Source organism: Astatotilapia calliptera, chromosome 6 (genome assembly GCF_964374335.1).
Source record: "Astatotilapia calliptera chromosome 6, fAstCal68.1, whole genome shotgun sequence".
Classification (NCBI taxonomy): Eukaryota; Metazoa; Chordata; class Actinopteri; order Cichliformes; family Cichlidae; genus Astatotilapia; species Astatotilapia calliptera.
In genome coordinates this window covers 9,164,077-9,378,659 of record NC_137427.1, presented here as the reverse complement: position 1 = coordinate 9,378,659, position 214,583 = coordinate 9,164,077, and the positions used below count along the sequence as shown (strand labels likewise).

The following is a 214,583-nucleotide window of genomic DNA, read 5'->3' as shown; positions in this document are numbered from 1 at the left end:
ACTGTAATGAAAAGAAATATGTTTCTATCTGCAGTGCTATGTTTAGCAGCATGGCTTTGATTTCTCACCTCCCCGACCTTCATCACGTATTTAAGGAATGCAAGACCCATAGCACAGGAGAGGCAGCGTATCAATGGCAAGGCGCATGAAAAAGAAGGTGTGTTGCAAAGCGGCTTTGCTGACATGGCGCTGTAGACTGGTTAACACACTGTAAAAAATGTCCAACTAGATATAGTAAGTTTTCAGCTGAGCCATCACCTAAACTCCATGGATTACATCTCATCCAACTATACTCACTTGCAAACTTTCCCATGTTAGAATTTAGCATCCATTGCTATCCATGTTTTGCTTTATACTTTGTGGAGGATGGAGGACATTAAAAGAAAAATATTGCACCTTAAATGATTAAAACTAAGGACTTTAATGCTGAGTCAGGATTATGTTCTGTTCCAGCAGGAGGAGAAACGGGGTGTGAAAAATTACACACCAGGGTGTGAATAGTACACACCTTGTTTCAGTAGTTTGTAGAAACAGCTTGACCAGCATTACTTGAATGCTTTATGACTTGTAGCCACTCTTCTTTACAGCGTTGTCAGAGGTCTGAGCCTCTGAACAGTCACCCTGACCCTGACTCTTTTTCAGAATTCTGTTGCATTGTATTTGCTGATGTGCTTGGTATGATTGTCCTGTTTCATGACCCAATTCCAGCTCTACTTTAGCTGTTGGACAGACAGTTTAACATTTGACTCTTTGGCGTACACACAAATGCAGGGTAATCAGGTCCTGTGCCTGCTAAGCAAACCCAAATCATCACCTCTCTACTACCGTGTGTTGGTATGGGGTTGTGCTAATACGCCTTCACTAAATGCAATGTGGTGCATTACAGCCAAACATCTCCACTTTGGTCGTTTGTCCAAGAAAATTGTTCCAGAAGTCTTTTGGTTTGTTCAGTTGAAGCTTTGCAAAATAAACAAATAAGGGTTCAATTTGTCATAGATGCCTTCTCCAGTTTAGCAATATTTTTGTTAAATGGAAAAAAATTTTGTTATATTTTAAAACCTGCTATGGATAAAATTACTTTTTTAATTATGTCCTGATGTGCAAAACCCTTTAACTGAGCCTTGAATTTCCCTTAGTCACTGATCAGATGTATATTTGCCACATAAGTGTTAGAAAAGTGAAACCTTATGTCAATAATAAAAATTTTATATGTTAGGAGTATATTAAATACCTTAAATTTTAGTTTTAGCTCTGGACTATAGATACAACAATATATGTATCACCTGGTTTCAGGTCCCTTAACACAATATCAAGAGAAGAAAACCCAAGAAGCAACAGCAAAATATTACAAACTATCTTTATTCTACATTTTTATGTAATTTACTTCAATGTACAGTCTAAAGGATAATTTGTGGAAACACACAAAACACTGAAGAACATAAATTGATATGCATAAAAACAAAAGTTTACTAAAGGTTAGAAAATGAACAGTGGAGTTCTTGCACCTGTTAAATACAGATGCATTCTGGGCATCAGAACACAAGATAAAAATCTTCTAAAGCACTGTAACCTATTCACCAGTCTTTAGTTAGTTCCAAGTCGTAGTGACAGGTTTATGAGATATTGTATAAAAATGAACAAAAAATGTTATATTTTTTAAAGAAAATCATATGAAAAGGAAATGGCGAGGTCTATTTACAGTTCTGTAAACAGAGACCATTGGAAAACACTAGCTTAGAAAAGTAAAAATCCCATGATGCTGATGACAAGTAACAAATTATGATACTTAACATGCTAGTCACATTTCCCTTCATTTTAAGATTTTTTTTTCTTTTTTTTCTCAGGCTTACAGTTTGTTTTTTCTCTCTATCCTCTCTGTGTAAACTACACCGACAGCAGCCTCACATAGAAGTCAAACTGATGCTACCATAACGGCCACAGCGGAGCGGATACTGTTGTTATTTTCACATGAAATGATGCAAAGACAGTCACCTCTTCCACGCTGGCAATGCAGCTGCATCATGTAGCATATCCAGTTATTCTATGTTCAAGAAACAAACATCAGAACATAAAATATAAATATTTCACTTGTAAAAAACAAACAAACAAAAAAACAAAGGCTAAACAGCTGTAATATGTTCATATATGTTCAACATGGTTTTATCCAACGCATTAAGCACATTCACCACTACTCACTCCACATCAAGCCAAACCAAAAATCATTCCAAAAACTAAACGGCATGTTCCTTCCCTTTTTGTGGCCTAAATCAAAAGGCCGATCCAACACACTGAAGACAGAAGAGGTCGAGACTTACTTTAAAAAGGTGAGGCAGCTTAACGTTGCTTTTAGTGGATGGTAGGAAAAGGGGGAGAAAAAAGTTGCTGTTTGAAAAAAATAATATGAGGCAGCACTCTACCTTGTGTATGAACACTGATGCCACTGACATCTGCATTAAAGATCCTGAAAACTTTTCCATCACCTTTTATTGATGATCAGCAGAGTCCAGTATGAACAAAATCTGAACAGTTTTAATAATTTAATGGAAGATTTTTTTCTTTCAAAATTCTTTTTAAAAACGAGAAATTGAACTAGCAGGGACGTCATTAACTTTTTAAACCAATCAGTATAGACTGACATGCATTCCAGTGGCAGTTGGCGGGTAGTTTGGTCATTAGGTAAGTTTGCGTGTGCATTTTAAATGAATCTGATTGGTGCCATTGGAGAGGGGCTCAAACTTCAAGCAGAAGTGTCACGTTTTGTTTCCATTGTCACATTTTCCTTTTATCATAACCCCTACTAAACCACCTCAACCAAAGTTTTCAAAATTAAATAAAATAAAACTTTTGATATTGATTCAAAAATTGTTTTTCCATTTAGGATTTAAAAAAACAAAACAAAACACCTAAGCAGAAAAGTCCACATAACACAAGTTGTTTCAATTATTTAAGCTATGAAGTCTATAACAAGCTTCATAGCAATCACACAGTGACTGCATAAATGCAACCTGTCTCCAAACATTTGTGGTCCAATGTGGACTGAAGGTATTCAAATAACTAGAGTCAACATGTTGCAATCAATCTGAGCGCATCTCTTTCCAAGACGCGACTCAGCTGGTTACCAGCTGGTTGTATTCTGGTTAAATTCCCATAAAACAGGCAAGGTTGCAGAGCGCTTATGTCATTTTGCAGTTCAATCGCTATCCAGCAGCAACTATGCCACCATTTGTGGAAGAATTTCTCAATTTCTATGAGGCTCTGACTGGACTCTGAATGCAAGTAGTTAATATGAATTTCTGCGTATGTAAACAGAAAACAAATTTGCAACAGATTTGTGATTTTGCAAATTCATCACCATAACGTCAAAGACAGACTGACCCCATTTTGCTGTTGCAAACTGATAACATGTTGACTCATTTTGCTATTTTATCGCCATCTTAACACAAAACACACTTTGAAGAGGGCAACTGACTGTGACTGGTCGCAGACATAATTTCCATAATTGAAGAAATCATTTCAAAGGCAACAATTTGGAAGTTAATTGCACACGGTCACAATCATTTTGGTCGTGCCACATCATATTATGCAGTTTTTCCTAGTCCGACTGTAGCGTAATAGAAGTCGTATAAGACGAAGTGTGTAAGGTGTTTTAGAATAAGTTTTCAGGAGCTTTAAGTTTAACAAGCTTGTATTTTGTTGCAACGATCAGAGCAAATGCAAAATCAAGCATTTAATGTTGGAGCACTTCACTCATTTCTGACATGTGAACACGATCTACAACACATAGTAGTGTTAAGAAGCCCGCTAGCAAAATACTGTAAACACAGTTCATATTTCATCCTATGAATGGCATGATAATACTGGACCTGTGGATAAAAATCAGCTAAAACTCATTAGACCTTTTCAATTAAGTTTTTTGTCGAAAACACTACTTTCATTACATGCCGAATCCACTTTCATGCTCTTTCCTTTTTTTTACACACTTCGCAAAATAACAAACTTGAAGACCTTGTACTGTACACCCCCCTTACCAAAAAAGAAAAAAAGAAAAATCTGATAAATGAAAAACTTACGTTATACTTCCAAAACAATCAAGCTGACAAATACTGCATAACAGCCCGCTCATGGTGTTGAACGATTAGCTCATCTCATTTACCTTACAGGTATTTATAGAAACAGTACTGTGTTTCGGGGTAGTCATAGAGACTAAGGATAAAATATAGATACTCTGTCCTCTTTGTTGCTTGGTAACAAAGCATCAATTCAATAGCCTCACTTGTGTACGCCTAACCAAACTCCAAACAAGTCAAAGAAGATATTCATCTGGGTATCAAGTGGTGCGAGCTTGTGCTTCAGTTTTGTCCAACATCTTCTTTGCTTACCGTCACTCAGGATGCTAAAGTCTGAATGAGTCTACCGTGACAGAAACACACACAGAAATACTCTTACATACAAGTTACAGCTCTATAAGGACAAGCAAATAAAACAAAATGGATAAAAAAAAAAATTGAATGTTGTTCCCATGTTGCATATAAAAATGTTTAATGTCTGCACTGATTTTTCGGCACTTACGCCGTGACTGCAATGTGCATATTCTGTCAGTTTGTGTTACACTTCAAACTACAGTAGAAAGTCCAAACCTGGTGGATTAAACCGTAAACATGACCAAAACTAAGTGATCCACCAGCAGGACTTAAAACTCAGCGTATAAAAAGATAAAGAAACGTGGTGTGTGATGTCTGTTTGAGTGTGTGTGCTCTGTCTGTCTGCTGGGAGAATTATACAGAAATCAAATGAATTTACAAATCAAGAAGTTTGTGTTTGTTTTCTTTTTTAACTAAGCTCATACAGGTTTTGTTTAGAGGACCGAGCATGCAGTCTTCTGACAGTCATATGATCTCTCTTGCTACTGGTCCTTTACACTTATCCTCAGAAATTTGAAGAATGTGTACGTGTGTGAGCGTGTGTGAGCACACATATGCACACTGGAGATGTTTTCCCCTCTCTGCCTCGCTTTGAAAGCAATCACTACTTGACTCTACTAGGAAAGATAAGAAGGCAGGAACGGGAACATGGCTCCCCTCTAAAGGTCCTATTATATTACTCTTCTTCTTCTTCCTCCTCCTCATCATCATCCTCATCGTGACAGTGAGTGATCTCCTGGGGAGTCTGAGGGAACAGGTTGGGTGGCTTGATCTCGCTGAATGAGCGGGTCAGCTGGTTGCGCTTGCACTCTAGCTCTTTGCAGTCGCTGCAGTGGGTGCGGTTGCGGGTAGCCAGCGGGGACTCTGTGTCGATGTCCACGTGGGTGTGTTCAACTGTTGACTCATGGGGCATCTGGAAGAGGAGAAATAATTTTTTACACAACAAGAACACAGTTAACCTTTGAAATGTTTTACGAACAATGACAGATCAGAACAGACAATATTTTAGTATGTGCATCAGTGAAGTGTGGCAATGTGTCTGCATCTTAAGGGTGCGTGGTTTCATTCAATTCCCCCACTTTACATTCAGATACTCACTAATATGTGTGACGCTCTGAAGAGGTAGCTGAAGGGGTAATACAGCAGGTTAATAAAGGAGGCTGCATACAGGTCGGCATAACGCATCACTTGTGAGGCAAAGAGAGTCTGTCTGGAGCCACTGCGGAACAGGCTACCCATCATGCCATAGCACATGTCCATGTCATGTGTCACTTTCTATAAAACAAGAAGAAAAAGAGAAACTGGTAAGCCTTCAAAATCACGTCAAAAAAAGAGGGACACTGATTCATTAACCCTGGAAAGTACGGTTAATAAATTATTTGGGATGTCGTATTTGTTCAGTGAAACAGCTGAATCTGCATCTTTTTCCGATAGCCTATGAGAGACAAACACCGACTGAAAGGGCTCTTTGATGAGGCGGTTTAATGATTAGTCTCTATGAAACAAACAGCACTAAAACCACATAAGCAGCACATCTGTTGTCATAGCAGCAGAGGTCATTAAGGGTGTACCTTGATTCTCCTCTGGATAGTGCTGATATCTGGCCTTTCATTACTGCTGCTATCCAGATGCCTGAGAAGGAAGCAGGAGAAAAACGATGAGGACTGGGTGGGGGTGTGGATACTGATATCAGCCTCCTGAAAGATGATGAGTCAAAGAGGTGGCGTAACAGAGAATTGCGCCAGGCTATAAATAACGTCAGTGAACCTGCTTATCAGGTGCACACTTTGACACTTTAGACTTTACCCTATTGGCCCTGTGGGTTTCTGTTAAATATGCAGTATCCACACATGTATGCAAACAGACACTGTTACAGCCGAGAGCAAAGAGCAGCAGAATAGGAACCTGGGGGGGGGTAAAGGTCACAGTTCTTACTTGTAGAGTTCTGCCAAGAAAACATCCAGGCCCTGGAGTTCCTCGAATAATGCTGGAAAACAGAGGGAGAGCGTGAATCTCTCTCTCTTCAGCACATTTGAGTGCATGTACAGTTGCTGTACAAATATTTGAAGTTTTGAGAATGTATCCTTTGAGAGTGAGATCATTTACAGGTTTTTGTTTTGCACTTATAGATGTAGTTTTTGCACAACATTTTACATTTCAGATTGCTATTAAAGATCAAGTCCTTTCTGAGACTGAGAAAACAAGCAGTCAAACTAGCCCTCCCACATGTCTGCACACTATGTGTTATTATGAGTCAAGTTCTTTCTAGACTCACAGCTCTTGTCGGTCCACACGTGAAGCTCCTGGGCCAGCTCAGGTATAACCAGGAATGTTCTCCAGCCTTGACGTTTCTTGGATTTGAGGATATCTCCAAAAATATGGTCCCCGATGTATACTATGTCCTTTCCCTTGGCCCCCAGCAAGTCACACACAATGTCTGAAGAGCCTGAATGACAGTAGCGTGTTACCAACTATGTATGCATTCTTAAGGTCCACGAATGACAGATGAATAAAGCCTAGCTCAAAGAATGAATGATGAAACAAATAAAGCCTTACCTCCAGAGTAGACTATCCCATGTTGCAGTGGTCCTGTGTAGGTTCCTATCTTTAGACGTCCTGTTGTCTGAAATGAAGAAAATAAATAAGTCACTAAAAAGTGGGTCTGAATAACCTAAGTGAAGTGAGTGACTGTTTTTGAATCATTCTGCAATTGCTCCATCTTCCTGAGAACAATCATTTAATTACTTATGCACTGATGGCATATTTTTAGGGCCTTTACCTCTGCGTTTTTCTGGCATAAATTCATGCTTAAATTTACATAATGTTATGCGTTTTAAATCATTGTGATCATTGCCTTCCCATTAATATATATGTACCAAAATAATTGACATACAGATTTTGTCTAATTCGACCCTAGAATGGATCCCAGGTTGAACCAGTGACTAAATCAAAAATGCAAACTACGCTCGAACGACTATCTAACAAAAAATTCACTCATGCACTCTACACTGTTTTCAGTAAGCTGGCCCTCAGTTTGAAACAACTGGTGTGTTTTTGGAAAACAAAACGAAGAAATCCTGAACAGCCCTGACTGAACAGCAAATAAGGGACAGATTGTAAGCCACAACATAACACATGCCAGCTAGGGTTCACTTATAATGTCTTCTCTGGCCAGAACTCTCTCTTCTGATTTTGCTTACTGTGTCCACTTGTCTGAGCACTGTACCCTCTGCGAAGAACAGCGGTTTCCTGGCATCCACCAGGATCAGATCAAAGTAGGACTGCCAGGGCCGGTGCGGGGTGCCAGGCTGGGGTGGATGGAAACACACAAACATGAGTACAAAGATAAAACCATGATGTACATTTATATTTGACAATAATAAAAAAAAAATCGTCACCAAATAGAAATAGAAAAAATATGTTTTACCTTTGGGCCATGAGGGAAGTCGAACAAATAGGTCATGATTTTCTGTAACACAACACAACGTCTCTAAGTCTGATGCGACACATACTTTGTTCATAAGCTAATACACGTGTTACCGACAAACTGGTAGAAAACTAATAAAAGGATCTCGGCATTAACTTACTGGCATCTAAGTCTTTCACTGTTATTGCATTACTGTTTTCCCTAATCAGTAAGTTTCCACCATAACTACACACACACACACACTTACATCAGTGTATTTGTAGTCACTGTTGGTTGCCAAGAAAACCTTGGATACTTCATTCATTCGGCTGAGAAGAAGAGGCAGCTTTCCCTGGTGGGAACAGAGAAGAAGAAAAGAAAGAGAAAGAATGAAGCTCTAAGCATCTTTACAAACCAGCCTCTTCACAGACTACAAGAGTGTGAGACACTGTGTGTGTTTTCTCTGCAGCAGTGCACTCACAGTGAATACAAACTACTTACATCTTTCACCACATACTTCTCCAAGTTCTCCACAGTCTTCTCCTTCAGCGTACCCTGCAATGTGAGACAAAGGGGTTAGCAAAATCATCAATAACTATAGATATCAGTGAATAATGCTGGATTTCCAAAAACGCTGATAAAAATTCTTAAAATGACAAGTAAACCTAACTCCTTTGTTTAAAATTGCATTAACATTGGTATAATCTTTCTATCCATTATCATTATGCAATAATGCAACATTTCAAAAGTTTAATCATTAGCTTTAAGACATCACTGAAACGTGCTTACACATCTTGAACTCACTCCCTTTTCAGCGGATGCTCAGGGTGATGTTCAATTTTAGCACACGAAATTAAAACAGCTTTCTAGTGTCAAACTCTAAAGAAAAGATCACTATACACAATAAAGATCAGACATTCTAGTGAAGTAACATTTTAAAGTACAGCTGTATGTTTAATAGCAGTTTGGAAGCAGTAATTGGTGACGACTGCTGCAGAACCTTTGGGACCTTGTGTTGTTTAGTTGTGGCATAATCAGTGGTAGTGTTTCAAGAGTATCTCTAATTCTTCTGTAAACAACTTGTCTTTTTGCAAAGGTTTAAAAATTGGTTTACAGTCTAGGACAAATATGCATGGTTTAACTGCAGTTTATTTTGGAAACAGGTATAAGTACTTTTTAACTGAATATAAGAAGACATAGTTGACAGAATTTTAACTGTGAATTTGTGTTAGTATGTTAGTGCAGACTGAAACATATGTGTACAGAAAATATATGCCTGCATATGAACGATATGATGAATGGCATTATTATTAAGACAGTCTCAAAATTTCCTGTATATGTCGTCTTCACAAATACATATCAGATAAAAACTGGGAGACATTATCCTGATGTTCTTAAGTAAATATTACAAACTTAACTGGATTCTGTCAAGAGACTCGATTCAGACATCGTATGAGGAAAATTTTACTTGGCTTGTTGGTGGCTGCCTTCTGTTATCACATTATGTTATATTTGGCCAGAATAAATAAGGAAGGTAAGACTTCCACCAAGACAGAGGAAGGGGTATCACAGAGATGTCAAAAGTATGAGAGGTTGTGATGATATAACATGCCAGTATGTTTATTTCAATTCAATTATTCTTTGCAAATAATAACTTGTCCTCAAGATATAATTTATGCACTCTATTTCATCACATGATCTAGTTTTAGTTCCAACAAATCAGATTAAATCTTAGTGGTTGCATGTGTTTTACCTTGAAATGGACCCAGTCAACAGCATCCCGGACATCCTGGAACATGCTTTTAAAGGACATGAAGAGGTCGCCATCTTTGAAGCCAGTTTCACAGCTGGGGGAGGGGAGCAAAGACACACACGTACACAGCCGTCGGACAGGCCATAGTTTTATAGAAGGTTTTCAAAAACATGACATTTGTTTTTTGTTTGCTTTTAAATGGGATAGCCTTCCCTTGTTGGAGGGGTCCCCAGCCAAACAGGAAAACATTCTCCCCCTAAAAGACCAACAACCAGGTTTCAGAGGACAAAGGACATGCAACCATTCCAGATTACATTCTCAAAAAAAAATTACAGGCCATTAAATCTCCTTACTTTAACAGTCAGAGGATTATCTTGTTGTTATATCAGGATTTCATTCTCTGCAAATAGTTAGTAATTGTTTTTATTCCTATCTGAATTTGATAAGAATCCATACTTTTTCACAATTGGTAGAACAGATTAATAGATATAGTAATTGTAATCGAAACGAAGGGTTATTTGACTGAACTCCCATTGGATTAACAATAGAATTAGACGAGATTAGCAGCTGAGACACCTGAACCCTCCCATGCGTTAGGGCTTGCTCTTGACCCTTTGTGGCTTGCAACTGTCATGGTCTCATCATGCGGCGCCCAGAAACTTGTTGCAGGCCAGATAAAGCAGAGAAAGGTTTTCTTACCTGTCATATCTATCACAGTTGGTGAAGAAATCCACAAGGCAAGCAAAAAGGTAGGTCTCTGTGAAGGAAACAGGAAGATTGGAAGATAATGTCAAGAACCTCAGTGAAATTATTTGCCGCCCCAGCCTTCCAGATTTAGATTCTGTTGTACACATTCATCCCATTCTTCTGTATGGGAAAGTTCTTCCCACCACCACCACCGCAATACGCCAATTTTTATCATCGGACTTAAACACTGGTCTTATTGTTAAGCCCACCAGAGACTTGACTTTATTTAGCAGCTAAGGAAATAGAGAGGCAGTCTGTAAGGTATGATCCATTTTATATAGCTTCACACTAAGCCGCCAGAATCACCAGCAAGGCCAGAAGCATCATCCATGACCAATCCTCCCTTAACATGACCTTTTCCATTCTTTTCCCATTGGGCAAAACCATTACTAGCTGAACATATTTAGGGATAATACTTAACTCCAAGCTATTAGGCTCTTGAAGATGCATTGAAGCTCTTATTAATTCACTTTACCTACATCAGCTTGTGCTCATATAATCGAAATGCATTGGGCAGTAAAATGTGTATGTATGTATCATGCATTTGCAATATTAACTGTACTACTTGCACTATGGAGTGTTCCCTTCTGCAATCTGGACTATATCCTGTTGCACTAAAAATCACTTTAAAGGTAGATACACTGAGCTACTATGGGCTGATCTGTTATATGCACTTGTATTTTGTATCACGTTGTGCGGTGCTGTGTGTTGTGGAATGTGTCTTGTTTTATATGTGAGCACACCATAACAATTCCTATCAGTTGTTTTGTTGAAATGGCTACAATAAGCTTGAACTTGAACCCACCTGGCAGATTGAAGAGGGTGTTGAGGATATAGAAACGCTCTGTATCATCTCTCTGGATAAACTTGTTGGGGTACCGTTCACGGATCTCTGGGCTGGAAAAAGCAAAAAAGCACAAAAGGGAATAAAATATTTTATCAAATGTTTATATTTATGATGCTTGCTTGTATGCAGAGATCTGTGCATTTTGAGGGGGAATGTTGAAAATACCTACCCTCGCAGGAAGTTGAATCCATGGACACAGACCAGGATATTACCGTAAGCATCAACCTTCAACAAGTTTCCATACATGGTATCAAACACAAGGCCTCTGAAAAAAGGAGCAGAGGGATGCATGATTTTGCAATGCACGAGTAAAACAGCCTTTCTAACTTTCTAACAATCTTGGCACTTAAACTCCTGTCACTTGTTATCTTTTACTACAAAATAAATACAGTGACACTGAACTTTGCACAGGTGATGGGGTTTTTCATACTATTACTTGGCTAAGATAGATATCTCAGCTAAAAGGTTATCTGGACTACAAAGTTTAGAGATTAGGCAACAGAAACAGCAGTTGGTCAATAATCTGATGGCCACGATCAGCCTCATGATGTCTGTGCAGAGAGATGGGATTGGTCTCACCTGGTGGGAAATGACGGGTCATAGACGAAGCTCAGGAGCTCCTGAGGATAACCGATGGACACTAGCCGTTCCACTGTCAGCTCAAAGCCTAATGATTCATATTCAGGTGACTTATACACTACAAAGGAAACACATGCACATTAGTTTAGTAAATAATGCCAGCTGCCCATAAAAGTGTCCTGTAGACACTTTAAAAACTGTGAAATGTTACATGAAAGTACTTAATATTTTATAAATACATACATATAGAATCAAACAAATGATTGGTTATCAATATAACAGATTTTAAATCAGATGTTTAAAAACCTTTTCCCCTGTTTATTTGAATTTGTATTTATTAACTTTTGTAGGATAACTACTTTAATATTGACAGTGATGCTGTACTGAAATGGTATAGATCTGAAAACCTGACTCAAAATTATACAAACAATGTTGTATTTAAAAACCCCAGAAGCATAGCCTGTGGGGTGATTCGATGGCAAACAATGGTTAATGAGGTAATATGCATTTTGTTGCACTTACTCAAGTTACACAACAAATAAGTTTGAGTTTTCAAAGGCCACCTTATCCATTTGAGATCATCTTGTCTGTATTTTGTCAACAACATGTTTTCACTCTACTGGAACATCCCCTCACACCCAATGCCCTTCTCAGTCCTGGCTACCAACACAGACCAGGATGTTCTGCATGTAAATCCACAAAGAAAGAGGATCGGGCGGGCAAATGAAAAATCACTTGATGTTAAGCAGTGGCTTTAATGAGCCCAACTGACGAGCCCCTAACCCGTCACTGCCAGTGGTAGATATTTACCCCAGGCTAAACGAAAAGCGAGACAGGAGTGGGCTCTGGAAATTAAAAGGCTAAAAAAAGACTGGCAGAGGATTAAAATGCTTTCTGACAGGGGGAAAGAATATGTCAGATGTTATAAATATAAAACAGAGAATGCACTGGTGTTAATGCTTGCTTTCTATACCCCCAGTGGGGTGGTGGAAGGCCCCTCAAGGGTTTGAAATATTGGCTGATGATACTTAGAGAAGAGTTAGTTGGAGAGAACAGCACTGTAGGTCAAGCAGGAAAACATCTGTGTCCTACTCTGGAAAACGTGTGTGCATACACAAGTCCTGGGTTATACAGAGAGGTGATAAGTACACAGAGAAGTACAGGAAAAGCCTGGGTTCAGTAAAGCTCTGTTCTTTTGTTGACACCTTTACTCTGTAAGCATGAATTCAATCCAATTTCATTTAAACAGCGCCAAATCACAACAATAGTCGCCTCAAGGCGCTTTATATTGTAAAGTAAAGACCCTACAATAATGCAAAGAAAACAAAGAAAACCCCAACAATCATATGATGTAACTGCATGAGGCAGTTTCTGCATTTTAATCACGTAACCTCTTGTAGTTCACCCCCTGCTGTGTTCTCCCAGTAAACAGGGTTTGGGCCCTCTGCCCAGAGCAGCAGCAGCATACACCAATATAACTGCATTCCCCCCTCCTCTTTGCTTACTTGTAATATTCCTCATGAGTTGCTACAAAGAAGCCTATTTTAAAACCTGTTTCCCCTATGTCACCCTCTTCACTTGAGGTCACTGGGAGTCTCTCTTTACATGTTGTCTTTTGGAAATTAGTACATCCCACACATAAAATAGAACAAATCAAATCTCATTACGAGTTTGTCAGGCTGGAAAACTGAATCAGGAAAATGGTTTGATATATAATAATTATTCTAGACAATTTTAAAACCTATGGGACAGCTAAAACTCCCTACTACACAAAGTTAATATTAGGTCAAAAGCTACTAAAGTTCCCCCAGTAATTGGCTTAAAATGTCATTTTGTCCATAATGTTACTGTTTAATGAAAGTGCACCAGCCAGAGTTAAGTTTGGAATGAACTATGGTTAGGTATTTTATGTTAAAAGCCCTTTACATCAAATCTTCGAACTGTGAACTGTTGATAGACTATCGTAGAACTGTATTTCATGAAAGCCACACCCAAGACTACATAATGCAACATAAAGCTGCATGTTTTAGTAAATGAGACAGCTGAGATGCTCATGTTTACTGCATTTTTTGTAAACAGGAAGTTGGGTTATTGTTGTTTGCTGTGTCCTTGACTCTCTCCCCCTGTGGTGGGAACTTCAGAGATCTGTTTCCCTTTTTATCCCCAATGGGACTGATGCCAGATAATTATACTCCCACTGCTGAGCAGCAACGTATGTCTCCAGAGTTTATAGGCCAGGCCACCACAGGCCTAGATGTAACGTAGACCTCTTGCATACAAGATAAACAACCAGCAGAAAGCCCTTCTGCTGATAGACCCTTATCTCCAAATCAGATATAGTGTGTCGTACAAGGAGACTCTATCTGACCCATTTCACACAGCAATAATTTAACTTGTGTCTTAATATTTGCACAGAATAAAGTGGAAATGTAGGCCTCTGTGACAAATTTGCAACACTATGAAGCATATTGTGGGAAAAATTAGAAAGCTTAAACATTGCCTCAGGGGCACACATTCCAGCCAAAAGTCTGTGAGAAAACTAGGACAAACCTGCTTGTATCTCTCACTGCAATCTGGGCCTAAAACTGTGTTTGAGCAACTTTCTGCAGGGTGTTACGTGTTCCCTTTAGGAGCAGAAGAACAGATGACGCAATGTTGTCTCAACATTGCTAATTCAGTTTACAAAGTCTTACGAAATGTATGATAGTTGCAATTTGTTTGCACTAAAGCTTTAGAATAGAACAAACTTTTCACCTCTTCTTATCCTCGTGTTGAGCAAAATGGCACAAAATGTCTCATTCTGGAAGTCACTGTACGTCATTACACTGATGCATGACGACAATGCATTATGAAATTGTCTATAACAATCTAAAATACTTATGCTGATATTAAAAACAAGCCCTGAAATCACATTTTCTTTGACCGTCTTTATTCCAAGAGCTATAGACAGTCATATGAACACAAATACTTTAATTTTTGGTTAATTAGTTCGTTTACATTGCATTTCTTTTATAGTCTGTGCTCTTCTCAAACGTTTGAAAGGGATAACAGGAGCACAGCTAGTAACAGGCGATGGTGAGGTCTCCAAGAACCAATCGTAATTTCTCAATATCTGAATTAAAATGGAATTCCCCTGTTGCTGGCATAGTGAAATTTGATTACACAGCAAGCTTTATGAATGGATTAGATTGTTGCTTCTTTCTTGAATACATTTAAATGTATCAAAAATGCTTTGACATCTGAAACCAAGGTCACAAGAACTTTAAAGGCACCTTAATAGTTTTTTCCTTCGCATTCCTAGCAATATTTCCTTTCCAAACTTTACCTTTTTTATTCGATACATAAGATGTGATTTTTCTGAGCTTTTTAAGGTATTTTAGTATGTCACTGTAAACACAAGGATTAATCCAGAAAAACAGAGAGAATTATCTTCATGAATCAGGACATGGAGTGCATTTCCTGCTTCAATCACAATCGCATACCAAAGTAAAGAAAAAGTTAACTTATTAAAACGTTTTATAATATGACCGTTATCTTCAGCTTAAATTCACTATGCAGAACTGCAATATATGCTGAATACACACAATAGTAGTCTTTGCACAGTGTGATATATGCCAAACTGATTACAGTTGACAGGGACTGTGTTTAAAATTCACCCAAAGCCTCACACAATCTCCGAAGATAAGGAAAATCATTACATTAGGTTTTGCATACGTTCAATTAACTTAAGGGTTTTCCCCAAAACCCACTATTTTTTCAAAATGCTTAATGACTGCGAAAAGAATTACTGAAAAACTGCTCTTGGTTTCTCTGAGTTTTAGACTTTCTTTCTCTGTTTGGAAACACTCGACACACCATAGACATGCCACAATGAAGGCTGTGAACTCAATAAAAAACACAACTCTTTAATCATGTTGACAACTGCTCCAATCCACTCCCAATATGTTACACTCAGCCACCGCGCTTGTTATGCAAAGAGTACATATTTGAGAACTGCTAGCTTAAAATAGCAAAATATCTTCAAATCTTACAGATTCTTGCCAACTTATCTACAAGCTGAGACAGGAGCCCCTCATCTCTGTAGGAGCAGCACTGTAGGCAACATCTTCACATCATCAGAAGTGGACAGTGGAGATTGAAATAGCAACTGATGTTTAGTTTTGTCATACTTTCTAAACTATAATCTGTGTTTTCATTTGTTCATGTGTACCAAAATTTCCTGACAGATATTATTGAGTTTTTACATAGTGATTTAAAAAAATAAATTATGTTTCTGCTTTAAATCTCTATTTTTATAATCCCAATCTTTCTTCCTTACCTTTTTCCATAAACATTGCACGCAAAAAGCAAGTAATATTTGAAATGTACATATTTCAGGCGTGCTGCACATCTGAACCGCCTTCTATCACATAGCGTTGCATGTGATTAAGCAACAGTCAATCTGAGGAAGCAGTTCTGTGATCAAAATGTGAACACTCTCCAAAGATACACGATAGCCACCCTTCAAGCAAACATTAACACTTGGTTATGAGCTCCCATAAAGAGAGTCATGTCAACAGCTGAGCATCTGTAAAATCTCTTATACCCCGAATGGTGATAGGGGTCCAGAGTCAAAGAAGAACTACAAGTGACTCTTGTTCTCAGGGGAGCCGTCACTGCTGAACTCAACAAACAAACGTGACCTGTTTTTCAAAGTCAGGGAAGATTTATTTTTAGATGTGTAGAGACCGAAAACTGGAGCTGAGTCACAGAACAAAGTGGCATGAAAAATCAGGATATTTTTAGCCAGGTTGCTAGCCACTAGGAAAAAGAACATACACAATTAAGTCTGTGTTACAGAGAGCTACTGCTGGCTTAACATTTCGTTATCCTAGTGTTATGGCATACTCAGTGTATCACTATCATTGACCTAAATAATACTTTATGAACAACAAGCTGTGGTTCAGGGGCAATGGTAGGGTACCCAAATATAGAGCTGAAAAGACAGGGATACTATAGACTTCAACATCTACACCAAACATGAGGTCACAGCACATTTAACAGCTAGGGAGTTTTTTTCAGCTTCTAAAGGCACATAAATAAATGCGCTCTCAAAATCTAAATTTAACGTGACAACCACAAAGTTGGTTTCCCTTTCAGTCAATGCCACTCCAAGACACTTTTATAGATTCATTACATAACGTTTATCAAGATAGGAATGGTCATTTTGACAAGACTGTATTGTTGATGACAGCACAGACGAGCCATGTAAACTGAGAATGTGCTATACAACACTCCAGCCAACTTGGCCTGCATACCAAAACCCTAAAAAGTGCTGATTAATTAGATCAATAAATTGATCGATTGTTTATTAAATCTAAAACACTTTTGGACCGTATATAATAAACGTCTCTTAAAAACTGGCAAATTTAGAAGTAAAAAGAAGTAAAAATGAAAAAAGATCAAAATCATAAAGATAATTATAATCTGACTGTGACTTTGTCATTGGGTCTTTTCTTTTCAGCTGTTATGTTGTAGAGTTAATGGTATTCTTGGGATCATTGTCCTCTTGCATGACCCAGTTTCGGCCATGCTTTAGCTGTCTAACAGATAGCATCATCTTTGACTCAGGTATACAGAGTAGTTCATGGTCAGCTCAGTGACTGCATGGTAACCAGGTCCTACAGTTGCAAAAAACAAACAAACAAAACCCCCCAAATTATCACCTCTTCACTACTGTTCTTGACAGTTGGTATAAAGTGTTTGTGCTGATATGCTGTACTTGGTATTCAAACTGTGCATTATAGTCAAAGAGCTCCACTTTGGTGTCATCTGTTCAAATGTCATTGTTCTAGAAGTCTTGTGTTGATTTTCTGTTTGTTTGGGTTTTTGGGTTGTTTTTTTTTTTAATTTGGTTTTAAAATTTTCTTTCCATTGTCAGAACTTGGGGTAAATTTGTGGGGTCCTCTCCTGGGAAAACTGTGGCATTGTGATAACACATGTCAATTGTTCAATCCAGAAAACTGCCAAAACGTCTGCTTTTACAGAGGTGGTCCCACTTGCTGATGATCAATTAATCAACTGTATCCGATTAGCACCTGGACGCTATTTACAGTCTTAAGTCCAGGAACCATTTAGGGTATAATTTGTTATAATAGGACTTCATAGTACTGTGAAATCTCTTTTTCAAATGATAAATAGGCATTTTTTTCCCTCCAATCACTCACTTCATTAGTTAACTGATTATCCAAACTCTGATCTGATTATGACTGATTGTAATTGATTGTGTGACTGTGTATTTAGCTTACCTGCTAAAGTGTAATCCATATCAAAGCCAAAGCACTTAATCTTCTCCATTGCCAAGCTTCTGTTGACAAAGATTCTGGGGGGAAAAGGTTTTTGTAAATTTTATGTAATCATCCGCAACAAATTATGACTCATAGCAGTTGCCCCAAGTGAGAAAAAGAAGAATGTTATCCCATATATACATATCCAACAACTATCATTTTTTCTTCCAAGTACAACTTTTAAATTTTATCAAAAGGTACATCTATAGATTTACATTTTATCAAGTCAGGTAATTTAGACTCAGTGCATTTCACTGTGCATGCATAGACTGAGGTGTTAAAATAACTGTGAAAATCAAATCTAGAAAAATACATAAAGCAAATGTAAAAAACACAAAAATAAGAGTGTAACTCTTAAAAAATAAGAGTGTAACTCTTATTTTTGCATTCTTTTGTACAGTTATGATTACAAACCTCAGTGTCACCTCTATGAGCTTGCAGTTTGAGTTTGTTTGCCAAAAAATACCAAATAAACAATGATATAGGTGATTTATAGATTTGACTGATAGCTATAGCCCTATTCTTTCAGATTTTCTGTACAGTCTCATTACTTCAAATTATTCTATCCACATAAATCATAAAATGAAAATATGATAAGTTCTAACATGGACAAATCTTGTTTACTGTTGGGTGTCCTTGAGTGTCTAATCTAAAGGTCAGAAAAAAAAGATGAAGTTACTACCACTACTACTACTACTCCAAATTTGGCAATTACCACACAGTGTAAAAGAATAAATTCTGTTATTGTGTTAGGTACAGAGCCTTAAGAAGCCAAAAGGCAGCTTATGACAAGTACTTAAGAAGAGCTTACCAAGTCATTTCAGCCTTATTAAACACCAATATATAACACATAATTAACTACATTTTAGGTGCTGTAATGAAAATGAGAACTAAATATCCATTTCAGATCACTTCATCTTTGTATGTACTGGAAATACCATGCGAGGATGATGGTTCTTTGATACTTTCATTATTACAAGTTGTTTGTTTCTCTAGAGCGTATTTTATGAGATCTACTTGCTGGCGTGTTCCTTAACGATAATAGTAAATTAATACACATAATTAGTTCTGATAATATCTTAAAATACTTTAATATAAAGTGGCCACGATGAAAACCAGCGCTTCGTAGACACAGAAAATACAGCCACACACTGTCTGCGTAACTCTGACTGCTAGCACAGACCTACATAACTTATCTTCTACAGCTGTGACATAGTTGAAATTCTATACAAGTCAATATTTAATCATACAAGAACCGAAATATGTATCAGACCAACAGAAAAATCAAGAATGACACTAAATTAAAAACAAGGGTGAACTGATACACAAGTCTAAAACTGCAAGGCATCTAATCTTCTCATTTTTCTGTGACAATGGTCTATTTATCTTCACCAACGTCTAAATCAGTTGTGAAATACCTGGCAGCGGCTCCATAGTGAACAAGTTCCCATTTAGAGCAAAGTCCACGACACGACTGGCAATGCATTCTGTGTGAAATTAAACCTCGGTTTGACTCTCCGGTGGTCTGACACTGCTCCAGCAACGCAGGGCAACAGTGGACCCACAAACAAAGCCCCCCTCCCTCTCTCTCTTTGCTGTCTTGCCATTCAGAAATTTTCTGACTTGTTGCAAAAATGATTGTGGCCATTCTGCGTCATTCTCTGTTGTTGTGTGCTGTCAGTCAGGGTTGTTGTGAACCATGATGTTTGTGGGCCCTCAAAGACATCTAGAACAATCACAAGTCGGGTAGAATCAAGCACGCCAGTGCCACAAGCTACAGCTGCTTCCCATTACTCACATCTGGTTGAATATACACATTTGTCGTTGGCCTACAACTACTGGTTATTTTTTAAATTCATTTTTGTGGCCGTGAAAACTGCCAGTTGTGATTTTCAACAGAAAATTACCTCTTCAAATATCCTTAGACTTCTTTATTCAAATAAAAATTTAATTAAATATGTTTATGCTGTAACTGTTAACAAAGTTAATAGTACTTTTTACTTTCTTTCTTTTTTTAATGTAAATCCTTTCTTACAAATAAATAAATTTTGTAGATGAAATTAAGCGCTACTGAATCTCAAACTGATCACCTGTAAAAAAAACCAAAAAAAACCCCCCTGATTTGCAAATTCAGGTTAACGACCTTTTAAACTTGAAAAACGTGTACTCAAATATCAAAATGCTATATCAAATTTGATCATCTATATTTATTTTATATATTTAGTTGCTTATAAAAAATGAGCCTATTATGGCCTTATTTTGACATTTAACATTTAACACTGGCTCATCAAAATAGGATGTGCTCCTCATCAGCCAAAACAAATACAGTCAACATTTCGCAGGGATGAACAAAGGATTTAATGTTTAAATCTTTTCTATTTCTGTTTTGCTGGTGCCATTATGATGTAACCTCTTGCCAGATGCCTGTGGGAGGGGTAGTAAAGAACGGCCATAAATGATAAAGCGTGCCCCTCCTAAGATCAATTACTGTAGTCAGCCTTGACTTTGGCCCTGCTGACATCAGTATTGCTTCAAATAGCACCTACAAGTGAATCCCTTAATAACTTTTACTCCATCTGAGCGCAGCTGAAGAACAATCAGCCAGATTTTTTCCACTGCGCTTTAATCTCATGCAGACAGTGACTCGAACGTTTATCTGCACTGGGCAGAGCCATCAGCCCCCTGCAATGTGATATACACAGAGTGCACTGTTTCGGCTGAGCTCTTACTTTTTTTGGAAAGGCCTTTGTGAGTCTGTAAGATAAACAAAAGGTCACGCTTAAATCAGTAATGATTTCACTGACCAAGAACTTCTGTCACATTGTTTCAAAGAGCACCTTTGAACTTTCACTTAGCACTGCATGTGTAACCCTTTGCTGGTTCATGAACTGGTTGATTTATTCCCCAGCAGCACATGCAGAACAAACAAATGAGTGATGGTTTCATAAACCTTGTGAGCACTGCATATTATATAATAGCATGGAAGAAAAGCAGTACCCATTGTAAACATGCCTTAGAGTTAAACATTGAAAAGAAACACTCATTTTATTGCTCTGACAGGGAATAAACCCCTGATTATGTCAGTATAACTGAACGGACTTTACTACAAGCAGGTAAAGGAACAAGGATGTTTATAAGTGAAAAGATATATTAATGGTCAATAAAGCTACTTACTATAAAGTCAAAGCCATAAAATCCCTGCAAAACCAACTACATGTTTATTATGCTGAGGATATCTGGATCTCGAGTCGTCCATTTAGCCCGTGGGTCTTGTCATTCTGCTGATGTTTCATGAGTGAAAAATTTTGCATAACAGCTACAAAGACCACACCCCAGTCACAATCAATTCTATGAAACATCTAAGGCAGCACAGCCTGCTTCACAGTCGAAGTGACAAAGAGACATAGCCTAGTACATGCTGAGCACCAATGGCAGACTACAAGTAAAATAAGACGGGAATTAAACTGGAAAACACAGCACGCTAACAGGATAATCACAGATATAATCACAGATTAGTCAGTCACTCTGTTATAATGACAATAAGTGATACACAATGTAAAATCTAAGAAACGCACTTTAGTATATTTTTAAAATGTATGACATGCTTTGCCATGGTGAAATAAATAGTAACAAGCTACTGTCATAAACTGTTGGGGAATCCAAAGACCACCCAACACAACTCAACTGGTTAAGTCATGATTTGAGTTATCGTTGTTATAGTTACTTAAAATAACTATATGTTACTGTTGGTGTAAAAAATAAATTAGTCAATCAATCAATTCTTAACGGAAATACAAAAAACCCCAAATACATTAAAAAAAAAACCTTAAAGAAACAATGTTTCTTACTAAAGAGAAAAACATCATTACAAAATAAAGACACAGAGGCAATACCTTTAGTTTTAGTTTCAAATTCCTAAACACATTAAGTATGAGGCAGCAGTGTGAACTGAGTCTGGCACATGTACATAGCTGTGAGTCAAATCCTGTATTGTAATAACTGATCTGAACTTTATAAATTTGTCCTTTAAAAGCAGACCTACATTATAATAACCAAAGACTAGAACTAACACTGAAACTGAGAAAAATAAAACAAAACTAAACTAAACATTTCCAAGCAATAAAAGCTAAGCTGAAACAAACAAACACACTCGTGAAACAAAGGAAATTTAACTCAATTTCTTTGACTACTCGCTGATGACAAATTGGAAATAAAAAGGAAACAAAAAACACAAATATAAGCTGTCCGAAATTAATAATGGTAGTTTCTTTAGTGTCCTGATGTCTGTATCACAGAGCGGCCCTGGATTCCTTTGTGGTTCTGTATATAACTATGCAATTCATTCTGTAAACGCCTCTGTGGTGGGTGGCCATACAATCCATCATTTTAACAAACAGAAACTGCATATTATTAGTTTTCATATTACAGAATGGACGTCCACAATATTTTATTATTACCTGCAGATTTAACCTCTGAATGAAAGCTGAATTATGAGCACTATTAATCCTTATATTACAAGCAGTATATTCTTTATGTTGCGCTGACAGCCCCAAATTACAAATGCTCAAATCTTCCTGAAAACTATCATTCATTTACTTTCATTTCTATTCATAATTCAAAATCATCAGTCCAGGAGTTTTATTTGTTTTTTCCACAGTAGTCTCTGTCTGGCTGCTTAATCTATGCTGTGAAATGTCAGTGTGTCCCTTGTGGATGTTTCATACCTGTGGTAGGGCTCCCTCCTGTACTTCTTCATTGTAAGGCCGTCCATGTTGGCGGGCAAGTCTGCATAGTTCTGCAGTCTGTCACTCCATGAAGTGGTCATCTTTCTAACTGTTCAGTCTCTAGAGACAAGAAGAAAGAGACACAGAAGGCCTAAATGCAAGTTGCTGAATATCCGTGTTGATCAGACAACAAAAGAGGGAAAAACCCCCATTAGAAGCAGCAAAGTCTGTGGTGAATAGAAATATAATTCAATCACACTTTGTCCTTTAGACTTTAGAAATGGGATTATGTGGATGAGCTAATCAAGTTCCAACCTGTAGAAATTGAGTGGTTTAAAACTTGGAAGGAGCCAAACCAATATCCTGATAGTTTGGTTATCATCGCCTAATTATGGTGTTTCCTGTGTAATTATCAAACTAGGATTAGATTACACAGTGGAGGGTGAGGACCTACTGTATGTAAAAGTTCAAGCCAGATTAAAATGAGAGATAAAACAAAGACATGTGATACAGTTTAACATGGGGATCATGGTAGTCAGAATATGAATGGGTCCTTATTTGGTTATAACATCAGATTGCAAGCAAAAAAGCTGAGACCTAAAAAAAGAGACATATGGGAAGTCTTGTGGATTTATGCTCCAGTGGAATGCAAGCCTAGTTTCTGGTTTTGTCTTTTAGCTTAAAAGGCCAGTGTTGTGTGTTTTTTTCCTCTTATGCTGACATGCTGTCATTCCTGTACTGTTGCTGGAGAGGCTGCAGGAAGGAAGGGTAGAGATCAGCTTTCTTCTTCTTAGTGCCAGCACAAAAGCAAATGAGAATCACATGCTGAGGCAAAGAACTGTCAACAGGGCCACAGACATAAAAAACAAACAAAAACCACTGCAATCAGTGTGCAGCTTCACAGAACACAAAACAAAAGCTTCAGCTGATTTCATCTGAAACCTTATTTTAACTGTTCGTATTTAAAAACAAGTATGGACACAACTGGTAGACAAATCACTTTTTTGTTATTTTACAGCTTGTTTGCTTTCTTAGCTCTATCTTAATTGCCCATGTTGTGAAATGGGTCCTATGGGGTCAGAAGGAAGCTCTGGCTTGCAAAAATCCACAGCTAAGCATTACGAAAACCTGGTCAACTCAACAGTACTGCAGACAGCAGCTGAAAAGCAAACATAACTTAGAGCAGGCTTTGTTTCCTATGCTCAGTCTTGGAGAGAGAGCGTGGATCAACGAGTACTGCAACTGTACAGCGGGTGAAGCTAACTGTCACTTGTTTTTGGCGAAGAAATCACGCCAGCTCTTTCTTTAACTCCGCAGTCAGAGAAAACAACGGTGAATACTCACAGATTATCTGAACCTAATGTAAAAGTATCTCGACAAGCTAGAACATCTCGTTCGCGGGGTTACCGAACAACATCCCGTTATTTACCACCGGACTACGGGGCTAGCTAACACTCCGCTCAAACCGCCTCCGTCCAGCTCTTCTTTATCTGACATTGATGCGAAGGGCAGCCAGAGGTGGTCCAGGCACAGCTAACGCGTTAGCTGGCTTTGACACAAAAACACGAAGACTTGAAACTGTGGGAGCAGATTTCACTTTGTTCAGCTGCGGTTGGCGTTACTGTACTCACCTCTGAGTTCCTGAATAAAACAAATGCGCCGTCGGTTACTCTGAGCATGCGCCTTGAGCTGCGTGCAAGTCGCAGGAAAAAGTGTATATTCTGACAGAAAGCTGTGGGCGAAGCGGTGACGAGTACTCTGCAAAGCCAGGTATATAATAGCTGTCCGTGCCCTGCCTGCTCCCTGCTGTCTCGCTCTCTGCTGCCAGCTGCTGTTATGAGACATTCAGAGGGCGGTGTTAAGTTCTGTCTATCACAGAGGGGCGGGACCATCAAGCGCCGTGGCACAAACACGTGACCCCACTTGAATTAGGCTTCACTTTATAACAAATTAATTAATTAATTTAGAAAAAAAATAATATAACATAACGATTCAATAATAATAATAATAATAATAATAATAATAATAATAATAATAATAATAATAATAATAATAATAATATTTGATTTTAGCAATATGCTAAGCAAGTCTAATATGCATATGCAACTTCTATACTGGGTGTGTCAAACAGGTGAAAATTGCATAAAAAAGAGGTAATAAGTACCTTTATTGCAACCCCTAACCTTGAAAATGTATTGGTTGTAACCTCGGTGATGTTAAAGTCCTGATTTCCATCAGCTCATTGGCATTCATTCTAGGATTAGAGTTGATTTTTGTTTCTGAAACATGCTAAATAGGCAAATTTTCAGAAACTATAAGATGTGTGTGTAGGTTCTCAATCATTCAGGTCGTGGTACTCACTCTCTTTCCAAGCTCTTTTGAAACTATAAGATGTTAACCTTTCCTAAATGTTGATTTTACAAATTTTCTGGCCTTTTGGAGGTGTCGTTTTGTTTTTGACACACAGGAAAATTCATATTCCATTGGATAGTTACAATAACCAGGGACTGAACTGTTAGGGCCTCCAGGGCCAGGCAACGGGGGCTGAAGCCACAAGCTGGTGTACTACTAGTGCTGGTCCCAAGCTGATATAAATGGGGAAGGTTGTGTCAGGAAGGGCGTTGGGTCCAAAATCTTTACCTAACAAAATATGTGGATCATCAAGACTGAGAGCGGAAGAATGCTTGTTCAAAGGCAGTGAGGGAGAAGCCAGGAGTGTGGAGGTGAGAGTAGGGACTTTTTTTAGACTGTAGAGATTACTGGTAATAGCTAATAAGACCACAGAGAAGCCTAATATATGTGATGATGAGTGTTGGTAGATGATCTGCTGTAGTGTCTCATAAAGGGAACAGCCAAAATAAGAAAAATATCTAGGACCTCTGCCTAGAGGCCCTACATTAGGTGATGTTTTCTTCATAGGGGTATTGTGAGTTCTTCGTCATCTGGCCCCTCAGCAAGGACCAATTTACCTGAGACCCCACACAGGCAAATACCCTGACAACATAACTTACTAGGGCACACAAATCCTTCCATCATGATAAGATGGCGATATAGTGGAAAGACCCAGCTTAGGTGATTCATGCACATGACTAACATGTGTCCTAAGCATGTACTAAGTGAGGTGTTCCAGGCATGTCCTAACAGAAGGGTGTTCCCAGGTAAACCCAGGATATGCTGGTGAGAATATATTTGTCAGGTAGGTTGAGAACACCTTTGTGTCCCTCAGATGAGCTGTATGTGGTGGTGGTGGCCATGCAGAAGGAGGTCTGGGCTTCTCTGCTTAAACTACTGTCTTGTCAATCTAGGCATGGTTAAGCAGCAGAAAATGGATGGGGATGGATGGAAAAACAGGGGTCTAAAATGAAGGATGTTAACACAGTTCAAACCCTGTCCCTAACCCTAGATGACACTCAAGTGACCTGATGAGTGTTAAGAGGTTAAAAGTAGTAAAACAGAATACAGAAAGTAAATTCAATCTGAAAGTCACTTGTTTTAGGAACAACACAAGCACTAATTACATCTTGTTTGGGATATGACAGTTTTGCACAGTCATAACAGATATAATTTTTTTTCATTTGTGATATCTCGTATTAAAATTATGATTGGTAATGACTAAAATGTAGATATGTGAAATCACAAATGGATATCACAAATGCAGCTATGGGTATCTGAAATGTCACTGTTCAGAGTTCACTGTTCTGCCTGTAGACTCACCCTATAGCATAATAAAGATTAGAAGTAGGCTAATCATTTGCTCCCAGTACAATCAGATTATTAAATGGTCACGCAGGAAACTTTTCATGGTTTTGATCATCTTTCCATTATTTTGATGCATATTTTTAATGTATGCATTTTATATTTCTTTTCCATCCCGTCTTATGTTTTGTTTGTTGACTTGTTCTTGGATATTTATCCATCTAACTGTCATACTGCAGTCAGATTTGCCAATCTTTTTCCTCTTGGAATGTCACTGCAGAAGTACCTGCAATACATATATACTCTTGCTATTAAATGTCATAATAATTTAATGTGGTGTCCTAAGTGAGCAAATCCAGGATGTTTTGATTTAGAGTCCATGGCTATAATTAGTAAAGTTAAATGCCTGCAGTGTAATGCTCTGTGTAATGTTCAAAACTAAGATACCATCAACAGTGAGCCAGTGTCCCTTCCCAGTTAACTGGACCTTTACTGTGAACAGTTTCTAATAATATTAAAAAAGAGAAGCTGTCTAATCTGTTAAGCCTTAATTACTGCTCACAACAATATGTGTTTATATGTATTATCAAAGTTACAGCTATGCATTATCTCAGACCTTAGCAATAACTTTGCTAATACATATAAACACATAAATGGTGGAAAGTCCCAGGTATCTCACTAGGGCTTAAATACTTGGGACTCTCCACCATTTGGTCTTAGAACTGAAGAAGCTTCTTGGATTTGAGGTGAAACATCTTCAAGAAACATAAAGAAGTCCAGTCGCTTTTCTTTCCAAATACCTTAGATTAATAGATCAGAGAAGTGCATATAAATATATATATTTCTAAAGCTCAAAATGGAGACATGTCCCTACCTAAATAGTAGTTTCCTCCCACTGTTGAGTCCCCACACATGAGCACATCGCTAATATTGATATCCCGAAACCTAATCCTTGCATGACTACCCCCATCTCTCTTCATGCTTCTTTGTACCAACTATATGAAATTAGTACTTGCTCAATAGCCAGTTGGAGTACCATTAATCTAGTGAGATTTATTCTCAATCTGATGAGGATTACTTGCTCTTCCCTTGTTCTAAATGTAAATTTCTACTTTTTATTTCACTGTTCTTTCTTGCCATTACCCCATACTGTGCAACTTAAGACTAAGGACAGATGCATTACTAGACACACCTTAAAGTCAAGTCATTCAACTAAAAACACTAAACAAAAGAATTCTTAATAGCAAACTGGAATTCAAACAACAAAACCTTAGGTCCATGATAAGAGTATAATACCAAAATGAACACATTTAACTAGGCCCTATTTATAAATCATTCTTATAATGATCTTGCTCTGCCACAAATCACGATAATAACACCACTGTGAATGTGCCGCACTAAAATTTTTAAACACACTAGAATAAAAACACTGTGGCAGTTAATACGGTTCGGTAGTCCAGTTTGCTTGCAATGTAACGCTATTTGACAGCAGAGGGCAGCAAAGGCCTGTCAGTCGGATCCTGTTTGACCAGGCTTTATATATACACACTTTACCAAACAGAACAAATAACAATCAACCAGTCCGAGTAACCCTAGATATTATTTAAAACAGTTTTCTTGGAAATCTAACTCTAATTATATTTCGTGCAGCCTGCTACATTTTATGCATAACATATTTATTTTCAAATACAAATTTCTCATTGTGTTATACGCATGTTTAACACAAGAAAAACGCAGGGCTCGCTCTTGATCTGCGTTAAAATAATGGGTCATATTATTTAAATAGATGCTATTTGGAAACTGCAAGCAGATGTGTTGTATGACGTCAGTACTGTGGTTTGGGGAAGAGTGTTTTACGGATGTTACCTGGCTGCACTGCAAGTAAGTAAGTTTGCAAGTAAACTGCACCGTCATCGTCATTCTGCGTTAATTAAAAACAGCATAGAATTTGTAGACTGGAGCGGATTAGATGAAATTCCGTTTTCAGAGATTTTTCTCAGCAACAAAAACGCTGAAGATGGGCTGCAGGAAACTGTTGCAAAAGGATGTCTTATACGGAACATTTGTTACATGTTGTTAGCTGTTTGTTTTAAATAAGCAACAAGCGATCAGACGCGGATACATCACCACTGCGCCAAAAAGGACAGTTCCATTTGCTGAAAGAAAAAAAAAAATAGAGTCAACCGTGCACATCTGGAGTGATGTCATATTTAGAATATACCTATCAACGAAAAATCTAGTTTACAGGAGTGATTTCTGTTCATTCGCATATGCACAGTGGACTGCCTGACGCATCTGGAACAAACTAAGTCCGGATGTTACCGTTGGGCATTAATTAGTGATTGGGTCGACACCCCTATATAAAGGAGACGCGCCCACTGCTCTGCTCTGTCTCCACACAAGCGAAGATGAGCTACGGATCTGAAGTCTTTTCCTCCTCCTCCTACCGGAGGATTTTCGGGGATTCTCCCCGTTATGCATCCTCTCCATCGCGCACGGTGATGAACGTGGCCTCTCGCGGAGGGTACCGGTCCTCCTCCCTATCCCGAAGCAACGTTTCGTCCCTGGGCTCTTTCAGCAGAAAGTCTGGCCGCTCCTTCTCTCCTATGCCAGTGGAGTCCTTCGACCTGACACAGAGTAGCGTCCTCAACAATGAGTTTAAAATCATCCGCACTAATGAAAAGGAACAAATGCAAGGTCTTAATGACCGCTTTGCAATGTTCATCGAGAAAGTGCGCAACTTGGAGCAGCACAACAAAGTGCTGGAAACAGAGTTGACTGCTCTGCGACAGCGTCATACCGAGCCGTCCAGGCTGGCAGAGCTCTATCAGCAAGAGATCCGCGAACTGCGCTCCCAGCTCGACGAACTGAACGGGGAGAAGTCCCAGCTGATGATCGAGAGGGATAATATTGAGGACGACCTGCAGAAGCTCAGGGGGAAATATGAAGAGGAGTTCCGCGCCCGAGAGGAGGCGGAGGCCACCCTCAAGGCTTTCAAAAAAGATGTGGATGATGCTACCATGGTGCGCCTGGACTTAGAGAAGAAAGTGGAATCCCTCCTGGACGAGATCAACTTCCTCAGGAAGGTGCATGAGGAGGAGGTGGCCGAACTGACGGATATGATCCAGGCTGCACAGGTGTCTGTTGAAATGGAGGTGTCCAAGCCGGATCTCACCTCCGCCCTCAAAGAGATTCGCAGCCAGTACGAGTCCATGGCTTCAAAGAACCTGCAGTCCGCCGAGGAGTGGTACAAGAGCAAGTTTGCAGATCTTTCCGAGCAGGCTAACCGTAGTAACGAGGCCATCCGCGCCGGCAGGGAGGAAGTGAACGAGTTCAGGAGGCAGCTGCAGTCCAAGACTATCGAGATCGAGAGTCTGAGAGGAACCAACGAATCTCTGGAAAAGCAGCTTCGGGAGATGGAGGACAGACACAATATGGAGATTGGAAACTATCAGGTAATTCTGTTTTACTTTTTTTTTTTACGCTTATCATCGGGTTTCTCCTGCAATGATATTCGGCTGTTAAATAGCAGTCTCGTAAAAGTTTCATTTAAATTGATAGTCTACTATGTGTGTAGTGTTTAGTGACAATACCGCAAGAATAAGATCGGGACAACCGTTTTTTGCCGGGCTCTGTCCGTGGTGCTGAAACTAGTTCCTTCGGGATAGCGCGCTCAGCTGCATCTGACAACGCCCACTGTCAATGCTCTAAGAAAAAAAACAACAAAACAAACGACTTTAAAACAAGAAAACGCTCGATCCAGAGCTTCTTACTAAAAATAAAATATTTACTATTTATTAATACATTTCTCAAATTCTAGCCTACACCATGCCCATTTTAATAATGGGATTGACAGAGGTCTTTGTCTGTCTGCTGCAAGACATGTAGTCACACACATTGTCTTCACCTTTTAAAATATGTAATTCTGGCCTATTTTCATTTTTAATTTTCTGCTCAGGAAAGCATGGCAGAGCTGGAGAATGAGCTGAGGACCACAAAGAGTGAGATGGCTCGTCACTTGAGGGAGTATCAGGATCTGCTTAATGTCAAGATGGCACTGGACATAGAAATTGCAGCATACAGGTATGTTTCTTGACACCTCACCACTTGCCTCTCTCATTATATAATGTCTTCCTCTAACACCTTTTTATGACCATTTCTGCAGGAAACTACTGGAGGGAGAGGAGACCCGCATCGGGACAGGCATCACCTATCCCAGTCCCTCCATAAGTGCTGGACCTGGGCAGGGCTACAGCTACCAGACCCGCATTTACACAAGCTCTGGCAAGAGCTCCAAGAAGGAGGGAAAGGATGACGAGCAGCTGGAGAGCAAATCCGGTGGGAAGATGTCCCAGCGTGAAGTTTATGAGGAGACAGTAGTTACCACCAAGAAGATGGAGAAGCAGCAAGACGACATTCCCACCAATCAGAAAAACTAAGAGCCTACTGTAAGCCTGGTGTTGACCCCTAAATCTTCCCTTTGCCTTGCAAACCCATACCTCTTCATCCCCCATCCCAAAAGCATAGTAAGATTGTCTTTCATATCTGAGCTAGTGTGTGTTGGATGTAATTAGAGTGCAGGATCTACAGGTTTGTTTTATGTTGGTGTCCTTGTCCCCTTTGACCCCCACAGGTGTTCCCCCCATCAAGGGAAATCCATTATACCGCTATTATAACCGACACATCATGCAAAAGTCCAGTACATCTGTTCTCTCTTGTTCTCTCTTGTTCTCAGCTTCAAACAATATCAAGCACTTAGGTAGCATCTCTTACAGGAGTATGGTCTTTCACAGTACATTATTCTACTGGTCTTTCTCACTAATCAATATGTACGGACACACAGTAGATAATAACAACTCCGGTTGTGCATTTCTTCCACAAACTGTGAATTATTCTCAACACATTCCACACTATGCCAAAAAGATCTAAAACACATCAGCTGGTATGGGTCTCTACCCACAATAGGAATATAATGATTTCTCTTTAGTAAGTAAGCACACGGTCTACATAAGAAACCAGCTAACAATAATAACAATAATTAATAAGATGAACAATATTAAATGATAATGTCTTACTGAGCCAACATTTTGAGCCTTTTTAGTGCAAAGAATATCCTCCTTAAATCAAATGTTTGCACAGACAGTTCTCTTTTCATTGCAAGGGATTTGAGCACAACCCAAACGGCTGAAGGAGTCGAGCACCGACCCTTTTCGAATTCCTGGAAAAGTTTCACTAACAACAATATATTAATGTAGCTCTTTGAGTAAGATCAAGACTTAGGACAAAGACAAAAATATATTATTCAGGCATAATGTGCATGGTGTACGAAGATGTCATGCTTGCATGGAATTCATCAGCAAATTACTCATTCAACACATTTTTGTTGTATGAAGTTAAAACTGCCGACTATGTCGCGCATCATCATGCACAACACCTTTTAATGACTGCATTAGACATGTGTTTGTTAGGCCTTTAGGTTAGATTTGAGACTTTAGAGAATGGAGCAAACATAATAAAAGAGTCTTTTATAAAGTCAGTTGAAGACTGAATTATAAATTATGCTGTAGCACAAATGCACGAGTTTCACAATGATCCAGCGATTGAGGTGTGATAAATTTTACACATCAGCTGCATAACAACATTTCCCATGAAGCACAACCCAAGAATTAATACCATATCAGTCACCCTGAAGAAAACAGTGTTGACAAAACTCTAATGATTTAGTTGAAGCGTGCCATGCCATGATGTGTTTAGAACGTCTCAACTTTTTTTTTTTTTTTTTAACTGTGGCCATGACTGGATAAAATGTCTGTTGTAGTGTGACCTCACCACTAGAAATCCTTCAGTAGCTTAAGAGACTTGCAGCTTGTTTTCTCTGCTCGTGCACTGCCAACTCTAACACAGCTATCTTTATTCTCTTGCTGCTGGTCATGGTGAATAATGCCCTGACAAACTGCACTAACACTAAGAATGGTAACAAAACCTACTGATAGTACTGTACTAAGTGTGTTTGTGTCTCTACACAGTGGCCTATCATAACTGGAATTATGTGTTGAGTGAGAACAGCAAGTCTGCAAGCCGGGCATTTTGATTTTTTTTTCGTAGAATAATGAATTGTACGAATTATAGCGTCAAACAGAAGAAGTTATAAACACACTGAATGAGTTGCTAGTGGTTGCAAATGTCAAGCCTTTATCCTTACACTGTAAACCAAAAGAGCTTTCATGGATGTCTAAAGAAAAATATTGCGTTCGCAGCACTGCCAAACTTTTCTAAATGCACATGCTCTGGAAAATGATGATCAGTATATCACCAATTCAAAACCAACAATCAATATTTAGCCATACTGTAAAAGAAATACTGTAGGATGTAAAATGCCTTAAAACACCAGCAGCTTTTGACCATGTGTTTGATGCATACGACTCTGTTCAGTGGGGTGTTTAACCGTTATATTCTCTTTCGTAGTGTTTATCATAGCTGCAGTGACAACAAAAGCATATGGATTGAATGTAGTTGACATGCTTTACTCTTTACTATTATTATTATTGTATTGCTGTATGACACCATATCAATAAAACCTTGAAATAATTTTGGCTGCATGTGATTTCATTATGTCTCTTTAAAATGACGGGGAATGGTTTCCTACTGGAAGGTATGCAAAAGTTGAACGCAAAATATTTCTACTCACATAGTTGTCATTATTCATCTATGCACACATCATTCGTGTCTGTTTATGCACCCTATTGATGAACTGGATATTTCCTAATCTATGATCAATAACAAGCTCTTAAACACAGTCCTGATGGAAAGTCAGATTTTTTTTTCTGCGTAGCATTTTTAGTGGGAAAAAATGTTATAATTATGTCCAAGTTACACTTAAAATGTAGGCATTTAATACAAAATATATCAACAAATAATTTAATAACTAACAAATAAGGCATTGCACAGGTCAAGACAAAGGAAATCAGAGGAAAAAACAAAACAACAAGTGACTGACAGATGAAAATCAGTTTTGAGGGTCAGTATTGTTTTATAAATATTTCTCTAGGGGAAAAAAAGACTGGCTGGCTGGAAAGCAATGTCACCTTGAAGCTTTTAAGAGGCCCAGGACCAGGAAGCTGTGCATCACAGAGATATGATGGATTACCTAAGGCTGTACTGTGCATTGACCCTTGAACCCCCAATCCCTGCCCCACACACTCACACAAACAGAGACCCAGACCCTTTGACCTTGGAGTCTTTGGACCTCACGCATTGTCCTTAATTAGCCCATCTTGCCTTTTGCGCACTGATTGTGCGGGACAGCTTCAGCACCGCGTGTGCATGCATGATGCACATTGCAGTTCTTCAAAGATTTATACCTCTGCAATGCTGCTGAATGGAAGTCCTGAGGTGAAATACTGTAAAAGCCCTGTTACAAAACAGCCCTCCCTCTGATTGCTTCAAACTTCAGGAGTGCTTCAACTTTCTATTTTGAGATGCACCTTAGCCACCCTGTCCCCACTTCATAACCGCCACAAAAAAGAAAAAGAAAAAACCATAAGAGCTTTACGAGGCTATAAAAGAATGTGAAATATTGTACTACCTTCTATTGTGTAAAGGATTCTTGTGGAAACTGCGTCCGATCTGGGATTAATTTGAAATTTACTGCTGAATGCTATGAGAGCAGGTTGAGCCTGCACTCCCACTGCAATCTATAAGCATTGCAGTTGGCTGATTTCTCAAGTGTGTCATTTTTTAATGATTGAACACATGCTTATATTACCATACCTGCAGTGCTGTTTAAACTTTGTTTTACTGATTGTAATAAAATACAACAAACTGAGCCAAAATACACAGAAAAACACAGTTCCTCCAGTGATTCCTTACATTTTATTATGGCATCACTGGTACACCAGTAATAGAGTTAAACTGTGAAAAGTTTAGGCACAGAAAGATTACATTCTCATCCATCATGCAGTACAATCAGGGAAGCATCTGATTGTGTCCAAATTCTTTATTTGTTTTAAAATACACAATACATTGTTGCCATTGTTTATTAAAACATTATCACTTACATAACTCATGTGGTGAAGAACGTTGCTGTGAGCAAGGTAAAAAGTTTGATTCCCAGCTGCTCCGTATGATGCTAATGCCTGTAAGATGGTGCTGTTGAGTTTTTGTCTGAATGAATGAATGAGACTGTAAAACACTTATTAAATATAATGCTATGAAATGCAGACCATTTACCTTGAATAAACCCTTTCTCTGTGTTGAAAAATGTCTCTAGATGTCTCATACATCCTTTTACACACATCTACTCATCATTCAACCCTCTAATATAAAGTCATTTTAGGCTCTCCCTCTGAATTTTTTAATTTGAGAAGTATTACTAGATCCCTCACTGACTGTGGCAACTCTTCTTATTCATGCCTTCATCTTTGCAATCTTGAAGAATAAAAGGGCCCGTGCTGAGGGAGAGGCATGTTTTATGTACTGTCTGGTGATTGCAGGGGTGTGGTGTGGGGTGGAAATGAGAATCAGGCTGTGCAGCAAGCGAGCTTTGCCCATAAATTTCACCAGTTTGTCAGCTTCTCTGGATCAAAGCCATTCCTCTTCACTGGGCTGTGGTGTCAGCTCTGCAGGCATATTAAAGTCTGTATGCGTGTGACCTTTCACACAGAAATAGACATCCAGAAAACCAAAAATGACCAGCATTTCATTGACCTATTTATTTACAGTTTCTAAATACATCTGCTACAATGTGTACAGACAGAACTGTTTGTTTTATGGTTTAGTGTCGCAGGTAACGCAGTAACATCATCTGTTCTTGTGAGGTGAACACAAAAAGAAGACTCAGCGGCAAACTCACAATCTCCGTCTTTTCTCAGTCATTGCATTGGTTATCGTTCAATAAAAATGGTGGATATGCACATACATCCCAGTTATTGTACCAGTAAACAAAGTGTTAATCTGAGTTAGTGCTGCTGTTGCCTTGGAATTTGTTGCTAGTGTCTTGCTGTGCTCCTGCAGCCTTAGGGAGTGACCGCTCTCAGAGAGACAGGATTCCTCTCGTCTAGACAGAATAGAGGCAAAGAGCATACAGATGAAAAACAAATAAAAAAAAAAATGTGAATAAGACAAAGAAAATCAACAAATTCTTGAGCATAATTTTACCACATTTAGGATAATGGATCCTTGAGGTAGGTACCAATTGAGTGATCCTAAACTGTCTGTCAGCAACAATTAATTCATTAATTAGCAATTAATTAAACAACTTAATGTTCAGTGGAGAGATATATTTCAATTTTGCGTGAAATGTAACAATTTTCCAGTCTGGCACAAAGTGCTGAATCATTCTGTGGTGCTCCCTGTTAACCAAGCCATGACTGTGTGTTCTCTCTCTCTTCGTCTGTGCTAATAATAGCAGAGACAGAGCCAACAGAGCCAGACAGCCAGACAGACAGGGTGAAGGAAAATGTTTTTCCCTGAACAAAGAGGAACGTCGAAGCTTTTTTTGACCTCACTTTCAGCTTCTGTGAGGATGGATGAGTGGTACTGGGACTGTTCAACATGAGACATATAATTACATTAAGTGCAAAGTCTGTTTCAGTAATCAGAAAATGGTAATCAGTAATCAAAAAACCTAAAATATATATCAATCAATGTTTATATTTTACACCTACCTGTGACAGAGTCTACATTCTGGCTAAATTACTAACTTCTTCTTGTATATAGACTGGACAGTTGTTCACCTTTTGAAGAAACCGATGATAGTGGATATAAGTAAGCCTATCCCTGCTGCTGTAGGGTGAGAGGTGGGGTATATGCTGGACAGGTTGCCAGTCTTACACAGGGTGGATAAGGATATATTGATATATGATATATTTTAAGATTTGCATCCTTTATCTTCAAGAGTACTAGTGCTTGTTTGCTGAATATATTCCAAGGACACGCCCCTTTGAACACCACTCTACCTTTGTCTGGCTCATTTTTAAATTATATACGATGTACTGAATAATTGCTGGTGTCTATATCTGACAGTAAAGGTATTTATACATTAAATACAACTCTATGAAAGCCTAATAAATCAAGCAATTACAACATCTCTTTTTATATAATGTATGTATATACATAAAAGAAAGATGCAAAACCAAGACCAAATAAGATCGATTACATTTTCATAGCGGCTTTTCAAAATTCAAACCTTCCTACCTTTTTTTTGTTTTTGTTTTTTAGAAAGATGTTGTCTATCAAACAGCCAAAAATAACACACAATAAAAAGCAGTACACCGCGAGACTCTCCTTTCTACCCTTTCATGTGAAATCTCTTTCTCTTTTCTTCAGGTGTGATTCATCACTTCCTTCAGTGATTAAAAGGATATAAGGAGAAAAAAAAGGTTTCACAGATAAGACAGGAAAACTTGAGATGAAATGGTAAAATTTGTCTATCTTTAGCTTTCAGGTGGCTGGATCAAAAGGCGGTGGAGGAGCAGGAAGGTACTTGGAGAAGCTGATGTGTGCATCATAAGTAGCTGAACTGAAGCTCTGCAGACTGCTACCGATGCTGCACTGGATGCACCTCAGGCACAAAATGTCACTGTGGAGATACATCTAGTAAATAAATAAATAAGAAATGTGTATGCCCTTCAGAAATTTGAAACCACTTAGGAATATTTTTGAAAATCCTGAGATTTTGTTTACTGCTTTCTTACGACAATTACGATGATGATCCTCTGGTTTCTATTAATATCAAATCAATATGTTCATAAAATTGTTGCCAATTTCAGAAATAATACTTCTCCTGGCAGCACCATTTTAGGGCTGCTTTACTGCATTTCCTGCATAATCATCACACAAAGGACCAATTCTAAGTACAAAGCAATTAATTATCTGCATTCTTTGGCCTTGTATAACACAGAAGAGTATATTTGCAACATTTTTAGACAAATGCACATCTCTGAAGAGTGTGCACAATGTTCCAGTGTCCTAAAATGTTCCCTCAGCTATTTATGAGGTAAGAGCTATGTGCTGCCGCCATCTAATCCATAATAGAGCAGCTGCGCCCTTACAGGGGCTTCATTCAATATCTATCCTACAGTGTATGACACAGCATTTAGAGAAAAAGAAAGGCAGAGAAATGCAACAAAGATGAAGTAAACCTGATGTTAAGAAGACCATCCTCGAGCCATAAGATCAGTCAGAGAAGTGAGGGTGTCAAATGGAATAGTTAATCATAAGAAGCTCAAAGCACGAGTGAGGACGATGCCTCTGATCAGTTTCAGATGAATCGTTTTTAGTGACTGTTGCTGAGAATTCCCTTTCTTACTTATCCGGGAGCTTTAAAGATATACTCAGATGGTCTGATTGGTTTAAAGTTTTCATAAAAGATGAAATTTTCTCAGAAATGTATTCTAGTTTTTTTTCCTCTTTCTTGTTTCTCAGCCATAGTGATGAAATATTAAAATGACATCATCAAAGTCGGGATATTGAATGCCTTCTTTAAATCTGGTTCAAAAAAAGAAAGGAAACAAAAAGAAAAGGCAAAGAAAACCATGAACATATTTCCAGAGGTAATATTAAAAGATGCACTTATTAAATCAGGTAGTTTAATAATAGCCTTTGCTTTGCATAATTGGGTCTCATCAGAGAGCATTGATTTCCTTTGCAGCTGAACAGGTGTGGAAATAGGGTCAGAAAGAGCAAATTTCTATCATTAATCTTCAGGCTCTCTATCCAGAGGACTTAAAAAAACAGGACTGACTATATTATGGTCACCATTAATAACAGAACATCAGGAATATCTTAATAAAATGTCACTATTACTGTATCTCTGTGTAGAAGTTACATATTATAAAGGCAAATCACATTAGAGATACATATCTTGGATGCATCTGAGATCATTTCCTCATTCATGCTCCCTTGAAAGTGAGTTTTATGCAAAGGATTACATGGTCAACTTATTGGTAAAATACAATTGGCAGCATAGAAGGTTTGAGTTGCTGTACAGTGCTTATGGAAACCAGAGGGATACGCAGAGAAACACTACTAGTAGTTATTTTTTAAACCAGCTTTTTGTTTTCCTAATATATAACTTGACTCAAAATTCAAATAAAAAATACTGAATAGTTCAGTTATTTCTTTCACAGCTCCCTCTAAAGTCTTGATATGTGGGAAAGGATTACTGTGTAACCTTGGGAAGCTCTCATAAGATTGATTTGTTTGTATTTTAATCTTTTCATTGCAGCTTTCTTACAGATCTGGTCAAATAGACATTTCTTACTTATTAAAACTGAAGCTGTAACTGTGGCTTTGACTTGTTTAATGAGGGTTTTGCATCTTAAACTCCCGTGATACAGCAGCTCTACTTAAAGAGTAAACATCATAAGGTGGTTTTTCTCTTTACCACACGATAGAACAGCTTTGAGGTTGTCTTCTTGTCCGGTATCACACTAAGAAGGACATTACTGTATGAGATATACATGAATCCTTACAGTGTCTCCGCAGTTTTGTAGGGATGTGCAACGGAGGAGGTAAACACATAAAAGGGACACAAAGGGACACTCTCCTCCCCCCACGAAACGCTGTGGAGCCTGAAGGCTGGCAGAGTAAAGATTACCTTTCTCCAGAGGCCAAATTATTGACAAATCTCCCATGCTCCACAGAGTACAGGCCTTTGCAGTCTTCAAACATGCAGGCACACACTGGGGAGCTTTGAGGTGGAGGCTGGGGGCTGGCTGAAAGATGCAGGTCTCGTCCCTAATCCTCTCAGTTCTCTGTTTCTACCATTCATCTATTAGGTGCAGGAATAATAGTGACATGTGCCCTTAATGAGAGGTGAGGGTAAGATATTAGATTACCAGCTGATGCAAGCCGACCTTCCCCTAGCAATGACTGACTGAAACACTTATATGTAGGCACACGAGTGTCCTCTACCATGCTCGTTTGCTAAAAAGCAGTAACACCTAATAGAGAATCCCTACACCAGACTGGAATCTGAAATTACTCTAGCTTATTTCTCTCTTGCAGTTCATCAAAATGCAAGGCACATCACTGCTGTTTAAAGCATGAAGGTCAGTCATGACTGAAAATGTCCCCCTGACAAAGTAAAATGCTTTAGGACAAGCAGAGAAAAATGATATGCACACATGATACAAACAGATTTTTTTCAAATATTTTCTGATGAGTTTGTCAGATCAAAATTGGTGTTGGCAGATTTTTTTTGTAACCATAAAACATAAAACTTGCTGGTGTGTTTTTTTAATCAGTAAACATTTTCAGTGGAGAAGAGCTACAAGATAACCCTACCAAAACAAAGTGATTATACCGTATTGTTTAATTTTGAGAAATAGGCTTATTTGCTTTCTTGCTTTGGGTTACATGAGAAGACAGCACTTTCATGTTTGTACTCTAAATATGAAGCCAGCAGGTTTACTTACAGTAGCTTAGCTTAGCATAAAGACTGGAAACAGTGACTCCATCCACTCCAGCTTTTATGTCGAACACTGCAACGAACTTCTTCACCTCTTCATCTACTTTGTTTTCAGTTTTTGCATTTTCATTGGTTCTTTTTTAAAGCATATATATATATTGAATCCTGAGGTGTAAATCTCATTAGCAGTTTAGTCTGATATTCCATTCTCCTGTAGCTGAGTTCAGTAGTAAACAACATAATTTTTCTGTTTCTTCAAGCGTTAAAGGGAAGCACGGTCGGCTCTTACAGAGCTGTCGCTGTATAGCTTGAGAGGAAATTTGCATATTTGCAAATTTGTTCAGCTTTCGCCTTTAATGCCGCTAGGTCCCTTTTAAATCTCTGTAGAGCAAACAGTGTTGTGAATGGAGTGGAAAAAACAAAAGACTTTCTCTGCACAATGATAAGAGGACTCTCAGAGTCAGATTTCTGTTTCAGTTTGACACAAAAAGACATTTCCTGTAAATATGTTGTTAGTTTTCTTCTCATCTTAACATTTAGGGGGGCTTGCCATGACATGCTTACCAAGTTTTTAATGTTACATACTGTCAGCCCTCACCCAGGTTACTCTTTGCATGTGATGTGTGGTTAGTTGGCATCATCACCTTAGTCTCCTAAGCCCATTTGAGCAGCAAAAGCTATTTCAACCTTGAAGGCTGCAAAGATGGATTTATGGACTGCTGCCGAGGCTTTCACTCTAACCTGCTAGCCACTGGTGAGTGCAGGGTGATTACAAGACATAATTCAAAATCTCATCATTACGAAGGCAGCAAAGAATGGCTTCACGGTGTTATGATTTTATAACATTGTCATTCCACGTAGATGAAATGGCTAGCTTAAGTTAGCGGAGCGGTTGCTCTCTTAATAAAAACAGAGACAGTTAGTGGAAGACAATGGCTGTTTTCATTAATCAAATGTCGTCATTAATCAAAGACATTGCCTTACTGATAGCGGTGGAGTGAGAGAAACCTCTGGACAGATGTTTTGTTGGATCATTGAGTCAATTAATGTTGGCACTGCTGCACAGACGGTGTGACAGATGTGAAAAATACTACATGGCTGCACCAGAAATGAAGGGTCTTTCTATAGTGGGCATGTGTATAGAAAAACATTTTATTTATGACATGTTAGTTACTTTATTTTTGATGAAAGGTTTGACTATCTATGAACCATGAGCATCTTTATCTGCAGCCAGGCTGTGAAGGCAAAGCCTAATAGAAACCTGGAAATATACATATGAATCATGTTAAAAAATAAACTTTAAACTGTGTTTGGATTTAGATGGCATAAACACTCAGGTACAACTGATCAAAATAAGAGCATCGTATGTATGTTTGCATCTTTCTTCCTGTCTTCCTGTCTTTGTCTGTCTGCCTCATATTCTCACTGCCGTGTTGCAGGTTGCAGCTCCATAGATTTCAAATTCACAATGCACTGAACGCCAATACTTCAGCGCTCTTGGCTCCACCCTTACTGCTGCTCTTCATCAGCCTCACAAATACATGCAATCCCAAGGTACCCTGCCTCTAGGCCCACAATCTGTGTGCATGGGTTTCTATGTGTGTGTGTGTAGTTGGTGTGTGTGTACTCCTCCCTCCTCCCCCAATCCCACATCTCCCAAAGTGCTGACTGAAGCCATTCCCCACCTGCTGGCAGTCTGCCCAGACCCTGATATACTGTGTCACTGTACACATATAAACAACTATTGATCGGATAGAAAACAGCCAAAGTATTCCATTATCTTGGCATGGCCATATTTAAAGATGTCAGCTCATGCTCAGCCTGAGGGACTTGAGATGCAGGACTCATTCAGGCAATGCTTCTGACCGGTAATCTGTTCAAATATTTACCGGCCACAATTAAGTGGACACAAAAACATCCGGCTAAGTAGTGTGTAGGCATTCCTAGAAGTGTCTTTGTGTTGTATATGTGGTTGTGCTGGAGTGTGCGTGTGTGTGTACAAAGGCAGCTGACCTATAGTAATCAATGGCCCCATAATTAGTGAGACAATCGATGGAGCAGCATGAGCTATTAATTAAAAAGCAGTTTAGAGGCTTGTGTGGTCTCATTGTGTGTAGACTGAGAGAAAATACACACACAGACCACTTTATTAGGAACATGCTGGAATCCAATACAGCAGTTCTACTGTAAATTCTATTTCTGGAAAGAATCTACAGTTTATTGCTTTACTTATTGGTTTGCATGTTTATTTTTGTGTGTAATGGCCTTTTTTAATGTTCCTAAAATAGAGAGCATATAAAGGGTGCTACACTGAGGCACATGTGTGTCCACTGGAGGTGGCCTAATACCCTACCACATGACCTATGCACCTTTGCATAAATGTTACTACACGTCCTGGCAGCACAGATAGGTCTGTTTAGTTGTTAACACGCCATGCAAACAGTTTTAATTAGCACAGGAAGGAAAGCTCTGTGAAACAAAATGAAAAGTTATTGTAACTATATCGGGGTTGTTATTTGGCCAGTGCAAATATATGTTGTTTTTCTCTGTTTTAAAACTGGCTCATTCAGTTTTGGCCTTATCTTCATCCTGTATTTGAATAAAAGAAACTGTTCAAGATTTTTTTAGTCCAACATGAACAGGTCAGAGCTCGATGATCAAAGCAGAGCAATGTCATAATGCTTCTGCAGCCAGTACTGCTGCACCTGATGTGCTAAGGCTCCGGTGCCAAAGGATACCTTGTGTGTAAAGAAGAGACACACGTACAGAATCTGACAAAATGGCATCATTTTACGCTCGGGGATAAGACGCATTGGCCCAATAAAACACCAGAACCTCAAGCTAAAGGTTCTTAGCTATATTTTAAGGGGGGCAGAGAGGTCTGCAAGGTTAAGCTGTTTTGTGCCAGAATGTTACATGAACTGTACCTTCACATGCTGTGTGAGATAATAACCTAATTGACTCTCCAATTGGTTCTCAGCGAGCCTGTCTTTTTTCATCAAGCAGCATAATTACAGGCTGTCTGGGTGTGAAAACGCCCTGTTATTGGCAAAGAAATGTCATGTTAATTCCACTGAATAATTTGCTTCCTTAATCTGAATCCTGTCATAAATGGAAACTGAGTAGATTCCGATTCCACTGGAGATAAGCAGCTTTATGCAAATGTCTTTTAGCAATAAAAAGACATCTAATCGACTTTTTTTTTTTACGCAGCAGTTTAGTATTTTAAAAAAATGGCTGTAACTTCAGGTGTGAGAATTTGACCCAGCCTGTGCATGAAATCTGGCTATTACTGTCTTTTCATGTAAATTTTACAGCGTGGGCTTCGGCAACACCGCGTCTGTCGATTGTTTTGTTTTGCACAGGTTGGCCAGTCCCCAAGGACATTCCCATCATCCTGTCCACCCTCCCCTCCTGGTGACATCGCATAGTGGTAACAAAAGAAAACCAGGTCCTCCCCCATTTGCTCTTTTGTGTCTCAGACACACATACAGACACACCTCAAGGTGAATAAAGGCTTTTCTTGACCATGCCATTTTTCTATATATTTATATGTTCTTAAGTTAGAGAGAAAATGAGTGCAACAGCTTGACTGTACAGCAACCTCAGTCCTCTTGTGCCAAGAAAAAAAAAAACAGCTGAATGAAAATCAATGTATACTTTCAAATGGCAAATTAACTGATAAAGTACAATAACAAGGTCCTCCAGAACACTTGGGCTTACAGAGCAGGTTGAGATTTAGTTCACGTCTTATTGACAGATCTTAGGACTTTACTAAAGCTCGCTATCCATATGTGAGGGGATCTTTATCAGCTGCTCTATTGTCCTTAATGTCCTAGGAGAAAATTCCCAGCCAATGTGGCTCATACCAGGTGTTATGGAGCATACTCTACCTCTCACAAATATGAAACTATAGAAAGGCAACCACTGCTACTGTATCACATCTTATTTGGTTATCCACATTAGCATCAATGCGCATACCCTCTCACAAAAAATCAACTGCTACTTTACCTTTAGTTTAAAACAGAAGACAGTCACCTTGCACTTTCAAAAGCACATTACATGAGTAAATTATAAAATTATGCAAGCTATTTGTCTTTAAAATGTATGTTGCTGTTTAGCAAATGCAATTATTGATTTGGTATTTTTCTCAAAAGGTGCTCTAAGTACCAAGACTGTGACCTTTAGCAAATTAGAAGTCATGCCTTTATCTTACCCTGTCATTCATGGTGTCAGTGTGTGTGTGTGTGTGTGTGTGTGTGTGTGTGTGTGTGTGTGTGTGTGTGTGTGTGTGTGTGTGTGTGTGTGTGTGTGATAGTCTATATATGTAGTCACTGGACCACAAAGAGGGATAGTTTTGTAGGGAGAGGCAATGTCTGTGTTGCTGAACAAAGGACTTTTCATTCTGTGAGAATACCATGTGAGTCAGCAGCATAAATCAGTTAATTAGAATAACAATCATGTGGAATATTTTATGATATATAGAAATACAGCTTAGAATGTATAAAACAACTTGAATCATCAACTGTTTTAATAGAACCGATTTCTTTGCCTCACTGTGTTGTGCTGGTTAATTAGAACCTGTGCTATTTATAGTGATGGAGAAACTGTAATGTACCCAGCACCGTGTTGTGAGGTGCCTGGAGCAGGGGGTTGTTTAAGCACCTAGTTAGACCTCTTCTGACAGAAAATGTGTGGGAGGGAACAAGGAGAAACAGGAAGGAGAGAGAGGGTGAGCTGTGAAGAAAGAAAAAAATGTTAAAATATGAAATCAACATGTTATTTGGTAAAATATCGACAGTAATTACTGCATTTTCCACACATTTTTATCTTTTTTATCTAGCAAAGCATTATAATCTCTGCTTAAGCCTTGTATTGAACAGCATCCTCCTGTGGAACTAATGGCAAGTGTTTCAAGCGTTTTCTTCAATAATTTATACAATATAATAAATATGTCATCAAGTTAGGTTTGCTGTTAGCAAAATTTAGGTCACTTCTATTGTTTTGCTAGTGATAGTTAGCTAACTTCTTGGCTAATGGAAACTGAACGCTCAGTTAAGAACAAAACCAATGCAAAGATATCAGATTTTGCAGAAAATAACTGCCTCAATGCCACCGCATTAAAAAAAAGTTGGACTGACTTTGGGCTTGCTAGTATAAAATATAACAAATTTTTAATAGTTATCTAGTTTAACAATAGGACTACAAGCATTTTGGAAAATCACTGGTGTGTGTGCTTCATATCCAGTGAATGTCCAAACTTTCCTGTTACAAGAATATTGTGGATGACAACTTTATATACAAAACACAGAAAGAATTTTTATCCAGTTAAACAAAAATCAGGTTGTTTAACTGTTTAGCTGAAATCTCAGCCACTAGATGACAATGTGATAATTACTAACATGCTAGGATGGTGAGAACGATAATGATGACAGTGATTAGTAGACACAGTGGGGCTGCAAAATTAAGTGAATTTTAATGTCAGCCACAATTTTGGCTTCCCACACCCAAATGAACATGATTAATCACAACTATGATTAAAAAATACTAAAACAAGCAAAAAGACTATATCATGATTCAAGGACATGCACCTTGTTTGTTTGAAAAGATGTTTTAGTTAACAGGAAAACAGCACAATATAAAGGTGATTAAATTTTGTGTAAAGTTTTGCTACATTGTTTTATTTAAAGATTTGTTAATTTTCTTCTACATGCATTGAATTTAGGGGAATTTTATTTCACTGTGTGGATTTGTGCATTAACAGGAATGTTGCACAACATTGCATTTTGTGCAAAACATTTTTTCACTAAAACTCAATGAATATTCATGAAAAAAACAGGGATCTCAACACTGATCAAAGTCATTATGACACTGATTTTGGCCATAATTGTATCATGTGGTATTAGAAGCCCAAGGATAAACATGCTCTCTTTCCAATGACTGGAAAATAAAACTAAATCATAATTTACAGAGCAAAGTCAGTTTGTTTTACTTCCAAATAAAATCACTTCTAAATAGTCTGGAAAAGAATTTGTTAAGACCTGAAAACTTCATTAGACTTCCTGTTTCCATCTGACTTTCTTTATAAAATCTTGCTTTGTCAGATTTCAGCTGTGACTGGCTGCAGTTGCATCTGACATACAGTGGCAGGTCATATACAAAATGTTGGAAAGCTTTTCTAAAACTTTTAACTTTACATTCAGCACGTCATTAATAAGTGAAACTATCTTAAAAGTATAGTTGAGCATTTTTGGGAAATATATTTATTCACTTTTACCGCATGTTTTTTTTAATGTTAAACATCAAGATACTGCTAAATTAACCCTGTTATTGGGATTTATCTACACAAAAACCAGAAACAACACTACAAGACAATAAAGCATATATCCAAAACGCCAGCTAAGCTGTAAGACCAGCAAAGCTGATGTCTGCGTGCAGAATCCAGCTCTCCAGTTAGGTCAGTACTGAATAATGCAGACTCCCCACATTTCCGTTCCCCGAAATGGAGATCTCTAGTGCCACAATCACACCCATTATTCCGCTTGGATAGGCAAAAGGTCCACGGTGCATTCACGCACGCACACACAAACTTTCCTGACACAGGCCAAATAAATTAAGGGCCTCTGCCAGACAAGGAATGACAGGCTAGTAGGTGCTTTGAAGGCATTACTCTGACAAAAAGATGGATTTCAGGGCAATTGTTAGCTACCTAACGTGGTGCATGTGTAGCAATCTCAAAGCTTGTTGCACACTGGGTGCAAAACAATGTTTATCCAGTCTTCACAAATGGAGGCTTAAGTGTTTCTGAGGGATTAGTTATTGCGACAAATAACTATATTCAGTTAGCACTTATCAGCCTTTTATTATGGCCATCAAACACTGCAGCTTTTTATGTTTTGTATCATATCTGTGTAATTAAACCAGATAGAAATGAAGTTCTTATCTGTTGCCAATAGCTACTAGAAGACTTCATACCTACTGTATCAAGCCTGCTTCAGTTTCATTTTATACTTCAAATGTTTCACACCTTATTCTGCACCTGCCTCTCACCTGTATATGTCACTTTTCACATTCACATTCACGATCATGTAATGTTTTTCCCTCGACCTTCTCTCAGCCGTACAGACTCTCATTTTACCATCTTTCCTGCGTTGTTACCGCTCCCCAAGTGCTGCCCCGCCCCACTCGGTTCCCGACCCTCTCCCCATCCCACACACCATGCTTCTACCTCCACCCTCCTTTTCTCTGCTTTCTCCTTTCATCCCTCCCTTACTCTCTCTTTCGCTCTCTCTCTCTCTTTCCCTTTCCATCTCTTCGGGTATTTTCCACCTCTTCTGAGAGTCACACCTCATGAATTATTTACTCGTGCATGTCAGTGGGGGATTTAAATCCGTTTCTTGACCGTTTATTGCTCAAAGACAGGAAGGCAGTGTTTTGTCAGCGGAAGAAAACTAATGGTTCTTTTAATAAAGGTGATCATTAGATGTCCTTTCAGTCACACTCTCTCTCTCTCCCCAGCTGACAGCAGAATACTCGTCAAAAAATTAAGGAAGGATTAACAGTGAAAACAGCAGGAGCACAAAGTGTTAGCCGTAAGGACACTCAAGGTGAAACAACAGTGATCAAGCCAAAATTACATCATCATTTGGATAATTTATGCATAAACAGTAATGTTCATGTAGTTGGATTCATTTAACTAAATCTCAAGAAACAGATATCCTCCACACACATCCACTGAAATAAAACATTAACATGAACATGCACATACACATACACACTTCCCTGCAAAGTGAATGCTTTTTTAATGATGACCTTTGCCATAAATCTTTTTTTTTGGAATAAATTAATATAAATCAAATGTGACAGAAACTTTCATCTGCTAACACCATCACTGAACCTGCAAACCTGCAGATTTTTTTTCGAATTTGCTGGTGACACCAATTGTAATTATCACATCAAACACCCCCCCAACACCCTCCCCAGTTTTATTGGGTTATATAAACATAAAGCACATCTTCTGTTTCTGTGCAGTAACCATGCAAACACACTCCAACACCCTTTTAATTTAACTCACTGATGCATGTCAGTCGTATCAGCACTCCGCTTATTAGTGCCATAGAAATGTAAGGGTTTATAGCAAGTAGAGAAAACCAGAGCAGTCGAAATAATGATGAAATACAGCATAGATATTGCTAAATGCTACAACTGACTAGATTTTATGGTAAGATTTTTAATTCAAATAGTATATCGTGGCACTAAAGCAGTGCGAATATCAGACTTTAAAGAGCACATGAAACAGTCGCTTTTTCTTTGAGGGTCTGTGTTCGCTCCAGAAAACCTGTCCCTGTTGGGGGAAGCCACACCCTGCTGCCTCGTGACAGAGAAACTGGGGATGGTGGAACAGTCCTCCAGCATACACACCAGCACAGCACACACACACTCTGGCGAGAGAGAGAAAGTGAGAGAGAGAGAACTGAGCAAAGTCATCACTGAGGTGTGAAGAGAGGATGAGACTGAACACGCGTCTCTTTTCACCTCACTCACCCATTTCATTATGACTGCAAAGAGCTCTAGAGCAGCTTCACATAAGATGAAGAAAAGACCACTTAATCAAACGAATGGCTTGAAAAGTGGGTTTTTTACTCGAATGTGGTCATTTAAGTCATTAAAATAAAATTTTAAAAAGGGAAAAGTGGACAAGAAAACAAGTGGCTTCCTATCCCCAGCTGCATTTGCTAGCCTGGCAGCACCGGGGAACTGAGGTTCATGTGGATCAGGGTGGGGCACATAAAGATCATGCTGTGAAACACTGACACGTGGAAAATAATGGAAACACAAGAAGCTTCTTTGTTTAAACTGTTTCAGATATCCTCACCAGGGTGATTTTTATGAGGTAAAAACTAGAACTAGATGTGAAAAAGCGTTAGTTGATATTTTGCACTTAAAAATTTATACTAAACTGACAACTTATGGGACATTTTTGACAACTGGTAGGCTTTGGTACGCTTATTTACTGAGACAGGGATAGTATTGCTGTGTTGTACGATAGTAGTGTTCTGAATTTCTTAAATATTACAATCTGACAAATAACGCCATTATTAAAACAACAGAAAATAAAAATAACACTGAAACTTATAAAAAATAAACTGGAAATGAGCATGAAAACATTTTTAATGAGTAAACACAGACTGATAAACACTACTAAACCTTTTTTACTCATATTATGTTTCGCTAAATAACACAAGAGGTAGACAAAGGCAATATAAATGCATTTATTTTGCAGTAAAACTGTTGTCATAGTGAAGAAAAATTCTGTTATGCTTCATTGTGTGAGCATAAAAGTAATGTTAGGTGATATATTGTACCTATTTCAGAGACAGTTTACCATAATAGCCACTTTTAGACGAATAAACCTCAAGTAATCGTATCGGTGTCGACATCTGTAAAGAATCATGAAGCATCAAAACAGCTAGAGGAGATTTCTCTCGTTATTACTTTTTACACATCCTAATTTGATTTTCATTCAGATCACATTAATCCTAGTAGAACTATTATTCTGTCATTTCAAAAAACAAACAAACAAAAAAGGAAAAAAGCACAACCACAAACTGTAGGGATTCAATACAAGTACAAAAGCAGATGCCGCTGTTTCCTTTATAGACACGCAGGCACTGGAAATTAAGCCATATGGCTGCGCATGAGTAATCAGGCGCTTTGTAACTTGCTATATGAAGGAGTCACTTACAGATCAAAAACCTTCAGTCTGACGTGTTTTAAAGTGAAAATGAAAACAAAAATATGTCAGCCTACAAAGTAATGTTGTTATCTTTACACCACAGAAAGGAATGGATTTTCTCTCTAATTAGCAGCTTTACAATGGCCCTGTGCTGATGACCACACCCTGAGCTGCTGGTGTTCACATGTATGTCTCCCACTTTCACCAGCCAACCCCACCCCCATCTCTCCTCCACAAGGAGCAACATAGCCGCAGTGTTATACAACGCTTCTTGTGCCGTGAACCCCTCTTTTGTCCCAGTCTTTAAAATCGACTGTAGCCTGCGTGCTGAACCTGCTGCTGAGTTATCAAAGTCTTAATGTCGAGAATGCATTACACAGGTTTATAAGGTGGAGATCAGTTACAACCAGAGCTATACTCAATAATAGACTGCAAGTACATGTTTGTGTTCATTTTTTGTTAGAACTCAGTATTATTGTATTTACAGTACATGTATTATACTTGACGGTGGAGTCAAATAAAAAAACAAACAAATCCAGATTTTTGCACTATTTCCAGCAGAGACACAATGAAACAAGATCAAGTTCTAATTTTTTACTGACAGGCTCCTTGAAATAAAAACAAATTAACTGCCTCAAAAGATGCACAGTCAGCTGTACATGAATGCATTGACAGACTGTTCGCTCAAGCAAGGTGTGCTGTCTTGTTCGGACAAAAATTCGGACTCAGCAGAATGCAAAGAAAACACCACTCATACTCATACACAGTTACTGTCCTTCTTGTGTTTCCTCAGTGATACAAGCTGTCACTTATTATGAAAATGCTACTTATACCTCATCTTACTGTGTCACACATTTTCTGAAGACTCATATTGTATGTCAATAAAAGAGGCAGATGGATCATAAGATAATGTAAAGGTGCAGAAGATTGATGTATCAACAAACATCTATATTAATAACAGTGTAACTGAGGAGATGACGTAGAAATTTGCAAAGTAATTTTCACTTTGTTTTCATTCACCAATGTTTTATAGATTAAAAAGAATACCAGATTGTATTCATAGCAGCAACACATTGTCCAAGGAGGTGGCTGGGACGCTGGCCAGCTGTTGTGTGGGAACAAAGTGCCACCAACTGGTAAAAAATGATATAAATTGGATTGTATAATTATTATAATTATTATTATTAAGATAGATACGTCTTTGGCAAAACAAAGTACTGATTATTTTGTCACTCTATACACATAACAATTCTCTGGTGAAACCTATGCACTTGTGAATGCAGTCTTTATGCTGGGGTACAATTAGATATTTATACTTATATTTATATTATTATAACATTATAGCATCAAGTTATGAAGTGGGCGTTGCCACAGCAGGTAATTCCATATGTTTGATTCGGCAGACTTTTGACATCAGCTGCCCTTCCAAACGCAAACCTCAAATCAGTTTTTCATCTCGAGCTGAAATCGAACCGGCGACCTTCCGCTCCCTAATGCGTAAACCGCTACACTACACTCACTTGAAGGGCGGGACTTCTGTAACACCACGCTCACTGGTAAGAACCAATCATATGTCTTGGTCTTGTACGGTTAGTGTTTTCCGTTGATTTACGTCGCACATGCGCAATTCATTCTGAAAATGGCGGCCGTACAAGGTGGTATGAGCGACGCTGACATAGAAACGGACATTAAAACAGAACCATCAACCGATGGCTTTGGAAATAACAATGCTAACGATGGTAGAGTGCTCTCTGCGTCTCCCGGCTCCGGCTCTTCGACTGGAAGCAACAAACAAACAGCCGCGGTTACCCCGGAGGACCAGCAGACATTGCTGGCAGTCCTGCAATTCCTCAAAAAGAACAAACTCATCGAGTCCGTCGAGATTTTGCGTCGTGAGGCGGGATTACCGGAAAATTCACTGGACCCGAAGGCAACTGAATCGGCCGGGGCAGGATCGGGAGGTGCTGCCGGTATTGTGGACTTAGAAGGCGGGGATGTGAGCTCTCTTCTCAGCCGAGTTACCGGATCATCCTCCGCCGGAGCCCAGGCGCCAACGAAAGGTACAGTACAGTTAGCTGCCGCTTTTATGTATGAAACACTTAACAAACATCTCCTGATCAACCACGAGTCTGACACAACAGCCTAATGTAGTGGTATCAGTTAGGGATAATGCTCAGAGCGCTAAGAGTTAAGCGCTTCTTTACTACAGGGTGTGTTAACTTCGAGTACTAACATATTCGAAGTTTATATAGCTTTAAGTTTTACGGCAGGGTTACTTCGTGTTCATTCAGTGAAGCGATTGCAGTGATAATGTGTTTTTAATGTGATGATACCAGTAATAATATGCCGTGTATGATGTGAAAGTCTAATTGCAAATAGAAAGTGAAACAGCTAAATATATTGTTATTAACTGATCATACCCTTTAAAATTTAAAAAAAAAAAAAAAGGAGGCAAACTTGAGTTTATATGCGGTGGAAAGAAACCCAGGGTCAGATACAAACTCTGCAGTTTTTTTTAAAGAAAAAGAAGGTTTAGCTTTACCAAGCATCAAAGTGTATCAATCAGACTTTTGATATATTGGTGATGGGAGGGATACACTGCAAAATCGAAAAGTTTGGAAACGGAATTTTTATGGTGGTTCGCATCAAACTCGAGATTTATACCTGGCATGCATGATAGAAAGTTCAAGCACTGGGCAAATAAAGGCATCGCAGCAATATGCACAATGTTTAAGGGGGAAAAATATGTTGGGTTTTGAAAGACTGAAGGAAAAATTAGAATTAGGTGAAGATGAACAATTTTGATACCTAAGATAAGTAAGGTATTATTGTGAGGAGGAGGATAAAACTGATCAAATAAAATGAGATTATTGAGGTATTTCAGAAGAAAACGCAGAGAAATCTCTGCTTTGTACAGAGATTTAAGGTCATGCAGAAAGACGTCCTTTCTGTATATTAAAGACAAATAGGATAAAAGAAAAGAAGGAACAAATTTAAGAAGGAACTTTAATTTTTAAAACACAGTGCATGGCCACTAACTCCAGGATACAGAGAGAATTTAACATGATCTGTTTTGTTGTTGTTTTCTTAAGCTTCAAAAACTTGGAGGAATGCTGCATGCTGGAGACTGTGTGGACAAATTGATGTAGAATTGTGCACATGTATTTTGGTCGTGCCAAAAAATAAAGGGGTTGTGGAATAAAATGTGCAAAGCTTTAGGATATGGAATGCAAAAATCATGCAAGACATTCTATTTGGGCGACTAGTCAGATGACACAGGACAAAAGGAGGATGGATATTTTTAAATGTTTTTAATATTATCAGTCAGTTAAAAAGCAATCACCAGTATAAAGTGGGATCATTGACCTCGGAGCATTGGTGGTGCATTGTTGGTAAAAAATAAGTCTTAAAAAAGGCAAAGTTGTATTTACTTTGTAGTTACATTGACAGTTTAGGTAATCTTAAAAAGGATTTTTCCCACGTGGATACAACCAACACACTACTAATACAACCCATCTCATTGGGACTTTTTCATCAGCAGTTGCAGAGGACCAGCCAGATGTCCGTGTGGTACTGTCAGCTTACAGCCAGCAGGGAGATCCAACTCTTTATGAGGTCTACTACAGTGACCTCAAAAAGTTCATAGAAACAGTATTGGACTGTCACAGAGCTGAACTGTCCCAGGTCTTCTACCCACTTTTTGTCCACATGTATCTGGAGCTGGTGTACAACAACCATGAAAGTGAGGCTAAGGCCTTCTTTGAAAAGTGAGTCTAATTGTACATTATTCCAAATATCAACCACACTCCATTTTCCGTGTACCTTAATAACTTTATTTCTTTATGTTCACCTCCCTCTCAGGTTCAGTGGGGACCAGGAGTGCTACTATGAAGAGGACTTGCGTGTTTTATCTGGCTTGACAAAGAAGGAGCACATGAGAGGCAACGAGACTTTGTTGGACTTCCGCACCAGCAAGTTTGTCCTGCGTATCTCCCGCGACTCCTATCAGTTGCTGAAGAGACACTTGCAGGAGCGTCAGAACAACCAGATCTGGAATATTATCCAAGAGCACCTCTACATTGATATCTTTGATGGCATGCCACGCAGCAAGAGCCAGATAGATGCAATGTCTGGCAGCTTGGCAGGAGAGGCCAAGCGTGAAGCCAATAAAACTAAGGTTGGATTTTTACGCCACACATTTGGACGTTTGACAACTTGAATTTTGAACCCATGACCCTATACTGAGGGCATCCAGTAGCTTTTTAAAATTAAGATAGCCTCACATGTATCTGCCACCAGTTTGAGCAATTACTTCTGTCTTCTTTTCATGTTTCTTTACACTTATATACCAAAACCTTTGAAATGACATGTCCTTGTTCCTTTGTCACTCACCATGTGAAGGTTTACTATGGATTGCTGAAGGAACCAGAAATTGAGCTGCCCCTTGATGATGAGGATGAGGAGGCAGAGAATGAGGAGGGTAAACCCAAGAAGAAGAAGCCAAAAAAGGACAGCATGGGCTCCAAGAGCAAAAAGCAGGATCCAAATGCTCCTTCACAGAATAGGTAGGGATTGTTTACACAGTACTGTGCTGTGTGTTTGTTGCACACTACTGTAGAGGCTAATCTAATCTTCTTGGTCAGATATATTTTGAATGTCAAAGTCATGCTTTTTGAATCAACACAGAAAGAGGTCTGATAAAATGTGTCTTATTTAGGATACCCCTGCCAGAACTCAAAGACTCAGACAAGCTGGACAAGATCATGTACATGAAGGAGGCCACGAAAAGGATTCGTCTAGGATCAGATAACCTCCCCTCTGTCTGCTTCTACACTTTTCTCAATGCATACCAGGTAAAGCTTTATGATGCATTTAATTTGTTTGCCAGAGGAGCAGCAGTTCTCCAAAATGATGGTTAGTCAATACCTATTTTTTTGGCCATAGTTTCAGTTGACTTATGTTTTCCTATAGAGGGGACAAATAAAAATGGGGAAAAAATAATTTTATCCCACACCTGGAGACTTGTTCATGAGTGATGAATTTAAAAAACAAAAAAACCTCATTATGTTTCCGGTGTAGGGAAATATGTAGGATTGCGTTCTGATTGTGGGTGTTTGGATATGATATCGGTCGTAGTTTCAGAATTGTCATACCTCTAATGATTGTGCATTGAAGCAGTGAAAACTATGACATAAATTAATTGTATTTATTTTCTTAAGGGTCTGACTGCAGTGGACTTCACTGATGACTCCAGCCTGATCGCAGGAGGCTTTGCTGACTCCACAGTACGAGTGTGGAGTGTCACACCGAAAAAGCTCCGCAAAGTCAAGTCTGCAGCAGGTACACTATTTTATACTGACAACATCTTTACTTTTCTAAAACATTGCCCTTGAATTTTTTCCTATTTTCTTTCAAGACTTGAACTTGATTGACAAAGAGTCAGACGATGTGCTGGAAAGGATCATGGATGAGAAGACGGCCAGCGAATCAAAGATAATGTATGGACACAGTGGACCAGTGTATGGCATCAGCTTCAGCCCGGACAGGTAGAGCCACTCGTCCACCTGACGATAATGGAGATTACATGTTTTTTGTTAAATCCTTTAAAAATTACACTATTTATTAGGGGTGCAACGACACACAAAATTCACGGTTCGGTTCGATACTTTGGTGTCACGGTTCGATATTTTTTCGATACAAAAAAAATGTTCATGCCTTTTTAATTTGTCATTTATTAAATTTTCACGGCACATTCCGCACCACATCTCTGTGCGTTCATCATTTGTTTGAAGCCAGCTCACCTCCTGCAACTAGTTTTTCGAGAATACGTGCTTCTTTTGTGGTTCGGACTCCTGACATTTCTTTGGAGGTGGAGGAACATCACAGTAATTGCTTAAAGGAGCTTCTTTGACATCTTTAAGAGTTCTAAACAAATGTCTGTCCTCCTGAAAATCTTATGTACGCAAACACGCGTTGCAACTTCTTATCTTGTGCGCGTTTTTTATTTTGACAGCGAATGGGCACCTGCGGACCACTTATGTGCAGCCCTGGTTATATAGCTCGTCATATTGCAGCCACAGAAATTATTTTGTCCATGAAACCATAAAGCTGCACTTTCTTTTTGCCTTATAGTCTGATTTGTCATAACTTTTCCGTTTTGTGGTAAGCTTTTCTTTGGCTGTCACTTCTTCACCCTGACCTGTCTTATTTGGCTCAGCAGAACTGAAATATATATCCTGCTGCTTTTACACACGCACTCACATAACGCTCAGCGATTCTCTGCGCGATCAACCTCTCACATGTTTAAGCTGCGGGAGATTTCACTTGTCATGTTTGCATAGTAAGCTAACGATTAATAAGACGATGTCAGAGGAATTGGTGCGCAAATTATCATCACTCACCAATCAGTGCTGTCGCTCTCTATACACAGTTCGCGCGATTGCAAAGTGAAAGCAAAAAACAAGCGCAAATTCAAACGCGATTTCAATATGTCACATATTGACAGTGGCTCACCGATGCCAATGACATAATTACCCAGCTACATTTCTGAAAGAATGCAAAAGCATTGACATATATTTTTCCTTCCTACGATAGCCCGACGGGCAGGGCAGAGATAGATTTTGGTAGCCCGACTGGAAAAATCGCTAGCCCCAGGATGTCGGGCTAGCGATTTTGCGAGCCCTGTATCTGATTGAGGAATCACTCATCTTTGGAAAAGAGAGTTTATTACAGAGAAATGGCTCTTTCCAAAATAAAAGCTATACTATCCGCTTCTTCTGGGCTATATTCTCAGCAGCATATTAAACATATCAGGTCCCCATAAGGAGGATCATGTGCTAACAGCTATCTAAATGACTCGGCTAAAGTTAGTAGCATGCGTGCTTGTTGTTTTTGTCTGCTTCCACTTGTCTTTGCACTAGGATGATGTCGGCGTAAATGTGCAGTCATATTCGTTGTGTTCCCACTAGTGCTGTCAGTGTTAATCTCGTTGAAATGACGTTAACGCCACAACACGGCAAATCTCCGTTAACGAGCTACCGCCGATCGCCCCGTGCATGGGGCTGGACGGCCAGCACGTTAACGAGCTAACTGCGCTAACACACTAGCTCCCACCCATGTAATTGAGCATTGCGTGGCACATCCAACATACTGTTTTACTTTAGTCCATGACGCGCTTACCTTCAGGGTCATACGTCACATGAAAACCAAAATAGTTCCAAACGCCAGATCTGAATGAGGGTGGAGGAGGTTAAATTTGCCATGTTGCAAGGAGAGCTTAGCTTTCGTCTCGCTAGCTTGCCCTGCGCTCAGTGAATCTGCGTTCGACTACTCCGCCTAGGCTGCACTGTCGAGCGCAGATCCACTGAGCGCTCAACACAGACAGCATCGTCAGAAGGAAAGTTGATCAAATAAATTAAAAATGTTGTATTGTTCGATACATATGCGTACTGAACCGAAAGCACTGTATCGAACGGTTCAATATCGATACGAATATCGTTGCACCCCTACTATTTATTTATTTATACAACAGATCAAGCTGTATATGTCATGAAAATGTTTCTCTCTTTTCAGAAACTACTTGTTGTCCAGTTCAGAAGATGGTACAGTAAGGTTATGGAGTCTCCTAACGTTTACTTGTTTGGTGGCCTACAAAGGGCACAACTACCCAGTGTGGGACACGCAGTTTTCCCCCTATGGCTACTATTTTGTGTCTGGAGGACATGACAGGGTAGCCCGGTAAGAAACTTCAGACCTTGTTTTGTAATTATTTGATAGCATATTGGAACATCATGTTGTTGTTGATCCACATTGGCTCCTTCTACAGGTGCTTTTCATTGGTCCACCTTCTGCTCTTTTTTTTTTTTCTTCTTTCTTAACAGACTCTGGGCGACAGATCACTACCAGCCTCTGCGGATATTTTCTGGTCACCTGGCTGACATCACTTGCACTCGTTTTCACCCAAACTCCAATTATGTTGCCACAGGATCATCTGACCGTACCATCCGTGTGTGGGATGTCCTAAGTGGAAACTGTGTGCGCATCTTCACTGGTCATAAGGTTAGAGTTCAACAGACATCATTTAGAAAATGTCATTTTAGTCACATTATATTGAAATGTGCATAATTGTTCATGTAATGATGTATAGTGCAGCACAGCTAGAAATAGTAAATGCTGTTTAAACATCTGTGAATCTAATATTTTAATGTCATCTTCCAGGGTCCCATCCATTCACTCGCTTTTTCCCCCAATGGGAAGTTTTTGGCATCAGGGGCCACTGATGGCAGAGTCCTCCTGTGGGACATTGGCCATGGATTGATGGTGGGAGAGCTCAAGGGCCACACAGATACCATCTATTCCCTCAGGTTCAGCAGGGATGGTGAAATCCTTGCTTCCGGTGAGTGTTGCAAGTTTCTTTATACTTTTCCATCAAGCGATTAACCTCAAACAAAAATGATATGACATGGTCACGGCTCAAAAATGCACTATAGCCAGAGTGACAAAGTGTAATGTTTTCCAGGTTCTATGGACAACACGGTTCGCCTGTGGGATGTAATGAAAGCATTCGATGACTTGGAAACAGATGACTTCACGGCAGCTACGGGACACATCCATTTACAAGATAACTCCCAGGAGCTTCTGCTAGGCACCTACACGACTAAATCAACACCTGTTATACACCTTCACTTCACCCGGAGGAACCTGCTTCTGGCTGCTGGAGCCTTCAATCCTTGAGACTATTTCCCTCTGAGAACATAATCAATGGAAGCTAGAAATTATGCAAAACTCTGACTGCCAGAAGTAACTGAGGAAGGTTATGGCACAGTGAAAATAACTATTTATCAGTTTACATTTGGCTAGCATAACAAATTAGGTTAGCCAACTATGAGAGCCAAACAGAGGACTGTATGTTTAAGTCGTTGTGTTGAGTACAGCCTTACTGAATACATGGCTGACATTTCTGTATTATAGTCTTTTATACTGGTGCACACTGTAAATAAAGAAAAGTGTTTTCTATGTTTTGGGCATAGATGTTTTTATTGTTAACATTGGAAAACCAAACACTCAAATTTCATTACAAGCATGTCCAGCTGCTCTTTCCATTCCAAGCTGTTTGAAATGATGGGCAAATGGAAGCCTGTAAGGACAAAAGAGAGTCAATCAATTCAACTGAATAACTACAACATGGTGCCAAAGAACACTTTCACATGTGGCAGAGTAAACGACCTGCTTTGCCATGCAAGCCACAGTTGCTTCCCCAATACTTTTCAAAACGAGCAAGATATGAGTTTCTATTCGTTAGCAATTTATCGTTTTTATGCACAGCAAAAAACATTGTTTGCATACCACAGACAAAATACACATTTAGTGCAAATATGCAAGTGTAGTAATAGATAAGCAGAATAAGCATGGGTGATAAATATGGATCATAACTCTTCTTTCAGCTGCTCCCTTCAGGAGTCACCACAGTGGATTATCAGCCTCCATCTCTCCCCACCCTAGCATCCTCTGTCACACCAACCCCCTGCATATCCTCCTTCACTACAGCTCCATATTACCATATAAATATGGGTCATAAATTCTACCATTAAGAGCAGAATAAAATTCTGTGTAATAAAATATAATTCAAGCTAACAATCAGAATTTCATCAATGTTTTGGTTTAGCAGGGAGTAGTGAAGAGTTACTATCGCAGTTTGAAAATCAGATATATTTAAAAGAAATAAATCACCTAATGACAACAGTAACGTTCTGCTAAAATTTGACTTGACCATAGTACTTGGAAAGCTGGTGGCTGGTTGCTTGCCTACAGACTGTTAACACTGAAAAGCAGAAAGACTAACATACTTACATAATCACTTTTCTGTGACAGCAGGCTTTTTCTTAGGCTTCAATTTGAAGAAAAGGGCGATGGCTGCAAGGCTAGCATATGTGGCCAAAACACACTAAAAAAAAAAAAAAAAGGGGGGGGGGGTATATAAATGCTGTGAGCAATGCAGTATGACAAAGTATGACAGCAGCAGGGACGTAGAGCTTCTTGCTTTTAAACAATTATACAATTAAGCAGTTTATATACACAACTCACATTCCTCCTTCCTGTGATTGTGTATGAATTGAAGTACTTGGCAATTCCAGTGAACTGGTGCTGGGTTCCAGCGTCATGTCCTGCCATGATGGATATCAGATGGTCCTACACAAGAAAAATGGCAAATAAATAATTAGTATACTATATGATAAGCAGATATATTGACTGTACAGAAAAATAACGTCTTCCAGATGCTCCCTTTAGGGGTTGCCACTGTGCATCACCTGCCTCCGTCTCACCCTATCCCTAACATCCTCGACTGTCACACCAAACCTCTGCATAGCCTCCTTCGCTACATTTGTGAATCTTCTCTGTGATCTTCCTCTTATCCTCCTGTCTGGCAGCTCCAGCATCTTATTCTCAATTTAACCACCCTCTTCTCTACACTCAAACCATCCTATCCTCCCCTCTTGAACTTTGTATTCAAAGCGTTCAACCTGAGCTGTCCCTCAGATATATAATAATTTCTAATTCTGTCCATCCTGGTTACGCCCAATGGAAATTTTAACATCTTTAACACTCCCACTTCCAGGTTGCCCACCTGTCTTTCTGTTAACGCAACCATCTCACTACCATCGTCTAAAACTCCATTTTCACTCTTGCTGAAAGAACAAGTTCTCCCAAATGATTATTACACTTTGTAAGTAAATCATGTCTCTATTTAATGGTAGTGATTTGGTTGGGAGCTATTGATCAGAGAAGGCATGACACGACATATTATCATTTTCTGTAAATGTAGAGAGAGGTGAATTCAGAAATCATCAAGGTCCTAACAGAGACTATAGCTAAAATAAATTAATTCCTAGTACTGGGTAGACTTTATGGGTGTTATTTGAGAAGGGGGAGCTCGAGCACGTTTGCAACTACTACTCTGATGCACAACAAAAAACCTATCGGTAAATTAGCTACTTAAAATTAGTACCAGCATAGTTACATAAGAGAAGTTACAGCCTTTATAGTTGCTAGCCCAACATGGTACGTCATTAAAATATGACCGACGTGAAGGACATGTCTTCGCATGAACACCTAAAATGCCAGGTTTTGCTTCTGGTTAAACAACGCTGCAATTCAAATGCATTAATACAAGACATTTTAGCGAGTAATGCACACTCTGTAGTCAGTTAACGTTAGCTTGCTAGGTTAGCTTGCTAGGTAGTTTATTAGTTTCAGATCCATGGCTTAAGCAGTACAACATCACAGATGCATTGTAAAGACAACTTGACTCTACTTATAACTGCTCAAAGCAAAGTAAGTGGTCCAACTTCTTTCTCAAGGTCTTGAGGCTTACCTTAAACACTCGAGCACAGTACAACCAGAATGAGACAGGTGCCCTTCAGCAGAGGCCGCAATGCTAAACTCGCTAGGAAGTCCCGCCCATGGTCAGCGATCTAGGACTGCGCCATTATTTGTTAAAAATACTGTCACTCAAATTTAAGGCCGAGAGCGTTCACTGAATGGCTAAAGTCGGTGCCAATTATTCGTTCTTCGCGGTCATTGGACAAAATTTGAAACGCCCACCGGAGTTTTTCTTCCGGGCTAAGGTCATGGCGTGTTGCTGAACAGCATGTGAGTTTGGATAGCCACAAACCGGAGATTTAATGTAAGAAACCTTTCATGATTCTGATTGTATATTTAAATGTACGTTTACAGCAATACATCATATATTTAAATCTTCAGTCCAGTGGAGGTTTTTTGCTAGTGTTTGTTCGTTTTATACCCGGTATTATTTAGCTCGTAATGTCGTGCATTTGGAGTGATTAGATCGACGAATACAGATGGACTTTTATCACTAAATAAAATAATCTGGCTCTCGCAGTCTCAGTGATTTGAAACTTGTGCACATGTGAACTAATAACAATTAGATGTCTTTTATAATGGCGACATTATTTTTCTTAGACGTCTTAAAGAACTTCATAGATGGCATCGGCGGTGGAGGACTTCCCTCGAGGAGGGACAGCAAAGAAGTCTACTGGGAGTAAAACAGTGGTTCATCGAACAGAAGCGGACAATCTGTTTCAGGTAGATTTTAACTTCCATCTGTTTTTGTCTGTCTTACTGAGTGTAAAAAGAATTGATCTGGGTTCAGAGTGCAGACAAAAGTGATCAAAATTAATAACCACAGGTATGTTTTTCACAAGAAATCCTTTTTAGTTATTCAGTTTCAACTCGGAGTTCCTTTTTTGTAATGTGACAATAGCATGTACAAATGAAAATTAAATTGGAATTTATCTTTTGTTGACCCGAATGTGTTGCTGCCTACATCTTGTGGAGAGGCATTGCCAGATGTACAGTGAAGCCGTCCATATCACTAACCCAGCCCTTCTGCTACTCTGCATCTGGAATCACTTCTGCACAGAAGTACTTCTCAACTCAAAGTTGGCTCTGTTTTGGCTCAGAAACTCTGTGGCTTCCACTGCAAATCAAATTATAAATGAAACAGACATCAGTGAGGCAGAATTGATTGTTACTGCCCCTGATGCATCTAGCACAGGACAGACCTGGCAAAGAGATCTGCTCTTTGCCACACCCGAGCTCCTTAGCTATGAGGTTAGGCCAATATTGTTTAAAAAAAAAAATCCCTTGATGTCACCTGGTCTTAAATAGGCTATTGTATACTACAACACTAGAGTGTATTATTAAAACATATTTCACATTTGGCAATAATTTGCTTTTCTCTTGCAGTCTAATGAGCAAGCTGAAACCAAGAAAAGAAAGGCAGGAGCCAAAGATGACAGCAAAAAGCTCAAGAAGCAAAAGGCAGAGGAAAAGAAAGTTGGCCTGACACTTAACGCTCCAGTCAAATGTGTGGAAATTCTGCATGTTAAGGTAATCAATCTCCCAATAACCTCTACAGTACATATACAGTATTTGAATGGGTTTTTTACGTTTCATTTCTTCTGTGTTTTCTGCATCTAAAAAAAATAACACTCTTAAGCAATTTTTTAAGCTCTTGCAGGATGCTCGTCTCAGTAACGGCTTGTGTGTGTTTTTTCCCAGGATGTGAAGGAGGGCATGCTGATGCTAGGCTGTGTGAAAGAGGTGACAGACTTTGAGGTGACCGTCAGCCTGCCTAGTGGCCTGCAAGGCTTTCTCAGCATCAAGAACATCTGCGATTCATACACCAAGCTGCTGAGTGAGCAGCTGGACTCAGCTGACACAGAGGTTGGCCTATATAGTAATGAACAGAATGTTGTAGGAGATTTGAATTGTCTTGGTGTTGAGGACATTTCTGCTTGTGAGTGTGCAACAGTGTAATTCAGTCCACAATATTCATAAAATCTTTTAAAAAATCAAGACAACATTTCTATATTTGTATATTCTATAACACCGTCTTCGCTCACATACTCAAAATGTGTTAGCTGACCCTCATACATAGTAACTCTGTATTAACTGTGTTTTAATTGTTGTGCAGCGTTTTGTGACTTTTAGGTCTGTAAAAGTGCCATATTAATTACTTTATACTTTGTAGGAAATCTGCTCTTTGCCACACCTTTTCTACCCCGGCATGGTGCTCAGGTGTGTGGTTGCCAAGTTGGATGTAACGAAGAGAGGCTCGCTTAGCATCCAGCTGTCAATCAATCCAAAACTGGTCAACAAAAGTCTGACCCCGAGTGGACTGAAAACTGGCATGGTGAGCTGTTAGTGAGAGTAACTGTTTAAAAACATCCATCAAACCTGCATTTACAGAAATTGTTGTATCTTTTGTGTAGGTCTTGAGTGCGTGTGTGGAGAGCGTGGAGGATTACGGCTACATCATTGACATTGGTGTCAGTGGAACCAAGGCCTTTCTGTCTAAGGAATCCCTGAAATTCAAACACAACAATGCTCAAGGTATGGAAAATAACTTGTTGCTCATTTTGGGAAACAGTTGTTTTGTTTTTCATGCATGATTTGGTTGTGTTTCATTAGGACATTGCAGATGTTTTCAGTTTTTATAAAACAAATGTAATCAGTTGTTTTTTTTTTTAAAAGGATCTCTCAAGCATTTGTGGTTTCTCCACATGTACAGAGCTGAAAGTGGGTCAGTATTTGACTTCCCAAGTAGAAGAGGTGAAGAATGATGGTCGCGTGGTCCAGCTTTCTGCTAACCTGACTACGATTGCTCAGACTTGTGCTGAACCCAAGCAGGGCTGGAACCTCACAACACTTCTTCCTGGCCTTCTGGTCAAAGCTGCCATCAAGGAGGTAAAGACAGTGTTTTTATGTTATCCGCTATATGTGTTCTGCTACTAAAACAACATGAAACAATCACCAGTGAAATATAACCTCTGAACTGCATGTAAAAGCCAGTATGTTGGTATTGCAGGTGACCAAACACGGCCTGATCCTGGACTTCCTGTCCTCGTTTAATGGCCAGGTGGATTTTCTCCACATGGAGCCAGAACAGGCTTCCAGCTACACTAAGGGACTTCAGGTAAAGTAGACCTGGCATGTTTAACACAGCGCTTATGATAAATGGGTGTTTAGAAATTTTGATGCCATGTGATAATTTGAGAGTACAAACCTCTTTTTGCATCCATCCATTCAGGTGAATGCGCGCGTGCTGTACATCGAGCCACAGACTCGTCTGGTGGGAATGAGCCTGCGCAGCCACCTTATTCATCTTGAGACTGGGATTGAGCCCGTTCCTGCAGGTAGGGAACGGATTGGAGAGGTGGTGAAGGAGTGCAAGATGACCGCTATGCACCACCTGTCTGGAGGAGTGTTGGAACTTCCGGACAAAACGTTGGCCTTTGTACATGTAAGTCAGCGTGATGCTTTGGACAAACTTTAACTTTTATAAATCTTGTATTTATATATTTTTTCTTCATAAGATGAGATTGAGATCATTTTGTTGTCTGCGTTGACAGCGGAACCACCTGAAGGAGTCTAATGAGCAAACTAATGAAAACAGAGTGTTTGCCCAGCCTGAGCACATCTGCAGGATCCTGGACTTCAGCCCCATGGAGCAAATTCATTTTGCTACTTTACGCAGGTATGTTACACTTCATTTGAGTGTCCACAGTAAATGTAGGCTTCACTGTTCTGATCTTTGCATGCCTCTCTTCTTTTGATTTTAGGAGTGTGATTGGGAAGCCTTTTTACAGATACCATGATGTTCAGGCCGGTCAGGTTGTGGAGGTAGGAACAGAGAATCATCTTTTGTTGGAAACTTGGCTTACATGTAACTTTTGATTATGAAAGTTTGAGTCAATGAAGTCTTTCAATGCATTAAGAGGATAACATCGACTTTATTAGGCAAAAAGCAAACTCATGGTCTGTTACTTATTGGGACAAATTTTAGTTTGTTTTTGGAGAAAACTTAAATTAACACTCACTCAAATGAACTCATTAAGTAACGTATTAAGTCTTACACAATAAGTTTGTTTCTATACAGAAGCAAATGGTACAAATATCACTTGTTTCTATTTCTTGACCACACCTGCGGTGTTGCTGTGAGGTTACTTTGGAACTTGTCTTTGCAAGAAAGCAACTAAGTGTATTTCCCAAAATATCCCTTTTAAAAAAATCCGTCTACTCAGTTTAATTTTTTATTGCGTCAAACCAGAAATGGAAATTCTCCTTGGCAGATATGTTAAAAATATCTTTGACTTAGGAACTCCAGTTTAATAATTTAAAATAGTGATGCTGAATGGAGAGATGATGCACATTAGTTAGAATTGCTGTAAATGAGCCTGAAACGGAAGGTTTAAACTGTGCACAGTTAAATCCTCACCTCTCTTTATTGTTCCCTGTTGTCTGTGTTACATTCTTTTCTCTCAATGTTTCTCTTTCTCCAAGGGGACAGTGTCAGTCCTGCTGAGTCATGGGATGGTGGTGCATCTGTCTGACCACATTAAAGGTTTGGTGCCTCGAACCCATCTGTCTGACATTGTCCTGCAGAATCCGGAGAAAAAGTACATGGAGGGCATGAAGGTCAAATGTCGGGTAAGTGCACTTCTGCCCTAACAAACAACTATAAAACTTCTGATGTGAAGTTTCAGCTGTGAGCGCTGATTTGCTGTTTATTGTTCCACTGAATATTTGTGTCTGCACACTTTGTCTTCAGGTGCTGTCAGTAGATGCAGAGAATAAGAAGCTGTACCTGACCAGAAAAAAGACTCTGGTTGAAAGCTCCTTGCCGTTGTTCCTGAGCTATAATGACACTCGTCCTGGTCGTGTGTCCCACGGCTATATCGTGAGCGTAAAAGACTTTGGCTGCATTGTCCGTTTTTACAATGGGGTTAAGGGTCTGGTGCCGCTCAGTGAGCTGAGCTCTGAGCCCATCGTTCGTCCCGAGGACATCTTCTACGTTGGGCAGGTAAGGTGATCGAATGTCATGTACACTGAGATTCCTGTATGGTCTTGATTTGTGTTGTATCTGTGATGTATCTCACAAGTTTGCTGGTCTCGATTGATAATCCAGGTGGTAAAGGCTAAAGTTCTTCAGTGTGATCCTGAAAAGGGAAAGATGGCGCTTTCATTTAAGGCAGTGGTCAAAAAAGAAAATGAGGAGACTGAAAAACCTGAGTTTGACTGTGAAGTGGGGAAGGTAAGAAGTCGTCTCTGTGGCGTGTTCAATTGAAAATATAATCTTTTGTCTTATTTTTATTAATTTGTCTTATTTATTGTAGAGGCTGGATGCAAAGGTGCTGAAAAAGTCACTCAACGGTTTGGAAGTGGCCATCCTCCCGGATGAGATCCATGCTGTACTGCCTATGAGCCACCTGTCTGATCACATGTCCAACTGCCCTCTGCTGTGGGAGAGCCTGCAGGAAGGAGATATCATCTCAAAACTCATCTGTCCAAGCAAGAACAAGCAGAATATTGTATCCTTTTTTTCAGTAGCCTGCAGATATTTTGCAGATCTGACCACCCGATGACCTTTACTCAGCTTTGATTGATTCACTATGTCCTCTTGGGAAATTCATACATCATCTATTTTGAAAAATGTGTGTTTCCTTAGCTGCTTCTCATTTAAAGACTCTCACCAAGAAACCAACAGTGAGATGGTCACTGGAGGAAGGAGTGGTTGCCAAAGATTTCTCTGAGATCACTGTTGGACTTCAGCTGGTTGGCTGGATCAAAAATATCATGCCCTATGGTGTCTTTGTGGAGTTTCCATACGGCCTTTGTGGACTTGCACCCAAATCAGTAAGTAAAGATCTTTTAATTTGTAAACTGAAAGGCTCATACTTGTATAACAGTTATATATTTTCCTGGTTAAATTTTCAAATGTTTCTGCTTTTCCAGGCCATGACTGACAAGTTCATCCGAGATACGACGAACACCTTCCAGGTTGGCCAGACGGTCATTGCTAAAGTGACAAACCTCGATGAGGAGAAGCGGCGATTCCTGGTCACACTGAAGATTTCAGAGGTCATATCACCACAGGGGGATGCCCAGACAAGACTCATTAATGGTCTTCAGGAGAGAAGAGCAGTCACTGAAATGTTGGTTATGAAAGGTATGTGTGAAGTCAATTAGATATAAATAGTTGCCTTTTGCTAAGTGTGTCAATAAACGCTGGGAGCTATAGACCCACGAAAGGCCAAATAAGATTTGAGTTGCAGAATTCCAGACATTTAGTGAGACTTAAGTTCCTGTTTTTGTTTTTTCTAGATAACAGTGAACTTCAGCAGCAGCTGGCTGCTCTGTCTGTTGGACAGAAACTGAAGCTGACTGTGGATACTGTGAATGACACCGGTGCCACGTTTAAGTCTGATGCCTTGATTGGTGCTACCATTCTGGCCAATAAGCACCACATGATGGGTATGTACTGAACAGGAAAAAACTAAATATTTCTCATATTATTATTATTATTATTATTTTTTGCTTTGCTTTGGTCAGTGAAGCTTTAATTTTGAAGAAAATATTAAATTGGTTGGAACTTGTGGATCAAAAGCACAAGGTCAAATAGACGGGTGAGCTATTTAGTGTGTATGTTGTTTTCACAATATTCAAAACAATATTATATTATATCTAATAACAGATGAAGTATGAAGTTTACCGATTCATAACATCAGGAGGTTACAGAGAAGGTATTTTGTATGAAAGATGAGCTCATATGTAACCAAAAACTGTATTTTTTGCAGGTGTTAAACTGACCAACGGACAGAAAGTCGGTGCAGTTGTCCTTCATGTTGACATGCTTTCTGCTTGTGTCCATGTCTCTATCCTTTCCAAGGTGATGGGGAAGAAGAAATCTGTGAGTGTTTATATATATATATTTTTTTTATTTTTTTTAAAATTAGATCTATAAAAATATAAATCCACCATTTGATTGTAATGTTTTTAATTTTTTTATAGCTGGCTGAAGGGTTGAAATACACAGCAATGGTGCAGCACATAGACAAAGACTTTGCCGTCATCTCATTGGGTGACACGGCACAGCTGACTGTGATCCAGACTTGCAGCCACCTGAATGAGATATTCCTGTCTGAGTCAGAGAAGCTGAAGGCGGGCATGACTTTGTCAGCTGAAGTTATTGAACCCAGCTGTCAAGAGCTGCAAGGGCTCCCTTTGGTGTCGTGGGAGCGCAGTATGCCAGAGCGAAAGCGCACAGCTTCAGAAAACCAGACTGGCCGCAAGGGCCACTGCTTTGGTGAAATCCTGCAGGGCACGGTGCGGACAGTAAAACCTACCTGCATCCAGGTTACCTTAGAGGATGGAAGCTCAGGTAGCGTGCATGTGTCTGAAGTGGTGGAGCCTGCAGAAGTGCGCCTGGGATCTTTCCCCACGTCATCAGTGAAAGTGGGCAGCGTGGTCACCGCCAGGGTTATCGGAGGACGAGAGGCTTCCAGTCACAGGTAATGATGGCTGTTGTGCCTCATTTTACCTGTTGGAGTAGACATATGATATGTATTCACTTTCTTTGTGTTATGTAGTAATGTAGATGTAATCGCAACTGTTTCTGTTTCAGATTCTTGCCATTCTCCCATCCAAAGTTCACATACACCATTTCCGAGCTTACGCTGATACCCAGGTAAATGTACAACACAAATAAACTTGCATTCTGGTTTTTATATTGCGTCACCTGAGCCTGATCATTATTTAATCCTAAAATATCCAAACAACCATCATTCACACATTAACATCTCCAGCCTTTTCTGTTACTAAAATATTGCACATGTGTTTAAAATGAGTAAAATTTGTTGCACTATAATTTTCATTGGGAATTTCACCCTCCCCAAACTCTTGCATATTTTGTGCTTTTTCTGTTTTTCATCTTTTTGGTCTTTTTTCCCTCTCTGTAGAAAACTGAATGAGAGTGTCGATTTCAAACCAGTTACAGCAAAAGAAAAACTGAGCAGCTATACAGCTGGGGAGGAAATTACATGCTTTGTATCAAAGGTAAGCTTTGAAGATCGAGATGGCTGGCTTTATATTATTTTACAAGTTTTGCCCCAAACTTGAAGTGATTGTACATTTAAAAAATCCAAAAACAATTTCAAAGGAAAAAGAAAGCCAAAAAGCAAGCTTGGAATTTATGTCCTCTTTCTTTTTTCTTCAATGTCTTCATGTTTCTCTCGCCAGTTTAACTCAGACAGAAAGTCTTTGGAAGTCACAACTGATCCCAGTGTTTCTGGAACGGTTGAACTGCTGGCAATGACCACTGATCCTAAAGTAAGTTTGTGTCTTTGCAAATGTATAGGAAGAGCAAATGTTATTTGTAAGAGGTCAATCATCTTACACTTTGTGCTTATTTGAGGATATCGGCCACCCCGAGAAACTGTACAAGCTGGGCCAAGCAGTCCGTGCCAGAGTGGTAGAAGCGAGCTTCCCTCCTCATCGCTTTGTGCTGTCACTCACAGGTAAGAGCTACATGAGGACGATATAGCCTCAACATATAGATTAAGATGTTTCTAGGAAATGTGCAATAATGACATTTATAATGATAAAGAAAAAATGTTATTTTATTTAAAAAAATATCTGCAAACCAAAATAAGGGCATTTTGCATCCTCCTGTTCCATTAAGCTGCTATCAGACTACTGAAGTTACAGTTTGAATCTATTGCCACAAGGTGGCAGCAGCAGCAACATTATAGTAGTAGTGACACAGCATAAGTTCAATATAAGCACTAAAGTAGCCTAGCTAGGTGTTTTAGTGAAAGTGTAACATAACAGGTTAACATTTTAGTTAGCAGTAACTGAAGTAACTTAACTTCATTGTTGATTTAGCTCCATTTTTAGCTACTAAAGTTTTTGTGTTATGTTATTGTTGTTGGATCTTCTAGTTTTGAAATCTGTATCACATAAAATCGGGTTAATTTAATTTCTGGATTCCTTTTTTTTTTCTCCAGGTGTCCATAAACTGGAGAAAGGCAGCATTACTTTGGGGATAGTAACAAATATTCAGCCACAAACTGGCCTGCTGGTCAAACTTCCCTTTGGGGGCATGGGGACTGTTGCTGTCACAGACCTTGCTGATGCCTACAGGCCAAACCCACTGGCTGTTTACAACAAGGATCAGTTTCTCAGGTCAGTGTGGATGATCTCTGTTATAGACCGTGTGCAGAAAAGAATAGTTTTAAGCTAATCTGCACTAGCTTCTGTTATCCAGTGCAAACTTTAATTTTGCATTTATTTCATTGTTTTTCTAAATTACCAGTAAGCAAATTAAGAGTTAAAACTTTTTGAGTGTAACAACGTTAAACTATATTTATTTAGTGGCTACTGAAACACTACAGCTCCCATCAGCTTGCATGATAAAACAATGCAAGTGTTGCAGCAGCAGTAGATTTAACTGTAACCTGTTTTCTTCTCTTATAAAAACCGATTTTTCATCATAGCTGTGATGTCTGCTGCAGTGTTCAGTTCTCTCTGTCCAGCTGTTACAGTAATGTGACACTCGTTGGCCCACATCTGTGGAGCAAAAATCTGAAAAGCTAAAGTTAGATCTAAAAAAAAAATTATTTTTTTTTAGAACTTTTCTTTTGGAGCAGCACCTGGAAGTTCTGTTTTCCCTTCAGCTTTTTTTTTTAAATTCAATATGTCAACCCACACTTTACCTTGTGGATTTCTCTTTTTTATTAGCTGTAATATTGCTGTGCCAGCTTAAATAGAAAAGACCTTTTTCAGTGGTTTAGTCAATACAAGTACATTTGTTATTTGAAGTGGAGTCAAAATTCAGTCTGCAGAATTCAGTTATGTGTCACTGACATGAAAATATTAAAATATCATCACAACTTTAATCTCAAGACTTTCTGATTAAACATGTTTAGTGACTGTGAAGTAAATATTGATTATTTTTTATATTTATATTATATTTATATTTTTAAAATATTTTTTCAGGTGTTACCTTCTCGATAATGAAAATGACAAGTGGCAGTTGTCTCTGCGACCATCAAGGTATGAGAAGGCATCGTTGTAAAAGTTTGATTTGTGATGATTTTTGTTAATAAAGCAATAAAAATGTATCGTGTTATAATGTGTTCCTCCAGGCTGAACCCAGACAAGGCCAAGCCAGCAAAAGACCCAGAAGTGTTGTCTGTAAACAAACTGAAGGCAGGTCAGATCATCAGAGGCTATGTGAAGTCTGTTGGAGAGCAGGGAGTCTTCATCAGGTAACTAAGAGATCCATTCACAGCAAACTAATGATTGTTTTTAGAAACATTTCAACATTTATTCTAACATTTCTGCTCTTACTTGTTATATCTTCTTACTGTTCTATATAATTGTCTTTCAGGTTGTCAAGAAGCATCATTGGAAGAGCTGAGCTCCAGCAAACCACCAAATACTTTGTTAAAAATCACAAAATCGTCTCTGAGCACCTGCCTCCCAACGCCCTGCTCACCACCAAAATTCTCAGGTAAAGTCAGCTCAGAGTTCAGAAATCACTCTTCAGAATTTATGCTTTGTTACCAATTTTCTACACCGATCCAGCTTAGAATTATATCTTAACTGCCATTAATGTAGCATTTAAAAATAAAAGGGAAAAAGTTCATTATCATACCAAGTTTCAGAAGTTCTCTGGGACGGCTTTAGGTAGGGACTATTTTCAGACTCCAAACTGCCATCCTACCATTTTAGTTTTTGCTATTCTTGTCTTCAGTATTGACAAGGAGGAGGAGTTTATCAACCTCTCGCTTCTCCCTGAGGACACCGGGAAGCCAGACGTCCTTCCAGAATCGCTCGGTCTGCCGCTGCGTCTCGTCAGAGAGGAGAAGAAGAAACAAGATAAGAAGAGCAAGAAACGCCCAGCATCTGAGAGCGAAGAGGTGAAAAGACACATTCAGTTTCTTTTTTACTTTCACATGTAAATTTATTTCATTTCCTTGTGTTTTTTATTACATTGTTAACTCTTTCATTTTATGCTCTGATATTTTTGAATCATCACTTTGCATTTTTGACAAAAACAAGGCCATTGTTTTTTCATCTTCCATTTATCATCTTTGGGTCTGACAATAATAAATCCTGCACTGATCTTTGCCTAGGTGACTTTATATATGTATTGAATTGTGGTTTACGTGGGTCTTAATGGTTCTTCATTGGCAGATCTCAAAGAAAAAGAAGAAGGAATCAAAGAAGGCAAGAACTGATGATAATGATAGTGGAGTAGAGGTGTACTTCAGAGAAGAGGAGGATAAGGAAGATGAAGGAAAACCTGCAAAAGTAAGCAACTGCTTATAAACCTTTACAGTCTTGTAAATCTCCATAGATTGGGTGATTTGAATACACTTAACCAGAATCTTATGAATACGTTCTCTCCCTCAGCAGGTTACATCCAGTGCATCGTGTCCATCTAGACTGCAGGTGACAGCAGGTTTCTCCTGGGATGTGGGTCTTAGCTCCCTGAAGCCTGCCTCTGCAGCGCAGGAGGAGGACTCGAGTGATGGAGAAGACCAAGAGGGAAGCACTAAGGTGAAAAAAGAAAAAGATGTACATTCTTAGTTAGTGGAGAAACAGAACTTTCAGCACATCAGTTTACCCCTTAAAAGACCTCATTCATAATTTATCCATTCTCAACCTTTCTCGGCTCTATCCCATCTCCTTTTCCTTCCTGTGTTTTACCTTAAATGTGCTCTTTCCGCCTCCCAGCCCCAGAAGAAGTCTCGTCATGAGCAAGAGCAGGAGAAAAAGGAAGCAGAGAAGGCTTTGATACAGAGAGAGGCTGAGCTGATGGATCCAAACCTGCGGCCCCAGGATGCAGCTGCCTTCGAGCGTCTGCTCCTAGCATCACCCAACAGCTCGCTGCTGTGGCTCCAGTTCATGGCTCACCATCTGCAGGCTACACAGATCGAGCAGGCCCGCACTGTCGCTGAAAGAGCCCTGAAAACGATCTCCTTCAGGTAATGGTAGACTTGTAGATGAATACACGCACTTAGCAACTTTATTAGTTACACGTGGCACACAGTACTGCTGGCTTAAGTCTGTATGATAGAGATTCAGCAAGGTGCTGGAAACATTGCGGTACTGACATCATAGTGTTACACAGGTGCTGCTTATTTATAAGAAGTTCTTTTATTGTGGTGCAGTTCTTTTATTCCACCTCATCCCAAAGGCTTTCTGTTGGATTTAGAAGCAGTTTGAGTTTTGAGTCAGTTCATGCTAATGCTTTCTCTGATAAAGGAGATATTTGACGACCTCCCCTGATGAGTTTTGACACCTTAGTATATAACAGTAAACATGTGGTTTGGCACGCTTTAGAACAGTTTAAGGTTTTTTTCCCAAGGGGCATGTGTATAGGCAGAGACCATCTCACTAACATCTGATGCACACCCAGTCATTTTGTTCAATAAGCAGGCCTGAAATATGGCAGGAATTCCTCAGTTCAAAAAAGAGCTTCAAAAACTTTACTCCTAGCAAGGTTCAAGGAAGTCAAGGAGATGTGTGGAAGTAGGGAGGCAGAATCAGGAACAAGTGAAGGTTTTGTTAAAGCTTTAGCTATCTTTTTGACTTTAACCCCTGCTGCCACCACCTAAACAGAGAGGAACTAGTCACAAAAACAAGTTAAACAGAAGTTATCAAGCACACTCATATGCACGAGGATGAAGTGGCAACAAAGACATGCTGTCAGAACAATGGCTCTGTTGCACAGGGGCTTTCCTCTCTCTGGTCGCAAGTCCTCTCTTTACTCACTGCTTTGTGTTAGGCATTTAATAATGTGCTTTCTAAAATAGTCAAACCAGCCTTTCTCACATGAATGCTTTTCTGCATTCAGATCACCTTTTTTCTGCACTTTGATGTTCACTTTTAACTGCAGCAGCTTTTGAACTATATTTACACGCCCAAATGCTGCAAGTCTGTTCTAAAAATGGTTGACTAAATAATCGTAGTTTAGTCAACCAGTCAGCTACAGCAATGAGTAGTTGAATTTGTTTAACTGATAAAGCGATCTCTGCATCCAGTTGCAAGAAAGTTTGTGCACAATTTAACTAAAGATGGTTAGATGTGTAAAATTGTGCCTGTTGTGGTTCAGGGAGGAGCAGGAGAAGCTGAATGTGTGGGTGGCCCTGCTGAACCTGGAGAACATGTATGGCACAGAGGAGAGTCTCAAGAAGGTGTTTGAGCGGGCAGTGCAGTTCTGTGAGCCCATGCCTGTATACCAGAAGCTGTCTGAGATCTACGCCAAGTCCAACAAAATCAAGGTACTTTCTCAGAAAATACCAAAATATTTAGGTATGCATATTTAAATAAGCATCTGATATATGCACGATCTGTGTGTTGTTGACTCATTGTGGGGGTTTTTTGTACCCAGGAGGCAGAGGGCCTGTATAAGACGATGGTGAAGCGCTTCCGTCAGAATAAGGAAGTATGGTTTAGCTATGGGACCTTCCTGCTTCAGCAGGGTCAGAGTGATGCTGCCAGTAATCTCCTGCAGAGGGCGTTGAAGAGTCTCCCTCCAAAAGAAAGTAAGAGGGCCTGTTTAAACATCTTGTCATACTAAAGTGATCATAGCGTCTGTATGTACAATACCTCCTATGTACATTTAATGTATGCTGTCCACCAATAACTTAGCGCTCATGGTTTTTGCAGTTATTCTTAAATATTAGGGTGGCTGTTTATACAGTTGCATCCCACCACCCAACACCACCACTAGCACTGAAACTGATGCAATATTTTTAACAATTCCCATTCTTTTCACCTGTCAAAGCTGTGTTTTTCTACAGGACGTAACCTTTTCTGTGTTCTCATCCTCTTCTCTCAGGTGTGGATGTGATCGCCAAGTTCGCTCAGCTGGAGTTTCGTTACGGTGATGTAGAGAGAGGTCGCAACATGTTTGACAAAGTCCTGAGCACATACCCAAAACGTACCGACCTGTGGTCTGTTTTCATCGACCTCATGGTCAAACATGGATCGCAGAAGGAAATCAGGTGAACAGAAACTTTCTTTTCATCGTCATGGTTACCATACGTTATTCCATATGCTATAGCGTCTGTGTTCCTAAACAGTTACACACTCATAAGAACTGACATGTGAGATGGATAAGTGTGTAATATTGTATTACAACTTCTGCCTCTTTCAGAGCGCTCTTTGATCGAGTGATCCACCTGAGTGTTTCTGTGAAGAAGATCAAGTTCTTCTTCAAGCGTTACCTGGAATATGAGAAGACACATGGCACCCCTCAGAGCGTCCAAGCAGTAAAAGAAAAGGCCATTGAGTTTGTGGAGGCTAAAGGCACAGAGGGTACCAAGTAAAGTCCAGATATATGCAGGCAAACACCTTATAAATGCAGGTGGACACACGTGACTTGCTGTGTATTTGTATCCTCAGATGAGGAGGAGCATTTTCCTCAAAATGACCAATATTTTAGCTTGTAATTAAGTTTTTTGTAATAGTTGTGGACTCTTGAGTGTTGAACTTGTATGCTACAATACTGTGGGTCTATAAAACAACAGTTTTGTATGATAATGAGTAAATCATGTCACGATGATTGCTGATTGTTTGAACAGATTTATAAAAGCTTCAATAAAACCTTTGTCAGTTGACTCGTTGACCTTTCAATAAATCCAAGGCTGTTACAATACATTACATGACGCTTTATTTAAAATACAAAAGGACAATATATATATAGGGAGACATTACATACAATACATACAGGCAAGACTAGTTTTCTATCAGTCTTTTTTTTTTTTTTTTTTTAAAGGGAAAAGGGCCTGGGACACAATCGGTAACAACATCATCTACTTAAATCGTCGCGGTTGTAATCCGGCTGGTCTGTTTCAGCCAGAGGGTGTAGCTGCCTCTGGCTCCTGGAGCATTTCACCTAAATTGGCAGTATTGAAGATGCATGTATGGCACAGGGTTATAGGGTGATTGACGTGGTTTGTGCTGGCTGTATTGGTAACACCCCTGAGATATTAGAGGTATCCATACTGATCCTGTAATTTGATGTCCTGCTCAATGCCAGTAGAGTCATTTCTCTCCGGCAGTGTTGCACCAGTCGTCCAGTGACAGTGGCAATGATCCAACTTTCTATTGCTGCTCCTTTTCCTGTCTTTTTTTTTTTTCTTTTTTTGGTGAACAGTGCAACATGGAAGTAGAACTAGGAGCATTTTAATGAAAGATCCTATTCATTCACCCTTTCTGACTGATTTGACCAAATCATGTTGGTGCTATCAATATTCAGTTCCCACGAAAGCATAACTGCTCAAAGGTCAGCAGCAAAGCTGCTACTTGGGGCTCTTTAACATTTCTTCAAGATGACCCTTTTGTTCATCTTCTCTAGTGTATTTAATGTGTGTGTTTTCTGTAAAGGGAGTCTTTTCTCTTCTTCCGATGGCTCGTTCACACCTCCTCTGGGTCCATAGGCCCCTCGGCACCCTGGGGAGCGTCCGAGTGTAGCCGCAGGATGGGCTTGTTACACATGGGGCACACGCTGCGGATCTCTAGCCACTTAAGCAGGCACCTGACAGGACAAGAAAAATAACAGCTTGAAATAATACTGCATAGCTGTTTTTTTTATTACTCAGGATTTATTATCGGGACACTATTATTGTTGCTTTAGTTTTGGGGGATTTTTTTTTTTTTAAGTCAACTTTTAAAGCTTAAAATAGCAGGAAAGAACTTTGTTTCCTGTTGAAATGAAAACATCTCCCACAGCAGTACTGCTGCGGTGGAGCATGGGTGGAGCGAGAGGGGTACGACATGCAGAAAAGGGGCGCAGGCTGCTGCATCTCAGCCATGCGTCATGTTGTAACCTGTTCACCCACTGAGCTAGACTGACGCCTCTGCACTTTTTGGAGAAAGTAAAGTAACTTTTGTCATTTAAAAGTGCCACCAGCAGAGGTCACACAGGGCTCTCTTGCTCTACTTCCTTGGGATTTTCAACTGCTGCAAATGTTTTTCACATCATTTTTGCATTTGCACACATCAATACTAAAGTATTTAGATATGATCGCAAATATAATCTGTAATTTGTCAAATTTTCTACCAGATTATATGAAGCTGTTGGATTATGTAAAATAACATCACTGCTACCAAATTTTGTGACCATGTCTAAATACTACGAAACAGCGTTTTGTTTGTGCCACCTATTATAATAAAGTAGAAGTTCTAAGAGTGGTGAAACAACACTCACACTTACTTTACAAAAATTCTAACTGGATCCTTTTTAGAGTTAATTATTGATGACAGAATGGGCAGTGTGGTGCAAGTTAAAGAACCACTGCTTTAGTGTAACACTGGTTAACCTAAAAAACAGCTTACACAAAAACAAGAAGCTGGGAAAACCAGTCCACTAGGTTGGCTCTGTCCTCAGGTGAGAATATTAAGTAACACTAAAATTCCCCCAATTAAAATTTTACATCCAGCATTTGGTTTAACCTTTATTTTTCTTTGTGTGTTTCTAGAAGAATAAGAAAAATATTTTTTAACCATTTATGGCCACTGACTTTATAATCAACCTTATGAGCACCCTCTAAGTAGAATTTCACAATCTGCTAATTTTGGGCTCATTTTAATGACAACTAAATCACTTGGCTTTTTACTTTCCACAATAATTAGCTAACAGAACAACATAACAAAACACACCTTGTAGATTCTCATGTGTTACGAAACTGGATTTTTTGAAACTGTAAATGTGCCCGTCTCTAAAGCAGGGTTGTGAAGTAAGGTTTGGTTTGAGATAAAAAATTTTATTTCCCAAAAATCAATAAATGAATAATTTATTTAGCACAATTCAGAGTGCTGCATATTGAACTGAGAGAATAGAAACAAAGCATTGATCCAATCACACTAATATCAATCGATAGTATCAATATTTGATTATAGTTATATTTGCAACCATACAGACAAGCAGCCAAGCTAACAGTTAAAAACAGTTTTGCAGTCATTGGAATAAAAAGGGGAAATAAACAGTTGTGTAAATGCTATTGCAAAACAACCTGTAGCTTTCACTGACGCCTGTTTTATTAATCTAGTGGGTAAATTAAATTCAAATTAAGTAGATTTGTCCTCACAGGATCACTGTGACATTGCAACCCGTTTGTATTTATTCTTTTCGCTAAGATTAAAGTAAAGGCTGCCTCTCAGTGTGTCCCACACAAAGCATTTAGTTTGTTGTGATCTCGCCACGCCTAATGAGAATGACATTAATTTAACTTAACCGAAGAGAACGGCATATAATTGCAGCTACTATTTCTACTGAGCTTTTCACATCACTGTTTTATTAACACTCACTTCTTGTGAAATGCATGTGAGCACGGACACACTCCCAGCTCATCTCGGGTCCTGAATTCTTCCAGACACACTGCACAGGTTTGCTGCAGAGCACAAACGACACATAGGTTAGTTCGGTTGGCTTTTTTCTGGTTATAGACATCATATATGTATATATATATCCTTACAAACCTAATACACTTGCCTTTTTGTAGCTAAATTTAAGTGGTAAATTAATTTACCGTTTTGCTTTAAAGTGCAAGTATGTCAGTGTTGTGAAAATGTGCTTTTATCTTAACTGTGTTTTCAGGCAGCAGGGCTATTTCAAACTAAAAAGAGAAATTGGATATTGAATTTATACCAAAATTAGCCCTAAGCCTTGGTTTTAAACAAAATACTTAGAAGTTGTTGTTTTTTTTTAAACAAAATCACAAGAGGCAGGACAGAGATGTTTTTTATAATGCATTTTGAATGAGTGCAGTTATTCCTGGAGCCCTACATTCTGCAGGCACTCTCACACTGACAGTATTTAAGATATTTTCAGCACATCTCCACCCTGAGTACGTGCAGCATGCTAATAACGTCTGAAGGAGAAACTGATTGAATGAACCAACCAAACATTCCCAGCACATAATGATCTCATCTAAACTGGCACATAAACAATGTGGGCAACAAACAGCTGACATTGTTTAACATAGGTCTGGTTCACATTTTATAAGAAACTATGACTTACTCCAAGAAGGCTTAATTTTTTGCTTGCCCCCTTCAGCACCACCTGCAGAATAAAAGGGGAGAGAAAGAAGAAATGTGTTGGGTCATGTGATCTATGCGTCAGCATCATGGGTCAACTGGGGTGTTACACGGCAGAAAAGATACAGTGTAAAACGGGCATTTTTGTGAAAACATAACTGATATGTGTTGATTTACTCCTACATGGTGAAAAAATACATTATAAATGCAGAGAAAACAATATAACCTGCAGTTCCTGTTCAACCTTCCCTGTCTGAAAGCATTATTACCAACTGTCAACACGCTACACTGTTAACACTCTGCTACCAGTTTAGTGTATGGGGCCTCATCACACGGATTACCATTTTAAAACCAGAACGTAGCGACACATAGATGGATTCAAGGTCATCTAAAAGAGGGGGTGTTAGATTTCACAGTTGGCGATATCAGCCTAAGATGTTACACTTGTATTTATAACAGGCCTAAGAAGCTGGTGTTACATGTGCACCCACAGTGCCAGATACTGCATTGACATACCTCATTGTAACTGAACTGCTCCCTAGTTCCTTGTTGCTTCAACCTGGGAGAGACACAAAGAAAACAACATCTGTAACAACTGTGACTTAAGTTCTGTGGATCCTGACCTGTGATTGCAAGATAAAACACACACACACACACACACACACACACACACACACACACACACACACACACACACACACACACACACACACACACACACACACACACACACACACACACAATCCTAACTTAATTTCACAGAACTGCTCGCATTTCCTGTTCCTCCAGTCCATTACTGTGGTTAAATTAGCAACATTTATAGAAACTTGTTTGCAATTTTATTCTCGACTAATATTTCAAAACGTTACTTATAATCATGTTGAGCCTGGCAGGATGTTCATTACTATCTGAAGAAAATCTGATAACAGTATTAGTTGTAATATTTATGTCTTTTTTAAAAAATGATTTGTTTATTTTTTAAATCAGACATTTTTTATGAGTTCTTTACACTAATTGCACTAACCTCATTTATTGGGTGTAGCACAATGGTCCAAAAATACAGTGCTGACATCCTGACAATATCATTTCATGAACGTAATACACTAAGCATAAGGAAATACACTTTGCTTTAACAAACACATGAACTTTATACAACACGCAGCATTCATATTGATTTGGAATGTTGTAAATGAAACTCCAGTAACTTTGTTTCTCTGTTTTGCTTTAGATGGCCAGTGGTCACTAATTTTCCTGCACTGGTGCTGTACACGTGGCATATAGTGGCCTTAACAGCCTTTCGCTGAAATCTAGGGAATCACAGGGTAAGTAATGATATAATGCTGTTAGAGTATGTTGCCCACAATTATCTTACTATCATAATACAAAGATTCTACAACTCTCAACACATTGTAAAACATTCCGACATTGATTTAATAAACCAATTAATATATGGGTAAAATGTATCAATAAACAAAAGAGATCAATGCAGCATTTTGCTGTATTATTATTTCCCCCACCTCCACTAAACCCCCCCCCCTCCCCCCCAAAAAATAAAAAACCCAAAAGAAACCCAACACCCATGTATGCAAGAAGAGTGAAACAAAATGACTAAGATATAGTCAAAAATGAAAGACATGAAGTAGAATGTGCTAAAATACTCTGTGGTGAACTGCAGAGTCAGTAAAAATGATTGGAGTTCATGAATAGCAGCAACCTTTTTTCCTGAGTGCTTTGCTTTTGCCTTATATAGAGAATATTTGTTGTTCTACACAAGAAATCCAAGCATAAATTGTGTTTTAACAGTTCTAAACAACATGTCACACCTTTGGCAGCTCAACACTTGCTTGGTAAACTTGCATGACATTCGCTGCTAACATTAACACATCAATACGTGAAGATAGCTGACTGCCAAGGTGGTTAGGAATTAATTTGAAGCTGCCGTGGCAGCGTGTTCCAAAGCTTGCTCAAACTTGCCCGAAAATCTCGAACTACTGGTTTGTTTATCTCAGACTCGCCCGACCTACCTGAAAAGGTAGCAGCAGAAGATGAGGCTGAGCATGAAGACGAAGAGGCCGATGCCCAGAACAATGACATAGACATTGAGCGGCAGGTGATAGATGTCAGACCCCATGCTGCAGTAGTGTTCAGAACGCTGAGAACCCAAACCACACTGGCATCCTACCAGGAAAAGTTTTGAAATAACAGATTACATACTTAACTTGTTTGCCACCTTCTAAGGTAAAAGTCCAACATGTAAAATCAAGTTTGAGGAATTAGAAGACTTTCTCATTTCAACTCTTTGATGGGATGCCCATGAGAGAGAAAAACATAATAAAATCCTGTTTTCTTTTATAGGTCATGAATTTGAAATTGGTTTAGGGTTGCGGTCTTTTTAAAGCTGCATTTCTTCAGCTTTAAACAGAGAGATGCTGAAAAAGAGACTGCAGCATTGTTTAATCTCCCACTATATCCAGCTATCTACAAAGATTTAAAGTATGCAGCCGTTAGCACCGACAGTTTAAAGTGAAACTGATAGCATAAACATTAGACTGTGCCGTTTGTTTGAGCAATTACTCTGGTAGACAGCTGAAGGTAATTTTCCTTTCTAAGGAATAAGGGGAACGCCCAAACTCTTATTGGCAAATCATAAACACTTTATTTCCAATATAAAATGAAAAGAAAGATTAATCATTGAAGACAAGTACACAAACGTTGATCATTAACAAGAACATGGACAAGCTTCTAGTGCCAGTAAAACTGAGTGTGTCTGCTGATGTGGAACTATAAATTGCAAACGCATGTGACACTCTAGGTAAACTCCACAAAAATCACAAGCTTTACTTACAGCATTTGTTAAGGGTTCAAATTTAGTAAGTGCTTAGTTGCAGGTGTGTCTGGGGAACTGTGACTGGCACTGTGGTGGCAACTGAGACGCTCATAGGACTGTGCGTTAATTTGCTGTGAACAAGACAAACATGAAGGGCAGACATCACTTCCGCCACACCACCATCTGTTCCACAGACTACAGAGATGACTGGTAGAGTGTGAGCTCGTGTGTGTGCGCTCGGGGATGGAAAAGCAAAGCTGCGTGGTGTCTGTGTGGTACAATCGAAATATGTGTGCGTTGCAGGTGGCGGGGGGTGTGATGCATTAAACAGAATGAACTTGGGGGACAAGGGCCATTTGGTAAAACAATAGCAGAGGAAGCCCCACTTCCACAGGCCACATGTGTTCCTATTAATTTGTAGCGAGGATGCTCTTTGCCAGCCTCTAAATGTCCATGTGTCTCTCTTTAGAGTGAATGAATGGGTACAGCTTGCACACTGTGGGGGGTATGGGAAGGGTAATTTGACATGGCTGGGGGTTGGGGGATTTACAAGAACCGGGTGGAGGGTTTCATAGGAAAGACCTATTGTAGCATAATGAAAGATACAATTAGGAATCACCCCAAAGAAGAAAAATAAAAATATGGAGCAAGGTAACAGAATAAAATGTCACAGTTGTCAACAACAACAAAAAAACCCAAACGAAACAACATGTTCTGGAAAGCAGCTTATTTTAAGTGCTCTCAGCTCACTCTTCAAAACACTATCTAAGGCCTCCACTCCCTGCAATTTGCCCATTCACAAGCACATCCATTATCTGAATCCCATTAGCCAACAGCCAGCAACTAAGTAACTTAGTTTATGAAGTAAGTACATGTGCTTCCATCTCTCATATATTTAGAGAAGTGCCAAGGAATCCACTCACTTACCGTTACACCATTGGAATGGTTGCATGAAATGTGACTCCCAAGGCAGCCGCAGTAAATTCAGGCCCTGTCAGGAAAAGGCTGGAGACAAGCCAAACTCGTGGGCTGGAGCTTCGGACACTGAAATCTGTTTTGGAGTCTAGATTCAGTTACACTGAGCTGGATTGCTCTTTTTCTTGGGTTGTGCTAGCTCCCGCAAACAACAACCATCAAGATTTGCTCAGATTCCACAAATCCTCTGGAGGTGTGGTTTTGTTGGCTCAGCAATCTGTGCTGCCCAACATTCCCAAATCTGGATTAACCGCTCTGTGTTAAGATTGGGAGATTTGGGACTGAGGTTTGGACCAGGACTGGAGACCTCATGTGCTCCTGGATCCCAGTGAGAATGATGTCATCACAGAAGAGAAAAGAGACAAAGAAAACCTGTTTAGATGAGATGATTGTTTCTCATATATCTCACACCAGGTGCAGCTCAGCAGTTGTTACTGTGAGAAACTGATTCTTGCTTGATCGCAGTGTGGTAAACAACACGGGCTGCTTTGTAACAGGAAATACTTACATTTCCACCAGAAAGGGGCCTCTTTGACTTCACTTTGTGTCTGCAGTGTCGTCCCTTCACGAAACTCAGTAACAGCTAGCTTTCAAAATGACAGTCCTCACCCAGTGAAGGCAATTATCTGACATTAATCTGTGCTTTGTCTTCCTCGAAAAGCTGCTTTTTTTAACAGGGGATTTTCACAAGTCTCATCCCCCTCTTGTCTCCTCTGTTGTCTCCTCCTCCAGTCTTCTGATCTTGCAGTTGATATTTCTCCTCAGCACAGAAGGCAAAGATATGCTTCCTTCAAAGCCCAAACAAAGTGAGGACAGCTCCATGCAGTCAACAACAGTCCTCTTGCTGGGTTTGGTGTTTTGCTTGCGAGTGTGTGTTTGTGTTTCAGTCAGTGGATGTGTGTGCGCGTAGGGGGGGATCCTACTCTCCCTCTAACCATCTGCTGCTTCAATTGAGAAGAAAAAAAAATCTGAGACAAAGGCGGTGTGTGCGCAAGAGTGTGTCTGCGTGTGTCGCATTCAGCCTCTTGCACCTCCAGCTGGCTTTGTCATGGCAGGCTTCCCTTCTTCCTCTTTCAATCTATAATGGTGCTCAGAGAGAGAGCCTGCGATTCGCCTTTCCCTTCCTCCTCTTGCTCTGCTCTGCCTTGGGTTTGTAAACAGATCTCTGCTCATGTGACCAGCCGTTTTGCCTCGCAACTCTCCTCTCCCTCAGCCCTCCCTTGCTACCTCTGTCCTCCAATCTGTAGGCAGAAGGAAGGCAGAATGAGCCAGACACTGACGAATAGGGCTCCTGCAAGCATGCTGATGTGTATGTGTCTGTATGCGCACACCCCTGTGCCTGTATATGTGAGAGGGAGAGAAAAGAGACACTTGCAGCAAAGTCAAGGGAGGCCCCGGTCAGTGATATGCGCATGGCTGATGTCCTGACAACCAAAACAAAGCCATTTGTGTGAAATGGAGGTCAGAAAAAGAATAAATGATTCATCATCATTCCTCACTTCACACATAACCAAACGGTATTTTTGTAATAGTGTGATACTCGCTTTTGTTTTGAATATTTGCTTTGTTTGATCTAATATTATATATATATATGTAAATGATGATGTCACTGCTTTGTGACAAGAGAACCAATAGAAAGAACATGAATCAGGAAGTACGTCTGCATATGAGATTGTATAGATAAGATAAAAAGTGGGAAGAGAAAAATGACAGACAAAGACGTTGTGTTCATGCCACCCCCACACCAGGAGCCCTGGCTGCCAATTCGCTGAGGGAGAGAACAGCTGCTGGGCTACTGGGCAAGCTGCGAAGCGGTCAAGGGGAGTGCTGCTCCTCTAATCCCTAAGGGCAGGGAAAGAGGGAGGGAGAGAGTTCAATAGGATACATGCCATTTTCATTTACCCCTCCTCTCCTCCTTCCTCCACCATGCTCTAGAAATGGCATTACTCCTGAGTACGGGGGAACAGCTGGATTGGCTGCACAGAAGCACGAGCCTAAATACTCTCTTTAACACAGTGCGTGCATTGTTGGGTTCTTACAAGTTTGACTGACCCGATGTGTTGTAGCCAAAGGTTGTGTTGCCACTGTAGGCATGTGAAAGGTGATGCTTTTGGTAACAGGACGCCCTCTTGTGAAATATGGGAAAAACACCATTGTGTTGATGTAGCCGCTAAACTGGTGGAACTAAGTCTTCACCACCACGCCTATACAAGCAGAAAGGGGAGTGAGTGGGTCAGCGCTCAGAGCACAGAAACTTAGCTGGCTTCAAACACACCTTTTATTTTCAGGATAAAACACAGTCTGAACCCCAAATACAAGCTAAAATCCCCGTATACAATAAAAAATAGTGTTTACAACCCGCTAAAAACCCTGCTGGCAGGAATGATTAAACGCTAAAAATACAAAGCTAAATGAATGTTTTTCCCTATACTAAAACTCCCCCCCCCAGGGTCCTAATTCTCCCAGTCCAGCAACACACGGGCAAATTCTCCTGAGCGGAGAGAGACAGGAGAGGAACTCCTCTTCCGGGATGTGGACTCTCGCCAGCAGAAGACCAGGGAGGAGGCTCCTATCTCCACCTGACTGTGCGCAATCGTGCAGTCCAGCTACTCTCCACCTCCTCGCACGGCCTCCCTCGTAGCTCCGCCCTGAAACAACAGACACGGGCCAGCAACGTTGTCAGCGCAGCCGCTGTTACCCTTCCCCGGCAAAGCTACTCCTAGCGCCCAACAGTGGGAAAGCGATACTCACAGATGCAGGCAGAGGCGTACCCCTGCCCTACTGTGGATTTCACGCGTCGCCTCCCACGGTCGCTATTCTGTCCGTCGGGACTGGATCGCCGGGTTATGCTGGCCGATCGCCGAATGTCTCGTGGCGCCCCACAGTCAGGCCGGAGGTCCTTCTGTTCATATGCTGGCTTGCACACGTTTTGTTCTCCAGCTCTCCACTTTTCGTGTGTCTCTCTCTTTTTTTGTCTTTGTGCTCACCATCTCCCTTAAGTCAGTTTGGTGGCTGATAGGCCACCTCGGGGAACGCCCCCACCTCACAGGTGTCTAAAATTGTCCGCTTAATCCACAGTGGAATAATAAAAAACATATTGTTCAATCAACACTAAACACACACTATAAATATGGAGATAAAATCATGCAATAGGAATATCAATAAACAAACATGCAATATCACTATTACAATAAAATCATGCAAATAAAATCGACACCCTGTACCAACATAGTCTGATCCAAAACAAAATATAAAAACACAATTTTCCACTGTGTGACATCCCCCCACATTTTACCTGTGACAGTCCCTGTCACCCTAATCAAGCGACCTGTAACGGGCGGGTGGCTGACCAAAATTAGGCCTCATCGAGCGCCGTACCTCTGACAACTCTCCCGGCTGCTGGGCTGGAGCGCTGGGCACAAAACCATAAAATGGAGGCTCAACTAGCACCTCTCCCTCAAGGCTGACTTCTTGCCCCTCTGAGTGGTAGTCTGCTGCAGGGGTAACGCACAACTTCAGTGCATTCCGATGGAGGACCTTCTCCCCCCCCCCTTTCTCCGGACGCACCCTATATACTACACCGGTATTGCCAACTTCTTCCACTACCACATACGGCTCTGAGCTCCAACCTGGGTGCAACTTGCCTTGTCCCTGCCTATTCCTGTCCCTTATCCAAACTCTCTCGCCTGGCACCAACGGCAGGGCCCGCGCACTTCGGTCATAAGCCCTCTTGTTTTGGGTGGCTGCTGCCCTCATCTTCTTCCTAGCCATCTCATAGGCAAAAGATAGTTTCTGGTGGTGGTCCTTAACCCACCCTCCCAGGTTGTGGCATGGGGAATCCCGCTCAACACCTAGGTTCAAATCCACTGGCTGCCTCAAATGCCGCCCAAACATCAGGTACGACGGCGCATACCCTGTGGCACTATGGACAGTATTATTGTATGCTTGTAAGAGCTCTGGGAGGTATTCTGGCCACCTCTGTTGTCTCTCTGACTCTAAGGACCGAAGCATGTGCAGCAACGTCTGGTTCATCCTCTCAACCCCACCATTTCCAGCCGGATGGTATGGGGTGGTCTTGCTTTTTGTAATGCCATAGCACTTACACAGCTGGTACATCAGGGCAGACTCAAAACTACCACCTCTATCTGAGTGTAGCCTGGTCGGGCAACCGAAGGTCTGAATCACGTGAGCCCAAAGAGCATGCACCGCAGTCTGGGCAGTCTGGTCTTTGGTAGGAACTGCCCAGGCGTACCGTGTGAAAAGATCAGTCATAACCAGAATATTCTGGTACCTGTCTGTGGGCCTCCCCAATGTAAGAAAGTCCAGGGCCACAACCTCAAGGGGATAGGACACAATAACGGGATGCAAGGGGGCTCTAGGCCTATTTCTATCTCGTAGGCCACACGCAGCGCACCCTAGCTGGAATTCGCGCACCTCCTCTTCCATGCTGGGCCAATAAAAGAAGCGACGTATCCTGGACAGTGTCTTTTCCGCTCCCGCATGCGCCGCTGCCTCGTGATACTTCTCCCACACCTCCTTGTGTCTCTCTGCAGGACATAGGATCTGAAGGTACATTTCGTTAGTGTTAGGGTCCCTTACCTCTCTGCACAGCGTACCCTCGCAAACCTGCAGCCTTCTCCATTGCCGTAATAACTTCTGTACAGGGCTAGGCAGGGATCTCCTCGTTGGTGCATCAGGCGGGATTCCCTGTTCCACATGCTCCCTCAGGATGCGCAGATCCATGTCCTTTTCTTGAGCCTCCTTCCAGTCATTCATCTGTGGCACCAGCCCCTGTGGCTCCCGACGTGGAGCACTCGTGATGTTTATGTAAGCTGTGTGACAGTCTATGGGAAATCTAGAGAGAGCATCAGCATTAGCATTCTCTTTTCCAGCCCTGTACTTAACCTCGAAGTCAAAGGATGCCAGCTGTGCCACCCAGCGTTGCTCTGTTGCCCCAAGTCTAGCATTCTGTAAGTGGGCCACAGGATTGTTGTCGGTATACACGACAAACTTGGCACCTGTCAAGTAATCCTTGAACTTCTCAGTAATGGCCCATTTTAGAGCTAAAAGTTCCAGTTTGAAGGAGCTATAGTTTTTGTCATTTCGTTCGGTGGGGTGTAAGCTCCTGCTGGCATATGCAATCACCCGTTCCTTGCCATCTTGCACCTGAGCTAACACAGCACCTAAGCCTTGATTGCTGGCATCAGTATAAAGTGCAAAGGGCTCCAGGAAATCTGCATAAGCCAGAATAGGGGGCTCGGTCAGAGCACATTTCAAGCTGTCAAAGGCTTCCTGACATTCAGCAGACCACTGGATCTGCATGCTTGACCTGCTAGAAGTTCCCACGAGCAGAGCATTTAAAGGTCGAGCCAACCTAGCAAACCCTGGGACAAATCGCCTGTAATAACCTGCCAGGCCAAGGAAGGCTCTGACCTGCCGGGTGGTAGAGGGAACAGGCCAGTTCTGGACAGCTTGGATTTTCTCAGGGTCCGGTCTTACCCCTTGTTGGTCGACAAGATGCCCCAGGAACTTCACCTGACGGTGGAACAGCTTACATTTGTCCAGCCTCAGCTTCAGACCATGTTGCCACAGCTTCTGCAGGACATTCTCCAATTGCTGTAAATGAGTAGAGAAGTCAGGTGAGTAGATTATTATATCATCCAGATATACCAAAACCGATTCAGAAAGGTGGCTACTTAGACACCGCTGCATCAGGCGCTGGAAGGTGGCAGGGGCATTACAGAGTCCAAAAGGCATGCGATCAAACTCAAACAAACCCAGAGGAGTGGTAAATGCAGTTTTCTCCCGATCCTTAGGATCCATTTCCACTTGCCAGTATCCACTGGCAAGATCCAGTGTGGAAAACCACTCAGCTCTGGTCAGACATGTTAAAGTCTCTTCAATTCGGGGGAGCGGGAACGCATCTTTATGAGTTACTGCGTTTAATTTTCTGTAGTCTACACAAAATCGCCAACTGCCATCCTTTTTCCTCACCAACACAATGGGGGCTGCCCAGGGACTGCTACTCTCCCGAATGACACCTTTTTTCAGCATATCTGCTAGAAGTATCTTAATCTCTTTGTACATCAGTGGTGGTAAAGGACGATATTTTTGTTTAATGGGTGGTGTATCACCTGTGTGGATCTGGTGTTGGACCAAATCAGTTCTTCCGTAATCCTCCTCATTTACAGCAAACACCTTTCGCCACCTCTGCAGCAGGGTCTGGAGCTCGACCTTCTGCTGGGGGGTCAAGTCTATGCCGTTAAGCAGTTGACTCACCTCCTCTTCAGGAATCGCAGGCTCTTCGGGCCCAGCTGCTTCAACTACGCCCACCTCGATCACACCATCGGATCCCATTGTCAGGCTAAGATCACTGTCCATCTCCACGTCCGACTCCTCCACCTGATACAACTGGCCCATTTTCTGGTAGCGTCCTATAGCCACTTCGTATGGATTAGGGTTACAGACCCGGATCGGGAGCCTCCCTCCTTTGACTACTGACAGGGTTCGAGCTACCCCCCAGGGTCCAGCATCAGGTAAGGCTTCCACTAGTGCCAAGCGTTCTGTCCCACCCTTACCTTTACACGTCTGGCCCCAGACCACCATTTCACAGTTCGGGGGCACCGTGACTCCTCTGCGGCTAGCAGGTCGAACATAGCCTAGAAAGCCATCAGTCTTGGTGGTAGCAGTCTGTTGACAGACGGCAAACGCCTCTTTCCATGCTCTGCGGGACTTCAGCTTTTGAGGATGAAAAGCAGACTTGCCCTTGGCAAAAACATCATTCCAGCATGCACTAATAACATTCATACCAATAATTAAAGGGTGCGTGGAACAGTCATTTCTCACAACCACAACCCCTTTTTCTGGTATCTCCACCCCTTCTACCTCAAAATCCATAACCGCATAGCCTGAGTATGGTATCTCAAGTCCATTGGCTGCCTTTAAGGCGAACAACAGGGGTGTGTCAGTTTTATTCACTTCAGGGAAATGGAGGTCCATTACCTGCTGTTGCACTAGTGTAACCTGAGAGCCTGTGTCTAATAATCCCGTCATCTTAACCCCTCCCATACACACCTCAATGAGTGGACATTCTCCCACAAAAGCTGTACTGGCCCCCTGATTGTTTGAATAGTCCCTTGTCCCCACCGCCTGGGCCTCGGCAGCGGGGTTTATTAGTTTAAAGGTGGTTGCTGGTCTAGTGTGCTCGGACAGAATCTGGCAATATGCCCAGCTTGTTTACAACGATGGCAAATGGGTTCTCCCTCTCGGGTCCAGTTATTAGCATACCCAGAACGCTTTGGCTTAAACCTTGATTTATTAAAAGCTGAGCCGGCTGGGCTTTGCTGTGGCAAAAGCGGTTTAATTTCATTAACAACATCTTTAACAAGATCTCGCATTTGACCCTTGACATCCTCCATAATTTCTTTTTTAAATGTCTCTTTCCAGTCCGGTTCATAAGGTGGCTTAACACACCTGGACTCACCCACTGCCAAGCACGTAGTTTGCAATCCCTGGTGTCCCAACTGTTCCTCCTCTAGGAGCAACGCCTCCCGATGGACTGTTGCAAAATCCTCTTCTGGATGGTGACGCACGTAGGCTCGCAGGGTTTGTGACAACGGGCCCTCCCGCAGGCCCAACAGCATCTGTTCCTGTAAACACTTTTCAGTAGGTGCTTGATTTGGATTGCGCTGTTGTAGCCTGCAGTGCAACTCCCTCAACCTTAAGGTAAAAGATTTTACCGACTCATTTTGTTTTTGTATACAGCTAAAAAACTGCGACCTCAAAACCGCTAGGGAGGTATTGTCACCATATAGAGAATCTAGATATGCGAATATTTTCCTAATCTGGTCTCTATCTTTTTCTTCTAACACGCTTACTTGACGCTTTGCCTCACCGCTTAAAGCCCCAATTAAAATTTCTACTTTCCGGGCCTCGGCTATTTCTTGAGCATTCAATAAACCTTGTATTTGTTCTTTCCAGTCACCATATGAAACATCTGCTTCAGGACCCTTATATTTTGGTACCCAAGGGGCACCCGGATACACTGGCATCATCATCTCTATATCTGCACTCCAGGTGCTGAACACTGCTCCCCAAACTTGTATCCTGTCGACAAACGCCAAAATTATGTAGCCGCTAAACTGGTGGAACTAAGTCTTCACCACCACGCCTATACAAGCAGAAAGGGGAGTGAGTGGGTCAGCGCTCAGAGCACAGAAACTTAGCTGGCTTCAAACACACCTTTTATTTTCAGGATAAAACACAGTCTGAACCCCAAATACAAGCTAAAATCCCCGTATATAATAAAAAATAGTGTTTACAACCCGCTAAAAACCCTGCTGGCAGGAATGATTAAACGCTAAAAATACAAAGCTAAATGAATGTTTTTCCCTATACTAAAACTCCCCCCCCCCAGGGTCCTAATTCTCCCAGTCCAGCAACACACGGGCAAATTCTCCTGAGCGGAGAGAGACAGGAGAGGAACTCCTCTTCCGGGATGTGGACTCTCGCCAGCAGAAGACCAGGGAGGAGGCTCCTATCTCCACCTGACTGTGCGCAATCGTGCAGTCCAGCTACTCTCCACCTCCTCGCACGGCCTCCCTCGTAGCTCCGCCCTGAAACAACAGACACGGGCCAGCAACGTTGTCAGCGCAGCCGCTGTTACCCTTCCCCGGCAAAGCTACTCCTAGCGCCCAACAGTGGGAAAGCGATACTCACAGATGCAGGCAGAGGCGTACCCCTGCCCTACTGTGGATTTCACGCGTCGCCTCCCACGGTCGCTATTCTGTCCGTCGGGACTGGATCGCCGGGTTATGCTGGCCGATCGCCGAATGTCTCGTGGCGCCCCACAGTCAGGCCGGAGGTCCTTCTGTTCATATGCTGGCTTGCACACGTTTTGTTCTCCAGCTCTCCACTTTTCGTGTGTCTCTCTCTTTTTTTGTCTTTGTGCTCACCATCTCCCTTAAGTCAGTTTGGTGGCTGATAGGCCACCTCGGGGAACGCCCCCACCTCACAGGTGTCTAAAATTGTCCGCTTAATCCACAGTGGAATAATAAAAAAACATATTGTTCAATCAACACTAAACACACACTATAAATATGGAGATAAAATCATGCAATAGGAATATCAATAAACAAACATGCAATATCACTATTACAATAAAATCATGCAAATAAAATCGACACCCTGTACCAACATAGTCTGATCCAAAACAAAATATAAAAACACAATTTTCCACTGTGTGACATTGACAGCTTGCTGATGACGTGGACAGGAGACAAATTAAAGGAAAAACGTGAACTCTTCACCTCTATAGTGAGGGAGTCCAGCAGCTCTGTTAGGCTGTTTGGAGCATTTTGCTGCTCTTGCGTTGACCTGCTTATCCCTTTAGGGAGAAAGGTCATTCCATTTGACAGATTTTCTGAAATTATGGAAATTTCTGTTGTTCTAAGAGAATGGGCTCTTCAGGGATGACAGTACCCGCACAGAGCACGAGGGGTCACTAACCCTAACCCTTACCCTATGTGAAAATCATAGTTACCGGATCACAATGCAATTAAACCATTTTGGAGATGTTGGACCAGTGTTGTAGATACCATTTCTACCACCGCCATCAGGACAACAATATATTTTGAAAGAAAGTTACCCCAGCTTTCCAGCAGCATTGGACGCTCCACTGATGCTGTCTTAGAGGCATATGATAGCCAAACACTGTAATAAGACGCTTTTTATTACCCATCTTTATATAGGTATATCAAAAAGGTTACATATTCAGCTTTAATTACATTTTTCTGAAATAAATATTTAAAAGCCTTTTCAAATAGAACAGAAGCAAAGTGTTTGCTCGGTGATTGTAAAATAGGGTTTACCAGGGAGTGAGTGACAGAATTGGGGCTGAGCAAGCAAATAAAGAAGATGCAAATGTAGACCTTGTTTTCGCAGTGACATGTAAATTGTTTTGACTGCGGCAACCTTTAGTTTTTGCATAAATCTTAGGTTTGCTTTATTGCAAATGCAGTATTTCTGTAGCGTTATATTCAGAGACAATCCACGTAGTAATCTCAGGTGCGCAGCAGCCTCAGTTAGCTGCCATTATTCATCTACAGGCCACAGCAGAAAAGGCAAGAAGCCGTTTCAGAAAAATCTCTGTGCATACAGAAATAAGTGTCCTTTATCGCTAACAAGATCAACTTTTCATCGTTTTTTTAAGATATAGGTTGCACGAGACACAGTGGGTGCTTGACGTAAACGGAGCTCTTCTAAGCGATGTTTTCATTTCTGTTTAGTTCTGCTCTGGGAATATTTATGGTGGCCTTGCACTTGAGAGCAATACAAACATTCATTAGTGTTATCAATGAGAACTCTCCAGTGTGCTCTAATAATGCTTTACTATCAGCCTGATAAAGCAGCACTTATTAGCAGCCTAGAATTTACAGACTTCAGATTTCCGCCAAGCTCAGTCCCTTGGGGAACGATGAGAGCGTGTTTTCGACAATAATTCATGACAAACAGATAAAACACAGAAATGAAAACAACAGACTTTGGATTACACCCAGTGCCAGACATGTTCTCTGTAAACTGAACTGTATGTGAACCAGAAATATGTCGACAGTTTTTGTTTTCTTAAAATCTATTATACATAGCTACATACATATAGATTATACCATCAGTCAACCAGTCAGTTAAAATAGTGTGCGTTTAAATAAAGCTTAAACTGCAGTGCAGAATGCAATAATATATATTCTATCTTTCGCAAATAAAATACTCTGGAAAAAAATAGTTTCTCTTTGAACTCTTTAGACCTTACTGTAATACACCGCCCACTCTTTTTTCTCCACATCGTGAGTGTGGCTCTTTACAAACCCATTTATTTCCCCGTTAATGTTTCCATTCATTTCCCCCTTTTTTTCACCATCTTCATGTTCTTTTCTCAGAGCCAGAGGTGGCTTACAGGTGTGCCAGTTCCACAAAACTTTGTTCATATCATCCTGGGCTCTGATACCCAACAGCTTTTCCTCATCACTCTTCCACGTGTCTTCATCTTCGTTGTCGCTGTCGTGTTTGCTGTGATGGCGGTGGAAGCTTCTCATCTCTCCGCTGATGTTCTCAAAGTATTGCTGGATGCAAACCTTGGCAAAGCTCTTGGCGTGCTCCTTACAGGTTTCATCGAACATCTTGCGTTCAATGTCAATATAATGGGACCAGTATTTGGTTTTGAGGAAGGCGGCCTGGGTGAAGCATGGCCGAATAGCTCGGATCAGGAAGGCAGTGAAGGTCATCATGAGCAAAACCATCCATCCGCATGCCTGTGAAATGCAGAAATGATAAATCCAGCAAAATGACCACTATTTTGAGCTCTCTAATGATGCACTATAAACAAACTATAGATGTTAGAAGGATCACACATAGACATCCTGCTAATCTTCACTCCTTCTGATTTATCTGTGCTTGTGCAGCTACTGAAAATCAGATGTGGTGAAGAAGGCATATTTAGCAGCTTCTTGACAGCGTCATAGCTCATTAACAGAATCTGTATATCAACTGACTTTTTAGAGATATCTTACTTTTAAGCCTGTATAATTGCCCTTCAGCTGATCAAAGACCTAAATAACAGTGTGGGTGTTTTTGGAAGAAGTGGAAGAGGTCCCAGTTCCATGAATAATAAATTTCAAGGCTTATCTATTGCTCTAATAAGCCAGCAGGAAAGCTTCAGTGAGCTCAAACTGTAAAGTGAATTATAGTCTGGCAGGGAGATTTAAGTTAAGAGCAGTCTTTGAGGAATAAAGCGAAGAAACTAAAATTAGTTTTCCTTGTTTTGAAGTTAAAATAGTTCAGTGAAATGACAGCCAGGGCTGAAGCCAGGATTTTAGAGACACTGAGGTCACGAGGGCCCACATTGGTACTCTTTTGATGGTTTTATTTAATTAGATTATTCATATTATTATTATTTTTTTGTGAATTAAATTTGATTGCGTAAATGCCTTTTAAAGGACAACTCTCTACAGTTTAGAAAGATGGTGAATCTTTGGTTCCTTATTTAGCTATTCATTTAGTTAGCTTAAGAGTCAAATCTAAATCTGTTCAGCCGAACAATACTTGAAACAGCCAAATACAAACTCACCAATTTATTTTTTTTAAATTAAATATTGTCAGCTAAGGGCAGTGTTGTCATTTTGTTGTCAGTCATTTTGACTCGCCATGGAGAAAAACTGCAGGTGGTACTAATAACAGTAACAATACGTCTTTTCTATTCAGCTACTCGAGTGACAATGAGTCAGCACGAACAATACCAAGACTGTGGAATTCAGCTACCATTACTTTTTAATGGAGAAATTATTGACTGATACCAGCAGCTGGACAATACCGACATTTTGTGTTCTATTTATTTTGGTTTTGGCCTGTTTATCCACATTGTTTCTGCCAGGGAAACAAAAGAAATCTGCATAATTAAAAATTGGATCACATGAGCCAGACTTCCCTCAAAAGAGCCTCGAAAGATCCCTTAAAACAGCTTGAAATCTTTCAGCTCTTCATTCTGCTGTGTTTGAAGATGTAGTCAGCACAAACATTGGCCACTCACAATGATAAATGTCTTTTTTTTTACCGTTGGTGTAAATCAGCAAGGATGACACCAAAGTCCTTCAAGAAGCAAAGCTCACCGCTTTGCTCCCATCTTAGCAAAATCTTTAGGCAGGTATGTGGGGGTTTATTTTTAAACGGCTAAAAAAGCCATAAAAGTTATTTTCTTTATGATCATAGGGACAAACCTGAAAAAACCCACTAACAACTAAAGCTGCTTTATTATGGCTCTAGAGCACAGAATAAAATTCATGTTGTGGTTACAGTAGACAGAGAAAAATAATATGTTAAAACTTTCAGGAGCATCTATTGTGCACTTGTGTCAATGGAACAACATGATTGGCTCATACACCGATCAGACATAACATTTATCTCCTTATCATCTCACCCTTTAGTGGGTGAGATATATTAGTGTTCTCAAAGCTGAGTTTTAGAAGCAGGAAAAATGGGCAAGTGTTAGTATTTGAGCAAGTTTGACAAGGGCCGAATTGTAATGGGTAGGCCACTGGGTCAGAGCATCTCCAAAATTACAGCTGTGTGGTGTTCTTGGTCTGCAGTGGTCAGTATCTATTAAAAGCTCAAGGAAAGAAGAGTTGTGAACAAGGGTCACGGGCAACCAAGGCTCACTGACGAGTTTAGGGTGGGGAGGCTGGTCCATGTGGGCCAATCCCACAGATGAGCTGGTGTAGCTCAAAAAACTTAATGCTGGTTCTGACAGAAAGGTGTCAGAAAACACAGTGCCTCACATTATTATTATTATTATTATTATTATTATTATTATTATTATTATTATTGCTGAGCCCTGTCAACCACCAAAAATGTGTGCATCAGAACTGGACCGTAGAGCAGTGGAAGAAGCTAGCCTGGTGTGATGAGTCCCATTTTCTTTGACATCACTGGGATGGTCAGGTGCATGTGAATTGCTTACCTGGGGAACACTTGGCACCAGGATTCACTATGAAGAAGGATAGCTGGCAGAGGCAGTGTAATGCTTTGATAATGCTCTGCTGGGAAACCTTGGGCCCTGCCATCCACGTGGGTGTTACCTTGATATTACCAACCTAAGCATTGATGCAGACCATTTACACCCTGTCATGAGAACAGTATTCCCTGATGTCTGTGGCCTCTTTCAGCAGGATAATGAGCCCTACTAACAAGCAAAAATGGTTCAGGGATAGATTGAGAAGGACAACAAAGAGTTTGAGGTGTTGACCAATCAAGCATCTGTGGGATGTGTTAGACCAGGGGTCCCCAATCCCAGTCCACGAGGGCCGGTGTCCCTGCAGGTTTTAGATGTGTCCTTGATCCATCACAGCTGATTTTAATGGATAAATTACCTTCTCAACATGTATTGAAATTCTCCAGAGGCCTGGTAATGAACTAATCATGTGATTCAGGTGTGTTGACCCATTGTGAGATCTAAACCCTGCAGGGACACCGGCCCTCCTGGACTGGGATTGGGGACCCCTGTGTTAGACAAACATATCTGATCCACGGAGGCCACACCTCTCATCTTACAGGATTTAAAGGATCCGTTGCTAACATCTTGGTGCCATATACCAAAGCAGAACTTCAGGGGTCTAATGGAGTCCATGTATCCACAGGTCAGGACTTTTTTTTGCCAGCAAAAGAGGAATCAACACAATATTAGTTGGTCATAATGTTACGGTTGATCGGTGTATGTTTCCCATTTTGGCTATTAATATGCTTTTTGGATGAAGATATATTGGTGTATCCTCTAAATGCAGTGTTTTCACTGTTTATTTCACACTTGTATATTTAATGTTATCTTTTTTTCTCAATTCTACTAAAAGTAACATTCTTGTATTTGGCCCTGACAGTTTCACTAAGGAGGTCAGTCAGCACATCGGCCCCACATCGGCGGTAATTAGATCATTTTCTAAGAAGCTTTTGGTATCATCTTTGAACAACATCTAAAGTTTGAATCTCTAAGCTGTCTAATATCTTAATCTCTAAGAATGTCTAAACTCATCCAGTCCAGTCTATTTCAAAAGTCAGACCTTAACTATCTGGAACTTTTAGTCGACACTTCAATTTTCTCTCGCCTTGATTATTTTAACTCACTTTTCACTTGTATCTCTCAGTTCTTCATAGCAAGTCCTATTATTAACACGTAAAGCTCTACATGAGCAGGCCCCTGCTTATGCAGTGCATCAGGAAAGTATTTATAGCTTTTTACTTCTTCCACATTTCGTTAAATTTATTTTCAACACAAAATTCTGCCCACCCCTTAATGATAAGTTTTCCTAAGAAAAATAAAAAAGCTTGAAATTCTTACGAATTTATCAAAATGAATAAATACATAAAAATAGAAAATGTACATAGATTTTACAGCCTTTGCTTCACCGTAGGCATGGTATTGGCCCAGTTTCTGCCAGACATATTGCTTGGCATTCAGGCCAAAGAGTTAATATTTATTTCATATTTGTTTAATCTCGTCAGGGTCGAGAGAAAGAGCAAGGCTGGATTTCTGTGGAATGGCTATTGGGTTCTCGGTCACCTCCATGACTAAGGCCCTTCTACCTTGATTGCTCAGATTGACCATGCGGCCATCTCCACAAAGAGTCCTGGTGGTTCCAAACTACTTAAATGTATGGATGATGGGATCTAGTGTGCCCATTTGGACCTCGACAGAATCCTCTCTCTGAGGGTATTAATATAGCACCAAATCACAATGAGAGTCACCACAAGGCATTTTTTATATTGTAAGATAAAGACCCTACAATAAAATAACACTCAATGCATCATGACTTCAGTAACCGCGGCCTATTTCAGCATAACTAAGGGAGGATTCAGGGTCACCTGATCCAACCCTAACTATATGCTTTGTATAAAAGAGTAGTTTTAAGCCTAATATTAAAAGTAGAGAGGGTGTCTGTCTCCTGAATCCAAACTGGGAGCTGATTTCACAGAAGAACCAAGCTGAATTCTCCGGCTCCCATTCTACTTTTAAAAACACTACGTAACAAAAGTAGTCCAGCAGTCTGAAAGCAAAGTGCTTTACTGGGGGTGTTTGGTACTCTGAGATCTTTAAGATGAGATTGGCCCTGATTAATCAAGACCTTGTATGTGAGTTGAAGGATTTTTAATTTCATTCCGGATTTAACAGGGAGCCAATGAAGAGAAGTCAATATTTCTCCCACAGTGGCTTCTCTTCATTGGCTTAACAGGTGTGTGCCTTTCCAATTCATGTCCAATCAACTGAATTTACAACAGGTGGCCTTCAATCAACTTGTAGAAACGTCTAACAAAGGATCAGTGGAAATAGGATACACCTGAGCTGAATTTTGAGAGACATGGGAAAGGCTGCGAATGCTTATGTGCATGTTATGCTTTTTGTTTTGTTTTTTTTAATAAATTTGCTAAACATTTGAAGCAATTTTCCACTTTGTCATTATGGGATATCGTGTGTAGAATATTGAAGAGAAAAATAAACTTAATCCATTTTGGAATAAGACTGTACCATAAAAAATTGTGGAACAAGTAAAGGATACTTTATGGTTGCACTGTATATCAAAGCTGGTGAGACCTTATCACTCAAATCATTTGATGAAGGTCTCCTATTTGTTCCGTGTGCTTTACATTAAAACCAGAGTCTATCTAGCTTATAACCTTGGAACAGCCTTTGTCAGCCTACGAGTTCAGCCGATTCAGTGATTTCTTTTCAACCACTGCCAAAAAGTCTTGATTGAGGGTAGCTTTCCCTAATCTTTCTCCCATTATTTGGGCCATAGTTTGCATCTATTTGCCTGTATGGAAGTGTGTATGTTGGAATGAATGCCTGAATGTTGGATCATGTGGTGTCTGCCTTTTTTTTTTTTTCTTCAAACGGGTAAACACTTTGTAACTATGTGTTTGGAAAAGTGCTATACAAGTTAAGTTTTTTGTTTGCTATCGAAGTGGCTTATCAAACAACCATCATGGCATATAGCCACCAGCTTAGCTACTATTAATATTTTTCATAAATGTGGTGAGAGAAATTGCACACCTTGCTTGATTTTGTCAGAAAGTCATACTTAGAAACCACTCACACAGGGTTGCAAATAAACAATGGGATACCTGAGATATACACTTGATGTATCTCGATGCTGCCTCTCTTAATTCCTTATCCTCAAACAGGTCTTTACAAGGGATACGTGCCAGGAATTTTAACTTCTCCGTCTCTGACATTCCTTGAATGACACTGGAATTCGCAAACCTGTCAATATCCAAGCTGATGCTGAAAGCGCAGAGGAAGCTCTTCCCATCCATGAGAGTGACAGACACCCACACTGCAGGGGCAATCAAAGATCTCTGTGTGATTGAGCAAAACATGTAGCGCAGGATTGTTGGATCCTTGATTCTTTTCCCAGTGGGTCTTTTCCACTCCTCTGCCAACACTGACACATTATTGTTCAATACAAAACCTAACAAAAAGAACCATATGGGAGGAATAAGAAGCAGTCCGATCCCATAGGTGTAGTTATACTCTGGCATACAGGGACAGCTGAACTCAAACGCTGAGTACATTTGAGCACTAGCTAGTGCCATGATACCACAGATTCCATTCATAAAAGACTCCTGGTTGGATTGGAGAAACTGGAACATCATACGAAACTTATCCATCTTGAGAAATGTGTCGGGTCTTTAGTTCACAAATACTTAAACCTGTTAAAAAAAGGACAGTAACATGTTTAAGATAAGGCAAAAAAGGCATAAAATCAGATTTTTACGAGAAATGATTATAGGTTCTAGTAAAATCTTTATTAATGGTTAAAAAATAATTGCAAATATTTTACATGTGATATAGAAATCTATAAAAGATGGCAAAGATCAACTTTTGGAGTGCCATACTGTGAAACAACTATTTGAATGTTGAATTTTAAGGGAAAATAAACCATCAGGCCAAATGCTATAGGTGTTATTAAGCAGTCAAGTAAGTGATAAATAGACTTTTGGTTCTGCATTCCTTTTTCTATTGAATTAGAGGCTTAGTAGGTAGAGAAATATCACAGCACTGGACTGTCAAAATTTATTAAAAGTGATTATTACTTATCTTTAAAGCATTTGGAACTTACTGCATATTCATTAATTAGGCCATAAAACATAATTTATTAAAGGCACCATGTTAAATAGTGATATTATAATCTCTGTAAACTATGACTTCTACTTTAAAACAGCTTTAATGTGGACTGGGCTATCGGTTTAATATAGAGGAATAAATACAAGAAATACATAAAATACACTTACCTCTTTAAACAAGAGTCAATGAATAGATCAAAGGTTTAAAAAAACCATATAAGGACAGTGTCCATAATAGAAGTTTTGCTGTTGTACTTAGCAATCATCATACCCCTGACCAACTGAAAGGTGCTTCTCGAACTCTCTGTCCAAAGCGAGCAGCATCATCTGTCATCATGCCCCTCCCTTCATAGGCACCTGTCTTTAGTGTGATGCCAAAACAAATTCTGATTCACCCCACATTCTCAAAAGTACACCTGTTAAAGGGAACATATAGTTTCCATCGTTTCTGGGAATGCCTTTATTTGCTAATATGCATGCAGTGTGTGGTGAGGTTTATTCGAGAAACCCGAACTTCGAGGGTGTAGTTGTGTTAATGTGTAGTCGTAACAACGAAGACATGCAAAAACACTTTCAACCCATTCAAATATCTGTGGCTTTGGCTGGAAAATGTAATTGTCTAAGAGGTGAGGGTTCAGCCTGTTCTCACTTGCGTAATCAAAACCAGAAGAATCAAATCGAAGGCTTCACTTTTAAAATATAACTACTAATGTTATCACATATTGATTACTTTATTTCACATAACTCTTTTAGAGCACCTGGACCCACTGACTGTAATAGAGCTTGACAAACCAGTTAGAAACCCACAAGAAGATAAAAGACAGAGGCACTCTCTGCTATTCATGCATATAAAACACCATTGTTTTTATTTGAACAAAGGTAGGTGGCTAAATGCGTTCATTTCATAGTATACTATGAAATGATCTAAACAACCTCATACTGCTTACTGGTAAAAACTGTCTAACCGATTCAAAGTAATTGCTCAATTCTGACATTTTGAAATTGCAGTTGAATTTACAGGAAGTCTGTGCTATCTTTTCTTCTGTCTATTGCACAGGAAAATGTCACAGCAGAGCACATGGGCAGGGTGTGCAGGAAATAAGTCACAGAAGGCAACCTACATCTAAAATAGGAAGAGATCACAGAACCTGCGGCTGTGCAAGGTTGATCTCTTAGTTCCGTCTGTATACCTATTCAGTGCGTTGCATTATTGAGATAAACATACTTTCTGGTGCGTATTCTTCTTCTCTTTTAATGTCATGTGCAAAAAGTAATCTAGTATTTAGCATATAAAGTAACAACAGAAAGAAATAAGTAAAGAGAGGAAGTTGCTTCGTTCTCTGTTTTCTTGCATCACTGTAAAATTTGCTAGCAGGAACACTGTTTTTGAATTATTTTAATGGATAATTGCAAGGTTTTAGATTCAGTCGTGTTTTGTTTTATTAATCACTAATTAATCACATGCATTTTTATAATTGACTGAATGCTGCCATTTAATTCACTCATAGACAATACTGACGATGCAAGAAACTCTGCTGAGAGTGTTTGTGGTGGGTCTCGGTCTCCTAATGTGTCCAAAGGATGACCCTGGAGTTGAGGAATGGGACGGTATTGTCAACAAGGACATGCAAAGGCATGAAGAGAAGCTGCTGAGAGAGGAAGAGAAACTCGACCAGGAAATGCCACCTGTCAGTGAGAAAATACACACAGACAAAAATGAGACTGAACATGACAGAAACTTTCATGATGAACAGAAGTCTGATCAAAACGTCACTGAAAAAGACAAACTTTTAGAGTCAGAAGGACATGGCAGCAATCATGAATTACTACGGGGCCGATCCACAGCTAAATCAGATCCAAGTGTGCCTAAAAATGATAATGCTGAACCAGAGGCTGCTTTAAAGACATCACAAGATGCTAATGAGCTAAAGGGAAAAGATATCCATACTGACAGCTCTTTTGGAGACCCTGGCAAACCACAGGGGCAGCATGCAAGACCTGAGAAGGAAATATCTAGTTCCAAAGGACAAGACACACCTTTTAAAAATGTCAAGACATCAGAAAATGAAACCTCAGAGAAATCAATTGCAGAATGGGAAAGAGATTACCTCTGGTACATTTGGAACACATTCTCAGTGATTTCCATGATCCGTTTCTGTTGGAAATACCTGAATAGGAATTCCCAAATGACACAAATAGCAGCCTCCCCTGTGACGTGCGCTGCTGATGAAGTGCAGCTACCAGACATCGGCACACTTAACGATTTTTATGCTAAATACGTTCAAGAATCATCTCAAAAGAAGTGGAGGAAGGATGAGTTTCTGGAAGGATTTGCAAATGACCTACTAGATGCTATGAGGACCATATGTGGTAAAAATGGCAGTATGGTGATTGAGGACTTTCAGATGCTCAGTGCCTGTAATATCATTGTCCCTTTGACCCCACCTAAGCCATTTAGTTTTCACATTCAGCTCTGTAACCACAAAGGGAGGGATTTTTCAAATATGCCAGTGTGCGGTCAAATAAAACTTTTGGAAAATAAGAAAACCCAAGATTGCCCCTGTCAGACCTCTGATGCAGATGAGGATATGGTTTGCCTGCTGCATTCTGACCACAATGAGAACGTAAGGACAGAAATTACTGAGGTTTGTGATGGTTTTCTGTGCTCAAAGAACACTCCTTTCTTGTCAAAATCACTGGTCTCCAGATGGTTTCAGAGCACTATAAAACAAGCATGGAGACTGATTTCACACAAGTATGAGTTTGAGCTCAATATTCACTATATTGATGCTCCTGGTGCTCTAGTGATCAGGTTCAAGTCAGGCAAGAAGATCACCTTTAGTATGAATCCCGTGGTTACATTTAATGATGATGCTTATTTTTTCATCACACCTTGGTCCTCAAGTGATGCAGATACTTTCTGGAGACTATCCTTAACCAGCTATGAAGACCATCTCCTAGAACATCTCTCGAAACGCCTGCCTGAAAATGCTTGTCATATTCAAGCACTTGAAATTGCACGTTTCCTTCACAAGAGGCAGACTGCAATGACAGGAAGTAGTGCGCTGAAAGATTTTCATTTCAAAACGGCCCTAATGCATCTGCTTCTCACCACAGACCCAAGACACTGGAACGCAAACTGTGTTGATTCGAGGTTACGAGACTTGCTATCCTTTATAGAAAGAAGCCTTGAGAAAAAGGTACTGAAACACATTCTCATTGGCAGTTCTTTAACTGAGGTTATTGAACTTCCTGCTGAATTAATCAGAGCAAAGCCAGTGAATCTCTTCTATCCTCTTGTGGTACATAACTGCATGTACAGGAACGCTATGATGCATTTCCAGGAGATGCTTAGAAACGCATACATGATGGTTGATGATTACGCAAAATATACTGAAAGAGCAAACTGAACATTTGACGACAGTGCAATTTAGAGTTTTAATTTTCAATTGAACCGTTGACAGTAAACAAGTTGTTGTACATTCATAAATGGCATACTGTGCAGAGTTCAAGAAATAAAGCCGCTATTTTTTAAAACAATTCTGATCATTTAAACATTAAATTATTGGTCCCAATTGTTTAGGAAGTCCTTATGTTTTTCTGTATCTGAGTCATCCAAGTTGAACATGCCAGCATCACGGGACTTCATCTTGGGCTCAGACTTTACATGTTCATCTTCACTGGTCAAGTCAACCATCCAAGAGTGACTTGAGATTATCTTCCTAGAAGCTGGTGGAGGGGGGGAAAAAAAAAAAAAAAAAAAAAAAAAAGTTTAAAATTTTATTTGCTCACATGTGAGACCACTTTCATGCCTTCAGTGTTCTGCAAGACTGTCTGGTTGTCAGTTTGCATCAAAAAGACTTCATTCAACTTGCAATGAGCTAAGCTTAGCTGAGTGAAAAGCTATTGCATCTCATGTAAATTTAAAAATTACCCCTTTGCTGTGGTGGCGAGCAAGTTGATTCACAACAAGCGCACACAGTGTCATACCCGTAGAGCTCTTTCCAGCTAAAACACAAAGCGGGGTCAAAAGATTTGATGATAGCAAGCACAAAAGTAACACCTCGTAGAATTTCAGTTTAGCCAACTCACCTTCCAGTCACTGGATCATAGTTACAAGCCTTCGAATTACGAGTTGGAGTAGGTGACCCCATAAAGATCTCACAGTGCAAGTACTGTTCCTAAAGAGACATTGCATTTAGTGTTTACATAATGCATTTCATGGCATCCATTTCTATACAACCTATTGAGGCTACCTGTGATGAGATCATGGAAGCAGAGTCCTTGAAGATGACAGCTCCCACAGTCAATCTCTGCACCATCTTCGAGCTACCAGTAAGGAACTTTGACTGTAGCATCACCTTGCCATCAATCATACAGCTAGAATTGGAGATCACAGGTTTATCCACTCGCAGCAAGTCACCCCAGTTTTAATTATGATACTGTAAAATTATTACCCATTGTTGTCAACGACTGTATATTTAGGATTTGAGTCTGGGTTGCTGGAAGGGGTCATGAAGCACTTGTTGATGTAGAGCCTTTTATTTCTAGAGCTTGCTGTGGTGTAAAGTACACTGGCCTCAAAGTACATCGACTGTCCCAAGGTGTAGATTTTGGTCCCAGTGACATTATTTCCAGACGCTTTAGTAGGGTGAAAGTGGCAAAGCACAATAAAAGGCAAAAATAAATCAGGCTGCTGCATATGTTTGGCTAACTGAGTGCATTGTGATGAGTTCTGAAAAATGTTTGTGGAACATTTTATCCTTCCCTAAGCTTTCACCAGTATGGATGCTGTTGTAGCTCCATAGTGTACATTTGCATGCCAAAAGACAGGCAGCTGTTATGGTATATGAAATAAACATTTGCTTGAACTTAAGCTTGTCTGTGGTGTACTTTCTATAAAAAAAATTTAAAAAAAAGTCCTTGCACAGAAAGGTTTGTCAAATTTCTATTTCCTCATTCATACCTAGAATTAAAAAGGTTTGGATGCTACTTTCCACTTTGATAGAAGACTTTGGGAGTTTAATATTTAGTGTTACCAGCCATATTTGAAAGTCTTTACTTTAAAACATACTTAAGGCCTACCATTTGAAGAATTCAAATTTTGGACAGCAATGAAATTTAGTCTAGAATGTTTACCATCTACAAGGGTGAGGCTGAACATTCTTTTTTGTTTCAGTGCTCTGAAAACTGTTCCTCCTCGCAGTTTGGGGTGGAAGCCAACTTTGTATGAGTGAAAGAACCTGCAATAGTTAAAATTAATTAATTGGAGACAATTTTAAAATTAAGGACACTTGGCTGATTGAAAGGCTTTCACAATCTTTTTTTTTTTACAAAAAAAAAGTCTTACCTGGGAAACCGACACTGCAGAGGAATTTCAAATGGCATTTCCCTTAAAACTGGAGTGGTTTGTCTGAAGCGGAGAACATTGCTGATGGACAAGTAATCTGCATGACTCTGGAACATAAACATTTCCATTTGGTTTGTCACAGTAAAATATGAAACAAATACATTAGGACATTCACCAACCTCTTTCTTGAATCCACAGCCAGTTACAAAAGAGTAGAGAAAGTAGTAATAGTGCTCATTTTCTTGGTTAACGGGGCATGTACCTAGTTTCAAATATTTGTATGCATCTCTGGATTTGAAGACCCTTTTCCTGATTCTTACATACATTTTATCCACATGGCACAAAATTTCAACCACATTGTCTCTGCCCATTTCTGCTCCTCCAGTTACAGGAGCAGCAGGAGCACTAGCAAGCAATATTTTCCTGGCCCATTCAGGAAGGGGCCTGACTCCCCTTTCTGGCTTGAAAAGCTGCTTTTGGTCATAGGAGGCTGGGACATTGAGATACTTGGGTAACTTCATTGCTTCAGGTGTTGAAAGATCTCCATGTGATGCACTCCTCTTGAGTTGAGGTGCAGAATCTTCCGTTTCATCTTCATCTGCCACTGTCTCCATTTTTTCCTGGTCTAATTCAGGATCTTGCCCAAACACACCATACTCAGCTTTATCTATAAACTGAAAACAGGCAGACCAAAACAGCAGAAATAAAAACCCAGCCTGCATCAGCCCCATTACTATTACTATTACAATTTTAAATTCCAGTGGCTGCCTCACACTGCTGGTCCTTCAACTAATAAAGCAGTGTTTCAGCCAGCTTTTGTATTCTTCAGTTCAGAAAGAATTCACACACCTGCTAGAAATGACAATCAGTGCCAACCAATGAGTGGTGGCCAGCAATAATCAGCTTTTTTTAGTGGAAAGTGGGTGGTGTTAAATTATGCTTCTTCCTAATCCTTTTTGATGTTTTTTATGATGATAATTTTTTTCATATGGTTTGTTTTGTTTGCTTGTGTTTTTTGTTTATTTCTTTTTTATTATTATTTAAACATGGTCAAAATAAAGCGACACATTCAATTACATTTCTCACATTTTCTTTCTGGTTGACAGTTTGACACCATTTTTTTTATTATGTTTTTAATGTTGGTCTGTTGGTGGTTCCCCAAATTGAAAGCTAAATTATACCCACAACCAAATTGTTACATACAGGGAAACGGTGTTCATTTAACTTCTGGCTTCTATTTAGCTTCTGGCTAAATCAACACAGGCTACAACTTAGCAGGAGTTGCCCATGTTCGGTTAATTCATAGTATTCATACAGATGCATATCGTACTTTTTACGAGTCCACATGTTTGGATAATTCATAACCGTATCGTATTTAGGAAATGGTGATTTAAAGTATAATTTTTGTTGTTGTTGTTGTTGTAATTTTATAACTTTAAATCGTGCTAGGATGTGACGCAGTTGATGATGCTGACGCAGTTCCTTACCAGGAAGTTCCAACATAGTACATAGTACAGTACACTGTGGATGTACGTTTTGCTTCAAAGTGGAATACTCCTCGTAGGTATTTTCTTTATAAACAAAGGGAAGAAATCGCCTTTTGATTTTATTAGAGTACATTTATATGTAGGACAAAACAGAGTCGTTTTTGTTTTGTACTTGTAGTTTGTAGTAGAATGCGTTACTGTCGTTTTTGTTAACTGGCTAGCTAACAAGCCAGCTAGCACCCGTGGTTGTTTAGATCAGTTAATATTGACGTTACATCAACAGGAACTAAATTGGGGTTCTAGTGCTAAATCGCGGGGTTGTTTTTCCATTGCATTCAGTGGAATAACGAAATAGCTGCATTTTTCAAAGTGTGTGCGAAGTAAAAGGTAATAGTTAACTTAAATCGTAAGTAGTGCACAAGCTAACTCATTAGCTAAGCCCAGCCGCGGTCGTCTTCCCTTCGGTACCACACTCGGGGACTGCTTGGTTTCTCCAGTGGATGCCTGGTGAGCTTAAAAGGCTCTCTGTAAAGCGGAACCAATGCGTGGGATGATGGGGACTCAGAGTAGTCCTGTCAAGAGCTACGATTATCTCCTGAAATTTCTATTGGTTGGAGACAGCGATGTTGGAAAGGGGGAAATCTTGGACAGCTTGCAAGACGGATCAGTAGAGTCTCCCTATGCGTATAGCAGTGGTAAATATCAATATCGATTTTTCTTTATTATTTTGAGATGACTTTAAAGCCAAATATGACCAACGGTAATGTGATTTGTGTTGGATTATGTGTGATATTAGGAATTGATTACAAGACCACCACAATTCTTTTGGATGGGAGGAGAGTGAAACTTGAGCTATGGTAAGTTTTTAATTTCTTTATTTTTATTATTACTATTTTAACATAAATATATAATATTAAGAATATTAATGAGGAAAAATTATTGAGCAACCCCTCAGTTCTGGCAGTAGTTCTCTAGGCTTTCAGAGGGTCTTTCAAAGTTTTCTTTTAACACTGGCTGCTTTTTCACTCGTGTTTATTCCACTCCTTGTGCCTGCACATTTTTAGAGGAATGTTGTTCTTTGTTTTGTTTTGTGTTTGTTGTTGTTGTTGTTTTGTATGTCAAGCCATTTAAAACTGATTTATGAATCATCCAAGCATTAAAAAGACTTTTAACTAAATGGTTGGACTAATGTTGTCTCCACAACAGACAACTTGCTAAAGAAGTGATTTTAAATTGTATCTTTAACACGTTTTAAAACTAGCAGCCTGTTGCAAAACACACAGAATTTAATCAATTTCTTTAGTAATCTACCAAAAATGCCAAAGAGAATACATTTTGACAAGCATACAGTAGTATTTTTCTCACCAACAAGGTGGTTCCAAAAGTGATTAGATGAAAACCTTGCATATCGGAGCATGTTGTGTAGTACTTCTTTAAAAAATTCAGGAAGTTAAACCAGTGCAGGACAAAACAAGGAGTAGCAGGCCTAAAAAGTATTTTCACCTGATGAACAATATCTGAAAGTTATGTCTTTAAGAAATAAGTAGAAAGCAAAGACCTGACACATCACATGATATATGCATTTGGCCTTTCAGTTGATCCATTTATTTTACACCAAAACCTCTTCTGAAATGGGCTTAGTGGAAGAGTGGCTGTCAGGAAAACAGGGAGATAAAGCTGGTGTGTGCCAAATTACACAAGAACTGCACTAAAAATCAATGCCAACAAGACTCATGGAGGGATTAATGTAGATGTTTTGTTCAAATTGTCATCACCAGTGTGGGATCATGTTGACATAGAAATGAACAAAAGGCAGCCAGCGTCCAAAGACGAGCTTTGGGATGTTCCTAAAAAGCCTGGAGAACTATACCTGAACTAAAGGAATTACAAGAATACTCCCTAAGAGAGTTCAGGCTATGTTTAAGAGTAAAGGTGGTTATGCCAAACGTTGACTTTCAAACTCATTATATTATACACTGTATTTCCATGTATGCACTTTACAAAAAATCACTGCATCCATTTCCCATCTCTCTTGGAAATAAGAGGCATTTCAAGAGTTCTGCAGAGTGTTTTAAGCTGGTAATGGCTGTAGAAATGAACAAACCTGGAGTAGGCCTATTTTTCTAGCTTGTGCTTATGTGCCTCTTCAACAGGGACACATCAGGACAAGGCAGATTCTGCACCATCTTCAGGTCTTACTCTCGTGGAGCACAGGTGACTGGAAAAGCCATTAGAAATATATATATATATATATATATATATTTTCCTTATTGTGGAATTCAATATTTATGTTAATCAATAAATGTTTTTCTTCTACAGGGCATCCTGCTGGTGTATGACATCACGAATGGCTGGTCATTTGATGGCATTGACCGTTGGATCAGAGAAATTGATGAGGTAATTTCCTTCAGCTAATCTCTGGAGTACAAAGAAATACTGGAAGCACATATAGATGCATGATGTCCCCTGTGTGAGAAAATCTTTTTTTAATCTCTGGTACAGAGTGTGTATCAGAGCGCTGTTTATAAACATTTCAGTTTCAGTTATGTAGGCAAATTGTTACAACCTCTTTTAATAGTGTGTACTTTATGTACTGTCTGTTATGCAAGTGCCAGCAACAAACCTTAACCTCAGGCAACTAGGCGCCAAAATTAACTTCACATATATTGGTAATTAAAAAAAAAAGAGAGGCAAATTTAAAAATGAATTTTAGGAAAACGAGCAGCACTGACAAGGCCATCTATCTCAGTCTCTGCATTGATGACGGGTATGACAGCGTAACGTATTTATTTATTAAGTTTTTCAATTGAAGAAAACTTTAATGTAGCTCAAGCTTAAACAAACCAGTATTTCAGCAAAACCATGTGGTAATATAGCGGACGTTTCACAACCCAACTTGACTGATGATACAGCAACGACATCATTACATGATTTTCAGCAAAACCCTGTGGTAATGGGACCGATATTTCACAACTCAACTGGACTGGAGAGAAAGTGACTTGCATTTCAAGCAATTAAAAGAAACCTGGTTTGAAAATACTTTTGAATTTGTGTGTAGATTTTTAAATTATTACCTTGTAAGGGTGGTCCAGAGAGAACCCTTGTTGAAAACCATGTACTTGTTGCCAAATCACAGTTGATGTGGGCAGTTGAGTTAATTATGAGGACCTAGATAATAACGTCTTTAGGTTTTACAATAGATGGATGTCTCCTCGATGGTTCTGTGTAACAAACCATCTGTCTCATTGGTTTGTAAATCTGTGGAACTTCCAGACAGTGTTTTATCCAAGCATGCAAGCAACAGTTAGCCTATCACTGCAGCACCCACTATTAATGTTGGTCCACATGTATCACATTACAGGTCGAGTTTTACAGTGACATTATATTGTTTCCTTCAGCATGCCCCGGGTGTGCCCCGGATTCTTGTGGGAAACCGGCTTCACTTGGCTTTCAAGCGGCAGGTTCCAACGGAGCAGGCACGAGCTTACGCAGAAAAGAACAGCATGACATTCTTCGAGGTCAGTCCGCTCTGCAACTTCAACGTCATCGAGTCCTTCACAGAGCTTTCACGCATCGTGCTGATGAGGCATGGGATGGAGAAATTCTGGAGGCCCAATAGAGGTGAGCTGGTTACGTTACTATATTTTTATTTATTTATTTTTTTCTAACCAGACTTGGGAGAAAACATATTTTGTTTTGTTTTTCTTTGTGTAATAGTTACACAAATCCTTCCAGAAAGGGGATCATGTAGATGCATTGCTGCAAGATTTCTTCTTCTGTTACTCAGATGTGAATAAATCAGTTTCAGTACTGAATCCTGTGTTGAATCCCAGAACATCATACACTGTAGTGGACATCATCATTGTTTGCATTTATACTTGTGTCTGGATTACTTTTTTGATCAAAGGTGAAACTCTGCTTATCGTAGGGACTTGGACCTAATAAATATTAGGTAGCCATTAATTTTCCTCAAAGGCAGAAGAGATAAGACTTAAGAAGTGATCTCTATATTGTCATCTGCAGTCTGCATTTCTGCCAATAGTTTTCATAGCATTTACTGCGGGGTAGTCTCTACTGTGCCCCTACATAAATCAAGCTCGCTCTTTGATAAGAAAACTAAGATTTTTATTTATGTTGTATTTAAAACGCTCTCTATTGTACAGTTTTTGTTTTATTAAATATACTCTCATTTACATAATTAAATTTTATGTAGTTGTTTGTTTGTTTTTTTGAATGTCATGACAACACAAGTGTGTTTTTTCGCAAATGGAGAAAATATAAGATTATTATTTTAAAAGTATTCTTAGTTAAGATACAAATTCTGGGTAAACTACTCAGAATTGTCTGGTTTATGTATGTTCACAGTTTACACTGAAGTTTGCAGGAGTAAAAATCTTTAATTCTATCTCTTGTTACGCAGAATATTCTCTTGCTTAGTAAATTTGATGGATACAATGAAAAACCTTAATAAGTACTGCAGATCTCTGACACGTGCTCATCCATATTCCTGTGTTTCCACAGTCTTCAGTCTGCAAGATCTGTGCTGCCGTTCTATCGTCTCCTGCACACCGGTGCACCTCATTGACAAACTTCCCCTCCCTGTGGCCATCAAGTCCCACCTCAAGTCTTTCTCCATGGCCAATGGCATGAATGCAGTCATGATGCATGGACGCTCTTACTCTGTGGCTAACAGTGCCGCCTCAGGTGGTAGCGGTGGTGGAAGCAAAGCTAACAGCCTGAAGCGCTCAAAGTCCTTCAGGCCTCCACAGAGTCCTCCAAAGAGCTCGTCGTTGTCCCCTAAAGGAAACTGTAAGATATCATAGTGAAAGAGCAGACTGATGGTTCCTCCATAGAGCCAGTGTTAAAAGTGTTGTTGCTCCAAGAGGTCATGAGGCCAGAGAAAAGTACGGAGGCCTGCCAGCAATGGATATAGCTGTGAACTTTCCTTGACCTTTTGGGAACTGACTTGGATGGTTGGTTTCTGTTATCTCTTTCCGCGTGCTGGTGCCATCTTGTGGATGTTCGTTTACCTGTACTCTACTACAGCAACTCACTGTGATCAAGTAGAATAAGATTCCCCTGGGACCAACACATGTGAATCGAGGATTACAACTCACCGGTTAACACTACAAACAAATAGAGGGGCTTCTTTTTTAAGGTTTATTGGTATTTAAAATCTGACTTGAAACTGTAAATACATTACGTGCTCTTGTTTTGTTCTGTGGTGATTGTCTTGGGAAGGAATTTCTTATGCTTGTTTTGTTTTGAATGTTTTGGGGAGACCTGCTTCAGTGTTGTCTATCATTGACATTTTTTTCCAGCCTCAGTTGTCATAACTTATTCAAAATTCACATAGTTTTTAAAATAAGATTGAATGTCATGAGAAAATCTTTTTACAAGCAGCCAAGGGCTTAAAGAGAATTTAGGATTTATTAACTGAGAGATGATGTTAGTCGAGGCATTACTTAATCTGTAAAACTGTCTGAAAAAATTCAAGCCAAGTTGGCTTGTTGGCAAGACTTAAATTTCAGCCCATTGAAATAATCCTGTATCTCCATCACTCATTTTTTCAGACAACTGTTTACTTGCTCTGACATTTTACACCTCTAAAGCTTGTTTTCTTTCTTGGATCACTGCTTAACTGGATTAAACCTTCCAGAGCGTGATCAGTTTTAATCTGTTAACTTATTAAACAATTGCTCTGTGCTCATTAGGAAACCTTGTACAAAAACATGTACAGATTGTTTGCTCATTTTGGGGGTTTAATCTTAAAAAACATTAAACATTTGTGTCTTGGTTCTTAATATTTCATAACTTGTAACGGGCGTTGGTGAGAAGAATCTTTTAATTTGGTTGCTTTGCAGATATTTTATATACATGATATGTATTTCTGAATGTAAAACAGTATTCACCTACATTTCTATGGCCATGTGGTTATATTTGAGATTGTAATAATTGGTGGTTGGAATATTCTTTAGTAGTTTCATACATTTGGTTGCACTTCTGCAGTTTCCCAGCATTGTTAAATGTGTGTGAATACTAGAAGAACTTACAGTCGTTCTTTACAGATGTGCTGTGGATATAATGCGAGCACAATGTAAGGTTGGATAAAGATTTCAGAAAGGATGTTAAGTATTTTAACCATGGCTACTGATATTTTCTTTTATTAATTGAACAATCTAAACAAATATTTTAATTTTGATCTGTACTCTTATTTTTGTTCCACGTTCAAAGAACATTGGTGAATTCCCACTTCAGCATTTTCATGGTTAAATACATGTATTCGGCTAATGGGGGGCCTACAAAAATTGGTGCATGTTTGCTATTGGCTCCTGTTCTATGTGATTTATTGAGACCAGAACAATGGATTAACAACTCTTGGGTGAACATCTAAAGCACTATATGTAAATGTTTGATAATGATTGTTGCTATCAGCGCTGTGTATTGGGATGAAGCCTTAATTCTTATTTTATCTCCATCAAAAACAGTCAAAATAAAGAGTAAAACTAAGTTGCATTTCTATTTTCATTTATTGTGTGCTTTAGATTGGGGGGAAATTTTTCATTCAGACATTTATCAAGTTCACTGTGGGAATTGTGGGAGTATTTTTGTCCTCTTTGTCAGGTCAGAGGCATTAAATCCCGTGGGGGGGTTGAATTGATTAGCTGCTCTCTTGGTATTGGCCAGCTTTGGATATTGGTCTAACATGGCTAGGAGCGCATGAATGCACAGCGGTCAAATGTCACCCAAAGGTTGCAGGGTCATTTCCAATGAAAAGACGAGGGGAGCTGCTTCTCATTGCCCCTGAGCTGGAGCGAGACAAAGATGATTCGCACACAGATGAAAATGTGGCGCTTTATGTCTTCCCACCTGACCGTGGCATCTCTGAACTCCGCGTGAATGAGGGATGGTAGTAAACTGACCCAAGTCTAGACAAGGAGGACGTGAACAACATGTTTTGCGAGACATGATGCGACACGCCCCGTGTTTGGTTTTCACGCTTTCCGCCTTGCGCCACCGACGACTTATTACATTTTTCTCCTTTTCATTTGTGCACGGAACCTGCTTAAATATAACGTGTATAACATCTGAATGTAACTTACAAAAAAGCAAAGAAGAAGAACAATAACCACCGGCTCTCGTGAAATTAAACAGCAAGTTAACCTTTTTCTTTTACAATTGCCATCTCTATAAATTCTGTCTGGACACATTTAACATTGGATTTCTCACCGGAATGTGTATGTCTGTGCACGCATGGTGAGACAGCTTGAAACCACGACTACACGTTTTCTTTGATGTTTTTACAATGTTTGTCCAGTTGCTTAGCGCATAGTGCTGCTTCATAAAAGTTTGAGACACTGGACGACCATGGGGGCGGATAGAGGGACTGCCCTTTCCACCTCCATTCTCACGCTGAAAAGCTGATATTGCGTTGTCCGCTCATTGTGCAGTTCAGCTCGTTTGTCTAGCTGCTCGACAAAACACACGTCGATTTTTCCTCAGTATTGCACAAGTTTTGATTACCAAGGCGAATATTTTACACAGCCTATTATTTATTACTTTGAAACATTTGGGTAATTTAATGTCCAGCGCACGGGAACTCGTGTTGATCATTGGGAATACAACTTTTCTCTCTGCGCAAAGAAAAGTGACTCAGCGCACGTTTACGCACAAAAAGGGCGGACGCATTTGAAAATCGACAATAATCGTATTCCTGTTGTGAAGACCCAAAGTTGGAATGGAATTACTTGGTGGTCTACTCATACAAAAGGTCAAATATGCGTAATTTTCCCCTACAGTTCCTCGCGGATAGCCATATAAAGGGTGCAAATTGCCATAGTGCACCAAACTCAAGCAAAGTACGATGGACACGTGCATATTTGTTGACTCTCCTTTTTTGCGATTTACTCGAGGTCTCTTTGTGTGAAAGTGTGGCAGGAACCAAAGTTGAACACGAAGGATTTTGTCCAAACAAGCTGAACGCTAATCTTTGGGTTGATGCACAAAGCACATGTGAGAGGGAATGCGACATCGATGAGGTGAGTTAATCTATGAATTTTAATTTTATTCATCACAGCATTTTGCGATTTGTTCATTTAAATGTTAAAATGCTTATTGTTTTTTATATTGTACGTTCAGGACTGTGCTGACTTTGAGAAATGCTGCACCAATGTGTGTGGCTTCAACAGTTGTGTTGCTGCTCGTTTCTCTGATGGCACCCCTGCTCTGCCACATGAACAGGGTGAAGGGAACGGTGATGCTACCTCCGCCTCCACAGCTACCTGTGAGGGCTTTATCTGCAGCCAGCAGGGAGCAACCTGTGACATCTGGGATGGACAGCCCATCTGTAAGTGCCAGGATCGGTGTGAGAAGGAACCCAACTTCACCTGTGCATCGGATGGCCTCACCTATTTCAACCGCTGCTATATGGATGCAGAAGCTTGCATCCGGGGGGTGACTCTAACTGTGGTCCCCTGTCGATTCTACCTCGCTGGCCCCCCCACCAGCCCCCTGCCTCAAGACACTACAGTTCACCCAACCCCAACATCCTCCCAGGAGGATCCCATGCCTCCCACGCTGTACTCCAACCCTCACCACCAGTCCATCTATGTTGGAGGCACAGTCAACTTCCACTGCGATGTCATTGGAGTCCCTAGACCAGATGTAACATGGGAAAAGCAAAGTGACCGGCGTGAACGCCTTGTCATGAGGCCTGATCAGATGTATGGCAATGTGGTTATAACCAATATTGGACAGCTAGTAATTTATAACGCCCAGGTTTGGGATACCGGCATCTACACCTGTATAGCACGGAATTCTGCAGGAGTTCTTCGCGCAGACTATCCTCTGTCTGTTATTCGCCGGTCAGATGATGACTTCTCTGAAGATCCTGAGATGCCCATGGGACGGCCTTTCTCTCCAGCAGATTGCCTGGCGGAAGTCGACCTGAGTGTGTGCAGTGGAGAGCGTCATGTTGACTGGTATTATGACAGCAAGCTGGGCTCCTGTGTGACGTTTAGCAGTGGTGGATGCGAAGACAGCCGAAACCGATTTGAGACTTATGAGGAGTGCAAAGCCTCTTGCCAGAGAGAAGACATGGGGATCTGCTCTCTGCCTGCTGTTCAAGGTCCCTGTAAAGCTTGGGAGGCACGCTGGTCCTGGAATTCCATAACAAAACAGTGCCAAGCCTTTGTCTATGGTGGCTGCCATGGGAATGCTAACAACTTCCACACCAAAAAGGAGTGTGAGGCCAACTGCCCGCAACCAAAAAGGAAGCCTTGCAAGACCTGTCGTGTGAAGGGGAAAATGGTGCCCAGCTTATGCCGCAGTGACTTTGCTATTGTGGGCCGACTGACAGAGCTTGTTGAGGATCTGGACTCTGGGTTAGCCCGTTTTAGCTTGGAAGAAGTCTTGAGGGACGAGAAGATGGGCTTGACTTTCTTCAATACCAAACATTTGGAGGTGACTATTGCTAAGATAGACTGGAGCTGTCCCTGTCCCAACATCACTGTTGAGGAAAACCCTTTGCTGGTGATGGGTATGGTGCAGGACGGCATGGCTATCATCCACTCAGACAGCTATGTAAGAGCCATAAATGAACGCAGGCTGAAAAAGCTGCATGATGCTCTGGGTAAAAAGGCCTGTGACACCTTACTATGACTTAGACTCGTTCTGTCCACAGATGGGTTTTAGTGATGTATGTGTTTGAAATGAAGACAAGCATCAGAACTGCAACAGAAAAGCTGATATTTAATAACTATTTATCAAAACAGAGTAGAACAAGTTAAATACTGCATGCTGATGTAGGTATGAGAGTTTTTTTTTTATTCCAACACAGATATAATAACATTCCAGATGTGTTGATTCCCATTGTATTAATACTAATGCTAAATTGCTGTTTTCAAATAGGTTTAAGATTTATTTTCTTATTTGTGAACTTTGCATTGTGAAAACAGCAGCCAAGATAACAGACACACATGTTGATCATGTTGCAAACATCCCTAGCTTGTAATACTAAACAAATAGACATCTGTATTATAATTACCGTACTTTTGCTAATGTTATTTTTTTCTGCTCTTCACTTTAGTTTATCCATCTTTGTTTCATAAAAAATGTCTTTTATTTCATATAAAGTACAGTATATTCTCTTAATCTTTCCCTCTTCAAAGCACTTCTGCTAAGTCAGTTTCACACTTACAAAACAAAAAAAAGAATAGGCCATTGTCTTAAAGAATATATAGCACAAAGGCAATGTGTTTGTGAGATTTATTAATTTAACTCATGTGCAATACATAAGAATATAGGTTATAGGTTTGAGCACAACAGTTTACATTAACTTAGTTAATCTAATACCAGCATGTGTTAAAATGTGGAGAAAACATGATCCGTTTACGGCTCTTGAAAATTTGGCAATGTATCTGAGCTCCAAGTTAAGGCATTTTGACCATCCTGCATCAGGATGCTTCACACCAAACTTTCCTTCCTGAAAAGAAGACATTTGTTGTTTGCTGGCATGTCCACCTGAAAAAAAAATGGCATCAGTAAATCAGTATACTACAAAACTGTTCTCATATTTTGCATGCTGACTTAAGATATGCTGGTTGCTTAAATGGGTTCATTACTTACTATTCTCTCCAGGTACAAACCATTGCTTTGTGCCAGAGAATTGAGGAGCGAGATATCCCTGAGTCCCCATTCTGGGTTTCTGCAAAATTAAACAACATTTTTTAAAATCCCCTGGTCACTTTTGCTTATCTTTATTATGTAATTACAAAAACAATCAAAATTTTTTCTTTGCATGTATTTTGTGAGTTTGGCTTCACAAATTATACAAGTTTATTAATTCTACTGTGTGCTTAAGGAAAAACATTTTCAAAAGACTATGATGATCTTAGTTGATTTTAAATATACTGTGTAAAGCCTTCTATGAGCAAACTGACACAATAATTCAGGCCGTCAAACCGACTCCTTCTCAAGACACTTTGCTCACACAGAAACAATAGACTATCCATGTGTTATTTAGGGCTGCCGCCAAATTTTCACTGTCATCTTCACTATGACAGTAAACCCCCAAAGAATTCCCTTTACTGATATTACGCTATATAACACAGTGTTTCTTCCTGTGTAATAAGTGTTAAATCCTGATTGCTTATGCTTAAAAGGTAGAAAAAATCTATTCTTCTTATTCATAAATCAGTTACAAGTTAATGGTTGTAACAAAAGCAAATTCTGAAAAGAATAATATATATTTTCTCTACTTTTGAGTCCTAAGCAATCTGGATATACCCCTTACTACCAAGAAACAAGAATCCTATTTTTCTGTTGCAGCATGTTACTGGCTCACTACACTATTTTAAACAGAACAGCAGTGCTGTCAGCAGTGTATTTTGTCTCTATCTGGCAAATGAATTACATTCAAAATAAGAGTGTGGGAGGGTGGACAAATTCTGATCCACATCTCTACAAAAGCTGTGCAAATGGAAGAGTTATTCATATTAATAACATGACATCTAACATTTGATTTTTAAATATCACAAATATCAATACTAGTAAGTACAATAAGGGTTCACAATTCACAAATGCAGGTCACACGCACACACATATATATGTATTGTCATTAGACAAGCTTCATATTAAACAGTTTTATATTAAGTGTTGTTTTTGTTGTTTTGATGAAAGAACCTGAAGAACCCATAGAAATCGTCAAATGTTGCGTTTCTTCCCTGGACATCGTCTGCCACACTTTTACTTTACTGTGTTGTCCTCAGTAGATGAAAAACATACTTAAGTGGGTTGAGATTAAGTGAAGGCCTAGCCCACTGAAAAAAAAATCTAACGTCTAACGCAGTATGATCTAATTCATTAACCATTTCCACTGTCAAGTGCTGTCCAATCAGTTTTGTATCGCTTGGATGAATCTGAGACGAGTAGAGCCCTGTACGCTTCAGAATTCATCTGCTACTTGTATCAGCAGTCAGACCATCAACAAACACTTATTTCTGAACATTTAGCTGCATCTCCTTTTACTCTCATCCTCTCTCGTCCACCATTCTTTTGACTGTCAATTATCACACCCTATCTCAGATGCTGTGATGAAAGCAGTGTATTTAAGCAAGAGTGACAGAGTCGCAAATGATGCATGAATTCTGAGCCTTTACTCCTGTTGACCTATAATATCACTGCTCAGGTTTACTTTTCACAGCAGGCTAAAAACCGTGGGCCAACAGGAAATGTTCTGGTAGTTCTGACAGGCAATCCACGACCGAAGCCTCCTCGTAAGATGACTGGCTTAAACAAAACTGTAAAAGAGCCAGAAAATACAGATGCCATTACCTCTGCCGTAGGCTGTAGTCAAAGTCCACATTGCTTTGAGGGACGATCTGACCATTCACTGCATACGGCTGAGAAAAGCAATAAAACATGTCACTATTACACGTTAAGTTTAGACTTGATAATGGCTTGTGATCTATGTCATGTTTTGTGACACCAAACGTTTTGCTACTCACCCCATAAGTCAGTAGAAGGCCCTGAGATTTCAACATTACTCCAGCCCCTCTGAATAAACCCTAAGAGAAGATAACATCTTAAGAACCACATCGCAGGCAGGAGGACATTTTGTTTTTGGTTTCTGTTTTATTGAAATAAGTGAGGCAGATATTGTGCAGAAGCAGGCTTAAAGTGATTATCTGAAGAGTTGTGGTGCAAGCATACTTCAGTTGGTATTATTTACACTTATGGCACCATAAATATCAGGGCCAATGAGTACAATGTCAAGCCAAACGAGGTGAATTTTATAGTAGAAATAGCAAATTATTGATCTAAAACAATCACAAAATGAAGCAAAACAGTTTTGCTGCTACAGCTTTAATCATAACTGAACCTCACTTCATAGTAGCCAGTTACAGCTAACGTCAATGTGTTGTGCGGCTGGTATGTATGAGATTGAGAGCCTTCTACATTTAGGTTACTATTACACCACTCGTGGTCACAGGGGTCTCTTTTCAACAAAGGTTACAAAGAGGCAGTTTAAGCAAATATGAAAAATGTCTTGACTATGTTAGCAATTTAGGCTTCTCCTTTCAGGAATTGTGCTGAGTTTCTTTAGTAGAAATGTGTTTATATATGCATTTGAAAAGGACAAAATACATCGATATTACTACTACTACTAATAATAAAGGAATCAACCACATTTTAACTTATGATCCTTTTGTAGGTCCATAGGATTAAATTATAAATCCATATGACCACAGCAGGTCCCTAAGGTCATGTCATCAGGACCTGTTGGATGTGCATCATACAAGGCTGAGAACTAAAGGAAGCAGAGCTTTTGTAACGGTGACTCTGGAACTCTCCCTCTGAGCCTGAGATCTGTGGACTCAGGGATCTCTATTAAAAACAGCTAAAAACTCATAGTTTTTAACTTGATTTTGAGTAACTGTTTGTTTTAATGTTTTAGCATTTTTTGTTATTTTGTTATTTTGAAAGGTGCTTTCTTATAAACCCAGAGACAACAGTTCACTTAAGTGGTGAACAGGCTGAAAAATCATCAAAATCCCAGACCCCTATTTTTTTAATTAAGAGAAATAATAAAATATTCAAGTTGAATATCAGTGGAAAACGAGATGGCATTATCAAACGTTTCTTTGTTTTGTTTTTTTCTCTTCATAAGTCATATCACTCCATTTTCCCCTTAGTCCTCCATGCCTATAGTAGTGGCTCCATGCCACACAGTTTGAGAGAACCACTGAATCAGCAGTCCTACCTCTGTACAAGCCAAAGGAGAAATATGGATCATGTTGATGTTGAGCACCAGGTCGAGGCTCTCTGGCTGGATTCCTCCCCAGTATTGATAGGGCAGAGAAGCATCCAGGTGGATGGCAGGCTTCACATTGTTCAGCCGGTAGCGGGCTCTATATGCTTCTATACTAATGGAAACAAAAGACATTATGGGAACCCTCCAGGCCATCATTCTGGAGCAGGTAGAGTGGTATTAGAAAGACGAAGCATAAAACTTTCCATCAGATAAGAACTGCTGTGAAAACACAATTAATTAATTAATTATAATTTCCTGCATTAGATCAGATCAGAGAAACTTTATTGACCCGAGGAGAAATATGAGTTCTCATTCAACATACAACAAAACAATCGTATATAAAAAGTACGATTATAAACACAGATATAAATAGATGAATAAAAAACAGATATAAATATAAGAGATAAATATTAACACTAACGTTTCTTGGATATTAACAGCTAATATAGGTGCACAGATGTCCCAGTATATTATCTGTATTTCATAGTTTATACGCATGCACACATCTCTTGTTTACCTGACTATAGACTGGCGATCATACTCAGATGGCTGCCAGGTTATATTCGGCAGGGCCTGAGCAAAGTGTGTGACATGCTGCCCAGTACCGGAGGAGATCTCCAGAGCCAGCAGGGGTCTCCCGGTGTGCACACTATCCCGGAGCACCGCCAGGATGGGCTCCTTGTTCCTTTCCGCGGCGGCGGCGCTCAGCATCGTGCCAAACCCCGGGTATAACAGTCGACTTATACGGCGTAGTTTATGAAACCACTCCAGCAGGTCGGCGTAACGTTACAGCAGACTGAGTCACTCAATTCACCACCCCCGAATGTTTTGCTTTTCGACCGAAAATGGTCTAGTTCCGCATGTCCTCACGTGACTGATCTCCCATCCAATAAGAACACGGGGCGGGCCCAGGTTACAAAAGAATGACGAGCAAAAATTTTTCACATTTTGCACAGGTTTCTTTATTTAAGGGAAAATAGCGTTCACGTAGTAGAAGATATACACACGTCTTACATATGAGCAACACTTCCCACCTCAGATTCAAATACAAAATAAAAGAGACTCTAAAAGCAGTGCATAATAAGTTATAACTCGTGTATGAGGAACAGAACATAAATAGAAGTTACAAAAATGAATACAATATTTTTGGCAAACACGAATATATTTACAAGTATGGCTAAGGTCTGAATGACACGCATAAATCTAATTAATTAGAGGTTAAACAGGAGATCTATCTACATATCACTGAATGAAATTAAACATCATTTGTGCAAAACAATAACCAACGTGTAAATAATACTGTAACACTTTTGATCTGCTGCTCAGGTTGATTACTAAAGCAATGTAAAAAAAATATCAGAATGTCTTTTTATTGAACACACTTTTATAGGAGTTATGTACTTAGGTAGCCAGTGTAATACAGTGCAAACATACTGATTGCTTAAAATCCTTGTGTGCTGTGATGAATAATTGCTTCATAGCCACCTGCTTTATTTGAGTGACTAATTGTACAGTGATGTGACAGTGACGGCTGCTTTCATGCAACTGTGAGCTGCTCGTCTTTCCCTTCCAGCCCAGCTGCATGCTCTGGATTTTGACTCTGCTCATCTGCCATATTAAGAACTGTTTGCGGTGTGTTTTCGACAGATTTTGAGATTTCTCGTGAACAGGTTTGATCCAGAGGTGAATTTTGACAGAGGACGGTTCGGTTGGTGTCAAGCCCATCTAGACTAGTTGTGGTGGTAACCACAGAATCACCAAAGATTGTATTGGAAAAGACATATTTGAAAGTGAATGAGGAGTCAAAAAGTGGCTCCTGCACAGCTGCTGGGTCTCTTGGAGGTTTGACAGGAGGAATGGGCGCAGGCTCACTGTTCTTAATCTCTGGCTCTGGTTGTTGATTCGGGCTTGCTGCTTCTTCCTTAATATTGCTCTCTGAATACTCTGAAACCTGGACAGGGACCAGGTCAGTCTTGACTATCACCTTGTAGTCACTGCTGACACTGGATCGTCGGGACGAGCCCTCTGCTGTTGAAATGACACTGCTTGCGCGAGGGAGACTTTTGGGAGACCACGGCCCTTTAAGTCGCCCTTCTTTTCCCATCGGGGAAGAGAAGCAGTTGAGGCAGCCAGACATTGAGGATGACTTGCCCTGAACATACAACACTGTGATTGGTGAACAAGCAGAGGCTTTGGTAGTTTCAACTTTGCTTGTGCTCAGTTTAGGATTCATCCCATTGAGTCCTGGATTGATTTTGCCTGTACCTCCTGAATCTGATGCGCGCCTTGTCATCTTCCCCCTTGACCCTCTTCGAATACTTTTTGTGCCCCTTCTAAGCCAGAAGTCCTGAGGCAGAACAGGATCTCTCTGTTTTGGTTCACATTGGATATCTGAAATCTTACTGTTAGCAGTGGGCATGGTAGAGGCTTTCTCTTTGTGCTGCTGCTTTGTGTGCAGGGGGGTTGAGGCATCACTGGGTGGTTGGTAGGAGGAGGAGGAAGAACGACGTGACGGAGGGTGCTGGACAGGGCTGCTTCCATTTGACCACGGCTCATTCTCCAGGCTCAGGTTGAACTCAACACTGCTCTCACTTTGGGCCCTGCTCTCAGCGCAATTCAGCCCTGAAAAGAGATTACAATGTTTTTTCAGAGCTAAAATTTATATGAAAATCATTTTAAAAAACATCTCTCTGCTCTTTCACCTTGATATGCTAAATGACCAATAGGGAGCAGCAGTTAACAGTTGCTGGCACTAAGGATCAACATAGAGATTAATATGAAACAAGGTCATGATTGCGATTTGATGGATTTAGTCTTAATTCCTGCATGTTTGTTGAATCCTCTAAATGAGTATCCCAAAGGTTTTACCGTGATTTTGCAGCTCATCATTGTCCTCAAGTCCAGATGGCAAATTGCTGTCATTTGAATGCTTATCTGTGGGGCAAAGAATAAAACAATTATTGTGTGAATGACACTTTTCTATGCTTAGGCAAGAACAGCGCGTGACAGTGTTTTAATTTAATTACTCTGCACTTTATTTTACTATATAATCAATTAAAATTAACAAAAGAAAAAACAAAAACAAAACAAACACTAGTTAATGGATGCCTCTACCTGTCAACTCAGAAACATCTGGAACAATGTCAGTGGTGGTGCTGTCGAGATGGACAGATGGCAGAGTGGTGGTATGAGGAAGGGGGAGGATGGACGAGATGGAGTCGGTAAATGATGAGGTCAGTGGGTCTTTCCTGCTTTCCTCCACATCAGCTTCTGACTCTTCCAGCTGTACTGAGCTGTCAGGCAAGCAGTTTACCTCTAATGGGGGCGAGGGACAGACTAAGCTGCTCAGGGCTTCATTGTTGGATGAAAGAATGGAAGAAGTGGGATGTGGATGATGTAAAGGAACAGAAAGATGAAATGGCTGTGAAGATTATGAGGGTTTTTTTTTCCAGTAGTGTGGTCACTATATAAACAGATGTAAAGGATGGAGCTTTTACATTATAATCTCAATCTGTTTCGCTTTCACTGCAGCCTGGGATTACAAAGCTACTGCCACAAAAGTCTCTTCCTGCAATGCAGCATTTCTTTGACCTCTGTGGTTCTAATAAAATACCCCACACTGTTCCAAATATAGCCACTCTGTTAGAAAATAAGTCCTGCAGCAGCCTGTATCTGCAAGAACATGCAATATCATAACAAATAACTTTAAATTAGGCTGGTGAAATGAGTTTGCCAATGATGTCCACACTGCTAACACATTACCCAGTTATTTTAGAACTTGGGGACAATGACAAATCAGATATGAGTTAGTGGTATGCTAGCATTAAAAAAGCATAAAGCACAAAGCTGTTGGAATTACTGAAGTAAGTAAAAAGGGCAAGATGAAGCCAGACAACGGACCACAGTCTTTCTTACATATGGAACGCCGAAACAGGGACTTGACTTTGTCTCTGTCCTTCAGCCGGTTCCTCATACGGGGAAACATTTTCAGAGTGGCTTTTTAAGAGTGACCACATGGGAGACACGCAGAACAGATAGAAGGGAGGGTGTGGATGCCAGCAGAGAGTAAGGGGAAAGAAAGAGAGGGGAGAAGTAGGAAGGGCAAAGACAAGGGGAAAAGAGAGCCGAGGGTGTTGGGAGGAGTGAATAAAAATATAAAGACAAGAGAAAGACAAAGGGGAGAAATACTGAGGATTCCTCAAGAAACTTGACACACCTCATGCACTGGAAAGAATGATGCTTTGAACATGAAACACACACAACATACTCTGATTTTTAATACACTAAGTATGCTTCTGTAAGTTTTCTTTCTGAGTTACTGATAACTAGTTTGTTCACACACTGCCATTGGTATATGTATAGTTACCAAAATGCACATATAAATGATGTGGAAACAGGTTTAGTTTAAAATACACATATTTATTTAAGCTTTCGCACCTTGATGGAAAATCTTAAGGCAGAAAATGGCTTTTTTGTCAAATTCTGGGAAGATGAGCGTCCTTCACACGTAGATGTACATGGACCTGATTTGTCCGTCACTTCACTCATGCATCTCTGTACAGTGGCTGTGAATTGGATCTTACATGAACGCACCTGTATGATCTGCATGTTTCAGCTCTGATGATGATCTTTTGAATTTGAGAAGGAAATACTCACTGCTGTTACGTTGGGGTGAGATGACATCACATGCTGATGTGGAGGCTGAGCCTCCAGAGCCATTTGAGCTGATGAAAGAACTGTTGTCGTGACAGGAGAGCTGAGGCTCAGGAACGCCTGAGTGTGTGGGTGTGGGTGGGCGTTCAGGCCCATGCTCGCGGCTATTGGATTTCATCAGCTTCTTCAGCTTCAAAGTAATCCAGTTCCCACGTCTGTGGAAGAGCAGATAATTCAAGGGAAATCAAATAAATAATATAACACAGAGGATGGTCTGCACAGAAAATGCACTGGGCATCGATGTGGTTAAGCATCACCACTTACCCATCGAATTAAGCTTGAAATTCTTGTGATCAGATTAAACAATCAATACTTGAAGTTCATTCAGGAATATCTTAAAGATGTAAAAATGGTAAATGGTAAATGGCCTGTATTTATATAGCGCTTTACTAGTCCCTAAGGACCCCAAAGCGCTTTACATATCCAGTCATCCACCCATTCACACACTGGTGTGATATATCCCAACAGAGACCTTCACTCTCAGTGTGCAGGCTTACTTCTAGTTCCAATTAGGGCTGCTCGATTATGGCAAAAATGATAATCACGATTATTTTCACTGAAATTGAGATCACGATTATTTGACGATATTTATTTAACCCTTTAAGACCTACCATAGAACCAAGTCCACCAGAGCTTATATTATTTTTTTACATGCTGTAGTGCCATTTGTGGGAGCATTTCAAGTTGCTATACATCAATACAACTGTTATAGCCCATATTTTAATAATATGTATGCATTAAGTCCATAGTAATTACATAAATTGCAAAAAAGTGCAATAAACTACAAAAAAATTGAAAATCGCTTTTGTTTTGTTTACATATATTTCTACTTGGAGAAATTTAAGAGGTTTATCCCTCAAAACTTTAAATACAATAAAGTTGCAAAAAAATAGTTTCCCACCACAGGAAATTTATTTTGAGTGTCTTCATAGTTTTATTTTGGAGATACAGCAATTTTTATATACTGCAGGAAAAACAAAAAACAATCCTATGATGCAAATTTGCAAAGAAAACAGCAGGTGCATCATTTCACTGTGGGAAGTGTTACGAACAGCTGATAGGAACGGCAAAGCGTGTTTCTGGAATATTATGTTTTTGTTCCTGCAAGCGCTTTTTATGCAATTTTTGCAAAGCTATATGTGGAACGAAACCGTGACCGAGGACAAGCTGATGGCATAAGATGTAAGTACAACTCCTCTGGTTTCATATGCAAAACAAATTATTGCGCTATAGCTTACACGGTTCAGGTTCTACAGGGATTTAAAAATAGTTACGCAAAACGGAGCATGCTGCTCTGACTGGCTTTAAAGGGTTAACAATGACTTTAAAAAAATAATATAAAATAGTGTGCAACACCACTGAAGTTTTTTTTTTTTTTTAAACTCTCTTTTCAACCAACGGCAGTCACTCTCCAAATAACTTCTGCTTAGCTTTCCGAGCTTCCCTCGGGTCCTCTTAATCAGCGGTCTCCACCCTTTTTTGCGCCACGGACCGGTTTATGCCCGACAATATTTTCACAGACGGCCTTTAAGGTGTCGCGGATAAATGAGGGAGGGGCTAATAATCGGCTCAGTCATTTTTAATGATCGTTGAAAGCCCAGATCGTAATCGTGATTAAAATTCGATTAATTGAGCAGCCCTAGTTCCAATGGTTTCCAAAAGTTGAACAGGAGGCAGAGCCTTCAGGTATGAGGATCCTCTAATTAGTATAAGTATAAGGCTTAGTGACTCACGTGAGCCTGAAGCTAGCCTGAGTTATGCAGCTATAGGTTCAGGCTGCTGAGGGTCTTGCCATGATGCACTGAACATTTCACTTTTCTTTATCCTTATGCATTCACATGCCAGAAATATGACTACATACAAATGAATCATGTTCCATGCTATGAAATTGCCTTAATTGATCAAATAACTGTCCCTATGAACTGGAATTTATGTAAAAAGTTATAAAACTTGTTTCATCAACATAAACATGAAAATAAAGGTGTCCCCTTACCTGCGAGGAGGCGAGGGCTCATAAAACTTATATTGGTCCATTATCTTTTCCTCCAGCTTCTCTTTCTGCCTCCTCAAATGATTAAGCTTGTCACTGAAAAGAGAGAGATTATAGGTTAATCATCAATAGAATTTAGGTCTCACTAAAGGGGCATTTTTGATATCCTAATTAGCGAAATGTTTTGTTGTCTGCAGGTACCAAACATTGTTAAGTCCATTAGCAAAATACTATAGCATGAAGATTTGATCATGGTAAACTTACTATTGTCCTGTGCACTTACATATACTGGCGTTCTTCAACATGAAAGAGATCTTTGCTCTCCATAGTCTGCTCCAGCAAAGTCCGGTTCTGTAGCATCAGGGTCTCAATCTGGGCGAGCAGGTGGCGGTTCTCTTCCTCGAGGTTGCCCTTCAACTGGCTCAGCAGCTAAGCGTCAGATGAACATGCATGCTTATAAATAAACATCTATCAAAAGTCGCACTGATATGCAATTGTGAAAATAGGGTTGATAGGTTTCAGCCCCTTTGGAATTCTGAATTGGTTAAGCATTTGAAAAAAATGGTTGAAAGTTGTTATTTTAATGCAACCGTCAGATTATTCACAGGATTTGAAAGCATACCTCACACTGGTTTGTGAGTTTTGTGCACGTGATGTCGAGCTGCTGATAGTCCTTTTTGAGCTTCGAAAAGTCTGCCTCTAGCCACGTGTGCTCCAGCTTGGCCTCATTCAGCTGGCTCTTGAGCTGCTTGTGATCTGATGTCAGCGCTTCGTTATCGTTAAGAAGCTGGCGGTATGTCTGGTTCAGCCTTAAAAAATTATGTATCATGAGAAAAATTTCCTTTGTTGATATATCCACATATATATACATGCTTTGGAGTTTGTGTGTGTGTGTAGGTTTGTGTGCATGCACGTTCTCACCAGTCTTTCTCATCACGGAGTCTGCAGCACTCAGCAGCCGTTGTCCTGTGCTGTTCTTTCTCCAAAGCCATCCTCATCTGCTCCTCCTTGAGGGCTTTCTCCAGGTCTTCTAATTTGCTACGTTGCTGCAACAGGCTGTTGTATCTAAATAACAATCCAAACATGAATATGAAGTTCATGTTTGGGTTTAGGTTAACTGGCAATGCTCAGATTAAAGATATGAATGATCCTTAAGACAAGTGGTTTAAATGAACTTGTATGCAAACTTTTACCATCGTCCACAGCTCTCTTGTGACCTACCTGTCTTGAAGAGTGCGATGCTCCAGTTCCAGTGTGCGGTGGGCATTTTTCAGACAGCCGTGTTTGCCCATCAGGGCCTCATACTCCATGGCTTGTCGCTCATGCAGGACTGCCAGGCGCTCATGATCTCGTAACAGCTGCTCTTGAGCACCACGCAGCTCTTCACGTTCATGTATAGCACTGTCCCGTTCACTTTCTGCCTTAGACTGCTGCTGCTGCAGCTGAGTGTTTTGGGCCATAAGGGAGGCGCTCTGTGAATTCAGTGTTGACTTTTCCACCTGGAGAAAAACACCAAGGAATTAATGTAACATAAATAGTTTATGTATGCTGTTTACAAGAGCAGAAGCTTACCAGAGGATATTACAGAAGCTTTTATGTGAATTCTGTTACAGAGACTAGTGTGTATTGTAATGACACCTGCAGGGTTGCATTGTGTGTCTGCAATGCTGTGTTGTTCTCCTGCAGTGAGGCAGCCTGCCGCTGCAGGGCAAGGACCTGAGCCTGCTGGCTGTCAGACTGACTTTCCAGCTGTTTTAGCTGGGCTTGTAAAGCCTGGCGTTCTGCCTCCAGTGTCGCATTCTGCATAAGAGAGCAGGAAGATATTATGACAAACTGTAGCGTGGTATTAGCTTTAGCATAATTTGTGTGCCATTATCAAAAATAGGGAATCTCTGTGTACAGGAACCCATGATATAATTTAATATTGTACAGCTTTATGTGTTCTATGTTCCTCTTTATGTGTTTACAGAAATGTAAATGGACTGCTACTTATTTAGACACTTTTCTATTTTAACTGAGCACTCAAAGCACTTTTTACTACGAGTCTCATTCACCCAATCTCTCTCACACACACAATGTCACTTACATTTCTCTCGACTTCAATGAGGCGATCTTTTAGCTTTAGCAGTTCTTTGGTAGCTTCCTGACTTTCACGTAGCCATTCACTCATGGCCTTGCCAGTTTCTCTTGGAGGTGTGGAACTTGATGTTGTCCTCTCTTCCTCCTGCCTCTGTTGCAGGGCTTCATAGCTCAGCTTCACCTGTGTGATGGAAGACAGTCGTTCAAGTGGATCCAGAGAAACTAACAGGTCTGGGAAGCTTAACTTTATTCCTTACACTCTTTAGTTCCTGGCGCAGCTGCTGATTCAGAGAGGAGGATTCCTGCAGACGGGCCTCCAAAGAAGCCAACTTGTCGTCTTTTATCTGCAGAGACTTTTTCAGAGATGTCTCCAGCTCAGACTCGAGCATTTTGAACCTGCTGTGTATAGAAAATTATTTTGCGTTATAAAACTTTGCATTTGTTATAACATTCTCTTAAATAGTTACGTGATGGGAACAGAAAGCTCCAAAGAGTATGCACAGACCTGTTATCTGGTCTCTCTTGTTCAGCCTGATGTGCACTCTCCTGGTTCAGGACCTTCATTTCCAGCTCATGGGAAAGCCTCTCTAGTTCATTGTCTCTTTGCTGGGTTCTCAGCTTCTCGCTAACTAGCTCCTAAAGATAGACAATACATTTCAAATAAAACAAACAGGTTTCCATAATAGCAGTATTGCTTAATCAGAATCAAAATCAGAATACTTTATTAATCCCTAAGGAAATTATGTAAGGGACGGCAATGTCATTTAGTTGGCCTGAAGTAGTTATATGAAGACTGCCACTAAAGGTTAAGGTGCTTAACACATTTATTAGACCACCACTCATAAAAAATAAAGAAAATATGAATATTTTAGAAATCTGTCAAAAGCTTGTGTAAAACTAAAAATTATATTGTTATTTATTAGGTAAATAACAAAATGAATTCATGTTTATACCTAAATTTGAGCCAGCAAAGTAGACAATTTTTACTGCAAGTAAACAATTAAAATTTGGGATCTTAATCAAAACATAATGATATTCTTTACTATTTTTTCAGTATTTTTAGTAAAACTGTAAATTTGAAAATTCATGAATAACAACAATATTTTTATTTTAGTGTTAAAAATGTAATGTTGATATAAAAAGCTTGTGCTTCTGGTGTATTAATGATTACAGAAACACAAAATAAAATCATTTTAGTAATTACCAGTACGGTTAGGCCAGCTTTGGCATAAACCTTAGATTGGGTGACAGTCTAATAAATGTATTAAACGCTGTCGGTCATGTTATGCATCCAGTCAGTCCTCACTTCTCTGAGGGTTGCCAGGGTTCTCTGGTCGATAGCAGCCTGCTTGGTCAGTTCTCTGTTGTCTCTCTCCAGGCCTTTCACCCTCTCAGCAGTTTCCCTTAATCCGTCCACTTCCTTTACAAGAAAACGCATCTCCCTTTCCAAGCTAGCCATACAGACATTACTGCTGTCTAATTTGGCTTCTTGGATTTCAGCCTGAAATACAGGAAAGTAGAACAGTCGATAAGGTTTCCAAACATTATCTAACGCTAGAAAACTGATATCTTTATTTTTTTTTTAAAAATTGTCCACCTGTTGCCGGAGTCGTCGATTCTCTTTCTCTAGCTGCCTCTTGTCTCTCTCCAGGGCAGTTGTTTCATGCTCCAGGGTCTGCTTCTCTGTTTCTAACTGCTCCAGGCGTCGTGCAGAGATGCGAAGTTCCTCTAAAGAGGCCTGCAGGCTCTGATTCTCTGCTTCCAGCTCCTCAACCTCTGCCTCTAGACGCTGAACCTTTCGGTCTTGAACATGGAGAATGATAGAAGAAATAAATTAATCTGAAAATGTTTTGCTATATAAGTACAAAAACACTACTTATTTTCTATGGGACCTACCAGTGTTGTCAAGTGAAGTTTGTAGATGCTGATTTATTGTGTCCAGGGCCCTGCATTTGGCCTCTAGCCGCTGTGTGTGCTTGCTGGCATAGGAGGAGCGTGTTGGCAGACCTGTGAAGATGCTTTCATGGCGGGGACTGCTGTTCTTTGAGCCAGGCGAGTGATCATGTGACCTCACAAAATAATGGCGCCTATTGTGATTGTTTTCTAAGACTTCCAAATCAGACATCCTTTCTTTGAAATGGTCTCCACTATCTCCATCCTCTAGCTGTCCTTTCTCCTGGATATTACGCTCTGGATTAGCTGTGAGATGGTTCACACTCTGGACTCGCTCCAACTCCTCGGTGTCTAGCTGCTGATGGCAGCTTAAATCCCCATTTAGCATCGACTCTGTTACAATACTGAGGGAGACTCCATTAGAGTGATTTTTAGCATTCGAGCAGGAGGTCTGCAACACAGAGGACTCGTCTGTTGATGAGGTACAGTTGTTACTACACATCGCCAGGTGGCTATGTTTGGTTTGTGTGATGTTATTAACAGAAGCTCTGAGCTCCTCTATAATCTTCAGGAGATGTTTGTTCTCTTTCTCCAGTTTCAGCAATCGACTGCAGGCCCTCTCACTGACCTCCTCACTCAGGGTCTGCTGGCCTTTTGACAAACACACAAACACACAGTTAGTTTGCAAGACGCTTGAGAGAAACAAGTGAAAATAGCTCACTTTTCTAGGAATGTTATTAACTGGTCACTTTCACATTCTGCAATGCTGCTATTTGCAAAAATATCATTAAAAATAAGTTTGGTATCAGTAGAAGCGCCACTCATATGTACAGACATGCCTCTGATTCACTTTTTGTAACAGAGATTCATTTAACAAAGACAATAAAAGTCACATCTTAAGCCTGATTGTTGAGTATTTCAAGTAAATAACTTATTTAAGAGATGGCACAATAATGCATGCACACCTTTACATAACTTATCCTTATCTACTCTCACTGGAAAGTACACTATATTGCCAAAAGTAGTCACGCATATGAACTTGAATGACACAGCATTCTTAACTCGCAGAGTTTAATATGATGTCGTCCCATCCTTTCCTGAAATAGCAGCTTCACATTTTTCTGGGAAGCCTTTCCACCAGGTTTAGGCGTGTGCTTATGGAACATTTTGACCATTCATCCAGAGGTTGGACATGATGTTGGACGAGAATGCCTGGCTTGTAGTCTCAGGACTCTGTGCAGGCCAGTCAAGGTCTTTCAGGCCAAACCTGCTGATCCATTTCTTTTAGGACTTTGTGCACTGCTCATCTGAATGCACTGGGCTATCTTCAAACTATTCCTATACATTAGGAGCATTAAATTGTTCAAAATGTCTTCATTCTTTTCACTGGAACTAAGGGGTCTGTCAGGGGCTGGGTCTGTAGCCTGACATTTTGAGGTTGTTTTTGTATTATTGGTGCCTTATGTTATATTGGAAATATGTTAAGTTCTTGTGTTGCTATTATTAGTTAGGACAGGGGTGGGCAACTCCAGGCCTCGAGGGCCGGTGTCCCTGCAGGTTTTAGATGTGTCCTTGAACCAACACAGCTGATTTAAATGGCTAAATTAGCTCCTCAACATGTCCTGAAGTTCTCCAGAGGCCTGGTAACAAACTAATCATGTGATTCAGGTGTGTTGACCCAGGGTGAGAGGTTAGCCACACCGGCTATGCAGCCGTGACAGGGCCGAGCCCAACTGAAAATCAATCCCATGCCATAATCCATCCTCCACCAAACGTTACACTTGGGATAATATAGTCATAAAATTATTATTCTCCTGGAAAACTATAAAACCTAGATTTATCCATTGGATTGGCAGATGGGGAAGTGTGATGCATCACTCCAGAGTCCAGTGGGGGCATGCTTTACACCGCTGTATCCAATGCTTTGCATTGCACTTGGAGATGTAAGGCTTGGATACAGCTCTTCAACCATGGAAACCCATTCCATGAAGTTATCTACACACAGTTCTTGAGCTAATCTGAAGACCACGTGAAATTTGGAGGTCTGTAGTGACTGACTCTGCAGAAAGTTGGTCACCTCTGCACACTACCTGAATTCAGTGATTTGGATGGGTAAGTGAATACTTTTGGCAATATATTGTAGATTAGCCTAAGCTCTCATTATTCCTTCTTTACACCCACTCTTACCCTGGGAGCTTTCTGTGGTCTTGGAGAGTTGCTCTAACTCCCAGCCTAGGTGCTGGGACTCCTCCATACTCCTCCTCTGTGCCAAACACAAAGCCAAGTTGTCCGTTTGCAATTCCTCAATGCGCCTCCGATCTGCCTCCCTCTCCTTAAGTGAAAACCCAAACTATAAGCGGTGGTATAAGAGCGCTACCTGTCCAGCTGGTGAACAAGCTAGATGAACATTAAAGATGAAATCTAACCTTCCAGATATTTTAAATGATATTTCTGGTAAACTCTGTGGAGATGTCTGACCTGTTCCATGTCATGGACCTGGGCCTTCAACAGCAGATTGTGTTTCTCCAGCTGGTGGATTTTATCTGAGCGTGCCCTCCAGCCTTCCAGTTGATCTTCCAAAACCTCTTTAGTCTCCTGGAGTACCCTATTATCCTCCTTTAGCTCCTGAAACATGAAAAAATATTTAAATTCACCTTAAATACTAAACCACACTGAATCCCACCCAATCATCATATTTCTCTTTATTTGAATCTTTCACTACACTAGTTAATTAAAAGTCTATTGTATGTTTGTAATGTATGTATGTTCTACATGTATTTATTCTGCCTCAACCTCCACTTTGGCTTTGTAGAACTCCATCTTGTGCAGTTGCTCCCTGTAGCGTCCCACTTCACTCTCCAGCTTGTCCGCCTTGATGGCTCGCTCTCTCAGGGCATCCAGTTCATCACGGTAAGTGCGGGCTGCGCGTGCATCCAGAAGCAACTGGGAATTCTGGTAAAGTTAAGAGAAAAGAATGTTTTATAACAAAAAAGTCTTAAGCTTGATACAGCTTTTTATAGTCAGAAATTTCCGCCATAAACTCTAAAGTTCATCATCAAACATCAGTTCAACATCAAATAGCTAAAACAGCAGAGAACACTGACTTAGTTTAGTTGGAAACACGAATGGAAGATTTGTGTGTTTTTTGTTATGGTAAGACGTGAACATCCAATCTGTTGTCATGTGATAACTTTATCAGGGAAAGCCAAGGCACATATAAGTAAGTAAAATGTTATTAATAAAGAACCTTTAGAGACAAAGATCATGATTAAGTGTTTCACAACAATATAAAATTTAAGGTGATATAATAACTTTTTCCATTCCACTAGACAAAAATGGCTGTAAGAAATTAAATACTGCTTTTATTTTCACTAAATATTTAATTGTTATAAATATATGAACCATGTTAACTAGTGTGACCATCTAAGCCACAAATGCAAATTGAGATTTCCCGAGCAGACAAATCCACAGGGGCTTTAGCTGTACATCTGAGTCAGTGTTCAGAGGTTTAAGTTAGTAGTTATTAAGCACGGAGCTGCAGCAAAGTACAGCGTTCAATAATCTGCATAAGCTGCAGAGAGGTCAGGAGGTTACTGTTTGTCACCATTAGCTGTGATTTTTTTTTTTCTTTTTTCAACGTGTTCTTTGACTTCAGACCTCCTGCTGGATTCTCTTCAGCTCAGCCTCCATGTTCTCCAACTCATGTCTGCAGTCCAGCATTTGTTCACTCTTCTCCTCTCTGGTGTCATGTGTGGATCACAGAGAGACATAAAGTTGGGAGGTTAGCATGCGCTACATTTTAAACACGAATTGAAAATGTTTAAATAATAAGTAAGCATAACAGAAATATAAGCAATTCTGACAAAATGGATCAAACATTAGCTGTTAAGCTTCATTTCTTTCCTTCCCACATGCTGATGACAAAAAAAGTGTGTTAATTTTCTTATATAAAAAAGAATAGTCTAAGGCCATTCAAAAAAATCAGAGCATGGCTTTATGTGACATTGTGTTTCTGAACAGTATGTGAGCTGATGGGATGGACAGCAATGATGGAACTGAGATCTTGATTGGATCAGCTTTAGCGTGCGTGTGTTCGTGTGTGCAGTATCTGCAGATATGCAGAGCAAATATGGGTCAGTGGTAGTGCATAGGCATTGAACCTGCCAAGCAGGCAGTAATGTGGGCCAAACTCTGCAGGGCATCTCTTATCCTGTACTATCTCTCTCTCTCTCTGCCTCCTATTTATTCCCTACTGGCAGTTACACAGAGGAAACCCATTTACCAATCAGCACCGTTAGGAGGAACTCTACAATGCTTAACCTAATAATCTTTTAATGTGGGAGAAAAGCAAACGCTTTACTCTGCAAACATTTTGGTGACATGAAGGGGACAAAAGATGAAATAAATCTGGGCAGAAAAGTTCTACAAAAATTCCAACTTACTACAACCTCTTTTGTATTAGTTTGCCTTTTTTTAACGTTGATCCAATCTATGTAGTAACTTTCATATGAAAATGTTCTGATCTCCAGTTAGTGTAAAATATATCTTAACTTTTTAAGCTAATTTTAGTCAACAAACAAAGAAAACAATTATTTTTCCCACCTATCACATACTTACAGTTCTTGTCTAAGTCGTCTGATCTTTGCCTTAGAGTCAGCCAGTTCGACTGCAAGGTGTTGCTGGGTCCCCACCTGCTGCTGCTGAATTGTAGGAGAGTAGCTGGCAGACTGTGGGCTGGAGGGGCTACTGAGCAAACTTACCACACCCTCTTTCTCCTGCATTAGCTCTGCTATAGTCTGCAAATAGGAAGCAGGATTAATACTACAGGTTGAACATTAGTGATGAGTGTACAGTATCTGAGCTCAGTCTAAAATGAAAAGCATCTTAATAAAATAATATCCATTGTTCCTATAAAAATATGTAGCTAATACTGTTTGTAAATATGAAAATTAAGTACCTCCAGATGGGTATCCCTCTGATCCAGCAGGTGTCGGAGGTGTGTGGTCATGTTCCTTACTGCTGCCTCCATATCATCGGGGTGCAGCTCACTAGACTCCAACCACTGCAGATCCAGCACATTGTCTTGACTGTGAGTCAACTGTTAAACACGGGACATGACAATCAGCGTAGTTGAGGAAAGAATAATACAAAACACAGCAACTACACAAACAACTGCACAAAAACAAATGATTACCTGTAAAAAAAAAACGCTGTAGCATTCAAAGCATATGTCATATAAAGTCAAATACCTCCTGAATATGAGCAGCTATTGCTGCTTTTGTCTCAAAGTCAAGTGTCTGGATTCTCTCAATGTACTCCTCTTTCTTCTCACACTGTAAAAATGCAAAAATGCACAAATCTGACCCAGAAACGTAAAACATAAACACCATTTTAAAATATGAATCACTCAGTATTTACCTGAACTGCACATCCCAATAGTAATAGCAAAAGTTTCCTCATTTCATCCAGGCTTTGTTCTATGAGAGTAAAGAAATTGAATTATTGGAAAACAAACCCACTGGATCGAAGTAGGACTGCTGTCACGGATTTAAACTGAACACAGCGCTGGTTGGTGTATTTGGGTCATCACTTGCGGAAGCATTGCCATCAGAAGTTAGTGCGGCTATCAGACTGATAGCGGTGTGCAGTTGAATTAAAGGAGCTGAAAAGAGTCTGTTTCATTTTACAGACTCAAAGGTTTTCATTGTTAACTATTCAGAAATCGCTGACCACTGAAAATCAAGCGGTGCATATTGGGAATGTATAATCGTTTTAAAGAGCATACCACAGTAAGGAGTCCTGCCAAGCAGCAACACATTTGGCAAAGGAGTCATGATTAATTGTCTCAGATTATCCTACAAAAGAAGAGACAGAAAAGAGAAGAGAGATGGTTAGAGAAAAACCCCACATTTAGGCTAAAGTGAAACAAGGACAAAACACTTCTTGCATTCTAGCCAAAGTGTTTGAATAGATGGAGAAGTATGTATGTACAGCACATAGGACCTGCTCAAATACATGTATAGAAACACTGCCAACAAATGGTGAGTGCTCTGAATGGGTAAATGACAGAGCCAGTTTCCCTGGTGCCGTGGTGAAATTCTGTAAAACTGCTGCAGCCTTGTCCCTGCCTAAGTTTCCCATCATCCTTTCTTTTTGAACCTTATGCGAAAGCTCCTCTATAGAACTGCACTTGTTATTATTCTGTCTCTTTCATATTGAATCACTGCATCTCCTTAATGTAAGCTTTAGCTCCATTAGGTCAAAATCAAACAAAAATACACTAATTCAAACAGCTGCAGCTGCACTATTTGTTTAGCACAAATTATTAAATGACAGCAAGCTAGATGCTATACTCATGTTGTAATTGTAGACAGCGTCATACATACTAAACATGTTAGCCTTGTAACTTTGAACCATGTTCACACACTGACATTTAGCTGAAAGTTCCAGTTAAACCAGTGCAGCGGTCAAGTCTTTTAACTGATCTTAGAGAATGAAAATAACCAAAAATAGACTGCAACACTTCTAGATGCCCTAGATCTACAGTGCCTTACTAATAATAATTTTAATGCAAAAATAAACATGGCACGCTGCAGTTTATCTCAGACTGTCTCTGTTTCCATTCACTGGGGACAAACAACTTAAAATGTGTACAGTTAGGTCCTGAAGTCTTTGGATAGTGACACAGTTTGTGTAATATAGCTGTTTGTGTAACGTTACTGTATAGAGAAGTCGAGTGCAGAGTTTCAGCTTTAACTCGATGAGTTTAACGTAAGTATAGCATTAACTGAACTGCAGACGTTTTTATACATAGTTCCTCATTTTCAAAGTTTCAAAAGTAAGTGGACAAACTGACATAATTTTAAAGAAATAAGGATTGTTCTAACATTTGGATAAAAAAAATCATTTACAGCAAGTCTTAAGTCTAGAACCCATGAAGATCACGAAATGCTGTTTCCTCCGTTGAGATGCTCTACCAGACTTTTACTCCTGCCTGCCTTCTGTTGGTTCTCTCCTCCGTCAGTTATGCCCTCAATAACTGAAAAGCCTGTTCTACTGAGGTGAGATAAGATAACTGATTTGGCCATTGAAGAATATCCCACTTCTCTGCCTTGATAAACTCTTGGTTTGCTTTTACAGTGTGTTTGGGTCACCATCTATTTATGCTGTGAATTGCTGTTCAATCAATTTTGCAGCATTTAGCTACATCAGAGTAGAGATCATAGCCCGGTATAGTTCAGAATGCACAGCCCGTTCTCACTCCCGAGGCGTAACATGTCGACGTTTTGTCACCTAGCGTAAAATGTTACGCTTTGGGAGTGAGAACGTGTTGGAATGCACCCTTTTTAAAGAATAATTTGTCCACTGTTAAAGTTTCTGACAGATTGATTCTAGTTTTTCAGTCTAAAGATTATCTTCACTTGCATGGACATCCCTTTGGACCTCATTACTGAGTTTGTCAATTGTTCTGTTACTTTTCAGCCTCTAAGATTAGTATAAAAATAGACGATCTGTATAAAATTGTGTATAATTCCTAAACAATTAATGCATTTTTTTGATTTCTTGAATTAAAGATGAAAGTCTGAACTTCATTGAATGTTGACTCTTTGATTTAAAATGTATTGTGTTGGTGTGCAGAGGTACTATTAACAACATAACTAGCAGACATACATGTATGTTTTCAAAAAGCAACTACAGTAGAAATACTGCTACTGTGGTTTCATTTGTGTGGATTATCCTTTCCTTAAGATAATCAATTCATTGTCCTGTTCTCAGTGAAATCGCTTCTCTGGTGATTCTGACTGATTTCAAGGGTTAAATTGTGCTTAATTACTCTGACACAGACAGAAAATCCAAGATTTTAACACCACTGGTGTCTGCCCATGAATTTTGCAACTTTATACGTCAGTCTAAAGCTCTGTCTGTGACTCTGACTGCAGCTTTACTCTGGCTCTGGCTGTGCTCTAATGCCGCTCCTGTGCCGATTACACAGATGTTCACATGACTGAAATTTAGGCCATGCATCTTAAGAAGAACTAGTTGATCTTCTAAGTCATCCAGTATGTTGAAGTTAAAGTAAACCCAGACTATATTATAATCTGATGTTAAGGGAGATTGAAAGCTTAGCTGCTGCTATATCTATAAAAAAAAATGGGAACTCACCAGGTAAAATGTCTTGATCTGCTGCACGAGAAAGTTCAGGTTCTGGATCCTCTGACTTGGATCCTTGCTCATTTTCTTTGCACCCTGAGATGAAGCTGAAGGATTTCTGAAAATGTAACATAAAAGTGTTTTACTTGACATTACTGCCATTTTCAAACCAACCAGCAAGCAGTCAAACATAATTAACATGTTTGGATAAGAAGAAGCTGCAACTGATAGAAATCTTGACTCGGAAACATTCACAAGATCCCTATTCATTCCCAACTTTAGCCTGTGTGACATCATTCCTTCCTGCCAACAAACTGGAGTTTTGTTTTGTTGTGTTTCTAAAGCTTGATGTTGTTATAGGTTGTTATGGAGGTAAGATTTCATTACTGAGAAAGTGAAACATATATATACGCTTAATATACGATGATAAAAAGAAGAAGGCAAAGCGTAAAAAGAGTCAGTCATAATTATTGAAACAGACACAAATATAATGCTGAGCTGCCGAGTCTCCCTCTGTGTGCTGTTTGTCCTGTTCTGTACTCTTTCCCCCTCCCATCTGTGTCCCAGTGGCACTAAACACCAGGCCCTAATCCCAAAGGGTCTTCCCAATCCAGGAGATTATCCCGCCTCTTCCCCTCCCTTCAGTGCAACTTTTTTTTTTCATGTAGAACTGGTTATTGTGACCCTGGGGAGATAATTGGGGTGAATGGATACTATAGATTTGCAATGGCTAAAGAGCATTATCCACAAGTGCACTCGATCATAGTTTTTTTCCTCTTTCTTTGGAGTGCTTCAGTTTTAGTTAGGAGTCATCTATCAATCTTTGAAGTGTCATTTAACTTGCACATGAAGGCTTAACACACTGGTTTGGTAGTGTTTGCTAAGGACGAGGGTAATTCCCTCAGAACATAAGGCAAAACTATCATAATCTCTTAAGTAGCATCTTGCCAGTATGGATGAGGTCTCTCATGTTTTGGTTAATCTCTTGCCTTCAGTCTGGTCTGTCTCAAGCCGTACATCTCTGGGTAACTTTTATGCTAATTCTAACATTTATGTCAGACACCCAAACCTGTCAGTAATGAGGAAGTCTGCAGCTGACTACAAAGATCCCCTTTATTACTGCAGAGTAACAAAGCTGGTACTGTTGATCCCTGGATAAGAATGTTAGCAGATGCTTCATACAGTATCAGTGGATGCTACACCATGAAGCAAGAGGATCAGAAATCAGCAAAAAAAAAAGATTCTTTATTGACCACAGTCAGCCAAAAATCTGAATTTATCTTGACACAACTTAGATTGAAAATCAGATAAATGAACAGGAGGCTCAAACTGGGATAAAATTACTTACATTTGGGTCATTATGTCGTTTAGAAAGACTCCATCCAGCAGTTCAGAAAAATCCAAGTGCATGCCCCCATCATTTGGCACGAATGTCCTCACCTAAACAGCAAAGAGAATATGGGATTTGAGGTCGATATCACAGTATCTGTGAGGAGACCAGAGCATTGTACATCACTTACCCAAGTGACAAGTGGGCTCAGCATGAACTGATCCAGACAGGGCAGAAAAACTCCACTCTCCATCGTTAGCTAGGCTTTGAGTGACTGGTCTCAATAGAACATCCAAGTTGATTTAATCAAGAAAAAAAATATGATAGCACGAAATACATCTTTTAAATGAAGTGATCCAATCGTCTATTCAGGTCGTCCCGTCCATCTTCTTTAGAGAAGAATTCCCTCTGACACTGCGCTTTGAATTGTCTTTGCTTTCTCTCACAAACTCGTAAAATCTCGCGGTTTAATTTTCGATAAGTGAACGTTTAAACATGTGCGGATTTTGTCCCGGAACAGCACACACGGACATCCATCCTCTCTGGTCCTCTGCTGCAAAGGCATCTGCTGTCAATCCTCCTCCTCCCCCCCCCCCCCCCCCCCCCTCCTGCTCTCTGCTCGTCGCACTGAAAGAGTTGGCACTGCTGTATTAGGGATGTTTAAAGGAGCAAAGAAGTTTGAAAAAGTGGCATTTGAGCCAAATAGAAATATCACCTCCCTAATATAATTTAACTCTAAAAAAAAAAATCCCCTTGGGTTCATATTCTGAAATTACTGCAGCAGAAACGCCGAAATAGCTTTGCCTTTAATCTGTTACCATGGTGATAGCGCCCCCACCCCTTCCTTTCAGCAGCAGTAGCCTCTTTTCCACCGGGCAGCAGAAGTAAGGCTGCTGCTGCTGATACATCCACTTCAGCTGTAGCCACTTAGCATTGCTCGTAGATGCTAAGTGGAGCTATTAAATCCCCCTACTCCCCCAAAAAGAAAATGCAGCCCACCGGTAATTTTATACAGAAATACACAGTCCAACCCAGAAAGCACAGCAATCACTAAAAGCGTTAATCTGAATTCAAAAGGTTGCTAGACTAATCTAGAAACATATCAGAGACGTCGTTGAGGTTCTTACCTCTGAATACATCAGAATACATCCAAAATAAACTCACAGTACAAAACTTTGGCACGCAAAAGACCATAATGGTGTAACAGCACCACCTCGTGTTTAAGTTATACATTTTTTGTGCACAATTTCTAGATAAATTATGTTTCATCTTGTTCTCTCTATAAACTCCACAAGATGCTCGGTTGAACTTTCCCTCGTCCGATGTAAACTTATTTTAAACTCTTAATAAACAGTCATGAGTCTACTTCTCACCTTCCGGTGTTACACTCTCAAGACTCCGGGCGGAACACATGGGTAAATGCAATTCCCATTGCTACAAATTACAGTTTATACATTTAAAATCGTAAAGTTGTGTTTATATTAAGAGTGTCACAATAACCCTGAATGATATTGATATCTGGTCAATATTACTCGTAAGATAACATCATGAACAATTGTGCAATTGATCTTTCTATATGTTTTGTTCATTTATGATTCCAACAATAACTGTAAATGTGTACAAGTCTACATTACTGCTTTAGAACAGTAGAATGGTGGTTCCTAAAGTGTGGGTTGAGGCACCCTGCTAGGCATCAAAGGTACTGCAGATTGGCTGCAGAAATAAGAGAAATTGTGGTTGAAATTACTCACTCAAGTGAGTATGTACAGTTAGACAGTTTGATTTATAAGACAGAATTCAAATTGGTAATAGCAGGTTAGTTTGTGGTACGACTCATTAATCTGACCTAAATTTTTTTGCTCTTGTACTGAAAGTGGGTCATACATTGGCCTTAACACTAGGTAGCATTAGCAATTTATAGCCAACAGCCTGTGTTGCTTATATTTTTTTTGAGTAAAATGTTCAAGGAAATACATCACTTTCATTTTGTTTAAAGTTAAGATTTAAGGCCCCACTGAATTTTCTGATTTGTGAGTGGGCTGCACCACTCTTGACTTTAGTAATTGTTGCTACAGAAAGATACAGAAATTAATTACTCGATATGACATATGATCCTCCACATTTACTTACAAATAAACATTATCATACATTTTTATACAGAAGAATTTTTCTTCTTGTCTCCCATCACTCACAGTACCATGGGTTCAGACGTTTGCTTAAGGACGAAATCTTTAAATGGCTCAAATGAGCAGGAGAAATGAAAACAACTTGGCCTTTAATACATTGCCTAGAAACAAATACTTCTGTTTTTAGTGTACAGGTAACACTTTTCTCTCTCCTTTTTGGGTATTTTCTTGTAAGTTTGCTGTTTGTCTGTCCACCCTTGAGTGGCCAAAAATATTCTGAAAAATATTTTCCTTATTTTCCTTTTTCCACAAACCTTGACTTGATCTCAGAGGATAGATGTTTTATTTGGCCATAGCTCAAATGTGGCCTCTCACCGTATGACAGCTGGGATAGGCTCCAGTCACCCCATGACCCTGAATTGGACAAGCAGTAAATGGGACGGATAGATTAAGCCTTATAACCTGTCTTATCCAAGCATTGTCTGACAGTGTTTGAACAAGCTTGGCTTTGTCAGTCTTTAAGTGCCTCCGTTCAAGCTTGAGGTTAGATATGTCACAGTTTTTAGGTTAAGGACCCAAATATAGACTCAGGATACAGGTGGGATAAACAAAATGCAACTTTATTGGTGGATAAAAGCCCAATAAATAATAAGTTTCATAAATCCAACAGCAGAGGTGATACATGCAAACAAACTAGGAGAATAAACAAAAACTGCAAGCACAGACAAAGAGAAGACAGCACTATGTATACTCACACAGTAAAAGTTAATCAAGGAAATGAGACACTGGTGCACAGAATCAACACAATCACAGGGGAGGAAGAAGGAACTGAATATGAGACACAGAAGACAATTAACGAGTAAAGTAATTCAGAAAGAAAATAACAATAACTAAACTGGGAACCTCAGACACAAAAGTAAATTTAATAAAGGGAAAAGACACCAAAGGAAAACAAAGAGAAAGAACTGAGGAAACGAATAAACTCTAATTAAAAAAACAAAAAAACAAACTCGAACTAAGAACTCAAAATAGCAAAATCATGGGCAATGACAAGATTATTTTGTACCAATCCTTGATGTTCATTAGTCTTAAATATATCTATATCTATATCTGGATGCCCATTGTGATATTAGATATATTCATTAATATATAGTAGAAGTAATTCCTTTGAGCTAGAGAATCTCTTTAGCAGGGCTATCACACACAGCTCTGTCTGTGAGCATGGCAGCACTATCCTCCTGTTTGTGATGGGGTCTTCAGTTAGAGGAAATGTGGCATTAAAGGGTAAAGAGTAATTTTTTTCAGATAGTGAAAGACTGTGGGGCTGAACCAGTGTCATGTAGAAGATAACTGTAAATCCCACATGGTTGATCAAATGGACTCCCAGAAAAAAAAATACAGCATGAGCATACTAGATCCACTCTGAGCTGTGTGTTGGGAATTACTAACCTGCTGCAGCATGAATGCATCTCCTTAACCTACAAGGACCTGGCGTCCACATATGTGGACATCACATTTTGGGTTATTTAGACCAAATTACTCAATTTTGCTCTACAAGGGCCTGATATCCACTTAAAAGGACATTATACTGCTACTGTTCTATCAAAGTTTTAAACGAATATCCTCATATGTGGCTCTTATTTTTCTTAAAAACAAAAATAAGGTAAAAAAAAATCTGGTAATTTTTTGTTTTTACATTCATCGGGCCCCAATATTCCCAAATATCAAAGAGAAATTAAAAATGCATGCCGTGGAAGAGTTCGGGTCTTAAGAGGTTAAAGATGTAAACCACAGGCCTGAGCACGTGTTTGAAGAACAGAAATTCCTCTTGCTCAGTCGATATAGGTCCCCCCGACCCCTAATTGTTCAGCACAAAGTTACGCCAATGGTCCAGCTCAGGGCAAAACAATCCCAGTCCTGAATACTCCTGCTGTCATGTTAAAAAAGTGTGGGTGTTGTGGTGCTGACCCAAATCTCAAACTTGGATTTGTTAGTAAATTTGTCTTTTTCCAGTTATTAACTGTGAAGTGCTGGTAAGATGAGTCACTTGAGAACTCTCAAATCCTTTATTTAAATTATGCATTTTTAAACCAAAACTATTCAAGGCTTATTTTTTGTCTGCAGGCTTTTGAGCATTTAACTTGCAGCTTATTACTGGCTTGGATGGAAAGACAGGATAAGGCAAAACATACCTATAAATACTTTTGTTCTGTCAGCAATACAAATTTGTATAGTGAAACATTTTGGGCACTAAACATACCAGCAGACTGAAATAAAAACAACACCAACACAGAAAAAGCTATGTTTTATGAAGACAGATGAATAATTTAAGAGATATGATGAACAGAATAAAACTACTGCATATGCCGGTGTGTGCCATTTCAGGATCTGACCTGATTACAGTTGCAGCCAAACTGTAGATTTAAAAACATATAAAATGCAATGAAGGACTTAAAAATAGTGGATGTATGTAAACTGTTTTGGTGGGTTACACATAGAGAGAATTGTTTTTGTCACATTGCTTGTGCTAGTATATAGTTAATACTGAGTTAATACTGAGATATTGCTTTTGGTATGCATGCAGTATTACATGCTTATATAACAGTCAACAATTAAACATATATTATTATAATACTGCACTGAAAAAAATATGTTGTTGGATTTACTTAATTCAATGGTGGACATTTGTTGCACACAGATGTTTTGCTTTGGCAGCAACTTAAACAATTGAGTTAAATTAACACAATTTATTCATGTTCAATAAACCTGTGCAATTTGTGTTGATAAAATGTGACTTAAACATGTTTTGATGAAGTAATTTGAGCTCTTGAAATATTTTAATCCTTCACAATTTTCTCACTTTATCCCAACACCATTCAATAACTTTTACCTAATACTACTTGGTCACTTAAATACTACATGTTATCTTCAAATTACATTTTGCTATTATATTCTAGCATCAAATACACAATTTTCAAATGGAGGCCTTATAACAGATTGTATTGTTCTCTTCCAAGATGGTTGCTGGCATCCACCAGTAACCTTTCAAAACAAAATGTCTAATTTCACTGCATTGACAGTAGGTAAAGAATTAAACTGACATTACTCCACTACTGAATCTATATAAATCAACAGTTAAATAATGTCAGTTCTTCCGTGTTCTCTGGAATCAATCACAGCAAAGAAATTAGACTGTTTCTTTTGAAAAATGTTGGGAAAGAACAAATCAAAACATTCTATTTAAGGCCTCTGACGTCAAGATTCAGTTAAACAACAATTATAACTAAACAATTTGAGGTAATGTTAGTTTCCATTAACATTAAATTAGGTTACTGAATTGGCAAACACCTTCCTATTAACATTACCCATTTTACCCCAATAACTAAAGAAATTAGCACTTGCAGGTCAAAACCTTTATTCAAGAGATGCAAAAATAACATTGATACAGTGACTGTCAAAAATTACAGCACTGATCATACTGTGACATCTTGGTTCAAAACAGCACACTTAGAAATATTCAACGTTCTTTACTTCAACTGAATGAAACTGAAAATAACATTTCACACGACCCATATGGGATATTTAGACTGCATAACTGTTCATGCTACATCTCTTCACTAGTAAAAGAAAGAAAAAATACAAAGAGAAATTTAAAAATGCTGCCAAAATGCTGTACAGAGCAAAAGGAAAAACAAACAACAACAACAAAAACGGCTCGTCCTCATGGCAGTTGCAGAGTATATAAAAATGAACCCTGCGATCTGTTCCTGGAATTGAGCTTCAAAAATGCAGCAGAACAAGTGTGAGATTTAAATGTCCTCTCACCTAGAGCTGATCAGCTTGCATGCATAACAGTGAGCTTCATTGCAGGAGCAGTTTTGTCTTAGTTGTGAGTTTTTCTTGAGAGCTGAGTTGCATCCAACTCCATTACCACCCTTTGAATCACCTCAAAAGTGTAGCAGAGTTGTGATGGGTAACTCATGTTGAAGGAATAAAAAAGGTCCAAACAGCATGGCTACTGCAAAGGTCACGTTATCCAGATCTTGAAGAACTACTATACCCTCGATGATGATGCCAACATCAGAAAAGTCATTGCCTGGTGCATCCTCTGGAGACAGATGTTCATTGTGGTTTTCTCAATGTGCAGTGGCCTCAGTCAAGTCCTGGTTAAACACAAAACATTTCTTTAAGATTCCTTTTTAAACTCATCTCTTTTGAATCTACCAGTTCTAATGTTAGAGTAATTTAAACCAATGCAAGCAACATAGTAAATAGCTATAGCCAAAGAGTTGCCTGCCATGCTGCCATTCATGGTCTAACAGAGTTTCTAAGACAGAGTGAAAAACATAATAATTTCAAATGCTTTACATTAGTTTTTGTTAGAAAGACACCGGCCCATCAGAAATCCAGGTTATGTCACTCAGAAGATGTTAGAATTTAGACTTTCAGCTCCACAATTTGGTTAGCTGTTGGTCTTTTTTTTTTTTTTTCAAACAAAAGCTAAATATTGGGGGGATTTTCCTTTGTTCACTAGAATGACAAATTTAAAGTTTTCTCACACTGATGTGACCCCTAATATAGGGGGGTGGGGCCTCAAGGGGGGGCGGCCGAGTTCACTACCAGGCCTCATGTGAACTTCAAATTATTAAAGAGGACTACTGGTCCTAACCAGTCCAATGAGGATCAAGTGGATAACTAAATGCATTTTTAAAAGTTGCAAAGCCACAATCTACTCATAAAACACTCACCATGAACTCCTGCACCAAGATGTTGCAATTGTCTTTCACACAGATGCGGAGCACTTTGATGAGACTCCCTTCGAGCATTAATGTCATCCTAAAGTATTATAACAAAGAAAACAGAGATTTGTGAACTTTTCAGTAGCACAGAAGAAAATGATCCCAGACAAAAACTTAAACCAGTCAACATGCAACACCAGCATCTACAAAGAAATATCAAAAGTTCCTGTTTGACATCAACTTTATGGATATATAGTTTCCAGAACATTTATTTTTTTTTAAAAAGATAAATTTTTCTCAGTGGGCCAGTAAATGCATAACGAAAATTATGGCATCCTTTCGGTGGAATCAGTACTCACAGGTAATAGTTGACTGTTTCAATGGATGCAGCATAAAAATCTTTTACTGACCTAATGCAATACATATACACTTTGTAGTTAAAGAATTTTAAAGTTCGTACTGTCATCATGGCAGCTACATCCTTTAGCTTTGTGCCCTGTTCCCCCGATCACTTTGCAAACACTTTCAGCAGACTGTCAGAGAGAAACTCAGCTCCGTCAGAAACCTTGACTGTAAAGGCATGGTTGGGATCCACTGGAATGCTGCATTTCATCTAAAATGACATAAAATTATTTTGAAATAACAGCAGGCACTGTGCTTGGTTAATCAGCAATGTTTTGTTGAATAAAAACTGTGTTTCCAGATCTTATGGGATTAAAAAAATCCAAAGATGTTTGTTTCTGATTTGCAACCCAAGAACCCACAAGTTACAACCTCATTTTAGTTCAAGTGTGCATTAATGTGAGTCCAGTAATCACCTTTCTGACAATACATACAGGTTAAACCTATGGCAGATTTTGGATTTCTCAGTTGTATTAATAGGGTGGTCTATTTGAGTATGCATGCACCTAATAACTATAAAAAATCTATTATAATTAAGTTACAGAAACCTTAAGCGAAAATAGAATATACTTTCTTACCATAACACCTTGAACCCACAATCCATCAGCTGACTCCTGGTGAAATGCAGAATAGAGGTCATCTCTCAATGTGCAGCAAAAAAAAAACCAAAAACAAACGGACAGCAGGTGAGGGCAGGAGGGGTAGGGATGTAAGCTAGCATAATGCCGCTGATGATATTAGCTAAAGCTGTTCAATGTCCAAAATCTCACTAACACCACGGTGCAGTAAATACACAATGTAACTGAAGAGTCAGTTGGCAAATCTATTCACACAGAAAACCAAATTATGTTGAGAGTGCCTCGTAATTAGGTTTAATGTGATATTACGGCTCTTGTGCCAAAGACAAATTCAAATGAAAAAGCGCCAATTCTTTGACAACAGATAAAACAGCAAATAAGCTAACGGCTCTTTTTTAGCATGTTACATGGCGGCACTCTAGACGTTTAACTACATTTGGCTGAAATATGGTAAACATTAATTAAAAAAATCAAGACATACCAAAAAACGTAGAGTTGGCTGCTCGACTTGACTGAGATGGATGCATTTTTTAAACCACGATCCAAAGCCCGCGAGATGAAATCACGCGTGGTTTCACGAGATTTAACGTTGCTATCTTATTGACTTACTTCACCTGAACATGATATGAACAATTTAATACACCCTTTCTGCATATCATGTAGTTTTTACACTATATAGTTACATTTATCTTTAAAACATGAGGCAATTGTGTTAAATACATGCAAGATGCTTACATAAATCCAAGAGATGGCCAGTCCCTTTTTTTCAGTGTGAGTCAAAGCAATACTTTGGCAAGTCATACAGTATAGAGTAGGTTTACATTCTTATTTGTGTACATATTTGTAAGATCTAGCATATTTAGGCTTATGGGGCTTTAAGACATACTGGGAAAAGACATTTTGTGCTTATAAATATAAAGGGTAGTTCCATTCATTTTCCTCCTTAGTTTCCATATATTTTTTTCCCTGTTGCAAGTTTCTGTATTTTCCCTGCTGATCCTTGACTCCATGTCGGCTCTGAGCGTAGCGGGACCTCCAGTCCCTTTCAAAAGTAGCTTTGACATGTTCCAGGATTGTCACTCCTCTGTCTTCAGCACTGCCGTTCATTTTGACCACCAATCCAACTCCTGCATTAATAGCAAAATCACTGCCAACCCAGTCATGGTTCCCTGTGAGCGACAAAGACAACAGTGTCAGATAGCGCCCGTAAAAGTCATTATTTAAAAAGAAATAGCTTTACATTACTGTATCTTGAATCTTGATATGTGTCTGCATATGTATATACCACTTGGTGCGTGTGTGTCTTTGGATGAGCGAGTAAGAATCAAATATAGCAGTGCTAGTTTAGTTTAGCAGTCTTAGTTAAAAGACATGTCCCCTGTTTCACAAAACATCCTCTCCTGAACTGTTTCTTGGAAAAGCACAGTAACTTTCTGGAATTTTCTCACAAACCTCTGTGATGATATGACTTCCCATAAAATGTACTGTAGCTGTAAGGATTGAACTAGCCATATGTGAGACACTTTGTGGTTGTGACTTGTCCTTTGACTTAAAGCAGCGGTCTCCAACCTTTTTTGCGCCACGGACCGGTTTATGCCCGACAATATTTTCATGGACCGGCCTTTAAGGTGTCGCGGATAAATACAACAAAATAAAACTAGTACCGGTACCGAAAAAAAGAAAATTTATTCATAACACACGTGAAAAGACCCAGGAAAACCGAGTAAACGATAAAGACGATAACAAAATAACGCTGAAAACCGATAAAAACCCTGAAAACTATACATTTCACACCTGAGCCTCAACTCTCGCGGCCCGGTACCAAACAACTCACAGACCGGTACCGGTCCGAGGCCCCGGGGGTTGGGGACCGCTGACTTAAAGTATTTATCTGAAACTCACAGTCTTTTATTTTCTTCTCATCTTGCTCTTTGTCTTTTCTTGTCTATATGCTCATAAAGCAAGCCAATACAGCAATGTTTGAGCTATTGCTCAAGTTAAAATGTTCAAGTTTTATACATTTTGCTTTGGTATGTGGTATGACTCACTAAACCCAGCTACTAAAAAAGCCAATAAAAATCTGTACCTCAAAAAATTTATTTCCCACTGTTTTGTTTTATATTAATTTTACAAATGCAATGTAAGATGATCTTATATTTCCCTTTGGACAAACAGGCTCATTGTCCCATTTCAATCTTTGGATAAAGCTATGATAAAATAGATACCTCCTGGCTATAAGTAATAAAAACAAAAAGAGAGTGGTAACAGCATACTTATGTATCTCATAGCATTTTCCAGTTGAACATCTGTTAAATGCCAACCCTAACTTAGTATGCTTGCTGACCTTCTTCATCCCTTCATGACCACAGTGTACCCATCTTTTAAAGCAGTTTCCAGCAGCACTCACTATGTCACAAAGCTCAAATCTTCTTGAACATGACAATGAGTTCACTGTTCTCAAATCTCCTTTACAGTCACTATTCTAAATAAAGTAGTGCACCTCTTGGGAAGTCGTGGAACAGGACATTCTTATCACGTGCTGCTTGATAAATCTACATCAACTGTTTGATGCTTTTATGTCATTATGGACAAAAACCTTTGGGAAATGTTAACATTAAGAATTAAGGTAGTTTTGAAGGCAAAAGGGGTCCAACTCCATACTAGCAATGTGTACCTAATGAAGTGGCCAGTTAGTCTATGCATATTTTTGTTGTCAAAAACTTTATATTAAGATACTTTGAAACCTGCACCTCAATAAAAACCCCAAAACACACATTATATTTCCTACCAATGTAGACTGCATTGTCGGTCACCATGTACTTGTTGTGGTTGAGCCCAAGCTGAATGTCATCGTTCTGCTCCTTGTGACTAAAAAAACGCTAGAAAAAACAACAATTTAACAAAAAGCATGTATAATAAGAAATAATAATTCATAAGTGCAGTATGAATTAAAACTTGTCCATGAGTAGTTAAAACTACAGGTGTAAGTGATTCGCTTACCACTTCCAGGGAACAATTGTAAAGCTGAACGCAGAGTGACTTGAGGGAGGTCACAAAATTAAAGGTGAGTGGATGAGTTTTCTTCCAGAAGCTTATGAGCAGACGAACTTTGACCCCTCTTAATACCACAGCTTCTCTGATGACTTCATCGATAGACGACCAATACCTAAAAATCCAACTAGTGTTATTATTGTGGACAATGCTTTTCAGTCTAAAGATACTGAAGGGCATAGAGTTCGAAAATTCCACGTTGCTATATTCTGGGTATATTCTAGTTTGCCATGAATTGTGTCCTCTGATACAGACACACATGTACAGTATGAATGTAAAATGACCTCATAAATGTTCCTGTAAAAAGGATTTAAATGTCAAAGCTTGCCCCGGCACACACCTTGTGACTGAGGTTCCTCTGAAACTCCTTTTCACCAGAGGGAGATAGTCTGTCACTGATATGAAGATAAATGTCTTTGCACTCTGAATGACTTGATAGATGGCATCTACATCTCGGGTGCGATCTTTGGAGCAGAAGAGTTCAGGAGAGGTCTACAGAAAGGACAAGGCATGTTTGGTCCCCAAAATTATGTAAAAATCACAAAAATGAAACAACTGAGACACACGGTTAAAGTTTAGGATAACTTTCAAAAATGTGTGTGTTTCAATTCAACAAAGAATACACAATCCACTAATAAAAATAGGTATATACATTTCAATGTAACATTTCTGCAGAGAAAAAGGAAAGAAAACAAGAAAGCACATTTCAACGACCATTTATCATTACTAGAATAAGTGGGGCAAAAGATCAAGGTTGGTTTGCCAACAGCCTTGACAGTATGGCTCCATTAGTTTCCTATAAGATGATAAATGTTTTAAATGTAGCTGATAAATGTCTTGTCGCTTTGAGAGCAACAAGATTCATTAACGTAGTGAGATATTCAGACTCAAGTTGCTCCTTAGTGCGATAATAAGATGATTAATCATTTTCTGTTTATATTTGTTATTAATATGTAATAACACTCTTATAAAGACATTCACTATAAGCCCCGAGGCAGGAAATTGGTGCCTCAAGAAGTATATGAACCACTGCATTTTGTGAAGAATTGATTTATGTATGCACTAAGTCCTGTAACATAAGAAAGCTGTTACTCACAGACACATAAGCGGTGGCGGGGGTGGAGTTAAGTTGTAGCTGCAGGGCATTGTTCTTTCCATAGAGAGCAGTTACTCTCTTTGACCAGATGGAGGGGATGTAGTCCCTTTCGTGGAGCTGCCAGTAAAATGAAAAGACTCGGTGGAGGTCCAGAGCCAGACAGCTGCAGTTATACACCACCACCCCCAGTTCTTTCCTCTGTGGTGTGTGAGAAAGAAGTAGGAAGAGGTGATGCAGCAGAAAAGTTAAAATATTGAGTGTGCTCTGCAGACGTTATAGAGGGTATAAAAGAATTAAAGAAAGGGACTGAGTTCAGAGAGAGAATAGTAACGTTTCATGGATTGATGATCTTCTATTAATTTTCAGATTAAATAGGATAAAAATGAAGAGCGAAAGGTACTATTATAGAATATCACTAATTTAAAGGTATTTAGCCAAAAATAATATATGATAAAATGATGCTAAAAGAGGAAAAAGAGGAAAAGTCAAGACAATAACAAAGGCAATAAGCTGGATGTCATCATAGATATATAATCATTTCAAAGGAATCTGTCTAAAAGCGAATAAGCTGGATATTATTCCAGTCCTACCAAAGAATTTAAATAACTGGAGCACAAGCAGGCTAACACTGCAATCCACAGAGCTGCTAGTGTGGGTAAAAACAACAAAATGAAAGAAGAAGAGACAGATGTCCTAAATACATTCTTGTCTGCTCATTAAATAGATGGCAGAAAATTTCTTTTGTGTTTGGTGTTTCTGTTTTTTGTCTGTTTCTTTTTTAACGTGTGCCCCTGAAGGAGGAACACAGAGGTTTCAGTTTGTTACCACAGAGGGTCAATTTCAGACATATGTGTCTGGCTTGCAGTGCTTACTATACACATCCAGTGTATGTGTGCTATTCCTTCATTCCTTCTTGCTCATTGTGACTTACACTCATACAGCAGTCCTACCTCCAACCAGTGCTGAAGCACCAAAAAGGGCTGGGCAATCACTTCAGGTTACAGTATGCTAATGCATTCTGGTTCCTGCTCTATTATGAATTACATACTAAATGAAAAGTGAAATGCTACTTGTCTTTCTGACCATCTCAGACAACAACCTTAAATCATTCCTGATTTCTGTTGGCAGTGCTGCAGTACCTGCATAAAGAAGTATAAGAGGAAAGCGTGGCTAATTTACATTATGTGTTACTCTTTAAAGACCCAGCAAACCAGATGCTGATGTGCGCTTTTACCTTGGAGAGTGACCTCCAGTCCATATCAGCGCTCCCGATGTAAATGTGCTTCCGATCCACTATCCAGAATGAGGAATGGAGTCCGCCTCTGGTAAAAAGTGTCATGTTAACAAAATGAACCTCTGCATCTAATCCGTGTGAAGGATAAAAAGAGACAGAAAAGAGAGAAAATGAAAAGTTTAAGAGAAAAAGAAAGAGAAAATTGTGTAAATCTGACAGTTGGCCTTGTACTGTCTGACAAGAACAGGGGCCAACGCAGGCAGTCTGAAAGGCAGTATTTGACAGGAAACCAGACTGTACATTTTCATCCATTCAAGGTTTTTTGGCCTTGATTGTGAAGTCTGGCAGATGCATATGGTGTAGAGCTCCTGGGTGCTGCTGCATGCTGTAAATGCATCTGTTTTCCTTGAGGCAGGTCATTGATATTTCATGCCATACCTACAGTGTGGTTCTGCTGTCCTAAAGTGGGTTGCTTAAGAAACTCAACTAAATGTATCCTGGAGGATGAGAATCTCGTTAATAAAACTCTATAGGGTTGTCGGATGAATTGTAAATGTATATCTTCGTTGTTGTTTGCCAAAGTGACACAACAAATTGCCTTTCTGAAATAAAAATGCCACATCCACTCACTGTGTGCTGCCAAGGCCTTCAGCTCAGTCGAGTTTGTCAGACTACTGGCAATCTTCAGCTTAACCCCACGAGATTTTAGCCTGAGCAGTCTCTGGAACAAAAGCTGACCCTGAGGAAGAGAATGATGTTCTGTGTTACTGTAGCGCAGCGACTGACCAATGTTCCTGCATTTCTTTTAGAAGGGCAGCTCTTATTTCGTTGCAGGAATAACCTTATTAAATTGCATTTGGTTTTACAGATCAAATGGGAAATGCAATTGGCTCATTGTTCTACCGGACTGGTTACTGTGACTTTGTACCTGTTTGGCGGGGTTTGGGATTGTCTCCAGGTCCCAGGAGTTTAAGTCCCAGGCAGATGACACCACTTCAATTGAGTGCTTCGCCTGGTCCAACAGTGTGTGAAAGCCAACGGAGACAGGAAGGTGGGGTCTGCCATCCATGGAGAAAGAGAGGTCGTCTGGAATGTTCTCCACAAGTACAATGCTGAAAATAAAAGATTCCTTCAGTGTCTGGAGCTTTAAAGAGGAACACCACCAACACAGCAACCCAGCAGCTCAAAGCCTTTACACATAAATCCTTTTATGGGTCTAGATTTTAACAATAAAAAGTGAGGTACAGATCCACATCAGAAATCTCTACCAGAATTAAATAATGAAATAGTAATATGTAATTCTGAATTGGTAATGATTGAGTCCAGATTAAGACTATGTTGAGTTAGTAGAGACAGTCGCTGTGAATACACTGTGCTTTACATGAATGGAACCTCCACAATTTCCTTTAATCTTGCGAAACATCCTACTGGCAGTCTTTGCTGCAGTTTTCCTCGGTGATTCCATCTTCATCGTCCCCCCAAATGTCCACAGATGAGAAGATCAGTGCTACCAGAACAGCAAAGCAGCAAACAAGGGCAAAGATGGCAATGCACTTCTGCTGGGTCTGGAAGATACATTAGAAACACACACGACACTAACAAATGTCAGACACAATGTTTTATTTCTGGAGGGTTTTTTTTTTTTGTGAACAGTGCTGCAGTAACTTTTCTGCTTTTTTTGTGTGTCCCTTTTGTGCACTGTGGGCACATAAACACTTGTGCAATGTGAATAATGACGATCAAAATAACAACTATGGCCTTCGTTTGACAGCAGAAACCTTGCTTTGATAACCAGTATACTGCAGATTTCAATGCTCTGGAGCAAAAAATCCCCCAGCTTCAACGATCCCACTTTATGCTACAGAGCCGGACAAGTGAAGTAGAACATTCTCCAGCTGACAGCAAATTGATGCACACTAAATCCAGTCTATAAGGTGTATTGGAAAGTGCAAGTTTTTGCTTCTCGTCATACCGACTGCTTTGTTGTCCATGCAATTCCCATCTGAAAAGGGGTTTTATGAGCTCTGTGTCAAGGTGGCAGCCAACGTTACACTTATGTTAAGCAATATTGCAGGCAATATTTGTGCGCATGTATGTGTGTGCAGTGTATGTCTGTAGGGTTTGTAATATAGGTAGAGTGACAGTCAGTATGAGGTCAGAGGTTGTAATGTTGGAGCCCTGATCCAGCCTGAGGAGTCTTGATTTTCACAGTTTTAAAAGTGCACTTAGGCGTTTTTGTTTTGTTTTGTCAGTTGGTGAGCTGTCAACATCACATTACATATTCTCTTTTGTTGTGTTCTATCAGTCAAATGAATTGCATCCCACTGATTATCTTGGCAGCATAAGCAGGGGGTTTTTCCTTAAAAAGAAAATTTCCGTCTAAAAATTCTACAGCTTTTATTAAAAAAAATAAATAAATAAAAAAAAGCAATTCAGCATCAAAATATAGAAATATGAACAGCAGGAGGTTTGTGGACTCAAATATTGCCTCGGGCAGTGAGGCTGAAAGACAGGTGCTAGCTGGGTGCACCATACACTCTTCTGTTGGCCTCTGAGGCCATTGAGCTCTTCATTACATTTAGCAGAGTCAAGGACCATGCTTAACTTGTGGATGTGCACATGGCTGGGAGGAAATGAACAGAACTGACAGTGTGAGATAGGTCAGCCACTTACAGAAGGTACTGATGCAGTATGTCGCTGTAAAAGGACAACAACACATCTAATATACAGGAAAAAATAGCCTAATATGGCAAGGAGTGAATAGATAGCTGTTCCAATAACTACTAAATAATTTGATCCATCCATTCGCTTCTGTTTATCTATTTTAGGGTCGTGGGTGGCGCTCGAGCCTATCCCAGCTGTCTTAGGGTGAGAGGAAGGGTACACCCTGGTCACCAGTCTTTCGCAGGGCTAACACATAGACACAGACAACCATTCACGCTCACATTCACTCCTGCACTCAGACCTATGAGCAATTTAGTGTTTCTATTTAACCTAACCCCACTAACTGCATGCCTTTGGACTGTGGGAGGATGCCAGAGTACCCGGAAAGAACCCACACCAACTTGGGGAGAACATGCAAACTCCACACAGAAAGATGCTGGCCTGATGGTGGAATTAAACTCAGGACCTTCTTGCTGTGAGGCAACAGTGCTAGCCACCGTGCTGCCCTAAATAATTTGAATTATTGATAAAATAATTATTTATCAAGCAAATATTATGTGAGTGGTTACAACTTCTGAATACTTCCAGTTTGGACACATTTGATTGGGTTCTGGGCAATTGTTTTTGTAATTTATTAAGTTATTTTCTTAACTTTTGTAATGTTTGCTACTGCATTTAAAACAGTGTTTGTAATTAATAAACTTATCTTACATAATTGTTGAAAAAAAAAGCAACATTTCCAGCTCTTATATGCTAATAGTCTCTTTCTCAAAATTATTTTACATCAGATGTTTTTTGGTGGCAACTGCAACTACTGTGCACCGAGCTATAAGGATGGCTGTGTTATTTGCCATTTTGCATCATTTAAAGACTAAAGGAGAGACTGATTTATATTAAAAAAAATCTTGGATAGTAAAAAACACTTTGACGAAAACCTAAAGTTTTGATATACATATGAGCTTTTAGTTTTAATATGGTTTAAAAAGATAAGGAATTTAAGAGTTTAATCAGTCAGGCAGTGAAACACTGGTGTACTGAAACCTAGAGAAAAAAGTCCAAGAAAAAACATGCATTGCAATCCACCTATGGCCAAAAGGAGACTAACATTGCCTATTAAATATAGAAAGAGCTGAAAAACATCACCTTTAATGGCTCCTGTGGGGTTGGTCCTGCCATGAGAGCAGCATTCCTTTAAACTACAAGGTGGGAAACAGGAGCTCAGTCACACATCTTTGCCTCTCTTTTCCACCCAGCCCTCAGCCTGTTCAAATCTGATGTCTTCACTCTTGGTCCTTGTCTTCATCCTGCAGGTACCTCAGTGTCCCAAAAGGTCTGTCTGTGTGGGCATCAGCTTCTGGTTTGTTATGTGTCCTGACATGGTTCTTCTAGCAGCTGATTGTGTGTGTGTGTGTGTGTGTGTGTGTGTACTTGTGTGTGAACTGTGTGTGCGGTTCACTGTCTGCCTTACAGTCGAAGCGGTGAGAGAGAAGATGAAAGACCAACCCCCTCTTGTTCAAAATGGCCAATAAAGAGCCGTAGCTTTGAGCTCCAGTACCCTCCTCCCCCTCCCTCACTTTCCCTCTTCTCTTCCTTTTCCAGCTGTATTTCCCTCCTTTATCTGCCAAGTGAATAAAACTCATCTGGCAGCAAGCAGTTGGTCTGTGCTTAGAAGGGAGCGATGCTGAAACATGCCATTAGTAAATGTGACAGCTGCAGCAAAACTCCCCCAAAATATTTTGGACTCAGTAGATCGCACATGCCTGCTCACCATACTGTATGCAGGCGCATGCACACCCACACTCAGCATTCACGGTTACACTCAGAAAATATTGAGGCATCTACAAAAGCCCTATAGCTCCCATTAATAATTGATATAAATGGAAGTTGGCATAATTATCTTCTTTAATTCCCACTTTGTTTAAATCACTGCAGTAGATTTGCTTTATTCCAGTGGAATGAACCATGTTTCAATTCTGCTATAGCTTTAAGAGCTCCTCATATTATTGAACAGAAGGGTCTCAGTGGGGAAAAAAATGAAATATGTAAAATCCTTTTTCCTTCCTCCTCCCCCCCCCACAACTCTTTCCTCACAGATGAATATATGCTTAATGGCAGCAAAACGACATATGCTCCAAACTGCAGGTACGCTTCTGTTATGTTTATGAGACCTGTATGTGAGGTCGAAAAATGTTAGGAGGAATCTGTATGCACTACTGCATTTAAGTAAACTTTAAAGAAATGTGTTGATTTTTCTAATTTTAAGTTATACATACCAACAATTTCATCAGTAAAAAATTTGCTTTAAATTTCATATCTCCTTCATGCTGAACTGTAGTAACTTTAGCGACTCCCTGAAATCTTATGCAGAGCCATCATCCGGTGCAATTTTCAATTTAAACATTGTTTAATTGATGAACAAATACCTGCAAAAATAAAACTTCCATCAGGGTGTGCCTCAGCTGTGCTAATCAGCAGATGCAGTTGTCTCACTCAGCATTTATATAGATGCATGTTAGTAACATTCTTGCCACAAAAAAAGCATTAGCACTTAGCTATGCCACAGAGGCTGGAGGGGTTTTTGCTACATTCACTCTCTTAGGCAAAAACAGATGTATTTGCATGTCTGGGAGCAAATAAGAATGACTCTCAGAGACAGGTCAGTAAATTATGCTACTGATATAGTAAGATAGAACTGCTTGAAGTAACATTTATCAGCAGACTCTGTAGGCTAGCAGCAAAATATTGCAACAGTGCTAGTATTCCATAGCTTTGTGGACTTTATCACAAATTAACCCGTCAAACAAGCAATTTGTGCTGTAGAGTTTTGGAGTGACTCTTTTAATACAACTAATACTCATGAATACATTCTTTCTTCAAAGTTTCAAACACATTAATACACAAAATGCATGCAGAGTACAAAGTTTGAATTTTAACTAAAAAAAAAGACACATTAAGACGAGATCTCGTAGTAGTGGAATAAAAACGTAACAGGGAAAACTGCTTTGCCTGTCTAGGACAGGTGCCCTCTGCACGTCAAACTGCATTTGTGTGTGTATGTGTGTGTGTGTGGGTGACAGAGTGAGAGAGAGAGAGAGAGAGAGAGAGAGAGAGAGAGAGAGAGAGAGTGAGAAAGAGAGAAAGGGATGGGTCAACAAAACTATTTGAGTTATTTCCCATGAGAGGTGAATGTTCCTAAAGCTGCACACATGGGGTCATACAATCACACTTTCAAACTGAGAAAGAAACAAAGTGACATGCCGAATTGGATTTTCAGTGTTCCCAACCATCACAAGCTCAGACGGAGTTATAAAGGGCAATTTATAGCTCAGCAACAAAGTGAGTGAGACTCTGGTCACTGGCGGTCATGACAGAAAACTGTTGACATAAACAATTTAGTAACTGCACAGTCATTTCACTGATAGACTTTTGAATAGTAAGGCATGGAATACCTACCAAGCAACAATGAGCAAATGATCCAAATATAAGGGTTCTATAGCAGTAGAGGTATGTGTGAAAAATGATGATGGTGAAAGTATCTTGAGGTGTAAATGTTTCAGCTAGCTTTATTGCTTCTGTTTTACAAAACAGGAAATGGATCCTAAATTTCTTCAAATTTTTTGTCCTTTCTGTTAGAATTAAATGTTTCAAGATGCATTTAAAGCACCTGCTTTTTAAACTCAATTTAAAATGCTTTATTACTTTTTAACAGGCCATCTGTACTGTCCTTTGAGGCTTACATTTATAATTACTCTATATGACATCTTGTCTCCTTTTACTAGCTCCACATTAATTAAGGTGACCTCCCCTCCCGTTAAAACACCCCCCCTGTGATTGCCTGTGAAGAACGCTTCTGTGTATAGGTGTTTCACCTTCACACCGAAAGCTCAACAGCAGGTTTTCCATGAGCGCACAGGACGTGGTGTTTTCTAACGTCATAGTCAGGGTGATGTGCTGAGTGAAAGCTGACTGGGCACAGCGCCACAGGAGACAGCTAGGCAACATGCCAAAGGGAGTGTGGATGGGGTGCAGATAGGGATCCAGCAATGAAAAATGATCCTGTTAGGTTGTCTCACTCTATCAGTAATTGTCTGTCCCCAGCAGAGCACTGGGTTTACTAGTTCTCTTCAGCTAACAGGCCACATGGTTAAAAGACAGACAATCAGTTAATGTTTAACTTTTTTTTCATGACCAAGAATTTGCTTGATACAAAATTATTAAGATCTCAAGGTAAGCAGTCATTCCAGAAAACTGTTTACAATTTACCAGTAATGGAGCTTTGTTTACTAATTTATTGAATATACATTATATTAATAATGGTGATGCTTCACATGCTCTCTTTTGAAGAAATGCTTTCTGCAGGAGGCTTCAGAGGTCACAGCAAACTTTACACTTCGTCCCTTCCTGTCTCTCTGTACAGGACATTTTCTTATGTGCAGTAGAGTCCTCCAACACAAAGAACTAATTAATAGTCTCACATTTAAGAGCCACACAGTGCTAACACATTAGTATGTGTAATTATGATGATTTAAAAACCTTGCCATGCACACATTTTGGCTTTATTACTACAAGAATGAGAACAGGGTTAGCTAGTTTTTCTTGACAATTCTCTTAAATGTAACAACAATATCTCAGTGGGCATTTAAGTTACTGAAATGCAGATAAAGTGGATTTTTATGCTATGATGGACAATTTGCAGCAATAGGAAAGGGAATGTAGAGAAAATGGCTTTATACCGTTCTGCTGCTTATAAACAGGAAAGAAAGTAAGTGAATCTCTTGGAAGGACACCCCGTAAATGCATAGCTTCATCAATTCTGCTCAATATTTTAAGTATATTAACTGGCTTCCGAAGATCTAATTGGTCTAACTGGATCTAAATCATGTCTGGAAAGATTCGATTCTGAGTTAAAATTCTGTGCAACAGAACTGTGTTGGGAGTAATGGTGCAATGCTTTAAAAGGAATTAGAAATATTAGACATTTTTCCCTTTTTGTGAAAAATGCTAACACATAAAATGGTCAGAGATACATATCAGATTGATATTTATCCAGCCACCAAGCAGGAGGTAGCATAGGTGAAGATTTTAAGATTTTCATAGGCAGTGACCATGATGGACAGGTTTAGAAATTAGTCTATAGAAGCTATCAGCTTAAGTTAAGTGATTTAGAGCTAAAGTTAGAGAGGCATGACTGAGATGGTTTGAACATGGTGCAGGATAGCGGATATACTGGCATAGTTCACTGATATGAAACTACCAGGGGAAAGAGGAAGATTCGTGGAAAGTGAAGGGGGACATGCAGAGGGCTGGTGTGACAAAGGATGATGCTAGAGATGAAGTAAGATTGAGGCAGATGATTCGGTGTGGTGACTTCTAAAGGGAGAAGCCATTGCATAGCTTACTTTTCCCTTTTTGGATAATTCCTTATTTGCACCTCATCTCTCATCATGTGATTTTATCATTCTGAACAAATCATCAATCTTCAATCTTAAATATAATCAGCCTATCTCTATTTATCGGCTACCATTGGCCTTAAAGCTAGCAGTAGTTAAACTGTTACTTGAAAAGCCATCACTTGAACCAGCTGTCTTAAACTTTCATTTTATCTCAAAAATTTCTCGAACAATTGTAAAACAGCTAACAGATCATCTGCAGGGGAATGAAGAGTTTCAGTCAGGTTTCACAGCTTTAAAGCATAATGTTTAAAGAAATACTTAAGTAAACGCGAATGCTTATAAAGACGAGAACGGACTCAAACTCTAAGAAATCTGCAAAATCTGGTAGGTAAACCTGAGCATTTGTCCTTTTTGGGTTGATGTGGATTTGCTGGGTGTGAACCAGCTGGAAAGAAAGTTGTAATTTATTTTCATTGGAGGCAACAAACCTCAGCTGCATACTCCAGTGTTAAAGCAGATACATCACAAGCATGCAAAGTGAATGGATTTCCAGCAGATGGAGTGAATCGCTCCTCTAAACTCACAGAATGGCTCATTGCATATTTGACAGTTGCTGACACCTTTTTTCTTCTAGCTAGTTTTACACATCTACAATAATCAAGGTTTAACTTTACCTCTTCACTTTTAAAAAAGTAACTGATGTTTGTAAGGAAGTTGCTTACCCTTTCCAGCTTTTCTCTGTTCCGCAGGTAGATGGATGCAGAGTAGCCATGCTGCTGGATTGCACTGTAACTGCTGGTTTTCAGTTGGGACACATAGGGCAGAGGTGTTGGGGGAGCCTCGTCTTGCTCCCTTGACCTTGGATCATCTGACAGTTCCATTGATGACCTGTGTTCTGCTGCTGTCTGCTGGGGTGCAGAGATGCTCTGAAGTACACACACACACACACACACACACACACACACACACACACACACACACACACACACACACACACACACACACACACACACACACACACACACACACACACACAGAGATGCTGCCACTCCTGTCCTCCTTTTTTTTTTCTTCTCCAATCTATCTTTCAGAAGCTGAATCAGCCACTTTTACTCTCTGTGGTGCCTGAGCTACAGTTTGTAGTACAGTCTCCCAGGCATAATGGGAGGGGCAGAAATGGGCTTCTGTAAGCTTGTGAACAGGGCGGAGGTGCAATTTGAGCAGCTGCATGGATGTACTGAACAAGACAGAAAGCATCAGAAAGAGATTAATCTTATTGAGAAAAGTGTGAGTACGCTGTGAGACACGTACACATTCTCTTTCCCACACACACAATTGTAGGAAATCGAATTTCTGCCATTTGCACTTCACATGCGGATACTGATACTGGCAGAGACAGAATGTCCTGAAGTACTCTAACTTCACCTTAAGAAACCTTTTATACAGGACCATATGCCAGGGGAGCACACACCGCACACACAAAGATTTTTATAGCCACGACAGTTTATGTTGTGAATACAAAAAGGCTGCTGGTGTAAGAAAAACTGACTTTGCCCCGACCTACTTCACAACACAAGTAACCCTGTGACCACTGTGTTCATAGTACCACAGTGATATTTACATTATTTGTCTCCTCATTGATTAAAGATTGATGGCTGAAATTATTTTAAACAATAGAATTTTGGAAATGCATTGAATGTGTTGTTTTACAAACTGATGATTTTTAACATTAATGTAATGATTATATTGTTAGCAGCCAGTTACTTTATGTTAGCATAAAGACTAAAGCCAGGATGAACCTAGCATGTAGGCAATCAATTCAGTGTAGCATTGTTTTGGTATTTTCTGACACATTGTACTTGAGTATATTTGATCCAAAAGTCCAGAAAATTTGGAAAGTGTGGAAAATGTGCACCAGTGAAGTCATATTAAATAAGCTGTTTCCTAAGTCTTTAGGAGGTGGCTTACATGATGTCAGGCTAACATTTGGAGGCTGCATTCTGAAGTGGAGCATTTTGGCCATTAGTGTTAATGTCTGGTTAACGGGAAGGCAGGGCAAGCACAGAGCATCATTCTTATTACCGTTCTTCAATAGAGATTATAATATACAATTCCCTTTCCTTCCAATTAAAAAGCCATATGATAATCAATGACCATTACATTCACATTTTATTGACAATAATCTAAATTATCTCTCTGAGCACGGTTTCTGCCATCTGTACCACTCTATAGTTAATTTGAACACCCAGTTTGCTGACAAAGCTTCTCCTGTTGTTCTCCTCTCCAATGCAGTTCCACACTGATGAACATTCATCAGTGTGGAACTGCAGAATATGTAAATTACACAAGTAGCCCAAACAGTCACAGTGTAGCATCATACACCTTACTCACACTGAGGTAACAGGATTACTATTGCTGTAATACTACTATTGCAAGTTAAACTGAATAATGTGTAGCATGTAAGCTGTGCATGACCTAACACATAATTTCAACATTATATATGTTTAAACAATTACTTTTGAAAACTTTTTTTTTTTTTTTACAAACTACCAAACAGATACCTCAGATCTCAAAAACTGCAGTGTTATGAAAACTTTATTTCTATGCAATAAATGCAGTGTGAGGGTGGTAAAGCCCATAGGGAACCTGAACTTAATGAAACTAAGTGGGAGCAGTTTAGTCAAACTTAGCATTTCCAGTAGATGAGCACCTGCACAATCCCTGATGTGCACCAGCAGTTGTGGTGAAAGTTGTTCACAGGGGAGAAAAACCCTGACACAGCTTTAAAGGATTAAGGAAGTGGAGCAGAATATCTGAAGACACACAATTAGTAGTGTGGTAACTCTAGCAATGTGGCCTCTAAAACCTAATTTGTCGTGTGTACTTTCTTCTGCAAAGAGTTGGAGTGAAGCCAGACTGGGAGGTGGATTGGGCAGATTGTGGTGGAAGGATGGCAGTTCAAAAGAGATTGTGAGGTGATGAAGGGCAAGAAGTGGAAACGTAAATGTAATTAATTAATTAGTATTACTAAAGTTAGACAAATAAGTTTAATAACACATTATTAATCATTACCAGTTACATTTTTAGTGGAGGATGAGGGAGTTTTAAATACTTCTTAATTCAACCAAATATAGAAATAATATTGTTATAAGCAATGCAGTTAAACTCAACCAGCCTTTTGTCCCCCTGAGAGTGGAGGCAGTTGAAAAATCCATCCATCGGGCCATTTTCTTCTGCTTGTGCAACTGGCCCAGAGCCTATCCCAGCTCAGAGCCACTGAGTAAGCCGTGGAAAACAGCTCATGATTATCATGCATTTTATTGAAAATGAGAAAAACACTGATATTGCAAGGTTGACATTTAAACCTAACATCAATACAAAAAAAGCTCATACAAAACATCCAAACAAAAAAATCTCCAAATGCTCAAACAAAAGGAAAGATAAAGTATGCCGAGCACAAAATGCAATTATTCATCTTTATTAAAGTTGTTTTGGCTAAAATGTTATTCAACAGTTCTGATCAGGATACATTCATATGTAAACATTGGTATGAGGCAAGACATTGGAAAACCTACCCAGTCATTACACTGTGGATCATTCAACAACAAAAAGCAGGACTTGGAGGTAGTCCCTGTCTATGCTGGTTCAAACACATTTAACTTGCAATCAGAAAGTAGTTTGATAAACCGTTCATCTCATCACGGTCAAAGACATAAACATGATAAAGGAGTAGCATTAGGGTGCATTACATCCTGGTCCCTCAGAGAATAATAGCAACATATATTGGCTTTGAAATGCAAAAACAAAAAGACGTCTACCTCCTTCTCGCCAGCTTCCTTACATTGGACTCTCTAGTATCTAGGATTATAATGATTGTTTGAGCCAGGGCACTTGTGACAAAATGCATTTGGAAGAGGAAAATCCTATTCTGGGAGCTACATTTCAGTTCACAATTTTCATTAACACATCGGGTTTATCTTTGATAAACTGTCTTCAAATGACATCAGCACAGGAAAAGGGGCATGGATGTAAGTTTTAAACGTAACTACTTTATAATATAACACTGGTACATAACAATATAGGCACCCAGTTCTTTTCCCAAAAATAGGCACGGTGGCCGTTTCTCATGGAAAATCATTACTGAGGCTACCTTAGGCATTGCTATTGCAAACAGGACAAAAATATATAATTTGTAGGGGTGCAACAATACATCGTTATTGAACCGTTCGATACAGTGCTTTCGGTTTGGTACGCATATGTATCGAACAATACAAAAATTTTTATTTAATGTATCAACTTTTCTTCTGACGATGCTGTCTGTGTTGAGCGCTCAGTGGATCTGGGTTCGACTACTCCGCCTAGGCTGCACTGTTGAGTGCAGATCCACTGAGCGCAGCGCAAGCTAGCAAGACAGAAGCTAATCTCGTTGCAACATGGCAACTGCCTCAACGCTACCCGAAATTAAACCTCCCCCACCTTCATTCAGATCTGGCCTTTGAAACTATTTTGGTTTTCAAGTGAAGCATGACCCTGATGGTAAGTGCGTCATGGACAAAAGTAAAACAGTTTGTCGGATGTGCCACGCAATGCTCAATTGGTGGGAAGTAGTGTGTTAGCGCAGTTAGCTAGTTAATGTGTTGACACCGTCAAGCCCCATGCATGGGGCGATATGCGGTAACTTGTTAATGAAGATTTGCCGCGTTATGGCGTTAATGTCATTTTAACGAGATTAACAGCACTAGTGGGAACACAACGAATATGACTGCACATTTACTCCGACATCATCCTAGTGCAAAGACAAGTGGAAGCAGACAAAAACAACAAGCACGCATGCTACAAACTTTACCAGAGTCATTTAGACAGCCGTTAGCACATGATTCTCCTTATGGGGACCTGATATGTTTAATATGCTGCTGAGAATATAGCCCAGAAGAAGCGTATAGTATAGCTTTTATTTTGAAAAGAGCCATTTCTCTGTAATAAACTCTCTTTTCCAAAGATGAGTGATTTCTCGATCAGATAGATTTTTTTATTATTATTTTGTTGTTTCAGCAACATTACATTTAAAAACTGTACTTTTGAGTTAAAATATATATTTATAATTTTAATAAATGATAAATTAAAAAGTCATGAAAATTTCTTTGTGTCGAAAAAATATTGAGTATCGAACCGAACCGAACCGTGAATTTTGTGTATCGTTGCACCCCTAATAATTTGATAAATAACTCTTAGGCAGGACAGAAGAACACTTTCAAACATGGCTCCTTGACACTATTGCACCTTTTCAGTTTGGGTTTCCATGTTGACTCTAAGTCTGTCAAGCTTTTGTGTCACTTGCAAAGAATGCAAGGTAAAAGGTTGGTCTGCTTTTGCTCATTTCAAGCCAAAACAGTAGAATAATTAAAAGGGAATTTGGTAGGTTTAGGTTTAACATCACATCTGCCCTTTTTCTCAAATGTTTTCAAGGATAATGGGTAATGATAATGAGCTGCAACACAAAAACACAGATGGGTTACTGTATATGATGTCAAAGCTTCTTCGTTAGCCTAGCAGTTAATAGTGTAATACTGTCATATAATAGAGCTGTCATCTCAAGAGATTCCCTTTGACAGTGTTGGAATTTTAGAGTCCTAACATAATTTAGTTTGACTGACAGAGCAGAGAGACTTTTCCATATAAAAGGCATTGCTCTGGGTCCTCATCTTATCTCAGAAAAACTTCTAACCTCACACCAGGGTCTGCTCTGAGGGTGTCTGATATCTCCAATTGATTGCATTCTGGATTAATCCACCGTGGAATGTCAGTTGTAGGAATTAGAGCTCTGCTGTAGCCCTGGGTCTCGTTCTGACACTTCTGCATGGTTTGAAGATCCAACAGGTTCAGTGGACAGTAATTCAGGCCTGGAGGATGAAAGTGTGCGTGAAGAAGCTTCTGCTTCAGTTTGTAACACAGCTGCCCTCTGCTGAGCCCCTGGGCTGATCTTCTGGTCAGTCAGAGGACTGGTCAAGCCCAGGTTGGACAGGGCATCCAGAGTTCCATCTGGATCTACCATCATGTCAATTACTGTCAGTTTGGAGCAGAGAAAAACAGTCCCACTTAATACATCATAAGACTTCCCGTGGTGTAGACTGCAGTAACACTGCAGAATACAATACAACAATACAATATTTCACGCTTTTCTTCCAAAAACTAAAGAGAAGCATAGGTAGAGCCATACCCATCAGTTGTCTTTCCACCCTCTTCAAGTCTTGAATGATGGTTGAAATTTCCTGTTAAGAGAATGTGATAGAAAAATGAAAGCTGGTCTCAGGCCTGATTAAGTAAGTGAAGGCTCTTACAGCAAATAAATCAACTCGATTAATCTTTTCATTGCCTCAGGAAAAAGTTTGGAGCCGAGCCCTTTACACTCAGTAATGCTTTACGAGCCCTTTAACTTGTGTCGTGGACACACATATCTCTTTTCAGAGGTTCACATGAGGCCAGACAGTGTTACAGTCAGAATTTATGATCCTGTGCTGGAGAGAGGTAAAAGTGTGTAGAGGTGAAGTTGTAAGTCTTTTTTTTTCTCCAAACAGTCTAATCACATTTGGTGCCTAAATACTGAAATTAATTTGAAGTTAATCTAAAGGGTGTATGACATTGTTGATTTCATTCTCCAAACAGCTATAGCACTGTGAGCACTCACTATGATTGCTTAGAATAAGTAATCAGAAAATGGTAAGGAATGACTGGATTGAAAATAGTGTTCAATTAATTCAAGCCAAGAAAAGGCTAAAAGATTACTTCTATAAATGTGTACTTATGGAATATACTGTGACTGTGGACTTCTTTTTTAAAATTTGGTTGAATTAAACTGTGCCAAAATAACCCCAATAAGGAAAGATGATTTTGCGGTTGGTTATCTATCGGCTCACATTCCAGAAGCTTCAATACATTAAATGTAGAGTCTCCATAAAAGAAAGACAGAATCGGATCACAATCTTGTTACACACTGTATCTGTTTTTCTCCATTGCAATCCATCCTTTTAAAATATTTCACGGTGAACAAGCGCTGTACTGACTGATGGACCAAAATGCTACACTAATATTGTAATTTCTACACCAGTGCTGCCTATTTGGCTATAAATATCACAGTCCTGTCTGTTTCACAAGCCTTCAGCAGATTCATCACCTTGTTTGAGCTCTTGAGCAGTAAGGAGTCATGCTCTGCTTGCAGTTTGGTCTCAATCTCATCCCATTTTCGTTCTTTATCCTTGAAGAGGATCCTGCAAAGCCAGGTTGTTACAAAAATAGGATAAAAGTGAAATACATAAAACATGTTTAATATAGATTAAGTGACTGCTTAAATTATTTCATTCAGATGCCATCAGCACATTGTAGCATTGAAAAAAATCTGCCTTTGAATTGTCATTCTAATGAGAAAAATATGTAACTGGGTGGCGGAGTAAGCCTGTGTGATGTGTCATTCAAACTGTGTCACCTGCTATTTCCAACAAAAAACACAGACAAGAATCTGTACACACACAGACAATATTTGTATCATGCAATCCCTCTTTAGTGTGTGCATTGAATATATAAATAACCACAACAACACGTGAAAATCAATTTTTGTTTAGCGTGGTCAAACAATACTTGCCTGATTTTGCAGGTTGTTCTGTCAACAGATTGGCGTATCCTGGTTGACAGCTGAGTCACAGAAGCTAGCAGCAAATTGTCTGGGACCGCCTGAAAGACAGTAAAAAAATATCATCTGAATCTACCAGTTATAAATTACTGGCAAAAAGTGATTAATTTACACGGTAAAATGTAAACAACCTGTACTATTGCTACATTTAGTTAATTTAAGTACATCATTTTTTTCATTAGCTTTACCACTGCTTTTAGGTTTACATTGGCCTATTTTTTTATTAGTCCTTTATTTATCCAGGTAAAAAATCTCATTGAGATTAAAAATCTCATTTCCAAGAGAGACCTGGCATCATGGCAACAAAAGTCACATACCAATTAAGGGATGACTGTAACTAGCATGTATCGAGCTCCCTCTAGTGTCAAACAGTGGTACAGACTGACATGAACGTCTTGCTATTTTTGCTCTTAACATAACTCTAAACTTGCTGTGTTTGCTGCTCCACATACTTTCACTTTCTAATGCAGAGAAGCACATCAAATTCAAAATCTAGATTAGCAGTATGGTACATAGCAGGCCATATATTGAGGAGAACATTATATTTAAAATTGAAGCAAGGCCTTACATCATCTCTATTCCATGTCTGTCGCCGAATGGACCTGGAGCTCTGTCCGCTAGACCTACGAGATCGAAGCTCCACAGACTGCCCATTGGTTCCCAGAATGCTATTATGCTGTGTGGAGGAGCCGCCGAGGTCCAAACTGTCATCAAACACACGCTCCTCCAACTGAAACGGAAATAAAATATATTGAAAATTGATATTCTTTCCTCAGATCCAATTTTTTTGTCCATGTTATGTAATCAAACTTAAGAATTAAGAATCTGTATTCTATTAGCATTAGGATTGCTATAAATGTTATTGAATAAACTGAATCCTTATATTTTGTATGCTATAATTAGTTTAAGATGCAACAACTATACCAGAGCTCCAGGGTCGGTCGCTGCAGGGCTCACTGAGTCAATCTCCCCTGCCACATCATGAATCTCTCTGGCTAGCATGGCCAGGTCTTTTGCAAGATCTTGACTTATCCTGTGGAGCAAACATAAGTATGATGTTATTTTGTTGTGTTATTTTGTGATATTTATTTAAAACAAAATAACAGCTGTAAAATAAGATCCAATAAAAAGAACTGCAACCCTAAGCTAAAAAAAAAAGAAGCAATAAAGAGGCACATGCCCTAAAGCAGGAAAAATGTGTTAGAATACTGCTATCTGACTCATTCATCCACTCATATACACAGGAGTACTTCTCACCTACGTACCTGGCTATTTCCTCGCTGTGTGCTGTCCAATCTCTCATATACTCATCCTGTTCCCTAGAGTGCTGCTTCACGGTAGCTAGGCCTGCAGGATTTGGGGTTGCTGGAGCTGAACCTCCAAGCTGGGCTACTCGAGTAGACGGGAATAGCCGTGTGTGCCCCTGCTTGGATATGTGACGATTTGAGCCATACTCATCCTCTGAGGTGGAAGCATACTCCACTGGTACACGGCGCCACCGAGTTCCAGCTGAGGAAAGAATGGCAGTGAAGCTTAGATGAAGCTTAAGATGCCAGATGAATTCTTCTTTAAGTAGATAATTGCAGGTAACTGTACAATCTTTTGGCAGTCAAAGCATAATTAGGAACATTTAAAAAAAATGTGTACACACTTACATGCAGGTGTGGCATGTGATGAGGTTCCTTTACTCTTGTCAGGTAGCTTGGAGGCACTGTTAGCTCTTGCTCTGGGTCCAGGCATTGAAGTCATATTGGACCCTCTCAATCCTTGCCTGATGCCATAATCACCTGCACCGCGGGCCCCCAGACCTCTACTCCTTGTCACAGTGGCCTCTGAGTCACTCTGGGCAGACGGGGAGCCCACTCTTGGCCTCCTTGGCTGTGCCAGAGCTTCTATTCTGGACATGCCTCTTTTTGCCATCCCTGTCTTGGATGTGGAACTAGCAGTGGAGGCCTCAGAGGCCACAGACATCCGGTCTAGGTCAGCAGGTTCAGTGTCTGAGGAATCCCCCAGCCGGGCTCGCCGCAACAGTGATGCCCTGGTAGGCCTGGGCTTGGGGACACTGGTGGCTTTACTGGCGGAAGCAGAGGCAGGAGCTTGACTGATCTTAGCCCGGCTAGACTTAGTGCTGGCTCCAACTGTTGTGCTCCCTGTCTGACCTCTAGCATGTGAGTTTTTGGAGTCTTTCGTGGAGGTGGGCTGTGAGTCTGATAAGAGAGAATTGGAGTTGACATCATCATCAGTGAGATCCAGGGAAGTCCAAGGACGGTTTGGCTGTGAAGGACCAGAAGTTCTATTCTTGACCCTCTTGTCCTGGGTCTCCCTACCACCAGCAGGACCCTTGCCAGATGAGCAAACTACAGTTTTTTCTTTCTGCTGTCCTGCTAGAGTTCGGCGTTTCTGGACTACTTTCCTTGCTCCATCAGCTTGGCTTACTGTACTTGTCGTGTCAACATCTGACTCTGGTGACATGGATCCTTCAATGGACTGACTTGGGGGATCGCCTTGGTCTGACACAGTGGTTTCTAGAAAGGCTGCTACAGCCTCTGAGTCTTTCTGCAGTGTGGCGCTGTCGATGCCAGGCTCTCTAGATTGAGTTTTGCCTGTGAGACCATCAATACGTGGTATGAGCTCTATAGGGACGTTGGAACTTGGTTTCTCCACAGTGAAGCTCTCCTGTCTCAATAGGGGTTTCCCACTACTTTCCCTGGCTTTCTCCTCTTCTTTTTTCCTCCTCCGTACTTCCTCCATTCTTTTTTCCCCGCTGGTCATGGGACGAGGTGGGAGCTTTGTCAACACACCTGACTGACTTGACCTCCCACCACCACTATCCTGCGACTTGGCTGGTGACGAACGACTAGGGCTGCCACTGTGACTGCCCACACCTCCTGTGCACTGGCCGGGTCGAGTCTTTCCTCTGCCCACCTTTTCCTCCTGGTTTTCTTTCTCCTGTAGCTCTGTGTCCTGTTTCTCCCCCATATCTGCACGTAGGCCTGAGCCTGGGGTCCTCCTTCCTAGGCTGAGATCCTCACCAGGCAGCTGGGGTAGGGTTCTCCTCTTGCGCTCTGTGTACCCAGTAGAGGCAAAGGAGGCTGAGTGGCTGGATTCACTTATATCAGCTGAAAAGAAAGAAAATATTTGATCAGAATGTGCATTAAACATACATATATACATATATAGTGGATTATATACTGGTAGAATCAGTGCACTGTTAGAGGTGTTTGCCAGATTTTTAATTTAATAGTTGGCTATAATAAAGATCCTTAATAGAAAGTCCCAATAAAAATTTGTTCAATTATTTTTGCAACTTGAAGCAACGAGAAGCTAAAACATAAAATTCAGATACAGTGGAACCCCGACTTACGAAATTAATTCGTTCCCGAGGGTCTTTCGTAAGTCAAAAATGTTCGTAAGTCAAAGCACCCATCGCGCCTTTTGAGTGAACGATAGGCTATAGGCTAATTGCTAACTGCAACAACAATACGTCGTTCAAGTGGAACAGCGAAGCGCAAGTACGAAAGCCAAGGGGGTTGTCATATGATACGGAAGGCATTGTGGGCATTCTGGGCTCAGCCAATCAGAGCCAGTGGATTTCGTTACACGGGTATTTTGCCGTAACACGGGCAGAAATATTGCCGTTACGTGCCTTCGTAACTTGAATTTTTTTGTTAAATGGGGTATTCGTAAGTTGGTGTTCCACTGTAGTTAGTCAGAAAGGTTATTTTCTTTAAAAAACAAAAAAGCTGCAATTTCAGACCTTTGACTGAAAGTGGCACACGTTAAGAAACTATTTTGTCTTCCACTTGTAAAATATTGCGATACTTCAATATTTTAACATGAAACCTCTGGCTTCACTGTGGTCACGTGACTCTATTGTGCCAAATGCAAATAATTACAGTCTGCTGTATGTTAGTGAAATAATCAGGAATAAATCTTCCTCTTGGATATGAAAAGTTGCTTGCCTAATGCCTATTTGGTGAAATGTGACCAGCAGCCTGGCAGCTATGTTAGCTAACCTGAAGTAGGCGTCATACTCTTTCTGACACATGCCATTTTAGCTTCTGTGCATTTAAGGAGACCACCTAAGCTAACTTTCTTCTGAGTGGCTGCTGTGGGCCTAAGATGGTCACTCTATTTGTTGTCCACAGTCTGAAGAGTAGAAACTACATAAAGAGAGTGATAAGTTGTCATTGGTTGGCTATATTGCACAAACCAATTAAGAAGAAGGCCTGCAAGCATTCATATCCTTGACAAATTAATTTAACTTTTATCTCATCTGGATTACTCTTTGCATTGTAATTATCCACCACTGTAACAGTATACCATAGCTATTACAGAAAAATGACAAGCCTAATGTGACAGACTGCTGTATAACTGAATTATGAGTAAATTTGTGACACCTGTCTACTTATGCTGCTTTTACAACGTGTTTATCATTTAACCCCAGTGTGTGATTGGACCCTGTGGACTTTGTTTAGCAAACGTTTACATACTGAAGCATGAACAAAATGCTGAAATTAATTTAATAAATATTAAAGGAATCCTTTTTTGAGATTTAGTAAACCTAAACTTAATACCTCTGTCCTCCGTGACCAAGATGTGGCTTTCGCCTCCTGACCCTTCAGGGTCAGTCCTAATATGACTGGCAGCTAGAGTAGCCCACTGTGACACCCAGCGTGGACCACCCACCATCAACTCTTCAGACAAGACCTAAACAAGCAAACGTGGAAATAAAACAAAAACATGTCAATAACTGGAAACAGATGTTGCTTTAGTCAGTCAGAATATAGCTTATTGAGTATAACTTAGAAGAACGCTGTTACACCTCTGTCTCCATGCGTCCGGGTTTTCCTCGGTCTCCAGTGCCAGACCTTTGGGAGGCGAGTCTTTCTCTCTGGTCAGCACTCCCCACCCTGGACCCAGACTCCTGGTCCACACCAAACACCTAACATATACACAAGTAAGAAAACATATTATGATCAGGAGATTAGATGATAAACTATAAAAAAGAGTTATAACTTTAACGTTTTTACCTTGTCAATCAATTTCCTAGCCTCTTCTTCTTCATGATCTCCATTCTCCAGCTCGATGGTATAAGTCCCTCTATCACTATAATCATCTCCATGATGATAGCACTCGTCGCGCCCGCTCTGTTGATGGGGTGCTGAGCCACGTCTCCTCTCTGCTACTTTGGATGTTGAAGGTTTACGACGACGTGCAGGACTGTCTTCCTCTGCAAAGAGACCCTCTGGTACGTTTGCACGACCCTCTCTGATCTTCATCCCCGTGCTTCCCCAGAGTCCCCATGAGCGCTCTTCTAGCGCTGCAGCCCTGCGCTGTTCACCCAGTGCATTTTCTGAATCACTCTGAGTGCCATCCTCATGTTTACTTCCTGGATAGTGAGGTAATAGATCAAAATGTTGCATAAGAGTGATAAAGTAAGTATCGCGTGTAATACTGTACACTATACCAAACTCTATATCATATAAACACACCTTTAAGACTCCGCAGTTGTACAGGCACATCGCTTTTCACGCTTTCGCCATCATCCTCTGCAACCGTTTCTTTTAGAGCCAATGGTAACTCATTCTGAGCAAGCCAGTCAGCAACTTTGACTTCTGCTGCGACCATGGCTGTCTGAAGAGGACTCAACTCCTCCCCAACAGCCCTTTTAGGGCGTGGCCTGGTCTCTGGTCCTACCTTCGCAACCCTGTCTTTGACAGTCACTTTACCTGAGGCCCCAGGATCAAACTCAATGGTGAAGGAGGCGTGGCCATGGGCAGGCTCTGCTGCAGCAGAAGCACCACCCTCTTGTTCTCTTGAGATGGATTCACTGCTGACTTTACTTCCTGAGGGATCCTTTGCATCCTTTGTTGGGATCTCGAAGTAGCTAGGCTCCTGATTAGAGGCTGTTTGCAGGGTACACTTTGGGATCTCCTCACTTTTCTTAGATTCTGGCACAAGTAATACAAAGATATTTGTCTGGCACCATAAAGTTTACAGAATATTTGTAATATTTCCAAAAAAGTAAACTGATAATGAGCAATAATTGTTGGTACCTGCTTCAACTTTTTCTCGTTTCCGGTCTGAACTCTTGTCCTCTGACTTTCCTGGATGCTGGTCTTCAGTGTCTCCATCTCCCCACCAGGCAGGCTGGCCATACAGGGGGGTGCCCCTGTGCAGCACTGTGACATCCCCTGCACATATGTATTAATTGAGGCTTAGAGACCCTAAATAGGCTTCAGGTAAAGGTCATTGTAATGCAACATCCCCAATATTACTGCATATAATTTGCCATCTATATTTAGGCCCTTGATTCAGTTAAATTCTATTTATATAGTGTCAAATCACAACAGTTTCCCAAGGTGCTTTTTATTGTAAGGTTACAACCCTGCAACCCTCTGTGATCATTGACTTTAGTTGTTTTTCATGGTCTTTCAGGCCTTGGGGTGTTGCTGGGTGGACCACTGCATTCCTTTGTTTTCAGAATGCACCAGATTGTTTATTTTGACACCGTAAGATTTTGTGTCTACATCTCTTTGGATCATACTAAGAGTTCCCGAAAATGGATACCAAATGCAAGTTCAACATTTGGAATTAGCTGTCTTTTATCTGTCTAATTTGTCATTAAATAATAACAGAAAAGACTTCATCTGAACCTGTGAAAACAGGGAAATATATTTCACACATCTTGACTGTCTGATTTTGAATCCTCTGTGGCATTATACAGAAGCTAAATTACCAAACGTCTGCCACTGTCCTAGAGTACGGCTGCTATAGTTTGTAGTCCTAAAATCTATTTAAGAACTACCTCTAAAAATTCTTTCATTATCAGTTTATGTATCTGGGAATATTTTATCGATTCAAGGTATTAGATTTACTATATTATATGTGTCCAGTGTCCTTTAACTTTCAATGCTCAGACTTACCTGTTGCCTTGTCCTCTGACCTGTTGGCCTCACTTGGCTTGGCAGTGGCTCCCTCACACACCTGTGCAGCTGCTGCCTCAGGTGGTTTGACTTGAGATTTGGATGATTCTGCCTCTGGGAGTTTCTTCTGGTTCAACTGAAGTTGGCTGCTAAACTTTTCATGCTGACAAATTAGACAACAGAAACAAGGGGAATTAGCCAAAGACAAAGGTTACACAATACTGTCAAAATAATTACAATGTATATCTTGTCTAGATTTTTTCTTGCTTTTTAATCTTCCAGATAGCAGTATGGCATACTGATCGTATGCCATACTGTTCGCATATATTTTGAATGATAATGTGCTATGTTCCTCTAGCTCATGAATAAGAAATCTGCATTATTTTTTTTTCTGCAGCTACCTGGGCAGTTTTTGTTGATGAAACAGCAAATTCATCAATCTTGAAAAGTCATTTTGCCCACTTCAGCAGAACTCTTTGATCTATTCTCTACAATATTGCTCCTAACTGATGAAAAAGTACAAGATCTTTGCACCTATCCTGTTTCAAACACAACTATTTACACCGTCTTCAAACATATGAATATTGTTCTTCTGTGTAGCGTGTCATCTAACCTTGAGGGCCTCCTCAGGAATATGCATCTCTCCTCGAACCACAGTAAACAGGTTGGTATGTGAGACAAGTTAAGGTAAAAGATGACGAGCCCTTTGCAGGGATGAGAAACCTGCACTGATAGCCTTATCTATTATGCAGTAGGCAGAGTGCAATGAGAATTCACAGGCTATTCAAGAACCGATAAAGTTACAGTGCACCCCATGTTCACTGACCTTGTACTGCGTGCTACTGGGTTTGACAGATAACACAAGAATACATTCAAAGGATATCATATCCAAACCTCAATTTGTCATCAATTTTCAGCGTGACATAGATTTGCTCCTGTATTCTGACATCGTTGACAAATGTCTGGGAACAAACAAAGAAACAATGTGGTTATGAACAACATATGAGGACTTTGTACAAAAGTGAGATTATTTAGAGTCTCCTGAAATCTCAGTACTGCTTGCATAACAATGATGCTGTCCATAACACACAAACCAACTGCCAATTTTGTACCAGACCTTTAGTCACAATCCTAACCAGATCTAACACAAAAAAGCTTATTTCATGTTGAATTTAAGCAGGGAAACATCTGTACACACATAAAAATGTTTGTACTCTGCCACTTTTTTCATCCATCTGTCTTAAAGCTCTTACCCAAATTAGGATCATGGGTGTGACCCTGAACATAGACAAACACACACACACCCACGGTCAATTTAGAATCACTAATTAGGATAAAATTTATGTCTTTGGGTTATGGGAAGAAACCAGAGCACTTGGAGGAAACCCACAGATTCACAGGAAGCACAAGAAGAACGTGCAAGCTCCACAAAGAAAGGCCCCAGCCGACTAAGAGGTTTGAACCAGGAGCAGTGAAGTGACAGCGCTAGCCGCTGCACCATCAAGCTGCCTGTCATAAGCTATGTATAATATTTGCACTACCAAAAATGACGTCTTTCAGTTTATTTAGGGTTGGAAAATAATTTAAATCCAAAGAAAAAACCAAATTATGTTAGAACAGGTTCACGACTACTTTTGTAAGCAGTAAATTGCTGAAGCAGTTAAGGGGCACTCTGGCAATTTAGTACTCAAAGTAATGCATTTCCTTGAATACTGAGGGCTTAAGAGAAACTAATAAAAATTTGTAAAAACGGAAGCAGTAGAAGATGAGAAAGCCACGGCCCGAAAAAGAATAAATAAGAATAAATAAGGTATACTTTCAGGGAAATGTTTGATATTTAATTTTGGGACACACTGATGTAGATTTTATTGCATTAAAAAACATTAGGCAGGGGTTGCTTTAAGACACATACACATAAATTAAAAAAAATTCACTCACCCCATTTAAGCTGCCCAGGTCCTTAACTTTGTGTTCATCCGTATTTGGCTCATAGTTGATGACAGCATGCTGTTTGTCCACACTACGGGACTAAACCATACAAGATCCAGTCAATCACTATAATCCTCACTAATCTCAGTGCTTCAGATAAAAATCCAGTCAGAGTAAGAATGACAGCTCAGATCATATGTCGGGTGGATTCACAGTACAGTACCTGCAGCATAAGCTCACAGTCATCCCTCCCTACAAAGATCATCTCTCGGGGGAGACGATGGCGTGTCCCCCCACCGCTCACCAGGAACCAGGAAGTCAGACTCATCTCTGCCTGACAAGTTCACATGTGCCCCTTAATGCATCCTGCTGAAAACAAGAACAGTGTTAGACTGCAGTTTATAGCTATAAATCTATTAATGAGACCATTAAATATTTATCCTTCGATCAATGAAAAAATATACTCTTACACTGTAAACAGGAGTGGGTGAGGCATGCTGTTTCATATAATTACATAAAGCAAAAATTATTTCAGCATTTGTGTGTGTGCTTGTGTGTCATATGCACAGTAGCTATTTCGGTTATCACCCGAGGACATTGGCAAGCTTATCAGTCCATGTAGTGCAGCTAACAACAAGAAATTTAAAAAAAATGTAAGTTCCAAAAATAAAGAGACAGCTTACAGTATTTCAGGCATTCTTCTAAACTCCCAAAGTGAGTCGCTCAGCAGGATTGTCCTGTCATCAGCTTCACAACGCACTCCACTGAAAAAGGAGGAAGAATAGTTAGATACTGTGCAAAAAGAGAGTGCATGTGAGGGTGACAGGGAGATGGGGCTTAGAAAGAAAGAGATAATAAAATATGTAATATGACAGCTAATTCAATCAGATCCAGAAACTCTGAGCCAAACAGAAGACAGGCATATACACCGACCACAGGAAGTCAAGGAAACAGAGAAAATACAGACGTAAATAGAATATCCACTTCTCTGCTCCCCATGATTCTCTCATATGATTTCCAGGCAGTTGTCAGGATTCCCATGCACACAAAACAGCACAACAGCGCTTTTCACTGACACAAACACCCCGTCCCCTCTCTGCATTATTAGTAGGCAGGCCTGCTGACTCATGCTCCGAGAGAGTCATAGGTGAATTAGTAAGATTTAATTACGCACACGTTGTCATATGTGAGGCTCCTTTTTGTACGTCAGCTCAAGCCCAATGGGACAGCCCCCAACCTCCCAATAGAGAACTACGTGGTCCATCCTTTCAGTAGGCTGGCTCCTAGTGGCCCAGATTTTCTCTTTAGACGCTTGATCACACACACGGCTTCACCCACTCTGATATGAATCTCCTCTGCAAATGACCACACATCAACTGAGGCTGCAAGCGGCAGCAGCTGATGAGTTAGAGTCGGCCAATGACTGAGCCTGAAAATGAGCTCGGTTAGGCCATGTCTCAGTCCAGCGTTCATCGTGGAGCCATTTAAGAATGATAGCAAAGACCAGCTAATAATAAGCAAAAAGTATCATCTAATTTCATCCCAATATCGCGCAGATTGTAGGATAAACACAAGACTGGCCACAATGAGTCTAACATTTATTAGCGACATGTCATCTGAAGCGTGCATTAATCTGTCACGTTCAGTACATCCCTTTACGCACACCCTTTAAGCCAAACACAGGCTAATTTAGACAGATATCTGTTATCACGTGCTTTAAAGCCAACCAAATCATGTTTAGGATGCTGCCTGCTGATATCCCACGATCGACCATTATGGGCGACGTATAGGTCTGTCGCACAAACAGCGAAGCTCATTTCACTGTCTTCATCCTTATATCAGAGGAAGCAACCAAAGGCATCAGCGCAGGCCTGTTAGGGAAATAAAACAATGGCAAAATGTCTCTCACCAGGTGCTCTATGGGCAAACAGCATCCGATGAGTAGAAGGTTATGAACAGCGATGCTGCTGCTGCTCCTGCAACCCCTCTGCCCAGCCTAGGTCCTTCAACACTGCTGTGTCTTGGCCTCAAGGTGGCGCAATGCGCTCATGTAGGAAAAGATGAGGTTATGTAATATAGACAGCGAACCATGAGTGGCCCATATTAGGTGGATGATGGATCATTTATTTTGGGCAGTGACTCGATAATTAAATTGAGTTGGCATATAAATTACAGTCGTAAGACTGGAAACGCTGAAAGTATAATAATAGGAAATTAAATGCATGCATTGTATATAAATGATACGATTTGATTATATTTGCATTGAAACTTTTTAAAATTACAATGTAGCTGCTATGTTAGTATTTCAATGTTTTAGATTAAGCGCTAGAGTGAGTAATCTATTGGTTTCCAGCTCCGTATCCTTATCCGTATCCTTATATCAGAGGAAGCCTGATGTTAGGACACAGCTTATGATAGTCTATTAAAGGTCAGTCTTGTGTTGAACCACTGGATGGAGCCAAAGTACTGTGCTGTGATTTCGATGCCGACGTAAATTCAATTGTTGAGCCTGATTAGGAAGCTAGTATATAATCAACAAAATATAAGCAAACCATTTTTAAAAGTATGGGTGCTGTTAAGGTCCTCCGGCTTTATTTGCGTTAAGTTAGAGAAGGGGCTTTTATGCGATTCTAATAAACTTTATTCATCATGAAACCAAAATAAATGAAAAAAGAATTGCCCAGCATCTTTTCGGCTGTTCTGTAACTGCATAACGACATACGAAGGTCAGGTGAGAGAGTATAGGGTATAAACCTGCCCATCAGGCCACCCTAATCCACTTGACACACACTGTTTTTGTTGGACATGCCCCCTATAGGTTCCATTAGTCATGAATTACTAGCTTTGTTTAAAAGCAAGCGCACTTGACTGTACACGTTAATCCAATCTGATCACTGGAAAACTTGGAAAAAATTAAAATCCCACATTGGCTTCAGCCATAATGAATGGGCCCAATATTTAAATGCAACAGCTGAATGAATGAAGCTGAGACTTAAGTTTTATCGGTGAGTTATAAAATTCCATTAGGTCTGGAATGCATAATATTACTTTTTGTTGTTGTTGTTGTTGTTGTTGTTGTTGTTAAGTATTTCAGAATGCTTTACTGAAATGTTGCTTACCTGTAACATAAATTAGACCTTTGGAGTGGATAAGAATTAAATCCACGTTTCTCTTCAGTTTTGGAATACAGGCTCAGGTGCATTACACAAGCTGACAGATTACAAATTGTTTTGTAAATCAAAGCACGTTACACTCTAACTCTAATATCTTTTTTCCCTTTCTTTATCTTTTACACATCCACCATCGAAACAAAACGAGTACATTATATCTAAATATATTCTTATATTTAAGTATATTATATAAAACTATTTATGAATCTCATTTCACATTATTTTAATTGCAGGTAGTTAACTTTAGGTTTCCCTGTATACAAGGCAAAAGCCCAGAGAGAATGGCCGGTCTATCACCACTTCTCAAGAAAGCAAACAAATTAAACAAATTCAGCAACAACAACAAAAAACAGAGTTTAGTTCATCCTGTCGGAGAATAACATTTCAATTAGTTTAGCTCAAGAAGGCCGACTGAAATAAAAACACTTTATTCAGTGTTAATGACATTTCCAGTCTGCACTGTAAATTTGCACAAAGACTGCATATTCATAGTGGCTTGAAAAAACCCCCCCAACAACAACTAATAAACACGAGTGCAAAAGCTGGGTTTATCCACCACTACATCCTTGTTACATACGCTCTTTGGTTCACGCGCTTTTTACTGCTTTCCTTGTAAAACAGTGTCTCTCTTTCTCTCCCTCGCTCTCCCTCTTAGCCCAGCCCCCTTGATCCCCTTCGTCCATTGGTGTCTTCGGGGTCTCCCTTTTTTCTCTTCTCTTCCATAGGTAGTCCATAATGAGTGTCCATTGGCTTTTATTATGACTTGTCCCCCTCCCACTGGCCGCCTTCGCCCTGCCCATGTTTTGTATGTCTCAGTTCGTCCAGCGCCTGACGTTCAAGTTCGCAGAACGTCACGTCCGCACTTGAACTTGCAGCGCAGGGGGCTTCACTATACCCCCATCACTCTCTCTTTGCAAAAAAGTCATGAAGAGCTCCGCACAGCCCGCACCGCACTACTCCTCACCCTCTGTATGATCAGCAGCTCATTGCTTTTTTTTTTCCCTTGTTGGCTGTCAGACGCATCAATGAAGATATTTCATTTGGAGTTTACCTTGTAGGAAAGGATTTCCCAATGTGAACTCAGCTGAAAATCCGTCACTAAACCAACATGTCTCGCCGCAAGCAGGGCAAACCCCAGCACTTGAGCAAACGGGAGTTTTCGCGTAAGTGGAGATACATTGCATTTCGACTTAATTTCATTGGTTTTTCCTCTCGGTGACCCATCTTTTTCTGTATACGGCAACTTTCTTTTAATACTTAGGATACGTCCACCGCTGTCCTGACTAAAATGACAAATCGCAAACATATCCAAGACTACAGGTTATCTTTATAATCATCACGAGGTCTTCTATAGGAAGTTTTGGAGCAGCGTGACAGGGAAGCTCAACTTGTGTTGGTTAACGCGTTGTATAACACAGCCTTCAAGGTTTCTTTCGCCATTAAAGGGCATGCATGAGCTTTATGGCCAGAGACCTTTGCCTATATGAAGGCGGCACAGAGTTACAACTGCTGCCATTCACTTAAGTTTCCATGTGCACCTTTTGAAGCCACAGCACTACTACAGTGCAGGTCCTTTTTAACTGTAAAAATGCATTTACAAAGGTCCTAGTTGGTTTGGACACAGGGAAGTGGTGTTTACACACACACACACACACAGACACACACACACACACTTGTCCGAAGCGCAAAGACCTCGTGTGCGTTACCTACAAGGAATGCAGTTTCTTTGCAACAATTTTTTTCACCGCTGGCGTTTAAACACGGCATATCCAATCCATTTGTATCCATAAATTGCATAAATACGCAGAAATCTCCGTGCGCGACACTGTTTTGAGATGAAGGAAGAGAAAAGAAGGACAGTTGTTTTACGCGCGTGTAAAACTGCAGGGCATTGATTTTGATTGAATGTCACATTCTTCGCACAGTTTAGACCAATTGTTGTTTGCCGAAGAATTATTTCGCTCCATTCGTCGGTTAAGAGCTTTATCAGTATATTGCTTTATCAATGCACTCTTCGCGCGTCAGTAAATGCGGAGACGTTTCCAGACTAGATAGGCTGTTTAAGTGTAAGTTAGAGATCGAAATGAACAACCTGTGCTTTTCTTTTATCTTTATTCTTGTATATATTTCTGCATGCTCTTCTTATTGCCGCTGAAACAAATTATGCTCTGGCAACATTTATTCTATGATTTGTCGGAAAGCTGTCAGATGGGTTGCCAGTGGGGGGCGCAATTTGATTGTAGTCCTACAGGCCACTCGTGAACTTGAACTTGATCCACTTTATCCTGTCCTGCTTGACCAAGCTCATGCACAGGATCGGTTCAGCAGCAGTAGGTTATTACATATTTTATGTTCTCTTGAATGTATTCATATTTTTTCTAAAGGTACACTAAAGGTACAATATTCCCCACATTCAAAGAGGATCCAGAAATAAAGTGTTTACAAAGAAACAGTTACAGACCTTAAATTATGAAGAAAAAATGACCAAAGAGTATAAATATGCTTTTGTTTAATGACATGAAGATTTTGCTTTTGACCAGTATAATTCTGTTATTGGTTATGACCCAAATCTGTTTAATTTACTTTGGAATATTAATTGTTTTTTTTTAATTATTGCAAAATAAATAAGACTGCATGAAAACACTGCAAAATTCTGTTCTAGTGCTAACTGTCAGCTTTTGTGTTGCAAAAAGGCACCATTAGAAATTTAAGTAGGCACTTCCTTTTAATTTTTGCATTTATTTTAAAATGAAAATAATCCCTTTGGTGTTTTCAACGAGGGACTGTAGAATACAATGAATGATCTGCCGGTATTACAGGGAGTCATAATACTCTAAAACAGTAAAAAAAGACCTAATGATTTTTCTGATAGTGGAAGAGACCTGCTGCTGTAACCCAGTGGGAAACCTTCGCCTAAACTACTTTAAATTCTAGCACAGTGTGATATCAGAAAAAAAAAACACATTATATTTTAGCTTTCAAAGTTATTCACATCACTCTTGCTTGACATCAGAATGAGATTATTTGGTTTGAAGAAAATCTTTCCACCTAAACCAATCTCATACACCTTGTATGTGTCCATGGCACAAGCTGGTTAAGATAAGTAAAATAGGGGTGAATTCCCTCATCTTTAATGCAACTCAACATACAAGTAACAGGGCCTATCTTGCATAGTCCCTCACCACCTTCTCATCTGACCTGATATAGAATTAAAGCTTGAACCGGCGGCAAGAATTCATCACATCTTATCTCAACATCCCAGTCGGGGCGCCAAGTGTCGTTTACCATGTGGCTAGATGACTTCTTTTAAAATGCTCTCTCTGCTCACTCTCTCTCTCTCTCTCTTTCTCTCGCTCTACTTCAGGGACCTACTCCACATCCAACCCCTCAATGTCTAACCTTGGTTCACGAGATCCCAGCACTTTTAACGAAATGGGGTCCAATCATCTTGAACTCAAATTAGAATCTATTTTTTGATTCTCAGAGGTGTTAGGTTCATTAAAAAAGCGAGATTGGCAGCACAATAAAGAGGGTCAAGCAACTTAATCGTTTGACTGCTGCCTGCGAGCTGAACATGTCAGTCCTTATCGAAGCTGTCTGTGTGCTCTTTCTTCCTTTCTGCCTTCTTTCTTTCCTAAAAATCCCATCTGCACATATACTCCTCGGCCTTATTCCTTTACAAGAAAATATAATAACAGTGTATGTAAACTCAGAAAAATATCAATTCTCGCTTCACTACATGTCACAACTGTCTTTCTTCTTTTCCTTATCCAGCTGAGCCGCTCTCAGGTGTTTTACCAGAAGAAGACTCTCAGGACTCCCCCAGCCTGGGAGTGGCTCAGGGCGAGCCCCTAAAAGGGGACCAGGACCTGCTGACCTGCGGCCAGTGCCACTCTCGCTTCCCCTTAGCTGACATCCTGCTTTTCATTGAACACAAACGGAGGCAGTGCCACGGTAGCCTCTGTGTGGACAAACCTCTGGACAGGCCACCATCCTCCCCACTCGCCTCTCCTCTTTCCACATCCTCATCACACTCGCGGACCCAACATCAGCACCAAAGGAGGGTGCGTCAACCTGTCGAGGTGGCTGTTCAGGTGTCACCGCAGGATGAGGATTGTTTATCTGCACCCTTGCAAGGAATAATCCCTAAGCAGGAGAATATGACAGGTAAACACACTGGAAGCTTAACATGGCTGCCATGCAAGAGTAAACAGATGAGCAGGAGAAATTTGCATTCAAGTGTGAATAGAGTCTTGAAGCTCTAGATTGTGTGGAGTGGGTCACACTTTTAAGGTTCATAGGCAGTTTATCACAGAAGACAACAAATACTCGCTGAAATTTCCCTTCTAGTAGTGAGGATGTGTCCAATCAACGTAACCTGACGGCGAAATGTCTGCTGCTACATTTAGGAGTTGCGAATTTCCCTCAGTAGAGTCATGAATACACATGAAGATTAATAAGGATATTGATAAAAGGCACCGGAAAAGACGCATGGAGACAGACAAAGAAACAGATTATAAAAAGACAGAGAAAGAAGAGATCAGTTTCTTTTGGTTTGTTGCTGCATCACAGATGTGCTCAGATCCTTTGGACTTCACATTCTCTCTCATGTGGTCGCGAGAGATGTATCTCTATCCCTGCCTGGCTTATTACACTGCCATATCTCTTGTACCCTCAAATATGCGCCTGCTGAAGCTCACTGTGATTCTAAAATTAAAGAGATAGGAAAGAATGTAATTACGTTGATCTGTCAAGGAAGAACTGTTTATTTGAGGAACACTACAGCCACTAATTGTCAGTGTTTTTCTTGATTTGAGTAATTAAGGACTTCTTAAGGCAGCTAGTTGGTTTGTTGGTTGTCCACTGGGGCTAAATGAGGCTGTTGTGAAAACATGAGTTGCTGTGCAAACAAGCATGGGTCCCTTATGACTGGTTTTATAGAGTGGAGTTTGATTTTGACCAGCCCATTTTGATGTTTATTCATTTCCTTTAACAGATCTGATAGCATGTGCCAGACTGCGCTGATTGCCTGGGCAGTTGTGATTGAATTTGAAGCCAATTCAGGCTGAATGCATAGAGGGTAGTTTTCAATAATGAGCACTACTGTGCTGTATTAGTCAGCGCTTCAGCTTTGCAGATGGCATTGTAAAGGGCTACTGTTACTTGTTGTCAATGTTTTAGCACTCTGCCATACAGAATAACCACTGTTCATTAGTGTGCGGTTTGTGAAAATCTTTCTCACAAACTGGGATGGACGCACACATGCTCAAAAAACACACATTCTTCGGACATGCCTCTTGGCCTTGTCAGCTGTTCGAACACGCCTTTCCTTGCTCACTTGGATCATCGTGCAATGGAGTTCACATGATATCATGAGGTCACTAACACTGTGCGAAGAGCTTTATTTATAGGTCTCATTTCTTTGGACATTGTGTAACAGTCAGGATTTCCTTGGGTTAATAATGAATAGGTTAAATTGACTGTATGTGGTGCAAGATTGCATCCTGTTGTGACGCCTCACCTCACCTTTTGTTATCATCCTGTTATAAAATCTGAGGTCAAAATTAACAGTCTGTGCTGCAGAGTCTGTGCAGGACATCATATCAGTTATATATGCATTGCATATAAGACGGCCTCGTCCCACCGCTTTTTTTTTTGTCCAAGATTGATGGATACAGACTGGCAGTGCCAGCGCGCCACCCCATACTCCATATGCTAGCTGCCATGTTCTCTTACCCTGCTCAGTTAGAGGCTGACACTGAGCTGAGGCATCTCAATATATACTGTTCCTATGCCTCAAGCCCAGTCCAATCCAGGCGAGTGTATGATGAATTACACCCTTAAAGATTTCCCTGCATCTTGCTCCCCTGCATCATTCAAATGAAAGTGACCCTTCCAATCTCCACCCCACTCCTGAAATATCACTTGACACGGACGGATTTCCATATGGACAGCAGTTTGCGAAGGCAGTGGCTCTGGCTAGGTTAAGGAAAGTTGCTGCTTGACTAAAGGGAGCTGACACCCAGAATGGCTGAACTTGTAGGTGGGGGGATATGAGAAGGGTGAGGGCTGAGGAATTAGGGGCAGTACGTAATAGACCGATAGCTCGAGATGAAGCTGTGCCCCTCAGTCTGTCTCTACAGGACAGCTGAGGCCGTCTGGGAGTCTCATGACTGCAGCTGGGGTTTGGGTCTGCAGTCTGGGGCTCTGAGCTGTTAGACGAGGGCAGAGCAGCCTGCGTACCGTCATTTGCATGATAAACAATTAAAGATATGCATAGAGACATCGTAGCTTGTCTACAGACCACGGTTGTCCCAGAAATAGAGCAGATGATGGCTTCTCAAGCAAATGTGATTGCAGCGTATAAAGCTGCTTTTATTTCCCAGCATAAAATTGCTATTAAAGAGACAAACCGGTAAAGTGGATTCAAAGTTTTCATTTACATTAATTATTTCATGGAGTAAACGCAATTGTTATTAGCACAATAAATAAATTAGAGTCTAGTCTTTATAAATTAGATACACAACCACAGTGCATATTGTCTTCTTCTTGACCTATTTACAAGAAATTACAAGAAAAGATTGCATGAATTTTGTACCACATTTTTTGAGGTATTATTACTACATTGTTCTGCCCTGTATTTATCCATCCCAGCATTAGCACCCTTTTGAATTCTCACCAGTGTAGCCACGTGTGTTAATGAGGCCACTGCAACTGTGGAAATCGACCACCATCTCACACTTCAGCTTCTTTCCAGCGCCCTGCCTCCATTGTAACCTGGACTCTGAATCGATACTGAGTCAATTACGGCAGCCACCTTTCACCCTTTTTTCTCTATGAGGAAGAAAACATTCAAACAACAGAGAAGCATTTCTTGCAACACCTCTGTGGCTGTGGAGCATTTTCTTGCAGCAGCTTGCCTGTCCTGTTTCTCCCCGTGTGTTGTGGAGACAAAGGTATTTAGCAGGCTCCATATTGGCATTGTGCCACCTTTCTCCAATATCCCCTCCTTCACCAAGCAAATACATATACACACAGGGTGCCTGTCATGCAGAACTGGGGGGCTGGGCAGTGCGTGGAGATTGTGCATTAGTGGCGGCGGTGGGGGGTGGGGGTGGGGGGCTCCTTGGTAGCGATATCTTTTCCTGTGTCCAGTGTGCATATGCGTCAGCAGACATATGGGTCACTGTGCAAGTTTATATCCGGTGCTTTTGTTTGGGTGATCACTTTAATTGATACTGAAAAGGCAAAGATGCGTGCTGCTGCAATGATTGGACACCAGCTAATATTTTAACATAAGGACTCCATTGTCTGTAAAAAGTGACTCTAATTTGATCCTACAGTCGCTTTGGGCTGTGATAAAATCAGTCCTATTTTTGGCAGTGGGCTCCACTACGTTTTAATGAAGGTGAACAGGAGTGGTTTTTAGGATGAATTTTTCATGGAGGACATTTTTGTATGCTGAAGCCAAGCTCTAAACACCCACAAATGTTGTCAGTGGAAATTCGTCAGCCTTTGTTGTTGGATTAAATGTTAGTGGTTCTGGCTGTATTCAAGTCTACTGAGTGTTTACATCTTGAGTGCGGATGCTGTGAAACTAATGTACGTGTAAATGTGTACATTTATGTGTGTATAAGTGTGGTTTTGACCACTTAAAATGTTTATAGGTTTCCGTGTGTGTGTAAAAGTGTGTGTGTCTTGCTGTTTGTAGCTTTACTACCCTGGGCGTGCAGGCTGAACATGAAAGAGTCTTTGACTTGGCAAGCCTTGCCTGAGGACACCCCTCTGAGGACTATGCCAGGCCAGACTTGGCACACAGCAGTGGGCCTGAGGGACAGGCCGGGCCTAAATGTGTGTGTCTAAGAGGGAGTTAGAGGAGGTGTGTCTGTTTTGTGGGTTTAGGAGGCAAAACGTATGGTGAGGTGGTGGCTATGACTGACAGTGGGAGTGTGTGAAGTTAAGAGCAGGTATGCAGTAGATTGTGCGTGCTGTCCTCAGGGCCTCCTGGCTTGGACTTCCTGTGCCTCTGTTTGTCTTCTAACAACTCCGGCATCACAGCCTCGGGCCATTCAGGTGGAGGCTAGCTGAAATATGCACACACACACACACATCTACACACACAAACATGCATGTGAACATTCAAAAATAGGCTCCCACAAATGCATGCACGCACCCACAGATGCACACACACCTGTTCTATGAACACAACAGTGCACACGCCTCCTTTAAAGATGCACACATATGCTACAGTGCACACATACAGTGTAAACCCCCTCCTGTGAACCTGTGTTTTGTCTGTAATAAATGTGTTACGGTAGAGGCCCCATGATGTGTTGTGAGTTGATGAGATCTGTCAGAAACATATGATCCTTATTTTACCCCCCTCCCCTCTGTCCCTCCCACTCTCTTCCGCTTAGCCTTTCCTCTCTGTCCCTATCTCTTTCTCTCCCTCCCTCGCTCACAGCCTCTCTCCACACATCGCTCCAGTAGTTTGTCTTGGGGGAGTGGAAACTGAAAGTTTTGGCTACATTAGTGTGTCTGCACCTCTTAAAGCCTTCCAACGTCCACTCTAGAGCTCATTCTCACTCTCGCAGATTTGGCTGCAGAGTGAGGCAGACATAAACACTCACACATACACTGCCTCCATCCATCCCCTTTACCCACTGTCAAACAAAGCTATACAACAGAAACATTCTTGTTTGTCTACAGCCACGTCATGCTGGATGAGAAAGTATCCTCAGAAATAAGCATGTCTTGCTGCTGTCCTGTCAATACTGTGGCAGGCAGTCACATCACGGGGTCAGAGGGCATCTGACAGCATCAGGGCCTGTCATGCCAGCCGCCGGCTTCACCACCTGCAGGTTAATGACTTTATTTTTAGACAGAACAGAAACAGAGAAGAAAAAGTGTCTTTGATACAGCTGTTGCTCAGGAAGTGGCAGATGAGAGCAGAGAGGAGAGAAGTAGTATTTTAGGAAGTAGGCAGGTTAGTTTGAGGTGAGAATGGGAGCAGATTTGACAAAGTAATTTTCCCTTTGATATTTTCCTAAAAAAATACCCATTTTGTCATAATCCTGTAAGTCTTTATTTAGGTCACTGAAACCGAACCAGATTTGGAAATTTTGTATCTCTAAGAGTAACACACTATCACAGCTTCTATCTCTATGCAGAATGTCATCTCAACCTCTGATATTCCTTTTGTGACTGTAGCATTTAAGGGTGTAGTGCTGTTGGATGGTTGCTTTGTCTTTCTCCAACTGAAGGTGATAATTCTGAGGCCATGGGAGAGCCACAGTGACAAGGACATTGTGTTAGTCTGATCCCACTGATCCTGGTCACTATCTAGTTTCTTCCTCCACAGTCTGGCTCACTACAGGTTTCAGTGACAGTACTGACTTGTCAGAACTGTGAGTCTGTTGGTGTGTGTGTATCTATTTGTACATTTGAACTTGGTTGGATGGTTGCGGACACCTCAGTCTTGCCCACCTCATCTCAACCACAAAGTTACAGGACACAGGGCCTTTCTGTCTGATGCTGCACTCGTGAAAATTCCCAACCTTTATTCTTGGTATATTCCTTGGTGGGTGCTCAGAAATGCATTGCCTCCTAATAGCTCAAATTAACCATACATTTCATCTTAGATTCAAATCCCAGATCTTTTAAACATTCAGAAGATAGTTAATTCATTTACTTTTGAGAGTATCTTGATTTAGTCATTAGATTAAATTTAGGCTGTAAGGTGGTATCGGCACACTGCAGTTTGCTTTGCACACAAGCATACGAGCACAAGCTTGCACACAAATGAGAGTGATGCACACAAGGTGATCACTTATGCACGGATGCATGCATGCACACACATACTTCCACAACTGACCCCCAGCCATCATTCCACACAGACACACGCATGTACGCACACTCATAAATGCACACTCCTGTCCCAGGCACCCTTTACTTTTGCAGGCTGAATCTCACTGATAACATGCTGGCGCCCTCATTTAAATTTGAAGCGCTTCTTTAATCTTCAAAGGCCTGATTGCTTTATGAATATGCATGGACTGAGCTGACTCTCAGTTCATTACCTTGTTGTAAATTCTAATGACCATTAGGGCCCTGCACGGTAATTGCCAATTGTTTTGCATTTTTGATTAGCCCATTACCGAAGCACATTCTGAACATGTCTGCCCTGCCTGCCTGCCAGGCCACAGCAAGAATCGGAGGGAGGGGGAGAGAGAGATGAGAAAATAAAAGAAGAGAGTGCAAGGGAACCTAGTGCGAAGGGTGGTGAAACACGGTTTAGGCAGCGTAAATTTTGAGGCTTGGCTCAAAGTGTTGTTTCGGGGGGAAAGTGGGGTGAGCTAGAAGGGGGCAAAAAAAAAAAGAAAAAGAAATGTAAAAGCTGTAGAATTGGATGTTCCCTAAGCAAGCTCCATCGTGCTTGTTTCTGCAGAGCTTGAGTGCAAGAGTGTGTACCTCACTGCATTTATGTCAGCATGCGTATTTGTTGACTCTGTGTGTGGATGTCAACTTTACTATGTGTATGTACCCAAGTTTGCGTGCAGCTGGATAGGGAGGGGTGCTGTGTTGGGAGCGGAGAGATTCTGATAGTGCATCCCAATGCACGTTGTGTCTGGGACTCATGAAAGATTGATGGTTCCTAGCAGAATGGCATCAGCCTGCTACAACTTGATAACATCTAATGGATAATTTAGCACTCTAAAACCTGCGGGCCAGTCCACCTCTCTAGAAGGCTAAAGAGGACAGCAGCTGCTGGGCTTTCGGGGCCGCTGCTGTGACTGTTTGTTGGAAAAATAAATGAGAACAAACAGAAAGATGTGTAAGAGAGGGAGTAAACGAGGCAGGAAGACAGAAATAAAATGCAGAAGTGTTTCTGTGACCACGATTTGAATATCTCAACTGTGTTGATTGCCCAGCTCCGGTCACAGCAGCTTAAAAAAATAAAATAAAATAAAATAATGCATCTTAACTTGAAAATATTTCTAACACAGTCCTCACTAGCACTTCAGGAGCTAAACTAATCCAAATATCTAATTTAGAGCTTGTAGAGGTGGTTTACTGGACATGAAGCAAAAAAAAAAAAAATCAAATTAAAGTAATTATAACCTTATTTTCCTTTTTCGCTCCTTGCTGCTACAGTTTCACAATTGTTGCTTCCAACTGTATTTATAGCAAAAAAAGCAGAGAATATAATTACAAATGGAAAAGTCATGTCACTGCATTTTTCTGTATGACAGACCACCCAGATATTTTGATCCATAAAATATTGCTTGTGTGAAGAGGGATACTTTCATTCAGTTATGATTCTTCTTCTCTCTCCCCTCGCTCTCTTTTTCTCCCTCTCATGTACCATTCATAATCTCCATAGTGTTTACACAGAGCTTCGAGGCCTACTGTCAGTCTCTTATTCCCAGACTATTAAGCTGTTGACAGTTTGGTTAATCGTCCCACAGTTTGACTTAAGGGGAATCAGAGAGAGGTCAGCAATGTCTGTCTCCAAGGTGTGTTGAGAAAGTGGCTTACATGTGTGCGCTCTGTGGCATGCCTTTTATTGGGAGTTTGTCTCATTTTGGATGGGTGGGTGAGCAAGCTGTCAGTTTGTCTTTGCCGTGGTTGTGGAGGAGCCCCAAACACATTACAGAAATGATCAAGATCTAGATCAGCTATAGCAAGTTCCTAGTTAGAGTTAATAGGCTGCCTGGATGGTTTATATGCAGCGTACGGATGTTCATAGTCTCATTCACATGTGAGAGAGAGACATAACAGCATCAGCAGGAGCAGCAGCAAGGCCCAGTATGTCCAAAGGAGGCTTGGGCAGACAGCATGATAGATGGCTTTGTTAAAGGGTCCCAGGGTGTCCCCTGAACTTGAAGCACTCTGTTTATCTTGAATAGGAGACGCACATAGTATTGGGGGGCAGTGAGCAGGAGAGGGAGAAAGAGAATGATATAGCTTTCAGGGGAACGAAGAGGGGAGATTGCGGGCCGGGCTAGTGTCTGAGCAGGCCTGCATGGGGGTTGGGGAGGTTAAGGGGGGGTCGTGAGCAGGCACGGCTGCTGGAGAGACAGAGAGGAGGGAGGAGGGGTGGAGGGGAGGGGGGGGGGGGAGCTTTCCTAGTAGCTGTCCATTAACAGATGAACTTGGCAATGGTCCAGGCCTCAAAGGTCTTGGGAGACAGACACACATGCACATATATTCACACATGCACACACATAGACAGATGTACACTTTCCTGGTACCTGCTCACTGTGGATGGAATGCCACCATGGTTCTTTTTTGTCCAGAGGCGAAACAGGACACGTCTCTGGTTCACCTATGTCAGAACCAGTTCAGACCGGTTAGTCAGCCAGGCCGAAGGAGGCAGACGGACGGGCCTTGTTGCTCAGCCCTCCTCTTCTCTCTCTATCCTCGTCCTCCTCCTCTGTTTTCCAGGCTTTAGTGGAAGGAACAGAGAGAACCTCTAACCTGAGGGCACAGGACAATGCAGAGGAGAGAAAAAAGAAGCGGGGGAGCGTGGGAACAAAGCGAGAGACGAATGGATCCGGTCGCAAACAGGGTGGGAAGAGGAGAGAAAAGTGTTTGGTTGTTGTTGGTGCTCTCCTCTTGATGGGGCAACATTAGCTTAACACCACTGCTGCTATTGTGTACTGAAAACATGACGGCAAACACGAGATTGGGGGAAAGAATTTGATGTGGAAAATGCACATAATGGACTGTTGTGCTGTGTGGGCGAAAAACCGCCTGTGTCAGTTGCAGCCATATTCCATATAGCATACTGTATGTGTCGGCGTTGATGAACGTGTTTGTCTGTGTGAGCTGTAAAAAATGTGGACGCAACTTCTCTCCTAATTATGACTCGGATGTGTCCCTCGAGTTTTGAGAGCAAGCTGTTCGCGATTCTACTTCAAATGTTCTCAGCTCACACACAAACCTTCCCTCAGCGTGGCAGATCAGAAGGCTCTGTCACATCACGAACATCTAAGGAATTCTCGGATGCCACATTTTTGTCACTTTATGATTGCAGGTTTTGAAAAAAACAGAGCCTCCCTCTTTAGAATATTTATGATTTTAATAAAATTGCTTCTGTGATTGACAAGATGTTTACATTTTTGGCCACTCGCATACTCATAATTTTAAGTGAAAAGTGGGGTTATGACTCAAGCAGAAGTGCGTAATGCTAAGGTGAGAAAACTGACTTTTTTAAAAGGTGTGATACTTGTGTGAAAGGTTGGTTGTGAAGACGTGGGGATGTTTAAGAAAAGGAGTGGATTAGGTGTCACCTTTTCAGCTAGCCTTGCAGGTGTCTGCCACTCTTTTTTTTTTTACCTGATGCCTGACTTTCTCTCCCTCACTTCTTCTTCTCTTCTTCTGTTCTCGCTCAGAGCCTTTTGTTATTTGATTATGACAAATGGACACCAGGGAAAATCTTTAAAGTTCAAGTGCAGATTTTCTTATCTTATCTTAATTGCAGTAATCTCTTTGATTTTTCCCCCCAAGTTTAGAAACAGTTGATGACTATAAATGCAATGATTTTATAAACAAGTTCACATTCGAATCCAAAAATAGACAAGTGTGATGTTTTAATATAAGGACAATAGATGTGATTATACGTACCCATCACATGCATGCTGCAGGAAAAATGTGGATAATATATATTTGCATGACTGTGAGTGTATGCACTTAATTGTCTACATGTAAATGTGTGCAATCCTATTTGCATGTATTTCACACATGCCCACATTAGTTTGTTATTTATAAAGAAGGTTCTTCTTTTTATCTTCCCCCTTTACTTTCAGCCTTCAAGCTATTGCTCTATTTCTTAGAAACATGTTTTCTTTCCCAAAAATCTTGTGTGGCTACTTTGGTGCTGAGGCCAAAAAAATATCTTGCTTTTATATGTGTGCGTGTGTGTGTGTGTGTGTGTGGGAGAGAGAGATGATGGCTGTTTTTATAATGCCCCCTGCAAATTTGCATATGTATATGTGCAGATTGTATGAGAAGAGCTCTCACACTTAGAGCAGTTGGATGGGGAGGGTGATGGGGGCTGCTGCAAGGGTTGTGTGTATGGTTTATGTGTGTGTGTGTATGTGTGTGTGTGTGTGTGTGTTAAAGGGGAGTCTTATTGGCGCTTTCACCCCCTCAGACAAAGCCGGCCACTACTCCCAGATGGTAGCCTGCTCTCTTCGGCCATGTGTCTGGTATTTGTATGTGTGTGTATTTGTGTGTGTATGTGTGTGTGGACACAGACATCCAGAAAGACTGAGTGATGGAGAAATTTGTGAGTGTTTGTGTGCATGAGATTCAAGCAGATGCTGAGAGATGGCCATAACTTGAGTAAGCATACATAAAGACATCTAAAGACTGTGAGGCTTTAATTCATCCTTTGGATGGGTGTGGATGATGTGCATCTTGTTTGAAATGCATTGGAATACATAATTCAAGATAGATGGACAAGAAAACAGAAACGGATAATTTGAAGACTCAGGGATGGACAAAATGGGACAAAAAGATGGGATGGAGGAGGAGAGACAAAGATTGGTCATTTTTAAAGGTGATGACCTAGAGATGTCAATGGGCACCTCTCTAATGGGGTCAGCCTTGAAGACTAGGCGTCAGGATTATGTTTACCTCAACTGTCTGCTGGGAAGCAAGACAATGAGTCAGGACCTACGAGTGTCTCTCATATGTCATGTAAAAAGTATTCAACTTGGCAAATAATTCTAACGGTATAGGAGTCCAGATATTCAATATGAAATCCTGCTTAAGGGTTCTGTCTAAATCCTGGTGTCTCCCTGGGGGTGTATGTTAAAGCAAGCCTTCAGCCCTGTTAAGAAGGGGCTATCTATTGCTTGGACAGACTCCAGCTTCTCTGACCTTGATGTTTGTTTTCCTTGTATCCCCAGACATAAACATGCTTCTCGCACCCAGACACACAGACAGTCAGGAAGTTATCCTCTCTGATGTTTTTCTCTTGCATCTGGCTCCTATGTGAACACAGGACAGAAGTAGTGGGTTTGAAAATTTGTGTGCACGAGAACAAAGTCAGGCGAACACAAATGTTGTGTGAATTTTTCAGTGTGCATTTTTTTACACCCTCCACCACACACACAAACACACACACACACCTCCGACTCAGGCCCTTCTCTTCTCTGAGACCTGTCAAACTGGTTCTCTTTCATTAAAGCAAAGCCCTTCTCCGTTTTCTTGACCAGGTAGTATTTTGTTATCAGACAAGAAACTAGATTCCCTTATGACAACCTTTTGCCCCACAGCTCAAAGTGCCAAGATAACTATTCCCTTTTTATACCTTTATTGAGGCAAGCCCTTCTCTGCTGGTGAACGGTCTGGCAGTGCTTTCTGTGCTGGACATGCCCTGTTCTCCCCAGGCTCTGGTACTGCATTGGTCTGCCAAGTTGCAGGGCCAGATTGCCTGTAATAGGCCTGCCATTTCCCTCTCATCATCTGTCAGCACTCTGGATCCAACTGCAGGGTCCAAAGAGGGCTACCACTCTCCAATTAAAAAGGTTAATTTGCCCTCGCCGATCTCTTCCGCCTCCCCCCCCCCCCCCCCCCCCCCACAGCTTTACTATGTCTTCATTAACACTCATTTGTGTCGGTGTAGCTTTCTTTTCTCTTTCTCTCTCATTTTACTTGGTTTCTGTAAATACTGCTTTAAGTTGAAAAGGTAAGACTGAATGGCCATTAACATATTTTTTGAGCCAGCATATGAATTAAATTGCTGTCAGTGGTTTCAAAGTGCTTTTGTAGCCTTGGCCAAGCAAATAATGTTAAATTCAGCAATCAGTCTTGAGCGCACAACTTCCTGCTTAATGTCACTTTGATTAACTGAGCAGTCTCAGTAGAGGATGCATGGGCTTAAAGAAAATATATTTACAGCTTTCTTGGAGAAACTAAGATGAGAAGATAATTGCAAATCTTGCTCATATCTATCTATCTATCTATCTATCTATCTATCTATCTATCTATCTATCTATCTATCTATCTATCTATCTATCTATCTATCTATCTATCTATCTATCTATCTATCTATCTATCTATCTATCTATCTATCTATCTATCTATCTATCTATCTATCTATCTATCTATCTATCTATCTATCTATCTATCTATCTATCTATCTATCTATCTATCTATCTATCTATCTATCTATCTATCTCTGTCCAGAAGAGAGAGTCCTAAGAACAGCAAAGATACTGCGCAGGACCATAAAGCTCCCAGGCAGCTGGAAGAGCCCAGCTTGAAGGATAAACTGGGGCGTGTACTTGTTTTGAAAAGTTTCCTCAAACTCAATCAAGCTTAACAAATACCAAAAACATCCTAAGTCAAACCTGAGTGGATGAGCAATGTGCAAGTGAGACTGAGAGCCACCTCATTTAAACAGATGGAGAGGAGTACTCCATCTCCAGTACGCTTGGTACTTTGGTATTTTCTTTTTTCCTCTCAGTTACCTCTTTCTCCCTGATCTTCGTAGTTCTCTTCAATGTTGCAATCTTTTTATCTTGGAGGGAACTCCTCCTCATCCTCTCCCTCCCTCCCTCCCTCCCTCCCTCCCTCCCTCCTTCCCTCCCTCTCTCTCTCTGTTTTTTTTTTTGCCTTAAGCTTCAGCAGCGGTGTCACATGGCAAGATATACATGTGGACATGTCGCTTTGTGATCCCAAAGCTCAGGAAGGAAGCTGCCTCTAACCGCTGCCTGTGCTGCTGCATTCTGTCAGTTAGCACTGCCGTCAAAGCTCCATCCTCGCGTCCGGCCAGCACAGCTAATAAAATATTTGGTTTGTGGATCTTTTTGAGCAGGATATTGAGATAACTGAAATATAGATAACGCTGGATTTGGATTTGCACATTTCTCTTCATTTGTCATAACTCCTTTAGCCATGATTTTAATTATTTTAGACATTGGACAACTTTTGCCGTAAGTTATTCAGAAGCCTTTCTCCTTACATAATACAGCTATGGTAAAAAAATAAATAAAAAAAATTAGCTAAGCTAAGTTACAAAAATATGATTTTTTTTATTCTCACAGAATATAACACACGTTTGATGAGAAGTAAATTTAAATTAACGAAAAATTCAGCCTTGTCTGTACAGTTATTTTACCTAAATAAATCGGTTGTAGCAGCTGTGTCATCATCTGCTGTTGAGTATGAAAGCTGTTAAGTATAAATGAAATTGGGGGGTCATTCCTGGTAGTTTAAGTGATTAACATAAGCTAATGACTTTGGAAGGATGAACAGGAGGTGAAGATAAAGGGGGGGGGGGGGGGGGGATGTTGTCTGGCTCCCTCACCCACCATTAAAGGCCTGCCCCTGGACTGAAAGAGTGGGCCAGTTTCCCATGCACGGGCAGCACACGCAGGCCCTCTTTGGTTACACAAAATGTCTGCCTGTATGGCTACGGAGAGAGATATTATTAGCGTTATTTTGCCGGAGTTATATGAGAGCATGGTGCTTTTAGGACCCCTTGTTTGAGTGGCTGACAGACACTTGAGTTTGTGCTGCAGATTAAATGAAATTTTAGCAGCTTTTTCTTGGGACTAGGCCATAAAACCACACAAAGGAAGCAGCTGCCACTAATGTAATCTAGAATGGGGTGCTGCAGTGTAAAGCTGTCCACCACTCTTTTGTTTTTCCATTCTTCTCTTCTTTGCAGCTCTTTATGCCTTTCTTGACACCCTTCAACTACACCCCTTCCTCTCCTGATAATATCCTTGTTCTCTCATTGCCTTTAATTCCTCTTTTCATCAGCTACCCCTCCATGTACTGTAGAGGTGATGAAACTGGGGGAGAGCAATAAAGGGCATGTGTTTTATGAGCAAACATATCTTTTTATGTCTTTATATATCTATACAGCGGTGTCAAAGGTACATGAGATAGCATTTGGGTCATCTGCAAAGCATTCTCAGCCACCTTGGCTTTATTTTCTATAGGCCTACACTATATCAGCTAGAAATGTATGGAATGAGGAGCTATGCAGGTTAACCTTCTGCAAACAAAGTTAATTTTTCAGAATGAAACACAACCAGTCTGCTGACCCTTGTGTCAGTTGTCATGATTTCTCAAAATGACAAGGTGGATCTCGGGAATCTGAGAATTGAGAAAAAAATTCTGCGATTGTATGAGTAGCATGCGGAAGAAGCTGTGGAAGGAAGACTTGTTTGAAGTTGACGTTTGTATCAGCATAGCAAATTTTTTAACTGGCCGGCGATGCTTTACTCAAGTAGTAACTTCTGTAAATGAAGTTTTATAGTCTGTTAGAGAAGCAATGGCACAAACATCTGGCCCATAAATCTCAGGTGGTGCTGCAGAGTGCAGTCTGAGGAGCCAGTTCTATCTATCCCCTGATCAGCCATTAATCCAAATGTCTGCATTTCCACATGCATTTATATAATGTTTACAAGAAGTCTTTCTATTGTAGGCATTGCACTGTGAAGTGCTTCTGTACTGTCTAATACATGTGAAAATAACCTGAAAGCACAGTTCAATGCATTGCTTCTGCAGTGTGCATACAGCAAGTATATGAGTTTGTATATTTCCTATGTTTTTTTTTGAATATGTCTTGCCACTGCCTGTTGAGGAATGTCTCAGCTCATTGGCCCTTTCTGTAAAGAAATAATGGCTTTGAGGTGGACTCAACCAGCCTGCCTCCCTGCCAGCTAGCTGTACATGCATGTGTCCTGTTCTGCAGCTGTTTGTGAATAAATCCTTCTGTCACTAAATGCACACAGGCTTTCTTCACCTGTCCTGCTTATCAACTCTTTTTGAGAAGTAAAAGCTCATTTTGGTATTTTTCGAAGACATCTTTTACTAGATTTAAAGTAAAATACGATTGCTTATTTGGAGATTATTCTTGCTGAAATTTGGACTTGTTACTACTATTATCTCTCTGATGTGCTCAGTCTGCCTTGGATTATTTTATCTTGGTTACCTTTGGTTTTACGCAGCCTTTGTAAAAACAGTAAATTAATGTTTTGCACACTTGCCCACCAACACAACATGTTTACTTAAAGCTGATGACTTCATAGAAACAGTTCTTTTCCCCCTTTTGCCACCCTCCCTTTTTGCTCCTCTGCTTTGCTCTCCCTCTTTCCATCCTCAGGGTAGGTTGCTATAGTCCCCCTTATAAACATAGTAATCTATAGGAGCCCTAGACCCAGACAGATTTTTGGCATGGCTGTACAGGTAGCATTCCAGCACGGTTTGAGATCTTACGGCCCTAGCCTCGTTAAAAGCCTGATTTATGCTTTACAGCTGGGCACAAAGGAACCTACAGGTTGGCTACCTTAATTAATATCACGCTCACTACAGCTTGGACCTATGCAAGGATCTGACACACCTCCGGGGAGAATATGCAGAAAGATCCACGTGATGGTAGATGGTGTGACTGTGCACGTAACTGAAAAGACAGCTGAAAAAACAAAAACAAATACAAAAAACTTGTACCTGTGTTAAGCATGCTTTTAAAAGCACATGCAGTGCAGCCAAACTGAAGCCATCACTGATATATATGCTAAATTGGTCTTCAATAGCAATATTGGTTATGGGTGTTGGCGTTCTGATCTGTAAGTCCCATTCTGTACTGTTTGGCCCATTATCTTCCATTCTTTGCTATAGTGGCTGATCAGACCACATGTCTTCAATTAGTAGGCAGGAATCTGGTACGGCGAGACTCGAAGATGAAGAATTGTGTGAAGCATGGCCTGCTATTGCCAAGCATATGGCCCATCCATCTTACAGACTGTTATCGATGGTAAACGTTACATGTACATGAACTGAATGCCTTAAACCTGCTCAGTCTTCTCTCCTCCAAGTTGTGTTGCTGAGAAAAAATATAATTTAGCATGAAGTGCAATCAAACTTCAAATCACTGATTTGGCAAATTATTTTAAGGCATTAGACCAAATAACAATGAATAAATAAAAAACAAATCAACAAATGTTATGTGACTTTTTGGCATTAACCTCTCGTAACACTTCATATTACAACTTGGTAATAACATGGTAATAACATGGTAACCATGTACAAATAAAGCTGCAATAACTACAGTGAGAGCAATCCTGCTGTAAAGGTCTAGAAAAGGAGCCCAAAAAGAAATATATATAGGTCACTTTGGATCTCTGACCACTTCTTCGCACTCTTATGTCTCTCCCTGCTTCTGTAGTAAGGGGCTGAATTTAGGGCTGAACAGGAGGCCACTTTGCAATTTTAATCAAGATTTGGAAAGCGCCTGGGCAGAGCAATGGCCCAACACAGTTTTCTCCTTGATGAATTAATAATGTAATGGGGAATGGAGGCTTGGAAGAATGGATGGTGGTTGGTTGGGGCACTGAGGTCTCACTGTTAGGGCCTGTGTCCTTATTATGGGATCAGAGAACTTCATGTCCTAAGCTTCAATTCCAGTGTGCTCTTCTTGGTAAAATAAGTGCTAAGATTAAAAAAGAAAATCACAGAATATAATGATCAAATAATTCTGTAACTTAAACTGTGTCTTTTTCCTAAGGAAAATGGATTTGTGAGCTAGATCTGACCCTGAGACACCCCTTGATCTAAAGAGTCTGGCTATTGATGCTTCCTTAACCACTCGACCACCGTGTGCACAGTCACACACACCAGATGGGACGCGTGTTAAACCCTCAGCCTCCACAGCTCCAGGCCACGGGACACTCCAACACACTGGCCCTCTTGTTTTAAAGTGCCATGTCCCTCCACAATGCCTTGAGGCTCCTATGCATAACGAGCTGCTATGCTTGGCCCAAGCTCACATGCCCTGGTCCTCTCACCCTGAGGTGGTAGGACAGGGTGAAAAATAACTGCATGTTTAAAACAGCCCTTGTTCACTGATATCCAAATGATGACCCATGCCTGAGAGCTTCTGGGGCTACTGTGAGCGTGTTTATGAACAAACAACTCAGGTCAACATCAGGCAAAACTTTGTGTTTTCTAAAAGCTGTCCACTTTTGCACAAGGCAAAGAAAATATAGTACTGGTATAGATTACCGTTGATCCAAGTGCATCTGAAGCCTAAAACCACCACAAAGACCATCAAACAAATGCACCTTCAGTGCTGATTTTTTTTTTTACAGAAGTATTAGTGCAAAGAGTTTATCCTTCTCATTTGTGTCAAGTAAAAGTAACAGAGAGTCAAAAAAATTGGCACACGCTGGCCGAACGGATACATTTTGAGATATACCTGGCACAAAATACATGCGAGAAGAAAATGAGAAGTATTTTGAGACACAGGTGTTTATAAGTGAAGAGTCCCTTGGGGTTTAAGAAAAGAAGGATTTAGAGAAAATTTTTTTGCTTGTGTGTGAGTTACAGTATCTGTGTGTGATATAGGCCAAAGGTAAAAGCTAATAGATGCATTGAATGGGGCAAGGGAGAAGCTATGGGTGGGTTACAGAGTGTGTGTGATTGCGAGAGAAAGACCTGCTCTGACCTCTTTCAGTGCTGTCATCAGAGCGTGTTAAGAAAATAACGTGATGGAAAGAGGAGCATGCAGGCTGCATCAGGGACAAAAAGGGAATGACTTCAACCTTAGACAGGCTTAAGTGTTTACTCAGTCCAGACAGATACACTGTGTGTATGTGTGTTACAGTGTGTGAAGCTGTTTTTATCTGTTTGGATGTCCAGAGATGCACAGACTACAGGTCCGTGCCTGTAGATGAGAGAAAGTCTCTTTAACTTCTCTTCTTCTTAAACTTAGGCCAACTTCGTGTTTATTTTTCATCTGCTTTGTGTTTTACCCCGACTTTTAATTTATTATTTATGTTTGGCTGTTTGTGCAAGTCCATCTAGGAGTACATGGTAGTGAATGCAGATCTTGCCTCATACATCCACACATTTCACTTAACCTAGTCCCTATTCCAGAGGAATAGAGGCAAACGATAAAATACCATGAAATTCAACATGAGTGTTTATTGCAAGAGAGCATCCTGTTCTTAAAGCTACTATGGATTTCAGTATCTTTATAGGTATATAGGAGACTGCTTAACTGGCTTTAAACAATTTCTATTTCATAAACGATACAAGGATGTTGCAGCCTGGCTCATTCTGTGCTCTGCCCAGAAGCAAATGAAGCAAAAGCACATAAAGACACAAATATGAGGCTTTATTTAAAGTAAGACAGTTTTTCAGGTCTGCACTTTGTGTTTCCAAATTTTAAACTGCCTTCTTATTGCTCAGAGTAGTCAATAGCTCTGTTTATCAGAGCTTTTCTGTAAGCTCTTTGGTAACGTGACTTCAGTATGCATACATTAGATCTTCAGAATTGCTTCCATGTGGCATTTGTGATGTTTTGTCCATCTTCCTACATGTCTGTGAAGACATGTAGTGGGGGGGAGGTCAGACACAGGGGCCTGTATGCTCCGGTGAAGCCGTATCGCGTCCTGGCAAATGGTATGCAGGCTCATAACGCGCTCCACTCATCCAATAGCCGGAGACGAAACAGTTTTGACAGTGTTGAATGCCCTGCCCCGGGGGCCTTATCATCCTTTGCTGCTTGCCTGCCTCCTTCCCCTGTTTCTCTTCTCCTGATGCTATCTATCTAGAGATTTATGCAGAAATGTGCAGCTAGTCGACCTCCCTGGTCCCCTTCCATCCTTTCTGCAGGGACGGCAGCCTGTCATAAGCTGAGCTATGCAGAGATAGTGAAGCTCAGGCTCTGGCCTCATGTTATACGAAGGCTATCTTGACATTGCACTTGAAACACACATGATGCTTGTAAGAAATGACAGAGATGCGCTCATGTGAATGTTGAAGGTTGTATAACCCAAAAATGTTCGTGTATTTACAATAATCTTTTGTATTCCACTGATTTCTAATATATTGTGTTATGCTCTTTGTTAGCCTATTTTATTCTGCTATCCTCCCCCTAAGCTGCAATTTATTGAGACATATCTTTTCTTTGACAGAACACTTTTCACATTTCCCCTCTGAAGTGCTCAGAGACTTCTCACCCATCTGGGATATTGCCCGAGTCCAAAAATACTCCTGCTTGATTAAGTCTTCTTATGTACCTGGATATGTGTGCTTAAACTGACACTTGGCAGTTTGCAGTTTCTTTGATTCCCGTCCTTTATTTAATACCTTCTCCACTGAGCATTGGCTTTTGTTGACGGTGGTTTGATCCTGTGAAACGGATCCCAACTCAATAAATAATCTCTGCGGATGCTTACATAAGCGACGGTCCATTTAATTAGACTGGTTAAGCTTAGAAGCCCAGAGGTCTTTTCACTGTACTATTAGAGCTAGGATGAGAAACAATAGTGCGCGGCCTCCCACTGTCACTGGTAAGCAGAGAGCAAATAATGATCTGCATCAGAGACACGGCTGGCCCTGCCTATTATAAGGTCTGCCGGACCCGAGCCGCACCCAAACACGAAGCTGTCCAGCTGCGCTTAGTCGGAGTGGATGAATGGATGGAGAGAATGATAGATGGAGTGAAAGAGAGATGGATGAACGGGTAGATGGATGGTCAGTTCAAACACAGTTCAACTGAGAAAAGATCAAAAAGACTAAGGTTATGCTGGGAAACAGACAGCGTAGAGTGATGCAAATTTAAAATTATTCTGGCAAGTGTGTTGAATGCAAATACACAGACATGAATGCATGGATACTACAGGAAACAGTCATGTAGTCATTCTAACAGTGAGTGTGCGTGCTGATTACAAAAAGAAAGTACGAAATTATACGAGAACACACATTTGTCTACTGTGTATGGCGCATTCATTCATTGGCCTCTGTGTGGGTGCCATCTGTGGTTTCTTAGTGGCTCAGAAAAAACTCCCGAGCTCAACTGTTGCTCTTATCACCTTTCATGAGAAGGAGAAAGGAAAGGTAAGAAGTGTAAAAGTCTGATTGGGAACAAAGCTACAGCCAGCAGCTTACTTTATACTGGCACAGGCCTTCAAAGACCACCATGCATCTTTATCTGGAGATCTGCACCCCCTCCCCTGTCTTGCTCATGCCAGCTGCTTTTCTTCTCCTAGTCTACCTCTGTCTTTCCCCGTTCCTTTCTGTTTTAGCTCTCCATTCTTTCCCCCCCCCCCCTCATTGTGTGTCTCCTTTTCACTTTCCCTACATTTGTGCCTTATGTAGTGAGTAGTGGTCAGCTTCCCCATACTGTATAATGTGTGACTCCAACACCAGTCAGTGTTGGCTGGTTTTCTGTTTAGTAAACTGTATTTCCTGCATCCGGCTTTGTCTCAGGAACAAGTGTTTGTCAAACAAGCCTTTTGTCTGTGGCCAGTGGCTTAGCGCACCATAACGAGCCTGGCTGGGACAAAGAGCTGGGTGTATGTGGCTGTGGCAGAGAAACACAGACAAACAGATCGAGACGTAGAAGTAAGAAAGAAGGTCAAGGCCAGTCCATTTGCTCTATCAGGTTTCAGACACACACACAAAGAAAAAAAAGCAGAGACAGAGAAAAAACGTTAAGGTGATAACATGTATGAGGCATATGACAGATCCTTCTCTTAGTCTCTAAAGCTGCTAATGAAAAATTACAGTTCTGTTGTTAACTGAGCTGAAAGTCATGTAAACCAAGAAGGCCCCTATTGTGAGCTTCTGTTACTCCCCCATCTTTTTCCTCAACCTCTCCTTTCCTGCTTCACCCTTCACCCCTGTCCAGTCCCTGACTGTGAATACCCTAATGACATAAACAGAGTGGTAATCACATTAACAGGAGTTACGGCCGAGGCACTCTTAAGAGGCACTGTATTGACAACCCTCTGTCTTCCCGAGGCACTCACTCCAACACCTATAAACACTTATGAATATTGGCAAAGACCTTCTATTAGCATAATCACTTTTCAGGTGTGTGTGAGTGCTCTCTCGAGCCATAGCGACTGATAACTTTGAGAAATGGCAGTGACACACTGTGTCCCTCGTGTCTTCTGTCTCTGTGGCTTCCTCCTCCTTTGGAAGCCAAGCAAGCTAATCCTGTTAGCCCATTCCTCCATTAGCTAAATGACCAATATCAGTGAAAGCTGCATGGTCACACCAGGACAGGCTCAGCCCACTATCGCAACTGGTCAAGGACAAAAATAAAAATAAAAATGGAGGGCATGGTAAGTCTGCTAACTTTTTATTGTATGGCTAAATAGTTGTAAACAATACATCTGTGAGTGGTGGGTGAGGAAGAGAAAGCTGTTGACATTTTTGTGTCCGTGCATCTTTAACTTGCCAGCACTTGGTCAATGGGTTGTCTTTGTGTCTGTTACTTGATTTTGTTGTGGTTTTGCCAGTGTTTGGGCTTATGGGACAACGTGGAACAGGGTGGTATAGCTACTCTTTGTGTAAGTACATGTTGTTGAGAGAGTGCAAGTAAGACTAATTATGGGAAATGGGCCATTAACGATAGAGGAATATGCACAAGCAATGTGTTCCTCAGTTGCCTAGAATTTCAGGATTCTGTATGACTTTGGTCAAAATTGTTGGCTACGATGTTTTGTGAGTGTTGCTGCGAGGCTACCTTATCTTCTCTTTGACTTATCATAATTTCTCTTCTGTCCTTGCAACAGGCCTACCCCTAGATCAAATCATTTCTCTCTGATATCAGTGCAATGTCCATTAATATCACAATAATAGCCTCCCGCTGCTTTGTGTTGCAATGCTTCGAAAGGCTTTGAAGGAATTGTTAACCTCCCATTTCATTCCTTTGACTGTGTATCTTCTACTTTCTATTTTTCTTTTCTCTGTCATCCTTCTAACTTTTTGCTCCCAAACCACCTGCCCTTTCTCACTTCTTCTATATTCTTTCTGTCTCCTCTTTCCTTCACAGTCTCTTCTTTCAGCCTCTGCCATGAAATGGCAGCTAAGGGGTTGTCAGTGTGGTTTCTCCTCTCTGCTGATCCTATTTCAAAGGGACGTGTAGATTCAGCATTAGCTCCAGCTCTCTTGCTCTTCTGCTCTCCAGCCCTAACTCATCACAGACTTAAAGTTACTAGAAGAAGAGAAACGGACTGAGAAAGCGAGGGAGAGCTTTCCTTTATTCTATTAGAGGACAGACTCATTTATAAGATCATCCTTCCTCCCTCGCACAGTTTCGTGCTTCTCCATACAAGCAGAAAAAGGAAAAAAAAAAAACCCTTCAAGGCCATCAAACGCCTCGTCAGAATGTCTTTTATCCTTTTGAAAAGCTGTCCTTCCATCCCTTTGAGGACAGCTATTAAGGACAATAGTGGGCTTATTTAGATATCTCCTCTGCCATTGTTGTAAATCTGGGCATGTGTTGGTCTGGCTTGTTGATGCCCATCAATGTGTCCACTGCTCGGATGGGAATAACAATTATCATCACTGCTTGTGGCATGAACACAGTTTGTCAAATGTCTATAGATGGAGTAGTGATTGCATAGCACAAGACATGCTGGTTTTGATGCATAAGAAAATGAATTGAGTACTGGCTTTGAAGTGCATTCTTGTGGCTCTTGTGTCCTTCAGAAATATGGTGGGTTGTCATTAGGAATGTCTCCTTCACGCCACACTTCTCTCCTTTGCTCCCTTCCTTCCCCCTGCCTCCTTCCATGATCCTTTAGTGCTCACTTTCCTCTAAAAACATGGACGTCTCACATTCCAGCCAGCCCCTCCTTCTTTCTTGTCCTTCACAATAACAAAAAAAATTAATCTATTTTCCCCCCTCATGCATATATACTGTGTGCTCGCACATTAAGACGGGGATGAGGAAGCGTGTAGACTGAATCAAAGCAAAGTGAACGGGAGAGGCCAGGTTATTGCAACTGTTTTACAAGTGACACGGGGCTTTCTACTTAAAGCCATAAAAACACACACATAATAAGGAAACATACATATAGCAGTTAATGTAATGGGCACATTTTATTTGTGCTTATGAGAGAGGGAGAAAAAAATGTGTATGGGCAAATGGCTTTTTTATGATGGAAAAATTCCATAGTGGGTCAAAGCCCCTTGCAGGTGGCAGCAATTAACTGTAATTTTTGCAGATTGTAATGATCCATAATTTACCAGTATACCCCCTTCCAACTCTTTTCAGTCAAGAGAAAAAGGTTTGTGTGGAGGTTTGATTGGGTGCACATTTTAGCTGTGTCCTGGTCTTTAAGTGAGATTGTTCGGAGGGGGCCACATTGACTCTGGACACATAAGATAGAGAAACAAACCAAAAAACACCAATCCGTTCCCTATGTTGCTCATCCACCACATCCCTCCTCTTTCTTTTAGACTGTCACTATATTTTTCTGGCCCCTCTCACCCTTTTTCTTCAACAGTAGAAGGCTTAAAACATGCAAAACTGTCCATCCACCATCTTAGGGATCACCCATAGTTTCAATCAGGCACACATAGCCTATCATCCTCTCTCCCGCTCCCTTGTTTTCCCTCTTCAAACACAGTATGGCCATGGTTTGGGTTCAGCATTGGCAAATGACTTCAGAAAAATGCCCTCAAGTGAAAGAAGAAAAAAGGGAAGAAATGATAAGAAACCCCAAAGATGAAAGAGGGAGCACATTTGCAAGTGGCGGATGCTTCTTATTTTGCATATCTCTCACTTCTTCTTTCTCCTTCTTCTCCTTTTCTATTCACCTGAGAGGATTTAAATAAATCCATAAAGCATGAAATATCAGAAATAGAAAAGTAATGCATGAAATGCATTTTCATTGGAGCCTCCCCACCCACACACAAACACACATACCCAATTTTCCTCTTCGCTTCTTTTTTTCCTGTGAATGTGTGTTTTTTGTGATAAACGCTGGTACAATTTATTAACATGTGACCTCTTATTTGTATTCAGTGTTAATATGCAGCATCAGATACATGTCCCACTTTAGCCCTGCTAATTCTGTAAACAAGGCTTTGGAGGGGAGATGAGTGTTTTTAACGAGATTAGGCGTGCATTGTCAGGCAAATCTCAGGTCAGTGTGCAAGTGCTATTGAAAGTCAATTATTGTTTTAAATATTCCTATGCCTTCTTCCCGTGTAATTTGTGTGTTTGTTGCCTGTCTCTTGTAATTGTGTTTTATCTTTTGTTCTGTTAAGTGTTAAATCTAAATTCACACACACACCTACACACACACACACACACACACACACACACACACACACACACACACACACACACACACACACACACAGTTTTCACATTTTATAGCTGTGATATTGAGCAATAACAATTTTACTAAGACGAATAATTTGCTCTGTTTAAATAGAGTGCAATTGTAAATTTTTTTTTTTAAATGTTATTCAATACCTTCATCTAATCATAATAGTTCTGGTCAGAAGTGATCGCAGATATTTTATAGGCTGTTGTCAAATTAGTCTATATTCTCTTGGTTTTTGATAATTACTTTACCTATTTTAAAACCCTACTTGCATTATTTAAGCATCATGTTTCCTTTTATAATAATATATGGTGTTAATAAAATTACTAATGTTCTTTTTATAGTTTGAATCTCCCAGTTTACATTTATTTTCTCTCTGTGTGTTTCTTTTTGTCAGATAAAGATGAGCCCAGCAGTTACACCTGCACCACATGCAAACAGCCTTTCACCAGTGCCTGGTTCCTGCTCCAGCATGCCCAGAACACCCATGGCTTCCGTATCTATCTGGAGAGCGAGCCCGGCAGCCCCCTCACCCCTCGTGTGGCTGCAGCTCCCGGAATGGGGGGTGACTGTAATTCCTCCCAGCCCCCTCTTCATGCTGTACACTTGGCTGATGGCAGCCCTTACAGCCTCCTGAGAATGCCGGGTTCTGGGTCTGGTCGGGATTCAGCGTCCACGCCTCGTGAGGGCCGCTATCCCCGAACGCCACCGTTATTCAGCCCACCACCGCGCCATCACCTCAGCCCTGATGACTTAGCCTTGGCAACACACCATCCCAGTGCTTTTGACCGGGTGATGAGGCTGAACTCTGTGCCATTAGAAGCCCCTCAGACCATGGACTTTTCTAGACGTCTACGTGAGCTGGCCGGAAATGCCACAGGAGGTTCTCCGCCTCTTTCCCCTAACAGACCCAACCCTATGCAACGGCTGCTGCAGCCTTTCCAGCCAGGTTCTAAGCCTCCATTTTCAGCAACACCTCCCCTCTCCACCTCTCAGTCACCTTCTGGCTCACGTTCCACACCTAATCCTGTAACAAATGCAGTCCAATCGACCACCCCTCTCAAAGCAAAATCTTGTGAGTTCTGCGGGAAGACCTTCAAATTCCAGAGCAACCTTATTGTTCACCGGCGTAGCCATACAGGGGAAAAGCCATTTAAGTGTCACCTCTGTAACCATGCCTGCACACAGGCTAGCAAACTAAAACGTCACATGAAGACACATTGTCAGAGTAAGTCTTCACTGCTTAATGCCAAGTCAGATGATGGTCTTTCAACTGCTAGCTCACCTGAACCTGGTACGAGTGAGCTGATGGGCAGTGCCACAGATGCACTCAAGTCAGTGGTGGCAAAGTTCAAAAGTGAGAACAATGGCCTTCTGCCTGAAAATGGAGAGGAGGAGGAGGAAGAGGAAGATGATGAGGAAGAGGAAGAAGAAGAAGAAGAAGAAGAGGAGGAGGAGGAAGAAGAGGAGGAGGGGGAGGAGGAGGAAATTGAGAGAAAGCCTGGAGTAGAAGAAGAGGGAAGGAATGACTACCGATTTAGCTTGAGGCTTGAAGGGGCTCGCCATCACCAGAACAGCGAGGCTCTGCACCCACATCGCCGGAGCTTATCCAGGGAGCCTATTGATGAAAACTCAGCCATGGAGTCAGACCGGGCAGATGATGGAACCACTACTACTATCAATGGCTTGAGACCTCTATCTAATGACAACCTGTCCAGGAAGCTGTTGGGTGGAAGGGTCAGTCCTGGTTCCCTCAGTCCCCTGTCCAAGCGCATCAAGGTAGAGAAAGACCTTGACCCTCCCACTCCCACAATCCCAAACACAGAGAACGTCTACTCTCAGTGGCTTGCTGGCTACGCTGCCTCCCGGCAACTCAAGGACCCCTTCATCAGCTTCACAGGTGGGGACTCCAGACAATCACCCTTTGCCTCTTCATCTGAGCACTCTTCAGAAAACGGCAGCTTGCGCTTCTCTACTCCACCCGGTGAACTCGATGGGGAACGTGCCGCATCAGTACGGAGCGGCACCGGCAGCGGGGCCAGCACTCCCCACGGTGTCAGCGGCAATGGCAGGCCGAGCTCGAAGGATGGTCGCCGCAGTGACACCTGTGAATATTGTGGCAAGGTGTTTAAGAACTGCAGCAACTTGACTGTGCACCGACGCAGTCATACTGGAGAGCGGCCCTACAAATGCGAGCTGTGCAGCTATGCATGCGCTCAGAGCTCAAAGCTCACCCGTCACATGAAGACCCATGGACAGATGGGCAAGGACGTGTACAAATGTGAAATCTGCCACATGCCTTTTAGTGTATACAGCACTCTGGAGAAACACATGAAAAAGTGGCACAGCGACCGCCCTCTGGCTAATGACATTAAGACTGAGTAGGCAAAGAGCAGCATGCTGGTTGCTCTCTCTCAGCTCCTCTGGCTAAAAAGCAACCCTGGCTAACTAGCCAATAAGTAAGGGGAAAGGACAACAGGGTTAGACACCAGTACACAGTACAGCCCTGTTTTCATCCCGACTGGAAGAAGCTAGATGCATGATCCATTACCGGGGCAATACTATTGCATCACACTTAAAACTTTTTGAGCCTTTCTATTGTGCAATAATTTACACGTTTTGTATTTTTTGTAACTGGACAGCATGCTCTGTGTGTTTTGGCTACCTAGAGAGAAAATTGTCCTCAGCTGGTGGGTTTGGTTGTACATGTGTTGCTGTTTATACTTTTGATTTCTTCAACATAAAAAAAAAGACTTATTAAAACCCATGCTGCATACAGTACATACTGTTTTACATATCATGTACAGTTTTGAGTTCAAACATAGTGGGCAGTGTCATATAATCAAAACATCAAGACAAGCAGGGTCACACTTAAAAACTGATCTTTGTGAAAGATTTTCCATGCAACATTTAGATATGATAAATATATATAGAGAGAATTAGGCCGCCTATGAAATGCTAGGCACTGGCGCCATTAAATATTTCTTTTACAAACAGCAGTGAAATTAACAATATGGTGTGAAATGACAACAACGAGTGCCTTGGATATTTTACCTGCATTAGTTAATCCTCCTTTTTGCTATAAGCTCGGAGTTTCAGCTATAAAAGATTACACAACATTTTGTGCACATATGAAATAAGCAGGTCCTTGCATCAAGCACCTGTACGACCCTTGTGTTTTTTTTGACTTAGTGGAGCATAGAGAACCAGCTAAAACAAAAAGAAAAAAAGAAAAAAAACATTACGTGTATCTCTGGTGAATCATTTATCTGCTTGCCTCCTGTAGATTTTTTTTTCGAGATTACAGTTCTGTTTACGGGCATGTTACATGCTTGAGTTTGGTGTAGAGTTTTGGTATAGGTGAATATGTTTTTTGGTACCGTACTGAGGGGGTACTCTGGCGAGTTGTTTTACCAACATAAAGCTCTTAATTTTTCAGAGTTTATTTTCTTTGATAATTAAACAATTTGCAGGTGTTTTTTGCAAGTAACACAGAGTAATGTTTCTTTGGTGTCCGCCAACAGCCACTTGAAGACCCCAGTGTGGGATTTAGTTGTTGTAAGCCAGACAGATTTTTTCAGGTGAGGGTTGGGTGGGTGTAAGAGCATAAGGGTGGATGATGTTCAGGGTAGTAAGTGGGGAGTGGGTTTACCAGGTGTCTCTACAATTCAAAAATCTATGTCGCTGTAGTGTTATTTCCCGTCACCGCATTAGATCTTAGAAACTGTTTAGCGATCCAAATTTTTTTTAACAAGTCACACTGAAATCCAAAATGTGATTCTAAATCAAAGGACAAGAATATTGAAAAAAATCAGCAAATTTTCACTCGCAGACAAGGTTTTAAGTTTTCACATTTAGTTTTCTTTTCATTTGTCTAGACCTACGCGTGGTAGCCATGTGTTTTGTTTTTTTTTTTTTAATTTTTAGTCTTCACTCCCTGTCATTGTTGATGATATAGCACTTGTCACTCTGCCTTGGATTCTGTATCTGTCTCTCTAATCGGAGGTACAGTCGGTTGAGTATAAAATGAGTACCGGATTTCAGGTCTGGTACTGCCTACGTGCACTGTTCAATTTTCCCAGTTTACAGTCGGACGCTCAAGGGAAAACTAGCTCTTATGCTGACAGATTAGTGTGGTGTCATTGCTTTGCATTA

The 214,583-nt window shown here is 40.3% G+C and overlaps 15 protein-coding genes and 2 long non-coding RNA genes across 27 annotated transcripts; 8 read left to right on the top strand and 9 right to left on the bottom strand.

Moving 5' to 3' along the window:
* Nucleotides 1-4,522: 4,522 nt before the first annotated feature.
* Nucleotides 4,523-24,644, bottom strand: nt5c2b (5'-nucleotidase, cytosolic IIb). Its single transcript, XM_026170089.2, has 18 exons — nucleotides 24,435-24,644; nucleotides 22,804-22,923; nucleotides 18,041-18,114; nucleotides 11,754-11,871; nucleotides 11,344-11,439; nucleotides 11,133-11,224; nucleotides 10,280-10,337; nucleotides 9,581-9,674; nucleotides 8,329-8,382; nucleotides 8,096-8,179; nucleotides 7,849-7,890; nucleotides 7,622-7,729; nucleotides 6,978-7,044; nucleotides 6,697-6,867; nucleotides 6,357-6,408; nucleotides 5,993-6,053; nucleotides 5,520-5,696; nucleotides 4,523-5,334 (listed from the first exon to the last, which is right to left on the bottom strand). The coding sequence occupies exons 2-18, from the start codon at nucleotides 22,902-22,904 to the stop codon at nucleotides 5,098-5,100; spliced, it is 1,686 nt and encodes a 561-aa protein (XP_026025874.2). The 5' UTR covers nucleotides 22,905-22,923; nucleotides 24,435-24,644; the 3' UTR covers nucleotides 4,523-5,097.
* A 4,067-nt stretch (nucleotides 24,645-28,711) lies between these two features.
* Nucleotides 28,712-31,577, top strand: inab (internexin neuronal intermediate filament protein, alpha b). The gene is made up of 3 exons (XM_026170088.2): nucleotides 28,712-29,954; nucleotides 30,458-30,582; nucleotides 30,665-31,577. The coding sequence occupies exons 1-3, from the start codon at nucleotides 28,908-28,910 to the stop codon at nucleotides 30,936-30,938; spliced, it is 1,446 nt and encodes a 481-aa protein (XP_026025873.1). The 5' UTR covers nucleotides 28,712-28,907; the 3' UTR covers nucleotides 30,939-31,577.
* Nucleotides 31,578-51,273: 19,696 nt separating this feature from the next.
* taf5 (TAF5 RNA polymerase II, TATA box binding protein (TBP)-associated factor) lies at nucleotides 51,274-58,661 on the top strand. 2 transcript variants are annotated; one of them, XM_026170085.2, is made up of 11 exons: nucleotides 51,274-51,706; nucleotides 53,188-53,413; nucleotides 53,508-53,823; nucleotides 54,048-54,211; nucleotides 54,364-54,499; nucleotides 54,866-54,986; nucleotides 55,063-55,192; nucleotides 57,219-57,383; nucleotides 57,527-57,704; nucleotides 57,864-58,041; nucleotides 58,165-58,661. In XM_026170085.2, exons 1-11 carry the CDS (start codon nucleotides 51,286-51,288, stop codon nucleotides 58,377-58,379), a joined length of 2,250 nt encoding a protein of 749 aa, XP_026025870.2. In that variant the 5' UTR covers nucleotides 51,274-51,285; the 3' UTR covers nucleotides 58,380-58,661. The 2 variants fall into 2 exon arrangements, with proteins under 2 accessions (XP_026025870.2, XP_026025869.2); XM_026170084.2 differs by having other exon boundaries at nucleotides 53,185-53,413.
* Nucleotides 58,662-61,196: 2,535 nt separating this feature from the next.
* On the top strand, nucleotides 61,197-75,640 carry pdcd11 (programmed cell death 11). 2 transcript variants are annotated; one of them, XM_026170082.2, is made up of 36 exons: nucleotides 61,197-61,329; nucleotides 61,626-61,748; nucleotides 62,412-62,555; nucleotides 62,727-62,891; nucleotides 63,199-63,360; nucleotides 63,440-63,560; nucleotides 63,739-63,914; nucleotides 64,036-64,143; nucleotides 64,258-64,470; nucleotides 64,580-64,704; nucleotides 64,790-64,850; nucleotides 65,511-65,657; nucleotides 65,779-66,030; nucleotides 66,136-66,261; nucleotides 66,344-66,538; nucleotides 66,693-66,863; nucleotides 66,963-67,176; nucleotides 67,332-67,481; nucleotides 67,805-67,917; nucleotides 68,019-68,518; nucleotides 68,632-68,694; nucleotides 68,966-69,062; nucleotides 69,246-69,335; nucleotides 69,421-69,523; nucleotides 70,013-70,190; nucleotides 71,004-71,060; nucleotides 71,153-71,275; nucleotides 71,398-71,520; nucleotides 71,764-71,929; nucleotides 72,207-72,323; nucleotides 72,429-72,572; nucleotides 72,750-73,000; nucleotides 74,131-74,299; nucleotides 74,410-74,563; nucleotides 74,860-75,025; nucleotides 75,178-75,640. In XM_026170082.2, the coding sequence occupies exons 2-36, from the start codon at nucleotides 61,647-61,649 to the stop codon at nucleotides 75,347-75,349; spliced, it is 5,418 nt and encodes a 1,805-aa protein (XP_026025867.2). In that variant the 5' UTR covers nucleotides 61,197-61,329; nucleotides 61,626-61,646; the 3' UTR covers nucleotides 75,350-75,640. The 2 variants fall into 2 exon arrangements, with proteins under 2 accessions (XP_026025867.2, XP_026025865.2); XM_026170080.2 differs by having other exon boundaries at nucleotides 72,426-72,572.
* A 30-nt stretch (nucleotides 75,641-75,670) lies between these two features.
* LOC113023743 (RING finger protein 122) lies at nucleotides 75,671-84,038 on the bottom strand. The gene is made up of 7 exons (XM_026170086.2): nucleotides 83,372-84,038; nucleotides 82,816-83,181; nucleotides 81,086-81,239; nucleotides 79,578-79,620; nucleotides 79,045-79,086; nucleotides 78,333-78,415; nucleotides 75,671-76,560 (listed from the first exon to the last, which is right to left on the bottom strand). The coding sequence occupies exons 2-7, from the start codon at nucleotides 82,838-82,840 to the stop codon at nucleotides 76,440-76,442; spliced, it is 468 nt and encodes a 155-aa protein (XP_026025871.1). The 5' UTR covers nucleotides 82,841-83,181; nucleotides 83,372-84,038; the 3' UTR covers nucleotides 75,671-76,439.
* An 8,534-nt stretch (nucleotides 84,039-92,572) lies between these two features.
* Nucleotides 92,573-100,850, bottom strand: calhm1b (calcium homeostasis modulator 1b). Its single transcript, XM_026169251.2, has 3 exons — nucleotides 100,693-100,850; nucleotides 99,523-100,110; nucleotides 92,573-94,169 (listed from the first exon to the last, which is right to left on the bottom strand). Exons 2-3 carry the CDS (start codon nucleotides 100,066-100,068, stop codon nucleotides 93,660-93,662), a joined length of 1,056 nt encoding a protein of 351 aa, XP_026025036.1. The 5' UTR covers nucleotides 100,069-100,110; nucleotides 100,693-100,850; the 3' UTR covers nucleotides 92,573-93,659.
* Nucleotides 96,910-98,352, top strand: LOC145429381 (uncharacterized). The gene is made up of 3 exons (XR_013909619.1): nucleotides 96,910-97,046; nucleotides 97,284-97,326; nucleotides 97,906-98,352. It is a non-coding gene; the product is annotated as an uncharacterized LOC145429381 (long non-coding RNA).
* A 768-nt stretch (nucleotides 100,851-101,618) lies between the features above and the next one.
* Nucleotides 101,619-104,060, top strand: LOC113023738 (inositol 1,4,5-trisphosphate receptor-interacting protein). The gene is made up of 2 exons (XM_026170078.2): nucleotides 101,619-101,755; nucleotides 102,033-104,060. The coding sequence occupies exon 2, from the start codon at nucleotides 102,045-102,047 to the stop codon at nucleotides 103,932-103,934; it is 1,890 nt and encodes a 629-aa protein (XP_026025863.1). The 5' UTR covers nucleotides 101,619-101,755; nucleotides 102,033-102,044; the 3' UTR covers nucleotides 103,935-104,060.
* On the bottom strand, nucleotides 103,944-106,655 carry zp3c (zona pellucida glycoprotein 3c). The gene is made up of 8 exons (XM_026170079.2): nucleotides 106,054-106,655; nucleotides 105,875-105,981; nucleotides 105,664-105,767; nucleotides 104,982-105,165; nucleotides 104,781-104,904; nucleotides 104,617-104,705; nucleotides 104,459-104,532; nucleotides 103,944-104,253 (listed from the first exon to the last, which is right to left on the bottom strand). Exons 1-8 carry the CDS (start codon nucleotides 106,603-106,605, stop codon nucleotides 104,087-104,089), a joined length of 1,401 nt encoding a protein of 466 aa, XP_026025864.2. The 5' UTR covers nucleotides 106,606-106,655; the 3' UTR covers nucleotides 103,944-104,086.
* Nucleotides 106,656-107,763: 1,108 nt separating this feature from the next.
* On the top strand, nucleotides 107,764-113,871 carry LOC113023737 (ras-related protein Rab-40C-like). The gene is made up of 6 exons (XM_026170077.2): nucleotides 107,764-108,056; nucleotides 108,158-108,218; nucleotides 109,515-109,575; nucleotides 109,681-109,758; nucleotides 110,760-110,982; nucleotides 111,883-113,871. Exons 1-6 carry the CDS (start codon nucleotides 107,903-107,905, stop codon nucleotides 112,182-112,184), a joined length of 879 nt encoding a protein of 292 aa, XP_026025862.1. The 5' UTR covers nucleotides 107,764-107,902; the 3' UTR covers nucleotides 112,185-113,871.
* A 438-nt stretch (nucleotides 113,872-114,309) lies between these two features.
* Nucleotides 114,310-119,013, top strand: wfikkn1 (WAP, follistatin/kazal, immunoglobulin, kunitz and netrin domain containing 1). 2 transcript variants are annotated; one of them, XM_026170072.2, is made up of 2 exons: nucleotides 114,310-115,400; nucleotides 115,603-119,013. In XM_026170072.2, the coding sequence occupies exons 1-2, from the start codon at nucleotides 115,140-115,142 to the stop codon at nucleotides 117,019-117,021; spliced, it is 1,680 nt and encodes a 559-aa protein (XP_026025857.1). In that variant the 5' UTR covers nucleotides 114,310-115,139; the 3' UTR covers nucleotides 117,022-119,013. The 2 variants fall into 2 exon arrangements, with proteins under 2 accessions (XP_026025857.1, XP_026025856.1); XM_026170071.2 differs by having other exon boundaries at nucleotides 114,312-115,400; nucleotides 115,501-119,013.
* On the bottom strand, nucleotides 117,614-122,066 carry mettl26 (methyltransferase like 26). 2 transcript variants are annotated; one of them, XM_026170076.2, is made up of 6 exons: nucleotides 121,692-122,066; nucleotides 121,124-121,286; nucleotides 119,868-119,927; nucleotides 119,695-119,762; nucleotides 117,988-118,066; nucleotides 117,614-117,882 (listed from the first exon to the last, which is right to left on the bottom strand). In XM_026170076.2, the coding sequence occupies exons 1-6, from the start codon at nucleotides 121,883-121,885 to the stop codon at nucleotides 117,826-117,828; spliced, it is 621 nt and encodes a 206-aa protein (XP_026025861.1). In that variant the 5' UTR covers nucleotides 121,886-122,066; the 3' UTR covers nucleotides 117,614-117,825. The 2 variants fall into 2 exon arrangements, with proteins under 2 accessions (XP_026025861.1, XP_080158845.1); XM_080302719.1 differs by having other exon boundaries at nucleotides 121,124-121,331; nucleotides 121,692-122,031.
* Nucleotides 122,067-122,111: 45 nt separating this feature from the next.
* On the bottom strand, nucleotides 122,112-142,638 carry LOC113023734 (girdin-like). 6 transcript variants are annotated; one of them, XM_026170060.2, is made up of 29 exons: nucleotides 141,521-142,638; nucleotides 141,349-141,440; nucleotides 140,013-140,118; nucleotides 137,635-137,704; nucleotides 137,268-137,326; nucleotides 137,099-137,182; nucleotides 136,807-136,947; nucleotides 136,467-136,645; nucleotides 135,507-135,588; nucleotides 134,643-134,801; nucleotides 134,328-134,474; nucleotides 134,037-134,181; nucleotides 131,853-132,500; nucleotides 131,554-131,759; nucleotides 131,263-131,457; nucleotides 130,462-130,592; nucleotides 130,214-130,355; nucleotides 129,964-130,137; nucleotides 129,516-129,677; nucleotides 129,099-129,376; nucleotides 128,799-128,942; nucleotides 128,500-128,686; nucleotides 128,161-128,306; nucleotides 127,881-127,973; nucleotides 125,831-126,042; nucleotides 125,090-125,170; nucleotides 124,289-124,525; nucleotides 124,043-124,108; nucleotides 122,112-123,796 (listed from the first exon to the last, which is right to left on the bottom strand). In XM_026170060.2, the coding sequence occupies exons 1-29, from the start codon at nucleotides 141,581-141,583 to the stop codon at nucleotides 122,712-122,714; spliced, it is 5,514 nt and encodes a 1,837-aa protein (XP_026025845.2). In that variant the 5' UTR covers nucleotides 141,584-142,638; the 3' UTR covers nucleotides 122,112-122,711. The 6 variants fall into 6 exon arrangements, with proteins under 6 accessions (XP_026025845.2, XP_026025846.2, XP_026025847.2 ...); XM_026170061.2 differs by having other exon boundaries at nucleotides 130,214-130,352; XM_026170062.2 differs by having other exon boundaries at nucleotides 134,037-134,112.
* A 1,417-nt stretch (nucleotides 142,639-144,055) lies between these two features.
* On the bottom strand, nucleotides 144,056-149,953 carry LOC145429380 (uncharacterized). The gene is made up of 3 exons (XR_013909618.1): nucleotides 148,656-149,953; nucleotides 148,205-148,292; nucleotides 144,056-147,619 (listed from the first exon to the last, which is right to left on the bottom strand). It is a non-coding gene; the product is annotated as an uncharacterized LOC145429380 (long non-coding RNA).
* On the bottom strand, nucleotides 149,954-158,776 carry pld5 (phospholipase D family member 5). The gene is made up of 10 exons (XM_026169249.2): nucleotides 158,364-158,776; nucleotides 155,985-156,121; nucleotides 155,485-155,668; nucleotides 155,187-155,295; nucleotides 154,557-154,684; nucleotides 153,323-153,520; nucleotides 152,567-152,718; nucleotides 152,176-152,341; nucleotides 151,964-152,054; nucleotides 149,954-150,344 (listed from the first exon to the last, which is right to left on the bottom strand). Exons 1-10 carry the CDS (start codon nucleotides 158,394-158,396, stop codon nucleotides 150,082-150,084), a joined length of 1,461 nt encoding a protein of 486 aa, XP_026025034.2. The 5' UTR covers nucleotides 158,397-158,776; the 3' UTR covers nucleotides 149,954-150,081.
* A 7,136-nt stretch (nucleotides 158,777-165,912) lies between these two features.
* cep170ab (centrosomal protein 170Ab) lies at nucleotides 165,913-181,187 on the bottom strand. 2 transcript variants are annotated; one of them, XM_026170057.2, is made up of 20 exons: nucleotides 181,065-181,187; nucleotides 179,839-179,919; nucleotides 179,379-179,524; nucleotides 179,165-179,254; nucleotides 178,110-178,188; nucleotides 177,840-177,898; nucleotides 177,227-177,389; nucleotides 176,357-176,494; nucleotides 175,793-176,251; nucleotides 175,331-175,689; nucleotides 175,123-175,242; nucleotides 174,875-175,007; nucleotides 171,953-173,416; nucleotides 171,563-171,806; nucleotides 171,222-171,330; nucleotides 170,866-171,027; nucleotides 170,250-170,338; nucleotides 169,785-169,878; nucleotides 168,831-168,882; nucleotides 165,913-168,676 (listed from the first exon to the last, which is right to left on the bottom strand). In XM_026170057.2, the coding sequence occupies exons 3-20, from the start codon at nucleotides 179,481-179,483 to the stop codon at nucleotides 168,414-168,416; spliced, it is 4,182 nt and encodes a 1,393-aa protein (XP_026025842.1). In that variant the 5' UTR covers nucleotides 179,484-179,524; nucleotides 179,839-179,919; nucleotides 181,065-181,187; the 3' UTR covers nucleotides 165,913-168,413. The 2 variants fall into 2 exon arrangements, with proteins under 2 accessions (XP_026025842.1, XP_026025841.1); XM_026170056.2 differs by having other exon boundaries at nucleotides 179,379-179,521.
* Nucleotides 181,188-183,039: 1,852 nt separating this feature from the next.
* On the top strand, nucleotides 183,040-213,209 carry LOC113023732 (BCL11 transcription factor A-like). The gene is made up of 3 exons (XM_026170055.2): nucleotides 183,040-183,488; nucleotides 186,100-186,492; nucleotides 210,826-213,209. Exons 1-3 carry the CDS (start codon nucleotides 183,434-183,436, stop codon nucleotides 212,811-212,813), a joined length of 2,436 nt encoding a protein of 811 aa, XP_026025840.1. The 5' UTR covers nucleotides 183,040-183,433; the 3' UTR covers nucleotides 212,814-213,209.
* The last annotated feature ends 1,374 nt before the right edge of the window (nucleotides 213,210-214,583 follow it).

What these genes read in the sequence shown, in the direction of transcription:
- nt5c2b (XM_026170089.2), bottom strand. Translation starts at nt 22,904, where the DNA reads ATGACCACTTCATGGAGTGACAGACTGCAGAACTATGCAGACTTGCCC. An exon ending in TGCTCAGACAAGTGGACACA is followed by an intron (nt 7,045 to 7,621) that starts GTAAGCAAAATC and finishes TCTTCATTTCAG; the next exon opens with ACAACAGGACGTCTAAAGAT. An exon ending in TGGGATAGTCTACTCTGGAG is followed by an intron (nt 6,868 to 6,977) that starts GTAAGGCTTTAT and finishes ACTGTCATTCAG; the next exon opens with GCTCTTCAGACATTGTGTGT.
- inab (XM_026170088.2), top strand. Translation starts at nt 28,908, where the DNA reads ATGAGCTACGGATCTGAAGTCTTTTCCTCCTCCTCCTACCGGAGGATT. An exon ending in TGGAGATTGGAAACTATCAG is followed by an intron (nt 29,955 to 30,457) that starts GTAATTCTGTTT and finishes TTTTCTGCTCAG; the next exon opens with GAAAGCATGGCAGAGCTGGA. An exon ending in ATAGAAATTGCAGCATACAG is followed by an intron (nt 30,583 to 30,664) that starts GTATGTTTCTTG and finishes CCATTTCTGCAG; the next exon opens with GAAACTACTGGAGGGAGAGG.
- taf5 (XM_026170084.2), top strand. Translation starts at nt 51,286, where the DNA reads ATGGCGGCCGTACAAGGTGGTATGAGCGACGCTGACATAGAAACGGAC. An exon ending in ATCAGCTTCAGCCCGGACAG is followed by an intron (nt 55,193 to 57,218) that starts GTAGAGCCACTC and finishes CTCTCTTTTCAG; the next exon opens with AAACTACTTGTTGTCCAGTT. An exon ending in GGACATGACAGGGTAGCCCG is followed by an intron (nt 57,384 to 57,526) that starts GTAAGAAACTTC and finishes CTTTCTTAACAG; the next exon opens with ACTCTGGGCGACAGATCACT.
- pdcd11 (XM_026170080.2), top strand. Translation starts at nt 61,647, where the DNA reads ATGGCATCGGCGGTGGAGGACTTCCCTCGAGGAGGGACAGCAAAGAAG. An exon ending in GTGGACTTGCACCCAAATCA is followed by an intron (nt 66,864 to 66,962) that starts GTAAGTAAAGAT and finishes CTGCTTTTCCAG; the next exon opens with GCCATGACTGACAAGTTCAT. An exon ending in GAGTCTCCCTCCAAAAGAAA is followed by an intron (nt 74,564 to 74,859) that starts GTAAGAGGGCCT and finishes CTCTTCTCTCAG; the next exon opens with GTGTGGATGTGATCGCCAAG.
- LOC113023743 (XM_026170086.2), bottom strand. Translation starts at nt 82,840, where the DNA reads ATGCAACCATTCCAATGGTGTAACG. An exon ending in ACCATTCCAATGGTGTAACG is followed by an intron (nt 81,240 to 82,815) that starts GTAAGTGAGTGG and finishes TTTTCCTGGTAG; the next exon opens with GATGCCAGTGTGGTTTGGGT. An exon ending in TTCTGCTGCTACCTTTTCAG is followed by an intron (nt 79,621 to 81,085) that starts GTAGGTCGGGCG and finishes TGTCTCTCCCAG; the next exon opens with GTTGAAGCAACAAGGAACTA.
- calhm1b (XM_026169251.2), bottom strand. Translation starts at nt 100,068, where the DNA reads ATGGATAAGTTTCGTATGATGTTCCAGTTTCTCCAATCCAACCAGGAG. An exon ending in ACATCAAGTGTATATCTCAG is followed by an intron (nt 94,170 to 99,522) that starts GTATCCCATTGT and finishes TGCATTTCACAG; the next exon opens with GCATGCGGATGGATGGTTTT.
- LOC113023738 (XM_026170078.2), top strand. Translation starts at nt 102,045, where the DNA reads ATGCAAGAAACTCTGCTGAGAGTGTTTGTGGTGGGTCTCGGTCTCCTA.
- zp3c (XM_026170079.2), bottom strand. Translation starts at nt 106,605, where the DNA reads ATGGGGCTGATGCAGGCTGGGTTTTTATTTCTGCTGTTTTGGTCTGCC. An exon ending in ACAGTCGTTGACAACAATGG is followed by an intron (nt 104,905 to 104,981) that starts GTAATAATTTTA and finishes CTCCAATTCTAG; the next exon opens with CTGTATGATTGATGGCAAGG. An exon ending in CTTCCATGATCTCATCACAG is followed by an intron (nt 104,706 to 104,780) that starts GTAGCCTCAATA and finishes ATGTCTCTTTAG; the next exon opens with GAACAGTACTTGCACTGTGA.
- LOC113023737 (XM_026170077.2), top strand. Translation starts at nt 107,903, where the DNA reads ATGCGTGGGATGATGGGGACTCAGAGTAGTCCTGTCAAGAGCTACGAT. An exon ending in TCCCTATGCGTATAGCAGTG is followed by an intron (nt 108,057 to 108,157) that starts GTAAATATCAAT and finishes GTGTGATATTAG; the next exon opens with GAATTGATTACAAGACCACC. An exon ending in ATTCTGGAGGCCCAATAGAG is followed by an intron (nt 110,983 to 111,882) that starts GTGAGCTGGTTA and finishes GTGTTTCCACAG; the next exon opens with TCTTCAGTCTGCAAGATCTG.
- wfikkn1 (XM_026170071.2), top strand. Translation starts at nt 115,140, where the DNA reads ATGCGTAATTTTCCCCTACAGTTCCTCGCGGATAGCCATATAAAGGGT. An exon ending in GGGAATGCGACATCGATGAG is followed by an intron (nt 115,401 to 115,500) that starts GTGAGTTAATCT and finishes TTGTACGTTCAG; the next exon opens with GACTGTGCTGACTTTGAGAA.
- mettl26 (XM_080302719.1), bottom strand. Translation starts at nt 121,885, where the DNA reads ATGCTGAGCGCCGCCGCCGCGGAAAGGAACAAGGAGCCCATCCTGGCG. An exon ending in GACTACAGCCTACGGCAGAG is followed by an intron (nt 118,067 to 119,694) that starts GTAATGGCATCT and finishes TTAATTTTGCAG; the next exon opens with AAACCCAGAATGGGGACTCA. An exon ending in GTTTGTACCTGGAGAGAATA is followed by an intron (nt 117,883 to 117,987) that starts GTAAGTAATGAA and finishes TTTTTTTTTCAG; the next exon opens with GTGGACATGCCAGCAAACAA.
- LOC113023734 (XM_026170060.2), bottom strand. Translation starts at nt 141,583, where the DNA reads ATGGAGAGTGGAGTTTTTCTGCCCTGTCTGGATCAGTTCATGCTGAGC. An exon ending in ATCGACGACTCCGGCAACAG is followed by an intron (nt 131,458 to 131,553) that starts GTGGACAATTTT and finishes CCTGTATTTCAG; the next exon opens with GCTGAAATCCAAGAAGCCAA. An exon ending in GTTGAAGAACGCCAGTATAT is followed by an intron (nt 127,974 to 128,160) that starts GTAAGTGCACAG and finishes CTCTCTTTTCAG; the next exon opens with TGACAAGCTTAATCATTTGA.
- pld5 (XM_026169249.2), bottom strand. Translation starts at nt 158,396, where the DNA reads ATGGCAGGACCAACCCCACAGGAGCCATTAAAG. An exon ending in ACTGGAGGTCACTCTCCAAG is followed by an intron (nt 153,521 to 154,556) that starts GTAAAAGCGCAC and finishes CACACACCACAG; the next exon opens with AGGAAAGAACTGGGGGTGGT. An exon ending in CGACAATGCAGTCTACATTG is followed by an intron (nt 150,345 to 151,963) that starts GTAGGAAATATA and finishes TGTCGCTCACAG; the next exon opens with GGAACCATGACTGGGTTGGC.
- cep170ab (XM_026170057.2), bottom strand. Translation starts at nt 179,483, where the DNA reads ATGAGTCTGACTTCCTGGTTCCTGGTGAGCGGTGGGGGGACACGCCAT. An exon ending in AGACATGGAATAGAGATGAT is followed by an intron (nt 170,339 to 170,865) that starts GTAAGGCCTTGC and finishes ACTGTCTTTCAG; the next exon opens with GCGGTCCCAGACAATTTGCT. An exon ending in TGCTCAAGAGCTCAAACAAG is followed by an intron (nt 168,883 to 169,784) that starts GTGATGAATCTG and finishes TTCTCTTAACAG; the next exon opens with GAAATTTCAACCATCATTCA.
- LOC113023732 (XM_026170055.2), top strand. Translation starts at nt 183,434, where the DNA reads ATGTCTCGCCGCAAGCAGGGCAAACCCCAGCACTTGAGCAAACGGGAG. An exon ending in GAGCAAACGGGAGTTTTCGC is followed by an intron (nt 183,489 to 186,099) that starts GTAAGTGGAGAT and finishes TTCCTTATCCAG; the next exon opens with CTGAGCCGCTCTCAGGTGTT. An exon ending in TAAGCAGGAGAATATGACAG is followed by an intron (nt 186,493 to 210,825) that starts GTAAACACACTG and finishes TCTTTTTGTCAG; the next exon opens with ATAAAGATGAGCCCAGCAGT.